The sequence below is a fragment of the Balaenoptera borealis genome, assembly GCF_965194805.1.
Source record: "Balaenoptera borealis genome assembly, chromosome: 7".
NCBI classification, from domain to species: Eukaryota; Metazoa; Chordata; class Mammalia; order Artiodactyla; family Balaenopteridae; genus Balaenoptera; species Balaenoptera borealis.
In genome coordinates this window covers 106443797-106689440 of record NC_138864.1, presented here as the reverse complement: position 1 = coordinate 106689440, position 245644 = coordinate 106443797, and the positions used below count along the sequence as shown (strand labels likewise).

Below are 245644 nucleotides of genomic sequence, written 5' to 3'. Positions count from 1 at the left end.
TTACCCTAAAACTCCTCCTGCTACATTCTGTCCTTTCATATGGCCTAAGTGGGAAGGAGGATGGGTCACTTGGCATATTAAACAAAATGTAGCATATTGTTTTTACAGTGGCCACCCAAGTAGATTGTTTCCTAACCTACTGAGTATTTATTTGATCTTAAAAAAAAAAACCCCGTAATGAGGTATCATTGACATGCAATAAGCTGTACATGTTTAAGGTTTACATGTTTAAGGTATACAGTTGATAAGCTTTGACATAGGATACACCTGTGTATGTATGTATGTAAAAAATTATTATTATTTTTAATTAATTTATTTTATTTATTTATTTTTGGCTGTGTTGGGTAATAGACTTCCCTGGTGGTGCAGTGGTTGAGAATCCACCTGCCAATGCAGGGGACACGGGATCGAGCCCTGGTCCGGGACGATCCCACATGCCACGGAGCAACAAAGCCCGTGTGCCACAACTACTGAGCCTGCGCTCTAGAGCCCGCGAGCCACAAGTACTGAAGCCCACGCGCCTAGAGCCTGTGCTCCGCAACAAGAGAAAAGACAGTGAACATATCTTTTACTCCCAAAAGTTTCCTCGTGCCTCTTCCCATCCTCTCCCATGCCCAAGTAGCCACTGATCTGCTTTCCATCACTGTGGATTAGTTTGCATTTTCTTGAGTTTTATATAAATGAGATCACACAGTATATTATAGTAATTGGGCTTTGAGCTAATAACCTTGACCACAGAGTTGCATCTAGTATTTGGAATCCATGAAACAAACCTCCCTGCATAACATCAATGGTACTCAGAGTTTTATTCTCTAAAAAGGCAATATTGGAAGGGGAGAAAATAACTTGAATATGGAATGGTGTTTGGAGTAAGATTATCAAATTCTGGGGATCAGCACGTTGCCCTCACCATCCTGCTCATTTTCTGGTTAAACAGTAAAACTTTGAAGCCTAGTCCAACCCTAGGTCCTTGCAACGACCAGTTGACTTTTCTCTGTTTAAGGAGTTCGGCTTTTATCACCAAAAGCTGTGTCTAGGACTGGAAAACATGTGGAAGGGTTAATATAACTCTCCCCAGCCACTGAAAAGTAGCCTTTGGAATATATATCCTAGTGTATGTCAAGAACATCCTCTCCACAGCTATAGCTTTGAAATCCAGAACTCTTATTAATGGTTCTCACTGCTTACTCTGCAGCGTTAACAGATTGATTCAGACGAATTCTTACAAACAGTCTTGTTACTTTTGGGCATAGCAAGGATACCCACCTGAATTTCAATTTAAAAGGGAACTGTTTGGGGTCAGGTACCCTAATGTAGATATTGTGTTCCTGCGTGACATTGTCTAGTGGAAGTAGAATGAGAGTCTTGCACCTGAACTTACCTAAGTCTGAAAGTTCCCATGGATCTGTTCCCTTATTTCCATGATTGACTTAGCCAAGAAATTTTAGTCATGATTATGTGAAACACACATCACCCGCTGGGGCTATTCCCAGCAAGATTGTACTAAACTAAAGTAACTTGTAATTTTTATGTACCTGTTCTATAAAGATCAATAACTGAGAATGTAGGGTAAATAAGACAGGAACTTTTGAATGGCATCAAGACCTCATGAATGCAAAGTATGTGTCCATCTTGTGTAGCCCGGGTACTAAATCGTTTTACAGGGATGAAAGCCAAAATCCAGAGAAGTTAAACATTCAAGATTATGCAACAAGGTATGCCTGATTTTTGTGAGATGTATTACTAGCAAATGAGAAAGTTGCCTGTGAGAACATTCCTCTGACAAAAATGGGGAAAAGCTGTCAATATTTCTCTCCTACTCGACAAAGACTGAAAAGTTCTTTAGGTCAGTGAAAAGCTGAATAAGGGGAAGGAGTCTTGAATTAAAAGGGAATATTTTGTTGGGTACAAGGATGAACTTGGTGGGGATGAGGGGCCTGCAGGAAGGATGTAAGGTAAACTACAGGGTGCTAGAGGGGTATATTCATCCCCCGGGCCATGAGCATCAGTATTCTGTGGATTCCAACTTAAACACTAGCAGAGGCCACTACCAACCGGAACTTTAGCGTAGCGAGGGAGCAGTGAATGGCAACGCATTGTCCTGCCTTTAACCTCTGGAACTTACAGTATCTGTTATTTTGGGCGGGGAGGGGTAGTGTTCATCCACCACTGGCTACAACACACAGATCTACAAGAAATGACGGCCAGGTATGCTGTTTTTTTGTTTCTGCTTTTATTTTTGTTTTATTTTTAAGAAATCAAAATATAAGTAGAAGCCCAAGGAAGATTTTCAGCAGCCACTGAGCTGCCTGCAGTGTTGCAGAAGTCAGTCAGATGTTCCTGCCAAGCTTTGTAATTCATCAACTCGATATGACTGGTGAGAATGACACTTAACCTCAGTGTCTTCCTTACAAAAACCGTGAGAAACGCATCAGATAAATCCCAAATGAGGGACATTCTAAAATGTACCCTCAAAGCCATCTAAGTCATCAAAAACAAGGGAAGTCTGAGAAACTGTCAGACCAGTGGTGGCTAGGGAGACATAATGACTAAATGTAATGTGATCATTTGGATGGGATGCTAGAGCAGAAAAAGAGTATGCGATAAAAACTAATGAAATCTGAATAAAGAATGGAATTTAGTTAATAATGATGTATTCATTTTGTTTCATTAGTTGTGACAAATGTTCCATAGTAATGTAAGGTATAATGTAAGATGTTAACAACTGGGGAAACTGGCTGTGGGTTATATAGGCACTCTATTAGCAACTTTCCTGTAAATCTGAGACTATTCTAAATTTGTTTATTTAAAAAAAAATCACTAAAATCTGCACAGGGCACTTAACCATATAAAGATGCTAAGCCTTGTTCATAATGAGAAATGGTAGACATACTATTTCTCACCTATCAGGTTGGCAAAAATCCAAAAAGTTGACACTATAATCTGTTGAGACAGTGGAGAAACAGCCACACTCACAGATTTATCAGAATTTTGCCAATATCTAGCAAAATTAGACACATATTTATCCTTTGGCCCAGAAATCCCATTTCTGTGGAGCCATCCTAAAGATATACAGGCAAAAATATGAAAATACATAAATATGCACAAGCCTATCCTCTACAGCGTTATGTATAATAAGTAAAGATTGGAAACAATTCCAATACCCACTAGTCAAAGGTAGTCAAAACAAAAACCTGTATCCAATTAAGCCTCTAGAATCCAGGGTCCAGATCAAAGTACCAATTTATAGGAAACACAGGAGACAAAATATGTTAACACAACAGATGCAGTCAGGAGCATCTAGGCAAAAACACAATGCAGAACAAAAAATGCAATTTCTTCCACAATTAAATGGCAAGGGAATAAAATTTCTCTAGTTGTCTTAAATTTTTAAATGCTAGATATTTGATAAAAATTAATTAGGTGCGATATTGTAGTTTTTTAGGATGTGCTTGTCTTTTAGAGATATATACTGTTTATACCTGAAATATGTCTAGGATTTGCTTCAAAATAATCTCAGGGTGGGGGTGTGGTTGGGAGTTTAGATGAGAAAGACTATGAATTGATTATTGTTGGAGCTGCTACATGGGAATTTCATACCATTCTCCCTACTTTCACAAACGTTTAAAACGTTCCCTAATAAAAAGGTAAGAGCAGAATTGTTCAGGTCAGAAAATTACATCTATGAGCCAGATTCAAACGGTCAGCTACCAATTTGTATGCATTGTCCTAATATATTTAATAGCATATGAATATACATGAGGGTAACAGATTGTAATGGTCCCTAGTTGAAATCCACCCCTTCCTTTTTCACCATTTATTATGGGAATTGATTTGGACAGGATTTTAGACTGCAAACATTTAAAAGTTCACGCCCTTGCTTCAGCCGGCTTCCTTCTGGAAAGCAAAGCCAGCCAGCCTGAGTGCTTATGAAGGCCCCACTGACTCATCAGCCTGGAAGGCAAGCCCTCCCTGTGTCAGCGGCCCCAGAGCAGGAGGGCAGGTGCTGGGGGAAAGAGGGCCAGCTGGTATGAGACATATGGTCTAGTAGAATAGCATGGGAGCAACCGGTACTGGAAAATAATAGCTGAGTCTGTTTTTTAATATTTATTAATCCAAAAATATGTAAAATTCCACTTTGTACCCCAGGTTCTTGGACTCTGAAGGGAGGTAGCTGCCAGCCTTAAGTATCTGGTGTAATACCCAAGTGCTCATCTCTATCTCTGGAGGAAGAAAGATGAGGAAGTGGGGCTCAAGCTAGGGAACCCCAATATCCGGTCCATGCCCTGCAGAGGACCTGCCAGGGAGACCTGACCCACAGCACTTGGCTCTTTTTGCCAGAAGAAATGGGGGCAACCGCAAGTATGGTCACTCTGGGGCAACTCCCCCTGTACAACTAGGCCCCCTGGAGTCGGGGGGAGTTCCTTCCCTCCTCACAGGTGCCGATGGCTCAGTTCCCCCACAGCCAGCCCAGGAGAGGCATGTCCAGGAAGACAGTCCTCAAAGCAAAACTGGCTTCCAGTTTCCATCAGCTTCTGAGGAGAACCTGGAACTCGGGCCTCTTTTCCCTCTTATTCGTGACCCAGATCCACTTCCAGAGGACCCAGAGGTAGGACCCTGCCGCCCACCAGGTGCCCATTGAGGCCATCGCACCTCCACATCAGTCTGCACAGCCACCCTGGAAGCCTGGGCCAGTCACTGTCTGCAGCCTCATTACTGCATGCCAACTGGGTGCATGGGCCAGGGCCCCTGGCCAGCACTGAGGCCTGCCACAGGAGGGGCTTGGGCCACAGGCTGCAGCTGCTGCTGGGACTGCCAGATGTGATGGAGCTCCTTGAACTGTTCTACCATGCGGTCTTTGAGGTCTGGGTTTGAGATCTGTAGCCGGATGCTATCAGCCGACCAAGAAAGCTCCCCTGAGAACATCTCCAGCAGCAGCCGAGCTGCTACAGGCACCACCTGGGGGACAAAGAGGAGAAAGGACAGGGAGAACCTTGGCAGGGCTGTCCAATCCAGTTGTGCATGAGGGCGTCCTCCAGGGGGCGGGTGGTGGGCTGCATCCACCAGGAAGACGGGGCACCAACTTCTACTTCATAAAAAGGCTGCTTATGTGTGGGCAGCACTGGTCCTTGATTAACTCTGATCACTGAGTTCACACTACCCAGAGGGCCCTGCGCCTCCACCCTGGGGCAAGGGCCTAGCCCCAGGATTCCCCAATATTCAAACCAAAGCAGAGTTGGGGGGTGGGGGGTGGGAGTATACCTGTACAGTGATGAGCTTCTTCTCTCGGGGTTTGCGATCAGGCCACTCCTCCCCAAAGCAGAAGAAGATCTCAAACGGTGGTGGGGTGTTGGTCTGGCCCTTCTGGAACAGGATGAGCTCTGCATTGAGATTGAGACCCTTAGTCAGAGGCTGGCACCATGCCCCTGGATGAAAGGAGACCAAGAGGAACACGACGTGGGGCCCTCACCATTGAGAAAATGCTCCAGGCTGAAGAGCTTGGTCTTGACCTCCCGCTGGATGGGGTTGGGGTGTGAGCCATGGGCTGAGGCACAGGGCCCGCTCCAGAACACCTTGCACTGGCACAGGCGGATGGCATACAGATCCTGGCCTTGTAGCTGGAGGATGAGCCCGCGGTCCAGGACATCCAGCAGCTGGTTGGTATAAAAGCGCTGCTTGTCGCTGGGGATGTCCTCGGGGCTGGGGAAGCGCACTTGTTCTAGGCTCACAGGGCCAAAGAGCTCCACCTGCTCCTGGGTGGCCTCCAGCTGGCTGTAGAAGAGCCGGCAGCCATGGGGGTTGCTGATGGTGAGGGCCCGGGGTGGCCTCCCCCGGTACTGAAACTTGATCTCCAGGTCGGTCACTGCAGGGCAGAGGGGCAGGCCCGCCCCGCCCGTGAGCCCCATGCCTTCCCATTCTGCAACCCACTGACTTTCTCTGCCTTCTCTGCCCCATGGCCAGGCCATCGTCAGCTCTCCCACTTCCTTCCTCCACCCAAGCAGGGACTGGCGTGGGCGTTTTTGTTCTCCTCGTCATCCTCCACCTTCCCAGCGCTGCTTTTCCCTGCGCAGCCCCCCGGGGTCCTTACGAGGCAGCATGTGAGGGCTGATCAGCAGGTCGGGCAGGAGTTGTTCGCCTGTTGGGGGCAGGCTGGCAGCCAGGGTCCCAGGCTGTGGGCTCGGCAGGACCTCAGAAAGCAGCTCCTCAAAGTCAGCAGGGTTGCCAGGGGCAGGGCCCAGGAGGCTGGGGTCTGGAGCAGGGGGACCCAGCACCACAGGCGGCTGGAGAGTGGGTGGCCACTTGACATCCTCTTTGGGTAAAGAATAGGGTGCCATTGGGGGGCCGGGCTGCACTGCTTCTACGGAAGGTGGCGGCGGACAAAGCTTCAATGCCACTTCCAGGAGCTGCCTCCCAGGCCCACCTACTCCCAGCCCTGGGCCGCCCCCCAGCCTCCCTTCAGCCCCCTCCCAGGTACCCGTGGTACCTGCAGCTCCTCCTTATACTAAACCCCCAACCACACCGCCTCCCAGCCCCACCTGTGAGGCTCAGGCTTGGTAACATCCTCTGGAGCTGAAAGGAAGACACAGGCAAAGGAGGAGGGAGGAGGTCAGAGAGAGAGAAGGGAGGACAGGTTATTAAATTGATCTGATGCTAAAGAATGAGACCCACAAGGCAATTCCCTGGCCTTCCACTTAGGCGAGGCCAGACCCTGCGTCCAGGCCCAGCTCGGCCATCCCAAGCACATCAGTAGGCTCTCAGTGCCCCAGTTTCCGCCTTCTGCAGGTGGTAATACCTACTAAGCCCCATCTGCTGAGGGTGAGACCATGTGTGAGCATGCTTTATACCAACAAAGTCCCAGGGAGGTTCAAGGTGGTGACTTTGTTCCTGTCTCCAGAATCCCGAGAGAAGAAACTCAGAGAAGAGCTGCAGAGACAGAGCTGCAGCAGAAACAGCTGCAGAAACAGTTCCATTCTCAGAGGAATGGAACTGCTCCATCCTACAGTGGAGTAGGACAGCAGAAACGCCCTAGCAAGGCCCACCGCATCAGCGCAGGCAGATGCTGCGAAGAGCGGCCCCCGAGCTCACCTCTTCCTCTTCCTCCTCCTCCTCCTCTCCCGCACCAAGAGTGTAATCCTCACTGGGCTGTGCCTCTGCCGAGTGAGGGAGAGAAAAGAAAGACAGGAAGGGAGTTCAGTGGAGGAGGAGGAGGAAGGCCACCAGGGCTCCATGTGGCAGCTCCTGCTGCGGCTTCTCCCCCTGCCCAGAGCCGCCCAAACACAGAGCGAGTGAAGGGCCGCACAGCCACCAGCAATCACTAGGGACGCCCCTGACCCCACGGCACTCTGCTCCCTGGGCCACCCGACCTACATTCACTGGAGCCAAGAGCCAAGAACCAGGGTGGGTTGAGGAAGACAAACCTGGGGGCCTGGTCCATGCCAAGCCATTCCTGGCCTCACAAATGATCCACTCCTGGGAGCCCTGGATGTTATGACCTAGCAGCATGCCCCCGACCACTGCTCGTTGGAGGGGCCCCTGGCCCTTCCTGCATAGCCTCCCAGGTGTCCCACACAGGGCCAGACAGGATACCTGCAGGAGTGGGGCCATTGGAGCAGACCTCGTAGATCTTGTAGGGCTGAGGCGGCATGTCCCGGGGCCCATCATAGATGAGGCGAAAGTCACGGCTCTTGTTAAGGGCACAGCGCAGGTTGGCCTTCCACTTGGCCGGATCAGCCTCGTCCACCCCCTCGGTGTACTTTCCCGTCTCCTTGGCCCAGGCCTAGGTCAGAAAGACAAGACAGGCGACCACAGAGAACCTCACCCCTCACAAAAGCCCCTCCTGGCCAGTGGGAGTCGCTGCTGTGCGGTGAGACCTTCAGCGACACACTGGTGGAGCCCAAGTGTCCGTTTGCAAGGTGGGAGATGGGAGGCCAGTCCCTTGGGGCTCCAACAAGCTAAAGGAAATCTAGGTGCTTTGAAGGGCATTGTACCCACTGGTCCTAAGGTGGCAAATAGGTACAATCTCTGAGGAGGATGGGGTAACATGGTGGATAAGAGCATGGGATCTGGAGCAGAACTGGGTTTGAATCCGGAATCTGCCACCGCCCGCTGTGTGCCAGGGTGGGTTACTTTGCCTCTCTTTGCTTTGATCTCCCCAACACAGTGCCTACCTCACAGTGTGGCGGTGAAGACTCAGGGCTAATGCACATAAGCTCTCTGAACTGTGTCTGCACTTGGGATGGACTCCGTACACTTCAGCTGTTGGTATTATTATAATTATCATAATTATTATTATTTTTTGGCCTCGCTGCACGGCTTGCGGGATCTCAGTTCCCCGACCAGGGATTGAACCCGGGCCGTGGCAGTGAAAGTGCCAAATCCTAACCACTAGACCACCAGGGAACTCCTGGTATTATTATTTTGGAGGGCAATTTGGTTGATATCAAGATTGCAAATGTTTCTGCCCTTTAACCCAGCAATTTGACTTCTGGGAATTTATCCTACGGATGCAGAAGCATCCGCACAAAAGTTTGCACATACAAGGTTATTCACTGCAGCTCTGTTTACAAAAGAAAAAGACCCCAAATAATCTAAATGTCCATTAATGGGAGCTGGTTAAATTATGGCCAACCCATAGAATGGAATACTGAGCAGCAAGAAAAAAAAAAAAAGGGAAGCTTTGATATACTAACATGTTGTAATCTTCAAGAAATGAGGTACAGAAGAGTATGTAAACATCTACCATTTTTGTCAAAAGTTGGGGAAAGAATAGGTATATATTTGCTTGTATATGCACAAAAATCTCTCAGGAAGGATAAACAAGAAACTGATAATACTAATTGCCCCATAGGAGGGGGTTGGGTGGCTGGGGGACAGTCTCCCATAAGGGAGACTTTTTGCTGTTAACCATTTTGCACTTCTTAAATGTTGAATTGTGTGACCATGTTACCTATTCAAAAATAAGAAATGGATATGAAGGGAACCTTGAAAAGGTAAATACCAAGTGCAAAGACTAAGAAATACATAGCCAAAGCTTTAAAACGAAGCATTCCCTTTGACCCAGAAATGTTTAACGAGGAACTAACCCCAAAGAAAATCATTTAAGATGTGCCAAGGGTAAGAGTTTAGAGGGCGTGCATGGCAATGTGGTCTTCAACACAAGAGACCCTGAAAGCCACCTGAGGTGTCCAAAAACTGGGACTGGGTGACTAAAGTGTGCTAACCCCTCCAATGGAACATTCAGTGGTCACTAAAGGTGCTGTGGCATTTGTTGGAGAGGAAAGCTAGTCCTGATGTGGGGTGAAAAATACAGGTTATAAAATAGAATCTATGGTTTGATTCCATGTTTGCACTTCATATACACACACATGCAGAAAACTGAAAATGTAAGCAAAAAATATTCATAGTAGTTACCTCCTAGTATTAAGATTAAGGGGGAATTCTGTGGTCTTCTTTTAGCGTATGTGCACACCAAACGTGCACCCTGGACAGGCACTCACGTGTGATGAAAATGACACAAGAACAAGGAGGAAGAGAAGGAGTTACAGGAAGGTCTCCTGGGGGGTCCTTCAGTCCTCACCTTGCTCTGGGGATCAGGTTAGAAAGATGTGCACTGTGATGATGCCTGCGGCCCCTTAGCCCAGGCCTGGGGTCACCTGCAGCAAGGCAGCTAGGAGAGAGGCCAGCCTGAGACGTAGAGGGAGTTCTCTTCTAGGGAGGGGGGCCTCAGAGGTCCAGGCGGTACGCCTGTCCAGGGCTTACCTTGAAGATGGTGTTATCTCCATCCTGGCTGGGGCCGTGCCGCGTGGCATGGCGCCAGGGGATATAGAAGCATTTCTTTTCGCCATTGACCCACTGAAGCCCCGGGTACTGGCAGCTGTTCACCTGGGCGACCAGCCAGGGCTTCAGCCGTACGCGGCGGGGCGGAGGAAGGGCAGCAGGGGCAGGCTGGTTCATGGCAAAGGCATCTGCCGGAGAGAGCAGAGGGGGAGCACATCAGCACGTCAGCTGGCCACTCCCTGCAGCAGGGGACGTGGGGGCGCTCGGGGGACCGAGGCACGGGGCCGTTAGGGCTTTCCCTTCCTCCAGCACGGGCGGCCGGAGTCACTGCCGTCCATCCAGGTGCTCAAGTCAGTTCTCCTCTCCAGCCACCAGCTTTCCTGTCACAGTGTCCCTGCCTGTGGGCTTTGTGTTTGGGGGGAAGGAAGGAGGGGGTGTACAGCTCTAGTGGATGCTGTGGGTGCCCCACCCGGACGCCCCGTGCCAGGCAGGGCATCAATTCCCCAGTTGCTGTGAGGGAGGCACAGCACAGAGCCGCCAGTCGCCAGAGAACCGCCCTCGGTTGCCTCACTCCCGGGCCGGGCCCACCCCTCCACTCTGGGGGGACAGCCCACAGCCAGTGGGCGACTGACACACGGGGACAGAAGGCTGGTCCCCTGGCTTCAGGTGGAGCAAATGTGCGCTCCAGGCTCCTCGTGGGTTCGGGCTGAAGCCAGCCTCCAGCTGAGTCCACATCCTGGCTTAGCTTTCTTCCTGCCCCAGCCCTGCTCCCTCCCTCTCCTCCAGAGAACCCCTCATCAAACCACCTTCTAGGAAAGCCGGCTAAGACAAAGGTAGAACCTGTGAGTCAGGGAGGGTTTTCCCACCCAGTCCTCAGAGCTTCCTTTCTTCCTCAGTTTCCCTCAGGGATGAAGCTTCCCACCCTCCCCTGACCTGGACAGCTTGAGAGAAATCCCATCAGCCAACTCCCTCTACCGCCTGCATCACTGGCAAGGACAGCCGCCACCAAATTTAGAACTTACCCTTTTCAAGCCATCAATTCCTAGACTCTGGTTCCTCCCACCAACCATGCATTCATTCAGCAGCACCTAGTAAGCACCTTATGTTTGCAGGCCCTGTGCTGTGGGATCCACAGAGGCAGGGTCCCCACTGGAGTGAGTGCCACCCCCCGGGCCGCAGTCTCCGCCTCCCTTGTCAGAGGCCAGCTGGCCACAGGGAACCCCTGCCTCCTTCCCTCCACCTGCCAGCCCCTCTCCAGACCCAGGACTGAAACTTCTCTTCACTGTCCTGAGCCCCCTCTTGCCCCGCTCCACTCCTGGGTAGTCTCTCCCCTGCCATTGCCCTTAACCTGTGAGCCAGGGTCAGAGACAGAAAGGACCGAGCCATCATAGACCCCCATCCTGAGACTCAGAGGGGACTCTGTCGCTGGTCAAGGAAGGAACAAAGGGCTGAGCCACGATGAGAAATCAGGCTGCCTCCTGCCCGGGGCTCTAGTTTCTGAGCACATGTGAGTTAGGTGGGTGTGCAAGCGTGTGTGTAAGAGGGCACACACTGCCCCGGCACCATGCTCCTCTCCCACTTCCTTGGTACCACTGTCCCTCACAGAAGATGCTCCACAAGTAATGGAGAGGGAGTGGTGGCAATGAGGATGGGGTGGGCCAGGGTCCTTCCCAGAGGCCGTGCTTCCTGGAACAAGGGTGCCCACACTTGGCCTCTGGGGTGGGCCCCCCAGCACTCACATGCCCCTCTCCAGAGTGCCATGGGCGGTCCTGAACTCTTCTCCATTGAGGTGAGTGGTTTGGGGCTCTTACTCAGCCTTGCACTGCCTCTTCCCCATCTTGTTTACCTTCCAGGTGGGTGGGCGACCTCTTCGAGGGCAGGAGTGCCTCCTGCTCTTCTTCCTCACCACTCGCCCCCCTCCCGGACACCCTGCCATTCAGTGGACCAAAATAGGACTTAAGAAATACCAACCAGATGTTGGAAGCATCTGTCCTCCAGCTGTTTATTCCCCCCACCGCCGCCCCACAACCAGCCCTGCTCTCCCCAGGATCCTCCTCTGACTCAAGGGTGAGACCAGACCCAAGAGGAAGGCTGCAGGGGCTGTGATGCAGGTGAGGGTCTCAGGGGGGCAGGCCTGTCAGGGAAGGAATGACTGAAGGAAATGGGATATCTGGGTAGGTGAAGTGAACACTCAGTGGGGTGGGAATGAGAGGAACCACCGTGTGACAAAGAGACTAGGGTTGAAGTCAACACCCGGACAGCCTCCACTGAGACAGACTAGACCCAGGTTGAAGAACTTTCTAACAGCTAAAGCCACCCAACCACAGGCCGGACTGCTGCTGGGAGCAACGGTTTCTGGGAGTACACAAGCTCTGGCGGGCTTCCTGGCCTGCACTGGGACACACAAACACACACACACATACACACCCCATCCTCCCAGGCCTGCTTTGGAATTTCCCCTGAAATTCCCTGCCCCAGTACCTTGCTGGGTTGTGGCAGCTAAGTGCCACCTCCACGCCACTAAGGAGTCTCATCTGCAGGCCTCCCCTCAGAGCAGTGCCCAGCGCTGGGCCGGGACCGGGAAGGTGGGAGATTGTCCAGCCCTGCCCCCAGGCCTCAGAAGATGGGTGGCTCGGTTCCCTTTTCTGCACTAGCCTCCACCCAGCCCCAAGGGAAATGAAAGTGGCCAGACCGGACAACTCGGAAACCTGACTCACTGTGAGCTGGGGGAGGGAAGGGATGTGGAGAAAATCACATTCGGGTCCCCCAGACCAAATTCTCAGTCTCTCACCTTGTAGCCCATCCCCCACCCCCCAAGCCCGCTGGCAGGCACTGTACATTGTGTGGTTCACAGCACCGGAGAACCTCACCCAATACGTATTTGTAGCATCCCCACCCTCCCAAAGGCCTGGGTCCTAGAATAGAGGGGTGGCAGTCACCAGTAGCAGGCCATTCTGGCTAAGAGAAGGTGGACAGAGGAAAGCTCTGTTGACACAGAAGACAAGGCAAGCTTTCCTGATGACCCACACACATGGTCAGCCCGCAGCTGTGCCAAAGGTGGTGCGGCTGGGAGGCCAGAAAGGTCGAGTCCTCTGCCCAGGGCAAGAAGGAAGTCAGGGCGAGGAACACTGCCTGGCCTGGGCCAACACTGCTTTTCAACACAAAGGTCTTGAAATTATAACTCTGACCTCTTGACAGTAAGGTGCAACCCCTTCAAGCAGTACAGGGAGGGGCTGTGGAGAGAGCCTCCCATGACAAGCCTGACCAGGGCCAAGAGAGAGTCTGTCCAGCATGCCACAGAAGTGTCTTCAGCCACAGGGGGTCTTCCTGCCTCCAGGTGCACCAGGACCAGGCTCAGCATCAGCTCCCCAAGGAGGCTTCCTCCCACCGGGAGACAGGCTTAGATCTGATTCAGACTATCCCAATGCCAGGAGTTCCGAATTTCAGTGCCTTTGTGCTCCATCCCTACTTTCCCTCCACGTAGAAGCAGTAGCCCAGATTCCCAGGGTGTCCCAGAAGCTATAGCACAGCGCTGAGAAATTCCATCCTACACCCCCTACCTGCTGCTGGGAGGAGGACTTGATTTTCCATCAGAGGTCAGGCTAGTCAGGGGGTCTGCCCTGACTCCTTGACAGCTGAGCCGGTCTGCAGCCCTCAGACCTAGCCTTGTGGATTTGAGCACTGGAGAGCGGAAAGGCGGAAGTGCTTCCATGGGAACATCAAAGGAGGTGTGGCCTGTTGAGGACCCGAGGAAGCCCCCAAAGGTGAAGGGGCAGCCCAGGAGCTCCTCCTGAGGGGGGAAGGCCCCACATCTCCTGAAGTCCCAGGAGCCAGCCACCAGAGGAGCCTGGAACATTGTGGGCACCAGGGACCCCCTAGGGGAGGAAGCTCTGCAGCCCCCAATAGTGGGCAGATCAGCAAGCCCTTGCACCTCCCGAGTTTATCTGATTCAGACGTCTCCCCGCTGTCTCCACACCAGGCTCCTGGAGAAGGCAAGGGGTTCCCTGCCCCCGGCAAGACCTTAAGCCCCGCCCCCTCATGGTGAATTGACCACACCCTGAGAATAGCTGAGGCTCTGGGGCAGCTGATGCGGCGAAAGAAGCTTTTCTCGGCTTCATTTCGGGGGCACGGTGGGGTAAGGCCAAGGCGCAGGGGGAAAACCCCAAGATAGGCCCTTTAGGTAAAAAAGGGTGGTTTCCCATAGCTTCTCTTGACTTGCTGGAAGCCCGAGCGCCCTAGCCCGATAGCTCTGCTCTGGCCCGGCTGCCCCTCCCGAGGGCCTCTAGCTTCCTCCATCGGCCCCGTCCTCGTCCTTACTGGTCCTGGTCACTCGTCCCAGGTCTGGGCGCTCGTGGAACCCAGGCCCGGCCCTGCCCTCTGGACCGCCCCCGCCGGTGCTCCCCGGGTGACTTGCCCGCGCCTCCTGGGCCAGCCCACGAAACCACCACCCCCCTACCCCGCCCGGGGCGCTGGCTTAGGGTCTGCCTCTCGGACGCTTCTCCGGCTGGTGGCGCCCCCGCCCTCGTCCCCCCTCTGATGTGCCCAGGGTGGCGGCGTGGCCGGGAAAGTCCCCCTCGCCCCTGCTCCCGAGTGCCGGATCCGGCGGCTCTGGGGTCGCGGAGACAACCCCGGCGCAGGTGTTCATCATCTCCTATCCCGCATCACGGTCACGCTGGTCTCACTTTCCCTCCGCTTTTAGACTCTTAATTGTTTCGTTTCTAAGTTCGGGGGAAGGCCGTAAAGAAACTAGTCTAAGAAGTATCGCGCCCGTGGTTCCTCTCTGTTAGAGGAGGGTCAGCGCCTTCTTTTCTCGGCCACGAGTCGAAGGACGGCCGGCGCCTCAGCCTGACACCATCTTACTACACACTCTCTGCCCGAATTCTTGCCATTGGCCTTAAGATCCAGGGAGGATGAACCTTTTTAAAACTCATTCTCTTACTCGAAAGGATGAGAGGTGCCAGGGGAAGAGGGATCGGAGTGCACAGAAAGGGGGAATCGGGGTTTGCCCCTCCCATGGCCCAAGCCGGGCGCCCGGGCGCTGCCCATCCTTGGCGGTGGCGAGAAGAAGGGAGAGAAGCAGCAGAGCTGGCGCCCCTGGCAGCAGTGCCTACTGCGCCGCCCGCGCCTCCGGGCTCCCCGGGCGCCTTCGGGACGAAGGCTGCTGGTGCGGGGCACCCCACGCTGATCAGGACGTAGGAGGCATCTTGGAGGCCGCCAGAACGGCGGGGCGCGCCCTGCCTTACGCGACACCCCCGCGTACCCCCACCGAGCTCGGGCGCCAGGAGAAGCCGGCGCTGACCCCTCCCGCCCGCCCGCCCCGCTCCGGTCCCCCGCCCGCCGCCGGCGGGTGCCCCGCGGGCGCGGAGAGGAGCGCGCGGCAGCCGGGACCTACCTGTCTGCGGTGCGCCCGCTTGGCTGCGCCCGGGAGCACGGGCCAGGCGGTGGGGCCGAACTGCGCCCTCCCGGAGCCGCGCTTGTCTGTCCGCCCGCCCTCCCGGCACTTCCGCATCACCGCCCCCGCCCCTGGGCCGAGGCCGCCGAGCCTGGGTGCGCGGGCAGCGCCCCGCCCTGCCCCGCGAAGCCACCGTGGGGTCTCCGCGCAGACCCAGCGACCGAGGGGCCGGGCTGAGCCTCGGGCCAGGCTGGTCCCCCTGCAGCCCAGGGCCTGGGGGAGACGCCAGGCGGCGAGGTAGCCTGGACTGACTACTGGGCTCCTTCAGCAACCGGGAAGCGCGAAATAGTCGTTCGACACCCCTAGCCCCCCACCCCACCCTGCCGCGGTGCTCGGCTGGGCCCGGGAGCTTCCCAGCCTGTCCCTCCGGGAGCTCAAGATCGGTGCGGATTTTGGCGATCAACCGAGCCACGTACCAGCGCGGTGGGGCGGACTGATAGACAGCCCCCGGCCCTCGCCCGCCAGCCTGCGAACTCTACCGAGGGTCGCCGGCACCCAGCCGAGGGTCGCTGGCACCCAGACTCAGACACCCCCTCCACGACGTGCCTGCAGACAGGGATCCTCAGGCTACTCTGTTCCTTTCTAATTCTCAACCTTCGCACCTGCCTGCCCCAGGTCCCCTCCCTGATCACCTTCCGGGCCTCTCAGGGTCAGCTCCTTGGTCGCTTGTCCCACCTCTTCACTCACCGCTATCTTGACTACCCGTCTGCCGTTCTGAACGCTTTTCGGTTCCACAAGTGGGCCTCTTCGCTGGCCTCAACCTTCACACATCCTGTTCCCTCTTCAGGAGCATTCTTCGCTTGGGAACTCCTGCTCGTCTTCAAATGTTGTTTCAGCATCACCTCCTTTGGAAAGCTTACCTTGACTTCCCTTCCTAGGTCGGGTTCCCGACCTCTGAGGCTCGTCCTCGCTGGTTTTCACTTAGGATTTTAATGTCTGATTCCCACTGGAATCAGCTTACTCAGGGACCACTCCTGTCTTTTCGTCTTCTATTTTCTATAGTAATTTTTAATTAAAATCTTTTTAAACGAAGGAAATTTACATCAGTTGATTAAATTTTAGGTAGAAACTAAAATACATAAGTTCTAAAAAACACTATTTGCCCTTTAAAGTTTAGAGCCTGTATTTTTAAACAAATACAGCCATATTAGTTAGTTGATGAATCAGAACTTTGACCTTCCCCTCCCCTCTCCATCTCTGCAGGAATACCTAGGTTGGTCTTTACCCCTGATCTTTATCATGACTCTTTATGTGTTGTCTGTTTTTCTTCTCTCCTGCATCTCTCTCCCTCTCCCCCACTCTTGTATAGCCCTAATATAAAAGGGAATATAATTATATGTATTTTGTTATTTGTATCTGCTGACTCTTTCACTCTTTTATATTTTTAAAATTTAAAGTGTGGATGCAGAAAATGAGGATAGGGAGATTGTTTTGTATTTCTTTCTTTAAATGTGAAACTGCTATTTACTTGAAAATGGTTGCCCCCAAAATACGAACCTTTTTCATTGGAGGTCAGTTGTGCTTAATAGAAAGTATTCTATGTTGGACTAGAAAATATATCTGGAGCAATAGTCAAGAGGAGCCTTCTTTTATTGTTAGATGCACCACACACAGCCTAAGGGAGCATGAGACTAGGATTCTGCACTCTGCCTCCCCACGATCCCTTGTCCTCAGGTGAGGCCTCCCACCCTTAGGGTCTCTGAACTTTGTCAAGAACCATTCGGGGGCTGTGTGTAGAAGAAGGGACACTGCCATTGAGCTTGCATCCAACTCTGCTGCATTCAAACTCAGCGACCTTAGACAGGTCCTGTGACTGTCATTCCCTGTGGTAAAAGGGAGGTGATGTTATCGAGATCGCAACATTGGTGTGATGCTCCAAGGATAGGGGCTATGCAGGTGCTCCACTCGGCTTGGGTGCTGCCTTCCCCAGACCAGGGGAACCTGAACCAAGAACCACTCTGGGCCATAGACATGGCATAAGGAGGAAGCGGTGAGGACAGAGAGCATCACTCAGGCTCTTCCAAAATTGAAGGGTCCCCTTGCTTCTGGATGCTGTCTTATGGTGAAGTGCAAGCAAAGGGGAAGTGAGACTACACTGGTGACCCCCATGTGATCACTCCCAGTCCCCCGCAGTGGGACCGGGGTACACGGGGAACGAGGAGACTCGGCCTCCACAGCCCCAGGAGCCTCAGCAGAGATGTGTATCCAGGCCTCTTATTCTCAGTGGTGAGACAGCCCCTGCCCCGACTTCCCCTGGCCGGGGCATCAGACTGAGGGTGTGATGAGAGGCCTGATTCCTGTAGAAGCCACCGTGAGTGTGTATCTGTGTATGGGGATGGGGGAGCCACATCACCAAAGGGAACCGAAAGAAGCTCAGGGTGAGTGGTGGGGAGAGAAGGTGGAGATCCAGCAGGCAGCTGGACAAGACCCCCTCCCAACTCTGGACCTGCCCCCCTCAACACAGGCCTGGGCAGATGACAGCTGGCTTTGCCCCCAGTACCTCCCATCCAGGAGACCCATCGCCTCAGTCTGGGCTGTCGGGCTTCCCCAGGCTGGCCTGGTCCTCAGATGTCCTCCCGTTTCTGGGAACTTGCTGGCTAGACACTGGGCTCTGGACTCCAACAGGGCTGAGTCACACCCTGGCTCTACCACTCAGGAATTGTGTGACTTTGAGCAAACCTCGGACTCTCTTGGAAGCCCCATTTCCTGCCTGTAAGGTGAGAATGATAACATCACGGTCACAGATGGACTGTGAGGCCTAAATTTAACAAATGCTCAGTGAGCGCCTCCTGTGTACCAGGAGAAAGCGGCGAACCAGAGTCTACTTCGTCTAAACACCCTGCCTTCCTGGAGCTCCCATTCTATGGAGTGAGCTAGACAATAAACGCTTCAGTAACGAAACTGGGGGGACGGGGCGCTTCGTGGGTTGTTGCACAGTCAGAGCAGAGGCGCCACATGATCTGACTTAGGGTTTTACACGGCCACTCTGGCTCCTGCCTGTAAAGCACATAATACCACGTCTGACACGCGAAAGTGGTAGCTTCACTGCTACCGATGCCCAGGACGCCACAGCTGGGGCTTCCTTCCCCTTTCTTACTAAATGCTGCCTCCTCAGAGCATTCTGAGGTGTGAGCTGGAAGTCCCCCACTTGGCCAGCACTGTCACGCAGACGCCTCTAGACCTCTTATCCCACCCCACCCCACCCCCTTCCAAATCTGCACTCTTTCTATCTCTTCAAATGGCCTGAGTCCCAGGAAGCTACACAGCCACCCTTGTCCATCCCAGGTCCTGGCTCTGTGTTCCCTTAACCTTGTTGAGAACAAATGCTACTTCCCTTTTCCTTCGTGGTCAGCCCCTCTCCTCTCCCTAATCCTCTGCAATCTGGCTCCTACCCCCTTTCCCACGGATTCTGCTCTGGACCTTGGACCCAGAGCTCCAGCCGTCCCTGAGATGCTCAGGTACGCCTCAGAAACTCCAGTCTCTGCATGTCTTCTTAAACTCTCAGATCCTGAGGTTTCACTATTGCCTGGGTTTCTCACCATCCACTGCAAATAAATGCCCTGGGATTTCGCTCCTCGCTCAGCTCGGTGTCTTAGCACCCTCCCGCGCCCCGTGCTGCCTCGCCCCTGCCCTGCCTCTCAGTGCAGTCGTCATTGGTCCTTCTGCTGATTCTTCCCCCACCTATATCTTCCACCTCGACACCAGGATGCCTCTTGCCCAGATCCTCATCTCCCCACTCTGCCCCCGCAACTATGGTCTGATTCAGACACTCCTAAAATCTGATTGGTCTGATTCAGACACTCCTAAAATCTGCTTAGCTCAGTGTTTTGCTCAAACCACTTCCTCCCCAGTACTGGGCTTTATCAAGGAAGGGACTGGGGCCAGAGCCTCCACCGTTCCCGCCTGTCTGGAGGACTCACTTGAGAGCATGCAGCACTTGGACAAGGAGGAAAAGGAAGAGGAGGAAGTCCAACCTGGAAACCGCAGTCTTCCAGGGCTCCTGCAATGGGAATGGCTGAGCCCCTGCTTTGTGGGGACAGAGGCCACCCCAGTCCCTCAAGAACCAGCTGTGGACTTCAGTGTCCTCTCTTGTCCCAAACAGACTTGGTTGAAGCTCAGAGTCCATAGATGTCCCCACCGGGGAGAGGGACCCCATCCAGATGCACGAGGACCACCCGTCATTGATATGGGATGCAGGGGGCCCCGTGGCTTATCAGCCAGATTCATCTCAAGCCCCTGCAACTTAGAACGAGGGCTCGGGATCCCCACTGGGGCAGGACTGTTGTGCCTCTAAGGTGGGAAAGGAGGAGGGACTCAGTTGTGTCCAGGATGGCAGGGTCAGCCCAAGGGCATGGGGGGGGGCTCTTCTCAGCTCACATCTGGACCTCAGGATGGTGGAAAGATGACAGAACCACCCTGGATGGGAGGGGACTCTGGGGATGGCCCTGGGAGTCCAGAGGAGGCACTCTCTGGCCTGGAGTGAGGTGTGAGGTTATGGGAGGGGGCAGGGAGCATGATATTCGTCCCACGTGGCCTCTCAGCACTTCACCATGGGAGGGGGATGTCCCAGCTGCCACTCTCTGGCCTCCTAAGGGGTGGGCTGGCTGGGGGTTGTGGCCTGAGGACGTCATGTATGTGGTAGAGGCAGGGGAAGGAGCTCTTGGGGGCCAGGAGCCAACAGGGCTGTGGGAACAGGTGTTTGCTTCTTGCCAGCCAGGTACCCCTGGGCCAGGGCTACCGCCCTGTAGGAGTCAGGCCTGGGGGGCCCCAGATGGGGAACCCCCAGGCTGCTCTGCTGCTTCTGTGGCCTCTGAAGCTGGGGGCAGAAAGTCAAGAAAGCAGAGAGCCCTGAGGGCTGAAGGACCCCGGGGGGCTCCTAGAGCAGGACCCACTCTGCTCTCTTGGGTCCTTCTAGAGAAGGAGGGTGTCAGGACTTGCTAGAGGGGAGTCTGGAGGGAGTTCTGACCAGGCCAGTGTCCTGGAATCTCAGTGTTTCACAGTTTTCCAAGCCAGGAGCCAGCTGGAGCTCTGATGCTCACCCAGGCCCCCTGTGGCAGGCCGACTGGGCCCATAAGGGTGCTGGTGGGCATGCAGGACCCAGGAGTCTCCACCGATCTGTGCCAGTCTGAGGACCAGTCTCCCCGATTTCTTTCAGCCTCTTCTCCTCCCTTTCTCCTGGAGCAGCACTTCCAAAGCTGCAGGCAGGCTGACATGACCTGACAGCTTGTCCAGGGGCCATCACCAGGGGTGGAGGTTGGGGTGAGATGGGAAGAAGAAAGGGACACCTGCTCAGGTAGGAAAGAACTTATGGGGGCTTCCTCGTCACCCCCTAACTCACTTCAAAAGCTTTGCTTTGCAGTAACACATCAGGGGAGTGCCTGAGAGGACTGGGCAAGAGGGCGGTGAGCCCAGGGATCCTGGGTCCACCTGGAACTCGGCCGTCTAGAGATCAAGTGTGCTCAATCCTGCGTCCTCCTGCGGTTCGGGAGCCACGGGGGTCAGGAAAGATAGTAGGCCATGGGCTTCTTGCAGAGGGACAGCCCATCCCAAGCTACAGAGAAGAGCCAGGAGAAGCACCGCCAGGCTGGTGAAGGCCCTGTTGGAACGGGGTGTGGTGTTCTGGAGAGGCAGGCCACCTGCTGGGCTGGCTGGAGGAGCAAATACAGCCAGGTAATACTGATGAGCCCCTGAGACATGCAGGATACCGCTGAGCACTTTTCATACATTATTGCATTTAACTGTCATAACCAGCCACCGTGACGTGGGCATCATTCGCACATATCCCCATTTACAAAGAAGCGAGTTGAGTTACTTCCTAACATTGCAAACTTCAGTGAATTACTCATCTTACTTCTTTGCATTCTTAGCATTATCTCTGGTGCTCCTTGGCTTGAAGAAGCATCACCCTGATCTCTGCCTTCATCTTCACACGTTGCTCTCCTTGTGTCTGTGTGTCCAAATTCTCTTTTTTCATAACGACGTCAATCATACTGGATTAGGGCCCACCCTAATGACCTCATCTTAACTAATTACATCTGCAAAGACCCTATTTCTAAATAAGGTCACATTCAGAGGTACTGGGGGTTAGTACTTTAACACATGAATCTGGGGGGGACACAATTCAACCCATGACAGAATTTAACATGTAACCTACTCTCCACCAAACACTGGAGTCACATTTAATTCTCCCATCAACTGTACAAGGTAGGGATATGTATTAGCTTCATTTTATAGATGAAGACACTGAAGTTCAGAAAGGTTGGGCAATTTACTCAAAGGCACACAGCAATTAGTTAAATGAGGCACTGGGATTTGAACTTGACCACGAGTGATATTTGATCACTTTAGAGTCAGACAGACCTGGGTTCAGGTCCCAGCTGTGTGACCTTGGGTAAGGCATTCGGCCTCTCTGAGTCTCAGTGTCCTTGTTTACACAAGGGGTTAATACTATACTGTCAGCAGCGAAGAATTGCGGTTCAGCAGTGGGGGGGTGAGGTCTAGCCCAGTGCCTGGCACACAGTAGAAGAAGTGACGTTAATTTAAACATAGCAGTAGCCACTTCCCAGAGCACATCCTGTGTTCTGGTGGTTCTGGGTGGCAGCCTCACTATGGCTAGCTGTCCTCACTGAGTCCCTGGGGCAGGCAGAGCGAGGGAATCATGCAGATCCCACACTCTGCCAGCCCAGAGCTCCCTGGGGCTATCCCCCCACCTCCAGCTGCCCACCTGACATGCTCTCCACTGGGAGAGGAGAGGGAGCTGGCTGCTAGGGGCCTTCTTCCTCATGCTCAGGCCCCGGGATGTTGTCTGTATAGAAAATGTGGCCCGTGTACGAGCCAGAGAATGATCGTGGCCCCTGAGAGAAGCTGCCCTCTCCCCAGCTGTCTCTCCCTCAGGAACAGGCCCAGGAGAAAGCATAGGGTCAGAGAACAGAGCTGGGTGGGTGGATGTGGGACTGCGGGGAAGGGCTGACCACAAAGGGGCAGCATGAAGCGATGGCAGGTGTTCTGCATCTTGATTTGATCGTGGTGATAGTCACACAACTCTCTGCACTTGCCAAAACTCAGAGCTGTACACTGAAAAGAGTGAATTTCATTGTATGTGAATTAAAAATAAATACAATTTTTAAACAATAAATGCTGGAGAGGGTGTGGAGAAAAGGGAACCCTCTGGCACTGTTGGTGGGAATGTAAATTGATACAACCACTATGGAGAACAGTATAGAGGTTCCTTAAAAAACTAAAAATAGAACTACCATACGACCCAGCAATCCCAATACTGGGCATATACCCTGAGAAAACCATAATTCAAAAAGAGTCATGTACCACAATGTTCATGGCAGCTCTATTTACAATAGCCAGGACATGGAAGCAACCTAAGTGTCCATCGACAGATGAATGGATAAAGAAGACGTGGCACATATATACAATGGAATATTACTCAGCCATAAAAAGAAACGAAATTGAGTCATTTGTAGCGAGGTGGATGGACCTAGAGTAGAGACTGTCATACAGAGTGAAGTAGGTCAGAAAGAGAAAAACAAATACCGTATGCTAACACATATGTATGGAATCTAAAAAAAAAAAAAAGGTTCTGAAAAACCTAGGGTCAGGACAGGAATAAAGACGCAAACGTAGAGAATGGACTTGAGGACACGGGGAGGAGGAAGGGTAAGCTGGGACAAAGTGAGATAGTCACGTGGACATGTATACATTACCAAATGTAAAATAGATAGCTAGTGGGAAGCAGCTGCATAGCACAAGGAGATCAGCTCGGTGCTTTGTGACCACCTAGAGGGGTGGGATGGGGAGGGTGGGAGGGAGACGCAAGAGGGAGGAGATATGGGGATATATGTATATGTATAGCTGATTCACTTTGTTATAAAGCAGAAACTAACACACCCTTGTAAAGCAATTATACTCCAATAAAGATGTTTAAAAAAATACATTAGATAAATAAATAAATAAACAAAAATTTAAAAAGCCATTCAGAAGATCCAAATTCTAAATGTCAAGACGTTTTAGGAATAACTTAACAAATTTATTTAGGTTGTGGTTTCCTTTTAATGCAAGCAAAAGACGGATATAATATAAATATGCCTTAAAGAACAGTTTAAGTAAGTTTTAAATAAAAATTCTAAATAATTTAAAAAAGAAAAGCAAAAGAACAGGTCATCACAGAGAGGCAGGGGTGGCACCTGGCCCCTACCCTCTCCGTTTCTCCCTCCCTCCAGCCTGGATCTTCTGGGCTTTTCCCCTGGTTGTCCTGCTATACCTCTGCTGACTTCCTCCCGCTCGCAGGAGGCTGAGTATTGTCTCTGGGGTTTGATGACTTCTATCAGGCTCCCTGACTGCCCCAGGGACACAGAAAAAGGAGCTACCCTCGGTGTGATGGCTGCAGGTAAGAGGCGTGTGAGGCAAGGCTGTGGCAGGACGCAGGTGGAGCTAAACGGAGGCAGGTTTAGAACATTTGCAGAGATGTGAACAGGATGACGAAAGCCACTGTGAAACTTCCAGACAGCCAAGGCCTAGCATCAGCAGGGAACTGTCACCACCCACAGAGTGGCTGTCCTCCAGGACCTGCGACTGTGCGAGATTGGGGGCTCTACCTCTTCCACTCTCCCACCCTCCTATTTCTTGCCAGTGCCTCCCCTTAGCCAAATCCACCCAGAATCCAGAGGCCAAGGGAGCCTGTGTCATGCAGGTCCAGGTCAGCCGCTTTGGGGCATGAAGTAGGGCAGAAAAAAGCAGAGGGTGGTGGGGACAGGGGGCAAGAGGAGAGAAACCAGAGCCACTGGGAAGGGAGGACTCTCATGGGGAAATTGGGAGCATACCCTGGGCCCATGGTTACCTCAGGCTTCTACCCAGGGACAGCCAGGCAACCCAGCTCTTCCAGGGTGGGAGTTCCTAAATGAATGAATGAATGAATGATAAATTTGAAAATGGATGAGTGACAGAAGGAATGGGAATGGACCTGTTCCTATTGGCACTAAGAAGAAGGTGGATCATTTTTCCCAGGATCCCCACCCTTGCAGGCCTTTAAGGACTATTTCCAGAGTACCCACTTTGGGGCCCTACACAGGACCCTGAGCCAGAGAAGCAGAGGCCATGGGCTGGGCAGGACGGGGGCAAGGTGGGCCATCAGGTACTGGGGAGCCTGCAGGTCCTGCAGGATGAAAGGCTTTGCTCCTCCTCCCTCACACTGGAAACCTACTCTGGGGCTGCCTCCCGTCCTGCCCCACCCTGCTCCCCAGGCCCCGCCTTCTCCGGCTGGGCCGCTCAGGGACATAGGCTGGGTTCGCAGGGCTCAGTCAGGCGTTGGTGCCGCAGGGGAGGGGAGGCGCAGCAGGGTGGAAACCAAGGGACCTGTCACCCTGATTAGTACAGTGTGCACGTCTGCAGAGCAGCAGCCAAGATCCCCAGAGCGGGCCTCTTGGCGGGAGGAGCAGAGCCTGGCCTCGGACCCGTGCATGCTCTCAGAGTACCCTGGGAGGTAAGGCAGGTGGTAGCTGATGGGGAAAAGGAGGGTAGCCACCATTCCCACCGAGACCTGCCCCGACAACTTGTTGGTCCCTGGGGGCCGAGGGGAATTGTGGACCAGCTCCGGGGTCTACACCGAGAAGTATTCCAGGTGCAGGATGGAGAAGCAGGGGCAATTACCAGGGGAGCCTGACCACAGGGCCACCAATAAGCCACGCCCAGACCTTAGAACACGCATTTTCCTGGATCTGGACATCCGTCCTGACTCATAAAATCTGAGGTGACCCTGAGGACTGTGCAGCCCCACAAAGCTCCATCAAAGCTGCAGCCTCTCTATCACTGGGGCTGCCACCCTGTGGCCATCTCAGTGCCTCAGTCCTCCCTCCTGTGCGCCATCGTCCAAGGCCATCCTTCTTCAGGCAACTTTCCTGCCCACATGCTCTGCCCAGGACCTTTCCTGGGGACAACTTACCCGGATGGGACAGGAAGACAGTATAGTAAACTGTCCAGAGGTAAGCCCTAGAGTAACCACTAAGAAAATAGAAAAAAAATACAGTTAAAAAAAAAAACTCATTAAAGGAATAATAAAAATGTTATACTAGAAAATATTCACTTAATGCAAAAAAAAGCAGTCTAGGCGAAATAGAGGAACAAAAAGGAAATGATAAATTTAGAAAGCAAGTAAAATGGCAAATGCAAATACAACTATATTAGTAATGTGAATGGATTAAAACAAGATCCAACAAAATACTGTCTATAAGAGACATACTTTAGATTTTTTTAAAAAATATTTAGTTATTTATTTTTATTCAGTGGCTGCATCATGTCTTAGTTGCGGTGCGTGGGCTTCTCTCTAGTTGTGCAGTGCGGGCTTAGTTGCCCCGCGGCATGTGGGATCTCAGTTCCCTGACCAGGGATCAAACTGGCGTCCCCTGCATTGCAAGACGTATGCTTAACCACTGGACCACCAGGGAAGTCCCAGAGACATACTTTAGATTTACAGATACAAAAAGATTTAAACTAAAAGAATAGAAAAAAGTTTTATCATGCAAACAGCAACCATAAGAAAACTGGAGGCTATACTGTCATCAGACAAAGTAGATTTTAAAGCAAAAAAAGTAACTCAAGATAAAGAGGGACATTTTATAATGATAAAAGTGTAATGCATCAGAAAGGTGACAATTGTAAACATAAGTGCACCTAACAGCAGATCCATACCTCACTCCGTATACAAATGTTAACTCAAAATGGATCAAAGATCTTATATGTAAGAGCTAACACTGTAAAACTCTTATAAGAAAACACAGGGATAAATTTTTCTAACCATAGACTAGGCAATGATTCCTTAAATATGTTACCGAAAGTACAAGCAACAACAACAACGAAAAAAAACAGATAAATTGGACTTTATCAAAACTAAAAACTTTTGTGCTGCAAAAAAAACCCACAAAAAATGAAAATAACCCACAGTATGGGAAAAAATATTGACTAGCCATATACCTGATAAGTGACTTGAATCTAGAATATATAAAGAACTCTTATAACAAAATAATAAAAAGACAAATAGCTCAATCTTTTAAATGGGCAAAGGACTTGAATAGACATTTCTCCAGAGAAGACACATAAATGACTAATAAGCTTGTGTAAAGATTTTCAACATCATGAGTCATTAGGGAAATGCAAATCAAACCACAATGAAATACCACTAGGATGGCTGTAATCAAAAAAATCTGATAATAATAAGTGTTATCAAGGAAGTAGAGAAATTGGAGCCCTCATATGTTGCTGGTGGGAATGTGAAATGGTACAGCCACTTTGGAAAACAATTTGGCAGTTCTTCAAAAGGTTAAAGGTAGAATTACCATATGATGCAGCAATTCCACTCCCAGTAATATATCCAAGAGAAATTACAGCATGTCCTCACAAAAACTTGCACATGAGTCTTCACAGCAGCATTATTCATAATAGCCAAAAAGTGGAAGCAACCCAAATTCTATCAACTGATGAATGGATAAAGTATGGTCCATACATACAGTGGAATATTACTTGGCAATAACAAGGAATGAAGTATGGATACATGGTAAAACATGGATAAACATTGAAAACATTATGCCAAGTGAAAAGCCAGACACAAAGGATTACTTATATGAAATGTCCAGAATAGGCAAATCCATAGAGAAAAAATGTGGATTAGTGGTTGCCTAGGACTGGGGTATGGATGGTGGTGGGAAATAGGGGGTGAATGCTGAAGGGTACGGGGTTTATTTTTGGATGATAAAATGTTTTAAAATTGATTGCAGTGATGATTGCACAACTCTATGAATATATTAAACTATTAAGTTGTACTCTTTAAACAGGTGAATTTATGGTATGTGAATTATATCTCAATAAAGCTGTTACCCAAAAAAAATGCCAAACATATAGGAATTTGAGGTCACTACTCTGTGCCAGGACATCTGGTAACTCATTATGGCCCCAGCTGTGGTTTTGACCCACTGGCCTCTACTCCCTTGCCATCTGACCCCCTCTCTTCATATTACCTGGACGGAACAGCTGCCACTTCCCCTCCCTCAGCCCCTGTCTAAGATCTTGCTTGTCTCAAAACTGTGGAGCGGGGCTATGGTGCTGAGTGAGATCAGGTCCTTGACCAGAGGCCCCATGGCAAGTCTTGGCCCAAACTCCTGCAAGACTGTCTCTTCTGTCTCTAGGGGGCCTCATTCACGTCATAGCCAATGTGGATCTCTTACGAAACTTTCCCAGCCAATGGAAGGGAGTATTCTGTCTTGAGAAGCTGCACTTTTCACTAATTTGCACAAAGTTGCCTTACAGTCTGAATATGCGCTGTTCTGTACAGTAGCTACTAGTTACATAGGGCTATTTCTATTGAAGTGAATTAGAATTAAATAAAAAGTAAAAATTCAGGGGAGTTCCCTGGCAGTCCAGTGGTTAGGACTCCACGCTTTCACTGCCGAGGGCGCGGGCTCAATCCCTAGTCGGGGAGCTAAGATCCTGCAAGCCGCGTGGCACGGCCAAAAAATAAAAATAAATAAAAATTCAGATCCTCAAGTGCACTAGCCATATTACAGGGGCTCAGTAGCCTCATGGGACCGTCGTATTGGACAGTGCAGATATAGACATTTCCATCATCGCAGACAGTTCTATTGGACTGTGCTGCTCAGAACCACTGGAAGAGGCTTTGTGGGATCTTGAGAGCAGGACCATGAGGGATGGGAAGAAGCGAAATGGGTGGGAAGAAGAGGAAATTGCAGACGGGAAGCCACACATGTCTCCTCCCCTCTTTGCCCCACCTTCTTAGCTTCTCCAAGCCCTAATGGGATCCCCAGGGAGCGGTCTTTGAGAAAAAAGACAGTCAGAAAAGAGATTGGGGAAGCCCCAGGTTCTCCAGTGCGCCCAAGGCTGATTGGCAAGCTTCCCTCCAGGCTGGAGAGCCTTGTGGCTTGGAGGTCCCTGTGTGGCGCCTGGAAATATTTTGCCAATACCCCCCACCAGGTCCTGGCTCTGCTGCAAGGTTCAGATATGCACTCTGATTGCCCTGGTCTTTCTTTGCCAAAAACAAAAACAGAAAAATGCACACACACTCCTAAGATCCCAGCAGGTTCCATCTGACGAGGAAGTACTGAGTTCCGACTGTGATATTAACCTGTGAGTGGTGATGGTCTAGTGTGTGAGCTGACACTGGTACTTGAGTAGGCATGCTGCAGCTTGGCACAGTCTCTGGAACACAGTGAGGTGGACCCCTGAAGGCCTTTTAAGGGGCAAAGGAAGTCCTTCCTGGAAGGAGGCTGGCGGCCTAGTTATTCTGAATTGGGAGGAGAGGTGGCCGGCTGTGGTGCACAGCTGTGGAATTAGAATCTCAGATCTGTGATAAACAGCACATCCCCCCATCCCACCCCACCCCCGTCACAGCTGCTCAGCCGGTCAGCCGGGGTAACCTTCTCCTGGGGTGAACATGATGTTGTGAGCAGGGAGAGAGGGTCCTAGGGGAGTAGGGAGGTGGAGACAGGAGCCACTGAGGGAGGTGACTTGGGGGCAAGTTGGTGACTCGCAGGGGCAGATGGGGATGGGGGTTGGGATGCGGCACATCCTGTTCCCAAATACCACGTCCAGACGACATCGTGTGGCGCACACATGCTTGCACGCGGTTGTGTGGGCCACGTGAAGGGTGTGGAAGAACAGACCTTGTTACCATTGGTTACACCAGATGGGAGCGATGGGCAAGGAAGGGCTGGAGCAGGTGTAATGATGGGCTTTGCCTTTATTCCTTTGTGGTAGTTTATTTCATTTGTTACAACTGGTGTGACTTGAAAGGTCAAAATTTAAGTACAAAATTTAATCATTTACTAATCCCTTCTCTCCCTCCCTCTTTACAGCAAACTTTTGCTTCCAGCCACCAAAGCCAGAGGGAGAACCAAGCTGCTGCTATTGACAGTACAACCTGAAGGAGGTAAGGAACAGAAAGTAACTTATGTTGGGATCTTCTGTGTACCAGGGGCTGCACATGCGTCAAGCACACATCACATGTTTGTTGCCTCATTAGACTCTCCCAGCCTACGGTAGAGGTTATTACTTCCTTTTCCAGATGAACGATTTTGGCTTAGGGAGGTAGAGTAACTTAGCAGAATATGTGGTAAGGTTAGCATATCAGCTAAGGGCCCAGGAGAAAAGAGAATTCCCCTCAAAAGGGCTTAGCTAAAGAGAACTTAAAGGAGGGACCATTTACAGATCTGCAGACACGGTATAAGAGAATCACCAGGGAACTAACAATAGCAGGGAGCCATTGCCACTCCCTGGGCTGAGCGGATAAGGGGAAGGAATAGTGGTACCATGGGAGCTGTGGTGAGCAGGAGGAGACCAAGAAGAAATACCCCAACCGCTCTCCTCTCCTGCCCTTCAGGCCCTGCCTGTGCCTCTCATTGGCTGACCCAACAGGAAGCCAGAGGGCACGAAAGCCAGAGTGATGCAGTCTGTAGGGGGTGGAGAGGGAGAACGAATGCAAGAGGTAGAAAGGGAGATCAACCAGCACAGACAGTCAGTGGTGGAGCAGGATGTGAACTCAGGACTCACTGACTCTAAACCCTGGAGCCCTTCTGCTGCCCTGCATAGCCACACACGCTACTGTGCCCACACACCCGGCTGGGTCCCAAACACCACTCCATACATGGGGACATCCTGTCAAATAAGGACTCAAGCCTGGGCCTGAGATAGTCCTTCTTTCTCTAGCCAGAATGTTCCTGTTCTAAAGAAAGTACTGGATTTTGGTGAGGATGGTGGCATCTGGTTCCACTAGCCCAGCAGAGAAATGTGAGCCCTTTATTCCAAGCCTGACATTTGAGTGCACCTGCGGTCATGTGCTCATGCACCTCCCTCTGCCAGGATCCACATTCCCCTTCCCTTGGCCTGGCCCGGGCGTTCTGGCCATCGCTATTCCCGATTCATTCATCCCTATATTCCTGTGTCTGGCTCAATACCTGGCACCAAAGAGGCTTACACTGATCAGTCACGGTGGAAACTCAACTGCTCTCCAAATAACACCCTTTCCTCAGGGCTCTGGGATTTTATTTCACAGAGCGAGTTTTCCAGACGCTTCTGTACCTTCTGTTGCAGATAAAGAATGTTAATATTGCCTTTTCAGGTTGGGCCTCAGCAGGAGATGATGATGATGTCAATAAAAATAATAATATATTTTGGGTGTTTAAAATGTGCCAGGCACTGTAAAAAGATTTTTATATTCATTGTCTCATTCGTCAGACAGTGCTTATGCAAATTCTCTCAGCTGCACCTTATTCCAGTTCTCCACAGGCTGCAAGCGGCTCTGCACAGGTGCATCCCAGTGGCGTCTTGCCTCAGGCCCTGGCTATAAATCTCTCCTGTTTGGCTTTGGAATTTCTCTGTTGCACCCTCGGTAGCCCACTTGAGCACTCATTCACACCTAACTGAGAGCAGCTAATGCCCTCCGGTGCTACCCTAGACCAGTGGGGCACTGATGTCAATGGATAAGTGCTTCCACTTTCTGGCTGAGCTGCTTTCATACAGATGGTCCTGTGGGACTGGACACACAGATGCCCATAGCAGCGACCAGCTCCTCCGTAAGGCAGTCTTGTATCGGCTTTTCATCCTTCCCTGTTTTGCTCTCCCTACCCCTCATTCCTGCTGCATGGGATCATATTCCAAAATAAACTTGCATGTAAGCCGTTGTCTCAGGCTCTGCTTTCAGGGAACCCAGGCTAAGACAATCCTTATAACAATCAGGACGGAGGTACTATTATTATCCCCACTTCACAGGGGAGGAACCTGAGGCTTAGAAAAGTTTAGTAACCTGCCAAAATCATACAGGGGGTAAGGGCAGAGCCACTGAAACGTTTAGGAAGGAAGGAGAGGGTGTGAAACGCTCCTCTCAGGAGAGGGAGATTGGATTTACCAGGGAATTGTAATAGAATTTCTGGCAGTCTTGTGTGTCTGTTGAGGTTTGTGGCCATGAATTTGAAGCAAATCCAGTCACCCAAGGGCCGGGATGTTCTCCAGCGATACTCAGGTGCTCCGACGGAGGCACTGTGGGAGGGCAAGGGTGAGGGGTTGGGCAGAGCAGTAAGCAGCTGGGAGCCAGGGTGACCAGGGGTGTTGGGGGGCTTGGGCTCCTGGTGATGATAAGGAGTGTGGGCCCTGGGACCCCAAGGACCTGGCATTGAATCCAGGCTCTGTGGTTTACTCCCAGCATGACTCTGAGCAGCTCACCTGACTTCTCAGATTCCTCATCTCTAAAATGGGAATAAAGGCATCCTCACCCGCATGGTTGGGGGGACAGTTAGAGATCCCATAAGAGAAGTAATAAGAGCTAATGCCTACGTGCCCAGCCCCATGCTAAGTGCTCTTTCCAGCCGTTAATTTACTAACCCTCACAAACACTCTGTGAAGTGGGTGCTGTTAGAGCCACAGGTCACAGAGAAGAAAAATTAGCCACTGTAAGTTAAATGACTTGCCTGAGGTCACACAGCAGAAAGCATCAGACTCAGGATTTGACCTGGTAGCCCTCACCAGAGTCTGCTCTTAGCCTCTCCTCCACCCAGCCTCCCAGGAGACCTGCCTTCTAACAGGCACCATTTTCCTTAACCCTGGTGGGAACAGAGCTGCCACTTCCTAGTTCCTTTTCCAGCCAGCTGGCCCTGGCTTTCCTCTGCTCCTGTGAGCCTAGCTCCAGGCCAGCTGAGGCCAGTTCTCAGCATTGGCTCACATTCTCCCCGTCCCCTGCCGCTAACTGCTCAGGGCCTATTAGGGGCCCACACTTCTGAGGAGATACACTGCTCTCCCTTAAGGTACTTGGAGAGTGGGCTTGAGGGACCTTTGCCCTGACGTGGGCTGGGGGATGGGAGCGGGGAGCAGGGTGGCTCTGATTTGCTGGCCTTTATGGGGAGGGAGACTGCTTTGGCGGGCTTCACGGCTCCACCCTCCATGTCCCTTTGCCTGTGAGCTTGGGGCCCATCCCCACCTCCCCTGCTTCCAGCTGCACTGAGGAGTTTCCCAGCCTTGTGGCCCACGTGACCAGCTTCTCTCACTTCCTCCCTTTGGCCCCCTCCGCCTGCTGAGCCCAAGGCCCAGCCCTGCCCCTGGCCCGGACCCACCCCCCCTACACACACACACAGGCCAAGCCTGAGCCCAAGAGCTGGAAAATGGGCTGGAGAAGAAAGGCCTTGGCATTTGGGGCCAAGCCTGGGGCTGCTGGGGTGGAAAGGAATGGTGAGTAGAGTCCAGGAAAGAAATGTAGAGGTGGAGAGGGGAGACCGGGAGCCCTTGACTTTGGAGACCTGGAGCAGCACCTCTTGTTTTTATTTATTTACTGAGCACTTAGTCTGTGCCGACCACTACCCTACCCTAAATTCTTTATCTATCTAGTCTCTCTTAATCCTCACTGTAAGTTTATAAAGTAGATATTATGATCCCCAGTTTACAAACAGGGAAACTGAGGCAACTAGAAGTTAGAGGCCTAAGGGCAAGTGGAATTGGCCAAGCAGGGATTTGAACCCAGCTCAGTTTGCTTCTCCTGTAAACAGGTGAGGAAGGGAACCCCAGGGTGACGAAGTTACCCAAGGGGCTGGGAGACCAGCTGTCCCAGAGACCAAGAGTGATGAGTCTGTGGGGTTTTAGAGCCTGCTCCTGGGTCACATGCAGGAGAAGTCGCCCCCATCCCCTCCCAGCTTCCTGCTCTCCCGGGGGCTCCCCTGCACCTCTGAGCCAGGTCTGGGGGTCAGGATGGGGCCGGGCCCCGGGGTCGGGTCGAGGTGCCCATCAGGAAGGCAGGCTCCAGGGGGCGGGCTGACAGACACCAGAAGCCCTCCCTGAACAAAGGCTGGGTGGGAGGCGGCCTGGCGTTTCCACACCCCGCCTCTCCCAGCGCCTGCTGTGCCGCGACCACAGTCAGCAAGGCGGGACGAGCATGGCTAGGGCCGCGGCCGCTCTGCTGCCCCTCGTTCTGCAGCTCACGGGCCTGGCACTGGCCCCGGGGACCGGCAGAGGTGGGTCGGGGCACCAAGGGCTTGGGGGCAGACAGGCAGGACCTCACCTCTTGCTCAGCCCAGTCTGAGGGAACGGCTGGGGCCGGGGGCCGCCTCCATGGGCCCTGCCTCGGGGTGCGTGCGCCTCCCAGGCCAGCCTGAGTCCTCCCCGTCGGTGGAGGAGCCAGCATGGTCGGGGCAGCACGGAGACTGTGGCATGGGGTCCCGGAGCAGGACAGGGCTTCCTGCTCTGGCCTCGAGAGGAATTCCTGCAGGCAGCGGTGGGGGAGAGTCTGCCCTGGAATCTGGGAGTCTGAAGTTAATTATTTGTCTTGAGAAAGGGGAAAAAAAAGAAGGCCCGCCATGGGAGCTGACTTTGAGTCTCTGTGTCTGGCTTTCATCCAGAAGGACAGGCAGGAACAGGGAGGTCAGGGCCGGGACTGTGCAGGGGGGGAAGGGAGGGGAGCCGAGGACAGGTCCACGGGGAGCAATCAGGCTTTGTGCAACAATCAGGAGCTCTTTCTGCAGGTCTCTCCAGGCAAAGGACCGGCCCGATCTTCCCTGAGGGTCCCAGAGGACCCTCAGCTTCTCCCCGACCCCTTTCTTGGGCCTGATTAAGCAGGCCTGGAGGGAGTGGCCTGAAAGGAGGAATCATGGGGGTGGGGTGGGGTGTCGAGCTGGGGTGGAGGGTTTAAGATACTGGGACCCCATCCTTGGCCGCCCTTCATGGGGCTGGGAAGGAAGTGAGGTACAGGGGCCTTACCAAGACAGAGAGCCATTCCAAGTGACGACACCCTGCCCAAGGTAGGGGTGTGGGTGGGGGGCGGGGGGGTAGCAGGGTGGGCTGAAAAGATGAATGGCACTTGGGAAAGCTCACATTTGGACTTGCTGCTGGGAACCTTCAGATGTGTGATTTAGAAAGGTTGTGAAAGGAGAAGAGGAGCACGTGGAGGCAGGGAGTCTTCAGCCTCCTGAGTGGCGACAGAGGGTAGAGGAGAGGGGCTGGGGGGGATGGGTTGGGGGATGACTGGCTGAGACCAGAGACTGATGGACTTTGGGAGGGGTACAAAAGAGAGAAGCTGAGCCCCAGATTTCTGGGTAGGTGGGGATGGCATTAACCAAGCCGAGGAACTCAGGACAAAACAGGTTTGGACGAAAGAAGACAATTTAGGTCTTGGACGAGAATCTTCAGCCCCCTTTGGTGGAGGCAGTGGTGGGCGGGGGAGTGAGCAATATTGTTCCCCCGCTTCACGGGACTAGTGTCCACGAGAAACCCTTTTAGCCACCCCCAGGCCCAGCCTCACTAATGAGCTGCCTCGGTAGAAAGACCCTTCCCTCTCCCTCCACCTCTTCCTCTGCTCACTCACTTCCCGCTCCAGACCCTCTGCTGCCCCGCCCGCCTCTGCTGGGAGGAGGGATGATGTTTGTGGGAAGGACACCTGGAGTCAGACAATGACCCCCACCACCTTTGTTTCCCCGACGGTAGGAGAGGGATCAGAGTCAGGTGAAAGTGGCCGTCCCCAACCCCAGGCCTGAACTCAGAGGTGCCCCCTCCTAGGACCCAGTGTGCTCCAGAACCCAGGACAACCTGTCTTCATTCTCATGGTGCCTTGAAATCTAGTTGGGGGCCCTACCAGCACCCTCCCCAAACCCTTCAAGAAATGCAACCAAGTCCCACTTTCTGGAGCCCACTCCGCCCTGTGTGGAGTTCCCAGGCCCCTCTGCCACAGGCCTGGAAAACAGTGGCAAGGCTTGGGAGTGGCGGCAGAGGGAAGAGTTGCCCCTCCCTGTGCACGGAAGTGGTGCCCTTTCTGAAGGTGAAGACAAGCAGAAGGAGGCTGGGGTTTGCCCACAGACCCCATGTACCTGAAAGCAGCCCCGCCTTTCACTCCTCTGTCTCCCTCTCCTGTACTTCAGCCTGTGCTGGCTTGTGGGCCCTCCCAGCATGACATATCAGCTCCCCAGGCTGCCCCTGGCCAAGTCCGTGGCCTGAGTGAGGCTGGATGACCCTGGCACAGCCCCCATGGCTGGGGACCCCTGCAGAGTCAGGTCAGGCTACAGGGAGGCCCTGATCTAGATCCTGCCCCCAGGATCCCAGTGAGGCGGGGTCCCTAGGGCTTATATACCTGCCTGAGGCTCTTACTACTTGGGAAAGCTGGTCTAGGTCACTTTCGTGCACCCAGGGCTCTCTCCTCCTCCTCCCATGCTTTCACTCCAGCCCCCCTCACAGACCACCTCTCCTTCCCTGGATGGGGGGTGGCAGGTGGACAAGGGTGGGGCACAGGATAGACATCAATGGGAAGACAAACCCAGGAAGTCTTGCTAGCCCCTCACTGACAGGCCCTCCCTGGATTCTTGTGCTTCCAGGAGGGGCCGTCCCCAGGGAGTCTCTGGGGCTTGCTGACATCCACGACTATCAGCTGCAGGCGCCCGCCCACTCCTCAGCCCCTGTTGGGGCCCCCCAGAAGCAGTGGCGCCCCCTGGAGGAGCGACTGGAAAGGCTGGAGGCTGAAGTCACAGAGCTCAGAGAACAGGTACCACTGGAGGCAGTGGGTGTGCGTGGGGCAGGGCAGGCCTCATGTAGTGAGAGGGAAGGAGAGAAGGGGGGCCCGCGGGACCCTGAAATAGAGTTTTGTTTTAAATGTACATAGAAAGATTCTTATCTGAACGGTTCTTTTTCTTTTTTTAATAAATTTATTTATTTATTTATTTATTTATTTATTTTTGGATGCCTTGGGTCTTCGTTGCTGCACGCAGGCTTTCTCTAGTTGCGGCGAGTGGGAGCTACTCTTCGTTGCGGTGCGAGGGCTTCTCATTGCAGTGGCTCCTCTTGTTGCGGAGCACGGTCTCTAGGCGCATGGGCTTCAGTAGTTGTGGCTCACAGCCTCAGTAGTTGTGGCTCACGGCCTCTAGAGCGCAGGCTCAGTAGTTGTGGGGCATGGGCTTAGTTGCTCCGCGGCATGTGGGATCTTCCCGGACCAGGGCTCGAACCCCTGTCCCCTGCATTGGCAGGCGGATTCTTAACCACTGCGCCACCAGGGAAGCCCTCCGGGCTAAGAACTGTTAAACAGTTCTTAACATCGGTTCTTTCATACCAGGGAAGAACCTCCGGGTATTTGTTTTGTCAGATTTTCATATTCTTTCATGTATTCGGCAAACATTATGGAGCATGATCAGGAAAGATTTCGGATAGATAAAGGTCTTTAACTGTTGGGTCACAGGCACTGAGTCCCCTTTTGTCTAAAGGAGAGGACTGGGGGCCCGTGATCCCCTGCGAGCCTATCCAGACCCCAGGCTATGAGAACTGGGACTGTTTGAGCTGGATTCTGCCTGGAAGGGGACCCACTTTTCTCTGGAACTGTCACGTTTCCTTCTCATCCTGCCTTGGCTTTCACACCCCACAAATCTGTGGGAGTTGGTGGGGAAAGCTGAGCCAGTGCCTCTTACCCCCACCTCTCTCCCCAGAACAAAGACCTGCAGGGGAGGGTGAGGCAGCTGGAGTCCTGTGAATGCCACCCGGCTTCGCCCCAGTGCTGGGGGCTGGGTCGGGCCTGGCCCGAGGGGGCTCGCTGGGAGCCTGATGCCTGCACAGCCTGTGTCTGCCAGGACGGGGCCGCACACTGTGTCCCCCAGCCTGGGCTGCCCCATTGCCATGGTGAGTGCCATCCGCCTGCCCACTGGCACCACCTCAGGGCCCGGAAATGGCCCTGAGCGCCTGAGCGACAGCACCATCTCCTCCTCAGGCTGCAGCCACAACGGTCAGGCCTATGGCAATGGGGAGACCTTCGCCACAGACGCCTGTACCACCTGCCGCTGCCTGGTGAGCTCCTGTGACCCACCCTGGATACCCCATACCTGTTCCCCTCACCTGTCTGCCTCACCTCAGCTACCTGTCGCTGCAGCCTGGTGTGCTGAATGTTTAGAAGTGGGGTCTCCCTGCCCATCCCCCCAAGCCTTGCCACTGGCCGCCTTCAGCTGATTCCTAAGAGTTCTGCTTTCTGGAGCTCAATCCCCACGCACACAGTGGGGTTCTTGTCTTCCTATACCTGCTCCTTCGCCTGTGGACCCTCAGTGTCCCCAGTCATCCATCTGTCCCTGCCATCTACCTGCCTCTGCTCCCTCACTTGGCTCCCCACCCACCTATTTCTTTCCTCACCCCTCCACTGAGGAAGCCCTTGGTTCCCTTCCTAGGATCTCTCCACGCTGGGGAATTTGCTGGCACCTGGAAGAGATGGTTTCCGAGGGTCGAGAGTGGCAGGAGATGATGGGGGAGGGGGAAGGATGTCTCTTTTCTGTCCTTGGGCCAAGGGTAGCCCACGTAGTCTGAGCCAACTCAGCCTCTTGCACCTCTGGTGGGTCCCAGCCTGGGGAGAGGTTTCAGTTCTGGAGGCCCTATCCTCCAGGGTTCTGATGCCTACTTTCCACAGGAAGGAGCCATAACCTGCACCCAGAAGCCATGCCCAAGAGGACCCTGCCCGGAGCCGGGCGCGTGCTGCCCGCACTGCGAGCCCGGTCAGCCTTCTGCCAGCCCCAGCCCCACCTCCTGCACTCGTTCTGGGGCCCCAGAGCCTGGCCTGCCACCTGCCACGTGTCCAGAGGGCGTCTGCCCACTCGCTCTGGCAGTGGCTAGGGTTGTTCAGAAGCGAACCCCAAGTCAGCAAATGCTGCCTCTGACTTGGGACTGAACCAAAGGCTCTCTACATCAGCAGTCCCCAACCTTTTTGACACCAGGGACCAGTTTCATGGAAGACAATTTTTCCATGGACCGGGGTGGTGGTGGGGGAAGGTTTCAGGATGATTCAAGCGCATTACATTTATTGTACATTTTATTTCTATTATTATTACATTGTAATATATAATGAAATAATTATACAACTCACCGTAATGCAGAATCAGTGGGAGCCCTGAGCTTGTTTTCCTGCAACTAGATGGTCCCATCTGGGGGCGATGGGAGACAGTGACACCAAAAGTGTGTTGCTTATATCCAGTCTATTCCATAAGATGCACCTTAATTGTCACTTGCCACCCACCGATAGGGTTTTTTTGTTTGTTTGTTTGTTTATTTATTTATTTATTTTATTTTATGGCTGTGTTGGGTCTTCGTTTCTATGCTAGGGCTTTCTCTAGTTGTGGCAAGCGGGGGCCACTCTTCATCGCGGTGCGCGGGCCTCTCACTATCGCGGCCTCTCTTGTTGCGGAGCACAGGCTCCAGATGCGCAGGCTCAGTAATTGTGGCTCATGGGCCCAGTTGCTCCGCGGCATGTGGGATCTTCCCAGACCAGCGCTTGAACCCGTGTCCCCTGCATTGGCAGGCAGACTCTCAACCACTGCGCCACCAGGGAAGCCCCCGATAGGGTTTTGATATGAGTCTGCAAGCAACTGATTTATTATGGTCTCTGTGCAGTCAAACCTCTCTACTAATGATAACCTGTATTTGCAGCCGCTTCCCCGCGCTAGCATCACCACCTCAGCTCCACCTCAGATCATCAGGCGTTAGATTCTCATAAGCAGCACGCAACCTAGATCCCTCGCAGGCACAGTTCACAGTAGGGTTCGCACTCCTATGAGAATTTAATACCACCGCTGATCTGACAGGAGGCGGAGCTCAGGAGGTAATGCGAGCCATGGGGGGCAGCTGTAAATACAGATGAAGCTTTGCTCACTCGCTTGCTGCTCACCTCCTGCTGTGCGGCCCGGTTCCTAATAGGCCACGAACAGTTACCTGTCCGTGGCTCGGGGGTTGGGGGGACCCCAGCTCTACCTGATCTTTTTCCCTTCCTCAGGCAGCTTCTAATCTAGTGAGAAGATAAATATATATAGCTAGTATAATACAAGATTTCAGAGCTAATGAACAGATTAAGAGGAGGTGGAGAAAGGTCATAAGTGGTCAGTCGCCAGAGGAGAGGGCAGGAGGGCAGGGGAAGCCCACCCAGACTAGGTGATCAGGGAGGGCTCTACATACAACAGGTCATCCGAGCTGGATCTTCAAGGGAAAGTGGGGTTTCACCAGAAGGAAAGGGTGTACTTGAAGGCCCTCTAGGCAACAGAGTGGGGAAAGGTGTGTTGCAGGAAATCAGACTGGGAAGGCCAGTGGGAGCAAACTGCTGTAAGCCTTACAGTTTGGACTTTCTTCTGTGGACAATGGGGAGCCACTGAAGGCTGAGAAGCCAGAGTGTGGCATGTTCAAAGAGGCGTTTTTGGAATTTTCATGTGGTATGGGCTATATGCAGAGAGACCAGTTAGGGGGCTATTACAGTGGTTGCCTAGGCATGGAGCCAAGGATGGCAGTGGGCTGCAGAAGGAGGGGTGTTTCCAAAGAACGTAGTTGGATCCCATGGAATAGTGGACTCTGAGCTTGGGAAACTAGTGGTGCCAGTGACCTGAAGACAGCTGGAAAGGAGTGGAGGCAGTGGCTATTACTGGTTCATAGTCAGGAAGATAAGGTTGCCGGGTTTAGCAAATAAACATATAGATACCTGGGACTTCCCTGGTGGTCCCGTGGTTAGGACTCCATGCTTTCACTGCTGAGGGCCTGGGTTCAATCCCTGGTCAGGGAACTAAGATCCTGCAAGCAGCACTGCCAAAAAAAAAAAAAAAAAAAGGATGCCCTGTTAAATTTGAATTTTGTATAAATAACATTTTTAAATACAAGTATGTCCAGTGCAATATTTGGGACATACTTATACTAAAATATTATGTGTTGTTCATCTGAAATTCACATTTAACTGGGCATCCTATATTTTCTCTGGCAACCCTACCCCAGGAAGAATGGCAGCTGCTAGTTTGAAAGGTGGGACAGAGGCTTAGGTACTGGTGAGGTCTGGAAATGTAGCCTGAGAGTTTTGGCCAGAGATGAGGAGTAAAGTCTTGGGAGTTGTTGGATCTCCCAACAAAGAAAAGGGACACACACACACATCGCTTGCAGGACACGTGGTGCCTCAGGGCCACTGCTAGCACATATAATGTTTTTGGTGAAATTTTAAAAAAGGCACACTTTCCTCAATGCTTCCGTGTGTTGTAAAATAATGGAAATCTAGTGATTATTCGAGGCAGACACTATACTGCCATCTGCTGGAAAGTTGCAGTAAGTATACAAATCTCTGAGAATCACCTGAATGGTGCCCCTTTGATGTGGCGCCCTTGGCCGTGCTTTCGCCCCAGTTCTCTGGGTCTCTTACTTGGGGGCCTGGCCCTGGTTTTGCAGACTGTACTGGAGGCCACAGGAGTGGGGAAACGTGGCAACTGGAGCCCTGTGTCATCTGTACCTGTCAGGTAAGGGAATCAGAGCCTTGTCCCATCCACCACCCACATCCCCACCGCCCGGCTTAACCCCAGGCCTGGCAGCGCCAAGCCCAATCTGGGGTCCTGGCAGGGCTGCTGCTGCCACCCCGGCATTGAGGCCTGGAGCCTGCTAGGCCAGCAGAGTAAATCGGCTTGGGCAATAGAGGAGGAAGGAGGGCTCAGTGTCTACCCTGCAGGCAGGGACGGTGCAGTGCCAGGGGCCCTCATGCTCAGAGCTCAACTGCCTGGAGAGCTACACCCCACCTGGGGAGTGCTGCCCCATCTGCCGGCCAGGTGACCTCCCCCCCACCCTGCCCCGCCGTCCCCTCGGCCCCAGAGGGTTCCGTACCTACTTGGGGTCATGCCTTCCCTCGGGTAATGTCCACCCACCCTGCTCTCTGCTGACCAGTCCGTCATCCTGGCAACACTCCCCAGGCTGTGAGTATGAGGGGCAGCTTTATGAGGAGGGGGCCAACTTCCTGTCCAGCTCCAACCCTTGTCTCCAATGCTCCTGCCTGGTGAGTCCCCCGCACCTTTGCCCAGACCCTGATCTTCCTGGGACACCCCTGCCTACCCTGGGTCACACCTGCCACTCTTTCAGCCCCTCACATACTTTCTGAGGCCTGGTGCCAGAGAGATTCTCCCTCCATCCCCACTCTGTGGCCCATCCTGCTGTCTCTGGGAGCCAGACCCAGGGGCAGTACAGCTATGGGTGCATTACAGAGGAGCCTGGTTCGCTGTGTGCCCATGAAGTGCCCGCCCATCCCCTGCCCTGAACCAGCCCTGAGGCCCGGGCACTGCTGCCCAACCTGCCAAGGTGAGCGCCCTGCCCCTTCCCTGGTAGAGCTCCAGGGAGGGCTGTTATGCCACTTCTTCAACCCAAAGCCCACTCTGCTGGCCTCTGACCTGCGGGTTCCGTCAGTGGGGGGAGCCATGCCTGGCCATCCCTGCTCTGGGGCTGGAAGGCCTGGGCTCAGATTCTACCCTTGTCAGTGGTTATGTACCTCTGAGGGAGCTACTCCGTGCTTCAGTTCCCCATTTGTAAGATGTGTGTAATGATATGTACGTCAATAAACGTTGACTATTACCTGCTTTGTGCACAGAAGACACAGGGTGGGCCCTCGAGGCAGACCACTAGAGGGTGACACTAAGTCCATGCCAGTACTCTTGCAAAGGCAGGATTAGATTATGCACAGATACTATGGAAACTCAGAGGAAGACGACCTAATGCAGCCTGGGCAGAGAAAGGAAAGCATCCTGGAGGTGGCGAGTCTGCAGCGAACCTCCAGGTTAAAGAGCAGTTAGCAAGGTGAAGGGCGGAACACGGTGGAGGGCATTCCAGGAAAAGAGGGCAGCTTGGGACTGACACTCAGTGTGAGGTGGGTGTGTGTTAGTCGGGAAGGTGCAGGCAGGCAGGAATGGCCAAAACTTGCGCTGAGACATGGGGAGGGGCCAGAGACAGGTGGGTGTGGCCATGCTGGCCCTGGAAGGCCGGGAAGGGCAGGCTAAGGAACTTGGGCCTTAGCCAGCCTGGGGCGCTGGAAGGCTGAGGCGAGGGGTCCAGGCAGAGGCAGGATCTGGTCTGGTTTAGGCTCAGAGGAGAGCCCTCAGAGGGCATGTGAAGGAGGGGGTTCTGGCTGAAGCTCCCACCAGGCCTCCCTCTGCCCATCGCCCCCCAGCCCAAGGCTGCACAGAAGGTGGTTCTCACTGGGAGCATGGCCAAGAGTGGACCACACCTGGGGACCCCTGCCGGATCTGCCAATGCCTGGTGAGTCTCAGTGCTGCTCCTGGGCTGCCCCCACCCCTCCCCGACCCCAGGCCCGCCAGATTCGTTCCTTCATTCCACTGAACACATCCCAAAAGGCACTGTGAGGGGACAGAGATGGAGGAGACCTAACCCTGAACACCATGAGGGTGGGGAAGGGGTCGCGCCCTCAGTATGTCCAGTTCTGAGCAAGTAGGTGAGCAGGATGTCTGTGAACCAAACTCGAGGAGCTTCAGGTTACAGGAGTGAGGCTGGGCGGGATATGACAGGCAGCCCAAGCTCCAGGGAGGGAGAAACACAACTGGCCTGAGGCATCTAGAACTCTGCTGTCTGATCAGGAGCCACTACATGTGGACAATGAGCCCTTGAAATGTGGTTGTCCGGTTTGAGATGGGCTCTAAATGTAGAATATACATTGGATTTCAAAGACTTAGTACGAAAGAAAGGAATGTAAAATATCTCATTAACACTTCATGTTGATTACATGTTGAAATAACTTTTTGGATATTTTGGTTTGAGTGGAACATAATATTAAAATTTAGGTCCATCTGTTTCTTTTTACTTTTTGAAATTTGACAACTAGAGAATTTAAAATGACATACGTGGTTTGTGTTATATTTCTATTGGGCAGAACAGATCTAGAATATCTTCATGCGGGGGGGGGGGGTGTTTACTTAGATCTTAACCGGTGAGTAGGATTTGAGCAGGGAGAAATGGTGCTATAGACTGAATGTTTGTGTACCACCCCAAATTCATATGTTGAAATTCTAACCCCCAAAGTGATGGTATTAGGAGGTGGGGCCTTTGGGAGGTGATTAGGTCATGAGGGTGGAGCCCTCATGGATGGGATTAGTGCCTGTATAAAAAAGACCCCAGAGAGCTCTCTCGTCCCTTCCACCATGTGGAGACACAAGCAATTAGACAGCCATCTATGAACCAGGAAGGAGACTCTCACCAGACACTGAAACTCCTAGCACCTTGATTTTGGACTCCCCAGCCTCCAAAACTGTGAGAACTAAAGTTTTGTTGTTTATAAGCCACCCAGACTATGGGAATTTTTATTACAGTGGCCTGAATGGGCTAAGACACCAGGCATAAGGGAAGAGTCAGGGCAAAGCCTGGGGGAGGAAGGGGGTCACACGGAGGCCTAATGTCCAGGCAGGGTGCACGCCAAGGAGGGCTGTGGTTCATGGGGGCTGAAGCCAGAGTCACAAAGCTTCCTGACAGCTTGCCAAGGACTGAGGACTCCATTGTGAAGGCCGTGGAGCACCCAACCCCTTGGCAACCATGTGCTTCCCCTCCCTGTTCACACTGACAACCCACCGCCCCCCCCCCCCGACCTGTGAGGAGAGTCACTGGCAGCCCAGATACATATGGGGCTAAGGTAGTGAGCCCAGGTATAGGTGTGAACTCCAGGGATGGAGTCTGTCTGGGAAAGACCATGGGGAGTAGCAGCAGCTACTGTCTGTTAACCGTCAGCTTCCAGAGGTGGATGCCATACCACACACTTATCTTATCCCCATAACAAGGCTATGAGGGCAGGTCTATTATTGTCTCTCTTTTTTTTTTTTAGATGAGTAAACTGAGGCACAGAGAACTTAAGTGGCATGCTAGGTTATACATCTATATTAGTTTCTTGGGATGCTGTAACAAAGTATCACAAAAGGAGTGGCTTAAACAACAGAAATTGATTATCTCATGGTTCTGGAGGCTGAAGTCCAAGACTGAGGTGTCGGCAGGGTCGGTTCCCTCTGAGGGCTGTCAGGGAGAATCTGTTCCAGGCCCCTCTCCAGCTCTGGCAGTTGGCTGGCGATCCTTGGCATCCCGTGGCTTCAGTCTTCATCTTCACATGCTTCTCTCCCTGTGTGTGTGTCTGTGTCCAAATTTCCCCTTTATATAAGGATACCAGTCAATGGATCAAGGGGCCACCCCACTCCAGTCTGACCTCATCTCAACTTAAGTGATTACATCTGCTACGACTCTATTTCCAAATAAGGTCACAATCTGAGGGGGTTAGGACTGCAACATAAGAGTTTGAAGGGGGACACAATTTACTCATAGCAGTATCTAATAAGTGGACAGCTGGGATTCGAATGCTGTTTCTGCCACTTGGATGAGCTCTGACGGCCCATTCCTCTGCCTACTCTGCCCCCTACCAGGAGGGCCACATCCGGTGCCACCAGCGAGAATGTGCCAGCCTGTGCCCATACCCTGCCCGGCCCCTCCCGGGCACCTGCTGCCCTGTGTGCGATGGTAAGTCAGCGGGTGGATCCTGGAGGGGCTCGGAAAGCTGATGGATGGCCCAGCTCGAGCCTCCCATGAAAGCCAGGACACTGAATGGCATGGGGCCCTGAGGAGGGTCTAAGGCACCCTCTTCCCAACAGGCTGTTTCCTAAATGGGCGAGAGTACCGCAGCGGGGAGCCCGTGGGCTCTGGGGACCCCTGCTCCCACTGCCGTTGTGCCGTGAGTGTGTCTGCCCCGCAGGGAGGGCCTGGCTTCTGGGCCTGCCTCTCACAGGCTGACCAGGTCCTTTTGGCAGAACGGGAGTGTCCACTGTGAGCCTCTGCCCTGCCCACCGACGCCCTGCAGACACCCAGGCAGGATCCCTGGGAAGTGCTGCCCAGTCTGTGACAGTGAGTGGGGGGCTCGAGTCACCAGGGGGAGGGGTGGGCACTGCCCCGAGAGAGGCTCTGGGTCTCGGAGTGGGGTGGTTGCTTCCGGTGGACTAACAGGAAGCCCCCTTGAGCTAGAAAGGAAAGTCCTTTCTAAAGCTGAGCTCTGTCACCACGGGTGAGGGATGAGTTCTCACCTCGCCTCATGGCACCCTGGGCACGTGGGGGCTGGGGGAGGCTGGCAGGGCCTCCTGGAGGACAGGGGTGGCTGTCAGGGTGGGGGGTGGACGCCTCGGGTGCTGTGAGGCTTCCCCATCAGCCTCCAGCCCTGTGCCCCAGTCCCTCTGTCATCCTAGCCAGGCTGTGAGTACCAGGGACACCAGTATCAGAGCCAGGAGACCTTCAGACTCCAAGAGAGTGGCCGCTGTGTCCGCTGTTCCTGCCAGGTAGGCGGTGCCGCTGTCTCATGCCCCGGATCTGTCTTGTCCCTTGAGGGCCACTCACCCAGCCTCCCTCCTAGGCCGGCGAGGTCTCCTGTGAGGAGCAGGAGTGCCCGGGCGCCCCCTGCACCCTGTCTGACTCTGGCCCCCAGCTCTGCCCAGGTGTGTGTGTTGGGGGGCAACCACGAAAGGGTGCTGCTTCCAGCAGCTAGAGATGGAGGAGTGTTCCTTCACCGTAAGGGGGGCATTCCTAAGTCCACCAGCCATTCCAGAGTGTGTTCAGAGGCTGCTGTGGGGATGGCAAAGCCAGTGTCTTGGGAAGGGTCCTATGGTCTGGGAAGGACAGGGATGGGTGGAGGTGTCCAGGTTGCCATGGTGACAGCCCTCCCGCCCCTCACTGTAGCCTGCGTGCTTGGTGGAGAGGAGTTTGCTGAGGGGGTCCAGTGGGAGCCTGATGGTCAGCCTTGCACAACCTGTTCCTGTCAAGCTGGGGTGCCCGTGTGCAGGGCTTTGCTCTGCTCCCCAGCCCCTTGCCAGCACCCCACCCAGCCCTCTGGTGAGTGCCCCGCCCCGATCTAGCATTCTTCTCCTGCCTTGCCCAGCCCACCCTGATCGGCTGGGCTGTGATCACCCTGCTCTACCCAGGTGCCTGCTGCCCCAGCTGTGAGAGCTGCACCTACCACGGCCAAGTGTACGCCAACGGGCAGAACTTCACAGATGCAGACAGCCCTTGCCACACCTGCCACTGCGAGGTACCCCCCCAGGCTTGCTGCTGCCCTGCTGAGCCCCTCCTGGGGCCCACCCCCATTGCCCTCTCACCTGCTCCCAGGATGGGACCGTGACATGCTCCTTGGTCAACTGCCCTCCCACAACCTGTGCCAGGCCCCAGAGTGGACCCGGCCAGTGCTGCCCCAGGTGCCCAGGTATGTGCTTACTGTACCTGTCTGGCTTGGTGAACCCTTGACCCTGCCACTCCATGGCCCCATGGGCCCAACGGATACCTTAGAAAGCAATGGCCTTCCGAATTGTTTTCAGTCTGACACAGCTTGGGACTCTCTGGAACCCACACGGTACGGGTGGGAGAGATGAGTAGACATCCGTTTGTCCCTTCATGTTACGACACCACCCTTCCCTCCTTTCCTACACTTCCTCTTCCAATACCCCCACCACGCACATCTATTCGTATACCTGTATAAGCCTGGTTCATGCAACAAATGTTCAGGTTTCCTACGCAAGACACTGGGAGCTGGGATGCTGTGCGCCCTGATCCCCGCCCCCACGGAGAGTGTGCAGGGCGCATATCACAAACACAGGCATGCACACGCATGAGCCCTTCGGCTCTTCACCCTCAGAGGCACACACAGCTGCCTGCAGGTAAAGGAACTAAACACACACACACACACACACACGCACAAGTGTGTGCTCAGAGAGATATCCTTGTCCGCATACACAGCCCCTCCTCCTCCTCCTCTCCCTCCATGGGGACAGCTTCCAAGCGGCACTTGTGCAGTGGCTCTGGACTCAAGGGTAGAGGGACTGTCAGCCTGCTCCTCGCACTGTCAGTCTTTGTCCCCACTCCTGCCCCCCCCGCCCCACTGCCCAGACTGCATCCTGGAGAAACAAGTGTTTATGGATGGCGAGAGCTTCTCCCACCCCCGAGACCCCTGCCAGGAATGCCAGTGCCGGGAAGGCCATGCCCACTGCCAACCTCGGGCCTGCCCCAGGGCCTCCTGTGCCCACCCGCTGCCTGGTCCCTGTTGCCAGAACAACTGCAATGGTGAGGCGGACGGGATGGGGGGTGGTCCCTCGGGATGGCTTGGCCCCATCTATAGGCCTTTAGGGCTGGGAGGGCAGCATGCCCTGGGGGAAGGAGAGCCTCTCCCAGGCCCATAGCTGCCCCCTCCCCCAGGCTGTGCCTTTGGTGGGAAAGAGTACCCCAACAGAGCGGACTTCCCCCACCCCTCTGACCCCTGCCGCCTGTGTCGCTGTCTGGTGAGTCTGCCACCCGTATGGGAAGGAAGAGTGGGTGGGGTGGGTGGGGGCACTTGGGGAGACCAGGAGAGGTCCGCCAAGGTGAGGGTGAGAAGGGGAGGGGTCTCCTCCACCTTCTACCACTGACTTGGCCGGGCCTCGTGCATCTGCAGAGCGGCCACGTGCAGTGCCCAGCCCGCCGCTGCCCGCCCTTGCCCTGTCCAGAGCCGCTCCTGTTGCCAGGAGAGTGCTGCCCGCAGTGCCCGGGTAGGAGCCGCACCCCTCGCCGCTTCTCCGGAGGGACCCCCCTCGGCAGCCTCCCCCCCCCCCCCCCCCCCCCCGCCTCGCTGACGCTGGCTCTCTGGCTGCAGCCACCCCCTCTGGCTGCCCTCGGCCCGGGGGCGGGGTCCCCGTGCGCCACCAGGAGCACTTCTTCCAGCCCGACGACCCCTGCCGCCGCTGCCTCTGCCTCAACGGCTCCGTGTCCTGCCAGCGGCTGCCCTGCCCACCGGCGCCCTGCGCCCACCCGCGCCAGGGGCCCTGCTGCCCCTCCTGTGACGGTAACGCCCCGGCTGCACCCGCCCGCACTCCTTCCAACTCCACCCCGGAGCCTCACCTTCTCGTTCCCCCTCTTACTCTGCGTCCCTCTTTATCTCCAGGCGGGGCGCCACCCCTTCTCCCCCCTTCCTCCTGGCCCGCCCCTCCGGGGGCGGGGTTCTCACTAAGAAAGTGGGGGAACGGTGCGCACCCAGCCCGCAGGGCCCGGGAGGTAGTGCGCCCGGTGCGCCGCCTCCATGGCCCCCCAGCCCCTCGCCTGCCCCCCAGGCTGCCTGTACCAGGGGAAGGAGTTCGCCAGCGGCGAGCGCTTCCCTTCGCCCACTGCCCGGTGCCACGTCTGCCTCTGCTGGGAGGGCAGCGTCAGCTGCGAGCCCAGGGCCTGTGCCCCGGCACAGTGCCCCTTCCCTGCCAGGGGTGACTGCTGCCCTACCTGTGATGGTGAGGGGACGGGAACTGTACGGGTGGGGGGACAGGAGGGCGGGGTCAAAGTCATCTTTACTGCCCTAGAGTGGGTCAAAAATATTTATTACCGTAAGACAAAAGCCCTGGACCAAATTCTGTGTGGGTTTTTCCTATAGATTGGACAGGGAGCATTTATCTTTTTTCTTTTTTGTAATATTTATTTATTTATTGGCTGCGTTGGGTCTTAGTTGCAGCACATGGGATCTTTCGTTGCGGCGCATTGCGGCGCACCAGCTCAGTAGTTGCAGGCGCGAGGGCTTAGTTGCCCCACGGCATGTGGGATCTTAGTTCCCCGACCAGGGATCCAACTGGCGTCCCCTGCATTGCAAGATGGATTTTTAACCACTGGACCACAGGGAAGGCCCTGGACAGGGAGCTTCCTTACAGGCTGAAGGGGAGAAAGTTTGCCCTTTGGCCAATCCAACTGCCACTCCCCAGACCCCTTTACGCACCGGCCAAGACTGAGCCCTTCCCTCCCCACCAGGTCTCTGAGGCCTTGGGCTCAGGCCAGGCCCAAGCTCAGAGCTGGATGACTGGTCTCCTCTCCCTGATTTCTGCCCCTCCCCCCGCCCTCCCTGTCCTCTCTCCAAGGCTGTGAGTACCTACGGGAGTCCTACCTGAGCAGCCAGGAGTTTCCGGATCCCCGAGAGCCCTGCAATCTGTGTACCTGTCTCGGAGGCTTCGTGACCTGCAGCCGCCGGCCCTGTGAGCCTCTGGGCTGCAGCCACCCGCTCACCCCGTCTGGGCACTGCTGCCCGACCTGCCAGGGTAGACCTGCCCTCCCACTGCCCCTCTCGACTCCCCGGCCTCCCTTCAGCTCCAAGTCCCCTGGTCTGGTCACTGTCACCCCTCCCCCGAGACAGCCACGCAGCAAGCCCACAGCCTGGGTTTTCCGGGGGTTCCTCACCCCATACTCGCACCCTCCTCTCTGTCCCTGCTGTCACCTCACGCTGACTGTGAGGGGCACCACATAACCACCCCTGTGCTGCCAGACCTTCCTGCTCTTCAGCTGTCTCCCTGCCTTCCTAAAATATCACGTCACCAGACTCAAAGCCACTCAGTGGCTCCACTGCCCTTGAGTCACCCAACCACATTTGGGCAACTTCCTTCTCCCGTGGCTTCTAAAGAAGCCACCCTCCCGAGCCCAGCCCACCTCTCACCTTCATTTCCAGTGTGCCCATCCCTCTCATCTTCCTCCCACAAGGGCCGGTGGTCTGTGGTCCCACCCTCAGTCCTCCCCCGCGCTTCATGCATGCAAGTCTCACCACCGTGGTCTGGCTGACGTCTTTCCTCCCGCCCCTCACCTTCCCAGCCACTCATCTCTCTTTCTGACTCTTAGCTAAGCTTTGGTAGAGGACCCCAGGCCCGGCTGTGTGTGTGTGTGTGTGTGTGTGTGTGTGTGTGTGTGTGTGTGTGTGTCTGTGTGTGTGTCTGTGTGTGTGTCTGTGTTGGTGTCTGTGCGTGTGGCAGCAGAGGGATCCACTGATTGCGACTCTGCCTTGTATTCCCCCCTCTGCCAGGATGCCTCTATCATGGGGTCACCGCCGCCCCCGGAGAGACCCTTCCTGACCCGCTCGACCCCACCTGCTCCATCTGCACCTGCCAGGTGAGGCGGCCCTTTGGGGGCTTGGAGCCCTTTATCCCTTGATCCTCCTCTCTGGCCAGAAAGAGGTCGTCTCCTCCTCCCAGGGTACACGCTGCCTGTGACATCCATCAGGACAAGATTGGGCTCAGGCCTCCTGGGCTGAGGGAGGGGGTCTGGGCCTGGCAGGTCAGTAGGGGCACACCCCCATGAGGCCACGTGTGGCCTGGTTTGAGGGTGTGATAACATGGGAAGTGGCAGCGTGACCTCTCTCCCCCAGGAAGGCTCCATGCGCTGCCAGAAGAAGCCGTGTGCTCCAGCTCTGTGCCCCCATCCCTCCCCAGGGCCTTGCTTCTGCCCTGTTTGCCACAGTGAGCACACATGCCGGCTCCCCCCGCCCCCTGCCCCGCGCCTCCCCCTCCCGCTCTGCCAGACCTGGTAGCACAGCCCCCGCCCAGGAAACATGTCACCCACAGGTTGCCTCTCTCAGGGCCGGGAGCACCAGGACGGGGAGGAGTTTGAGGGGCCCACAGGCAGCTGTGAGCGATGTCGCTGTCAGGTGTGGTAGGGAGGTGGCAGAGGGGGCAGGGGCGGGGTCAGCTGGCCTGGGGAGCAAGTCACTGACCGTGCATCTCCTGCAGGCTGGCCAGGTCAGCTGTGAGCGGCTGCAGTGCCCACCTCTGCCCTGCCCACTCCAGGTCACAAAGCCGGGGAGCTGCTGCCCTCGCTGCAGAGGTATGCCTGGCCAGTGGGGCTGCTCCCTTGTTTCCGTCCCTGGGTCCCGTGTCCCTCCATCGGCCCCACCCCCCTCCCCTCAGCTCTCCTCCAGACTTCCCACCTCCCTGTCCACCCGTCTGTCCCTCCCACACCTCAGCCCTTGAGCTCTCACCACATCCACCTTCAGCTCTTCCTACCTATCCCTGCCCCTGGCCTATCCAGACCGTCTCCCCTTCTAGGTGCTTATTAGAATCTCCTCGAAGCTGCCGCATTCCTAACCACACCCCATTCATAATGATAATAATGACAATTAACATTTATTGAGCACATACCATGTGCCGGACCCTGAGCTAAGCGCTTTACACATACCTCATTTGATGCACACAACGATCTCATCAAATAGGTATTATTATTAACTTTTCCCATTTTACAGATGAGAAAACTGAGGTAACATAACTTACCTGTGGTCACTTAGCCAGTAGATGGCAGAGTCAAGATTTGCATCTAGGCCGTCTGGTTCTAGAGTAGGGGCCTTTTTTAGCCTGTGTGGGCCCTCGCCCCATACACTGCCCAGCATAGTATAGGAACTGTCAGCGTCTCCTTGCCCTGAGATGAAATCTCCATTTAACGGATGGGGAGACTGAGACTTGTAGAGATTGAGTTACCTTGGGCACATGGTTACTGATGGAACCTCTCATTCATCCCACGTGCATTTATTACACACTTGCTGCAGGCCAGGTACTGTTGCTGGTGCTCAGCTATAACAGATAGTGCCTGCTGCCTGGCACTGGGTCTAGCAAGCAAGCAGACAAGGAATGGGATTAGAATCCAGGTGTTCTGACCCCGACCCAGTGTCTTTCCCCTCCATCACATGCAGGAGTTCTGTCCCAGGCCACCTTTCCACTATATCCCTGCAGAAACCCCTCCTGGCACCCATATACCCTACTGAGCACCCAGGGTGAGGAGGGTGGGTCAGGGGCAGACATGCAGAACCCAGACTCAGAGCTCATCCCTGCCCACCTCGGACACAGGCTGCCTGGTTCATGGGGAGGAGCACCCTGAAGGCAGTAGCTGGGAGCCCCCCGACAGCCCCTGCTCCTCCTGCATGTGTCATGAGGGTGTCATCACCTGTGCCCACGTCCAGTGTATCACCTCCTGTGCTCAGCCTCACCTGGGGCCCCGTGACTGCTGCCCTCGATGCTCTGGTACTGGGAGCCTGGGGTGGGGGGGTGTGGGCAGGGAGGCAGTGCCTGGTCAGCATCTCCCTGCCATTGCCCTGGGCTGGGCGGCAGAGATGCGTCGTTCCAGGAGAAGTGGCCCCCATTCTTATGCACACCCCAATCTCTGAGGCTGGGGGGCCTGGCATTGCTGCCAGCCTGAAAGCTCCCTGATTCTTTTCTGCTCTTAACCCCCCGCCCCACCCCTGCCAAGACTGTGAGCATGAGGGTCAGAAGTATGAGCCCGGGGAGAGCTTCCAGCCTGGCACAGACCCCTGTGAAGTGTGCACCTGTGAGGTAGGGGAGTGCAACGCTGAGGGGCAGCCTGGACCCTGCGGGGAGCAGGCATTGTGGGGTCTGAGTCAGGAGTGTGTCCCTGTGCCCAGGGAGTGAGGCAGGGGCTTGGGGTGAAGAGCCGGCAGGGCCAGCAAGTCTGGGGGGGCAGGCAGTGGGCAGGCCCTCCTGGCTGGAGTGTAGGGTGGTGTGGGTAGAAGGTTGCGGGGAGATGCCTGGGAATTGGTTGGGGGCCATATTGGGGAAATTCTATTTGAAAGGTAAGGGTGAGCCAATGAAAGGGTTTTGAGCAGGCAAATGACATCATAGATCAGGAGATTAGGCAGTGGGATTGGGGAGGGGATGGCATGGGAGTGCAGAAGGGTCAAAAGGCGCATGAAGGTTCAGGCCCACGTGACTACAGGGAGCGGGCACTGTCATCTCTGGGGGTCGGGGCATGGGGTGAGGAGCAAGTCTGAGGAGACGCTGAGTCTCTCTGCACACTGTAGTCTGACCTGCCCAAGGCAGATGGAGGAGCCTGGAGTCCAGAGGAAAGAGGGTGGCTCTCGGCTTCCATGGCCTGGGACCCACCCCCTGCTCGCTCGCTCGTTTAGCTGCAGCCTGAGGGAACTCCCAGCCTTCGCTGTCACCGGTGGCAGTGTCCCAGCCTGGTGGGCTGTCCCGCCAGCCAGCTCCTGCCCCCTGGGCCCCAGCACTGCTGCCCCACCTGTGCCCGTGAGTCCCCAGACTGGGGGGGTAAAGAGGGCAGGGCTGCCACCCCCAGAGTGACACTGGAAGGGCCAGCCAGCTCTCCTCCACAATCCCAGCCCCAGCTCTTTCCTGAGTCCAGTGGGTTGTTCTGGAAACCTGTACCCTGGAGGGTGAGACCTGTAATACCCTAAGGGGAAACGGGAAGCTAGCAAGACCCCTTGACTCTGAAGCCTGGTGCATCTTGTCCAGCAGGTGACGCTGCAGGGTTGCAGTTGTGCTGGCCGCTGGCTCCTTGAGGGCAGGGATATTAGGACCAGAGGGGCAGTGAGTCGCCCAGCTACAGAGGTGGGGAGAGGTGTTCTTGTCAACACTCGCTCAGATGTGCTGCTGCAGGGAAAGAGGAAAGGCACGATATTTACTAAGCACCTACTGCATGCCACGCACTGTACTTGGTGCTTTTAATAAACAGCATCACATTAAATTCTCACAGTTACCCAGTGAGGAGGTGTTATTACTCCTTTTTTTAACAGATGAAGAAATTGAGGTTCAGAGAAGTTGATTAATTTGCCCAAAATGGCACAGGCACTGAGTGCTGGAGCCAGGATTGGAACCTGGGGTACCTGGCTCATTGTGCTTCCTTTCAGACGATAAGTGGGAGGGGGGAGAAGGGCGGGCAGCCCAGTGGTCCTTAGTGACCTCAGGCTGAGGAAGCCACACTTTGTCCGTTTTCAGGCCCTCCATGCTAGCAGCCTAGCAAAGTTCCTTTTCAAAAGTCCAAACTTTTCTTTGCTGGAACAAAAGGAAAAGGGATCTGTCATTCCTGGAATCAAGGTGTTAGGGCCATAAGTATGCCCTGGGCCCAAAAAGCCCGGGGACGCAGTAAGGGGATAAGGGGTCAGTTAGGCTTTGTCCCCCACCCCCATCCCGGCAGCATCTCCCATACTGCGTTCTTGTCTTCACAGAGCCACTGAGTCCCTGCACGGAGCACCTGCGGGGGTCTAAGCTGGCCCCGCCAGACCCCTGCTACACCTGCCAGTGCCAGGTGAGCCCTCCTGCCTTGGGGACTCCTCAAGCCCCCTCTTCCTCCTCCTCTGTGGGCTGTGGCTGCGACTTCTCTTCTGCAGCAGCTCTGGGCTTCCTACTCACCCCCGACATTTGCCCACTTGTCCTGAATGTCACATTCTGCCTAGGCCCTGCTCCCTCCCTGCTGTTCTCTACCTGTAGTGTTCCTGTGCCCTTCCACAGGACCTGACTTGGCTCTGCATTCACCGGGCCTGTCCTGAGCCCAGCTGTCCCCTGTTGGAGCGCCATACCCCCCCTGGGAGCTGCTGCCCCGTGTGCCAGGGTTCATGCCCAATTTTGTTCTGCATCCTCAGAGCCGGAGCCAGGAGGGAGACAGGAGGGGTGGCATCCATGGGCCAAGTGGGCAACCTGGGGTGTGCACTCAGAATGCAGGCTTTGTTCTTTTGTAGAAAGGGAGGGCTGTTCGTTGGGGTGGAGTAGGGACCCATGAGGTAGAGGGAGGCAGGGAATGAAGCCTGGATTCTCAAGGCCTGGCCTGAGGCTTGGCTCAAGGACCTGAGGCCCACTAGCAGGGCATCGCACTGCTGAGCTGGCAGCTGGCCCAGAGGAAAGTTCCAGCTTCTGGCTCTTGCGGCTTCCGGGACACTCTGGACATCCCGAGCACTGGTGCAGGGTCTGCCATCTAGTAGGCCCCATGGTGCTGGTTGAAGAAATCAACACCATCAGGGTGCTAATTGGATGGGGTGGGCACCGCTCTGCCCTGGCCTTCAGGGTGAGCTCATGCAGGCGGAATGACAGTGCTCTCCCATCCCCATTTCTTCCTCCTCAGAATGTGTGGTGGAAGCTGAGGGCCGGAGAGTGGCAGATGGAGAGAGCTGGCAGGACCCCAGTGACGCCTGTATCACTTGCACCTGTCATGTGAGCTGGAGGTGGGAGGGTGAGGGTGGAGGACCTGAGAGATGGATAAAGGGAGGAGCCTCCGGTCACTGGACCAGAGAATATGGGGTCTTCGAGGTCATCAGAAAAAGGCGCCCCCTCTGGGCATCCCTGTGTGAGGGCAAGTAGCTGAAGGTGCATTTCATCCCCTACTTGAACATGAAGTGGCTGTTCTTGTGGGGCAGGGGCAGAGAGAGAGGGGGCTCCCGCCCCAGTCCCTGATCCAGAAATTCTCCAAGAGTGTGAGGCCAGGGACTCCAGACCCTGCCGGAAGTCCCTAGAGCAATGGCATCTGTCCTCAGCGGGGCCGCGTGGAGTGCCGCCTGGAAGAGTGCCAGGCCCTCTCCTGCCCCCACGGCTGGGCGAAGGTGCGGGAGGCTGGCAGCTGCTGTGAGAGATGCCAAGGTGCGGGCCAGGGAGATGGGGGGGTCGGGGAGGGGGGAGGCGGGAGCGAGACCCAATGTGAGGGATGGGCAGCAGACCCTCGCCCCTTACTGTCCCCTCAGCCCCCGTCCAGTGGTGCGCGCACCAGGGCCGGCAGGTGGCCTCCGGGGAGCGCTGGGCCGTGGACGCCTGCACCAGCTGCTCCTGCGTAGCCGGCGCCGTGAGCTGCCAGAGCCAGCGCTGCCCGCCGCTCTCCTGCGGGCCCGTGAGTGCCGCTGTCTGAAACGGTGGGATGGGTGGCCACTTGGCACCGCCCGCCTGGGTGCACCGGGGAAGGAGGAGGCTGGGCTCCCGGGTCGTGCAGTTCCCGAAGCAGCCACGAGGTGGCGCTCTGACCCCGCCAGCAGTAAGTCCAGGAGCCCTGGAGCCTTCCGGGCGATCCTCCGTCCCCCGGGAGGCTTTGCGTGGGGCACGGCAGGGAGTGCAGCGTGTCTGACGGTGTCTGGGGCGGAGGCCAGGACGAGGCCCCCGCCCTGAGTCCCGGCAGCTGCTGCCCCCGCTGCCTGACCCGGCCCGCTTCCTGCATGGCCTTCGGAGACCCTCATTACCGCACCTTCGACGGCCGCCTGCTGCACTTCCAGGGCAGCTGCAGCTACGTGATGGCCAAGGACTGCCGTGGAGGAGACTTTAGGTGCGCAACTCCCTCTGCCTTCTCCCTGCCCCCTTACACCCGTCCCTGCTGACCACTGCATCTGGGCCTCCCACGCCGCAGCGTGCACGTGACCAACGATGACCGGGGCCGGAGCGGCGTGTCCTGGACCCACGAGGTGGCCGTGCTGCTGGGAGACGTGGCCGTGCGGCTGCTGCAGGCCGGGGCGGTCACGGTGAGTAGAGCCAAGGACCCGGGGAAGGTCGGTCCCGCGCTTTCCTCTCCGCTGTCCCGACGTCGCTCCTCCTCCCGCCTCCCTTCTCCTCCAGGTGGACGGGCGCCCCGTCGCCTTGCCCTTCTTGCAGGAGCCTCTGCTGTATGTGGAGCTGCGGGGACGCACGGTGATGCTACACGCCCAGCCGGGGCTCCAGGTGCGGCCGGGGCGAGTGGGGTGCAGGGGAGCCTCGGGCCTGTTCAGGTGTCTGTACCTGTAGAGGGAGTGGGGATACCAGCTACCTCCCAGGCCAAATGAGGCCACAGAGGTGAGAGAGTTCTGCTGGATTCTGAAGGGAGAAGAGAAATCAGGGTTAGAGACCTCCACGTGTGATGAAAGGAGTTCTGAGCCTGGTTTGCGATCTTGACTCAGCCACCCACACACTGGGGCTCTTAGGCCATTACCTTAAGCCAATCCTCTCTGGGCCTCAGCTTTCCCATCAGTCAAATGGGGGAAGGGTTGGGAGGGTGGACAATGTCAACCGCCGTCTCCTGGGTGGTTTCAGAGATTTTTTCCAATTCCCATGTCAAAGAGTAGTTCACTCCCTGGCCTCCAGCAACAAGCACATTTGTAAATTCATAAAATAAGGCTTGTCTTCTCTTATGATACAGACTCTAATTATGCTTTGTCCTCGGTAAGGCCTGAATGCCCATGAGAGAGTGACTCTCTGGAAGTGGGTTGCATTTCATGGGGGCGCCGAGTTCATGGAGGATGAGGGGAGAAGGTGCCCTTTTGCGGGAGCTGTGGGTGGCTCTTCATGTCTTCTGTGTTTGCCCAGGGCTGACAGGGCAGGTGCCTACTTGGCCTTGGCCAGGGCAGCCTCCCTTCCAGGAGGCAGCTCCACCCGTCCATTCTCCTCCCCTACAGCAGGGGGCGTGCTGACGCCGCCAGGATGGGCACTGGGCTTCCTGGGGCCCCTGCCTTTCCCCACTCTCCAGTCCCAGCCTCTCTGCACAGGTGCTGTGGGATGGGCAGTCCCAGGTGGAGGTGAGAGTGCCTGGCTCCTACCGGGGCCAGATTTGTGGGCTCTGTGGCAACTTCAATGGCTTTGCCCAGGATGATCTGCGGGGCCCTGAGGGGCTGCTCCTATCCACTGAGGCTGCGTTTGGGAATAGCTGGCAGGTGAGTGGCACAGGAGCTGGGGGGCAGCGGGGAGGCACAGTTGAGCATGAATCTCAGAGCAGCCCTCTGGTATGGAAAGGGAAGTTTGCACACAGGTGGGTTTGGGGGCTTTCAAGGAGGTTTGGGGCCTTCTTGCCTGCTATGGTGCTGGGGGAGGCAGGATGGCGTGTTGAAAGAGGTCTCATCATCTGAATCCCCAAGCCCTGCTTTGCCGCTCATGGACTGTGTGACCTTGGACAAGTCACTTACCTGCTCTGGGCCTTGGTTTGTCCATCTGTAAAATGGGGACAAAGAAAAAGTAGCTGATGCTTCCTTTGCTGTTCTTATAGGGAGGTTTATGAGGCTAAAACAAAATATTTGGTGGAAAGTTCTTTGAAGAACATAGCACACAAAGGTCGGCTGCCAGTGGACGCTGCCATATAGAGCCACTTTCCCCACCTAGGTCCCAGAGGGACCAGGACCTGGTCGGCCCTGTTCTAAGGGCCGTGAGGTGGATCCATGCCGGGCAGCAGGGTACCGTGCCAGGCGTGAGGCCAACGCCCGGTGCGGGGTGCTGAAGTCCTCCCCGTTCAGTCGCTGCCATGCTGTGGTGCCACCGGAGCCCTTCTTTGCCGCCTGCGTGTATGACCTCTGTGCTTGTGGTCCTGGCTCCTTGGCTGACACCTGCCTCTGTGACGCCCTGGAAGCCTATGCCAGCCACTGTCGCCAAGCGGGGGTGACTCCTGCATGGCGGGGCCCCACGCTCTGCGGTGAGGGGGCAATGCCCAGTGCGAGTTGGGGGAGGGGTGACACAGAGGGCTCAGGTCTGGACAGCGTAGGTACAGGGAGGGTCACGGGGGTGGACCTGGTGACTGGGAAGTGACTCTGCCTTCCACTCCACCTGCAGTGGTGGGCTGCCTCCTGGACCGTGGCTTCGTGTTTGATGAGTGTGGCCCACCCTGTCCCCGCACCTGCTTCAACCAGCATGTCCCCCTGGGGGAGCTGGCGGCCCACTGCGTAAGGCCCTGTGTTCCCGGCTGCCTGTGCCCTGCGGGCCTGGTGGAGCACGAGGCCCACTGTATCTCACCCGAGGCCTGCCCCCCAGTCCTACTCACTGGGGACCAGCCACCCAGCACTCTGCCCAACCCCAGCCGGGAGCCCCAGGGGCCACCCTGAGCCAGGACGACACCGACCAGGATTCATCAGGCTAGAAGTCTTCCCTCGGAGAGAAGCTCCCACACTGCCCGGGCATCGGGAGCCCGGGTCTGGGCCCCGCAAAGACCCCAGCCGTGTGGAGTCAGAAGCAGTAAACTCGGGGACTGCCCTAAGGTTTCTCTGTGTGTATGTGTGCTGCCTCTGGGTGCTGCAATGGTGGTGTGGGCTCTTTGGAACATGGGGTCCAGAGGTCAGTGTCCCCAGAGTCAGGGTGGTAGCAGCTGTGGGGTGGACCTTGCCCACTCTCTGCGCCTGCATCTCTGGGCTGCCCCTACCTGCCACACCCTGGTGCTGCCTGGGAAACCCTGCGATGGGCAGAAGGAGGACCCAGGTGTCCTGGTTCCAGCCCTGTGTTTCCATGTAGCAGGCACGGCCTGTGGCCCCCGTGTGCGGCCCCCTATGGGGCCCTCTGTGGATCCATGCGGAATCCTGCAGGTGCTGAGGAGCACTGGGAAGGGGCTCAGTGCCCACGTGGCATCCCCCTTTCCTTGGGGATATTGAGTGCTCAGGCACCTCCTGGGCCACCCTAAGAGCTGGTGACACAGGGACCCCACGCCTGGGTGGGGAACAGGAGAGACAATGTATCTGTGATGACATACAGACAAACGTGATGAAATACACACACACAGCCCCCTCAGAAACCCAGATAAACACGTGCATGTATCCTGCGTGTGTTCGCAGCTACACCCACCCCTGCTACACCCACCTCTATGGGACACACATGTGACTTTCGAAGACATCCTTATAGGGGACATGGGTTTTGAAATAGGAAAAAAAAAATCTTTCTTTGACAAGAAAAGTCTCTTTTCAAAGAGAACTGTATTTTGAATTCTCTCTGCCACCTACTGGCTATGTGACCTTGGTTTTTTTAGGGACCTTAGCTAAAGATTGGGGTTGGGGGGACCCTAGTATTCCAACAGGGAGTGAAGGGAGGGCGTTGGGCTGAACCGAGACACCCCCCCCCCACCCCGCCTGCTTGCTCAGCCTGCTTCTGCTGGGGCCCCTTTCATGGAGCGGTTCCAAAGCGGCAGGCAGGCCAGGCTGCTCATGACGGCAGGGGATGCGAAGATTACAGACCATCACATATGCCTCTTCCCTCCCCTTGTCATTACTTCTACAAACTGTGTCCTCATCTGCTGTATCTCGTGTGTTGTGGAGAATAAACAGAGTGACCCATGGACAGCTTGGAGCAAGCACTAGGGAAGCGCGTTACCGCTCACACTCGGGACTACGTTTTCCCAGAGCCTGTTTCTCGTGCTGTCTGTCCCCAGATGAGGGAGACAGTGCCGTGTGTTAGGTAGGACAACTTACTCTCTGGGGCCCAGTTTTCTTTTCTGTGAAATGGGGATGAAAACGATACCACCTACTTCATAGAGTTGCTTCAAGGAAGGACTACATGTACGTAGCATTTTGTGTCCTGCCATACAGTTACTTGTTGGGAGCTGCTGCCTGTATTGGGCATATATCACATACCATATAATGCAGTTGCCAGCTTCATACATACAGTTGACATTTGAACAACATGGGTTTGAACTGCACGGGCCCACTTATACTCAGATTTTTTTCAATGGTAAATACTACAGCACTATACCATCCCAGGTAGGTTGAATCCTCAGATATGGAGGGCAGACTATAAGTTATATGTGGATTTTTGATTTCAAGGAGGGTTGGGCCCCTAACCCCCGTGTTGTTTAAGGGCTAACTGTATGTATAAAATAGATGCTCATTTGGGGCTGCAAACACACGCACACACGTCGTTCTCTATCAGGGCCACAGTCCTCACCCCACACTGCCACCCACGTGGCCTCAGGGTCAGGTTTCTATGAGACTTGGCTGAGGCCCAGGCCCTGGCTCAGATGTCAGGGCCCTGCGTTACTGCGCTCAGCAGCCTTTGTCTCCTCCTTGCTCCGTCCCCAGCTCCTGATCCTCCTCCTCTCTCCAGGAGCAGCTGGGGGAGGGGAGGGGGGTGGACGTCCTCCCCGGCCCCCTGCCCCATGGAGCAGGCAGCCACACCTGGGGGCCTAGGGCTCCCTTGTAGCCCCAGGCAGGCCTTGGCCCTGTACCAGCACCTCTTCCGGTGCCCTGCAGGCGTGGGCCAGCTCTGGGCTGCCCTGCAGCAGGTGAGGGTGACAGGGCAGCGTCTACGAGGGGGCAGGCTCTCCGTGGGGTCTGACTCCACCTTGCCTCCCCAGGTGGGAGACGGCCGGACCTGTCCCTCAGGCCTCGAATTGCCCACCGTGCTGCTGCAGATGGAGCGGAGCCGGCGGGCCCAGGAGCAGCAGGTAGGCGGCCGTCGGCCAGGGAGGGTGGCAGAGGGCAGGGTGCGTGCCCGCTCACATCCTGGCACCCCACCTTCCTGCAGCTCCTGTGGGATTTGGAGCTGCTGACCGGGGCGGGGCTGGGCCTCTCCTGGCCCCCCTGGGCCCAGTTCTGCGGTCTGAGGGACCAGGCCCGGTGTGCGTGGAGCCAGTGCAGCAAGCCCCGTGGTAGGACGGATGGGGGCTCTGAGCGGCTGACGAGTGGGGTGAGCTGGGGTGTGGCTGAGGGAGGGGGGCGGTCAGTGAAACACTGGGGCACTTGTAGTGGTTGAGAAGTGGAAGGAATGTGGGCTCTGGAGACAGATGGATCTGGGTTCAAATCTCTGCTCTGACGCTCCCTGTGGACCGTAAGCCTGTTTCCTCAGCTACAAAATGGGGAAGATAATAGCTCTTTTTCAGAGGGTTGCTGGGAGGATTGTGAACTCATCTGTGTAAAGGGTTTAGCACCATGCCTGGCATACAGGACCATTCTGGCTTGCTACCGTTCCACAGTGAACTGTCTTGGTCAAATCAACAGCGTGGTGACACCTAGAAGCCTTCAGACATGGCTGCAGCAAGGGAGGAAAGCAGGCCTGGCGGGGCCCAGAGGGCAGAGGCACTGATGCCCAGGGTGCCCCAGAGATGAGACCCTGAGCAGCCCCAGCCCCAGGCCCCTCCCTCCGGGGCTGGTGGCTGGTCCCACCCTTCTAGGAAGGAGGGTGCTGTGGTGACTGGGAACTGGGATGTGCCTCCCAGTCCCGGCTCAGCCACCAACTGCCTGAGGCCCTTTGGGCAGGTTAGTAGCTTGTAGCAGGAGGGGGTGTTAGTCATGACCACTAAGGAAGTGTCCAGCCAACACTTTTAGCCAAGACTGCAGTCTCATCTGAAGGCTTGAGTGGGCAGGAGGGATCCATTTCCAAGCTCCTTCACTTGGAGGGGAAGGGGCGGGGGGTCACAAGGGCACAGATGCCAGGAGGAGGGATCACTGGGGGCTGTTGTAGAGGCTGCCTGCCACATTGGGGGATGATGCCCTGTAGACTAGGGTACCCCCCCCAATCCTTCCAGAATTCCAGGCTGTGCCCATCGCCCCAGGCTGAGGACTCCCTGAGCCAGGACCGTCAGCTCCTGGAGGGGTGAGTCTCCCAGGGAATTCTGTCCACTCCGTGTTGCCACACAAAGTGACCAAACACTGGACCCTTCGCCCCGTCTCCCTCCACAGCCCTGCCCAGCGACCCCTCCTCGTGCCCCCAGATCCTCCCGGGGTTCTCACTCAGTTGTACCCATATGCTTGCCCCACAGCCTCTGGACAGGGTAACCTTGAGTTCCAGCTCCTGGAATCTAGTGGCGGGTGCAGGCGTGGGGAAGGCCTCCGTGGACTGAGTTTCGGTCTTGGGGTGGGAAGGCTTCGCAGCCTGCTGTGGGTGAGGAGTCTGGCAGACAGGCTGCCCCCAGCCAATCGGAGCCCAGAAGCAAGAGGTGCACCTGAGGCAGCCTTTGCATTCCTGCAGGGGGCTGGCAGAGGACCCATCGTCAGCCCTGGATCTGAGTGAAGCCAGGTTTGATGCAGACCCAAGGTGGGAGAGCCCTGGCATACCTGCAGAAGGGCCCACATCTGGTACGTTGACAGCAGGGGTTTGCAGCCAGGAGAACAGGAGCCCCTGGGCTGGAGCGGCCAGCCTAGGTTGGGAGGAGCGGGGAAGCCCTCACCCCAAGTCCCAGGATTCCAGTCCATCCTCACCTGTTCTTTGCCTCATACCTTTTTGTGGGCTGCCAGGGGCACCCAGGGACAGCAAGTAGGTTTTCTTTTATATGCCAATTCCACCTGATTGGTGCCAGCTGTCTCAGGCACTGTGTCCAGGAGGATTCTGAAGCTAAGCTGGGCCTCAGAGGAGAAAGCGCTGGGAATGACTGTCTGTCCTCCCTGTCCTCCAGCGAGGAGGGAATGGAATGGCAGCTCCAAGCTGCCTAGCTGCCACCCTCATGCCAGGCCCTGGGGAGATACAGGGCACAAAAGAGACTTGGCCAGTCAGTTGTCCTCATCTCTGAGGAGATCACAGCCTAGTGAGAGGGTGTGACAATAAACAGGCAATTAGAATTCAGTGGGATGGATGCTGTGAGCCCTGGGCCTGTTAATTTAATTTAAATGAAACAGGCTGTCAAATGATTTGTTAAATAATAAGCCTAGCAAAGTCATAAGCTTTTAATTGTGACATCATGCATGGGAGAGAGGAGGAAAGTGCCGATGATTATTTTCTGATTGACAGAAAAATTTTTACAAGTATATTATCTCTTGGGAATACATTGATGGGAGACATCTATTACAACATTATAACCAGTGAAATAAATGATCTAGTAAGTCAACAGATCAGAATTACAGAGGGACAGGGTTGGAGGTTATTTTCACAGTTCATGGCAATAATTTCTGAAGGCTTGGGAGTCTTATCAGACCTCTGTTCAGAACTCTTCAAAAGACAGATTTGTTTTCACAGAGAACATTCCCATTTGGTTACTGTTATGAATATTCACACATCCATATTGCATAAAGATGGCACTTCTTGTGAGAGTTCTCAATTTAAGACCTTATGAGATCAGGTTCTTCTAAGTAGTTTTATGGATGCAAAACGATGCTTCTTCCTCCACAGCTGCAAAGGAGCAGCGACATTTCATCTCTTTTTTTAGATTCCTTTCGTTAATTATGAAGACTTGCAGTTTTTAGGCTAGCCTCTGGCCTAAAATTCCACTTCTTGAATTTCATTTGGTTTTGCTGTCGGAAACCAAGAAAGAGCTAAAGAGCATTATCCTTAATAATAGGAAAGTCAGGTGCATATTGTGGGGCTGGACAGGCACACAAGGACAAAGTGTGGGTGTCCTTATGAGGGACTGAGGAGCCTGGAAAACAGTCCCTTCCTGCTCCTGGGCCTCCCCTGGCGGTTTTGAGGAAGAGGGTGTGCAGGTTCCTCGGAGGTGGTCCTTGGCTGGGAGGATGAGGAAGATGGGGTCGGCTGCTGGCAGGCAAGCCTGAGAAGCAGGCACATAGCAGGCTGTGTAAATAAAGGTGGAATGATGAACTGCGACGGCCTTGAAGTTCCAACACCAGTCCTCAGGGTACCCCACCACCACATCCCCTCACGTGCTGGGGACTCCCTAGGCTTCTTGGTTCCAGTTCTGTGGGATGCGTGTGAGGGCCTGGGACATGAGCAGAGGGCTCTCAACATCTGTCTCTCTCCCTCAGGCTGCTCACAAGAGGTGAACCTCACCACCAGCAGTAGCTTTGGAGAACCAGGAAGCTCAGAGTTCAAGGTGAAAGGGTCGAAGCGTCCTGGGCAAGACCCTCTCAGATTGGGGACAGCAGAGGTGGGGTCTGCCTGGGAGGAGACTGCAGGGGTGAGAAGCCCGCAGCCAGGTGGAAGAAGGGGCCATCACTGAAACACCTTTTACACTACATAACTTGGGTTTTACGAATTTAGGAATCGGGCAAGGGCCCTAATGGAAGTGAGGCCCACTGGGGTAGCCACTGGGGTCTCCAGGCTCCCCTGGGGGAAGTGGCCCTGGCACGAGGATTCCCTCACAAACCTGGGAAAGCTGCTCTTCCTTCCTAGGAGCTGGCCCAGAGGGAAGGCGGAGAGCTAGCAGGGCCCATGCCCCAGAGGCCCCATCAACCACCATCCAGAAGCCTCCAGGAGAAGAAGCTGGCTCAGGGAGCCCCAGGGCCCTCAGGCCTCCCCTCCCAGGGCCTGCCAGAACCCCAGGATCCCCTGGAGGGGCTGGGCTGGAGCCTGGGCCAGGAGAGAGCAGAACTAAAGAAACTGCTAAGAACTGAGATTCCTCAGAGTCAGAGAGAGGAGGCCCCTCAGGATCAGAGAGGGAAGGCCCTCCAGGGGGAGGACAAGGAAGTTCCTCAAAGTAAGAGGGGGAAGACAAACGAGGGTCAGAGTGGGGAGGCCCCTCAGGCTCTGAGGGAAGAGGTCTCGGAAGGTCAAAGGTGTGAGAACAAAGAGGCTCCTCTAGGTCAAAGCGGAAGTCGCCTTAAGTGCCGGAGAAAGGAGGCCCTCCCGGAGCAGAGTGAGGATTCTCCTCAGGGCCCGGAAGTGAAGATGCTTCAGTCTTCGGAGCGCAGAGGCCGTGTCTCACAAGCCTGGGAGGTGGCTCGGGGAGAGGCACCTATGCCGTCCCGGGAGGAAGGCGGCTCCCTGGGAATTCCGGAGGGCTTCTCCAGGTCCCTGGGAGAACAGACGCCGCAGCCTGGGGGAAGGGAGGGCCCGGACCCGCGGGGAAGAACCACCCAGCTGAGGCAGGTTAAGACCGGTGGCCCGAGAGGAGAGAGCGCAGCGGCCGTGAGAGAGCAGGGGCCCGCCCGGGAAGGGGCGCCGGCTCCCCTTACGCCCCCGGGGCCTCCGGCCCGGCCGCCGCTCTCACGCCCAGGAGCGGTGTTGCTAGCGGCCCTACGCACTGGTGGTTCCGGGCAGCGGGAGCGCCCCGCAGCTCTCCCAGGGCACCCGGGCCTGCTGAGCGATCCGCACTCGCTTCAGGGCCCGGGAGAAAGCCCTGGCCCCGCGGAGCAAGAGCTGGGCGGCTCCATGGGGCTCCCGGGCGCCCTCGGGGGGCGGAGGGGAGGTGCCGAGGCCCCCAGAGCCTCGAAGACCGCGTGGCCCGAGTCCCCGAGCAGGGACAGGCGGTCGGCGGGCGTGAGCGCGGCGCAGCAGGAGACGGCTCTGCAGCGGCTGCTGGAGCTGCACAGTGAGGCCAGGCGTCGGCGGCAACAGGACCGCGAGCAGCAGCGGCTCCGGGTGCGCGGCCGGGCCGGGAGGGCGGGGCACCGGGGGGCGGCCGATCGGCTGCTGACAGACGCCTCCTCCAGGTCTTGGAACGCCTCCGCATCGCCAGGAACCGCCACTGCCGCGTGCACCCCTTGGGACCCCCACCGAGCCCGGCTCAGCTCCCACCACAGGCAAGACCCCTAGGAGAAGGCGGTGGGGCTGCCAAAACCCTGCCTGGGCGGGGGGCGGGGCGCGACCTAGGTCCCTTTGACTTGCGCGCACCGCGCACTTGCGATGACCCCAGCGGAGCGGGAGGGGCCGGCCTGCCCGGGTGCTGCCCTCTGCTGGCCGCATCGAGCCCCGGGGCTGGGAGGCGCGGCGCTCAGCCCTCGGCCCCGCCCCAGGAGGACGCGGCCGGGCAGCGGCGCGCCCTGCGGGAGCAGCTGAAGCAGATACAACGGGAGAGGACCGGGCGGCTGCGAGCCCTCGGGGCCAGGTGAGGGGGCGGGCGGGGAGGCTTGTGGGGTGGTGGCGGTCCCTTTTCCCTGGCATCTGGGATGAAAGGCCACTCTTCCCACAGGAACACCCAGAACTTCCAGCAGCTACTGTGGCCCCCTGGCTCTGAGGAGCCTGCGCCTGGAGAGCGTCGCTCACTCTTCCCAGCCCCCTCTGGTCACTGCTGAATCCTCAAAGGGACGATTAAAGAGACGGGGATTTAAGGAAAAAGCAAGAGGGCAACCTGTAGGTCAGAGGTAGTTTCAGAAAGGCCCAGAACGCAGCCTCAGGGCCTGGGAGAGCCAGACACAGACACACATGGCACTTTTGGCCCAGCAAGTGTGTTATTTCTTCTTCCCTCCCCTAAGCCCACTGCCTGGCCCACGGTCAGAGGGCCAGGTCCTGGGGGTCAAGCAGTGCGAAGGCCCCATTCTTGCGGAAGAAAGATTCAATGCGGCACATCTTGCAGGAGACCAGTTCTTGCTTCACTGGGGGGCCTGGGAAAAGATGTCAGAGGCCAGGAATGGATTCCTGGGAAAGGAACTCGCAGAGCCCGGGAGCCCTGCCTGCATAACCCTAGGAATCTGCCTGTGTTGTATCCACTTTGTAAGTGTGAAAAAATAAAAAGAAGTGCTTCTGAGGAGTGGGGGCTATGGGGAAACAGGGAGCTGGCTGGCTGCCCGGATCAGCAGTGATGGCCAAATGCCAGTCAGCTGGGTGCCAGCATTTCCCCCAGCCTCAGAATCCTCCATGGAGGCGGGTGGTGGGACTCCCAGCCGTGCTTGTTACAGACAGAGCTAGACTTCTCTGGGGCAGACAGGGCTTCTTTCTACCTCCTGCTCCCCTTTTGGGGTTCACCTCCTGCTTTCATTTGGAAATTGCTCCCTTTCCTCCCCACTTAGGGCCCTGGGGGAAGTAGGGGGATATTTTTTAGGCAAAATTTCAACTGTGTTTATCACCAACCATCCACCTTTTCTGTGCAGGAGCTGGAGAAAACATGTGACTGAGTAGTCTCACTTGAAATTCATGGCCACAGACAGCAAAGGGACATGTCTCATCACCCAGCAAACCCACAACACTCCCTGGCATATTATTTTCCCCACACCTTGACTCTTCATCTCAAACTGCACCATTGCCTTCGCTCCTCTCCTGCCCAGCTGATGACCATGACTCAATCCAGATGGACAGCCTTCTGGCCAATACCATCTCCCTACCCCTCGCTGTGTCCTCTGCCTTCTCCAGTTTGATCCAGCCTCTGGAGCTCCCTGGGTAAGCCCACCCAGTCTCGGGGCTTTAAAGAGCACCTATATTCTGATGACCCCCAAAACTGCATCTTCAGCTCTGACTTCCCTCCATTGGGTGACTCCCATACACAGCCGACTCGCCGACACCTCCAGCACAAAACACCCAACACTGACCTGTCTTCACACCCCCCCAGCCCTGCCCCCCCCACCAGTCTCCCCTGCTGTAGCTGCTTCAGCCGAACACCTGGGCATCACCATTGCATTCTCTTTCCTTGTCTCATTCAAAGCATCAATAAGTTCTCTTGATTCTTCCTCCAAAACATATCCGGAATCTATTTCAGCTCTACCACTAATCACCCTAGCCCAAGCCATCATCATCTCTTGCCAGGATAGCTCAGCCATCTGCCAGAGTCTACTCTTGTCCCTAAAAAGGCCATTACCTACAGAATAGGGTGATTTTTTTTAAAAAAGTATTATCAGCATCATTTACCTGCTTAAAACTCTCCATGGCTTCCCCTTGAATTTAGAGTAAAACCCAAACTCCTCCTCCTTGTCATTTAGCTCACTCAGCCTTTAGGTCCCCAGAGAGGTCTTTCCTGACAGTCCAGTCTAAAGCCGCACATGCCCCCGTCCCCCTCCCCCATCATGCCTAGTTTCATCATGGAACCTGGCCCTCTCTTGCTCTTATGTTTATGGCCTGGACCCTCCATTAGAATGGACGTCCCCAAAAGGAGTGTCCATGTGCCTTGTGTGTCTAGCACCGAGAGCGCTGCCTGGCTTGTGGCAGGTGCTCTGTGTTTGTGAGGTGAATAATTTCCGGGAGGTTAGGGCTCACCCAGCTGCCAGCCATATGTGAAGTTGGTGGTGATGGGGAAGAGGTAGCGCCTCTCTGGCATGTCCAGTTTTCGGGTGTTGAGGTAGCGGTAGCGGCCCTGAAAGTCGTGGGAGATGCCCTCATACAGCAGGGCCCGGGTGGCAGGCAGGACTGGGTACATTTCTGACTGAATAGGAGCCTCCAGGGCAGGGCTGGGGGCCTTGGAAGGAACTGCTTTGGGGGCGGGCGGGGGTGAGAGGGGGGCTTTGGGGGGCAGGGCGGGCAGCTTGAGGGGTTCACGGGCTGCAGTCTTAGCCTTCTGCTTGGCCTTCACCATCGACCCATACTTGTGGTGCCATTCACAGCGCAACATCTTCTCCCTCAGATACTCCTCCTTCCAGAAGTTCTGCCGCACTGTGTCCATGTTAAGTTGCCGAGACATGGTGGCAAAGGAAGGAGCAGGACCAGGGTGACTGCAGCTGAGGGGTGAGCACAGCAAGCAGAGCCCTTCTGACAGCAGGTGGCTGCCCAGGGACAGTCGCTCGGCAACCGAGCCTCACCTCACACAGGGCCATGCCCTCAGCACGCCTCACATGCCTTGCTTGCTGAGGCAGCCTCAGGCCGGGGCCCGCCGGCTAAGAGCCTTGATCCCCAAACCTCTTGCTTGACCCAGGCTAGTATCACAGGCTTCCAGGTTTCCTGTGATTTCTGCTTCCTTCCCTTGAGGTCTGGTCCCCTCCCAGCCAATACAGACTCAAGCTGGGGTGCCAGGGGACTGGACGCAAGCCTCCTTCCCTTCCTCCCTGCCAGAGCTGGCTACCTTGAATTCAGAGGACCAATCTGGCACAGTCTTCCTGGTCCAACTCCTCTATGCCTGGATCTTTGGCAGAACCTTTTCCAGCCCTGCCAATCGAATCCACTCCCCCACCCCCTCCCCGCAACAGCTTCATCCCACACGTGTCCTTTCTAGCACACAGCCTCAGATCCGAGAGAAGCAAGAACATTACTTTAATTTAACATCAACAAGGACACTGTGTAACAGCACAGGGAAGAGGTAATGGAGAGAAGACGCTCAGGCTTCCTGTACCCTAACCAGCCTTGATTTTAATGGCAGAGCCCCAGCAAACTGGAAGCACCTCACCTAGCCTCTCGGTGGAGTGGGAAGGGGCAGGGAATCGGAACTCAGAGGCTCGAATCTTAGAGGAGGGCTGATGGCAAGCCTGGGGAGAGGCCGCATGGCTGAGGGGAGTCCCCTAGCGCAGGTCTTCGGCCGTGAACATGCCCCTGGCCCTGCGCAGGATGGAGTCCTTGGCAGCATCATAGGGGTGCTCCTTGGATGGGATCTCCAGCACGGCCGGAATGGAGCGCTGGTGGGCATCGAGCGCGTGCCGCACCATCTCTGCGATGTACTGGTTGATGAGGATGATGCCGATGTCGTCCCGGTTTAGAAACTGCCTGTAGGGAGAGATGAGAAGGGAGTCCAAGGCAGCCCACTCTGAGTTGGTGGGCTGGGCTGCAGAGGGGAACGAGCTCGATCCAGAGTGCAATGGACAAGGATGCTACACTAAACTCTCTTCATTCTATTTAGAATCAATTTCAGTCCAAAGCTAAGGGCCATGGCTTCTACCTCCCCTGCTTGGAAGGCTCCCAACTGAACTGCTAATGAAGATGAGGGTGCATGCTGGTGTATTCCTTACGCTGCCTTCGGGTAAGAAAGGGAGAGGATAAGAATATATATACGTCTGTCCCTTTGTATCTGCATAAAGAAAAAGCAGAAAGATAAGGAAAAAACTAAGTGGTTATGGGGTGGAGGAAGGAGGTAATGAAGTAGAAGAGGTCGGGGTGCGAGTGTGACTTCTCAATGTATATACCTTTTAAATATTAATTTGTAAACCACATGAACCTTTCAAAAGAAAACATTAAATTTTTTAAGGTTGAGGGGGCGTTGTTCAGACCACTCAAGGTCTATGCTAATGAGGGCAGGGCGTGGGTCAGAGGGGAAGTTTGGCCTGAGCCAAGAACACCACACAGGAAGAGGAAAATCAGTAACGAAGGAATCACACTTTCCACACAGAGAGAACCCGGCACCGGGCTCTTACTTTCTTGTGATCAACCACCCGTTCATTAATTTATTTACTCATTAAAAACTGTTTACTGAGCAGCTACTCTGTGCCAGACACTAGGGCAGGTTAGACTTGATGACTTCTGAGATCCCTTTTGGTTGGAAACTTGGGAAATTCTTGAAGTAAAATTTGTCCTTCTCTCATGACAACTTGGGTCACTTTACCAGACTGCTTAGAGATCAGCAGAAATCAGCCTCCCGGGTCAGAGCCTATCACACCCCAGGCAGCAGGAACCAGTCTCAGCCGGTAGCTCAGGGCTGGGCTGTTTAGGGGGAAACAAGCGAGAGTGGTTTGTTCCTGGGACTTGGCACAGGGGCCCTAGAGAAGGGGTGTGGGAAAGAATAGGGGGCTGGCACCCTCAACTCTAGTCACCAGGACACCTCCTGGATTAAGGGACATGCCTGCACCCACATTTTGAAGCTATTGCTCTTAACCCAGAACAGGAAGTGAAGATTTGAAGTGCCTGGTCTCAGCAGAAGGTAGGACAGTCCTGATATTGTCCGCTGTGCTCAGGACAACGGGAAATTCCAAGCCGACTGAGGAGAGCTACACAGGCAGAGTGTAGCCCTGGCTTAAGAAAGGCAGAAAGGGTGGGACTGGGTTCAAATCCCTGCTCGCTCTCGTCTGAATCACAGAGTGTGCCTTAACCGCTCTGAACTTTAGTTTTCTCACCAGTAAGTGGGAATAACCCCTACCTCACAAGACGATTGTGAGCCTCTGAGGGAGATGAAAATACAGGAAAGCCCAAGCCCACTGCCCGTGTGTTCACTGAGTGTGTGGTTCCTTTAGGTGTCAACTCGCAAGACAGTCGAGTGCTTGCAGTGCCCGGAGCCTGCTCTACGGGTGAACTGGGGGAGCCCCTGCAGGGGAGCTGAGACTAGCCCCCTCCGGGCCTGGACGCTCCGGACGCTCAGCTCTGGCGGGCCAGGTTGGGCCGAGGGGCGGCGCCCGCCCGTCACGAGCTCTGTTCCCCTTCTTTCCTGACACACGGTCATGTGACAGGGGGTAGTTTGTGGACCCGACATAGCCCCGGTCCCACCGAGGCCCAAAAGGGAACTTGGGACGCGGAGACCCCCCTCTCCAGAAGGGGAGGTGGACCGACTTCCCTGACCCTCGAGGACGGGGTCTGACACTTCGGCCAAGGTCTGGAAGCCCAGGGCCGCCCCCGCCTTCTCCCCGCGCTCCCACCAGGCAGCTGAGGGTCCCGTTCAGGCCTCGCGGGCTACCGTACCGGAAAGTGTCTTCGATCTCATTGATGGTAGTATCTTTCTCCACCACCAGGAAATTAGGGTGGCGGTTCTTGTTAAGCTCCCCTATGCCGCCCAGCAGGAAGCCAGTCACCGTGTCCTCGTCTCCGATCACCGCAATTAGCTTCCCCCTCCCCGCCATCCTTTCAGTCCGGCAACGATCAGCCGCAACCTCCGGGTGTCACCAAAGCCCCGCCTCGGCAGCGTACATCCTTTTCGGCCGCACCCCCAGTCTTTCGACATGCGCAGTTCCACCACTCCGCCTCCCGGGACATGCGCGTTAAGAGCAAAAGCGCCTGAATCCGAATACGACTGCGCCTTAAAGGGAGGTCCGAACCGGCGGGCTACGATTCCCAGAAGTCCGCGCGGCGTCGCCGTCTCTCGGAGGCGCGTTCGATCGGTAAGTTCGACAAACGTGTTGAGGCTACTGCTGTTAGGCGCCGAGACGCCAAAGAAGACGGTTCCTGTTCTCGAGAGTAAGGTCCGAGTCTGTATCGTGTATGTATGTAACTGTGACGCAACTAGTGTTATTTATTCAGTTAATGAAAGGATGGGCAAATTAATGATGATACTCTCTAGTGAGGTAGAGCGTTGACAAAGCAGTGTGTCAATTGCTAAAACGTGAGAAGTACGTGGAAGCACACATCAGGTGTAACTAACCCGTGGGAGAGGGGGCGCGCAGAGAAGGTCGCCAGCAGGATGAAGGGCTAGAGATGAGGACGAGAGGTTGTTCTCAGGAAGAGGAGCAGCACGTGCAAAGACTTAGCAGGGACTAGAAAGAATAAGTGCCTTTAAGAAAAGATAAAGAATCTGGAAGTTATCCTGAGGACAAAGTTGTTCTGAAGCCACTGAAGGATTTTAAGCAAGAGAATGATATGGCCAGGTTTATGTTTTAGCGATAGCATTGAGACCATGCTGTGTGTGGAGGTAAGACTAAGGTGAAGAAACCATTGTGGTGAGAGATGGTGGTGGCCAGAAAGAAGCCAGGGGGTGGGGATGGGGAATGTGAGAGTCAGGTGGAGTCAAGAGATATTTAGAGACAAAAATGGACAGAACTGGGTTTGGGATTGGTTATGTTTGGGAAGTTAGACCAGGTGACTTCCAAGTTTCTGGCCTGTGCAGCTAGGTGGACAGGAGTAACATTCCTCAGAGAGTGAACTCTATGTATGAGATGAACATGTCGAAGGAGAGAGGTCTGCTCGCTCCTCCACCCTTTTAACAAAAAGGCATCCTGCATCTGGCATGTGATTTGCAAGTTTAGAGCACTTGAGACATCCAGATGGTCTGGGCTAGTGGTTATCTGTGTGATGGGCCTGGGATTTGGACATACCTGGTTTGAATCTCGACCCTGCTACTTAGAGGTATGATTTGGGACTCATCACCAAAGTTCTCAGGACCTTGATCTCTTCAGATAATACTATGCCCACCTCATAGGCTGTTAGGATTAAGTGAGGTGGAGGCACTAAATGCTCAGCACCCGTGGCCATACTGCAGTTGGGGGAGAGCAGCTGAGCTGGATATCCATAAACACATCCACTCACAGGTGGAGGGCAGCTGAAGCTGAGGCGGCCAGCGAACCTTGCAGGAAAACGCTCCCATCTGGGGGCGAGGTGGGAGGGAAGGCAGAGAGTGAGGAAGGGTGCCTGTAGAAGCACCTGGCTCAGTGCCTGGCACAGAGCTGACTCTTAACGGCCACGAATGGTTGGGTACTTGAGAAGGGATCCTGCCTTTAAAGGGTCTGTCAGCTAAAGTAGGGAGCTGAGACAGTGCCGCATTTATCACACACGCCTTCATTCAACCAGCATTTATCAAACGTGGTCATGGAGAGGCAGAGGACACAAGATTGATAAAATACGATTTCTGTCCTCAAAGAACTCCCTCGGGACTGAGGGGAGAGTAAAAAATGTCACAGGGAGTTGGGTAGACCTACAGAAGAAAGTGAGGCCCTAGAGGGGTCTTGCAGGGGAAAGGAAAGAAGGAACTTAAAGAGGAGCCAGGAGGCAGCCTATTGAGTGAAGAGGTGGGGGGCGGGGGTGTTTGGAGCCAGGCCATGTGTGTTGGGTTTTCTTTGGCCTACCCACCACCATGTGCCGAAATGTCTGGGATGAGTTTAGAGTTGGGGGATCAGTTGAGTGAAATGCTGCTTTGCCCTGCTCTGGCTACTCAGTTGCTCCTTTACTCATTGGTCACACTTGCCTGTATCGGACCTCCCAGGATCAGGGAGAGAGGTCTGAGGCCGACCCTCAGATACAAGGTCACAGATGAGGGTAGTAAATGCAGCCAGAGATGTGCCCCAGGGCAGTGTGAGAGCCGGGGGGGCAGGTCTGGGAGGACAGGAAGGGGTTCGGGAAAGCTTCCTGTTGGCCAGGAAGATGAGGAGGGTGGAGAGGCAAGGGTGTTCCTGGGCAGAGTCCCAAACTGCAGCACGGCTGCCTGGGGCACTAGAGGTTGTAGAGAGGGTCAGAGGTTGTGAAGAGGGTTAGAGGTGGAGGGTGCAGTGAGGAATGGGCACAGTGCCCGACTGGGGGCTGGGGGGCTTTTTTGAATGAATGGGTAGGGAGGCTGGTGTCTGAACATATAGGCCTTGGAGGCCTTGTTAGGACACTTAGACTAGCCTGGAGAGAAGGGAGCCACAGAAGGGCCCTGGACCAGAGAGGGCCATAGTCCCTGTGATGTGACCCCACCCTTTGGCTGCAGTGTGGAGGGCTAGTTGGAGGGAGCTGGCTGGTGGGCCAGGAAGGCTAGTGGAGGGGCCAGTTCAGGAGGGAGGCCCTAAGCAAGGTCAGGGCTGGAGGTGGGGAGGGAGCAGGCCCAGCTTTGACCCAGGACCTGGCTGGAGTGAAAGGTTGCTGGGTTTGTGCCTGCCTGCTGGGTGAGCAGCATTCCTGCTTGAGCCAGTGCTGTTTTAAGGTCCTAAAAACATTGAGAATATCCTTGAGATCAGGCTGAGTGGAAACTGGCCTCCTGGTGGTCCTAGGGCAGTCTTGTGGAACAATGTCCACCTCCCTCTCCGACCCACCAGCTCTCCAGGAATCTGAGGACCAAGCCCACATCCCTGGCATGCCCCCCCACCCAGCCCCTTCTTTAAAGCATTCTGTCAACATTCCAGACCTTCCCAAATAGATGGCCCAGAGGGGGCGGCTCTCTGCCCCAGGCCCTCCCCCTTGACCTGACTCAGTCCTCCAGGGGAGGGGCGGCCAGCCTCTGCCTCCCAGGGCCTGGTTCAGTGTCGGCAGCCAGAGGTGGCCAGCCGTGGGGAGCACACACAAGGAACAGCCAGGCCTCTGCGACAGGCCGCACTTTATTTGTTTTCCACCTAAACGGCTCCCAGCTGAGCCGCATGACATGTGCAAAAGCCCCCCAGAAAGCTGGGCCTCGCAGTGTGTAAAAAAAAGGCCCCCCATGGGGCAGAGCTGTGCAATCTTAAAAAAAAAAAAAAGAGAGAAATCAGTCCCCCAGGAAGCCTGGCTGGGATCTAAATTGCCCAGGGCCAGGGCACGCGCCAAGCCTGCTGCTGCTGGGTCCATTTTCTCCTCCGATTGTGCTTTCTCTTCCAAGTCCTTAACGCTCTGGGGTTGTGGCCACCAGAGGGGCCGGACGCAGTCCTCAGCGGCAAGGAGGCCCAGCTGGTAGTGCGGTTTGAGGGCGACCTCTCTCACACATGCAGACACCCCCAGACACGTGCTCCCCCACTGGCCTCAGCCCCGCCAGAAAACTCAGGGCTTCCCTGGCCCCCCAACCTCCAGTTCGTCCTCATGTCACATCTGAGGCAGGGACACTGCCCTGAGACGGACGAGGCCTTCCAACCCGGGGGCCTGGCAGGGAGGGGGCAGTGCCACTCCTTCCACCCCCCGGGCAGGTGTTTGTGGTGTCTGATTCTGCGTGCATGCATCTGGGTGTGGCCTATTTGTGTGTGTGTGTGTATGTGAGTGTGTTTGGCCAGAGGTGGGGGCCGAGGCTGGGGGAGGCACTTCTGGGATTCAGGGCACATTGACTTTGAAGGGGCTTCCAGGGACACTTTCGTCGCCCCACTTGACGATGAGGATGTAGTCCCCTTTCTCCTTGACGGTGTAGGTGACGTTGTACACCCGGTTCCCCATGTGCTTCACGTACACCTCCTCACAGGGGGTCTTGGGCCCGTGCACGCCCACCATCATCATGTTGGTGCCTGGAGAGAGAGGGAGTGAGGGACAGGCTCACCCCAGGCCCTTGGGCCCACGTTCCCGCGCACCTGCCCGCCCTGGGGTCTGCCCCTTTCCCCCCGCTGCCTGCCTGCTTTGCTGCAGTCCACGGTGAACGAGTTCTTCTGGCCCACAAAGGCCTGGGACAGCCCAGGGCCCCGTGTCACCACCTTGCTGGCATCTGAGGAGAACTTGGGGATGGAGCTATAGCTGGAACCCCGACTTGAGGACGACTTGGTCACAGTCTCCACCAGGACCGTGGATGTTTCGTGAAGGCTGTGGCCTCCAGACAGCCGGGGACCTGAGAGGCAGAGTGGGGTGGCCACGAGCCTAGTCAGAGGCCTGCTCTTCCCCGGGGGTAGGCCGTGTGCCGGCGCCGACAGCCCCGCGTTCCCTTCCTCAGCTGCGGCGTGCGAGGAGCGGCAGCCCGTTCCAAACAGGGCTCCAGGGCAGGCTTATCTCGAGGTCTGGAGCCTCGATGGCTCCCCCCCTCCACTTCTGGGCTTTGCCTGGGACCCCAACTCACAGGGTAGAGTCCTGCTTTAAAAAGGAACATGTGTCCAACTAATCCTTCACGCAGCTTCCAAAAGGAAAGCTGGCTGAATCTTTACTGAGCTCTGTCTTCTTGGAAGCCAGAAATGTGGGAAGAGGAGGGCAGAAAGTTAAGTGAAAGCTTGGGGAGCCACCGCAGGAAAAAAATGAGTCAAGTGATGGACAATAAAGAGGAAGGATTTGATTTTTTTTAAATGATGTACATGAGTCCACGTGGAGAATGGGGTGACGTGTAAAGCCAGGCCCACTTTATTCCTGGTAACCTGACCCCAATGTTTGGGGCATATGACCCGGATGTGAATGGCCACTGGAGCCAGCCAGTATGGAATGGGCTGGAGGGTCCTTCCCCCACCCAGGACACTCACCTGTGACTTTGGCCTTGAAGGGGCTGCCCACGATGTGCTGGGGGCCACCATACTTGATGGCAATGAGGTAGTTGCCAGGGGCCATGGGAGTGTAAGTGACCACGTGGCCCTCAGGACATTCCCGACAGTCCAGCTGCACCTTGGAGGGGCCGTCGATGGTGACAGACAAGGCCCCCGAGCCCGCATTCAAGGTGTTGACAATGAACTCCGATGACACTCCTGGGGACCAGAGGTAGCAAGGGTGTAGACAGGAAGGGCTTGGGGCCCAGAACTGGGATGGGCCCAGGCTCCCCGGAGCAGGTCTGTGGCGGCACTCGGGCTCAGCAGCGCTGCCCCGCCTCTGGGGCAGACCAATGTCCACCCCTCCTCCCCAGCCCTAGGCACTCACCTGTAGTGCCTCCCTCGAGCCCAGGACCATAGGCTGACACCAAGCCTGGGTCCCCAGCCTGGCTCTGCTCCCCAACTCGGATCTTGAAGGGACTGCCAGGGATGTGGGCACCGTTGAACTTGACGTCAATGGAGTGGACGCCATTCTCATGGGGGATGAAACGGATGGTGTGCTTGTCTGTGGGTCAGAGGTTGGTGGGTGAGCCTTTGTCCTTCCCTCCCCTTCCCAGAAGGCCCTAGCCTGGCAGGGGCAGGGCCAGCTCACCACTGTCCAGCTCGGAGACGTAGCACTCCTCCACCGCACCCGAGGGCGTGTGCACCCTAGCATCAGTCACGCCCCGTGCACCGTTCAGCTGCACCGCAAAGGACGCCGGCTGGTTCACCTTGAGCCCCGTCTCCTGCAGAGGCCACAGAGGGTGCTCAGACTCCTAGGAGGGTCTGGAGGGCTCGTCTCTGCAGCCCCGCACTGATCTCACTGCACGCCCAGCCCAGACGCTCCCTCCTCCCGCCCCCAGCCCGGACCCGCCGCCCGGCCCAGCTCAGGGAGGCTCTGAACAGGGCTGTGAGGGGAGGTGGAGGCTGGGTCTGTGGCCTTGGCATCCACCTGCTATGAGGTGGGGCCACCTGGCTGTGGCTGGGCGTGGTGGGGATGACACATGATGTGCCCTGTCCTGGTTGAGGAGGTAAGACCCAGAAACCATAAAGCAGGCCTGTCGGCAGAGAAGCCAGTGCTAGGACGGTGCTGTGTGTGGACTGCGAACACTCAATAGCTGGGATGAGGAAGGAGGGGTGTGGCCTAGACTGCCCTGGGGGCACTCAATGGGGGAGGTGGGCCAATGGGGAGGCTCCCAGGGGAGGTGAAGATTGGGGCACAGAGCCCAGTTCTAGAGTAGGGGTAGGGGACCTGGGAGGAGAGGCACAAGGGCTCCTGAGGGGCAGCTAGAAGGGGGAATGGAGCCCCCTGCTGTACAGACACTGGGAGAGAGGGGACATCTGTCTGTCTGGACCTTCCAAGGTCACTGCTAAGTCCCTGGCCACATGGGCCTGCCATCCTTTACTTCTGCCCATCTCTCAGGGTGGCAGAGGGGCCGCACTCCCAGGCACACACCTGGAGGCTAGTGACGGTGAGACGGCGAGCGTCGTCTGAGAGGGAGGCCACGGGTACCACAAAAGGGCTGTCTGGGATGTGCTCATCGTTGAACTTGATGGAGACCTCATAGTCACCTGGGGAGGGAAGGCCAATCAGCACAGGCCCCAGGACTGGGGACAGCAGGGTGGAACCCCCTCCACCCTGGCCTCATCCCAGAACAAGCTCCGGGGTTGGAGCTCAGCTCTGGAGACAGACGTGCATTCCCAGGAGTGTGGGGTGGAGGGAGACAGGGCAGAGAAAGAGCGGCATCCCAGGTGAAGAGTTGGTTCAGTAGCCCCATCTCCTGCCTGGGCGAGCAGAAACCCAGTCTGGAAGGTCAGACAGGCCCAGCCCCGTGGTGGACACCCACCTGGTTCCTGGACGACATAGGAGACCCCACAGGAGCCATCTTTGCGGTCCTCAAATGCAATCTCCGCCTTGCTGGGACCCTCCACAGCAATAGACAGGCCCCCGGCACCCGCTTCTCGGGTCCAGATGCTGAACTCAGCTGGAGATGGAAACGGGACAGGGGCGGCTCCTCAGCACCATCGTCCACCCTGGTGGCTGCCCTGCCCCCGCCCCGGCCCTCTGCCCCTTACCTGGCACGCCGGCCACCCCTCGCTCCAGCCCTGTGCCTCCAGCTCGCACCTTGTGGGCACCGCCTTCACCCAGTGGCCCCACGGTGAACTGAAAGGGGCTGCCTGGCACATGCTGGCCGCGGTACTTGACCGTGACCGTGTGGGGCCCCATCTCCTGGGGCACAAAGCGCACACTGTACGCGCTGTCCTCCCCCTCCACGATCTCTGCGGCTTCCGTCTTGCCTGATGGGCTGGTCACCTGTGCGGTCATGTCCTGAGAGCTGGCCTCACCTGCAGCGGGTGGGGAGTGTCAGGGCGACACGGGGGCTGCTCCTGGCCCTGGCCCTTCCCTCCCTCCCTCAGTAAAACCCCCTCCTCCACTCAGACCAACAGCCTCCCCCTCCTGTCCCACGAGACGGAGAGCCCAGCCTCCCCGTGAAGACCCCAGCCCGGCCCCGCTCACCCTCCTGCTGCCGGGTGATGCTGCCAAAAGAGCCCAGGCGTTCCCGGCCCAGGAAGTCCCCGAAGACGGCGGGGAAGGGGTCTCCGCCAACCTGGGTGGACTCCTCCACCCGCACCTCGCGCTTGGTCTCCCCGCCCCGAGTCTTGCTGATCTCCGTGCGCTCTGTGCGGGTGTACGTGTGGCTGCTGCGCGTGAAGGTGCGCGTCAGGCGCTCCTGGGCCGACACCATCTGGAACCAGTTCCCTGTGCGACGCGTGGAGCGAGGTGAGAAACGAGCCAGCAGGACAGAGGCCGTGGGGGCAGGCCCTGGGCCTTCCCCATCGCCCTGCCACCACCCCCCACCGGCTCCTTCTGCCTCCCACCTGGGATCTTGAGGTTGAGGTCACAGGTGCTGCCGATGGTGGCAATGGACGGCGCCTGCCTGCGCCGGGTGATGCTTTCCTTCATGCGGCCCTCGCCGGTAACCTTCACCGTGAAGGGGCTTCCTGTAGGGGAGAAAGGGAGGGTCGCGCGTCTCAGATCACTCGTCGCTGGCCTCCTGGCCTGTCCCAGCGGCAGCCCAGCACCTTACCAGGCACGTGCTTGTCGGCAAACTTGATGTTGATGATGTAGGTGCCGGGTTCAGTGGGGCAGTAGGTAACTTTGCACGTGCCGTCCTCCATATCCTCACAGTTGATGTCCACCTTGCTAGGGCCTTCAATACTCAGCCCCAGGCCCCCATAACCTAGCGGGGAACAAGGGACGCGTCTCCCTCAGTCCCCACTGCCGTTCTGCTCCCCCCTCCCCAAAGTACAGGCTCCGTCCAGAACAGGCACCCAAGGTGTATCACAACCACTAACAAAAGATGGCTCAGCAGGAGGAGAAGGGGTGAGCCAGGCACTGACCCAGAGGGTCGGGGATAGGTAGTCTGGAAAATTCCTTAAGGCAGGCCTCGGGTTCTAGTGAGCAAGGAAGAGACAAACTCAGTAAAGCTGAGCTTTCTCTGAAACATGGGAGAAGTGACATGGGGACATTCACTCTCCCCAAAGGAGCCCCAGAATGTGAATCTCAGCAGAGACGGCCAGGAAGTTCGGGGAGGAGTGTATGGCCAAGGGGCACAGGGCAGGAAAGGACCAGTCGTCACTGGAGGCACCAGCTGAAATGAGGGGTCTCTGGGGCAAGAAGCACCTGCATTACGAGTGTCCACGATGAACTCCGCCACCTGGAACGTGTGTCCCTCGGACAGGCCCTTGCCCCAGACCCGCACCTTGCTGGCATCCCCGATCTCAGACGGTCCCACCAGGATCTTGAAGGGGCTGTTGGTGACGTGCTTGCCGCTCTTACGCACACTCACCACGTGCTCCCCAACCTCCTTGGGGGTGAAGGAGATGCCTGTTGGGAGGGAGGTCAGGCATGAATGGAGCCCTGGGCATGGCAGTGTTCCTTCGCGGGTGTCCCCGCCTTCCTCCCCCCACCCCCGCCGCCCCGGGCCCCTCCTGTGGCCCCACGCTCACCAATGTGCCGGTTGGGCAGGCGCTTCAGCAGGCAGGGCTCCTCGTTGCCCGAGGGGGCACGGATGCTGGCGGTCAGCAGGCTCAGGTCACTCTCGGTGATCTTCAGTGACACATCCGTGGAGGTGCCCACGTTCAGCTGTGACGTCCTCATCGAGTCATCGCCTGGGGGAGAGTTGGCATGTCAGGCGGTGTGACTCCAGGCAGGCCCTGCCCTCATGGACATCAGGAGACTTCCTGGCAGCCCCGGCTGGACTCGGCAGAGACTGGGGACCACCCAGAGGCACAGAGAGACCAGGGAGAGCGCAGTCTCCGTTCACACCCAGCTCCTCTGGGGATGCCCCAGTCCTGAACGGGTTAAATCCCTAATTTACACGAATGTAAATCCTGAGTCACATGATTGTGTGGAACCAAAAAACTAGACTGGGCCAGACAGCCCAGACCCCTTTCCCGCTGTGTGGCTCTGATCAAGTTGCTCAGCCCCTCTGGGCCTACTGCCTTCCTCATCTATCAAAAGGGATTATCAGTACCCTGACTTAAAAGACTCAACAAGATATGTTTTCAGAGGGTGGCTGGATGTTTCTCACCTGCTCTAGAGGATAGAGGGTTCCTTACATTTATCCAAAAATGACCTCTTCCACCTCGAGGGGGCCCTACCCTAATGCCCCGGTGACTTGAACATGCTGGGCTTGCACATCCGTTGTGTGCTGGGGTGTGTGCGGCAGGCTGTGTGCCCACACGTCCACCCACCTGTGATCTTGGCTGTGAAGGGGCTCCCCGGAATGTGCTTGTCGTCAAAGCGCACGATGATGCTGTAGTCTCCAGGCGCCGTGGGCAGGTAGGACACGGTGCAGGTGCCATCCTTGTTGTCCTTGCAGGTGATCTCTGCCTTGGACGGGCCCTCCACGGCCAGGGACAGACCCCCTGTGGGCGGAGGGAGGGCTGAGATCAGAGGTCCTGCCCTCACCCCTGCACTGGCTGCCCTCACCCAGCTCCCCTCACCTTCCCCAGCATCCTTGGTGACAATGGTGAAGGTGGCCGGCTTGTTGACCATGCCATGGCTCAGGCCTGGCCCATAGGCACTGACGTGGCGGCTGTTGATGGCATCCACGTAGAACTGCAGGGGGCTCCCTGGGGGTGGTCGGAGAAAGAGGGCTGGGTCAATAGGACAGGAGCTGCCTGAGCCCACCTCGGCCCCCGCACCTCCCCACAGGCTCCCTGCTGAGCCCTGCATCTCTGCCACAGGGGCCTCCCACCAGGGCACCAGACTTCCCAGGCCTCACATGGTGTCTGCACACAGCAGGCGCTCAATAAAGATTTGTTGAAAGAAGGCAGATGAGGATGAAGTCACTATGGGCTCCTCTCAGCCCAGCCAAGCCCAGCCTGGCCCCCGACTCACCAGGGATGTGGTTGCCGTCATACTTGATCCCCATCTGGTGCAGGCCTTTCTCGGTGGGTGCGTACCTCACCGTGATGGTGCCATCCTTGTTGTCAGTGATGCTGGGCCGGGCGGTCTTCCCAGAGGGCATCCGTACCTCCCCTGCCAGGCAGACAGTTAAGTGGGGGACCCCAGTTTCTCCTACCTCAACCCCCTTTGCTGTCCCAGGCTCCCACTCCTGTGTGGTTCTGCTTCTACCCCAGAGGTCAGGCACCAGGAGACAGCCTGGAGCATCAGGATGAGCCCTGACCTGGGAGACAGAAGGCTGGAGTCAGTTCCAGCTCTGCTCAACTTGCTGTGTGACCCTGGGTAGCTTACTTCTCTGCTCTGGGCCCCAGCTTTCATCTCTAAAGAAGGAGCTGGGCCTGGATGCAGGTGTCCTCCCTTTGAGCCCTCATGCCTCAAGGCCCCGGGGCAGTACCTGTGAGCTCCCCTTTCTGCACAGTGAAGGGGATGACCAGGTTGAAGGGTCTCAGCATGGACTCCATGGGCTCCACGGGCACCACTGGCTCCTCTGTGGCCTGTGGCAGGTGAGAGGGAACAGTCATTGGCTGGGGAAGGCCTGGGGAGCTTGGCCTGAGCCATGACTGAAGTCAGAGAAAATGAGCAAAGAAAAAGATGGTTAATGGTGAAACCAGAGGGCAGGAGAGGCACGTCCGCTGCAAGAGAAGAGGTGCCGTGCCCAGCTTGGGGACCCGTCTGCCCAGCCTGACTCCCGCCTGCTCCCCAAGATGACCCCAAAACCATGCCCCAGTCCTGGCCACTGAAGAAGAGAAAGAAGAAATGAAGGAAGAGAAGGAGGGGAGTGAGGTGTGGCCTGGGTGGGAGGTGGCAGTAGCCAGTGTGCAGGGTAGGTAATGGGCCGGTGCAGCTGCAGCAAGTCAGAGGGCTCCTCCACGCGGGGCATGGAGTCACACGCCTGGGAAGCCAGGCGCGGGAGGGCACAGGACGTAGCAAGCCGGTACACGCCAGCTCGAGTGACCACGAGCTGACGCAGAGAATGGCCCAGGGACCTGAAATCCCGGGCTGCCCACGGGGCAGGATGGATATCTTGGGTGCTTTACCCTCTGGAGGGCTTCATCGTCCTGCAGGGCCACCCTGGGGAGATGTACAGGGACAGTGGGCCCGAGGGTCAGAAGGAACACGGCAAGTTCCACCAGAGAGAGCTGACCAACCACCAGAGGGGCCAGAAGCAGGGCTGTGCTCACCTCCTGGGTTGGGAGGCTGCAGGGAAAGCAAAGACTTGACTGGGGCATTCTGGGTCCCGGATCCATCAGACGTGGGGAGAGGTTCTGGGATCCCCTGCTACCACTAAGAGGGCCCGGCCCACCTCCCCAGCCGCCCTAGTCCCACTGTGGCCGCGGAGCTTACCAGCACGTGGAAGGGACTGTTGGGGACGTGCTCGCCTCCAAAGCGGATGGTGATGACGTACTTGCCCGGCTTGGGCGCTGTGTAGTAGATGTCGAAGGTGCCGTCGTGGTTCTCAACCACATCCACGTCGAGCTCCGCCCCATCCGGCGTGGACACTGTGCACGTCACCTTCCCCTTGCCTGCTGCCTTGGCGTCCACCGTGATCACCGTCTCCTCCCCAATCTGGATGCGGGGGCCCAGGCAGGCACCTGCCACACAGGAGTGCCCGGTCAGGGGTCCGCGGGACCTGTGCCCAGCCCCCCGCAGTTCCCAGCTCCCCCACCACCTCAGCCCACAGCAGAAAGAGAGGAGAAGGGGCACTCACCCAGGCCATGGCCTCCAATGGACACTGGAAATGGAGAAGAGTGTAAGCCACGCAGTGCTCAGGTGGGTGGGGAGGGGGAGGGGCAGGGGAGGCGGGGTGAGTGCCCACCTGTGACCAGGCACTTGCTGGCGTCCCCAGTGGGGAGGGCATGGATGCGGAAGGGCGAGTAGGGGATCTCATCGCCGCCATACTTGATGGTGATGGTGTACCGGCCACTCATGTCCGGGAGGTAGGACACGGTGTACGTGCCATCCCCATTATCTCGGATGTTGGCCTTCTTGGGCTTACCCTCAGGGTCCTGGGGGAGGAGCAGAGGTCAAGGCCGGCCTGTGCCCAGAGCCTGACCTGAGAGTGGGGCGGCACATGGACTCACCAGGATCTGGACAGTGAGCAAGCCCTCCCCAGCATCGCGGGCATCGATGGTGAACTCCACAGGCAGGCTGGCAGGGATGCCAGAGGCATTGAGCCCGGGGCCGCTGGCCCGCACCTTGCTGGCATCGTGGGCTGGAAGCACCTTGATCTTGAAGGGGCTTGAGGGGCAGAAGGGACAGACAGTTGGCTCAAGCTCGGGGGCAGAGGGAATCCCATCTCGTTTGGGGTCTGGAGTCCTCCCCACATTCGTGAGCAGGGGAGATGACAACTGGCAGGGAGGAGGGACCAGGTCACAGCCTGAGTCTGGGGGAGGGTCACACAGGTGTGCCCCGACAAAGCCTGAGCATTTCTTCTCCATTCTCCAGGAAGATGCCGTGAACTGTTTATAAAGAGGAGGATGCAGGATGCTGCCCTCTCCCACCTTTTTGTAGCTACATGGTGCCTTTTCCCAAGGCACTAATTTTGTAAATTTTGTATCTACATGGGGGGACAGCCCAGCCAGAGGAGAGCCCCTGGGGCTGTGCCACCTCCGGGGTGGAGAAGACAGGCAGGGGGCCCTGAGGAAGAGCGGGATGGGGCAGCAGAGACAGGGTGAGGCGAAGACAAGTAGGAGGGGTGTTTCCAGGGCCCTGCAGTGGCCCTGCAGGTGCGGCCCTGGTGGGCGCTCCCCAGAGCTCAGCCCAGCCCAGGAGCCCAAAGCTGGGCCTCACCTGCGTGGCACCTCCTGGTCGGCGTACTTGACAGCTACTGTGTAGGGCCCGTCGGTGGCTGGGGTGTAGTGGACGGTGTGAGTGCCATCTCCATTGTCACGCACCTCCACAGGCTCAGCCACACCTGGGCAAGGGGAGCAGGGTCAGCAAAGCCTCTTGGCACCCTTTCTGCCTCCCTCCACCCTGCCCCAGACATTCCATACCTGTGGGGCTCAGCACGGCCACCTGCAGGGCGGCCCGGCCAGCTTGGCTGCAGTCCACCCTGAAGGTCTGGGGTACCCGGGCCCTGACACCGGCTCCCAGCCCTGGGCCTGAGCACTTCACCTTCCCAGGGTCCACCACATCCTTCACTGGCACCCGGAATGGACTCCCTGCGAGGAGAGGGACATCAGCCCCTACCCCCTGCCCAGGAGGGTCTCCCTGACACCGAGGAACGAGGAGGAGGACGCCTTCCCTGCCTTTGAAATGCCCCAGGGAGACCAGACCAAATGTGCAAAGGCTTAGGGACTTGCTAAGAAAAATGTAAACAAGGAAAAATAAACTTGGCTACTTGGCTACAGACTGCGGCTGGGCAAATCACTTATTTAGACCACAAGCCTGGAAGAAGGCCTTCCTAAATTAGTAAAATGTTAAAAGTGGAGTATTTGTAAAAGAAAATGCATTTTTGCCAGCGTGAAATTAGATGAGGAGAAATGTCCAATTTCAGCAGGCCCGAGTTATGCGATAATTGAAGACATAACCCCGCCCTCCCCACCCCTACCCCTGCCCCTGCCCTGAGCAACTCGGCCACACAGGAGGGCAGGGGGGGTTCCTTGCTTTGCAGACAGTGAGAGGGAGAGGGTGTGAGAGGCTGTCCTTGCTGAGCCAGCAACAGAGGCTTGGGCTGTGTCTGAGTGACCGAACCCACGAGGTCTGGTGCTCCAGACAAAGGGCCAAGACACCAGTGCTGGACCTCTGGGAATGAACTGCGCCCACCGCCCTGCCTCTTGGCCATGACTGCAGCACTTGCCTGCTCCACGTCCTCCCTGCTGGCTGGGCTCGGGGCTTTCCTGCTCTAGGGATGAGTCCCCACACCTGACTTCCTTCCAGTTTCTCTCTCGCTGAGCAGGCCTCCTGCTGCCCTCCCCGAGTCCCACCGATCCCGTGCACACCTGGGATGGGCCGGCCCCCGAAGGTGATGTTGACGTCGTAGTCTCCAGGGGTGAAAGGGATGTACTCCACGGTGCAGCTACCATCCTTGTTGTCCTTGCAGGACATCTTGGCTTCCGACGGGCCCTCAATGGCTAGGCCTAGGCCCCCAGTGCCAGCTCCCCTACAAGATGACACCCCTATATCAGCTCCGCTAGGACCAGTGAGTGGGGATGGAGGAGAAACTGAATGGGGGCTGGGGGCCCAGCTGAGAAGGGACTAGCTACAGGGGCTGGGACACTGGGGGAGGTTTGCACCCTTGACAGGGGATAGGCTGGGGATGAGGCACACACAGAAGGATGAAGGGGGAGGGCAGGTGGCTGGGATCAGGGTGGCCACAGCATCATGGTCAAGGTTAGGAAAGGTGGGGGGAGGAATACCTCGTTTCCACAGTGAAGCGGTTAGCCTTGTTGACCAAGCCACCCTCCAGGCCTGGCCCAAAGGCCCGGACGCGAGTGGGGTCACAGCCCTCAGTCACGCCCACTCGGAAGGGGCTCTTGGGCACAGCTACGTCATCATACAGCACCTCCACCAAATGCACTCCTGGAAGCCAGCCACACGGTGCAAGTCAGGGTGTGCGAGGCCCCTACCTCCCCAACCCCCGGAAAATGCTGGCATCAGATCACCACCGTCCCCGCTCAGCCCAGCCCCTCACCCTCTTCATAGGCCGTGTACTGCACTCGGTAGGTGCCATCCCCGTTGTCTGTCATGTAGGTGTCCGTCTTAGCGCCCGAGGGGTTGAGTACGCGAGCCGTCACGTGGTTCCCACCCGTGGCTGTTAGGGACCTTGCGTCCACAGTGAACTCAGTGGTCACCTCACGCAGGACACCTGGCTCCCAGGAGACGAGAGCTCAGCATAGGTTGGGGGCAGCCTTCACACAGCTGCTCACCCCTGCCCGCCCTCCCTCCCCAACTCCGAGGCCGCCCCTCCTCCCCACCTGCTGCTCCCCAGCCTGAGCCCTGCCACCCCTCGGCCCTGCGAGCTCCGGGCCCCGCCTCCCACTGCCCCTGCCTCCGCTCCCCTCACCACACAGAGACACTCTGTTCACCTGAGTCTCCCCACCAGGCTGTGTGCCCCTTGAGGGCGGGTCTGGGTCTTACGTTCCTCTGCACACCCCCCATGCCTAGCCCAGGGTCTGGCCCCCAGCAGATGGTAACTCACAGTCACCGAACTGAGCTGAACTGTCTCCTGACTCATCAGCCTCAACCCCAAAGCTTTCCCTCTGTACCATGGAGAGCAAGGTTCTTAGCTTTCTCAGATCAGCTGATGAAAGTTGCGAATCTCCCCAGGAAAATGCAATTTTGCCACAAGACCAGAGGTGAAGCTCCACGTCCTGCCTTTGGCTTAGGCACCTTCTTCTGGGGTATCTGAGCCCTAAAGACTCAGCACTGCCCCAAAGCCCTCCCTTCACCCCCACCCCAAGCCCTCAGCCCTGCTTCCCTCCCTCCCTGACTGGCGATGTGACCAGCTCCAGGCTCCTCTCTCACTCACCGTGGGGCTCCACACCGGGTCCCGAGACCTTGACTCCACTGGTGTCGACAGCGGGCTGCACGTGGACGCGGGTGGGGAATTTGGGTACAGGGTGCCCGCCATACTTGATGGTAATGGTGTAGGTGCCGGGGAAGGCAGGGCTGTAGGTGATGTGGTAGGTGCCATCGGCATTGTTGTGGATCAGCACCTCGGCCTTGACGCCGGCGTCCGACAGGATCTCGATGGTCAGCTCAGCCTCGCCCGCCTCCGAGCAGTCCACAGTGAAGGTGGCTGCCTCGCCAGCCTTGCCGCGCTCCAGGCCTGGACCACTGGCCCGCACCTTGCTCGGGTCGAACACGGGCCGGATGGTAGCCTTGAAGGGCGAGCCGGGGATGTGGGCTTCGGCGAACAGGATGTTGATGGTGTACTCGCCCGGCTCCGTGGGCAGGTAGCTGACAGCACACGAGCCATCGCCATTGTCCTGGCACTCGATCTTGGCCTCGCAGGGGCCCTCCACGGTCAACCCCAGGCCACCTGTGCCCGCCCCCTTGGTGTCGATGGAGAAGGGCGCTGGTGTGCCTACCAGCCCGCCCTTGAGACCAGGGCCGTAAGCACAAACCTAAAAGAAGGAACAGGTGTGTGGGTTACCTATACCTGACCTCGCCCACGAGGCCTTCATGGCTCTCAAATCAGCTAAGCACTTTCAACTGTAGCAGCTACCACAGGCTGAGTCCTTATAACAATTCCAGGCGAGAAAATGCAGGTAGAGAGATTAAATAATTTGTCCCAGCTGGTGGACCTGGGATTGAAGCCCAGGTCGGATCCAAGGCCAGGCTTTTAATAGCTGAGCTGTCTCGATATAAGCTTTTATATGTAGGATGGATAAACAACAAGGTCCTACTGTATAGCACAGAGCACTATATTCAATAACCTATGACAGGGACTCCCCTGTCCGTCCAGTGGTTAGGACACTGTGCTTCCACTGCAGGGGGCATGGGTTTGATCCCTGGTCGGAGACCTAAGACCCCACATGCTGCTCAGTGCGGCCAAAAAAAAAAAATCCTACGACCAACCATAATGGAAAAGAATATTAAAAAAAAGAATGTACATATATGTATAACTGAATCACTTTGCTGTACAGCAGTAATTAACACAACATTATAAATCAACTATACTTCAATAAAAATACAAAAAACAAAACCAAAAAAGAACCTAAGCAGTCTCAAAAGCAGGTCCTGAGGTGGGGGACTGCCTCGGCCCTGGGTCCTTGGTTATGCTCACTCCAGGACATAAGGCCCTCTGGCCTCTGCCCCTGTGACTTACCCAACTTCGCTAGAAGCCCCCAACTCCCAGCTCCCACCAGCCCCTATTTCCTCACCTTGGAGGGGTCAGGGGGCAGGACACCCTCCACGGCGAAGGGGCTGCCAGGCACCGGGTGACCATCGTAGGTGATGTCCACCTTGTAGGGCCCCTCCTCAGGGGGCATGTAGCGCACAGCCTGGGCTTCAGCTCCACCCCCGGGCTCCAGCTTGCAGGGGATTGGTCGTCGGGAGGGTGAGGTCATCCGCACGTCCAGCTGACCCTGACCACCAGCCCCTCGTGTGTTCACAGAAAATGCCTGTTCTTGTCCCACAGCCACCTCTGTGTAGACGGCAAGGGACACCGTGAGCAGAGACTGCAACCCACTGCCCCCCCCCAGCTCTCCTCACTCCCAGGGCAGCTCTTGCCCCACTTACTGCTGTTGAGGCCTTGAACTTTGACTTTGCTGAGGTCCAGCGGGGGTGCCACGTTCACCACAAAGGGGCTCTTGGGGACAGGGTCTCCACCATAGGTCACTGTCACTGCCATGTTGCCCTATTGGGTACAACAGGAGGTCAGAACTGGGTGGCTTAGGCACAGCCTGGCAACATGTCTTTGGCCGATGTGGACCAGAGGCTCAGAGATCCACAGCAAGAGAGGATGGGAGGCAGGAAAGGGCAAGATCTGGGAGGCTAGATGCAGAACGGGCCCTGTGAGACTGAAGGAAGGAGACCCACGACCCCATAGCCGGGACGGCTGGAGCTTGGAGGGGGCGGACACACCTGCTGCACGGCCGTGTACTTGACAGTGTAGGAGTAGTCGTGGTTGTCGATGATTTCAAAGTCTCGCACAGCTTCTCCCTTGGCAGCCCCGGCAAAGTGCACGTCCAGCTTGGCCTTGCCGGCTCCCTTGGTCAGCACCGTGAAGTGAGTGGGCTTCCCAACTTCCACACCTGGGGAGTCACCCCGAGATGGTGGTGAGGGGCTGGCGGCCACCTAGCCCCACCCCCAGCCCAGCCCAGCCCCGACTCAGACACCTACCTGTGCGGTTCAGCCCAGGGCCCTCAGCCTTGACCTTGCTGGCATCATGGGATGGGTCCACCTTGATATGGAAGGGGCTGGCAGGGATCTCCTGGAGGGAGAAAAAGCTTGGTCAGGGTGGACACGAGCAGTCTCTGAAAAAGTGTCCTTTGTTTCCTCTGAGGCACGCTGCCTACACATAGGAAGTGCACGATCAACGGCTGTAGAATTGTCCCCAAACGACTGCCTCTTAAGCTGCTGACTGAGATGTGGGCCGGGGCAGGGTGGGGCGTGCAGCCACCCATGACAACCAAAACCCAAGCGTAGGGTACCTGGTTGGCAAACAACACCATGATGGTGTAGCGGCCGGCCCCTGGGGGTGTGTACTTGACTGTGAAGGTGTCATTGTCATTCTTGATGATGTCAAAGTCGATGTCAGCCTCTGCAGGGCCCACCACGCCAGGGGCGCACTTGATGCCAATGCTCACATCGCCTGAGGGGAGGCAGGCACGAGGCCATGAGTGGGGGGCTCAACAACCTCCTGCACTTGACCAGTCCCACTACAGCTGGGACCAGGTGGAGGGTACCAGCACCTCCCACCCAGACCCCGCCCGGCCCCGCCCCACTCCCTGGTCCTCAGCGCACCTTGCCCCGCCTCGCTGCAGTCCACCGTGAAGTAGGTGGGCTCATTAGCCTTGAGGCCTGTCTTCTCCACGCCAGGGCCATACACCTTCACCCGCTCGGGGTGACTGCCCTCTCCCACATTTACCTAGGGGAAGAGTCGATGGTCAGCATGGTGCCCCTCCCTCAAGGTCTATCCCCTTCCCCAGCACTTCCAAGCCCAGCCTTAGCAGGACCAGTCTTAGCATCTTCGCAGGGGCCTTGAGGTGGGGAGCGATGACAGGGCCCAGGTACAACCAACATCTCCTGTGTGAGGCTCTGCCCTCCCTCTGGGGCCCCTGGCAGTGGGCACGGGGCAGGGAGCAAAGGACATACCCGGAAGGGGCTCTTGGGGACGTTGACGCCTCCCCAGGAGATGATGATGGTGTGCTTAATGGGCTTGGTGGGCACGTAGGAGCAGCGGAAGGTACCATCGCCGTTCGGGATGACCTTGATGTCAATGGGGCAGCCCTCTGCGTCCTGTGGGCATCACCCAAAGCAAGGTTCTTGGAGTACCCCGGCCTCCTAGAGCACCAGCGCCCTCTGCTGGCCGTGGGCCATCCTCCTTACCCACCGCCAACCCACTCACAGGCCCCGCCCAGCCACAGACCTCAGACCAGGAGAGTCTAGTGCCACGAGCTCTGGTGGCCAGGGCGCACCCTGGGAACAGGGAGGCCAGGCTCTAGGCCATCTATGTGGCCTGGTCTCACAGCCTAGGTCTCTGAAATGTGTTGTCAGGGGAAAGGCTCAGCTAAATCAACGTTCCTAAAATTGAATAAATAACCTTTTAAAGAAGAATCATCCTCTTGGACCCAAGAACATATTCATTAACCTCTAGGGGTCAGCGGACACCATCGTGAGAAACTCAGCTGGGAAACCAATGTCTTACTCAGTCAAATCATCTTTCAATTGCAAATTATTCGTACAAAAATATACATTTGGTAAAATATGTTTTTAAGATTATCATCAATAAGAAAACACAAAACTTTAAATTTTCCATAGTTCTAATGGATCCATGAGAATCAGTCCTGTGACGCCTGGAGGCCCCTTTCTCTAACTTGCCCCACCCTCCCAGGGTCGCTGCTACAGCGGCGAGGGGCACAGAGATGGGGCAACACCCCACCTGGGCATAGAGCTTCAGGTCTCCCTTGCCAGCAGCACGGGCATCAATGGTGAACTCTGCTGGCTTGTCCACGATGCAGCCAGTGGGCTCCAGGCCTGGCCCAAAGGCCTTCACCTGCGCAGGGGCAAGAGCGGAGGGCTGGGTTGGGGACTGGAGGAGGGCCAGTTCACCTTGCCCCAGGCCCGCGGGAGCTGGGACCCCCACCTTGTCCGGGAAGCAGTCGGGTGGAGCTGGCTGGATGTGGGCAATGAAGGGCGAGTCTCGAATGTCCTCATCGTCGCAGATGACGTGCACGGCGTACTCCCCTGGTTCTGTGGGCCAGTACCGCACGTCGCAGGAGCCATCTCCCTTGTCATCACACTCGATCTTGGCCTGTGAAGGCCCCTCAATGGAGAAGCCTAGGTGAAAGATGGGGAGGGTCAGAGGGCACAAGAAGCAACTTGGACACTCAGGCAGGTCCCCGGGGCATCACTCTCCCAGCGTCACCACCCCGATCACCCCACGTCCCATCTCCCAGTCTCATCTCAACACTCGCTAGCACTCCCACCTCCTGACCCCAGTCACTCCCCAGTGTCCTTCTATCACACCACTCCCCCGCATTCCCACCTATCACCACCCCAGCCACTTACCCAGCGTCCCCACCTCCGTGCCAATGGCCTCCACCACAAAGTCGGCTGACTTGCCCACCTGGCCAGTTTCCAAGCCGGGACCCCAGGCCCGCACCTTCTGCACTCCTGCCTCTGGGCTCACCTGCACCTCAAAGGGGCTGGGCAAAGAGGGAGCTGGTGTCCACGCTGGGAGCTGCCCCCACCAGAGGTCCTCCTCCCCCGCCCTTCCCTCAGAGTCCCAGGCAGCCCACCTCCCTCTCCCACCCTTTGAGGGCCCAGACCTGGAGGCACGGGGGCCGCATGGTGCTTACCTGCGGGGAATGGCATAGCCGCCCCATGTGATGGTCACCGCGTACTTGCCAGGCACCACGGGGTAGTACTCGCACTCGAACACACCGTCCCCAGCCTCCCGCACCTTCACCGGCTCCTCTGTGCCTTCTGAGGAGGTGTGGGAAGTGGGGGGGGGGGTCAATGCTCTGCGAGTCCCAGCTGCTCAGTCCCCTCAAGGACCCTTGGGACCCAGGCCCAGCCTGAGGATAGTGCTGCTAGCAGGCACTGTGTAGTAGGCACTGTGTAACAGCCCAGGGCAGCACACCGAGAGAGCAGCATTCCCAGCTTGCACACTGGGAGATGGAGACAGAGGTCAGACAATGTGCCTAAGGTCCCAGGGAGCCTCTGGTCAGTGTCTCTTTGGAGCCCCCCAGGGGGGCATGGTGCTGACCGTCACTGCCCTCAGGGGCTCAGAACCACTGGCTGTATTTCCTCCCTGTGCCCCGACTCCCACCACGGCCCTGGGCCCTGGCACTCACTTGGTCCCTTGACTGTGACCTTGAGCTCCCCGCTGCCAGCACCCTTGGTGAACACCTTGAAGTCAGCCACCTCTTTGACACGCACGCCCTTGGGCTGCAGGCCCCGCCCAGAGGCGCGGCAGGCGTTGGGGTTACAGGCTGGGAGGGAGAAGAGAGGCGATGCTGGGGGCGCCGAGAGGCCCTAGACAGAGCCTCAGCCCTCACCTCTCATCCCCCACCTCGCTGTGCACAGTCCTCCTGACGCCCCCCAGGCACAGGCCATGGCCTCATGCAACCCTCCCCCGTGCTCCCTGGTGCCCCCGACACAACTAGGGCTGCCGAGAGCCATGCTGGGCAGGGAGCTGGCCACGGTGCCCCCAGCCCCCCTCATCAGGCTGCTCACAAGAAACCCTTCCCACTGGGCTCCTCGGAGTCAGTGTCGCTTGGGACAAAGGCAGGGCAGAGCCTGAGCAGAGACTGGAGCAAAGAGAGACAGGAAAGGGCCTTTCACCTACCCCAAGCCACCCACCTAGAGCCATCTGAGCCTTCCCAGAGCCAACACAGCAGCTTTAGGAACTAAGTCATGCCACAAAACACTCAGCAACACCATGGAACAAGAGATACGCATATAACCGGAAGCCTGCCACAGATCACAGGCGATGCACGGAAGTCAGCCTGCCACAGGACACTGCTAGTGGCAATGAACCCAGACTTTGCCACCGAACACAGGCCAAAGAACGGTGATCTCAGCCTGCCACGGAACCCATAAAATGGCATGGAACCCACGGGCTGCCACCAAACAGGCAACGACATATAACCCAGGCCTGCCACAGAACACAGACAATGGCAGAGAATCCAGGTACGGCCACAGAACAGGCAACGGCACGGAACCCGGAGCCTGCCGTGGAACACAGGCAATGGCACGGAACGGAGGTCTTATATCACGGAAATCATCAGGCAAGTGGCAAAGAAACTAGATCTGCCACAGAACATAGGCAAAGGCGCGGAACTCAGGGCCTGTCACAGAATGCCACAGAAGGGTGGTCGATTGCCACACTGCTTGGGCCATGCCACACAGCACAGGTGAGGCCAGTCAGCTATGGCCATGCCCGGCCCCGCCTCCACTGGAGTGTACTAACGTGGCGCCACTCTCTTGGCCTGGTGGACGATGGGCACGGAGGGGGCGAGCGGCGGCAGGGCCTCTGAATGGCAGAGAGAGGACCAAGTGGGGGGGGTCACTGCTTGAGGGCCTGGTGTACAGGTGCTCACGTAAATGCCCCCCACCCACGTGGCCCTGTCGCTTCCCCCTCACCCCTTCCACAGCAGCCCCTGTCTGGTATCCTTCACTGTGGCCTCCTGAGCCTCCTGGGGGCAGGGGATGGACAGACGAGCTCTCGAGAGCCCCACCCCTTGGCTCGCTCTTCTGCCCATTTTAAGCCTTCAGATGGCTCCCCACCCACCCCTGGATGTAGTGCATCATTTCCCGTAAATCCTCAGACTCGGAATTCGGAATTCGGTGGCAACGCTCTCTGTGTCCTGGCGTCGGGGAGGGGGATCATGTGGATGGGTGGAGGGCCTTTACCTTCTGCCACGTGGACAGGGAAAGGGCTGCGGGTGATGGGGGCACCGGCGAAGGCCACGTGCACCGTGTGGGGCCCCTCCATCACAGGCCTGTATGTGCAGCGGAACGTGCTGTCGCCCTTGTCCTCCAGGGCCACCTCCACTGTGTCCCGCCGGCCCTGCGGGTCCACGATCACCACGGCAACATCACCAGTGCCGGCCCCTGTCGTGACAACAGCCATCAGCCCTCATTCTGCTTGGGGCTCCCTCACCCTGAGACCACTGCCCTCTGGCTGGGACTCTGACCCAGGCCCCTGCATACGCCCCATGCCCAGTCAGGGGGTGTCAGGTGTAAGGGGGCCGTCCTCACCCGCGGTGTAGATGTCAAAGTAGGTGGGTTTGTTGGCTACGTTGCCCACGGGCTCCAGACCAGGACCACGGGCTGATACCTTGTTGGCATCCCCCAGGGCCATGCCCACGTTCACCTCAAAGGGGCTGCGTTCGATGTTCTGGCCAGCAAAGAGCACGGTCACCTGGGGGTCAGAGGCCAAAGGTAAGCTTTTAGAGGAGAGCAGCTCTGAGAGGGGGTGGAGGAGCAGAGCAGAGCCAAGGAGGGTGGGAGGCGGGTGGCCGGTGCACGGGGGTGGGGTGGGGTGCGAGCCAAGACAGGGGTCCATGCAGCCAGAGCCAAGGATGTGAATGGAATGGGGAAGACGGGGGCGCCTATAGGGAGATACCTTGTGCAAGCCGGCGACCTTGGGCACGTAGGAGACAGCGTAGGTGCGGTCCTTGTCGTTGTTGGGAACCACCTTTGCCTATTGGGAAGGGAAAAGATTGGCAGTCAGAGACCCTCCGGAGCCCACAGCTCCTGCAGCCCCCATGGTGAGGCGTCCCCCGTCTCCAGCATAGAGGGTAGCTCTGGCAGCCATCTCCAGGCCATTCCGGTTGTTGGCCTGTGGTCTCTGTCCAATCCCCAGTGGCCTCTCCATACCTCCTCGGTGTGGCCCTCGGGGTCCTCAATGTAGACCAGCACCTCGCCCACGCCAGCATCCACTGTCTGCACGGTGAAGTGCGCGGGCTGCAGCACGGTGTTGCCCTGGGGCTCGATGCCTGAGGGGCAGAAGGCAGAGCCAGAGAGTTTAGGGAGATCCATCCTAGCCTGTGCCCAGCTGCCCGGGGAGGGCTGTTAGGGCTCAATACATACCAGGTCCGTAGGCAATGGCCTTCTTGGGGTTCAGCTGCTTGGAGCGAACAGGGGCACCAGGTTTGAGTTTGGCCTTGGGGAACTGGGACAGGTAGGTCATGACAGAATGCTCATCCACGTTGGGGTCCACAATCTCCTCGGGAGCAATCACCTGCCATGAGGAGGAAGGGAGTTAGAGGATGCCCTCCTTAGCCAGGAACCCCGGTTCTCACCCACATCCTGACCAGGTATCCTTATAGACCCAACTCCACCCTTGGCCCTCCGGCCCCTTTACTCTCCCACCGCCCCGCCCGCCAGTGTACCTGGGGCACCCCGAGCCAGTCGTCCGCCTGCTGCATGGCCTCCCGGGCGTTCTCCACAGGCTGGTTGGGGTCCCAGGCCTCCCAGTCAGGGCAGAGGCCTGGAGAGATGGCGGAGGGAGTCGATGATTAGGGGAAGCAGTCAGCCAGCATGCAGAGCATTTGCTCATCCAATCCCCTCACAGGCTGTGGGTTCACACTCCCTCCCATGCAGCCTTGGCCCCTGACCAGCCAGGTTCCTGCTGACCCCCGGTGTTATGGCCCATCAGCTGGGATGCCCATCGCTGTTTAGAGCACGGCAGCCCTCCCTAGCACCAACAATGAGGGCTTTCTGCCCCGGCTGACGCAGCCTGGCACCAGCCCTGCCAGCCGGCCTCCTGCCTACCAGGCCCCAGCACTGACCCTGAACACCAAACCCCTGTGAGGGCATTCCTCGCAGACCTCTCCTGCCTCATCCCAGCTGCCTCCGGGTGGACAGTCCCTGTCCCACATATGCTTCTGACCCATCGCCTCGAAGGTGTCCTCACAGCTGCCCTGAAGCCCTAGGTCTCCAAGCACTTCCCACAACAGCCTCAGAGAATAAGACTCTCTCTCCTTCCTGACTTCCGCCTTGGGGAAATGGAGGCACTGAAGGGCCTGTTTGGAGAGGATGAGTTCTTCTCTCTGGCCACCCAGAACCCAGCCCTTCTAATGGGAGGAATGCTGAGGCGGCCGCAGGTCACTCCTGGGAAGGGGTGCAGGGGTTAGGGTGTGCTTGGTCCAAGCCAGAGCCGGAGAAGGAGGGCGCTGCTCACTGGCGGGGAGAGGGCCGGCTCAAAGGCTGGAATCCATGACTGGCCAGAACAGCTGAGCTCATTGCTGGCAGCCGCACCAGCCGTGGGCAATGGCTCAGCAGCTGGGAATGCTTCCCAAGTGGCCAGTGCCCCCGCCTCCCACCCCCTGCTCCCTGGCTGACCCCAGGCTGGGGGAGGATTCACCCAAGGGGACATGGCTCCCCAAAGGCAGAGCTGACCGATAGGGGTGGAGAAGACCCATCTTCTCAGGAGATGAGAGTCAGAAAGGGAGCCGTACGTTGGGTACGGCTCTCACCTGTGATGCCTCAGTCTTCTCATGGGCCCTCAGCTGCCCCCACCTGAGCAGGCCAGGGCTTACATCGAGAGAGGGCAGGGCTGGGTCACCTGCCACTGGGCAGTGTCACACCAGCCTCAGCCCACATCATCCTGGGCTTCAACCCCTTCTCAAAGCTGTCCCAGGGGCTCACAGAGAACAGCCTTCTCTGGGTCTAAGTCCTGGCCTTCTTTGGAAAGCCAAAGTCCCACCACATTTGCTTTCTGCTGGCTGAGCAGAAATGACACCCATGTGGCAAAGTAGGAAACAGGGAGTTGAGGCCCTGGGCTCTGGTTCAGTTCTGCCACAGATAAGCTGTGTGATCTCGGACAAGTCACTGGCCTTCTCTGAACTCCAGTGTCCTTGCCTGTAAAACCTTTTCCTGCCACTGCAGGATCTGGCAACTCATCAGGAAGGGTCTAACTCCAGCAGTGATTCTCAGCTGGGGCAGGGGGTCCTGATCCCCCAACCCTGAGACATGCGTTCTGACAAACACAAGCCTCGGCATCACCAGCTCGTCCCAGCTCCCCTTCCGGGCTCAAGGGTCCATGGTGTGCTGCCGGCCCACTTACCAGGGGCACAGTTGTCCACCAGGGCGCCCAGAGCTTTGCCATCCTGCCAGTCACGGTTGAAGTTGGTGATGGGCAGCTGGGGCACCTTGTTCTGGATCCAGCCGAGTAGACGCTGCTTGGGTGTCTGCTTTCGGGCATCTTCATCGTCCTCATCCTCCCACATGGGCATGGAGATGGAGTAGTGCAGGATCAGTGTCCAGATCAGGCCCAGGATCAGCTTCAGGTTCCCATCTACGATAGCCTTGCTGTCTGCAGAGGGGAGAGGCAATCTGGGCTCAGGAGGGCGCCACTTCTAGCACAGTGCCCTCCCCGCCCCCGCCCAGCTCCTGAGGCTGCTGCTTGAGCGCTGGGTCAGGCCTCCTTCTTCTGGAACCTACTCCTTCTCTGACTACCAAATTCTCCATCCTGTGAGGCCCGGCCCTTGATGGAGCCCTCCTCTCCCTTCAGAATGAGGCTGCCTCCCAATGTGTTCCTTCAGCGTAGTTTCACCTCTTTCACGGCACCTGTGCGAGCCTCCTAGCAGGCCACAGGCATCCATGCAGTTATGCAAGACTGTGAGCCTCTCAGGGGCAGACACTGTTTTGTTTCGTTTCCTTTCTTTTTTTTTTTTAAACAGTTTTAATGAGGTATGCTTGATGTACAATAAACTACGTATTAGAAAGTACAACTGGGTAAGTTTTGACAACATGTATATACCCACAAAGCCATCACCACAAATCAAGATAATAAACATATCCACCCCTCCTCAAAGTTTCCTTTCCTTTGTGATCCATCACTCCTGCCCCTCCTGGTCTATCCTTCCCAGGCAACAACTGATCTGCTCTTGGTCGCTATAGATTAGTCTGCATTTTCTAGAGTTTTCTATGAATAGAATCATACAGTATATACTTCTTTTGTCTGCCTTCTTTCCCTCTAGATACTGTATTTTATGTCTGCTCAGAGCCTAGAACTTAGTAGAATCTCAATAAATACTGGTTGAATGAATGAATATTTTAAAAACTGAAGTTGGAGAGGAGTGGGACCAACGTGGTTCCAGCCAAATTCTACTCTGAACGCTGTAAAAGGTTTTTGGAACAAAGTTCTTGGAGGAGGGGGTGGGTACAGTGCACATTCTGTTAAGGCTTGAAAATCATGTTTTCAAATGATAGGGACCAGTAAGATTTCACAAGAGCCGGGGGGGGAGTGTTACCCATGTGGACTCAAGTCTCAGGAGCTGAGGCTCTCGACCCATCCCCTCCTTTGAGGAATACTATGGACCAGAACTGGTACCCCGAGATTTTGGGGGCCTAGTTCCCTTTTAACAGCCAGAGAGAAATATCCAGGAGCCAGGAGTGGCCTGGAGTATAGATCATTGGAAACCAGCTTACTTGTAAAGGACAATGCAGGCCTGAAATCCATCAGCTTCCCTGAGCACTGCTTTTAGGAGGTTGGGAGGGGGTGGAAGACTCAGCCTTGTTTACTGGTGTTGCCCAAGAGATGGGAAAGGGTGGAGCTTGAGGTGCCCCCTTACGTATCTTTTCCTGCCCCCCCACCAGATCTTGGGGGATGGCCTTTGGAGGGTAAGGCCTGGGGAACCCCAGTATCGCCCCCTCAACCTGATCCCAGGAGGGGAATCTCAGTCTCTCTGTCTCTCTGGCCTCAGGCTCTGGTCCCCTTGGCTCCGCCACCCTTTCACTGATTCATCCTTCCTTCCCCAGCAGCTCCCCAGGCCCGCCCCCTCTACCCCTGGCTCCACTGCAGCACAATGGTTTGGCAGCTTGCAGATTCCATGACACACTCACTCCCAGCCTCCTGGTGCTTTGGTGCGGTCTCTCTCAAACACACACAGGCCCACAACACTTTCACACAGTCTTGACACCCAGGGCCTCACAGCCTCTCACAACCCTGACAGCCTCCAAAGCTGGTGCTCGCATGCCCAGAGTGCTACTTGCAAACTGCAGCCAGATCTCTGGGAGGGAGGCCTTGAGGCTGCTGGGGCGGGGGGTACGGGGAGCGGGGGCGTCAATCCCATCTGCCGCAGGGAGAGGTTTCTCCCCAGCAACTGGCCCTGGGCCAGACAGCAAGTGGTCCTGGTCGGCAGGAGAGGGGTGGGCCCGGAGTCCCACTCTGGGAGCAGTGACCTTCTTCTCCCTCCTCCCCCTCAGAGGCCAGGCAGAGGAGGGGAGCTCTGCTCAGGCCAGGTTCCCTCCTTCCCACCCCAATGGGGATGCCACCAAAGGGCTGGGAGGAGCCCCAGAGCCAGTCCCTGAGGCCACCCCAGGACTCGAGTGGAGGGGGAGAAGAGAGGGCCCAGCGAGGGAGGTGCCGGGACAGCTGCTGCCCCCTCCAGCCCCTCCCTCGGTGGTTGGCTCCAGGAGAAGGAATAGCAACTGGGGAACAGCTGCGGGACAGAGCTGCCTCACAGGCCTCTTTGTTCGGAGGGGTTGAGGGGCTGGTGGGGTAAGGAGGCCACACAGCTCCTTCCACCCCGGCTGAGTACCCCTACCTCCTTCAGGGGGACCGCTCAACCCCCAGCTCCCGCCCCACTCCTAGAAAAGGATGTGGGGAGCCGTTCTGACCTCCTCCCAGGTGCCCAGATGCTCAGCTTCAGTCCTGAGACGATGCCCAGAGACGGCCCCCGCCCCAGCCCCTTCCTACCACTTAGCGGGACAGAGGAAACTAGAGGAAGCACGATGCCCGCCTGGCGGGGAACCACCCCTTACACCTTCTCCGGGTTGGGCAGCCCCTGCCGCCTGTGCCCCCTCCCATCCAGCCTCAGCCTCAGCCTCAGGCCCAGCAGCTGAATTGCTGACAGCTTATCTCATCGGGTGGCGGGAGCGAGCCACTTGGCCCAAATGGGAAACAATTCCCTGCAGGAATGGGAAAGGAGGGCTCCCTCCCACCCCCAAACCAGCTTTTGCTTCTTCCCCCCCTGTTCTGAGCCGGCCTCTCCACGCACAGCTGAGCCAAAGGGGCCGGAGCCAGGCACCACCATGGGGGAGGGGAGAGGTGTGCTCTCAGGAAGGACGAGGCCTGGAGAGGGGCCGAGCGCCCCGCAGCGGGGAGGGGAGGGGAAGGCTGAGCCATTTCCTACGAAGTCTTGGTGAGGCCCCAGGCTCTCTCTCCCCTCGAGACCCCACCTGGGACCGTCAGTCCAGTCGGTGAAATCCCAGCTGCTGGGGGCTGACAGGCCCAGGGCTGACTCCTCTCTGACCCCGGCCCCCCGCAACCCCACGCGCTCTCAAGCAGCCCTCACTCCCACTACACACACCAGGGCCCCTCCCCACGCCCTGTCCTCAGGCTTGTCCTTCTGGAAAGCTCAGAGACATCTGCTGTGTCACAGCGGCAGGGCTATTTCCAGGCCAGAGCGGGTGGGGTGGGGGGCAGTATTGGGGCAGGAGGGGGTAAGGCCTAGAGAGGGGACTGGCCAGGGCAAAGGGCCCCGGACTGAGCTCAGCTGCTAATTCCGGAGGCCTAGAGATGCCCCGAGGGAGAGTGGAGGTGGACAGACCTTCCATCACCTGAAGAAGTCCCTGGGGCAGCCTGGGGGGCACCGGACGCCCTGTGAAACTCCCCTCCTGCGGCCCTGGGGTGCACCCCGCCAAGGGGCCCTTTCCTGTAAATCCCATCGGGGCTCTTAGGAGCTCGCCACAGGGGTAGGGCTCTGCCCCAGGCCCCCGGCCTGCAGGGATGACGGCAGGGCTGTGAGGGGAGGGCCAGCTCCTACCCTCTCAGAGCCCATCCCGGGTTCCCCAGCTCCCAAGCCTGGGGTGCCTCCCCACCCCCACCCAGCGCTGACACACCTTCCAAATCTGGTTACACTCAATGACTTCCTCCCTTTTTCAGGCCTTCCCTTCCTCCCCTCAGCCCAGACCATTTGAGCTGCAGCCAATCGGGGCTTAGGGGGTGGGCGGGGGCCGGGCGTGGACCGAGGGAGCCCCCTCCCCGGCCGGCTGAAGCTGGTGGAGGACAGGCAGGGGTTAAGGCTCTCGGAGCTCGCTCAGAGCCTTTTTAGGTTTCCGAGGCTGGGCCCTGCCGGCCCTGGCCCCTGGGCCTGAACCCAGCTGCCGAGAACATAGGCCCGCGGGGGACCCGGGCCCTGCGCCCGCCCGGCCACCAGCTCTCCCCCTGCTCCCTGGGATCGGGCAGCGATTGGGACCCGCCTTCAGCCGCTCCTCCCCGGTGGAGGTGCTGGGAGGCTGGGAAGCCATTTGCTTTGTTTGGGGGGAGGTGCCCCCGGGAATCAGTAATGGGCATTGGCCCTGTCCTCTCAAGCCTGGGCTGGGGGTGCGGGTGGCAGGAAAGGGGACGAAGGGGAGAGGCGGGTTGGTGAGAGTGTGCGAGGGAGGCTGAAGCTGGAGGGCTCAGAAACTGTCGGGTCTGGACTCCCCCGGGGCCCCCTCGGGATGCCAGCCGACCAGAGAGGGGTGCGAAGGCAGGACCCGAGGGGGCCTGCGTCGGCGGGCGGGAGAGCGGGGACAGGGTCCTCTCCCGGCGCCGGGGCTCTCTCTGCCCTCTCTCGGCTCCCCGCGCGCCCACCCAGCACCTGAGTCCTCTGTCCCCGTGGGCCAGCCCCTCCTCGGGGCACTTCCCCCTCCCCGCCCGCACTGACCGATGGACACGAGCTTGATGTGCTCGCGCTCGAGGAACTCGAGGGCCACGGACACGTTCTCCAGCTTCATCTGGCGGAAGTTGGGGCGCGGGTGGAACTTGCGGTACATGCGTTTCTGGCTGAGCACCTCGAGCAGCGCGATGAGGCGCAGCCCGTCGCTGAGGTCGCGCTGCAGGTCGGTCAGGCGCTTGCCCACGCACTTGAGGTGCTCGTTGCACCAGCGCGTGAAAGTGTTCTGCTGGATCTTCTTCCACGGCGCGTCCTCCGCCAGGTCCTTCTCCGTGGACGGCATGTCGTCCGCCTCGTCGCCCAGGCCGAGGCCGGGGGCCTCGGAGTAGCCGCTGTTGTTCATCATGCTGGCGCGGGCTGGGGCGGGGGCTGCGCTGCCGGCTGGGCTCCGGCTCGGGGCTGGCTGGGCTCGGGCTCGAGGCGCTGTCGGGGCGCGATCGCGGGACTCGCGGCTCTGCGCTGCGCGGCTCTCAACTTCTCTCGCGCCCCTGGCTGGCGGGACTCGGCGGGCCTCCTCGGCTCCTCGGCCGCGCTCTCTCTCTCTCTCTCTCCCTCCGGGGGCGGAGCGGTGCCCTGGAAGTGCGGGCCGGGCTGGGGCGGGGGGTTTAAGAAGCCCCCGGGCCGCGTTCCCCCCGCCGCGCCTGCGGCCCCCGGCTCCACGTCAGAGCGCCGGCCTCCCAGGAATGCCGCCCGGCCCGCGGGTGGGGGCCGAGCCGAGCCCGCCGGCCCCGCCTCCCTCCCTCCCCTCCCCCACGCGGCCCGCAGGCGGGAGGGGGGCCCTCGCCCCCGGCCCGGGTCTGCTGCCCCGGGGAGGCCAGGGCCCCGGAGCCGCCGCGGTGGAGAGATGACTAGCGGAGCTGGAAAATGGGGGGAGTGAGGTCTCCCAACACCCCAAAACTAAGCTTCGTCGGTCAGAGATGAAATATACCCCCGCCCCGCAGGACTAAAGAGACACAAGGGGAAACTGAGGCCAGTGGTTAGGGCAGAACACACTGATCTGGTGTTGAGAGAATCTTCTGGGTTGTTTGGTGGCAGGGCTGTTCACAGGGCCTGGGAGTCCTGGCTCCTAGCCCAGGGTATTGTCCACCTGCGGACAGGGAAGGGAAGGGTGTGTGCTTGTGCGCAGACGGACTGAGAGGAAGTAACGACACTGCCCACGCCAATTAGGGAGAAGGCTTGGGGTGAGGGTGCCCCACTTTACAGGTAGAAAAGTCTCATTTGAAGCCCAAACCCAGGGTCCCAAGGGAAGGACTGCGTCTACCCCTGACTCAGTGTCCCTGTCACCAGCCCTTTGTCCTCATCCTCTCAGAATGAAGCTGAGCTCAGGAAAAGAGCAACCAGTGAGTCACACTGTGCTCCCCCCACCCCCCACCAAAGTCTGACTCAACCAAGGTGATGAGAGGGGAGGGAGAGCCTCTGCCCTGTAGTACCAGGGAGCCCCCTGGGCGATGTGCCCATTTGGGTCACAGGGCAGATCCTTCCAGTCAAAGGCAGGTTAACCAGACAGAGACCGAGAGCCCTGCCCAGAGTAGTCAAGGGGAAACGTGATGGGGGCTGGTGGGCAGGGAGAGCCCCAAGGAGCCAGCGAGGATGCCTGGGCAAGGCTGGGCTCAGGGTAAGCCAAGGGCAGCTGACAGCAGGGAAACTGAGGCACTCAAACAGAGGAGCTGGCCTGGGATGAGGTGAAAGAGCTGTAGAACATACTTTATATTAAAAGAATATATATTCTGCAATTCTGTAGGATACATGGATTCCACACCTCCTGGCACCCCCTTTAGGCCAAACTTCCTCAGCTTTCCCATCCTTCTGGACCCATAAGTTTGGGCCCCAACTCAAGCTGTGTGATGACTGAAATTTGGCAAGTTTCTGGTGAATCATTTGACCTTATTCCTCTTCCCCCACCAGGCCCAGTGAAAAGGACAGGGAGAGTGGGCATCTTTGGGGGCAGAATGAGGGCAGTCCTTGTTATAGAGATTGGGAAGAAGTTCAGGAGCTTTGTGGGGGGCAGTGCTTATGGTGAAAGGGGTCCATGAATGATTTCTTTCCCTTCTCATTAGTGAGGGAGGGGGAGGAGTAGAGAAGGGACCAGAAACAGAAAAGGGACCTGCTGTGCATGACTTAGGAGGGGGGAGCTCTGGGGGCCCTGATAGTGACAGGCGAGATATAAATAGCTTGGGCCCTGCGGCTCATGTTCTGTCGGCTGCCTGTGATGAGGTGCTTAGGAATTCCACCCTCCTGTTGGCACCCCCTTCCCTATCTCCAGAACTCTCATTCCCCCATGCCACCTTTATACCATGGCCAAAACCAACCATCAGGCATCAGTGCTGTCTGTCTACTTGAGAGGCTGAGCTCTCCTGTGGAGAGACGTCCACCTCCTGGGGACACATGACATGTAGCTGGGTTTCATAAGGGAAGTGTGTGTGTGTGTGTGTGTGTGTGTGTGTGTGTATAAAAAGGCAGACTTCTGACACCCAACCTGAGGTACCAGCTCAGGGTTCAGTGATGAACAAACTGAGGTATAGATCCAAGAAAGGATGGATTCCTCTCCCTGAGCCTCTGGGGAGAAGAGAAAGGGGTAAAGCCGGTTTGCCTGGAGCTGACAGCCCTTCACAAACCCTAATGGCTCACAGTCCTGTTTTGTGGGCATTACCTGAGGTCCCCCAGTAACTTGAGGGCCTCGCTTAAGGTGGGGGGAGTTCAGAGGGAAGCCAGCGAGTGGACAAACAACTCCCTTCTCCCCCTTCTCATTCCCTCTCTCCGAGAGGTGTGTGTGTGTTTGGCCCCAGGGGAGTGAGTGGATGGTCGGCAGAGGGTGCCCAGTGCCAAGGATGGTTCCTGGTACCCTTCTCACCCTGCCTGCCCCAGAAACCAGAGCCCGTTACTCTCCAGGATAAATCAGGGCCTGACTCAGGCCCCAGCCAGCCAGTCAGTCAGCCTGCCCAGGCACAGGCTGGTGACTCAGCCCTCAATATAGCCCATGAGCCTAGGCCCCAGGCCTCGCCATGAGAGCTGGAACAGACCGTGCACAATGCTGGTCCAGGGACCTGCCAAGTGAGGGCCCCTCCCTGAGGAGGGCTGATGTGCTCCTCTCAGAGCCCGGCAGGGGCTCAGAGAGGGGCTTACAGGGGGTTTCATCAGCTGAGTTTTTGCAGCACTGCTGGCGGTGGCCACAGGCTGTATATAGCCCCCTGACTCACCACCCGCTGACCTGTCTCAGGAGACAAGGTTGCCTGGCCTTTCACCTGGCCCTGCCTCTCCCATCAAGGGGCACTGTTGGTCAGCCAACATTGGCCATATTTAACTTGAGCGGAGCAGAATCTGAGTGAGCGTGTCCAATGGGCCATGTTTGAAAATCCTGTTCTTCTGGAACCAGGGACATTTCCATAGCCACCTGTGATGGCACCAGGCTGGCCAGGCTCACAGCAGGCACTTTGTTCAATCCATGATACTGACTGTGGCCCTGGCCCAGGTGTGGCAGGGACAGTGTAGTAGGGTGGAAAGATCCATAGGCTGAATTCCAGCCTCTTCACCTCTGGTTCTGTAGCCTTGGTCAGGTAATGGAATTCTTTGGGGCCTCAGTTTTTCCGTCTGCAAAATGGAGTTAATAGTACTCTCATAGGGATTTATTTATGCGTGAAGATGAAAGGAGATAACATGTAAAGTGATTAGCATGGTGCTGGGCAGCTAATAGGTGATCAGAAAAAACCAGTTTGCTTCCTCTGCTGGTATCCTGGGGACCACATGGGTTCTGGTGAGCTAGGCCTTCCTCACAGCTGCCTCTGTCCCCTGTAGAATCCACTGCCGGCATCTCCCACTGCTCCCCTCTTCCCTTCCTTGCATCCTAACACTCCACCTGCCAGAATCAGAACCAGAGTACTTCTGATCTTTAGAGCTACCCACCATGCCCCCCAAGAGCAGCTGGTCCTTGACAGGGGTGGCAGGTGGTGTGCTCTACCACGTAGCCTGGGAAGGGAAAGCAGAGGGGTCCGTGGTGCAGGGAGAGAGCAGAAAGGAAGCAGTTATGCAGAGGGCAGGAGAGGGGGGAGATGAAGGCCACTGGAGGTGTTTTGAGTCCTTGGTTCTATCTGTACCTGGGCCTGGGTGCATGCCTGCCTGTGGCTTCTAAGAGACACCCCTGTGGACTCAAAGCTAACTCCAGGGACTGTTTCACATTCAACACAGGCAGACCTGTTAACTCTGAACAGTGTATCTACAAGACCAGAAAGCACAGAGCCCAGATCAGTGAAGAGGATGGCCTTCCAAGATGAGCTGACACAGGCAAGTGACCTAAAGGGAAGAGCTCTGTATTCTAAACAAAAAGGCTGAAGAAAAGGACCACTTCCCTGTCATTGCCAGCTCTGAGTTTGGGCCTGAGAAGGACCAGATGAAGTCCTGACTGGGGGCCGACTGCCTACCAGACCATGACCTCCACCTTGGCTTCAAATACGAAGTTAAAGCAGTGATGCTCAGTGGTGGGTAATCTTCCAGTCCTCTCCACCACACACGTTCTCCAGCCAACTGGTGGCCGGAGTAAAGCTGGTAAAAAGCAGGGTCTCACTACACTCAACAGCAAGGGGACAGTGCTAGCAGGTGGATTGTGAAGGAATTTCAATTAGGTTACAACTGAGAATACACAATCTAATATAGTGAAGGGCAGTGCTTCTCAAATTTTATCGTGCGTACTAATCAGCTGGGGAATCTTGTTAAAATGTAGATGCTGTGTCAGTGGGCCTGAGCTGGGGCCCGAGATTCTGCCTTCCTAACAAGCTAACAATGCTCATGCTGCAGGTCCGTGGGCCACAACTTGAGCAGCAAGGAGCTAGGCCACCCTAAATGAGCCTTATCTTTAAAGAGGAGTCATTTAGAGGGAGCAAAAGGGACCCACGGCACTGCCCTCAACCTGCCTAGGTACAGCCCTGTGATAAGGGCAGGTCACGATTTCAGCTCTGGCCCCAGGTCTGCTAGGAGGACTCCCAGTCAGCCTGGTCACTCCTCTGGGCTGCACACAATTTAAAAACCTCCTAATTCTAAATGTCCTTGCTCCCCCTAGGGAAACACTGTGGAAGAAATGAATTCATTTAGTGCTCAGCAGTGCCCACCTCAGTACACACTCTATAGGTATGTGTTGCTTTGTATATTTGGGTGAATGAAACAAACTCCTTTGGTATCAGGTAGAAAGGAGGCAGAGAGGGTCCCAGGAAACCAGCAGTCACGGGGGCCATTCTGCCCACTATGGCTTATGAATATACTTGGGGGTTTTCATATGGAAACATTCATGATGAGAACAACCAATCACAAAAGGTTCCGCAGGAATGAAGGTCAACAGGAACACTCATAAATTACCCTCATCATTCTGCTTATTCCCACTTAGATCCATTCTCAATCCTCTGCCCGGCTCTGAACTCCAGGAGGCTGACCCTGAAAGACTGTCACCTGGGCATCTCTGCTCTCTGGCTCCCAGCTGGGATCAGCCAATGAGACACACCAACAGGGAACTGGAGAGTGGGAAGAGAGGGTGGGGGAAGCACATAAACTTCCCACTTCCTCATGGCTCTGATAAGGGCCACACCCCCCTATGGCCACCATGTGTGTCTGGGGCCCCGTGCCAGGCCTCCAGCTCTTGCTTGCTCCCTTTTCCCCTTCAGGCCTGCGACGGTAGCCAGTTTCCCCTGCTGCTGGTGCCTGGGGACTTCACTATTCCTCGCTGGTTCTCCAAACTCTGCCTTCTGTACATAGTCTGTTCATTAACAACTCTTAGGTTAAAGCCTTTTTTTTTTGGCTGCACTGTGCAGCTTGTGGGATCTCAGCTCCCCAACCAGGGATTGAACCCGGGCCATGGCAGTGAAAGCCCGGAATGCCAACCACCTGGCCACCAGGGAACTCCCTTAGTTTACTGCTGGGACCCTGAGTGATTATTAAGTCATCTCCGAGAGCAAATCCCTCGAGAAGTCATAAGAACGAAGCCACGAAGGCCCACACGCAGATCTTCTCAGGGCACCCTTCTCGCAGTAGACAGACGTGGGCACGAGACCCAAGGGAAGGTCATTTGGCCCCCGTCACACAAGTACCCAGATCATTCCATTTCTCTGTGCTTAGGTAAATTCCTTGAGATTAGGGTTAGTAGGTACAGACCAATCCAGCTGCGATTCGGCTGGCAGCACAAGGAGCCAGCATCATTTCTTTCTTTCTTTTTGTTTTTTTTCCTCAGCCTCATTTTTGAGGTCACTTGTAGGGTGAGAAATCGTACGTAGGAGCCAGAGCCTTAAGTGAGCACCTGGTTAAAGGGGAACTGCTCTGTTCTGGTTGTGCTGTGAGGTAGCTAACAAATAAAAAGCCACAAAGTCTCATGTGATTCAGCTGATATTTAATTACAAGGAACCCAGGTTCTTACACGAGGCAGGAGATGGGAGCCAGCAGTTCCCCACAACAAGCCTTTCCGGCCTGAGTGGCTGAGGCTAAGGAGATGGGGACACATGGAACATACGGGTGGGGTGGGGGCTCTGGCACAGTGTGTCCTGCCCAAAGCTGAGGGTAGTGGCCACTGCGGATCTGCCCCCTCGGCTGGCCCAGGCCTGCCATCACTCCATGAGGCAGAACTCTGTCTCCTGCGGTCGCATGTTGGGTAACACATACAGAGCCACAGCTGCAAGAGCCAAGAACACCATAGGCTTCCACATCCCAAACATGTTCTGTGGGGACCAAAGACAAATGGTGAGTGCCCAGCCTTCTGAACTCCTCCCTAAGCTAGAGATCCCCTGCCTACTGGTGCTGGAGAGATACCTCAGGAACATCATCATGGTCCAGTCTCTCTTATCTCCTGGGTAACTGCTGCAGACAATGTGGGTTTAGTCCTGGCACCGCTAGGTATCTGGAACAACGCTACGTGGATGACCTGAGCTGGCTGCCTGTATTCATGCCCCGTGGGGTGAGAAGAACCAGCTCCTGCGTGTAGGAGCAAGCTCAGAAGCAGATTTCAGAGAATCCAAATGGTTGCAGCAAAGGATCAGATGCCAGGGCAAGAAAAAGAGGGCAAATTTGGGCCCTTGGGAAATGCAGCAGCATCATTAAATGCTTGACGGAGGAAAAGTGAACTCAAGAGGATGATAAGACTTGGGGGGAAGCGAAGAAAGTGCACCAGAGTACAGCAAACATGAGGTTGTTAGGCAGCCCAGACCGTTTGTGGAGAATGATGTCCTTGAAAGAGACTGAAGGAAGTTGGTCACTGGCCCAGGGAGGCAAGCACCAGGGTCATTAAAACACCTCCTTGGAGAAAACAGAAGTAAAGAGCAGGCTGATGGCAGCCTGCTGTGCAACCATTTGTCCGTGACTGATGAGCTGGATGAGGGCCTGGAGAGGGACCCTCTAGAGGCTCGCCCTCACCTGTAACTCGGGTGAAGATAAGAAGGTGGCTGGTCACCCCTGAGGATGAGGTGAAGCTGGTTGCAAAAGTGAGTGCTTTGAAACCACAGGGTCAAGATTAAAAATAAACACAAAGCTTCATAGGTGAGAACAGTGGACAATGGACTAGATCTAATAGAGATGAATGGAAAATTCTGCCTTGGATCCAAAAAATCAACTGCAGGCAGAGAACGGGGAGAGAACGCTTAGCATATGCAATGTGCAAAGGGCTTTTATAAACAATACATGAAATAAGTTAGCAATGTGATATTAGTTATCAGAGAGCTAACGTGATCTGAGGCTGCACGAAGAGGCTGCTGTATGGTGTCTTCCTACTTACTTGGGAGCAACCAATGAAGAGAGATGATAAAGGGAAACAGGATTGGAATTTTATCTGATGCTAATATTAAGTCCTTAGAATCTGATTCACAATTTACTGGCTGTATTACATGACCCCTCTATGCCTTAGTTTTATCACACGTAAAACGATAGCTACCTCAATGGGTTATTGTGAGAATTAAATGAGTTAATACTTATAAGATGATTAAACAGTGCCTGGCATATAGTATGCATTATGTAAGAGTATGTTCTTTTTATTATTTATGTGGTGTTTTATCATTTATAAAGTACCTTCATATAAATGAACTCATCTGTTCCTCGCATGAGGAAGCCAGAGGATTTATCGTCCTTTCCTTACATCTGAAGAAACTAATGTTCAGGTTATGCATTTTGCCCACTGGGACTAAGCCCTAAGAAAGAGAGACAGACTCGCCCAAGCTGTCTGCCCGCTTGTCAGCCACACCTTCTACTCTACTCTGCTGCCTCGGTTTCTGGATGGGAGCCGCATGCTGGGCCGTAGCCAGGCTCTGGGTATAAAAGGCTCCTCCAAGAGGACGCTTACCCAGGAGTTCCTTCCTCTCACTCTGGTCAGGCCTGGCTGGGTTTGAGTTGGTGAAAGGTTATGGCTGAATGCTTTGGGTCTCATCCCATACGGACCCAGAAATCTGGGAGTGTACCGGGAGGAACAGGTACAGGGAGAGACCCCTCTCACCAAAGGAGTTAAAGGCTGACCGTGGTGAGTAACTGGAATGTCTAAAAGAAGAAAGGAGAAGGGCTGAAGAGAAAAAAAAAAAAAAAAAAGTGAGGAGGAAAAAAGGCAGGACAGAAAAGGAAATAGTGATAAATGCTACCCACAAATGCTCCAGCGGTCACCCTGAACCTATGCAGTGAGCCAACTACACTCCTTTTACAGGGATGTCAGAAGAGAGGGTGGGGGAGTGGGAGTGGCAGGGGGAGCGTGGGAAAGGAGCCAAAACAGGCCACGAGAGAAAAGTTTATGGGTTCTGGAAGGGTTCTACTTGGGCCATAAGACTACATTCTACCTCCTGAATTTGGTGTCCTGTTGACAGATCAGATTACATGGACTGGTGCCCAGAATATATCCGTTTGGTTCCCTGAAAACACTGCATTTCTGGTTAGTGGAAACTTTTCACCAATACCACATTCTCTCCAGAAAGCCTAGCTTGGGAAGCCAATTACAATAGAATCTGACCCCCAAAAGGGATGTGGCATTCTTGTTCTGATTTTTTGGAGACTAGAATCCCCAAACCAGAGAACTTCTCAGTAGAAAGTATATAATATGATAAGAGTTTGATGCCAAGGCTGAAGGACGAATCGAGGTTGTCCTCATACAAATGACCTTTGGGGATCACAACTCTCCAGACCTCCTCTCTCACCCAAGTGGGGAGGCAGTGATTCCTTATTTTGCCATCCTGGGTAGCGACCGTAGTGAGAGCTTGGCTCTGGGGCTAAACAAAGACAAAGGGCAGCCAGGCCAGCCTTGCGGTCAGACATCAGCTCATCGGAAGCAGTCGAGGGAGCTTTGAAAGTAGCCACAGTGCTGGGATCATTCAAATTTTTCCCAGCCAGAGTACAGAAACTCAAACTATGTCAATGGCGAGCATTCCAATTCCGTACAAGTTAGGAAGACATTCTCCGAGATGTTATGGGCTTTGCAGTAGCCCAAGGAAAAGCCAGGGCTAAAACTCAGACCTGACTATCACCTGTTGTAAAATGGCAAAAGCAAGAAGCAAGCGGCTCAGAGAAAAGGGAAAGAGGAGAGGCCAGGGCAACCTGCACCCTCCCTCTATCCCTCAGAAGGAGGGGACGCAATACCAGTACCTGCGTTAGGACGACGTCTCGGCCCACCAGCACCAGAGCAAAGCCGATATGACCACCAGGCCTACGAGAGGCAAGGAGAAGATGGGGGGATCGGGGGCAGGGGATGGCTGCAACATATCAAATGAGAAAGAGGCACGAGGAAAGACCAGAGATGAGAGATGGTATAAAAAGACATAAACACATGAATCCAACAGATAATGAAGATGATAAAACAAAGGGAAAAGAGAAAGAGATCAAGAGGTTAAACAACAGGTAAGCCAGAGCAGCGGTATTTCTTCTCCGCTCCTCGGGCCTGGTTCTTCCCGTGGGTCGCCTACAGGAGATGCAAAACTGCACGGGTTAAGCAGCGGCGTAGGTCCAATTCGGGGCCACATTTTTGGCTGGTCATATCCCTCTTATATCTTGTCAAGCAAGGGTTATCTGCACCTAGACCTTTCTTGTAGGTCAGTAACTGTGGAAAAGTGAAGCTCCAGAGAGTAAAGCTGGGCTTTCCAGATGAGCAGGATGTCTACTTTGCCTGGGTCACTCTAGGAAGGGTAGCCTCCCGCCAGGCCACCTGTCCCTTTGTTAGCCGCATGTTCTGGCTGTTTGCCACCAAGTCTCAGCGTTCTGGGACATCCCCTAGGAGTCTGATGCTGTCATTGTGAGACAAAACGCACTAAAACAAGCTAACAATGGAGAAGGGCTAGTTCTTGACTGCAACCATCTTCCAGAGAGAAAATGAATTTGCAGGCGGTAACACACATGCCAGCAGAGCTGCCTGTAAAAGATGCAGGACCCACTGAGGCAAAGGGACACCTCCATATGCAGACACAAGGAATGTCCTTGATTGTGATGTAGAAAAATCCAGTTTCGTGTTTAGAAAGCTGGCACATGAGGCAAGGAAATCTATGAGGCTCTGAACCGGCATGTGGCAGGGTATGAAGAATTCAAAGAAATAGAACACTGGGGAAGGGGCTGTGGTTACTCCTACGTTTCACGTCCTAAACAATGGTCCTCTGCCATGAGGTTGACATAGAGAACCGTAACTGGGTCCTTAGCCAGTGCTGCAGACTGAACGGACTGAACTGCTGAAAATTCCAGATAACCTTCGAGCTGACTGGGACATCCCACCACAAGAGATTTATTTTCTTCCCCTGTGTTTAAGAGGACAGAAAGAAGCTGTAATGCAAACTGAGGACTTATTCAGGTACTACTCAAACCCTTCGGAAGTCAGAGCCCCCAGTTAACTTCAACCAGGGCAGAGATTCAGCTAGTATGTTCCTGTATAGATGTACCAGTTGTTAAAATACAGAAATATTTTTGTACAGTTGGTACATTACCCAGGATACTCTCACCCGACCTCTCCAGATGTGGTAACTAAGGGGTCAGGGCTCCGGCTGGTCTCCCAAGACTGGCCAATGGCCCTGCTGTACAGATGGAAACATTCTATCACTTCCGATCGGCCCTGTCCCCCACTCTCATGCCCTGTACATAGAGCCCGGCAGGCGACAGCAGCCTCTCCACACCCCTCACAGCAACAGAGGTCAGCCCTAATAGGGCACCTCGGGAAAGCAGGACTGGGTGACTCGCCCAGGCTGACAGAAATGCGTGGTGCGGTGCTAGGGGAGGGCGAGGAACCCTCCTGAAGTGAGTAACGAGGGTTATGACCACATAAATGAAAGGAGGCAGGACTCCAAACAGCACGCCCCGGTTCCCAGAGAAGGTGCTCTCTGTGAGACAGTTCCACAGCCTTTCCCGCAGACTGCTCTCTCCAATCCCACCTCCACCTCCACCTTCCCCAGTGCGATGCCTCAGAGCTTGCTGGCCTCTACTCCTGTAGAAGTCCATCCAAGGGCTGGGTCACACCCGAACGCTGGGCACCTGCGCCCAAGAGCCCATTTCCCACATGATCCTGCCTTTGGCTGTGGTTACCTTTTTGCTCTCAGAAAGCTTGAGGGGGTTGCTTCCCTCTGAAGCTTCATTCTCCTCCTCCTCTTGGTTGTCTTCTTCTTCCTTACCCTCCTGTCTGTGGAACTCTTCATATCTCTCCTCCTGATCTTCTTTGAATTTAACCTCTCTAGGACCTGATGGCTCAGAAACTAGTTCATCCCAGGACTCCTTTGTTTCGTCCTCAATTGCCTCCTTCGTTTCCTCTTCTATTTCCTCTTTCGTTTGACCGTCCAAGGCCATGTGGCTGGCCTGGTAGTACAGCACCACCTCCAGACTCTGTGGGGCGGAGGCAGTGCAGGATGGGGGATGCTGTTACCTGGGAAGATGCCCACCCTCATGACGATGCTTAACTAACTCAAGAACACGCTGCTTCCCACAGTGCACAGACAGCACTGTGTCCTGGGACTGAACTGATGTCCTGCGCACAGTGTGGAGGGGGTAGCCACACCCAGGCTCTCTGGACTCGTACCACATCTATCTGGCCATTAGCCATTTCCAACCGTTCCCAGAGCTAAAGATTCTGCACCTCAACTGCTGCTTCCTACCCCTGCCTGGTGACCCCCATTTTATCCAGTCCTCTTCCACCTATATGTACACAACTGCTTTGAGTAAATCCCTCTCTTTCCATCCATTTGGTCCTTCTCTTGGGCATGTGACCCAAGAAGAACAACAGGGGCCCCAGAAAATTGCACTGGTCTAACTGAAACAGTCATCCAGCCTAGGGGCTCCAGGTCTGAGTGGTCTGTATTCCACTCTCCCCTTGACCTCACAGGAAAAGGGAGTACCAAATTGCTATTAAGATAGAACTACTCTAGACACATTAGAGATCCCAGAAGCTTCTCTACAAATACCTCATCTGGTCGGAATGGTGGTGAAGGTGATTTTCCTTTCTAGCATCCCCTTTAACTTTCTGCTTATCTGGCTACCAAGGTTACTACTCACCTTTCTGGTCTCAAAGCTGACCTCAGAACTCTCCAGGCTTGGCTTGGCCACGTTTTTACTTTTAACCCCATTGGCATTCTCGTTCATGTTCTGATTGCCATTCGTTCCCTTGGTTTCTTTGGTAACAGAGGACCTCTCCTCTTTGAGCTGGTGAAGCTCTTCCTGGCAGCACTGCAGCTGCCCCTCCAGCTGCTCCTGCACGGCCAGGAGCCGCCCCTGCTCATCCACGCTAGCCTGGTACTGTAGCTGCAGCTCCCGCAGCTTGGCCTGCAGTTCTTTGATCTGTTGGTAGTGGAGGCCCAGTTATCCACAGCTGGGCCTACGTGATCAGCCTGGCCCCTGCTTCAGAAATCTCCCTGCTAAAGCCCAGGGGGACGTAGATAATACAGAAAACATTAAACTGTTGAAAATGAGCCTCTAAAGCAGTTTTAGAGGTTCTCCCTCACTTGAGGCACTTGATGATTTACATCTAACATGATCAAAAAAGGATGACTAAAATTATGTTTTTACTGTGAACTGTCAGGGGGAATGACAAAAGGGCTAACCCCTTCTGAACCGTGGGGCTTTATTACGTAGTTGTTTTTGATGGGAACTCCTACTTTGCCCAAGCTATTTCTCTAACAGGTACAATCATTACTATAGGAACTGTGTTGTATCCTCCCGAGACTGGACCTGGGCTCCTGCACCTCACTCTGGAAACAGAGGCAAGTGCCAACCCTGCTCCCTACTCCCTGGTTTTGTCTTTCCTGGCTTCTGGCAGCACATCATGGCCTCCTTGGGTAGGTACCAATACTAAGCAACCTAGGCCCACGTGTTTCTTGCTCTCTGAGCCTCTCCCATGCGTACAGTGACCCCCACTGGACAGAGGACTACTCGTCAGAGACAATGCCCTCTGTCCCATTCCTAGTGGATGCAGAACACTCTGCTTGGCACTATGAGAGATCCAAAAGAAGACACAGCCCTGTCCTTGAGGTGCTTACAATCTAGTTGAAGAGACAAGGTGGAATACACACAAACTAAAGAAAATTGGAGGTAAAAAAAATACAACTCTCCAGAAGTGCTCTAGGACAAAAGAGAGAACAGAAGTGGCAAAGGGGAAAAAAAAAATCATTCAAGGAGTCTTGACGATCAGTAAATCCCAGCACAGTGGGCGCCTGAGAAATGTCCATCAGTGGCACAGCAGACCGCCCAGCGTCTCGGGGTTCAGCCCCTGCTCTGTCCCTCTGACCAGGAGGAGGGCAACCGTACAGAGCTGGCAACGAGCTCCTGTCTCTCTCCTCAGCCTCTCTGAAAGGGCTCCGACCTCCTCTGGCTCTAGGGACTCCTACCTGAAACCCTGCCTCCCTGAAAGCAGTTACCTCGTGCTCCTCCTTTTGGGAGGCAGCGGTCTTCTCGAGGCATTCCACGCACTCCTTGAATTCCTTCTCGCAGGCATCCAGCTCTTCCTTCAGCCCTTTCTGCTTGTCTAGCAGGTTTCTCATCCGCTGCTGCAGCAGGTCGTGCTCCTCCTGGCTGAGCTGGTACATGGCCTGCACTCCCTGCAGCTTGATCAACACCTTGGCAACCGTGTCCTCAAAGCGCTGTGGAGGGCAGGGGAGTGATGACGGCACCCTGAGGAGCCCCTGCCCTCCGCCCACTCTCTTCGCTAGGCCCTTTCTTGGGTACAAAACAATGGCCACAAGGATCTGAAGCTGCCCAGGGGGAATCCTGTATTTCTTCCCATAAAGAGCACCATGACTGTGTCGATGAAAAGTCCTGAATCTTAGACTTCCATCCAGATGGAGCATCTCCGTATGAGGCGGGCAGAGTACCTCATTTATTTCCTGTAAGTTACCCTGCTCAGCTCTGAGCCCACTGCCCACTTCACCTCTTGTGCCCTTCCCCGTGACTTCTCTCTTAATAAGACAGGAACCTTCTTCCCCTATCTGACCTGACATCTGGTTACTTTTACCTCCATATCTTCGGGCTCGGCGAGTTCGTCGTCCATGCTGCTGCTGACGTAACTCTTGTGACAGGTGTCAGAGCTACTGCTGGTGCCGTAACTCCTCTTACAGGCAATGCTGCTGCTGCGGTAACCCCTCCCATAGGACTCCCTGGTACTGGTGCTACTGTCATAGCTCTTGAGGAGGCTCCCTTCGCTGGCCTGGCTGCTGTTGTAACTCTTGTGATAGCTCTCGTTGTCATCAATGCTGCAACCTCTGCGACAGTCCTCGTTGCTGGTGGTCGTGCTCCCATAACTCTTCTTGTAGGACTCAAGGCTCACTTTCACAGAAGGGGACTGGACTTGGAGCATCTGCATTTCTTCCAGGCAGAGCTGCAAGTCGGCCTGCAGCCTCTTCCGCTCCTCTAGAAGCCGCTCCTGCTCCTGCTGCAGCAGCTCCTGCTCGGTCTGACTGGCCTCGTACAGCTCCTGCAGAGCCTGCATCTGGGCGATGATCATCTTGGACTGCCAGGAGTGGGTGGGGAAACATCATCGTTACTCTAGACACTGCGGTCCTTCTAGCTGCACCCCTCCTGGTGCGGATGTCTGAGAGCACAGGTCAGAGCACTGCACACCTACCCTCCCGTCTCACCACAGCCTAGATCTTTGACTTCGCCTACAGGTAACTGGCACGTGTCAATTTCTTGCTCACTGGAGAAAATCTCTCTGGGACAGACAGTCCACGATTTCTGGCCCCCCGTTTCTGCTGGTTTCCATGCTCTGGTAACTTCCTCTCTCCCTGGAGCAGCACTGAGTGGATCGCAAGGTCACTCGGGCTCCCTCCCCTCCCCTCTTCTCAGTCAGGTGTATCCATTATCCTGACCTCTGGGGCTCAGTCCCCTCCTCCACCCCCAATTCTAAAATCAGGCCTGGCCTTGAATATGAGCGTGTGAAGAACTTCTTCCTCAGAAGATGCAGACTTGGAATCAAGGTCTCACTACAAGTCCCTGTCGTAGTGAGGGACTCCGCCTGCCTCAATTCCGAATCTGGCCCCTGGGCATGTTTTCCAGGCCCTCGGGGCCTGGCTTCTTGGCAGCTGATGCCCAGGATGAGATCTGATTGGTTAAGGGATTTTTTTTTTTTTTTAAGGGAATATTTTATACCTGGTTCTTGGTGTCTGCTATCCAGGCTGAAATCTGACACCCCTGAAATCTGACCAAATCTCAGTTTGGACTTCCGCTATTCCCTACCTCTATCTGCCTGTCTAGGCTAATATCTGAACAAATAGATTGAAATCGAATAAATTTCAATTTCAATAAATTGAAACTGTCTACCTGCTCTACCTTGCCCCCACTGAGGCCTCAGACCAAATGCATCTCCCAACCCTGAACAGACTTGTCTAGAAATCTCCTTCAGGGTGACCTCAGAGGCATGACCACTTGCTGGTGCTTGAGACCCATGGATTCTCTAGTCTAACGTCTCTGACCTGGCTGTTATTGCCACAAAGTTCCAATGAAGACAGTGAGGTCACTACCAAGAACCCCACATGCTGGTAATTCTTCCCTTGGAAATAAATGGCCTCAGATGTGCCTCATGTAGAATGCCAAAAGGTTACAGATTTTGGTCACTGGAAAGCTTACTTCTCGATTACCAACCAGCTCATGAGGAAAGGATGGCATGTTTATAGAGTCAGTCCTAAGGAATCCAAACAAACACTAAGTTGATCTACTTCCAAATACGTCTGGAAAATGAGATGTTGAAGAGATTGAGTCAAATTATCAGGAGATCACAAACTTCCAGGTCATCTGGATTCTAAGTGTTCACGGTGCTTCAACTGGGCAACCATCTGAGGGAGCAGCTAAGGCCGTACCTAAAGCCACATCTTAATGAGCCCCTGAGTGGCTGAGAGGGTAGAGCTTTAGCTTCATCCTTGCTCCTGGCAAAACAGGCCTTCGGAACTCTGACCCCTCTGTGGAGCCCCCTTTCCCTACAGTGCTGCTGCCCCCAGAACTATCTCCCTGCCTCTTGCTATAGTTACCTTGTTATGACCACATTTTGAGGACTTAGGCCATTTGGAATCCTTCGGATTCTCCAACACTTCCCGGAAATCAGACTCCTTGAAACGTTGCAGCGCTCCGTGCAGTTCTAATTGTTCTTTTAACATACTTTCTTGATTCTGTATCAGTTTTTTCTGCTCCTCCTGCATGCTTTGGTAGAGCGTCTGTAGTTCACACAGGTCTTGTAACTTTGTAAGGAGCTCCTGACTCTGTGAGGCAGAGTGGAAGGAAGGGGGCTAGAACTGTGGTGGTTACACAGCAAGACCTCTGCCTCCTTCCTGCTCGGGACCCTTCCCTTAAGGGGGCTGGTTCTGCACAGCCCATCTGGGACAGGAGGGGAGTCTCTCTTTGGAGCCCTGCTAGTTGAGTAGTAATGACCCATATGTTTGGATGCATTTTGCAGTTTGCAAAGTGCTTTCAAGTACATTTTCTCCAGACGGACTAAATACCTAAATATAAAATGCTGGACAGATTCCAGAGTATAGGATGTATTTTCAGATTTAGAGCCCTAATCAGCTATATTGAACAGTTTTGTTTGAGGAGGTTGGTGAGAAAGTAAGGAGTGGTTGCTTAAGAAGAGAAAAAGTTCCATCCCCACCGTTTTACTTCTCCCAAGCACAGTCACACCTGGGCAGCTCCTCACAGCTAGCAGCTGCCCCTGGCTGTGATTACCTTGTGGAAGAGACCAGATCTGGGGAGCGGGAACGTGAGCCTGTGCAGCTCTTCGTGCAGCTGGCCCTGCTCCTCCTGCATCCTCCTCTGCCTCTCCAGGAGCTCGCACTGCTCCATTTGCAGCTGCGCCATCTCCTTCTGGCTGGCCTTGTACCTCTCCTGCAATTCTGTCAGTCTGAAGAGCAGTGCGTCACACTGTGGACGGGGCAGGGCGCGCAGGGGTGCTTACTCTGGGAGGCAGGCTCCCTGGCGTTTCTCTGCCCCGTGCGGTCAGCAGAGCACTCCGTGTTCTCTTACCTCTTGTGATTCACCAGGGTCTCCCACCCTGTAGTCACCTTAGACTGATCACCCCAATCTGCATTGCGCCCATACAGGCCTAGATGCTGAATGGGAACCCCAGCAGGCTGCTCAGAACTGAAGTTTGGCTGTGCTCTAAATTTTGCCTACTAGTTCTTTCTGAGGGCAGTTTTCGAGGGAGGTTATCAGCGCCCCTCCCTTCTCATTTCCCCACCTCCATTTCCTCTGGTAGATACCATTTTCCCCATCCTGCAGGGAATTCTAGTTCCTGTTACTCTCCAGTTGTTTCTATAACTAATTATGCTCCTTACCAATAAGGACTTACTTTCACCCTATTTTCCCCATTTTTGTTTTCATAATCAGCTTTAAGAATCTTTAGAGAAGTATGAGCTATTGCTGAATTTGGGTTGAGAGGACTAAATCATCCCATGATTCCAAAAACCCAAATCTTCTAATATCAAACTAATCTCAATGTTCTTTTAGGAGGAGAGAAGAGGCTGGCTCTGTATGCCAGCATGCTTCTCCCTTCCCATAGTTTCTTCCACTAGGAGAGAAAGTGATGAGCAAGTTATGCACCCCCTGGACCTCTAAATGGAGTGGGAGTGGTGGGGGGGGGAGGGAAAGTGAGCCTGGGTGTAGAAAGGCAGGTGGACTATTGGGGCAGCCCAAATAACGTCCCCAGTTCTGTGTCTTCTGAAGGCCTTTCCCTGGGGACACAGCCTGCTGTCGGCTGTGGCAGGAGCTACTGAGTATTCTGGCAGAAGGCGACTAGCTCCACCATCTTTTGGAATCTTGCACCTTTTTTGCATCATGCTTCAACATTTTTCCATTTCCTGTCAGTGGTCAGGAGCTCAAAGTACTCAACAAGGCTAACTAATAATGACTTGCATTTTACACACTATGGAAAAAAGGGTAAGTGAAGAAGGAAGGCCTTATTTATCACTACCAGGATTTTTTACTAAAAGAAAGTGAGATAAGAGTAGTATTCTGTTCAATTTAAAGAGGGTAAAATTCAAGTTTGGAATTTAACTACTCTGAAGTCACAGAATAAATCCTGAAAAAGCCTGGGTTCTTCTCATACCCAATCAGCACTCTGGGCACAGACCATGCCTTTTGACAAGAGCACCTACAATCTGCCTCAGAAAACTGGACCTTCTCTTTCTAGTTCTAACAATCGTAGTTGTGTACATGGGCCTATGTATATGTTCTTTTCCACGAATGACAAGATATCACTACAGTTCTAACAATAAGGTATAAATGTCTACACAAATGAAATCATGTGTGAAATCTTCAGGTGTTCAGACTGGATCCAGAGGTATTGATTCTACTAAGCTGTGGCTTGGGCTCCAAGTCAAGGTCAAGGCCAAGTTTTAAAGTTAACAGCATGGGGCTCTGCCTCTGTTTTCTGCCTTTCCACATTCATCTGTGATTGGACAGGAAGTCCATCAAGCCTGTTGGTTGGATGAGTTCATCTTTTGCCTCTATACCTCCGCTCTCCAAGGCTCAGGAGATCTCACCTCTTTTAATTACAATTACCTCATCAGCACACTTTCCCCTGTCCTCTGGGATGGACTGGGTGGTCTGGAGCTGCTGCAGCTCCTGCCGGCAGAGCAAGAAGTCCTGCTCGAGCTGATCATACACGTGCTTTTGCCGCTCCAGCGCGTCCTTGCTGGTCTGGTACAGCCGCTTCATCTCCTGCAGCTGGGCGTGCATCTCTGCATTCTGGGGCAGGGGAGGCAGACCCCGCCACCATCCCAGAAGCCCCCGTGGCTGCACTCTCTCCTCTCAGGCAGGGACTAAAGGGTCCTGTCCTTTCCAGTTCCAATTTCATCCCAGCAGGGACTACCGGAGATGGACCAATCCCTAACAGGCTCTATACAGAGACCTGGGACTTCCTCTTTTGGAAGGTGGGGAAGGGAAACGGCTTCCTTTTTACAGCCCTTTCTGATTTAAAAATTGAAGGAAGCTGAGCGCATCGTGACCCTTTGAGATCACGTTTCCATGAAGCACTTTTTTTTTTTTTTTTGAAGCACTTTTTTATCTCCCTCATCGACAGCTCCTCCACAGAACTCCACCACCCCACTCCTCCTGTGGACCTGTCCTCTCATGGGAGGCTCTGCCGTGCTACATTCTCCCTCACCTGAAGCTTCTTTTACCTTCTCTCTGCTCTCTTGGAAGGAGGCCACGATGCCCTTGAGGTGCTGCACCTCTGCCTCGTGGCAGCGCAGGCTGTCCCGCAGCTGCTGCTGCACGGCCAGCAGCTTGTCCTTCTCACACGTGATGTTCTGGTACTGCAGCTGCAGCTTCTGTAGCCGGCACTGTAACTCCTGCGGTGCAGGGGGCCTTGGGCAGTACCTCCGGGATCCTCAACCCACTCACGCTTCTGCTTGAGTCACTCTCAGACACAGACAGGCTGAGAATCCACTTCTCCCTGCCCTGCGCTTACGGGTGTCCTCTCGTCTAACAGAGGACTCGAGGGCGGCTGGAGTTCCGTACCTGCGGTGCCGCACAGGTGGCAGCTGGAGCTATTTCAACACTCAACTCTTAACCCCCTCCCCGCAAACCTCTGGCACCTAAGCGGCCCCTCACCTCGGGGTCGCTGTTACCTTCTCACTCTGGCTTTCTACGACTGCGGGTTTCATAACTTTGAGCTGCCGGAGCTCAGCCTGAAGCTGTAGCTGCACCTTCAAGAGCTCGTTCTGCTCACCCTGGCTAGCATCGTACTTTTCCTGCAGGGCACAGAGTCTGGTCCTCAGCTCCTCGCTCTGCGGTGGGGAGGGTGTGGGAAGAACGGTTACTCTCACAAGTCAGCGGACCCCTCTCCAGACCAGAGTGGTTCTTTTCCAGACGCAGACATCTTGAGGCATTCCCACAGGCCTTCGGTTTAGTTTCTTTTCTGCGGCAGACACTCGATAACGACTACCATTTCTAGAATGCAATGCTGTGTGACTTCTCCAATTGCTCTCTGGTAGACGACACCCCTGGCTGCAGGGCAAGAGTCAGCAGAGCACAGCCTTCCTCTGCGCTCATCCTCACCTGAAGTGGCGACTCCACGTAGGCCCTTCTGCCCTCCCCGATGCCCTTCCCCTGTCAGTGTTTACCTGGGTGACACTGTGGGAAGTCTGAAACCGAAGCACCTCATTCTGTGCGCACTTGAGCTCCCTCTGCAGCCGCCTCTGCTCCTCCTCACTGGTCCGGCGATGATGCTGTAGCTCTTGCAACTCACAACTCAATTTCTCACACTGTGTGGGAAACGGAACAGGCAGGCGGATTTACAACAGGTACCATAGGCACTCTGGGAACAGGCTTGGGCAGAGTATGGCATTCCTTTTACCGGAATATTCAGTAAAAGGCCAGCAAGTGAGACCCTGGAGTCCTATCTCTTGCCACAGCACCTGCCTCCTTTGTCAGCCTTGTACCTAAGGAGATGCTGCTGCCACAGGCCAGGAGAAGGTGGGAGCGAGGCCGTAAAGGGGCCTGCCTTTCCCTACCTTGTTCTGCATGTCACGCATCTGCTCCTCAGCTCCCAGCAGCTGCTGTCGCAACAAATGCATTTCAGGATCAGGCTCCAGGAAATCCTCTTCTGAAGTCTGAGACTCTGCTGACTTCATATTCCGTAGTGCTTGGGACCCCAGCCACCTTTCTGTTGCTCTTCGTGTCCTGTAATCCAGAACCCTGAGTCACGTTTGGGAGAGAGCTCTGCCCGGCACCACCTGCCAAGCGTGCTTGGTCCTGATGCCCTCACTTTAGGCAAAAGGAGCCTTCTACAGTGACTCACCTCTCAAGCACACCTAGGAGATCATAGAAAAAGTCCCCAGCACCTCAATCTGCAAAGGCATGTCTGGCTCTGGGAGACCCTAAGAGTACTAATCCAGGCGGACTTGAGGCTGGGCCTGGAGTCACGCCAGCTCCAATCTGGAGGTGATATACCATTAGACTGAATCAAGCCTGGGAGGACAACAAAGGAATTGCTTCCTATCTACTCTAGGGCAGAGCAAACCAGACCTAATGCCTAGAATGGAAGAAAACTAAATTTTAGAACTCACTCAATTCTAGTCCTGAGACATCGGAGTTGGACCCCAAGACCTACTTCTTGGCAGTATCCATATCCTTTGGATACCATGGAAAGGACCGGCTCACCAGGACCGCAGGGAGGCTCATTAGCCTGGTACCTGCCTTCACCTGAGTTCTACTCAGGGAAAAGCCCAGTCCTGAAGAGCCCCGCCAGCCTCCGGCTGTACCTCTCACTCTCCAGATCCGCAAGCTGGCCCGTGAGGCTGCTGTTGCTCTCCTGAAGGGCCTGGTACTCCTCGTTCAGGAAGCGGCAGCGGTCCCGCAGTTGCTGCAACTCTTCTGCAGAGGACAGGCAGAGAGGTGAGATCCCAGGGAGGAAGCACTGGTGACCAGCCCCCAGTTTTCCTGCCTAGAAATCTGGCTGCAGAAAGCTGAAGAGTTTCTTTTTCTAAAGACAGATGAGATACCACATGCAGAGGCTTAGAAGACAGGGCCCGGAAAGTTCCACACTGCAGTGAGTCTTTGTCCTCTTTCAGTTAGCTGCCCTTCTTTTCAACTTCCCAGAAGATTGCCCTGTGTGCCCATCTTCAAAACCCCAACCAAGGGGGTGGGGTAGGGGTGGCAGGGGGAAAAAAACCAACCAAGACAGAGTCCTGAGAGTTTTAGGAGCTTGCGAGGGTTTAAGTAAGTTTTTGGTTTACTGTATTTAAAGTTTCCATTCAACTGTTTACAGTTAGTTTCCTCTTACACTTTTAGTACAGAAAGCTGAGAGTGCTAACTGCCAGATGTCATACTGCCAGTGCCGGGCTTTTACTTCCTTTATTACCACACCAAATCCAGCGGCCTGTACATGGCCAAGAATTCTTTCTAATGATCTTTTATCTGCTGACAAAAAAGCCCACCCCAACCAAACCTACAAATCATCTGCAGGCATCAGCAGAGATCTGGTTGAAATGTCCCAGCACATGTCCCTAAGTTCCAGATACCAATACTTTTTAATGCTGTGATAACAAACACTCATATCTGTTTTGTTTCTTCATGATTAAGAATTATTTCTCTCAGAATACTAACTCTGCTGATATTTAGAGAACACTAACTTGCTCAAATTAGAGCACAAGGCCTATCTTACCTGCTTTGAGATTCAACACCCTGAAATTCACTTCTAATGTTCCCTCTTTAGTCCAATCAAAAGTCCTCGGCATACTCCAGATTATCATAGAAGGAAGGAAGGAAACTAATCTTTAATGAAAACCAACCACGTGCTAAGCATTAGACTTGATGAGCCCAGCCTCAGATCCAGTTGTATGTGAGTGCTTTCAATACACTAGGCATTTCATTTAATTCCCAAAATAGTCCTTTAAGGTTTTCTTCCTTTCTTTCTTTCTTTTTAAATAGACTTTTAGTTTTAGAATAGTTTTAGATTTACAGAAAAGTTGCAAAGATACTGCAGAATTCCCCGGGAGTGTTCTCACCTAGTTTCCTCGATTGTTAACATCTTCCCACGGGTACATTTGTCATGACTCAGGAATGAACACTGGTACTTTACTGTTAACTAAACTCTATACTTCATTCAGATTTTTCTACATTTTCCCTAAGGTTCTTTTCCTGTTCCAGAATCCCATCCAGCTATAAAGTTTTATTAATCAATTTTTATAGCTATAGAAACTGAGGTCCAGGGAGATAATAACCAGGCAATTTATCCTGCTAATTAGCAGAGCTGAGATTCTGAACTCGGGTCTGTTTAACTCCAGCCCAAGCGTTCTCACTGTGCTGGCCTCCCTTTCCTAGTACACCAGTCCAAAAGCGCTTCTGAGAGGCCTGCTACAGCTGGGAAAACTTGCAGTTCTTTGATTCCTCGTTGATTGCCTCTGCTTGACCTGGCCTAGTACAGGGCCTCGCATTATACCCAGATCATAAATCTAGCCTCAGAATAAAGGCAAACGCTCTCATGTCATGAAGCCTAGCAACTAGCTGGGAGACTCTGAGCAGAGCTCTAAGCTTTTGAGTACTCACGTATTACTGGAAATAACCTCTGTTCCTCTCCAGCTGTCTTGTGCTCTGGTTTGCTGCCCCCTAAAGCTTCTACTTGGGGAGGGCTAAAGGAGGCTAAAAATTAGCATTGTGGGCATTCTGGGACTTGGGAGCAGTACTGGGAACCCCTCACCCCAACCCACACAGAAAGTGACCCAAGTAAAGCACCATGATGCCAGAGCAGTGGGAAGTTTTCCAAGGTGACCGGCCCCTATACGCCCACCCCAGAACTGGCCACTTTCCCAGGAAGGGCTTTAGCATAGGCAAATCAACAAATGCCCAATGGCTCTCTGAGGAAGAATTCTCAGGGTACTAGCTCCATGGTGCTATTTCTTACACCATTATGGACTGGTTATATGACATCAAGTTTTTCTCTCTTACAGTCTTGAATCCAACATGGAAGCTTTTTCTAGAGGCTCCCAATTCATGATCTAAGCCCACCTTCCACCATCTTCTTGTGTACTATTTCCCTCTGCCTGATTTGACTGACAGACCAGGAGGAGGGCTGGCTTTCTCATACCTTGCATCTCAGAGAAATCTGAGAGACTTAAACTATTGGATGGGTCAGAGCTCTTCATTTCTATTTCTGCACGGAGGGAGGTGATCTCCATCTCATACTCTCCTCGGATGCGCTCCATGTCCTCGAGTTCATTCTGCATCCGGCAGAGATCCTCCTGCAGGGAGGCTATGTCACTCTCATGTTCAGTCGCAGAGTCCTCCGCTGCTTGCCGCAGATTCTGGATCTCAGCCTGGGCCAAATGCAACTCTTGTTCTATTTCCTTAAGTTCACATTCTTTTTCACGCTCTAACAGGGAAATCTCCTCCCGTAGAGACCGCAGCTCACCTGCAAAGCCCGAAGACAATCTTGAGATGATCAAGAGGACAAGTGAACTAATCTACCATATTCTAGAAGCACAAAGTTAAAGGCAGACTTATTTCTTATCTGGAAACTCCTGACAACCTGCTCTCTACCCCATCAGAGAGGTATAGCTTCACCTGATATGGAATAAAGGGAATACCTAAGAAGAGAACAGAGTGAGTCTACGTAGCAAGGTGCAGTAGAAAAGTAGATCTTGAGGTTTGCCAACAAAAACAAATTAGGCTACTCCAAACAAAAAGTATTAAGAGCTTCTATGAAATCGCCTGACAGTTAAAGACCAAACCTAATTTACAGCATTTTACTGATGCCCTGAGTCTTTCCAAAAAGCCCCTTACTAAAAAAATTTACACAGACTATTTTCATCTATTCAGTCTGGGAACTTAGAAATCACAGAGCCTCAGATCTCCCATGAACTGCCTGTGTAAGTACTGGTCCCAAAACAATGTGTATTTAGAGCTCACAGCTGAAATTCAAATATAGGTTCATCTCATGAGAACCAAACATGGGAAAATAACCTAGATGCCAATCAATAAGGGATAGCTTAAATTGAAGAAGGTAAAATAGAATATTGTCAGCCATTTAGAAGGAAGTGGCAGATCTATAGAGAAGACATGAGAAAGTTTCCATAATATACTAACTAGGAAGAAAAATGAGCTGTAAAATACATGGTATTATCTTATTTTTGCAAAAAATATTCATATGTATAATATATAACACAAATATACAAAGACATAGAAAAAGATCTGAAAAGCTATATGTCCTAAACCATACAGCATAGTTGCTTCCGAGCAATGAGACAGCATGTGAGAGGGACTTTTACTTTCCACATCATATATATCAGTGCTGTCTGACATTTCACAACAAGCCTATATTTTATAATAGGTTTTAATTTACAAAAGAAACATGTCAGGGCTCTCAGTATCCGTGGAGCATCTCAAGGTTTCTGGACAGAGGTACCCATCCAGGATCAGGAGAACCTAAAAGTGGAGCGAGAGTAAAAGGCACTGCCACCAACAGAGAATTCAAAATTTGGGAGTCCGGATTCGGGAATTAGTGAGGATTGGGTTGGGAGGGTCAGGACCTTCCCACAAACTCTTTGCAAGGCACACTGTCCCCATCCCTTGCCCCCGACTCCTGTTCATTCTACTCACCCTTCAGATTTCAACTTTCCCTAGCCTCTCCCCCAACCTCCTCAAAAAATTAAGCAAAGCCCTCCATTAAATGCTCTCATAGCCCCTTGTACTTTGCAGTGTGTGTGTGTATATAAAACGTTGGTCTCCCCTTCACTTGTAAGCTTCATGGAGACAGGAAACATGTCTGGTTTTCTCACCATTACAGGTTCAGGATCTGCCAGAGAACCTAGCATAATGCACTCAATAAATATTTGCTGTATTCATGCATAAATGAGGCAGGGATACATCTAGTCCACAAACTTTTACTGAGGACCACGGGTACAGAATTACATGTTCGGGGTGGGAGGGAGACGCAAGAGGGAGGAGATACGGGGATATATGTATATGTATAGCTGATTCACTTTGTTATACAGCAGAAACTAACATACCACTGTAGAGCAATTATACTCCAATAAAGATGTTAAAAAAAAAAAGAATTACATGTTTGGGTATTTTTTTAAAAACTAGAACAGAACATGGAGGTTTGAGAAGAAATATTTGGACACACTGCAGACATAAATGCTGAGCGGACCAGGTGTCTCGGAGGCGGGGGTGCGGGGTGGGAGTAGCACGGGGGTAGGTCTCCTGCCAACCTCACATGGGCGGCTCCGGCCACATCTTTTGCCAGTCTCTCCTTCTCTACAACCATCCTAGCTGTCTCCTCTCTTCAGTCTATTCGACAAGTATTAACTGATCACCTCTGTGCCAAGTCCAAACATCTCCACTTAGATTCTCTGACTTCCTTCCTGTTTGAAGGAAACAAAGTCCTTGCTCTTTCCACTACCGAACGGACACACAAGTCAACAGGCCATTAGGATAAAGGCCTGGGTGGGTTTTCTGTTGGAGGGCTGACCAACCTCTACTTCCCCACTTTGCCCTCAATGTTCGGGTTCAAATCTCCCTTAGGTTCTCCTCTGGGGTCTAGCCCTAAAAAATGACATTCTCACATGCACTGGGGAACGGAGGAAGGTCGCGCTCAGCCTCAGAAAGCTCTTAATTAGAAACAGAGGGGCGGAGGGGTGGGGCTTGCAAGCAGGCCCCAGGGAGGGGCTTATCGGCAAGACGGGCGGGGCGGGCCTGGCTGGGAGGTGGAAGGTCCTGATCAGGGCTCCGAAGAGCTAGCGCCGGTTGACAGCGAAGCTGGGGCCGTCGGGGCGAGGCCGAAGACCCGGGGAGGGGGACACAGTGAAGTCAGTTCTCACTCACTGGTTATGGCCTCCATCTCGCCAGAATTCCCCCGCCCCCCCCGGAAGCGGTCTCTCTGGGGGGCCTCCTGCCGCCAGCCGGTCCCAGCCCCCGAGGGGCTGCGGCGGCCAGAACGGCCTCTCAACACCAGCTACCTCTGAGGCCGCGCGCGCCCCCTCCTGGCGGAAACGGGCAATGCGCGTGAGCAAGGACTCGGTTTCCTCCCGCCAGGTGGGGTTTGGGCGCCTTCACCAGACCCGCAGCCCCACCCCCACCCCACCCCACCCCCGCGCTCAGATGAGATCTAGTGCTCTACTGGATCCTTTCCTCCATCAGACCAACATGATCTACTGTGACCCATCCCCCCAAAACCAAAACACCAAAAGCTCTCCCTTGACTTCATTTCCCTTATTTCTCTGCTTCTCTTCAAGACATGACTACGGGAATTATGGGTACTCACCTTCTCCATTTCACCTCCCCTTTCCTCTTCGATCCCGATACAATCAGGCTTCTATCTTCACTGAAATGTCTCAGAGCCCTCCATCTCACCAAATCCAATGGCCATCTTACCTGACTTAGCAACTTCTGCCACCGCTGATCACTGTCTCCTTGAAGCACTTTCTGCTCTTGGCTTCCAGGTCACCAGATGCCTCAGTAGTCCCTCCTACCTCAGTCTCTTGTTCATTTCTCCTCCCCTATTGGACTTTTAAATTCTAGAGTACCCCTGGGATTAGACCCTTTTCTCTCCTCTTTCTATATCTCTCCATGTGATTTCATGGTGATCTCCCTTGGATTCAAATGTCATCTATATGCTAATGACTCCCAGATTTATATCTCCAGTCCTGATTTCTTCCCTGGTTCTAGATTCATATATCCAGCTGCTTCCTTAATATATTTACTGAGATGTCAATAGCTATTCCAAACTCAACATGTAGAAAACGTGTCTTAAATGGTTACCCTGGCCCCAAAATTTGTTCCTCGTCAAGTTGTCCTCATTCCAATAAATAACACCACCGTCTATTCAGTTTCTCAAGGCAAAGTCATATTTCATGTCTCTCTTATCCCCCAATCCAATTCAGCAAGTCCTGAGAACTCCAACTTCAAATTACATTCTCAATCATCTCCATTTCTACTGCTCTAATCCCTCTAATCCAACCAACCATTATCTCTTGACTGGACTATTGCAGTTATTTGCTGACCAGATTCACTGTTTTGACCCCTTTCTCTTCATCCAATTTCCACACAGTAGCTGAAGTGCTCTTTTAAAAATGTAAAGTGGGGACTGCCCTGGTGGCACAGTGGTTAAGAATCTGCCTGCCAATGCAGGGGACACAGGTCCAAGCCCTGGTCCGGGAAGATCCCACATGCCGGGGAGCAACTAAGTCCGTGCACCACAACTACTGAGCCTGTGCTCTAGAGCCTGCGAGCCACAACTACTGAAGCCCGTGTGCCACAACTACTGAAGCCCACGCACCTAGAGCCCGTGCTCCGCAACAAGAGAAGCCACCGCAATGAGAAGCCCACACACTGCAACGAAGAGTAGCCCCTGCTCGCCACCAGCCCACGCGCAGCAATGAAGACCCAATGCAGCCAAAATAAATAAATAAATAAATTTATTTTTAAAATAAAAATGTAAAGTGGATCATATCCCTCCAGCCCTGGCTAATACCCTCCCATGTTTTTCCACTATACTTAGAATAAAAGTCAAACCTCTCAGCTGACCTATAAGGCCCTCTGTAATCTGAACTCTGCCTGCTTCTCAGAACTCTCTCTTACCCAAGTCCTCCACATGCACTTTGCTCCAGCCACAATGGCCTTTGTTCTGTCCCTCAAACACATGAAGCTCATTCTTGCCTCTGACCTTTTGCAGTTGCTGGTTCATCTGCCCAGTGTGCACGTCCCTCAGATCTTCCTCATTATTCAGTTCTTAGCTCAAATGTCCTCTTCTCAGAGGACTTTTATAACTACCCTATCAAAAATAAACTTCCATCTTACCCTGTCTCTCCATATCATATTGTTATATTTTCTTCATAGCATTTATTGCCACCTGAACTGGTGGTGTTTGTCTATTTTCTGCCTCTCCCCATTAGAATGTACTCTTCGTTAGGGGAGGGATCTGGTCTATCTCGTTCATAGCTGGTCCTCCAAGTATATAGGCACTCAATAAATGGTTGACAAAACATTTAAATTAGCCCTATTTTACAGTTAAGGAACTGAGTCTCAGAGAGATAAAAGTGACTTGCCCAAGATCACAAAGCTTGTTATGTGGCAGAGCTGGGCTCAAGAATCTAGGTGACCTGAGACCAATGCTCACACTCTTTTCCCTGAGCAACATAGCTTCTGCAGTTTCTCTCCTTCCCCTCCCCTCCCACCTCAGCCTGTTTATTGTCTACTTTTCCTGCATCTACCTTTGCTTACATCTTCTTTCCCTTCTCCTCTCCCACCTTGGCTTGCTCCTCTCCAGGCCTGCTTGCTGGACTTCCTTTTTTTTCCATTTATACTTCTCTTTTGGCTTGATCTCAGTTCTCCCTGGAGAGTCCCTGCAGTTTTCTAGGACAGCTCCCAGGAACCTTCCAAAAGCCCACAGATGTAACAAAACCTGCCTCTTTATTTGGCGGCGCAGTGGAATGTGGGACGACTGCCTTGCTGCTTCCCAGACAAAGGCACGTGGGTGTTAGAAGAAAGGGCTTTTGGGGCCACCAGCTCGGTCCTAGGGAGCAAAAGAAGCGTTCTCATCTGCCTCCCTTAAAAGATGCAGAGAGTCCCCTCCAGTCACTTCTCATTGGCTCACTGCTCTTCCCATGATGCCCTTGGAGGGACAGGCAAAAGCAATCTGGTTTGGAATTCAACCTTGACTACCTACCTGTGGCACTGACCAGGAGAACAAAGAAAAAGGGATGCAGGTGTGAGGGGGAGAGACTGAGGAGAGAAAAAGGAGAGAGCCTCGGAAAGGGGGTGAAATGGGAGGGCAAGAAAGGGAAGGAGGGGGAACAGAAGAGCCAGTTAGAGGTGCAAAAAGAAAGGAAATTAGATAAAGAGGAGGATGGAGAGACAAGGAAAAAAGGGCAAGAATAGTAGAAGAAAATGAGGAGAAAGTACCGAATTCGGTTCCAATGGTCTGCTATGTCTGCTATGCCTCAGCCAAAGCCTCAAGAAAAAAGTACTCGGATGACCACCTGCCCTCCAGTCCGAGCGCTAGGATTTACCTTGGAGCTGCTGAATCTGCTTGGTGAACACCTCTGCCTGCTGGGCGCTGGCCAGCCGCTCATCCTCCAGGAGCCCTGCAGTGACGGGGAAGCTGGCATCAGGCCTGGGATCCAGGGCCTTTGGGCCCAGGCCCTCCGGCCCCATCACAGGCGCTCACCCTGCAGCTCCAGCGAGTCGTCCTCATGCTGCCCTGCCAGTTCCCGGGTCTCCTCCAGCTCTGCCACCAGCTGCAGCACCTGAGCCCTCAGCTCCTCCAGCTCCGTCTCCGTGAGGCTCAGGCCCCGGTGCTTGCCAACCGACAGGGAGCCCACGCTGCCACCTTTCTGCACTTGATCATCCTCTTCTTCCGCCTCTTCTTCCTCTTCTTCCTCCTCCTCTTCCTCCTCGTAGAGAGCTGGGAGTAACACTTCCCCTAGGAGAGACCCACGCCCCGCCACCAGCGAGTAAGAGCCAACTTCCTTTCCACAGTCCTTAGAGGGCCCTCCAACTCACTGTCCCAGGGCAGAGATGGTATAATAGTGCCACCTGGTGTCCCCCAAGGAGCCCCTGGGCAGGATGTGCATGCATGAGGAGCCCTCAGGTGTGAGAGTCAAGTTTGGAGGTAGCCCATCCCCCTCCCGGGCCCTTTCTGGACCAATGTCGCCCCTGCTGGCCTCCAAGTACTGCCTTCGGGCAGACTGGGCAGCCAGGTGCTGGCTCAGCCATGTGAAGCTGGCACAAGGATACCGGCTTCTTCCATCCTTGTCTCTGGGTAGCAGGACAAGTAGTCAAGAAAGAATTCAGACACCGGATGTATCTTTAAGCCAAACAGGGCAAGAATTATAGTTTGGGGGTTTGTACAAAGTTTACAAATGATCCAGGTAGCTTGTGAGAAATTAGCCTTTCCATAATAAGAAAGGGTTGCCTGTCAATAGGTAGAGAAAGAGAACATCTGAATGAAATGATTCTAAATGTTTTATTGGACAAACACTGGGGCCCTTTCAAATATATTCTATCAAATAGCCTTTTTGGAATTTTCTACCAGGTCCACTTTTCTTTCCCTGCTGAGTGTCAGGAGATCTCCCTGCTGACCACAAGGCAGTTTTAAGGGGGAAGTCACAGGTTGTACTTGTGTATAAAAGATAGCCTGACATTTTAACGCGTTCAGAAACTGGGGTGTGCTAGTCCTCAGCCTCTGGCTGGCGAGCACCCCCTCCTTTGCTGCAATGCAGTTCCTCTAAATAGAAAATCTTATTGGATGGTAATAGTTTGCTTTGTTTTAAAATTTGGAATCTCTGATCTTTGTCCAATAACCACAGCCTAAGATTCATCTGGGACTCCTTGCATCATCTGTCCCCCTTGGGGGAGCAGGGTTGTCCATATTGAGTGTGCATAGGGACCCTTCACAGGAAGTCCTGGAAACAGGACCAGCATCCTTCCAGGCTCCTGGTGTTGGTGGGGATACATGTGTGTTGGGAGGTTGGCCTTCTCACCGGCCCTGCTCCCAGGCTCCCTCTTTCAGGCGGTAAGATAGCCTAGAGAACCAAAGCCACAAGGCTTCCATTTGAAGTTAGTGGTGGTGGCACCAGAAAGACAATTCACGTGCTCGTTTCCCTGCTTTTCAAAATAAGAGACAGCTTGGGATCTGGGTCTGGAGGCAGTGAGAACAAACCCCCTGCTGACAGGCTGCTTCAAAGCTCTGTCCAACGAGGCCTCTTTCTGTCTGGCAGCTCCCCCGGGACACACAACCTGGTTAGCTGGTGATTAGGACTCCAAAGGGATGTACCCTGAACTTCCCTCAAGGCCTGAGCCCTGAGAAGGGGTGGAGGGGGCTGAGCTGAACTGGGGGGAAGGGCTGTGTCCTGGCTCAGAGTTTTGGGGGTCAGAGGGAGGAAGGAGAAGTGAAGGGAAATTGGGTGAGGGGGATGGAAAGAAAGTTTTTTGGGAAAACTCACCCTCCATAGCTTGCATCCCCCGCCGTTCCAGGGACCCCCAGCGTTGGCCTTTCTTCCTCTCACAACCCTCTGACACCTCGTAGGAGCATGAAGTGGTCACTGTGGGTCCTGTGAGCAGGGAGAGAGGAGGGATTGTGGGATGGTAGGGGCGGCTGGGGCGCAGCTGGGGGCGGGGGGAAGGGACACACCTTCTGGCCCTTTGGAGCCCTGGGTTTTTCATCCCGGTGGAAGTACTTGGCTCACTCTGCCAAGAGCTGCGACTCTCCTCCCCAGGCCGTCCCTCAAGCTGGGCCTACGGGGACACCGCCCTGACTGCCCAACCTCTCCTGCACCCCCGTTCCAGGCTCCTCTCCCTTGCACAGGCAGAAAGGGTGTGTGCCTCTTTAGCCCAGAGGGGACAGGGGGCAGATGGGCAGGGATGGCAGAGGGCGGGATCCAGTACAGAAGAGGCTGAAAGGGTGAGGTGGAAGGGGAAGGGGTTGATGGCGGGCAGGGGTCGTGTGGGAAGGGGCTCTGGACCGGAGCCGCTCCCCTCCCCTACATTCTCTCCCTGGACTTCGTCCACCCCACCCCCGGCCCGCGCTCAGAATAGTTGGGGGTCCGAGCGGGTGCAGGGTCTGGAGCCCCCAGGGCTGGAAGTACCGTTGGTCTGGAGAGACGAGATTGAGAGGGCTCCGGGGAGGGACTGCCAGGGAGGATGCGGCCGGTGTGGGGAAGACCCAGCCCGGAAAGATGGAGACCAGGCCTGGGTGGGAGGCGGGATGGAGGGAGGAAGACTTAGGACGTAAAGGTGGGGAGCAGCGGAGGGGAGAGAGGACGTGGGGGCCTGGAGGGAGGAGAGATGGAGAGGAGGAAGGGGCGGCGATGGAGTGGTGAGGGAGGGGCGCTCTGACCTGGGCCCGGGCAGCTCCAGCCCGCGGCGCCCGCGCCGGCCCCGGCGCCCGCCTCCATGGCCGCTCGCGCCGCCGCCGCCGCTGCCCGGAGCAGACGCCGCCGCCGCCGCCGCCGCCGCCACCGCCTCCGCGAGGCCGGGGACCAGAGCCGGATGCTCAGGGGAAGGGAGGGCGGGCCGGCCGAGGGGGCGGGGCCTGGCCCGGCCACCTGACACCTCCCCCGCCGCCGCCCGGAAGCCGGCCCACCACCAGAACTCCCGGACCCCGTGCCGGCGGGAGGGTGCCGGGAGGCCGAGCGAGCGTGTCCCCGACACGCCCCAAGGCCCGCGCCGAGGGAGCGACCAGATCCCCTGGTCTGGCAGTGGGTCCTGCTGGCAGTTGGCTGAGCGGGGAGACCGCTCTGCGCCATGTGTCAGGGCCCCGTCCCCCGGCCTGTTTTCTCCAAAAGCACGGATGCTTACACTCCCCTCGCTTCCTACGGAGCAGGTCGGCGCTGCCGCCCAGCTCGGCAGTAAGCGCGGAGCCCCGGCCGCTGGCCCCAGCCTCAGAGCTGCGTGAGGGCAGGAGGAGGGAAACCAAGGCCAGGATACTCGAACCTCGGGGCCCTGATCCCTCTGCTGTCCCCGCGCCTCCACCAAGCCAGAAGCAGGGACCCTCTTAAGAAGGGCCGCTCCGTGGCCCTACGCAGTCCTTAGTGTCCGAAGAGCTCTTTTCTCCACCGCCTGCCTTCCCACCTGGCCCCATGCCCGCTGGGCTGCGAGCCATGACCCTCGCTCAACCTGCCCCTGTAGCCTGCTCAGAGTGGGCACTGCTGATTTTCACTCTCATGGAAGGGAGATGTGAAAGCTCAGAGGGCTTATTTCACTTACTTCATCATTCATTTGAGGAACGTCTACCTTATGCCAGATCTTGACGAAGCAATTGTTCTCACATCTCTGCAGGTCTCAGCCAGGAAAATTAAAAAAGGGTACACTTGGGAACCGGGGCGCCCCAGCACATCCAGAAAAGCACTGGGAGATTCCTAAGCCAGGGGCACACACCAATCCCTTCTCTTGTGCATCCACTCACAAGGTCATTGGGCATATATTGTCAGTGTCACCACCACCCCCCAGGCTCCCAGGTTCACAAGCCCTCTATATTCCTCAGAAGGGAAACTTTCTTTGCCTGGACATCTCCTACTTATCCTTCAGCACTCAGTGGGGAGTCATCTCTAAGCAGCTGTTCCTGACGCCCCACTCCAACCCCATTATATGCCCCTGCTGTGCTCTGCCCTGTCCTTCTTCCCTCTAGGGCAGCGCCAGTCACTCTGGGTTGTCAAGGTCAGGTTTTTAATTTTCTGTCTGCCCAGTTTCTTGAAGACTGGGAAGTTATCTTAGTCATTTTTTGTATCTCCAGCATCTGACAAAGTCCTTCACACGTAGAATAAATGAGTAAAGGTAAATCTCCCAATAACACAGTCAATGCTCTGCTTATTTTAACATATGAACTCACAATTAAGGAGTTCAATGTTGCCTATTAACCATAACGTTGCCTCTAAGCCTCTCTCTGTCTCTCTCTGTCTCTCTCTCCTCACCTTTCTTCTTCCCTCTCATACCCCCAGCCTCGTATGTGCTCTGAGAGATGGTGAGCACAGATCAAGATGTTTCGTTTGCTCCCCAGAGGACAGGGCTCCACTCCAGACCCTGTGGTTAAGGTGATCGAGTTGTGGGGAAAGACTGTTGAGCAAGCCCACCCAGACCCTTTCCAGAGCGTCCGCCGCCGATTTCAGGCCTGTCCAGACTTGGGGAGCAGGGCAACTGTCAGGGATGATGGAAAGGGGTTGGCGTTAGGAGGGTGGAGGGCATAGGGCTCCTGGGAATGACAGAGTCTAATGCTGGAAGCAGAGTGGCTGTTTGTTCTGCCCCAGCACAGCTCCTTCTGGTCCTGGCTGAACCAGCAGGGTCAGATAGCAGACCTTGACTGCTGACCTCTTGGCTAATGGAGGGAGGGACAGGGGAGGAAGTTGTCGACTGTAACATCCAGGGGTCCAAGCTCTCCTCAGGGAGCTCTCATCCAGAGTATTAGGACTAATCTCTCCCTGGCTCCAGGGGTGCAGGTCACGATTCACCCTTGATTTGAGGAGCATTCAGAGGAGATCTGAACCAGTCTATTCTTAGGACCCAAATATGAGTAAAACCCAGACCAGTACTGGGTTGAGGGGTGAGAATGGAGATAGGAGGCTGGAGGAAAGGGCTTAGCAGGTATGGGGGGGAAGTGGACTGTGGTCCAGGGATGCATCTCTGAAGGGCTAGGAGTGGTGGGGATACCAGCCAGGTGATCAGCTTACGGGGATAATCTGAATTAATCCTTGTAATCCATGGACACAGGATTCAGCCTCCCTCCTAATCCCATCCCAGCAGATCATCCTCTCTGAGGACTGATGCAGCCACTTATCCCCCTTTCCCCTTATTTCTAAATGCCTAGATTCTTTCATTAAAAAGAAAAAAAAAAGTGAATCTTTTACAGATGCAAAAAGTACAGTATATTATACACATTCTTCTGCAAACTTTCTTTTTTCCTTAACTTTTTTTTCTTTTTACATTTATTCAGGCTGTTTCATATAGCTCTAGGTCATGAATTTTAACTGCTGAATTCTATTCCATTGTTTGAATATACCACAACTGATTTATCCATTCTTCTGCTAATGAGCATTTGGGATATTTCCAATATTCCATATTGTAAACAATGCTGTGCTGGACAGTGCTGTGCATGCCTTCTTGGCATATATGTAAGCATATCTCTAAGGTAGATACCTAGAAGTAGAATTTCTGGGTCATAGGATATGTGCACCTTAAAATTTACTAGGTATTGCCAAATTGCTCTATAAAGCAGCTGAACTGATTTTTACTCCACTAACAGTGGCTGTCAATGCTTTTTTATTTTTTATTATTTTATTTTTAATTAAAAAAATTGTTTTTAAAGATTTTTTTTTAATGTGGACCATTTTTAAAGTCTTTATTGAATTTGTTACAATATTGCTTCTGTTTTGGTTTTTTGGCCGCGAGGCATGTGGGATCTTAGCTCCCTGACCAGGGACCGAACCCGCACCCCCTGTATTGGAAGGCGAAGTCTTAACCACTGGTCTGCCAGGGAAGTCCCTCAATGCTTTTTTAGGTTCGCTAACATATTTATAAGTTTCTTTGCTCACCATTCCTTCTTGCATTTCATTCCTTCCTTCTTATTACAGTTTCCTTCTTATGAAGTATATCCTTTGGTGGCATTTCAGTGAAAGTCTTTGAGTGGTAAACATTCTCAGTCTTTGTCTTAAAAGGTCTTTATTTCACAACACTTAAATGGAAATTTAGTGGGCATTAAATTTTAGGTTGACAGTTCTTTTAGACTTTTGAAGATATTCTATTTTTTTCTATAATCTTTTGCTGCTAATAAGAAGTCAGCTGCCAATATAATTGTCTCTCTAGGCAAACAAGTTTTTAAAATTTTTTTATTTTTTGTTGCTTTTAAGATTTTCCTTTTTCTCTTCAGTATTCTCCAGTTTCACCACAATGTGTTTATAAGCTCAGTTCTCAATCTGAGGACTGTGTCTTTCTTTTATTTTGGAAAATTATCAATCATTATCTCTTGGAATATTATTGGGTTGGCCAAAATTTCAAACGAACTTTTTGGCCAACCCATACATTTCCCTCATTCTCTCTCTTTCAGGAAACTATATATATATTCAGTGTGATGGTGTAATAGGCATATTCTTTTCCTCATGTCTTTTAACTATTCTTTCATATTTTCTATCTCATTACTTTCCCCTTTCCCCCCATATTTTGAACAATTTCATCAGCTCTATCTTCCACTTTACTACTTCTCTTTCCAGCTGGGTCTAGTCTACTGTTTAATGTCTTGAGTCTTCAATGGTATGTCTTCCATTTCCTAATTTTTTTTTCCCTCAGTGAGCTGCTTTTTTTTTCATAGTGCAATATTTTCAATATGGTTTACTTTCTTGTCTTTAATCTTTTAACACTTTTAAGAATACTTATTACACAGTGCTTGTCATGTTGTTCTATTATGCACAGTTCTTGGAGTGTTAATTGTCCTGTTTGTTGTGTCTGCTGAGTCTTCCTTAGGTGGATTGCTTTCTTGTCTAGTTTATAAGATTTTTATTGTGAGTTCTTCTTCAGTAGGTGTTTTTGATATTTCACTTTTTAGTGAGACTCCCATATACCTTGGGGTATGAAAACAGTCTTGGAGAGCTCTTTCTTGCTTCTGTGAGGCTGTGTGGTATTCCTAGGGATTTCAAGTTGTCCTAAACCAGGTTTATATTTAATTTCTCTGCTTGAGGATTCAGCATCATGCAAATAACATAAATCCAGATGCAACACAAGCATTTTCTCAGGCTCACACTTCAATTTCTCAGGGTTGACTTGGATTTCTAACCCTTTTCTCTGCTTCGTTGAACTGGCGTGTGCCATTTTAGTCTTCTTTCCATGGATAAGGTAGATCTTTGATGTTCTGAGCTTTATGCAGGGGGTTCAGTCCCAGTTCTTTGCCTCTGGTGGGCTGAGGGCACTTAGCTATAACTGAAACCATTAGAACACATCTCCATGTCCCTGGTATATGTCTGTGATCTGTGTCTGAAATGAACCATGGGCTACTGCGATAGTCCCTCCTCCTTCTCCTCCTCCTCCTTCTTTGTTTAGTTTTATATTCTTTCTTTAATTCTGATATCTGGGAATTTCCCTTTTTAAACCAATTTTGCAATTGTTCATACATTAGTTTTTAAATTCTGTTTTATGTAGTATTTCTGTGTGTGTTTTAGGGGACACTGGGTGAAGAGAAACTACATTAGTTCAGTCTGTCATGTTGTCAGAATTTCCTTTCCAGATTCTCTTTATCTTTAGTAGTATTCCTAACAATCCCTTCATCTGTAAGGTGTGTTATAGTTTGCAAAGTGTTTTCACATACAGTTTCTGATTTAATCCTCTCAACTTTAAGAAATGAATATTATTGTTCCCATTTTACCAGTAGGAAAGCTGAGACTCAGAATTGTAACTTTATTCCTAGCTTTTGGACTTTGAAGCCAATGCATTTCATAGCTTGGGTTTTACATGGAGAGTTTGCCTTTTCTTGACCTCCAGCTCAGGCCCCGATTGTTCTGACCACCTGCTCTTTATCTGAGGCTCTCTGAGAGGCTTTCTGCCTAACATGAGGCAACCCTTTGGCTCTACCTTCTCAGGTTCAGCTCCTGGAGCTATGCCAAACCCCTTCTGCTCGGCTTGGCCTCAGCGGAAATAATGGGGTATATACAGGCCATGGCTAATGGGGAGACTGACTGGCAGCTTGTCTTCAGGGTCCTTTATTCACTCACCACTGGGTCATCTCTGCTTCAACTTGAGAAAGGGCAGGCAATGTGTACTTGTGTGGCGGGGAAAGGGGAACAGAAAAAAAGAAAAATCTAGGAAAAGTAGGGCTCGTCTGGGATTTGAACCCGGGACCTCTTGCACCCTAAGTGAGAATCATAGCCCTAGACCAAAAAGCCACTGAGGGTTACTCTTTGCCAGCTGTGTCTTCTTTGCCACATCAGCAGTAGCCGCAGCTTGTGGTTCCTAGAAGGGCCTCTCTTCTCAGTCCAGGCTGGCTCCCAGCCCAGGTCGGCTGCCCTCCAGCAGGCCTTGCCCCTCGGCTCTCTCCGCTCCTCCCTGGCCCACTGCGGAGCCACACCGTGATTAGGCAAGGTCCCGTCTTCCCCGTGACCATCCAGTTCTCCCTCAGGGCTGCCAAGGGGAGTTCGTGGGGTGCTGCGGGGGAAGGGCGGGGAGGGAGCCAGTCTCCAGCCAGCCCCCCTTCCGGGAACCCCAGGGCTGAGGGGGCCTGCCTGGCATCTCCTGCACCCGTGAAGAGCCACTCTTCTTTCTTACCTCATGATCAGACCACCAGAAAAAATCCTCCAAACTCATCTGCCTCCTAGGTGAGGACTAAGAAGTCTGTCCCAGATCACCCTTGACTAGGTGATATTTGCTAAATTACTCAGTTTCTTCATCTGTCAGGTGGGGAAGTAACACCTGCCCTGTCTGCCTTACAGGGTAATTTGAGGATCAGGTGAGAAAACGTATGTGAAAGCACTCTGCAAACTGTAAAGTGCCGTACAAAGGAAAGGGGTTATTATGATGGCAACATGAGGGCAAGAAGAAAATACATGAGAGGAAAGCTGCCACTTAATGCTTACTGTGGGCTGAGCGGTGTGATCTGTGCTTTACAGATCTTACTTAACCTCATAACAGCCTTGTGACATAGCTGTCACCCCACTGTAAGAAAAAGAAACGTGCCCAAATTCAGCTTATATGAAGCACATTTATCTGAATCCAAAGCCTGTTTTAAATGCGATACACACTGCTACCCAGACTTTCTAGAAAACCAGAGATGGGAATACATCCTGTAAATACCCACACTTCCTCCCTCACCCCAGCCTGCCCTGTTCATCCCACCCAGGGAAGCTTCAGGGAAGAGCCTGCCAATCGGCTAAGGGTGGCCTGGGTGGGGTTCTTCAGGCTGGGATTCCCCAAATGAGAGTGAGGGGGGAGGTCACACCTCAGAAACTGGGGCCTTGTAGGAGACCCAGTAGGCTCTGTCTGGCTCTCTCTTTTGTGCTGCCACTGTACCACATCCATCACACCCCCAGGACCCTTGTTTGCCTCCGGGGGGGGGGGTCCCCTCTAGGAGGCTGGGAGCTTCTGGGGGGACAGAGATCTGTCTTATTGATCTTTGGATCCAGCCTTGTGTCTGGCACTTGGCAATCCTGCTGACAAAACAAACAACTCCCAAGCATTTCTGGGTACCCGGCCTTAGGTAAGCACTCTACCAGATTAATCTCATTTCATCCTCACAGTACAACTGCTGTTGTAGGCATCTCTTAGCAAATGTCTGTGGAATAAATGAATGCGTGAATGAGGGAAAGAAAGCAAGCCAGGAGTGTGCACCAAAAAACCACCAGGGGCAACAGATATTCAGGTGGATCTTCATTACTTGGCTCGAGGTAAAAGCCATAAGCCTAAAGAAACCCTCCCACCATCCATGCAAAAGCAGGCTTCCTAATAAACCAACGCGTCTGTTGGATATGGGGAAGAATGGCCCTCGCTTTAGAGAACATATTGGCTAACATTCCTTTGTACCCAGGGGATGAAGTTTTATTATCCCCATCCAGGAGTGTCTGGACCAGATGACTGGCTCCACTAACTAATCATGGCCAGAGAGAAAAGCAACAGGGTTTTCATCTATTCTCAAACCAAAGGGACTTTTTTGGGTAGCTGTTCCCCAGCTTTAAACTGGCTTATAAATAAAAGCCACTCAACGCGTCATTCCATTACCTCAGTACACATTTCCTAATTGTTTCTCTCGCTGGGTGTGCCAAGGAGTGAGGTGGCTCCAATCAAGGGCGCCAGGGGGACTTTGCTGAGACTGTTTCAGGGCTGAGAGCGGGATTGGGTCCCAGCCAGTGCTTCTCTCTGGGGGTACTATTGGAATTTGAGGCAGGATCATTCTCAGTGTGGCCTGTCTAGAGCAGTGTCCTGCCCACTCAATACCAGTAATCCTTTCTTTGCCAACAGCCGAAAAACACCCCCCTCCCATCCCACACACCTCCAAATGTCTCCAGGGTAACAGGGTGGGGGAGAGGAGGGCGGCCCTGGTGGAAATCCATTGCCATCTACCATGCATTGTTTTCCAGGCTAAAATTATTGTGGCCTTGATCTAGGCTGTAGGAGTTTAGGCCCTCAGTGGTTCATTTGTCTCTGTATTGCAAAGCCAGCAGATGAAATTCTCTGGGAAGAGTCTTGGCTCTACCTCTGGGGGGTTTCTGCTCTTTCCTCCCAGGCGTGAAGATGGCATTCATTCAGGCAAATCCTTGGACGATTCCTCATTTTCACAAGAGCATGTAGAACTTTCCCTTATCTCACCACTTGTCTGGTCAGTATTTAACAAACAACATTGTCACAACACATTTCAAGCTCAACACATCATTTCATCCTACGCATCAAAAACACAGCAAAATGTGAACACTGGTTGCTTCTGGAGAGGGGAACTGGGAGCCTGGGTGGGAAAGAAATGTATTTTTCACTGTATATTCTTTTGTACTTTTTGAATTTTGAGCCCCAGGCATATACAATCCACTTGAAACAGAAATTAAATGATAAAAAACTAAGCAGGGAGAAGCAATGATTAGAGAGGCTAGGGAATAATCCCTTTCAAGCCTCTAGAGAGTTGAAATGTCCTCTGGATTAGAGTAGCCTGGCAGAGCTGGTACTTGGCCCCCAGCCGAATGGTTCTGGTTTATGTCCAGTTCTGAATCATGCTTTGTGTGGAGCCCACATTGAGGGTAATAGTCAGCAGGAGACCCAATCCTGTGAAACTGGTTTTTGTGCTACTCAGGAAGGCTGCGGAGGACATTGTTTATTGTATCACACCGATGTCTCCTTTGTGAAACCCCATTCTTGTCTGTCATAATCTGAAGAACAGCTGGTTTGTGTTCACTTTCTGGACAGTGAATTATGTAATTCACTGGGCAGGTCTTGGATGAGCAGACAGGATGACTGGCAGCTTGGGCACTGCGGAGCTAAGGGCAGGGGCAGGTGTGAACATGGCGTGAGCGGGGCAGTGAGCAAACTAACCTCGACCTGGCTGGGGGAGGTCTGAGTAGGAAAGGTACCCTCCCTGGGTAGTCTCACCATGAAGAAACTGGCAGCCTGGGATGCCTTAGACCTCTAGGCGTTGTCGAGTTGCCCCTGAACTGTTCCATGAAGGCTGTTACTAAGGTGCTCCAGGGAACTCTCCACTCCCTGCCCCTTCCTGCAGCCTGAGGCTGCTTCCCAGGCTGGCTGTGAGCCCAAGATCCCTGGAGAGGGACACTTAGGGGGCACCTTCCACAAAGGGGCAGATGGCGTGTAAACACCTACAGGGATATAGTAGTGCCTGAAGTCAAAGAAGAAGGGTGCCGTCCAGAGGTCCACTCAAAGGAAAGAAAAAGGGATGGAGGGTCTTCATTAAATATGGGTCAGCATCTCCCAGGCCCTAATGAGCCCACTCCTATTCATTCCAGCACCTGAGCATTGCATGTCCGGATTCTTTGAGCCCAATCTTTTATCTTCTGAAGAACATACAATCGGCTTCGGGGCCACAAAAGGTTTAGGTGGGGGCTTAGGGTCTTTAATCCCAAACTTTGTCCTTAGGAGGCTTAGGATCAGTACTGATCTTTCAGGCAGCTCCAAAGTGGCTTTGGAGGAGAGGTTCTTTGGCAGGGTCGGGGAGAAGTGGTGGCGGGAGGATGATCTAAGAGGAATCAGAGGGGGTGGCGGACATCCCATGAGCAAGATGTCAGAGGAGGAGGAGTTTTTTCTGTTCAAGAACATCTCCTTGGTGGGGCCGTGGGATGGGCCTCAGTACCACCTCACCCCTGTCTGGGCCTTCCACCTCCAGGCAGCCTTCCGGGGCTTTGTCTTCTTTGTAGGGATGCCACTCAATGCCACAGTGCTGGTGGCCACACTGCGCTACAGAAAGTTGTGGCAGCCACTCAACTATATTCTGGTCAATGTATCCCTGGGGGGCTTCATCTACTGCATCTTCTCTTTGTCGTCTTCATCACCAGCTGTCATGAATACTTTGTCTTCGGCCGCCATGTTTGTGCTCTGGAGGCCTTCCTGGGCTGTACAGCAGGTACTGCAGCAGAAGGGGGCTGGGGGGAGGCAAAGGACACCGCTCCGTGATTGGAACCAGGGGCCAGGCTGTTGGGTGAGAGTGGGCCCCAAAGAGGAGTCTGGGGGATAGAAGTTTGGTGCTCTTTTGAATACTGAGATATAAAGCCACCCAGACTAGAAGTTTGACCGAGTCCCAAACTCTACTTCACTCACCATTCCAACCTTCCCTCCCTGTGCTTTCTCCATCCCATCTGTATTCCACTCTGCCTGCCAGGATGAGTGGGGCTGTTTACCCTCTTACCCTCACATTTCATCACAGGTCTGGTGACAGGCTGGTCCCTGGCCTTCTTGGCCTTTGAGAGCTACATCATCATCTGTAAGCCCTTCGGCAACTTCCACTTCAGCTCCAAGCATGCACTGACGGTGGTCCTGGCCACGTGGACCATTGGTATTGGTGTCTCCATCCCACCCTTCTTTGGCTGGAGCCGGTGAGAGTGCGGGGCCGTTGTGCTGACTTAGCTAGAAGCTCAGCTTGCGAGGACGGGAAGAGAGTTGGGTATAGTCTTTGACCTCTAATTTTTAAAGAGCTGGTGGAATAAATAAGGGAAAGGGCTGTGGGAGACAAGTGCTAAAGTTTACTCTGCAGTTGCAATTGCTAAAGGCTCGCTGGTGAGGACAGAAAATACTCACTGCCTGAAGTCACTCTGGGTTCTAAGTGGAGAACACAATCCAAGAATCTCAGCTCCCTCTCTACTAATTGAGCCTCACAGTGAGCAAGTGCTTGGTCCCTTGCAGGTTCGTCCCCGAGGGTCTTCAGTGTTCCTGCGGTCCCGACTGGTACACCGTGGGCACCAAATATTACAGCGAGTACTATACCTGGTTCCTCTTCATTTTCTGCTACATTGTGCCTCTCTCCCTCATCTGCTTCTCCTACTCTCAGCTGCTGGGGGTCTTCAGAGCTGTGAGTGCCTTTCGTGAGGGTCAGGGAGGAAGGGATCACAAGGCTCTAGGTGAGAGGGAAGAACGGGTAAGTGCTCTAGAACATAAAACATTTGGAAATGTCCATAGTCAGGTAGAGGGGTATCAAAAAGCAGTGAAGGAAGTGGGGACAGGGAGATGATGAAATGGAATGAAGAATAAGGTGGAGTCATCCCTGCTCAGGTATATCAAGCGATGCATGTGATCTTTTCCATTGTCACAGACCAGAGAGCTGCCTCCATCTTGCCTTCCTCAAGGAAGGGAAAACAGAGGGACTAGGCCAAAAGCTGGGACAGCAGAGAGACAATTAGAGTAGATGGCCCCCTAGTTGAGGAGTCCAGAGATCTGGGAGTTCAGGGCCAGGGATAAGAGGGTGTGATGTTTTCTGTGCTCTTTCCAGGTTGCAGCTCAGCAGCAGGAGTCAGCTACAACCCAGAAAGCTGAGTGGGAGGTGAGCCACACGGTGGTGATGATGGTGGGATCCTTCTGTCTCTGTTGCACACCCTATGCTGCCCTGGCCATGTATATAGTCAACAACCGTAACCATGGGGTGGACTTACGGTTTGTCACCATTCCTGCCTTCTTCTCCAAGAGTGCTTGCGTCTACAATCCCATCATCTACTGCTTCATGAATAAGCAGGTAAAGCTCTCTATTTATATTCCTAAGACCTGGTTCTTCTCAACAACGACTTTTAACTCCAAGCACCTTGGACTCCACTCAAAGGGTTTCTAGGGGTGAACAGGGAAGCCATGGAAACCCTTGGCAGGCTAGAAAGCACGTGGTAAGTAAGCACAGGGATGAAGGCGTGGTCATCAAGACAAGATCACAGAACCCAGGGAAGACAACTTGAGCCATAAAATTCGAGTTGCTCCAAAGGGCAGGATGAGAAGTGAAAAGGCTTTCCGTTTCACTGAAAAACTGATAGATCAACAGTCCCCTAAATTTCCATTTCACGAGTTCTTTTTTTTTTTTTTAAAGAATTTTTTTTTTAAGGCATTGTTTACTTTATTTATTTATTTTTGGCTGTGTTGGGTCTTCGTTTCTCTGCGAGGGCTTTCTCTAGTTGTGGCAAGCGGGGGCCACTCTTCATCGCGGTGCGTGGGCCTCTCACCATCACGGCCCCTCCCGTTGCGGGGCACAGGTTCCAGACGCGCAGGCTCAGTAATTGTGGCTCACGGGCCTAGTTGCTCCGTGGCATGTGGGATCCTCCCAGACCAGGGCTCGAACCCGTGTCCCCTGCATTGGCAGGCAGACTCTCAACCACTGCGCCACCAGGGAAGCCCATTTCACGAGTTCTTAAGCCTGTCCAACTTCTAGTCTGCACGACCATTTATGTGAAACACAGAAATCACAACATATGCATGTTTCTAAAACAGCTTATCATCTGAAGGTACCAGGTAGCTTCCTATCCCAAATCCTGAATCTAAGCTAAAAACCCAAACTCAGACAAATCAAGGAAGGTTCCTGTCTTGTAGAGCTAACACTCTGCTTTGAGAATTGTTATTTTGTTTCCTCAGTTCCAGAGATGGATTCAAAACTAATGTGAAACCTCCTGGATAGAAACAGAATTGGCAGTCCTTCCCCAGTTGGGAGCACTTTCAAGTAATGGTGGGGTGGGTGGGCGGGGCTATTCTGGGGTCACTTTTGACAGTGCTCTTATGGGGCAGGGTGGTTTGTGAGGTTTCCCAACAGTGAAATTCTACACATTCTCAGAGTTAGCCAGAATGTGTAGGGATTATCATTGTAGACCCAGGAGTAGTGAGTAGTCTTAGCCTGGAATATAGCTAGCTCTCAGTATTGGGAAGATATAATCAAAACCACCTGAGGAGATCCTGTGTATAAGGCATTGTGCAAGGCTTTGAGGATACAAAGAATGAGATCTTTTTTCCCTTATGCTTCCTGATGTTATCTCCTTGGTACTGGTCTACCAAGGGGACTATCTCCAATTCTGCTCTTTCCTCCAGTTCCGAGCTTGCATCATGGAGATGGTGTGTGGAAAGCCCATGACAGATGAGTCCGACATGTCTAGCTCCCAGAAAATGGAAGTTTCTACCGTCTCTTCTAGCCAAGTTGGCCCCAACTAAGGAGCCATATTGGCCTGTTTGCAGCAACAAGGATTTTACATTTAAGGAAATTTCTACTTTCTACCTTCCCTGTCAAAAACCAAACTACTACAACACAGTAAATGGGAAGGGGAGTGATAGCAATTTGAGGTCAGTTTTCCATTTTCCTACTATTTCCTTCCTACCTACACAAAGCTACTGTTCCAGCTGGGTCTACTTCAGACCACCCCAAAGGCCATTTCAACAATCATCAGTTTCTACTCTTAAGTGGCAGAATTTATAGCACTTGGAGAACAGATTTCTACATACAAGGCAACTGTAAAGGAGTCTGGCTGATGATTTTTCAGTGTATACACAACAATTATTTTCCTTTTTAGTAACGTTTTTTCCCTACTGGGGATCTATTCAAAGATGATACATTTTGAATTAAAGCAGACTTATGAAAACATTTTAGAAATGGGAGAGACATTAAAAAAAAAACCTTTAGGGTTTCCCTGGTGGTGCAGTGGTTAAGAATCCGCCTGCCGGGACTTCCCTGGTGGCGCAGTGGTTCAGAATCCGCCTGCCAATGCAGGGGACATGGGTTCGAGTCCCAGTCCGGGAAGATCCCACATGCCGTGGAGTAACTATGTTCGTGCGCCACAACCACTGAGCCTGCGCTCTAGAGCCCGCAAGCCACAACTACTGAGCCCGCGAGCCTAGAGCCCGTGCTCCGCAACAAGAGAAGCCACCGCACTGAGAAGCCCACGCACCACAACGAAGAGTAGCCCCCGCTCACCGCAACTAGAGAAAGCCCAAGCAGAGCAATGAAGACCTAATGCAGCCAAAAACAAATAAATAAAATAAATTAAAAAAAAAAACCCTTTAGTAGGTCCCAAATGAGTTTGAAAGACCTTTTCTTATGCTGTCACTGCCAGTAATTGCTATCGCTTTGGCTGGGACAGCCATGCCCACAAACCCCTGTACCAGCATGAATATTCCAGGTGCTTCCTTTCCCCCCACACCTATCTGGCTAAACCTATATATCTGTCTTAAGCTGTGTATTTACTAAAGTTAATAGTTTTAATTCCCTTCATGTTCTCAAAATGACTTTGCACATCTCAATACCATTTATATAAACTATACAAAATGTTCAAAAAACTGTTTTACCTTATACTCCCTCTCCCCACCCCATGAAGAAGAGACTTTTTGAAATAAAAATCAAGATAAATGTGTGTACATTCAGAAATGGCTTGTGTTTGGTATCAGGCAATTATGTAATGAGCAGCTGGGCTCCTCTCCAGTTATATGGCCTAAGGGAAGCAGAGAAGGGTTACAGCTGTAGAAGGATGCTAGAAGATTTCAGGAATAGGAAGAAAAGAGTAACCAATCTGGGAGAAGGCAGTAACTTCTCTGGGTTGGGGTGGGGGGTATGATAAACCTTCTAGGAGAGCTCTTTTTCTGTGCCATTTTATAACACCCATAATTCTACGCAAGAGTTCCATTTCTTAAGAAAATAAAGGACATACATAACCCACAGTGAATGTAAACAGTTTTATTTAGAAACAGATAGGTACCTGTTTGCATTATAGAATATAAAACTGGGTTTACACTCTATAAAAAATAATCAGTATCCAAATTCAAGAGAGCTAGCATTCACAGAACACACAATGTGGGTGTGCAGCTACTGTTCACCAGCCTCAGGCTTGATTTAAACCAAAAGGAAAAAAAAAAAAAATCCAGGGGGATCATTAGAGATTAGAATACAATGCTTACTGATGAGCACCCAGCATCCAGAAGTTGCTGTCTTAGCAGATGGAGGTTTGCTTTCTAGGTGCGTGACTTTAACATAAGGCCTGGGTTCTCTGTACCTAGTGACCTATGAGGATCTCCTGCCACACAATTCATGATGTGCCCTCTCCAAGCCAGGGTTGGTGGCATTATTAATTATCCCTGATCTTCTTAACAATAAAAATGGGGAATCTGGAAGGCAGAGAATTTCCACTCCCTCATATTGGGGTTAAAAGAATGTATCCGCTCTCAAGAGCTCAATGCAAATGCTGGGGTGAAGTTACACGATATCCGGCTTTTTACCAGGCCAAGTAGCCCACCTCAACATGATTGTGGAAGACCAAAGGATACACCTAGGTTCAGATTATAATAATCACCCAGCACCACCTGAATGTATTATCCAGAAAGATATATGAAATAATAAAGGTTAGATATATATATATATATATATGTACTTGTCTTAGTAACCTGAGGGCTGAAAACTTGGAATATAATAATTCTCCTCAAAAGAGGTCCATCTGTATGAAAGGGACCAAAAAAAGACAGTTTCCTGTTACGTAAAATGTAGGTAAAGTGAGTTGGGCACAGAGGTGGTTTCTTCAGCTCCTTCTACAATGTCCCTCTCTTCGATAAGGAATGGCAATGTTGATTCATGATAAACTTTTTTTTGGCAGTGGGGAGATGGGGACATAGGGAGCGATGGGTCAAAGGCAGGAAGGGTGAGTGATGGTCCTCAAACCAAAGAGCCCTCTCATCTTTGAGTCTTGGCTCAAGCTCTCCAGCTGACACAGAAACAGGCCTGGTAGTAAGTGGTTAGCATTCTGAGGTATGAGGATCCCTGGTAAATTCAGCAGCATGTGGTTTTTGGAAACCAGCCCACAAGATAAGAACACTGCAACCAAGCCCCTAACTAATACTGCTATTTAACCACCGTCCAAAAGAGAAAGGAAAGAAAAAAAATCCCACCACACTAGGAGGTTCTAAGCTTTCATTTAAGGTGGTCCAAATGATCTTCTCTTTATTTTATCTTAGAGTTTCTTAAGAGAATCCTCATTCAGTGATCATTTCTCTCATTAAAGGCACTTTCAATGACATGATTGGAAAGGAGTACATTTTAACTGCAGTGCAGATTAATTCCTTGGAACACCTGGGGAAATAGGCGCTGAATGGGGGCACTTACAGCGATTCAATAGGCAAGACAGTCTTGAGCACTTCAATAGATGCATTCCCAGAAAAAAGCATGTGCCCTAAAAACACTTGTATTTTTCCTTTAGTTTTCCAGCTGTTTCTATGTATAGCTCTGTAAAGAGATCACACTCAGTACTTGACTGACTTTCAAGACAGTGGCCCTAACTCTTCCCACCACAGCTGTGCTTGACAAAATTAGCAAACAGCTAGTCTTACAGGGAAGGAAAAAAAAGAATGAATGAAACCAAGTTGAGTCAAGCTTCCTTACAGCACAGGGATCGGTCCTTGCCCAGACAATGCCAGGGCCTGGACCTGGAGCAGCTGAATGAAATATTCGGCCCCTACCACTTATGCGGTATACTTTTCAATAGGCAAGTTTAAGTGTTATCTCTCTAAATATAAATTGTGGGGACTATTTCTTCCCTTTTCTCTCTCTTGAACATTTCTTATTGATCTCAGGCTTAAAATTAATTAAGTCAGAATTATAAAAATTATATGATAAGGGTTGAGAAAGCGTGAAGGGCTAACGTTTGCCTACAAAGTGTGAGTTGAGGATCTTGATCCTTCATATCATACTCCCAACCAGAGAACAAATACAAAAATAAACACACATGTTATACATAATACAAAGTGTAAATCTACAAACACAAGTGTACTAATTAGAGTTTTTCCTCAGAAGCACAGTTTCCCTCCAGTCCCTCAGAGAGGAGGAGGAATGGGGACGGGATTTTTAAGACAGCTTTTCATGTCTTAAAAAGTTTGTGATAACAGTCTCAGTAGCGCAAACAATTTCACGTGAAACCAGAAGCTGTAAAAATAAATTACTTTTGAAGAAATGTAGGTTCCTCTGTCTGCAGCTCAGAACTCGTCATGTCGTACTAAGGCCTCACCGAAATCTGTGGCCTGGCTGCCCACAAATAAATCATACTTGTCAACAATCTCCTCCTTGGTAAGCTTGCCATCCTGAAAGTGGGGAGAACAGTGAATTGATGCAAAATGTATTTCTCATTTCAAATTTAGAACGCTGTTATCGTACAACAGGGGTTAGTCAAGATTTACGATTCTAATTCCCACTAAATTAAATGTGAACTCAATCCTCCCTGCCCACCCCCAACACACACACACGCAAAGAGGGAAGAAAACAGCAGTTGATACATTTTTCTTACCAAGGAAGTTAAAAGTGGAAGGATGGAAATAATATAGCTCAATAGCTCAATGCTAGGGATATGGGTTTGTTTTTTGAGAAGAAAATGCTCCCTTTCGAGCAAAATGTGGGACATCTCCTAGATATGGGTAAGAGATAGTCAAGGATAGCCAGGAAAAATACTTCAAAGTGAATCAAGTCTTTGTCTAACAGGAACAATGATATATGCTAATATCAAGCACAGTCTTCAACTCCAAAATGACCTAGTCACCAATCAGATTCCAGACAGAACCCCAAATGAAGGCTCAGATACTCATCTCAAGAATTATCTAGGCCAGATTCCCAAGGGACAACTACATGAGTTTCCTTTTCTCACATGTCTCAGGACACAGCACCTGGCTACTGAAGTGACTGAGCAAGAACTCAAAACAGACTGACCCTCAAAAAGGCTCAATAAGAAACTGCATTAGGGGCTTCCCTGGTGGCACAGTGGTTAAGAATCCGCCTGCCAATGCAGGGGACACGGGTTCGAGCCCTGGTCCGTGAAGATCCCACGTGCTGTGGAGCAACTAAGCCCGTGCGCCACAACTACTGAGCCTGCGCTCTAGAGCCCGTACGCCACAACTACTGAAGCCCGTGCCTAGAGCCTGTGCTCCGCAACGAGAGAAGCCACCACAATGAGAAGCCCACGCACCACAACGAAGAGTAGCCCCCGCTCACCGCAACTAGAGAAAGCCTGCGCACAGCAACAAAGACTCAACACAGCCAAAGATAAATAAAATAATTTTAAAAAAAAAACTGCTTTAAAACCGAAGATCAGTCTAAATAAAAGAACATTTAGAATTCTAGAATCCCCCAACTTTAGACTGATTTTCAGTTTGCTCTAAGGAGAGCATTCAAATCTCTGAAAAAGGTGACAGGGCTCAGCAGTAACACTGCTCTTTTAATGAACTGGATGCCTTCTCAGATAACTGATCAAGGGTAATTTTAACAGGTTTCAGAGAAAAGCTGATTTATAAGCTCCTACAAATGACTTAATTTTAAAAAGCATATTTCATTTAAGAAGGAAACAACCAGCTTCGAGTAGGCAAAATGAACCTGTAAAAGATAAAAGAACAAAGGAAATAACAACAAAAAAGCAAAGATTTCTTGGGGTTCCAAAGATAGCAGATGATGCATGCTGCGCACAGGCTATATCCAGAGGCTCTTTCTGAGGCTTAAATTCCTCCAATGCTGGGAACATTGGGCAAAGGGATTTCTAAAATGAGATCAGACAGCTAGCGCTGTCCTGTAAGTTTTCAATCGCCAACTTTAGATCCACAGCAGACTCAGACTAATTAAGACCTTAAATGCTCTATGTACCTCAACAGATATTCTTTAGGCAATCCCCTAGAAACAGACTTCGATCACTGAGAGATTGGGCCTGGACAGACTTACCTTGTTTTGGTCGGACTCATAGACGAGGTGCCTGGCTTCTGCCTCCGCGTGATCGTAGTCTGAGGGAAGGATCCAGTCTTTGGTCTCTTCCTTATCCATCTTCCCATCACGGTTCTTATCTCGAAACTCAACAAATTGTTCTCTCTCTGTCTTTACCCATTCTGGCTCGTCAGCGTTCCCATCATGGCTGTACATGTCACCTGTGTGAATACACATCCATACAAACGACGGGTTTGTCTTTTCTCAAAGACTGCCCCATGCAAAGCTGACCTGACCCTTTTTCCTCATTCATCAGTTTGGAACCTAATAGCAGTTATAAGTATATTTTAGGTCACAGAGACCTTAAGAAGCAAGGCGTTTTCCTGATGTGTGATTATTGATCTTGCAACAAGAATATTTCCAGCTGTTGGTCTTGAATGATATGAGAGCAAAGAGAATCCTTAAAAAAAAAATGCAGAAACAAAGGGAGATGACTAGCATCAAGAAAGGTGAAGACCAGGACTTCCCCGGTGGAGCAGTAGTTAAGAATCCGCCTGCCAATGCAGGGGACATGGGTTCAATCCCTGGTCTAGGAAGATCCCACATGCTGCGGAGCAACTAAGCCCATGTGTGCCACAACTACTGAGCCCACGTGCCACAACTACTGAAGCCCATGCACCTAGAGCCCGTGCTCCGCGATGAGAGAAGCCACCACAATGAGAACCCTGTGCACAACAACAAAGAGTAGCCCCCGCTCGTTGCAACCAGAGAAAGCCCACGCAGCAATGAAGACCCAACACAGCCAAAAATAAATAAATAAATTTCTTTTTAAAAAAATAAAAAGGTAAAGACCAACTTTCGTAAGATAGTTGTTCCCTACATCCCATTTCACTACTAATTAACCCGACCACTAGTTTTAGAAAGATGTGGTTTTAAATCCTCAAGAAAACTTGAGAGGTCTATAAGTCAAACTGTCTACCAACCAATTACAGAGTATACTTTTATTTTTTTTTTAAGTATTTAAAAGTTTTATTTTTGGCCGCATTGGGTTTTTGTTGCTGCGCGTGGGCTTTCTCTAGATGCGGCGAGCAGGGGCTACTCTTCGTTGCGGTGCATGGGCTTCTCATTGCAGTGGCTTCTCTTGTTGCGGAGCACAGGCTCTAGGCACACGGGCTCAGTAGTTGTGACTCGTAGGCTCTAGAGCGCAGGCTCAGTAGTTGTGGCGCACGGGCTTAGCTGCTGTCAAAATTCTTTTAGGAATTCCATGAGTGAAAGTCTGAAGACTCCTAAATTACACTATATCAAAGTAAGTGTACATGCAGTCCATGTAAGGTATGGGAACACACCTAATATAAGTCTAAGTAACTTCTAAAGAGTTATTTACTTGTGATGAAAGTAATTTGTATGTTGGGACCCATAAAATGGAGGCTGCCTCAGTGGCCGGGCCCATGCCACAAATCTAAACCTAAGTCAGCCCATACTGCCAAGAAAACCTAACATGTTATCAATCACAACCCTCCAGCTCAGCTTCAGACTTACCTTACCCTTAGAAAAGACGACCTGCTATCTTTATAAGGAAATCCCTGACCTCCTAGCCAATCACGTCCTGCATCCGAGTTGCCCCTCTAATGTCTTATAAAGCCTGCTCTTGCCCAAAACCCCCTGGGAAGAATGCCCCACTGCTTGTGAGGTACTTTACTCCCCCAATCCATGGATTGTTTTCCCTTGAATAAAGGACATCAAACTTGTTACTAAATTCTACTATTTCCGGCATTTGACAGTTGGCACTGTCATTTTCCTGAACTTGAGGGTTAAGAGTAGAACTACTCCTTTCTGTCTTAAACACAAATTGGGAGTTTCAGAGCAGGTCTTGCCAATTCTTTCTTCATGTTACAGCACATTCAGAAAACACAGTATTTGTATGATCCACTGGCCAGCACCCTGCCCTAGCTGTCCTGAGGGTCATACAGATTGGGAAATTCTGAATTAGGGAATTCGTGCGTATTAGGAAACGCACGTTAGGAAAACGTGCGTTTAAAAGACATAGTTTTCTTTCTTTCTTTCTTTCTTTTTCTTTAAATTTGGCCACACCACACGGCATTCGGGATCTTAGTTCCCCAACCAGGGGTCAAACCCGGCTGCCACAGTGAAAGTGCCGAGTCCTAACCACTGGACCGCCAGGGAATTTCCTGAAAGACATGCTTTTAATAGAAGCTTGAATATACAACATAATGTAAGTGCATCTTAAAGCTAGAAGAGTAAGGATAAGAATTAATACTATTTAATTTTCTATTAAAAAATTCAACCTATATAATGATATTAAGGAATTACTAATTTTTTGACATTTTATTTAAAAATTTTTAGAGATACATATGTATCTTAAGAGAGATATAACCAAATATTTACAGATGAAATGAGATTGGGATTTACTTCAAAATAATAAAGGAGGTAAGACGTGGATATGGATTTAAAAGGACTGGCCATGGGTTGATGGCTGCTGGGACTGAGCCTAAGTACAGGGGATTCATTATACTATTTAATTTTGTGTATGCTTGCAATGCTGTATAATAAATTTAAATGGTTCAACAGTATAACTCTGGGGACTTATTAATGCTAAATGTAAGAGGCAAAGACCATTTGTTTCTTTTTGATCTTTCTCCTCAACAGGGCAGAAACTAGCATACCCCTAGAAACTGGAAGATACTGTTTGGGAGACTTTTTAGCTTTACAAAGCCCAGCACCCAAGATGTAAAAGTGTCTGCATTAGTTGATGATTTGCAAAACAAAGTCATACACACACAGTTGATAGTTTTAGTAGTTTCAAGAAATAATTGATCTATATGATGGGAGGGAGATAGAAGTATCTCTTTATTTGGCCCCAATGCTTGATAAACGAAGGTACTTAACCGTTAATAAAACGTAATTTCTCTCAAGAGGTTCAAAATGAGTTCCTCTGTTTTAGCAATGGTGATAAAATGGCAAAAGCCAAGAATTGAAAGATAAAATATTAAAAAAAAGAAATAGTCGACTTTGAAATGGGCTCAGTAAATGCACCCAGGCATTTATTTCCACTGTGCTGATGAACTCCACTAAAAAAATCATTTTGGAAAAAAATTCCATCTTCCCACTGCTCACCCCTCTCAAAGTACATCATGGAGTCTTAGAAGAAAAGAGTATTCAAGGAGTAATTCAACTGGAGTAACTCTAGAAAATAAATAGCAGGTATAATTAGACAAAATCTGAGTAAAGGAGTGACTTGTTCAATGGACTGAAGTGACATACAGGGATAGAGGTAAGGGCTTAAGTCTCCCTTTCACACTTAAAATAAACATTCCAGGTAAAGATCAGAAGCCTAAAAACAAATTGTCTTATGAAACACAAAACCAGTGGTGCACTAGAATTAAGTTACTATGAGTAAAAATAAGAATTGGAAATATAAAATTATCTAAAATCTTTTAAAATGGAATGACATTTGTAACAAAGACATTTGTAATATCTTCCATCTCTTCTCCTTTACTTATGCTAATTTCCATCACACTAATTGTGAAACAATTTGCTCAACTACTTGGTAAGAGGCAGCTCCTTTTTTTAAAGCAATGGGAAAATCTTGAAATTATTTCGAGGATAATAAAAATAGTTTTAGGGACTTCCCTGGCAGTCCAATGGTTAAGACTCTGCACTTCCACTGCAGGGGGCACGGGTTCGATCCCTGATTGGAGAACTAAGATCCCACGTGCTGCATGGCACGGCCAAAAAAAAAGCTTTACTTGAGAGAAAGGTATAGCATCTAAAACAAACAGAAAACTTGAAGGTATAGTAGCATCTAAAATAAACAGACAACTAGGAATTCCCTGGCAGGCCAGTGGTTAGGACTCCGAGCTTTCATTGCTGAAGGCAAAGGTTCGATTCTTGGTCAGGGAACTAAGATCCCACAAGCCGAGGTGTGGTCAAAAAAGAAAAAGGAAAAGAAAACAAAACCAGACAACTAAAAGGAAAAATGGCAGAAAGGAGTGATTTTTAAAAAAAGATGGAAGGAAACAAATTAAGAGAACCTAGACAGAAAACATGAATAGAATACAGCAAAGAGGAAAGACTAAGAGGAATCAACAACTCTTAGTCACCCAACTGTCTCTTTTGTTCTATTTCCCAGTTTCCTAATGCCAGTCTAGGCTCCCTGCAACTCCTTACTGTCAATTCCACAGGGCATCTGGGATGCACTATTTCACTGCTGTCCACTACAGGAGCCACTGGCCACATGGGGCTACTGAGGACTTGAAATGTGACTGGTTCAAACTGAAATGTGCTGTAGTGTAAAATAAACTTTTGAAGATTTGTATAAAAAAAAACTCTCAATGATTTATATTGATAACATGCTGAAATTATAGTATTTTGGAATCTTAGGCTAAATAAAATACACTATTGAAATAAATTTCATGTTTCTTTTTATTGTTTTTGATGTGGCTATTAGAAAAGTTAAAACTATATATGTGGCTCACATTTACATTTTGACTTGCCAGTGCTGCTACAGACACTTTATCATGACCCCCTATTCCTCACGCTGGTCTGACTTAATGATGTGCTAAGAGTTGACCCATGGGGTAAATTGTTTCTATTGGTGAACATATCTTCCAAAGCTTCTCAGCTTCTTCTAAGAAAAACACTAGAAACAGACTTACCAATATACTCCTCCAGATCAATGAAACCATCAGCATTCTTATCTATATCTTCCATTGTTTCCTAAACAGAAGAGAGTAATTAGACTTAGTATCTGGATGAGTTAGTTTAGGCAATTATTTGTCATTCATTAAAATACACACACACACGTGTTTATGTAGATGTGTGTGGGTATGGTTAAACCATAGGAAATTGTGGTTTTTCTAGCTGAAAGAATGGTAAAATATTATCAATTTTTTATGCTTCAGCTTAAAATAACTAATAGTCTTCTTGAAGGAACACTTAATAGTGAACTATCCCATCAAGCCCATGATGATCTGGTAGCCCTAGTCATGCTTAACTCTAACAGGAGATGTGACCAGTGAGTACGTCTACAGCTACAGTCTACGTTTTATCAGTAACTGCCTTCTGTGAAAATTCTTTAGTATCACTGTCATTACTCAGTGCCTGATATTTTAAAAAATAGGATTTCCCCTCATGCTTACAGTACGAAGCCACCAATGAAGGGCAAAATACATAATCTGATGGTTCGTATTGTCATACTAAACAGAAAGCCTAAAGCACCATCGAGATCACAGAAAAACAGAGTGACAGAGCTTGGACTCAATCTGGCCAGCACTTGTATAGCAAGTCATTCTTCTAAATACAGAGGAAAGGCTAAAGGGGAAAGCATAAGCAACAAAAAGAGAACGCTTCCACTGAGAATTCTTGCTCTCCCCCACCCACCTGCACTACTATATCCTTCATGTAGTCATACTCCTCAGGGTGCAGGAAAGCTGTGAATTCCTCCTTTGTGGCAATGAGGTCTCCATCCTTGTCTGCCATTTTAAACCTCCGCTCATCTCTAACCATCATCTGTTTATAGTTAAATCCATCATCAGGGTCTGGATCATCTAGAAAAGAAAAATTTAGGTCAAATCTTAAAAGACTTCCAGAAAACATGAAAATGTATGGGGAATCAATTTCCAAGAAAGATAAACCAAGCACTGAAGAATTAACTCTTGATTACTCAGGTAAAATTGCAGCAGTATAAAGACATCCAGTTTTGGTAATCAAAGACCTCAAAGTCAGGTCTGAGTTGAATGTAAATGCTTGCCATTCAACATGGAACCCTGGCTCCTGGACTGTGTAATTCGTTATGCAATGCTTCACTGTCACTGCTCTTGGGGCAACCAAAGAGCTTGAGTTTTCTAGATATAGCCAAGGGGCAGCGGTGGTTCTAAAGTCATACTGAGTTTGAATCCTAACTCTACCACTTCTTAGCCATGTGACCTTGGGCAAGTAACTTAACTGTACTTCAATTTACTCATCTGTAAAATGGAGATAATAACAGTGCCGGCCTCATAGGATTGTTATGAGGCTAAATAAGCAAATAAATATAAGTTAAGTGCTAGAACAGTGCCTGGCACAGAGTTGGCTTTTAATAAATGTTAGCCATTGCTATGTTGATTAAACATTAGGTTCTCATTAAAAAGCCAGATATCAGGAATTTCCCGGCGGTCCAGTGGTTAGGACTCCGAGCTCTCACTGCCGGGGGCCTGGGTTCAATCCCTGGTCAGCAGAACTAAAATCCCACAAGCTGTGCAGTGCAGCACCCACCCGCCCCTCCCAAAAGAAGCCAGACATCAAAGGCCTTCTATCCCATTATAGGACATCTGGATTCAAGTACCAGAACAACATCACTTTGAATGGTCACATTGTAGTTTCTTAAGCCAACTCAGAAATACACCACGAGATACAAATACTGTTCACTACCCCCCCTTCCCGATTTTTGTAAAATTCTAGAAAATGCAAACAAATTCGAGTTACAGAAAACAGATCAGTGGTTGCCTTGAGGATTATAAAGGGACACAAGGAAACTGTTGGGGGTGATGGAAATGTTCATTTATTTCGATTGTAGCGATGAGCTCACCGATACATACACGTGTCAAAACTCATCAATTGTGCATTTTGTATCGTATGTCAGTTTTACTTCAATGAAGCTGTTACAAAAGATAAACATTAGATTACAACCAAATTAAATTTGGTTTTATCCATCTGTTAGGATGTTGAACTGGACAAGCAGTAGTTATTTAGTCTCTCTGTAAGAATCTAGAAAAATGAAATTTTGTTTCTTTAAGTTGAAAAAATGTGGAGTTAATGGCAAAAAAGGAAAAAAAAACCTTTTCAATCTGAGTTGCTGTATAGACCAAATAAGGTAACATGTGAAGATATTTTGAAAGGAAAAGACACCATATTAAAGGTAAGAAATGATTGTTCCTACAACATATTGGTCAAATTTAAAAAAAGATACAGCACTAGTTTTATGAAAATGACCCACAGGGTCCCTTAGTAACATTACACTGTTGACTTTCGATACGGTAGTTCAATCTTTCCATACTTTAAGCAGTTAAAAACAACAACAATAAACTACTGCTCTATTTTGAGAGATGAAGCTTCATTCTTTGTTGAGTGCCAAAATTCAGTGAGATAGTTGACTGAATCATGAGGCTTTGCAGACCCTATCTATACGTGTATACTCAAAGCCGTAACAGGTTAGAGACAAAGAATTTAAGGAAAGTATGATCTTTCGCAAATACTAAGTCATTTCTTCTAAACAAATAAAGCTTCAGTACAAACTATGTAACATAAATAAGAAAGATAACAGAAGACAACTTATACATTAAGAGTAGATTCTTAGCTAAGAGCCCTTCTCTCCTCCTTAGTTAAAACATGGTGACTGAAATCAAGTAGCCCGATAACATGCACATATATAAGGATGAAAAAGGAAGCTTTAAAACTTTATTTTTAATGACTAAACTCATGTGCCTATCATCACTGCTCAGAGTGCCGTTATCTGTCTTAAGCACCAGTTTACTGGGCCATCTGGCCTGGGTAGGCTCTTGATCTAGTTTTGGTATAGGCAGGGTGGATCATAGTATCTCATATTTTACTTGTGGCAGAGACAGGGTTAATGTTCCTTTTGTGGAAAGCAGATTAAAAGCTAAAATGATTTATACCTGAACTCAGTTGAACCAAGAACACGCTTTCACAAAAACTCCTCAGCACTTTTGTAAGGCACCTCATTACCCCGAGCACCGTCCACCCACAGGCCTCCAGGGAAAGATGCCTTATAAAGACATTGTTTCTCCAGCCAGAGCTTCAGCTTATGCAGTCTCAGTCAGTAGAAATACCCATTACATTGAATCATTTGCCCTGTGAGGCAACAAAGCTCTCAACAGATTTTTATGTACATAATCATACAAAGAGTTTAAGATTCATTCTGGACAGCAAGTGAGTGACTAGATTTGAGCTGAGATTTATTAACACACCATCCTATTGAGATCACCAATAGCCTACCCACTGCTTTACATTTATAATTAATTCCAAATAAATCAGGAGGGTGTTGGGTCTCAGCCAGAGAGCAGGAAGCAGGGATGCCTCTCTATCTGCACTGACTTTTTAATACACGTGTGTTTAATTGGGTGAAGGATATGTTTGGTTCTTGGGTAAGTGTCAAGCATAGAGAGAGACTGCCACTCTAGTCTTAGGAACGAGAACAAGCCTGATACAGAAATAAAAATCTGTTCAACAGAAATGCATGCAGTCCTGTAATTAACACGGACAGCTGGCTATCCAGTGGGGGAAACAGACCATCATACACTCATTGCTTGTTAGTCAGTGACGGAGAATGCCTGCTTTAACCCAGAAATTTACTTAATTTCCAGAATAAAAATGCAAGAAGTAACATTTATACATTCTTGTCTCAAACTGTAACCATGTGCAATAGAGGAATCTCACCAACAAAAACACCCTAAGTCATCAACTCAGTAAGATCGCCACCTAGCATTCAACAGCAGGCAAGTGTAATAAGTAAAAGAAAATTACTAACAGGTGGCCCAAGCATATAAGCTACCAAATCAACAGAAAGCAATCAAAGTCACATTTATTTGCCTTGAAGCATTTGCAAAGCAGGCTGACAAACTCATGTGCCAGAGAAAACAAATGGGAAATAATTCATTTCTAAACTTCAGTAAGCAGACATACTGAAATAGTTAAATTTCATCAAGGAAAACTATTATATTTGATCTTTATTTTATTAAGGAAAGACAGTAATTTTCCTTCTATTCTCACCAGTTACAAAGAAATCTAATTTGGTCTGAATTTCAGGTCCAACACTTTAATGTGACCATGTCAGGCTTTGACACATCTCAAAGCCTCTTGCTTTGCATTGTTGGAACAATGTAGCCTTTTAAACGAGATCTACTACAAAAATGGTCTCTCTGAGGGATGATAGCAAGAAAAAATGGGGAAATGTATCTGAAATGCCGAAGATGTAAAAGATGTCAGACCTTAGAAAACCAAAATAAAACAAATTTTAAAAAATCAAAATTAATAAAGGGAAGGAGAATCAGCTCAGCATCAAACTATCTCAGAGAAGCATAATTTTTTCCTTTCCTTCACTGTGTGACCCATTTGTTTCTTTGACTCAAGACCATGGTCTCCGCCAGGCTGACATCTTGCCCCTTACCCAGGTAAGTGCCATAAGTCACGTTTCTGTACTCATCCCAGGAGATTAAGCCGTCTTGATTCAAATCAAACTCCTGCCATTGGTTTTCAACATTGTCATATATGTATTTCTTCTGGGCGTGCTTAATCCAGGATTTCAGCTCCCCCTCCGTCACAAACCCATCTTTATCGGCGTCTATTTTATCTACAATCATTCTACAAGACAAAACAGTTACGTTTCAAGGTGCCGGCTCCACAAAGCTTTTTCCCCCAGATAGTAGGGACCTACCTAAAACGTAGCCGTAGGTGGCATTTTTATACTCTTCCCAGGAAACGAGGCCGTCCTCATTGAGGTCATGCCCCTTCCACTGTCGCTCTACATCCTCGTAAATCCAGCGCTTTTGTGCAAATTTAATCCAGTCTTTGAGCTCATCCACAGTGACAAACCCGTCCTTGTCGCCATCTATTTTACTTACAATCTTTCTGTAGAAAATGCAGAGAAATCCAGCAAGAGGTTAAAAGGACACAAGGCTCTGGACTTAGCCAGGTGTGTGCTGTGGCCACAGGTGTTGCCCAGAGCTAAAGCATGGAAATAAAAATTGTTTCCAAAACAAAACTGCCAGACAGGCCATTGAAAATTTTTCTCTTAAGTGCCCGTTGCTGGTCTGAAATGAGACATCCAGACAAGGCAAGGACAGTCCATGGCTGGTGTACTTGGATCCAAAAGTGAATCCGGACTATCCCTTTAGAGGTAGGTTTCAGCCAATGGTCAGAATTCAGGAGTGAATATCCATTCCTATCTGGGTTCTCCACTCTTAGTATCAAACAACATGCAAATCCTTATATTTTTCTTTATTGCTTTTACGAGAATCTCAATTTCTGGGTAAACAATCACAACCACTGACTTGGTTTTCTAAAAATTCAAAAATTTAAACCAGACTTTAAAAAATTCAGCTGTGTTTTCAAAAAAAAAAAAAACCAAAACACTTCTGTTAAAAATACAGAGATATCAAAAATAGTTCCAGGATCACTTATACCTAAAGTCAAGATTACTTTTTTTAAAACCCCAAAACAGGTACACAGAGACAGAAGCATGCTTACTTTTAAAAATGGCTAGCAGTTTATTATACACTATGTTGAACTGGATTTTTACATATAAACACAAAACCAGAGAGCTCTGAAGAAGTAATGTGGTAAGAATGTATATTCCTGATTATGAGAATGTTAATAAGCTGAGAGGGTTAGGGTGCAGATGATAAAGCAAAACTACAAAGCTAAAGAATCAATATACTTTGCCCTCCATGAGTTTCTTTCTTCTAGATCTGTTATGTTAATGACAGACATTTTTTTAATGACTTATTTAAGGATTTCAAAATATGTGCATGATATGAAAACTGCTGTATAAAGATGCAGTCACTTACTTATAGAAGCTAAGACAGCCTATGTAAAGTCACAAGAACTTTAAATCAAAACTTCCAATGGGGGACTTCCCTGGCGGTCCAGTGGTTAAGACACCGTGCTTCCACTGCAGTGGGCACAGGTTCGATCCCTGGTGGGGAACTAAGATCCGGCATGCCGCACAATGGGGCCAAAAAAACAAAACAAACAAAAAAACCCAACAACTTCTAATGGAATTGAAATCTTGGCATACTCCTATGCTCTATTATTTGTAGGACTGAAAAAGACTGTCGTTTGGTAGCAAATAATGTTTTTCCCCAGTATGTATTCATCTCATGAATACAACAATGGAAAGTGATTAGAATCACAGAATACAAGCAACACAAATTCATCTTGATATTGATATGCTGTTAGCCATGATTGTCTATTACTTAAATCTTATAATTAACAAACATTTTCCTTCAGAGAATCTTACAGCTTTTGCTCTAAAATGTTAAAAGGTAAAGCAGTAAGAAGTCACCTCAAATATCCTCCTCTATCTACATGGACACAGGACAAAAATTTTTTGTAACTTGAACCTGTAGAATTTTAACAATATTAATAAATTAAGTTTTAACCATCCCCAAACTTCTGCATTATCTATAATGGGATCCAGTTTGTGTCCGAAAGGTATTGGCTACCAAGATTGCCACTGTACCATTAAGAAAAAAAGGGCAAGGTACTTACTCCTGAAACAAAAATTTAAACTATTATAAACAGCCTAAAGAGAAGGAACACTCAGATAAAAAAGGCATATGACTGTTTAAGATGGGCTTTTCCTAATGAAGTTGGCTAAATGCCATTCTATTCATCCCAACAGAAATATCCCAAATGGTTTAATTCAGAGGTTAGCAAACTTTTTCTAAAAAAGGACAGATAAGAAGAAATTTTCACTTTGTGGGCCACATATGGTCTGTCACATATTTTAAAAACAACAAAAATAACCACACAACCCTTTAAAAATAAAAAAGCCATCTTTATCTTGCTAGCTATCCAGCCTGCAGGCAGTTGTGAAAGTACATTGGAAGTGGGCATGTCCTATTTCAGGCACGAAGCTCTAAACTCTGATCTTTAAAAGCCTGTGTAAATTTATGAAGCTAATGGTGTTGTATTTCTATGACACTGGAGCACCCTACAGATCCATGATGCCACTAAATAAGCACTCACTCCAGGACAGACACAATGTACCTAGCGGATCTTATATTATTTCTAAGAGGTAACATATGCCTCTACATTTCAAAAGGCATCAAACAAATCCTTTGGCTTTTTAAGAACCTGGGTCAATAAATGGGCTCCAGGAGGGTTCAAAATATTCCAGAAATTTTCAGCATGCAAAATTTTACATATATTCATATGTATGCACTTTCCCTTAGCTTTCACTAGACTGCCAAAGGGACTGGGCCCGTGACCCAAAAAAGGATGATGAACTGCTTTAGTTCATTTCTATAGCAAATATATCAAGGGTGAAAACTTTATTAAGGACCACCACCTCAAAATAAATAAATCATCATTTGAAGGACACATAAGTGAAAATTAAGTATATTTAGACTTCTTGGGGGTGGGGTTGAGAATACACACACAAGAAAAAATCTTCTATTTGTCAACATTCTTCATAAGAAAAAGGAACTAAAAACTGGATATTAAAATTGTTTTTAAGTGCTTCCTTAAGTCTTTTAGGTATTATAACTAAGGATTTAAAAATAGTAGTGAATTTTTGCAACTACAAGCATAGACAATGATCTTATCTCCTAATAATTACTGGCCTCCTCTATAGATGGGAAAGGGGGAATCTGTTGTTCCCAACCTCTGATGCATAGTCACGTACCAAATAATGTTTAGAAATGCCACAGTAAGTTAAAAGAAAAAAAAAGTTCACCTGGAATTCCTGCTTGCAACAGTACATCACCTTATAAACTGGAGATATTTGCCATTATCTCCAATTTGGGAGAGGAAAATAGTACTTAGTTCATTCATACATTCCATGAAAAACATGATTTTAACCATCTTATTCTAATCAAATATGGAGTCCGCTCATGTGTTGAACTTTTGATATTTCCTGATGACAAAAAGAAACATTTTCTCTCTACTGAAGACTGTTAGCAGAGCTATTCCAGTACCTACACAGAGCCAGAACACCTGGATTGACACCAAACCTAAGGGCCCTTCATTATTTAACAGTAATTCTGCACAGAGACATGTGCAGACCAAAATGTAGGCTGGACATGCATGTTATTAACAGGCAAGACACGAAGACTGAGAACACCCTCATGCATCCCTATTTTCAGCCTGGAATGTTAGCACAGTTATAAGATTAAGATTAAAATTAAAAGTGAGCATGGTCCCTCAAAGTTAGAAAAACAACCTAACAGAAGACTAACTCTTTGATAAATTTCTGTTTTCTCTATCTACTTTCAAATGTTTTAGGAGTTTCTCATTCTACACAGCAAAATCTTTTGATTGTTTCTGTGAGTGTTTAAGAATAAAATATTATATCCTTCAGTTAGCAGAAAACCCGTTGAAAGAATAAATTTATTTTGAAGTGCCACCCAAAGCAAGTCCTATAATGTCTTCTAATCACAGCAGTATCCATGGGCAAAATATTTTTGGAAATTCCTATGTGGTACAACTTTTCAGACAAATCTCTTGAATCTAGTTCGGAAAGTTACACCAATGGTAGCCTTTCATTGAGGAGAAAATGTTCACTAAATTAACCTGCATTTCCTTAAAAAGCAAGGCTTTGAAAGAGCTAAAAAAAGACATTCTCAGATCCTCAGAAATAATCAACTGGAATTCTACCAAATCAACTCTTTAAATAAAAAGATGCCTGCTGAGAGAGCCACAGAACCTGACTATGGTCCAGCTGTTACTGAAATAGCAACACATACTCTGACACTAAGACCACTGCTTATTACAACCTTCTAAAAGGCAAGGTTGAGGGACTTCCCCGGAGGTCCAGTGGTTAAGACATCGCCTTCCAATGCAGGGGGTGCAGGCTCGATTCCTGGTCAGGGAGCTAAGATCCTACATGCCTCACGGCCAAAAAACCAAAACATAAAACAGAAGCACTATTGTAACAAATTCAATAAAGACTTTAAAAATGGTCCACATTAAAAAAAAAAAGCAAGGTTGGTTTGGTTTTGTTTTTGATTAAGCAAATATCTGACAATGAAACCAAAGAGGGTGAAGGACATCCTTGGAAACCATAAACTCTACAGAAATTAGTCAGTACAGGAGTCTAATTTGCAGTTTATTATCCACTCAAAGACTTGGCATGGTCAGTAATAAATAGGTCACAGATAGTTTTTAAAAGTTAAAAGCAACAGGGTTGAGAAAACCCCCATGTAATGTTCCTTTGGGGTCAAGATGATGCAGTTTAAGCTGAGTCCTATAGTATCTGGCAATTTTATGCATAAATGACTTTGCTTTGTAGAATGAGGTAAAAACTGTTATTCAAAGGAGAAATGCAGGAAAGTGCTTAATTAAATTTTAGTGGTAGCAATTCTGTGGTTAGTTTTCAGAAGATGTAGTTCAATACAGCTTTACTGAGTGACTGAGCCAAAAGAGAAAAAAGGAATGAGTTGATTTATAAAGAAATGTCATTATTCTAACTAACCCCCTGAGAGCTGGCACCTTACCCAAGTCTTTCCTTGCTCTCTTCTGGCGTCAGCTGATCAAAGGTTTTTGCTTCTTCAGCACCCAAGAAGGCATCATGGTCATAATCAAAACTCTGAGCATCATTGTGAACTTTGTCACTGAGCTGAGGCTCATGGTGTACACGGTCCTTCTTTTCCGTGGGCTTGCTCAAGGCAAAGGCTGTGCACAGGGACAGGCATGTAAGGAACTGTCGCAGGTCCATGATAATCAGATCTTAAAGAAAAAAGAAAGGTAGTTCATTCAGGAAGCAGTATGCTTGATAATGAAACAAGAAATTAAAAGCTCACACCCAGTTACGATATTAATTTGATATTATCCCAAATGTTATTACTTAATCCATAAAAAAAAGTATGGTAGAATATCAGACTTCCCAGTTTTACTCTGAGAAATATTCACCAGTTCTCCTCATCTGACTGTAGGCTGACAAGGAATTATAGGAACAAGGAATTACTAGGAACATCCACCTTGTAAGTGGTCTCACTTCAAACACACCAAAGTAGAACTTTACTCCTTTTGCCCAAGTTCCTAAGATTTAAAAGTGAAAGGACCAAGATTTAAATCCAGACCTACTGACTCCAAATACTTTACTTTTGTTATTATATCAGTGGTCTGGTCTTCAAACATGGCTGGTTATTAGAATCACCTAGGAAGCTTTATTAAAAAAAAAAAAAAGTTTCCCCTACTGAATTAGAATCTCTGAGGCTGAACCCAAGCATTTGTAGTTTTAAATGGTTTCCAGGTGATTCTGATGGTTGTCAGATAAGAACCAATGATCACCTTCAAACATCAAACCACTGAGATGGTACAGTGATGGATAACTGCCTTATCATTCTGTATACTTGTGTTTCCCAAACCTACCCAGGTATAAGGACCACCTGGAATACTGTCCAAAGTACAGATTCCCCAGCTCTACACTGTACGTTCAGAATCTCTGCAGTCACAGGTGATTCTGATGAACAAGCACAAGGCTGGAACATCTTATCGAAAACAGTGACAAAAAATCACAGAGAAGCTGCAGGATAGAAACTGTTTAGAACTCTTGACAGATAACCTATGGTACTGTCCAGAGAGATTAAGGTTTTAGAGAAAACTTTAAAATTAAAAATCAAGGCGGTATATGGGAAAAGAATGTAAAAAAAGAGTGTATATATGTATATGTATAACAGATTCACTTTGCTGTACACCTGAAACCTACACAACATTGCAAATCAACCACACCCCAATAAAAATTAAAAAAAAAAAAAAAAATCAAGGCGGGAGAGGGGGAAGATTTCCCTGGTGGTGCAGTGGTTAAGAATCTGCCTGTCAATGCAGGGGACACGGGTTCGAGCCCTGCTCCGGGAAGATCCCACATGCCATAGAGCAACTAAGCCCATGCGCCACAACTACTGAGCCTGCGCTCTAGAGCCCGCGAGCCACAACTACTGAAGCTCGCGCTCCTAGAGCCCATGCTCCCCAACAAGAGAAGCCACCACAATGAGAAGCCCGCGCACCACAATGAAGAGTAGCCCCTGCTCGCCACAACTAGAGAAAGCCCGTGCACAGTAACGAAGACCCAACACCGCCAAATATAAATCAATCAATCAATCAATCAATCAATCAATCAATCAAGGGGGGACATCCCTGGCGGTCCAGTGGTTAAGACTCCATGCTGCCACTTGCAGGGGGCATGGGTTCGATCGCTGGTGGGGAACTAAGATCCTGCATGCCGTGCAGTATGGCCAAAAAAATAAAATAAAATAAAAAATAAAAAAATCAAGGGGAAAGAGTTTCCGAGGCTTTCATATTTTAACTAATCCTTTATCAGTAGAACACAGATTCTGAGGGCTTCTCCCCCTGTGGTGAGTATAAACTTTTATAATTTCATATTATCACTTACTCATTTCTTCTTATGACCAGTCACTCCCTTAGTGGATGGGTAGGTGGTTACTGGGCATGAGGCCTGTTGTAGGTTGAACTGTGTCCCCCCTCAAAAGATATGCTGAAGTCCTAAGCCCTGCACCTGTGAATGTGACCTTATTTGGAAATAGGATCTTTGCAGATGTAATCAAGTAGGATGGGCTCTAATACAATGGCTGGTGTCTTTATAAAAGGAGGGAAATTTGGATACAGACACAGAGAAGAGAATGCCACATTATGAAAGAGGCAAAGATTAGAGTGATCATCTACGAGCCAAGGAACGTCAGTGATTGCTGGCAACCACCAGAAGCTAGGAAGAGGCAAGGAAGGATCCTCCCTTAGGGCCTTCAGAGAGCATGCCCCTACTGACACTCTGATTTCTAACTTCTAGCCTCTAGAACTGTAAGAGAATAAATTTCTGTTCTTTTAAGCAATGTAGTTTATGGTAATTTGTTACAGCAGCCCTAGGAAACTAATACAAGGCTACAGTACAGAGGGACACAGCATCACATGAAAGTTAAATGCATTATCTTGTCCTAATCTGCAGATTAGCCACAGGCTTCACCTTCCCCAGGATGTCACCAGTGGAACTATCTAATCTAAGGCTCATATTTTATATATAATTTTTTTTTAATTATAAAAATTCTTTCAGGGCTTCCCTGGTGGCGCAGTGGTTGGGAGTCAGCCTGCCAGTGCGGGGGACACGGGTTCGGGCCCTGGTCTGGGAGGATCCCGCGTGCCGCGGAGCGGCTGGGCCCGTGAGCCACAATTGCTGGGCCTGCGTGTCTGGAGCCTGTGCTCCGCAACGGGAGAGGCCGCGATGGTGGGAGGCCCGCGCACCGCGATGAGGAGTGGCCCCCGCTCGCCGCGGCTAGAGAAAGCCCTCGCACAGAGACGAAGACCCAACACAGCCATAAATAATAAATTAAAAAAAAAAAAAAAAAATTCTTTCAGCATTGCTTCTAACTCAGTGATCTCAACCTAGACTGTACCCTAAAATCACCCAGGGAGTTTTTATAAATGACCACTGAACCCCCCCCCTTAACCATAAATATTTTAAAAAGGCAGCCAAGTTGAGAACCAGTATTCTAAACAAATTCTCAAATGGCCATAATAATATCTTAAGAAATATGACTTGAGAGTACACTTAATATGAAGAAACTGCATGTATCTGATCCTGCCTCAAAGTTTTGGGAATTAGAAGGAAGAAAGTGAATTGTGTCAAGGGATAAAGAAATCAAATACGCCAATAAATTAGACATATTTTAATGTATCCATCTCCTTGTAACCCCCAAATAGTAACTAAAAGAAGTTACATTGTATTTGCTTGGATTTACAAAGCATTTTGGATTTAATAAACTAAAAAATGCTTAGCACAGCTAACGGTGAGCGCGTTACGTTACATAAAAATTCCTTAAAAGTGGAAGGAAAGCAAATAGAGGAATATGTTTAATGCTAACACAATTTAGCTGATTATACAAAGGCACAACCTGAGGTCTCCTTGAGCAACTTTCAGGCTGTAAAAGGGCATACAAAGGCACTATTTGTGATCAATAGGAAAGCAGCTAAGTGGGGAGGTCCAGAAATGGCAGAGAAGGATACATCAATAGAGAGTAGAAAGTGTTCCAGAGTAACTAGGACAATGCCAAAAAGACAAACAGAAATGTTAGCTAAGGAGATAATGGGAGGCAGTCACTTCCCCAAGAGCCCATTTCAAAAACACACAAAAACGGTAATTTTGCTGGACAGTTGTTAATACAGATGAAAACCCATTAGAGGAAACAATGTGGCAGCACTGCCATAAGACCCACAGAGAAAGGGGAAGAAGGTGGTACTATTCTTAAGCTGTTCACCAATGTTAGGACTTGGCTATGCTTCTGAAAGTTTATCAATGTTGTTTCGTGCTATCCCATCAAAATACCCAAATTTGTATACAAAGATGTTTCAATTCAGATGTTCAATGATAATAGTTTATAATGATTTTAAAAAAAAAAGGAAAATGAACTAAACCAAAGTAGTGGTAAGTACATATTAAATCTATATTGTGGAACACAACACAGTTTAAGAATGAAGCTGACCTATTCACACTGAAACTGACAAGGCACCAAGATATGTTCAGTGAACAAAAACAAAAATAAGAAAGCATGTTGTAAAACAATGTCAAGATCTCATTTATATAAAAAGCAAAATCCAACAACCTCCCCAGCTTGTTTACATTTGTATAAAATATAACATATATACACGAAAATGGTGTGGAAGGATAAACATCTATCTGTAAACAGCAATAACCCCTAGGCTGAAGGGAGAAGACATGGGGGTGGGGTGGTAAGGTTCGTGTGGAGTGAACTTCACTACTGTACTGCTGTGTTGTCTTATTTTTTGTAAATGAGCACACAGTCATGTGTATTATCTTTTTATGTGTATTACTTTCTAAACAACAGCACAAAAATTCTTTGCATTTTTAGGTAGCAAAGCAAACATTTTCAAGCCATTTCTCCAGATTGGAAAAGGAGATTGAAGGAAAAACACACATTTATTCTTAAGACACAAACCCTATTTTATAAAGTAAAATAACACTCCCCTAGGAGAATAACACTCCAGCCCACTCTTCAATAATTGAATCTAATCAATCAGATCAGTGGAACAGTAAAGAGAAAATCAGATTCAGTGGCTCTCTCAAACATCACAGTATGCCTTTATTTTAGGACAAAATGAAACTTTCATTTCAAACTACAAATAATTCTTTAGACAAATAAAATCCTTTAGAGAGATAAGGAATGAGTTTTATGTTGTTATTTTGTGATATATCCAAATAATATCTATAATGTTAGAGGCTTACAGAATCAAGTAAAATCAAGAGTCACTGCAACAGAGGATTTTCCTTATGTCTATTAACAAGGGGGCTTCCCATGTAGGAAAATTTTATAAATGACTAATTACATCCCCAGAATAATACTCTAACAACTCTTGCATAACACTCTGACAACTTCTGCAAACCCCAAATGTTATAATATGAATTAATGTTTAAGCCCACTAACACTATCAGGGCCTGGGAAGGATACTGTGTAAAGTTTTGATACTGTGTAACATAAAGAAATGTAACAGATTGATTCACTGTGATTTAGAGGGAAAACTACATTTCAGATTGAGGTGTAACATCTTGATACAGTGATAAAAGAAGAATTTCAGAATAAAAGCCAAGTGATTCAGCTTTATCATTTATCCATCTCTCTATCCTTTCCCTTCTCAATTAAACTTTCAATCCTGCCCCTCCACAGGTTCCTCCATTCTGTCAATCAATACTTCTCAGGTCTTCATAATCCAAAATCAGTCTTTCTCAGACCCCGTTATTCCTTCAAGCATGCTCTTCCCTTTCCTTCACCCATACGGTCTCTAGAAACTGCTGTCTCTGCTTCCTCACCACCTACTGTCACCCTGAAATCTGGGTTTCTATCACTACTGATGAAACTGCCTAAAAAGGTCATCAAGGACCACCTGCTGGACAAAGCAATGGTCCTACCTTTATCTCTCTGCAGCGGGCAATGAAAAATCTGCACTTTAGTAAGTTTTAAAAACTATGCACTTTGTGCCCACATATAATATATCAACTCCTGGCTATTAGAAACTAACAAAAGGCCCCTTGTTTTATGAATATAGACACTAAAAAAAGAGACTACTAAATTTATCTAAATCCGTGTACACATAAAAATGTCCAAATAGAAACAAAGGATATCTCCCAAGACAAAGGATATATAATGTGGAACAATGGGAGAAGGAGTATAAAACAACTTCTTACACAAGGCATCTGAAGAACTACATTAGTGCAGTTATTTCTGAAGCATATTTCTCTTTTCAATCAAATGGAAACCAAATAATAGAAAGCTAAGACCCTTCTCTTTCTCCGTCATGAAAGCTATTCATCAATGGATAACAGAACATTAGGAAAACATAATATACTACATAAATGAAGGACTTGGTTGTATGAGTTTTTACCACATGGTCTAGGTGAGTCTGGCCACAGGTTTGTCAATTTTGTTTACCCTTTCAAAGAACCAGCTCTAGGTTTTGTTGATTTTTTCTACTGTTTTTTAAATCTCTCTTTCCTCTCTGATCTTTATTATTTCCTCTTTCTGCTGACTTTAGGTTTTGTTTGTTCTTCTTTTTCTAATTCTTTCAGGTAGGGTTAAGTTATTTGAGATTTTTTTTCTTTTCTGAGGAAGGCCTGTGAACTTACCATGTGATCTAAAGGTAAATCAATGGTTGTGAAAAATGCATCTCCCCATCTCCCATTTCTCAAATGACCTATAAGTTTCTCTTCCTCAAATTCTGTCCCTCCCTCACCAAGGCTAACATTTAATATTTTTTCTTAAACAAACAGAAAACTAGACCTGCACTGTCCAGGACAAGAGCTACTAGCTACATGTGGCTACCAAGCAGTTGAAATGTGGCTAGTGTGAATTAAGAAGTGGTGTGGGGCTTCCCTGGTGGCGCAGTGGTTGGGAGTCTGCCTGCCAATGCAGGGGACACGGGTTCGGGCCCTGGTCTGGGAAGATCCCACATACCGCGGAGCAACTAGGCCCGTGAGCCACAATTACTGAGCCTACGCATCTGGAGCCTGTGCTCCGCAACAAGAGAGGCCGCGATAGTGAGAGGCCCGTGCACCGCGATGAAGAGTGGCCCCCGCTTGCCACAACTAGAGAAAGCCCTTGCACAGAAACGAAGACCCAACACAGCCATAAATAAATAAATAAATAAATTAAAAATTAAAAAAAAAAAAAAAAGAAGAAGAAGTGGTGTGGGGCTTCCCTGGTGGCGCAGTGGTTAAGAATCCGCCTGCCAATGCAGGGGACACGGGTTCAAGCCCTGGCCCGGGAAGATCCCACATGCTGCAGAGCAACTAAATCCGCGCGCCTAGAGCCCGTGCTCCGCAACGAGAGAAGCCACCGCAATGAGAAGCCCGCGCACCGCAATGAAGAGTGGCCCCCACTCACCGCAACTAGAGAAAGCCCGCGTGCAGCAACAGAGACCCAACACAGCCAAAAATGAAAATAAAAAATAAATAAATTAAAAAAAAAAAGAAGTGGTGTGTTACACTTTATGTCAAAAGAATGGTATTTTTGTATGTATTGGATTAAATAAATTATTAATTTCACATGTTTAAAATATTCACCTGTAAATCTAAAGTTACATATGTGGCTTGTATTATACTTCTATTGCATCACGCAATGTTAGAGACACAAATAAAGGGCTAGAACAGAAAAGGTATCAAGTTACTATCATACTTTTGCAGCACGTCACCAATAACGGTCTCCTGCAAAGTTATTTTCATGAATTAATTTATAAGGAAAAAAAGGTAACAGCATAGACTTGAATTTCTTTCAAAAACAATGATAAGCCTTAAGAATTAGTTTTATCCATTCAAAAATTTCCTTGACAGCTCTAAATTCATGCCATTTCTCCCCTCCTTCCCAATCATTTTTTATAAAAATCCATTGGTCACAGAACACTTAAAAGTAAGTTTTTTCAGGGGAATTTAGATGTCTGGATTAAATTCAACTTCTCAAGAACGTTAACAGTGGCTGACCCCACAGTTATTCTGGTTGACCAAAGACCCACTGCTCAATGTTAATAGTGGGAGAAATGGGTGTGGTGGTAAAATTCCAATTCTGTGAGTTGGATATTTAGGGGGCGGGGCGGGGGGGGGGAGAAAAAAAGGCATTCCTCTATAGTGCAGCAAAAGCAGAATCTCAATACTTAAGTGTCTACTTCAATTGGGGATTGAGGGCAAGAGCCTGACAGCAATTTAACTATACTAAGGCTCAGGTTATAAAGCCTAGGAATTAAAGGTATCTGGTTATCTACCTGACCTTCTTCACTTACAGACTTTAGTACAAGTACCACCAATGGATTATCATATTAAAGTAATAATGTCACCCTTCATGATTTGATAAAAGTTATGATAATGACAAACCATTTATTCCACATTTCTCTAGTGATCGATGGAACAAATTTACATTAATATATTCTAATTCATTCTAGTTCATTAATATATTGTAATTATTTGTGTGACTGAAAGCATACATTTATTAGTTGAGTATATAAAAGTGCAAACTTTGGCTGTAGAAGAAAAGCTTTGAAATGACAAACTATTACCCAGGTTTCATTAGTTCTATAACCAAAGCAACCCAGTATAAACTTAAAATTTTTCTTGCTACAGAGTAAAGAAAATTTCCTTTAAGAACTAAGTTCTTAGAAACTCTGGGAGAATCACAGTTTCCTTTTGGCAGATGAAATTTCAATACATAATTAATTACTATAGGAATACTATGAAAATGTAGTGACAAGAGTTTTGGTTTCTAGTTGTAATTTGCTGTGCATGTGTAACATGCATAAAATGCTTGGGAATCCTTGCTTTAGTGCCAAATGTAAATAAATATAATTTTAAAATCCTAGATGAAAAGACCTACCTACTATGATCACTCCAGCTGGAAGTGATCTGCACACATTCCTCTAAACTTTTATAAGACTTGTTTGTACCATTCCACAATAATGATCATAGGCTATCCTAAGTTGTCTCCTTAGCTCCTCTGTAGATGTACATTTTTGGAAGGCAGGGATCTCAGCTAATATAGATTGATTCCCCTCTACAGTCCTTAACACAGTGTCTTGCACTTTCTGTACACCAAAACATTTTATTGGATTAGTTGGACGGTACTTGGGAGCAACACAGTTCCTGCCAGCTGCCAGTGCTCCCCAACCCCCAATTCCCCTTACCGGATCTGGCCATCAGCCAGCAACAAGAAAAGTGTTATTTCAGCTGTCTTAACTCTAATACATAAATCACAGCATCAACGACATCCATATTTAAGAGTTCATAAAGACAGGGAACTAGGACCTTACGGTCTAGCAAGCATCTCCAATGGCTATCCCTGGCTACATCATGCGTGTGCCACACGCAGAGAAAATGTGTGTTAAAATCAGTGTACTGATCTCCAGTACTGGTGCAATGTACATAAAATGCCATTAAGTATCTTTGGACACATCAATGGATGAATGGAAGCAAACTATTATATTAACAGTGATGATTAAGAGTTGATTTCAAAGCTGTATCTGAGTACTATCCACTCAGGCACACTCCATTCATCTCTGTTAGCTCGTGTTTCTCCCAGTTGTGATTCTCAAAAGAATCCCATTGGAGACCGCTGAATCCCTGTAAATCTCAGATTAGGCCCAGGTAAACTCAGATCTCTCGCCACACAAATACAATTTACAGGTTACCTCTGGACCCTCATTTGTAGTACAATACATAAATTCTTCAATGATGACCACCGCTGGGTACCCGGTTAACTAAATCTACTGAATGAGGTCAAACATGCATTTGTCTTGTGTCAAGTCCCATTCTATGGCAAAGAATAATTTATCAGAAATTCCACGGTTCTCTACCTCCAAGCTACAAAAACAAATTAGAAGCAACCTTATTCCTGACTCATTAACGTAGACTTTATGGTTCATGCCAGGAAGTGAATGTAATTCAACTCTCAAAGACACTATTCTGGGACTTTGTACACTTAGGAATTCAGATCAAAGGCCTTGAAGTTTTAGCAGGAGACCCAGGGAGCTTTTTGCCTTGATGCAAAAGCAGCTTTTGGAACTGCAAATCACACGACTCTTAATCAGGGCAGCTGTAGGGAATTAAGTTTATTGATGAACACAGCATGCCAAAAATCAGAACTAGGGTCTGGAGCTAGAAGCAACAAAACAAGGTAAAGATACAACCCTTTAATGAAGCTTTTAAAACTACTTTCCTTCGCTGACCGAAGCATGCGGCCAAACATGAAGCTCGAAATATTCCGTCTTTTCTTTAAAATTAGAGAGAGTTAAAAAAAAAAAAATCACATAGTGTCTTCATGCTTTCTTCCCCCTTGTTTCTACACCCTCAAAGTCAGCGAACACGACCTTCTTGGCAGATGCAGATGTCCTCTCGGGATGTGGCCCTGCGGCGGAGCTGGTGGACACAAGCAGGCCCAAGTGTGGGAAGTGGCAGGGAGCTGTAACAATAACGCTATCTGACTGCACTCCGACCTTCAGGAGATAAACAAGAGTGACCTTTTCGGACGAGGGGCTTGGTGACTGGCGGGGCCCAGGGCCAGAGGACGTGGCAAGCCAGGCACGAAACTGTACCCCACAGGACGCAAAGCCGGGAGCCGGAGTTCGGAGGGACCCAGGCCCCTTCCCAGAGCGCAAGGGAAGGCGAGCGGCGGCCTCCGACCCAGGCTGCGCACCGAGGGTCGGGCAGTCGCGAGCAGCCTCAGGCCCCGGAACCCCGAGCTGGCAGAAACAGAGGCCCTGAGACAAGGAGGCCCTGCCGCGCCGGGAGCGAAGCCCAGAGGACAAAAAGAAAGTGAACAAGGGGGAGGCAGCGGCGGAGGGAAGTGCACGGTGGTACTTACCTCTCCCCGTTGCGCCCACTGCTCAGGATGCCGCGGCTACAGCTCACCCACCGGCTCCGCTCTGGCGCGCAAGCACCGCCCAACCGGAAGCGGTTCCGCGCCCCGCTGCTGTCTTCCACGCCGGCAGCCTCCGGACCAATCACCAACAAACCCGCCGCGGACGCACAGCTTCCCCGGACAGCCATTGGCCCTGCGGTCTCGTGGTCCGGATTGGCTGGAAAGCGCCACGTCCCCGCGAGCGCGCCGAGTTACGTGGACAGGGTTCTCTCCCAACTCTCGTCCCTGGCCTTGTGGGGTTGGCGGGCCCCAGCCCCTTACTCCGAGGGGGCGTGTGGGCGCGGCTGTCCGACCGCCACGTCCTGGTTCGCAGCGCTTGACTCGGCCTCCATAGGGCTTCTTAAATTATCCTAATTATCTTCATGCCCACAAGAACCCAGGGCCGAATTAATCCGACTCTATCAGTCGCCAACTATTGATATATTGAATAATCCCACCCCCTCCTTTCCCTTCAGCTCTGCCGCCTAAATGGGGCACCGTACAGGATTTCAGTCGCTGGCTCCGGCTTCATCTCCCACCACTTCTCGCGTGTCGCGCTCGGGCCACCACCATCTCGGTGTTTCCTAACTGCCCGCCCTTTCACATCTCCATAGTCTTTCATTATCAACCAGGAGTGAGGGCGTTTTCCAGATTCTCTGCCTTGTGAATGTGAATGACAATAGAAGTCCCGGTTCACAGAAATCACGGTTTAGATGTTAGCTCTAGAAGCCTTTACTGACCTCACTAGGCATAGTAATTCCTCCCTTATTTACCTTCATAGCACTTTGCATCTTTGGTACACTTTGCCAAATTTTGCTATATAATGCTGCTTATCCATTTGTCCTCCTCCAGACTAAGCTCCAGGGGAGAGATCTGCCTTTATTCATCTTTGTACCTACAGCTTTGAGCTTACTGCCCAGTTCAAAGTAAATGCCTAATAATGTTAAGTGAACTGAATGGGTGGAACCCAAAGAATGTCCCTGACTGAAGAGGAACACAGGAAATTATTAACTTATTCATTCATTTTCAAGTCATGAAATTAAAGTTAAATAAGGGCTACTATGTTTGCAATGTCAATGGACTATAAACCTGTGTTCTTAGCTCATAAAGCCTCTATAGTTTAAAATCCAGTTGAGACACGTGGTATGCTCATGAGATAGTTAAATACAAAGCAACTCAGTTTTTAAACATCAAGATGAGAGGTTGACAACCAGTGTGAATTCAAAGTTGTGGCCCTGACCCTTGGTGGCAACCAGAGAGGGCTTCCTAAGAAGGTGTGACTCAGGCTAGACTAAGAAACTCCTGAATGCCCTATTCAGCAAAAGGAATAACAGGAACAAGGGCAAGCAGGGGACAGAGTAGGAGGTAACTGCTTAGGTCAGGTAGGGGATGAGGGAGGTAAAAAAAAGGGGGGGAGGGGGGAGCCTGTGCTCTGAGGAGCCTGAGCTGAAGGCAGTGGGAATTGTGGGTCTTCTTCTGAAGATTTCTAAGCTTGTACCTTTGTGAGGTTGAAAGTGTTCTTTCAGGGAGGTGCATCTCCTAATAGGGGTTAACTATAATAGAATAGGTTGCATCAGGAGATATTTAAAAAACTATTTTGAAAATGCCTCCTTGAAGTCAGGCACTGCACTAGGTGCTGGTGAACCCACAAAGAATAGGACATGGTCCCTGCCCTCAAGGACCTGCAGCCTAGTGGCAGAGCCACCATCCTGGAAGTGTCCTAGAAGAGGCTGGATAAGGTAGTGGGACTCTGCCAGAGATGGGGACTGTCAACCCTGAAATTCCCTGTGGATGAGGGCTTGGTCTAGGCAAAGCAAGAGAAATGCAAATGAACACTTCTATACAAGGGAATTTTAAAAAGTGGGAACAACAATTTCCTGGACTCAGTGACTGCTTGGAAGAAGGAAATGAAGAAGGAACACTCAAAAATTTAAAGCTGTAATCGTAGGAAACTGGGAGAATGAGCTAGATGAGTGGAGGACGGGGGAACTGAGTTGAGTTCAAGACATGATGAGTCTAAGGTGATGGCAGAACATCGAAAAAGAAAGAACCAATAGGCTGGAGGAGATACTTAGGGTCACTGGCCAGGCAGCAGCTGGTGGAGCCATGAGAACCAATGAGCTTTCTGAGGAGAGAAAAACAGATTAGGCCTCATGGGAGCCCAAGGGTTAGAAAGAAAGCAGAGGAGGAAAAGGACATGAGGGCTGACACACATAAGAAGTGTCACCATAGCTGTACCAAAGGCCCATCTAACTGTGGATTCTGTCTCTGAGAGAAGCACTGAAGGACTGTTTATGGCAGGTATAGTGATGTCAGCCTCAAAAGGCTGATGATGTTCTTCAAGCATCCCAACTCTGCTCATGTGGTGCTACTGAACATTCACTCCACAAATGAATGTATTGTTTCCTGTATGCAAGACACTGTTCTAGGCACTGGGGATACAGCAGTGAACACAATGGAACAAACTCTCTCATGGTGCTCATATTCTGGTATGCAGCCAATAAACAAGATAAAAAAGCAAAATATACAGAATGAGAAGTGGTGATAGGTACCACGGAATAATATAAGGCAGGAAAGGAGAAAAATGGGTGTCAGGACTATCAGGAGTGGTGTTGCTGTCTTTGAGAGGGTGGCCAGGGACGGCTTATGAAGAGGATGACATGTGAGTGAACATCTGAAGGTGGTGAAGAACATCCCGGGGAAAGGGAACAGCAAGGGCAAAGGCCCTGAGCTGAAGCCTGCTGGAGTGTTTGAGCAGCAGCAGGAAGTCAGGGTGGCTGGGTACAGTAATTGAGGAGAGGAGAGGACATGAGGTCAGGGAGGTAGTAGCAGGGATGGAGGTAAAGGGGAGAGGGACACCATGCAGGGCCTTTAGGCCATTGTAAGGACTTTAGCTGCTATTATGAATGAAGTGATGTAGAAGAGACTGGCTAACTATTTACCAAACTGTTTCTTCTTCATCCTGTGACACAGCTAGACTATATTTCCCAGCCCCCCTTACAGCATGGCCATGTGACTGAGCTCTGGCCAAGGGAAGAGAGGCAGAAGTGATGTCCACTACTTCCAGTACTGGCCATGCAAACCTGCCACATGCCATTCTCCAAGCTCTTTCTCTTTCTGTGGCAACCCTGGAAACCGTGTAGTGCAGATAGCAAGTCACAAGATAGAAGGAGCCCAGGGTCCTGTTAAAGAGCCACTCCATGAACAGGATCACCCTTTTTGGACTTTTCTGTGTGTGAGAAATGAACTTCTGTTGGTTATTTTATGCCATTGATATATCAGGGTTTATCTCTTACAGAGGTAGCATTACCTTAACTAATACAGATGGGAAGCCATGGGAAGCCATTGGAAGGTTTCCAGTTCTCATTGGAGCAGAGAAGTGACATGACCTAAGATTTTAAAAGGGTCACATTAGATTGAGAAGGTTAACATTAGAAACAAGCAACCCACTTAGGAGGCTTTTGCAACAATCCAGGTGATGATGGCTTCGTCCAAGGTAGTAACAGTAGAAATAGTAAGAAGTGTCAGATTGTGCATATATCTTGAAAGTATCAATAGTTTAAAAGGGTTTCCTGATGGGTTGGAAATGGGGTGGAGAGAGAGGAGTCAAGGATGACCGCAAGGTTTTGAGCAAGTAAAAAAATGGAGCTGCATTTACTAGGATAGAAAAGAACTTGTGGGGAGCAAATCTTGAGGGATACTATTGAGAGATTAGTTTTGGACATATTGAGATGCCTATTAGATATTCAAATGGAGATGTCAAATAGGCAGTTGGAGCTCACAGTGTCTGGACTAGAGATAAAATTTGGGAGTAATTGGTTTATGTGTGGTATAAAACCATGTGTTTTGATTAGAAGAGACCCAAGACTGAGTCCTGGAAATTTCTAGTGTTTGGAGATGGTGGTGGTGGTGGGGGTGTTGATGAGAATGAAGTAGCAAAGGAAACTGAGGAGAAAAGCCAGTGAGGGAGGAGGAGAGCATAGTGTTCTAGAAGCCAAGTGAAGGAAGTGTTTCCAGGAGAGATCACGTATGTTACGTGCTAAAAGTGAGGTGAGGACAGATTGACCATTGGCTTTAGCAATGTGAAGATCAGGTTTGGTGGTGTAGTGGAGGGGTTAGAGAGAGAATGCGAAGCAAGATGTTGGAAACCCTTTCAGGGAGTTTACTATATAGGGGAGGAGAGTGGGCAGAGGGGCCAAGAGAGGTTTTGTTTTATTTTGTTATGTTTTTAAATGGAAGAAATAACAGTTATGTTTCGGAGAAATACCAGCATGTTTGTTACTGATGGGAAGGACCTACGAGAGAGAATCAAACTGATGATGTAGGGAGAAGGGAGAGTTGCTGGAGCAATGTCCTTGAGTAGGGGAGATGGGATGGGATCCAGTACAAAATGGGAAGAGTTGGACTTTGCTTAGAGTGAGACAGTTCTTCTATATTAATAAGGAGAGAAACTCGATCTGCTGGTCCGATTCCAGGTAAGTGGTAGGCATCGTGGTGAGAACTTGGAGTTCTCTTTCAGTTGCTTCTATGTTCTCAGTGAAATGGGAAGCTGGGTCATCAGGAGGCAGTGGGGGGTTTAAAGAGGGAGAAGATGTGAAATAGCCATTCAACAGAGAGAACATATGAGGGGAACATAGTATGATCTCCAGGCAACATTAAGGACCCTCTTGAGGCCTGAGATGATGACTTTGAGGTGAAAATGGTTAGTATGTCATGTGGTTTTTCTCCAGGCAAGTTTAGTGGCATGGTGCAGTTGGTGGAGAGTTGGACTTGGTCAGTGAGTAGAATAAAGTGGAAGAGACACAAAGGTGCTGAGGGTACTTGCAAGGGAGTGATAATATTCAGGATGGATTCTGAAATCTAGGCTGGAGGGGAAGGGACTGAGGATGTGAGGAGAGTGAGGGATAGTGAAAACCCAGAAGGAGCAAGAAATTGCAGGATTGGTGGGGTTGAAGGATTATTGAACTCAGGGAAATATAGGAGATGGTATAGTTGGAGAGTAGGAATAATGGGGTGGGGTGCAGTTATTAATGACAAACTCTAGGGTAAAATCAGGGGGGTCAGTGGCTGAGGAGGGTGAAGGACAGTAACAGCGACCAGGGTATGGGGAGGATCATCTGAGTGGATATTGAAAGCACCAAGAATTAGGACATAACACATCCTTGGCAAGACTGATGATGGTCCAGGAACTTACTTTTTAGCCCTCTAACCATTTCAGTCTGAAAGCCACTTCAGTTAATGGGGGGAAGGGATAGTTAGGGAGTGTGGGATTGACATGTACAGACTGCTGTATTTAAAATGTATAGCCATTTGCTGGGGCTCTGCTGCGGGAAGGAGGATGCTGAGGAGGTGCCGAGCCGTGCCACGCTGTGGGGGAGTCGCCCGTGCAGACGCGGGGCCCATGGCCAGGACCACCAGCCAGCTGGGGCTTCCCTGGTGGCACAGTGGTTAAGAATCCGCCTGCCAATGCAGGGGACACAGGTTCAATCCCTGGTCCAGGAAGATCCCACATGCTGCAGAGCAACTAAGCCCGTGCTCCACAGCTACTGAGCCTGTGCTCTAGAGCCCGCGAGCCACAACTACTGAGCCCGCATGCCACAACTACTAAAGCCCACGTGCCTAAAGCCCGTGCTCCACAACAGAAGAAGCCACCACAATGAGAAGCCCGCGCACCGCAACGAAGAGTAGCCCCCGCTCACCACAACTAGAGAAAGCCCGCGCGGAGCAACAAAGACCTAACACAGCCAAAAATAAATAAATTTATTAAAAAACAAACAAACAAAAATAAAATAAAATGGATAACCAACAAGGACCTACTGTATAACACAGGGAACTCTGCTCAATATTATGTAACAGCCTAAATGGGAAAAGAATTTGAAAAATAATAGATACATGTATATGTATAACTGGATCACCTGAAACTATCACAACATTGTTAATCAACTGTACTCCAATATAAAATAAAAAGTTTGAAAAAAAAGTTATTTTGTCACTGCCCCCCCCCCAAAAAAAACCACTTCAGTGAAGAAAAAGACCCTCCTAGGATATCCTAAATCAAAGCAAGACATCCAAAAAAACTTTCCAATTAGAAGGTTGGGTAGCTTTTCTGAAATACTCATAGTCTGGTTTTTATTGAATGTGAAATATTGTGCATTTTAAATAGAGGCCAGTCCATGGGCTGTCTGGCAGACCCTCCTTAGTGACTCTCTTGATCTATAATTTGTGAACCCCTGATTTTACCTACACTTCAAGCCTGGAACCTCTGATTTACCTGTGCTTTGAGCCTGTGTCTCTTCTCTTTGGAATCTCTAATAAGCACTAACAAGATATGTCAACATTTCAAGGGGGTGTCATATGCAAAAGAAAGTGAGCCAGTGTTTGTAGGGCTGAGACAATAGTAAACTTTGAAAGTTTGAACACAAAAGAGAAACTGCCTACTTCACAGACCTTGTCTTACAACCTCCTGCAGGAACCTTTCTGCAGCCTCAAACCCAAACCGCCATTTGGAACAGCAGGGCCAGGCTAGCAAGTTCAAGTTAGGGAATGCACTAAGGAAGAAGGTCTAAAGCTTGAATCAGAAAAGAGAGACTAACAAGAGAAACTGGCAAAAGGGACATTTAAGGAGAAGCCTTTGGCTGGAATTCATTTCTGTCTCCTCATCCTTATCCAGAGGAATCTGAACAGAGAAGAAAACACATATCTCTTTTGGTATATGGCCTTACTTTCAAGTTTTAAATTAGATAAATAGAAGCTTGGTGAGGCCTCTCTCAGAGGTGTACTTCTCTTGTCCTCTCTTCTGTTACTTTCTGTCACCACTTTTCTGCATCTTCCCTCTTCTCTGATTTCCACCCTCCACATTCCTCTTCACCCCCGTTTTGTTCTCTTCCACCTCTCCTCTGGTCCTGGTCCTTTTCCTTCCTTCTCTCCATTGTGGTTCTGGTCCTTCTGAGAGCACGTTTTCTTGTGCTGGAACGGAGGTGAGGTGTGGTGATGTGCAGTGGTGAGGACATGAAGTTATGGACTGGAATGATGCTGGAATAATGCTTCTCATCCAGGAGCCATGTTCCCAAGTGGTTCTCCAGGGAAAGGCTATGTTGTCAGCGTGAGATGGTTCTAGTTTTTCCTTAGTTACCGCTTTCTCCTCCCCTCCATCCAGACAGAGTCCCTCAGAAAGCTGAATGCTGCAGAGTGGCGTTGGCGAGGGTTGCGTAGATTCTCTCCAGTGTGAAAGGGTGGCTCAAATAGAACTTCCTGTAGGTGTAGGAGAGAAAAACTTACAATAAGATATAATGCCTTAAAAGCTCTTCTGTGGGCACCTAGATACTTCTGTTAATTTTTAAAATTGTCAACTATTAATAACAGGTAACTTGTAAGAGTTAGTGGTTTATTGATAATATTTTACTCTGGAAAACATATAACCACTTCTACCTTCTTTAAGGATCTCTCTCTGGTCAGACAGAGGCACAAAGGAAGTACTTAATGAATAATTGTTAAATGAATACATGGATGGATGGATGAGGCTTGGAGCTTGGGAAGATAAGGGCTGGGCCCCAGCTAGGGCCGCTAGCTCCTTCCCACTCTCCTCAGTGGAAGGTTGGGGCTCCCAAGGAGCTCCCCACCCCGCTGCAGAGGCAGACCCTCATGCCTCCCACACTGCAGGGAGAAGGCAGTTCTAGTGACGACAGCGTCTTGCTAGTCTCTGTCCCTTCAGAGCCACTTGCAGGAACTCCCAGGGGCCTCTGGTGGCTCTGGAGGTGCCATACTCAGGGTTTCATTCAGGCCAGTTGGAGGTAGAGAAGAACAGGGCAAGAAGAAAGAGGGCTGAGGGCTTCCCTGGTGGCGCAGTGGTTAAGAATCCGCCTGCCAATGCAGGGGACACGGGTTCAATCCCTGGTCTGGGACGATCCCACATGCCGCGGAGCAACAAAGCCCGTGCGTCACAACTACTGAGGCTGCGCTCTAGAGCCCGCGAGCCACAACTACTGAGGTCGGCGCACCGCAACTACTGAAGCCTGAGCGTCTAGAGCCCGTGGTCCACAACGAGAGAAGCCACCACAATGAGAAGCCCGCACACCGCAACGAAGAGTAGCCCCCGCTCACCGCAACTAGAGAAAGCCCACGCGCAGCAACTAAGACCCAATGCGGCCAAAAATAAATAAATAAATAAATTTATTAAAAAATAAAATAATAATTAAAAAGAAAGAAAGAGGCCCCCCCACTCCCACCCCACAGCCTCCTGGAATCACCCCCAGGACCCTAGGACCTGAACCCAGACCTGAGGTAGGATTCCAGGCCTGTCCCAGGAAGGCAGCTGGATTAAGCCCATCACCGTACCTATGAGTGGTGCCAGCCGGGGCCCGGTGGAGGCTGCCAGAGTGCTGAGGAGCGAGAGGGGCTGCGGCCCAGAGGGGTTCTCTCTTTCCCACTCTCCATAGGTGAACGACTCCCTCCAGCTGAGGTCACGGGTGCAAGGGATGGAGTCTTCACTGGGACGTTTTTTTTCTAGGTCAAAAAGGGAATGCATTTGTGTACTTTAATTCACAGAGCACTCTCACAGAGTCCAGCCAACATTTGCGAGGTGCTTATTATGGGCCAGGCACTGTTCCAAACAGTTACAGGCGTTTTGCTCTTTTAATACTCACAACAACCCCCGAGAGGTCAGTGCTGCCATAGTCCCCATTTGATGCATGAGGATTCTGAGGCCCAGCAAGGTTAAGTCACTTACCCGTGGTCACAAAATGAGGAGGCAAGGCCAGGATTCAAAGCCAGATAACCAAGCAACAGAGCCCGTGTTTTTACCACTACATCATGTGAACAAGGCAGTACCAGAAAAAGGAGGCAACCAACGTGGCTTGGAGAGGTTAACCAAGTGAATTTCCCTAGGAGATTCAGCTAGCGGAACTGGCAATGGCCTTGAACCCAGATGGCCTGAAGCCAGAGCCTGTTCCTGGTCCACTTGGCTTCAGCTACACAAAGGGTGGCTTGCAGCCTAGCAGCCTTGGCATCACCTAGAGCATGTGAAAAATGCAGTCTCAGGTCCACCCAGACCCACTGAATCAGAATCTGCATATTAACAAGATCCTCAAGGGATCATTGCACGTGAAAGTTTGGGAAGCACTGTGATAGGTCACACCACCCACTGATAGGGAGTTGAAAGATTCAACTACACAGGTCAGCTTGGGGACGCTGGCTTTTCCAAATGTAGCGCCCGCTCTCTCTCTCTCTCTCTCTCTCTCGTCATCCAAAAGTTCCAAGAGGCTGGGGTGTGACTGTGCTTCCAAACTGAAAGGGTACACTACCTGGCCCAGAGAGAAAAGAGGGGTTCCTTCAGCTCCAAGGAAAGAACAGGGTCCTGAGGACACCCCAGGATGATTAATTGAAATCAGCCTAGGAGCATCTTGGGAACAACAGTTCCCATGACACAGATGTCCTATGAGTCTGAAATTCTAGCTGTTCTCTCAAGTCCTAGAAATAAGTTTGAAATATTCTCTATTTCTGTCTTCTTCAACTCTAATCTCATGCGGTATGTTTTGAGTGTATGTGTATGTGTGTGTGTGTGTGTCTGTGTCTGTGTTTGAATGTATGTAGAAAAACATTAATGAATCACCATTGTATTAGCAGTCACATAATATGAGAAAGCACTTCTAGACTTGGAGAAAACGTGGGCCAGCAATCAGCTCTATTTACCATATAGAACAGGGTTTGTGAATTGGCAGCCTCCAGGCTCACTTTGGTTTGCAGATACCTTTTGTTTGCCCACTAAGTGTTGGCCTGTACTGTACTTTAGTATTTTATGAAGTGGGGGGGGGGGTATGTGATATAAAAATTCAGATTTTTGTTTTTTCTTGAAAAATCAGAGTATCTGGCAACCCCAGGCCTGTGTTGCAGCGTGGCAACAATTAGTTGAAGCTTTAATTGAAACGTTCACTTTTTCATGCCACTGTCCCCACCACTCCCTATTGTCTCCTCAATGCTGAAACCAAGTGTCAGCCCAGCTGTTGTTTTACCAATGATAGAGTTGAGAGAAAACCCAGCCATTTCTTATATCTATGATACTTAGACTCTTTACTCCTCTATACCCCCTGCAGATGTTTGAGTTGCAACCCCTGGTTTGGATAAAAGTTGGCACAGCTCCCCTGGGATCTACACATTCCTCTAAATCTCTAAATATAACATGATATTCTGGCTGCCTCCTGAGCCAATTTGGAGGAATAATTTCTTAGTGGTGTGGTGCACAAATATTTATTGAGCTCCTATTGTGTTCCCAGCCCTGTGCTTGCCACTGTAGAAATTCAGAGGCACCAGAAAAATTTAGTATTGGTTGAAGAAACAAGACTTAAGCCTATGAAACAATTAGGGATATTACGTTGTGTAAGAGAGGTTATGAGCAAGGAGAGATTTGTCTGGGCAGGAAGGTGTCGTGAGTGGACCTGAAAGGTTAGGTAGGATTTAGGGTGGCGTCAGGAGGAAGGGAGGAGAGGCGGATGAATAAGGCATGGGGAAGGGTAGCTGAGGTTTGACCAGAGCAGAAGATTTGGGCTGGAGAACAGGGGGAGTCAGAGGGCTCCCATTTGAGGAGGGGACAGTGACCAGGTGAGATGGGTACGAGGGAAAAGTTCATGCAGGATCATCCGTGCCAAAATGAGTGGATCTGGGGTAAACTAGAACCCGGAAATAAATAGGGAACAGGGCTGCTGTTTCCAGAATGGGTCATGCTGTCTCACACAGACTCTGTGTCTCTTCCTAGAAACCCCGCCTCATCCGCCTTGGCCAGCCCACTCTTACTCATCCTCTCTGACTCAGCTCAGACCTCAGGCCTTCTGGGACAGCTTCCCGGGAGGAGTGAGGGAGGCCTGCCTTTGTGCTCCTGTGGCACCCCAGGCTTGAGCTTTGAATGTTGCCTGGAAGGAGAGGTTATGTAATTTGGGGATTTACCCATCTGACTCCAAAAATTATAAACCCCTTGAAGGGGGTGCTGTGTCTTTCTTCACTGTGATTCCAAAGCCGTCAACAGTGTTTGGCGCTTACCAAGTGCTCAGTGCATGCTTTTGAATGAATAAATGAATGAATGAACTAGCAGAAGATTGCTGCCGTGGTCCAGGCAAGAGGTGATAAAGTGGACTAGGGTGGGATCTGTGGGAGTAGAAATGAAGTAAAGAATATAAGAAACATTTGAAAGAAAGGAATTAATAGGATTTGATGCCAAATTGACTACGGTGGCCAAAGATCCCAGAGGAACTCAAACTAAGGTACAGGCGGATGATGGCAACCCTGACAGCACCAGGAAAGTTGGGATGGGGTGCTAGAGGCAATCTTACTCCTATATCTGCAGAGCAGAAAATTCTCCGAGACAAGGGTGCCCCGTGCCCTCCGTTACCTGGACTGTCCTTTTTTTTCTCTGTCTTTCTGCTGCTCCTGGAACTCCAGCCATTTCAGGATCAAGGAAATGGAAGTCAAAAGGAAAAGAATAGAGCATGAAACTCTCATTTTAAATCTTGTTTCTAGTTATATTTTTCCTGATGCAACAAAAGCTTTAGAGGCAGATATAAATGTGAAAAAGGCCAGCTGTGGCTATATTGGGTGGGTGTGACGCATATTAAAGTACCAGAAGAAAAAATAGGGAAGGGGGAGGTGGGATGGGATGGAGTTTGGGCAGCAGAACCCAGGCTGCTGATTTTGCTGAGGTGGAGTGGGTGTGACTCCATCTGTTTGGTCCTGCATCTTGGCCATTTATTTTATTTGCTGTACGTTGCATGTTGCTGCCAATGTGCAAAAACTGCTATAACTGCAACCAGACTAGAACCTGCCTAAATGAGGAGAAAAATCATCACTCAGGGCTTCATGCTGAGAAATTAAAGAGAAGAAACTAAATGTCTGTACAAAGCAATTATTGAGATAAGGAAGCAAAAATTCAATGTTCCCTGTTTCTCACATCCCTCTGATCCGTCTTGCACATGACAGCCCAGACTCGGTTGCCATAGCTCCCTGGCTGGTCTCTCCACACCTAGCCTCCCTCTCTTCAAATCACTGTCACTGCAACAGCCAGCGTGACCTTTTTAAAATGTAAATGGGATCACGTCACTTCCCTGTTTAAAATGCTGCTAAGGCTCCCATTACACTTAAAGTCTAAATCCATTCGCATGGCTTCCCAGCCCCTGCCTGGCTTGGTCCGTGCCCACTTCTACGTATGTCGTCCTACCACCATCCCCACTTCCCCACTGGCCTTCCTTCCCTTTCCCTGCACTCACCAAGCTTCTTCCTCAGGGCGAAGCCTCATTTGTTCCCTTACCCTGCACAGCTTTCTCTACCTTTTATCTGGCTTGTGCATGTTTCTCCTTCAGGTCTTCGACTCCTCTGACCTCCTGGAGATATTAAAAGCTATCTGTGCCAGAGATTGCCAGTAGGTCCCCAGCATGCCCTTTTCCCTTCTCTCTCCGGGGCAGAACATCTAATTTTGTGTTGGGTCCATGGCTATGTGGAATGGAGGCTGCATTTCCCAGCCTCCTTTGCAGCTGGGTGTGGCCATGTGACTGAATTGTGGCCAGTGAGGTATAAACAGAAGCCGTCCTTCCCAGAGTAATAAAGAAAATCTGTAAGTTAACAATCTGAGACAGTCAAAATATCTTGCTATTAGATATCAAATATCTTCCTCCATTAGAGTCCAGGGCTCTCCAGCTCAACAATGTGACATCTTACCTTCTTACATCTTCCTTCATTACAGATCTCTGTATGATATACAGAGTGACAACCCCAGTACAAATTCTTTAACAGCAGGCAACTAACAAGTCTGTTTCTTGTGTTAATACTTTTTCTACTTCCAGATCAAGTTAGAATTAATAATACAAGCTAATTTTTTTTTTTTGGCCGCGCCGTGTGGCTTGCGGGATCTTAGTTCCCTGACCAGGGATTGAACCCGGGCCCTCGGCAGTGAGACCGCAGAGTCCTAACCACAGGACCGCCAGGGAATTCCCTACAAGTTAATATTAATTGAGAGTTTATTACATCCTCCTGTAAATTTGCTGAGGATGGGCCAAGCACTTGATTCATGTGAGCTCATTTAATCCTGACACTATCTGCTTGAGGTTGGCAGTACCGCAATTTCCACTTTATAGGTGTAAAAACCGAGGCCCAGCAGAGTTAAACAATATGCCCCCAAGGGCTCATAGTCAGAGTGGTGACTTGGGCCCAGGGTTGTGTGAGCTCTAACCCATTATGAGAGATTGCATCCTCTGAGCTCTCCTGGTTTTCAGTTTATTACTGGCATTCACAAATAAAACTTTCTTTTTTTAAATTCTGTCTCTGAGTTGCTGGTCCCTGTTATGACAAAAATCTCCTTCTCTCTGACACCTCGTTATTCTATTCTGGTGACATTTACTAATTTTTTTCTGTTCTTCCTTTTCTTTGACACCACAAATCAAGTTCACTAGGACCCTGGTTCCCATTTTATCTTTGCTCTCTGGCCGTGGTGCCCTGTGGTCTAAGTGCTCTCGACCTCTGTCTCTCTCATACCAACCAGTCTTAAGACGCAACCCTAAGTCATCTGTACATGTAAGGACATTTCCTCAGGCATGGAGAAGACAGGCCTGCATGAGGGAGCTTTCCAGAAAACATTAAAAAACAAAAGGTGACCATAGAAGCTCCATAAAGTTCAAGCAGAGGCCAGTTAAGTAGGTAAAGGAACCCAGTGATAGATGATGACATTTTAAACAATGTTTTGACTACTTTTCTGTAGGACTAGAAACTAGTTTAGAAATTAGGTTTTACTTTTCCACCTGTGTTACTAATTTAATATTGAAGAAGCTACTTTTCATTTTTTATAAAATTCCTCCTCTGGGGTTAAGCCCACGATGCTTGCGGAAAAGGAGAATTAGGCAAAGAGACCAGGAAAAGGTTGCCCTGAGTCAAGAACACAGACTGGATACTGAGGGGCAATACTTCATGCACTTCCCTGTGCCCATTAACCAAGATAACTTGGTTTCTGGATCTCCCAGCGCAGACCATCTGGGGATGTCATGCTGGCTGGATTTGAGTCACGTACCTGAACTGGTTGTGCTGGTGCAAGTCGGCAAAGATCTGAGAGAGGGCCTCACTCTCCCCCTTGGCCATCAGCTGCGTGAGGCTCTCGCTGGGCTGGGAGGCTTGGAGTTTCTTCTGCACTAACTAGATGGAGGAAAAAAAGCAAAACCAGGTGGTTAAGTTCTTAGCGTCTCTGCATTTTCCTAATATCATGGTCCAGACCCTAAAGGTTAGAACTCAGCTGTCCTATCAGACAGAGCCACGCCAACTGCACAGAGAGGCAATTCTGAGGCCATATCTGTTTGTTTATACCCCCGTACTGTTATAAATATCCTTTGGTGTCCCAAGAATAACACTGTCTCTGAAAACTTTAAACATAATTTAGTAGATAAGCTATTCTTATTAACATACCTTAATATGTTATTGAATAGCCTATTAATATAAACTTTAATAAAGCTTATGCTACTTGGTTTTATATTTAAATGGAAGGGGATTAAATGTTTATTGTAGGAATGTAATGTTTTTCAAATTCATTTCTCTAAGAAATATCCTACGTTGAGCTACTTTTTATGCCAGAGTAAAACTGCCTTTTTCCCTGTTGCCTGTGATGCCCCACAGATGCCCCAGTTGTGCACGCTGCTCACACTCATTCAATATTTATTGAATATCAACTACGTGCCAGGCACTGGGGAATGGAAGTGAAGAAAACAGATAAAAATCTCGGCCTTCCTGGATTTTGTGTTGTAACTCAAGTCAGGCTTCTGTTCTTTATACTCTATGGCCTGGGGCAAAAAGGCCCCAGGTGACTTCCCTGAATTCTATCAAATATTTAAAGAAGTAGTAACACCAATTCTTCACAAACTCAGAAATAGAGGAGGAGGGAACACTTCCCAAATTACTCAATAAGGTGAGTATTACCCTGATACCAAAGCTATACCAGGCTATCACAAGAAAACTACAGACCAATATCTCTAATGAACATAGATGCAAAACTCCTTAACAAAATGCTAATGAACCAAATCCAGTAATATATAAAAAGGATCATACACACCGTAACCAAATGGAATTCATTTCAGGAACACAAGGCTGGTTTAACATCTAAAAGTCAATTAATGTAATATACTATATTAATAGAATAAAGGACAAAATATGTGATCATCTCAGCAGATGGAGAAAAAGCATCTGGCAAAATCTAATACCCATTCATGATAAAAATTCTGAATAAACAAGGAATAGAAGAGAATTTCCTGAACCTTATAAAGGGCATCTACAAAAATCCCATGGTTAACATCATACTTAATAAAAGACTGGATGTTTTCCCCCTAATACCAGGAACAAGGCAAGGGTGTCTACTTTTGCTACTTCTATTAAACATTGTACTGAAGGTTCTAACTAATGCAATAGGGCAATAAACAAATAAATGGATCCAAACTGGAAATGAAGTTAAGCTGTCTTTATTCGCAGATGACGTGAATGTATGCACATATGTAGAAAATCCCAAGGAATCCACAAAAACTACTACAACTAATAAACAAGATTAATACACAAAAACCAATTGTATTCCTGTACACTTTCAATGACTGATGCAAAAATTAAATTAAGAAAACAATTCCATTCACAATAATATCAACAACAATCAAATACTTAGGAATATATTGAACAAAAGAAGTGTAGAACTTGTAAACTGAAAGCTACAAAACATTGCTAAGGGAAATTAAATTAGATTGACATAAATGGAAAGACATTCGATATACATGTATTAAAAGACTCAATATTGTCAAGATGGCAATTTTCCCCAAATTGATATATAAATTCCACATGTCCTTATCAAAATTCCAGCTGGCTTTTTTTTTTTTTTGTAGAAATCGACAAGTTGATCCTAAAATTTACATGGAAATGCAAAGGATCTGTTTCAAAACAATTTGAAAAAGAGCTAAATTGGAAGATTTACAACACCCAATTTCAAAACTTACTATAAAGCTGCATTAATCAAGACATTGTGGTATTGGTACAAGAATAGGCAAACGAATCAATGGAACAGAATTGAGAAGCCAGAAATAAATCCTTACATTTATGGTCAATTGATTTTTGGCAAAGATGCCAAGACAATTCAATGTGGAAAGGATAGGCTTTTCAACAAATGGTACTAGGACAGTTGTATATCCACATGCTAAAAAAAAAAAAAAAAAAAGTACTTAAAAAAGTACCCCTACCTCACATCATACACAAATATTAATTCAAAATGGATCAGAGACCTAAATGTAAGAGCTAAGTCTTCTAGACTTCTAGAAGAAAATATAGGATAACATCTTAGTGACTTTGGGTTGAACAAAGAGTTTTTAGATATAACACCAAAAGCCTACTCCATAAAAGAAAAAATTGATAAACTGCATTTCATCAAAATTTTAAACTTTTGGGCTTCCCTGGTGGTGCAGTGGTTAAGAATCCACCTGCCAATGCAGGGGACACGGGTTCAAGCCCTGGTCCGGGAGGATCCCACATGCTGCGGAGCAACTAAGCCCATGCGCCACAACTACCGAGCCTATGCTCTAGAGCTCGCGCGCTGCAACTACTAAAGCCTGCGCGCCTAGAGCCTGTGCTCTGCAACAAGAGAAGCCACCGCAATGAGAAGCCCGTGCACTGCAACGAAGAGTGGTCCCTGCTCACCGCAACTAGAGAAAGCCTGCGCGCAGCAACAAAGACCCAACGCAGCCAAAAATAAAAATAAATAAAATAAATAAATAAAATAAAATTTTAAACTTTTGCTCCTCAAAAGACATCATTAAGAAAATGAAAAGACAACTCACAGACTGGGAGAAAATATTTACAAATCATACATCTGATAAAGGACTTGTATCCAGAATATGCAAAGAACTCTTACAACTCAATAAGAAGAAAAAAATCTATTTAAAAATAGGCAAGGGACTTCCCTGGTGGTCCAGTGGTTAAGACTCTGCACTTCCACTGCAGGGGGCCTGGGTTTAATCCCTGGTCAGGGAACTAGATCCCACATGCATGCCACAACTAAGAGTTTGCATGCCACAACTAAGAGTTTGCATGCCACAACTAAGGAGCAGGTGAGCTGCAACTAAGAAGCCAGCCTGCCTCAACTAAGACCTGGCACAACCAAATAAATAAATAAAATAAATATTTTTTAAAAAAGTTTCAAGAAAGATTTGAATAGAAATTTCACCAAGAAGATATATAAATGACTAATAAGCCCATGTAAAGTTGCTTGACAGGAAACCCTAATTAAAAACATAACACATCCACTAGAATGACTTTAATTAAAAAGATAATACCATTGTTTTGTTTTTGTTTTTGTTTTTTTTGGCCATGTGGCTTGTGGAATTTTAGTTCCCTGACCAGGGATTGAACCCAGGCCCTCAGCAGTGAACGGAGTCCTAACCACTGAAACACCAGGGAATTCCCAACAATACCACTGTTGGTGAAGATGCAGAGAAACTAAAACCCTCATGCATTACTGGTGGGAATGTAAAATGGTACTGTCACCTTGGAAAACAGTTTGCCGGTTTAAACATAAACTTACCATATGACCCAGCAATTCCAATTCCTTGGAATCTACCCATGACAAATGAAAACATACCCTAACACATCTATACAAAAACTTGTACACAAATGTCCACAGCAGCATTATTCATAATAGCCCCAAACTGGAAACAATCCAAATGTCCATCAACTGGTGAATAGATAAAACATGGTATATCTATACAATGGAATACTATTCAGCAATTGAAAGGAATAAATTATTGATAATCTGTGACTCTACCCTAGAGTTGGCCCCATGCTATGATATGGATGAACTTGAAAAACCTTATGCTAAGTGAAAGAAGCCAGACACGAAAGCCTATATATTATAGGATTCCATTTATATGAAATGTTTCAGAAATATGAGTAGAGATTGAAGACAGATCAATGGCTACCTAGGGCAGAAAGTAGGAACAGGGAATGACTGCAAATGGGCATGAGGGAATTTTTTAGGGTGATAGAAATGTTCTAAAACTGGATTGTGGTGATGGTTGCACAACTCTATACATTTACTGAAAATTTTGAACTGTACACTCAGGTGAATTTTAATCAGTAAAGCTGGTTAGAAAAGGCCTAAGGCAAGGCTTCCCAGGGTGCCCCCGTATCAGCTCACTGAAGCTCTACAGCTCAGCTCTGGCCTTGGCTGAAGGAGCCAATGGTGCCCACTTACCTGTGAGTCTCCTGAGGGACTGCAGCTGTTCTTGGGTACCAGGCAGTGAGTGATGAGAATCCTAGGGTCTTTGGTGGTGATGGACAGGCCCTTCTGCAGAATTTGAACCAGTCGGATCCAGAAGTGGAAGACAGTCTCAGGATGGTCAGGGTGGAGCCTTAGGTAGTAGATCTTCTCCGTGACTGTCCTCAACCGCAGGATACGTTGAAAGCGGTCACAGACCTGGAGCTCCACAAACTTCAAAGGGAGAATCCTGAAGGCGTGAGGGAAGACACACATTGACAACCCCATTGCTTCTGATCCAACCCTGTCTTCATTAAAATGAGGGGTGTCTCCTTCAGAACTGAGGCTTTGGTGGGTAGGAGAGAGAATGCTTAGCACAGTGGTGCTCAAACTTTGGGGAGATCAGATTCACCTGGGGAGCTTGTTTAAAATGCAGACGCCTGAAGATACCCTCAAAGATCCAGATTCAGTAGGTCTGGGGTGAGCCCCTGGAATCTGCATTCTAACCTCTCCCCATCCTGCCGTGATTCTCATGCTGGTGTTCCCTGGATCCTGCTTGAGAGGGACAGCCTGGGAGTAAGGTAGCTGGGATCACAGGGCTTTTCAATTTCCTTCTTGACAGCACAACAGGAGCTGGGTCCCACTGTCCAGCTTGTGCATTCATTGACCTCAATGTCTCAATTACTCTTCCCAAAGGAGCTAAGATTCAAGGAGCTGGCTTTGGACCTAGTATTAGTCAGCTGGGTCTGGGCTGTACTTGCCATAGGTGTACCTAGAACATAATGGAGAGGTCTATCACTGAAGCAACATGGAGCAATGAAGGGTTTACTTGGACTTCTGGGACTATCTAGAGATTCTTGAGATATCCTACAGAAGAGGCTCAAACATCTAAAAGGGCCCTTTCATCCCCGACAAGCATAATGTTACAGATCCAAGTGAGACTTCGTTCCACTCACTTTACCAGTAGGAAGACTGCAATGCAGCAAGTAACTTGTGACTCGAAAATTATTTGAGCCTAGTTAGTTGCATAAGGACTAGAACCTGCATCTCCCAGCCAGTGCTTCCATCTGCCAAACTGCCTGACTTCCCTGCCCCTTGGCCCAAAGTGGAGAGATTTCCTAAGAATTCAGTGCAGTGAATGCAGCGAGAAGGAAAGAGGGCATGTAGACTGGCCCTCACCCCTGTCCACTTTATGCCCCCCCCCCTTTGCCCCACTTCAGGATGCTTACCTCTTCAGGATAATCTTGGGGGCTGTAGTTGGTTGGTTCCATGTCTGGCTCTGCCCATGGTGCCATTTGACGCTGGCCATGAAGAGGATGTTGGGAAGAGGCAGGCAGGGCACAGAGGAGGTCACCCCAAGGGCCGTGGTGTTGGAGGCTTTGTAGATGTCTATCCAGTTCCTGCCCTTTTTGACCTGCAAAGCAGCACCCCCAGGGCACAGTCTGAACACTGGCAGAAGCAGCAGTATGTTTTAGGCGGGAGTTTCTCAGACTCAGAACCATTCACATTTTGGGCTGGATAATTCTTTGCTTGGGGAGGAGCTGTCCTGTGCATTGTAAGATGTTTAGCAGCGCCCATGGCCTCTGCCCAATAGATGCCAGGAGCAATCTCCACCCTCCCCCCATACAAACTGTGATAACCCAAAATGTCTTCAGACATTGCCGAATGCCCCCGGTGGCAGGGGCAAAATCATCGCTTGTTGGGAACCACAGTTTTAACCTACATTGGTTAAATAACTGTACCAGTATTTACTTTACCTACTATTAGCAACTGCCCACAAGAGTTCCTTGACGTGTGTCACACTTCTGTGAATCCTCCCCAGACTGTTTCCTGGATTTTCTTTGAAAAACCTGTCCTTTGGCACTTTCTTGAGGGGCCCTATTATCTCCTGCACCTTTTCTGCACTGTCAGGTCCCTGTAACTTCCAAGTTCTGTTTATTCTGGGTTCCATCTGGCCTGAGGGGAGCCCAGACAAGGAAACAAAAATGCGCTGAGTGCCGTTGCACTAAGGCCTTTGCCTCCTGTGTTTCATGGAACAGCTAGGTCAGTCCCACCCTTTTTACAGTAGAGGAAACTGGGATTCAGGGTATGCAGGTCACCTTCCTGATGACACCTCCTGATAAGAAAGCAGTGGACCGGACTCTGAGCCCAGATCTCTCTGGGCGTCCAGCTCCTATTCTTTCACCCACCAACATTTCTGTTCTGAGCCCTCAAAGGGCAGCTCATTTTACTGCCTCTTTGTTCATCTGCTTTGAGCTGACAGCCTGGAGGAGGAAGTAAATCGAGGGAGGAAGCTACCAAATCCTCCACTCAGAGCAGACAACACTTGACCTCTCTCTCCAGAGCGACTGCAGGAGAAAACCTTTCTGGAGCTCTGCAAAGTCAGGGTCAGATGGGGGTAGCCTTGCCTTAGGTTCCTCTCTTTGCCTCAGTTGTCACTCCACTCCAGTTCCAGGGACAGACTCTCCGTCACATTGTGGGAACAGATTTAGAGGAATCAAGGAGTGCCATTCTGAGCGGCCCAAGAGTACCTGGACAAAGTTGCTTTCAAACACCACTGATTCAGGAAACAGGTTGAATTCTGGAGAATGAACCATCTGGCAGAGCAGTCCCTCCTCTACACCCAGGCCCACTCCAGGATTTGGTTCCCTAAACACAGGAAAGAGGCCCCTGAATTCTTCCCAGGCATTCAGGGAAGGGAAGGTTGGATAGGATCTTGTGACTTTTACTGTCTTCTTCGATTTGTTCCAAGTCTTTCTATGTGGAACTGATGACAACATTTCCGCACATGCTCAGGGGCCTGCTGCGCGTTTGTCCTGGGATCTCTCTCTTCCCTTCTGGCCTTGGGCAGCTGGCCAAGGCCTGGGACCACCAATCAGATCACAATGATGAATGGATGACATCATGAAAAACCAGGGCAGGCCTGCAGGAAAGGGAAATGCAAAGGAGCCTCCCTTTTCCTCCAGAGTGCTTTTACAGCTTGTTTAGTGCCCTGGCAGGCCCCAGCCTTTCTCAGGACCTGAGCTCCCCCAGAACTTGCTAAGAAAGTACTAAACCAGGCACAAAGCAAAGAAGGAAGGCTGTTAGGAAGCTCCTTCTGCTTCTAAGAGGAAAATACCCTCCCTGCCTTTCAACCCTCCCTTACTCTGAATGCGACTACCCCCAAAGAGTTTTAAAGGCTGTTGTCAATTTAAAACCCAGCCTTCCTGAGCTTTGTACCATGTGGGCCCCACATGCCCTGGTTTATCTGCAGTAGCCTTTGCTGTTTCTGGAAGGAGTTGAGGGGCTGTAGGTGCCTGCTCTGTGTTCTACAGCTGGCTGGCTACTTCCGCGGGCCTTATTTCCCTGAGGAAGTCAAACTGAAGAACCGTAGAAACAAGTAGTTTCTTACCCAGAGGCTGGCTTGGTGAGGGTACCAGCTGAGAGGAATAGAATCCCAATGAGCAGCTCTGCTGGATCAACAAGCCCTGCTTCCTCATCCTTGAGCCAGAGGAAGAAAGAGCCCAGATCTTGGGGTGACTAGATCAGAGGCAAAGAACCGAGCAGGCCGACTGCTATTCAAGTCTATTTCAGGGAGAAATCACATTCTAGTTTGGACAAAATTCCAGAATCTATTAATCATCAAGGTACATTCACCATTAAGGTTAAATACAGTCAATTTAGAAAAGCAATTTGACAACCAACATATGCAAAGTACAAGCATGGAGGTTTATTTTTGTATTTCATTATCAAGTCAGGGAGAAGGCTGAAAGGTCACGAGGCTTTCCTTATCGGATTCCATCAGCTCCCTCTCTGAGTCGTTTCTATTACGCCCCTGCTCTATCGGCTCCCTCATGGCTAAAGCAACTTCTGCACTCACGTTCCTTGTTTTCCTTTGTTTACCATGTGGGAGAAATGTCCTCTGTGGTAACATTCTCTAAGGATGGGGTAAGAGACTGCATCCTGTGGTTTACATTTCCCTGGAAACAACATACAGTACAAAAGTGATGGCAGTTAATACGCTGATATGATGCTTTTCACAGTTAAAGCTTACCTGCAACAGTGAATCTTATTGGCTTAGATACATAGTTTGGATATATTTGGCCATTGAGACATTCAAAAATTCCCTTCAATATGGAAGATGACTTTTTCTCTTTACAAGCCTGTTGAGCCCATTTTTGTGGTGTGTAGAGGGTGGCTTTTTAGCACCCAGTCTAATAGCTAGTTGTGAGGAAGCAAGCTTTCAGCTCTAAACAAAATGCTAAACAATGATAAAATGGTGCCTTAAGTTCCTATTCCTTCCTACCTGCCCCCATCAAACCTCAAAAACTAGCACACTGAATCTTTTAAAAAAACATTTGACAGATACTTAGTTTTCTATCCCAAATCCATTCTCTTCATTCCTTTAGTAATAGAATGGTTGGTTTTTAGTTGGACACAAGTTTCTGGAATAAATATTACATTTCCTGGTCTCCCTTATAGCTAGGTAAGGCCATAGGATGAAAAAAAAAAAAAAAAAGAGGTAAACTCAAGTGTTGGGTGAAATTTCTATGAGGAATCATTATGGGAAGGGGACATGCTCTTTTTCACTCCTTGTTTTTCCCTTCTGACTGGAATACAGACTTGATGGCTGGAGCTTGATCAGCCCTTTTGGGCCATGAAGTGGCATGCCAAGGATGGTAGCATAGCAAGATAAAAGGGCTCCAATTCCTTGCGAATCATAAAATTATCATACTAGTCCTGAACTCTGTACCTCCAGACTTCTTTTAAGTATGAAAGAAATAAAGGTTTTCTGTGACTTTGAGCCAGACTTAAAACAAGCTGATAGAACTATATAAAATGACTATCTACTCCTCTGGACAAATTTTACAGGAAATTATGGTACTATTTGCCAATAACTCTAAGCAATGAAGAAAATAGGGTTAACTTACAATCAAGTTGGACCTTAAGAATGACAAACAGGGCTTCCCTGGTGGTGCAGCGGTTGAGAATCTGCCTGCCAATGCAGGGGACACGGGTTTGAGCCCTGGTCTGGGAAGATTCCACATGCCGTGGAGCAACTAGGCCTGTGAGCCACAACTACTGAGCCTGCGCGTCTGGAGCTTGTGCTCCACAACAAGAGGGGCCGAGACAGTGAGAGGCCCGCGCACCGCGATGAAGAGTGGCCCCCGCTTGCTGCAACTAGAGAAAGCCCTCGCACAGAAACGAAGACCCAACACAGCCAAAAATAAATATAAATAAATAAAAATTTAAATGTTAAAAAAAAAAAAGAATGACAAACATAATTTCTGGAAAAAGTTGTATAAATATATATTCCAGTAATATGAGTAACTTATTGGTTTTGTTTTTCTGTGTATACATTGATGGTGATGCTGTCACAATTATTGACTTTTGCACATTTACTGATGAGCACTTTGGTGAGAGTCTCCTCGACTATGTTGATTGTCCTTTGGTTTGAGGCTAAAGTCACTTTGGCAGGGTTGGGTATCATTTCAAAAGCTTGCTCAAGAATGACCAGGAGGGACTTCCCTGGCAGTTCCGTGGTTAAGACTTCTTCTTCCAATGCAGGGGGTGCGGGTTCAATCCCTGGTCAGGGAGCTAAGATCCCACATGCCTCAGGGCCAAAAAACCAAAACATAAAACAGAAGCACTATTGTAACAAATTCAATAAAGACTTTGAAAATGTCCACATCAAAGAAATCTTTAAAAAAAAAAAAAGAATTATCAGGATATCTGGTTGTCAGTTGAGGCTAGGCCCAGGTTTTGTGGGGTTTAAAGCTTATACAGTTTTGGAGACTCTTAAAAATAAAAAAGACTGGAAGGAGTGGTGAGTCAGGAGTTATTGTTTAATGGGTACAGAGTTTCAGTTTGGAAAGATGACCAGGCCTCAGAGATTAGTTGCGGTGATGTTTGCACAACAATGTGAATGTATGTACTGCCACTGAACTGTAAACCTAAAAATGGTTAAAATAGTAAATTTTACATTGTGTGTCTTTTACCACAATTAAAAAAAAATGCTGGAGCATAAAAAATGAAATTTTAAAATCCTACAAAAGTATGATACAAAATTGCTGGAGGTCCTCCTAAGGCCTTGGAATGGCTCATGTGATTAAGGAACCCTGAAGCTTAAGCTTTATTATCTTCATGGTAAATATGTTCCATTTAAGTATGTGTCACTATTTTTAAAAAAAACTGGGACTTCCCTGGTGGCGCAGTGGTTAAGAATCCGCCTACCAATGCAGGGGACGTGGGTTCGATCCCTGGTCGGGGAAGATCCCACATGCCGTGGAGCAACTAAGTCCATGCACTGCAACTACTGAACCTGCGCTCTAGAGCCCGCGAGCCACAACTACTGAAGCCCACGTGCCCTAGAGCCTGCGTGCACAACTACTGAGCCCACGTGCTGTAACTACTGAAGCCCAAGCGCCTAGAGCCCGTGCTCTGCAACAAGAGAAGCCACTGCAAGGAAAAGCCCTTGCACCACAATGAAGAGTAGCCCCCGCTCACCGCAACTAGAGAAAACCCGCATGCAGCAACGAAAACCCAATGCAGTCAAAAATTTAAAAATAAAATTAAATTAAATTAAAATTAAAAAAAATTGTATTACATAAGGAGTACATGTTCTTGTAGAATAATAGAAAATACAGACAAGTTTAAAAACAAATAGCATATTCCTACCTCCCAGAAAATGTCACTGTAACAGCTACATGTGTATGTACTAAAATGAGATCATACCATAAAAATTGTTTTATAACTTTTTCATCACCTGTTTTATTCAGTCAACACTCTCTACCTTTGTGTTTTGGTATTTTATCTCATCTCAGTTAATTTCCAGGCTATATTAAAATTTATTCAATTAATTCCAATTATTCTTATAGCTGGTTTATCCAACTCAGTATCCAATCCAGGACCACAGTGCCCCTTAAGTTTATTTTAATCTCATCCAGTTCCTTTTTTAGAACACTTACTAGTGGAAACAATTAAGTCAGTTGTCCTACAGAATATCCCACCTTCTGGATTTCTCTGGTTATTTCTTTGTGTTTAGCTTGCTTCTCTAGCAACTATATTTCCTATGAAATAGAAGTTATATCTCGGGACTTCCCTGGTGGTCCAGTGGTTAAGAATCCATCTTGCAATTCATAGGACGCTGGTTCGATCCCTGGTCGGGGAACTAAGATTCCACATGGTGCAGGGCAACTAAGCCCACGTGCCACAGCAACTAGAGAGCAGCCTGCGTACCGCAACGAAGAGCTCGCATGCCACAACTAAGACCCGACACAGCCAAAAAAATAAATAAGCAAATCAATTAATTAATTAATTTTAAAAAAGAAGTTATATTTCAAGGGCAGATGGATTCAGGTAGTAGTCACTATTTCTTAGTAAAGAGCTACCATGGGATCTATGTAAGATATTACTATCCTCTCCTAAAGAATGTCAGTAGAAATACATATAAAGGATACATAACAGAAGAAAAATGATTTCAGAAAATAGAATAAATTCTTTGAAAAGTATCTTCTCTGCACTCTAAAGGAAACTGAATACAATATGGGACCCTATGGAACAAAAATTCAGAGATACCAAAATTAGATGAAAAGAAGACTTGAAAAGGTAAGGAAAAAAACAGAAGAAAAACCCAGTAAATATCTGAAAGTCACAATAGAAGCCACAAGAAGTAGAGTTGATATGGCAGAAAACTGAGTCAGAGTGCCACGGATAACACGTTTGAGAATATCACACAGAACACAATAAAGAAAGGTGAAGAGATGAAATGATTAGAAAGAAAACGACAGCTATGTGAGATGTTTATATTGACCCAACATACAGCTAGAGTCCTGATGAGGAGGGAACAAATGGAATTGAAAAAATAGTCAAAAGCATAAAAGAAAAGCCATTTCTGAAACAAAAAGACTCAATTTGGCAAATGAACAGGATTTCCTATATTCCAGGTAGATCGAGTAAAGAAACCACTGAGCTCAGAATAGCTCTTCTGAAGTTCCTAAATCTCAGAGATAACAAAAGCCTCCTACTACAAACATCCAGACGGAAGAAGCAGACAATCTACCAAGAGAATAAAATGAGACTGACCTCAGATTTCTTTCTAGCAATTTTAGATGGCATAAGACAATGGAACAATGTAGAAAGAGTGTTGAGGAGGAAAGGATGTGACCCAACAATTCCATAAATGGCTAGAAATTAATTCAAGTGTCAAGGTAACAAAAATAATCTTAAAACTCTAAGCTCACTAGAATAAATAAAGCCATAAGCTGGTTCTTTGAAAAAGAAAACTTAGACGAACCACTAGCTAACACCTTAAGTTTTAAAAAGGAAGACATAAAACATAAAATTTGAAATAAGAAAACACAAATAAGTACAAGTAATAAGGAAGTACAGGCTCCTGGGTAAAGGTAGTAACATGAAGCTGTATTACTTAGAGTATAATCTAGGTAGTCAAAAGCCACCAAAATACAGTGAGTTAAACAAAACAGAATTTTGATTCTCTCTTACATAGTGATCCAAAGGTAAGCAGTCCATAGTTGGTAAGAGTATCTCTGCTATTCTCAACAGGTGGGTTCCAAGGTGGTTGCTCCAGCTCCTGCCATTATGTTTGCATCCTGGCCAGTGAGAAGGGGAAAGGGGAAGGGGAGTGTACACTCTTTCCTTTTAAGGGCATGGTCTGGAAATGGCATAATCACTTTTGCTCACATCCCATTGGTTGGAATTCTGTCACATGGCCACACCCAGATACAAGGGAAGCTGGGAAATATAGCTTTAAGCTGGGTGGCCATGAGCCCATGTAGAACTGTAGAGTTCTATTATTTATTATTTAAGGATGAAGGATATTGGTGGATTATCAGCAGCCTCTGCAAAGAAGCATGTCACAGAATTACTCCCTCTGACATCCACAGTAAATACATATATTTTTTTAACAGCAAAATTTTAACTAGTGACACTCTAACCAGGAAAGTGGTGGCCAAAGGATAGGGAAAACAGAAAACCTGGGTATGGCCTGATAATAAAGAAAGCAAGTTAATATAGTTGTGTGTGTTCTCACAAATTACCCACCACCCCCAAAAGGAGAGAGGCAGCCTGAGGGATGAGTAATCAGCTCAGGGAAAACAACCGTAAGAAAAATCTTCAAGAGTAGAAGCCCTTATTGATCACAGCACTGCCTCTGAAGAGACAGAAAAGCTCAGCTGGGCTCACCGTTTTTCAGATCTCCAGGCTGAATTGACAAAGATTATTCCATGAGAACAGGATGTATCTCCAACTAGAGAAAAGGACATTTAAAGGGCCATCAGGAGAGATAGCATAGCCCAAGATCTCACCTGGACGGAGAGTTCAGAAGAGACTGGAGATGAGAAGTGAGTTGGAGTGAGGGCAGAACAGGTAGGATGTAGCTGAGGGGCTGGGAAGGGGCGGGAGAGAGCCTGGGGGGAGCGATGGCACTCATGGGATTGTACCAGGGCACAAGTGATGCTGTCAGACACTTGCTTCCCTGAGAGCTACGGAGGTGTGGGACCAGCAGAGCAAAGGAGCAGCCCTAGGGTGAGATGAGAGCAGGAGAAAGTGGAGACAGCAAAGTAGGCTTAAAGTTGTTGTCTGTTCAAGTATCATCAAGTCAACCAGGAAATATCCAGGAGCAGGTCAATACTCCCATATGATGGTCCTCAACCTTGTCAGACCCAAGTCCCCTTTTCATGGCAAATATTTTGTAACACCTGTTCTGCTGTTCTGAAATAAAATACAGTGATTATACCATATATAAATATAAATGTATACACATATGGGTTTTCAAAATCGATGTGCTAGCTCAGCTGTCATATAAAAGGAAAAAACTATAATAAAAATATATATTCTAATATGTAAATGCTTGTGTATGACTCTCAGAAGTCAGAATGAAAGCTAATCAGAGACCTGTACTCAGAATGCAGTAGTTACAAAAAAATAATAATAATACCCTTGAAGGTGTATTGAACTGGCTTCTGAAAAACAGTAAAAGCCCAACTATAGTTTGACAAGTGAGGTCCCAAATAGTCAATCAGGTGGTGTGGCGTCATTCTGAAGTTAATTAAATACCTGAGGTTAGCCTACTCAGCCAAGGGGCTGGGAGGTGCAGATCCAGTCCACTGGGGTCCCGCCTGCAGTGTGGCGCCACCTGGTGCCAGTCACTCGCTCTGCTACATCGTCAAGAATCCGGTCTGCTACATCGTCAAGAATCCGGGTCTTGGGGTTGGGCTGGGCCCCTGGTTTAGCAACTAGGCTGGGCTGAGCCTGCAACCAAAGGTCTCAGTGATGACGGCTGACAGAAATGGGCGCAAGAGGGACTGACACTTGTGAGAAGAGGCCCAGAGGCCATTGGCCCTACTGCCCTCTGGACTTTGAGACTCACAAGCTGCCCAAAGTTCCTGCCAAGCTGTTCTGGGCTTTACTTTTCTCATCTGTAAGGTATAGTTCAAAATAACAGCTATCTCACACAATTGGGAAAATTACATTAGATTGTAGAAGTGGAGACAATTTGAAAAATGCAAAGCGTTTACAAGTGGAATGTCCCGAGTGTGCGTGTGTGATGATCTGATACCACTAGTTGCCACATTCGTCTTGCATTTGGCATGGCCCTTGAATGGTGGTGAGGGGAGGGATAGATATGACAGAAATTCCTTTCGTTCTTTGTGCAGGGCAGCGTGGAGACTTTAGGGGGCTATAAGACCAACTTAGAATAAATTATGACTACTTCATTGTTTGTCATGGACACATGGTGTGTTTCCGGTTATTGTTGCAACTATTAACATTCAAAAACAAGGTTTTGCTTGGGGGCGTAATAAAAAAAATGTATCTCTCCAATGGGGAAATGAGTTGATTTATCCTAAGTCAGCCAGGAATCAGAGACAGATTCGAAAACCTGAACCATCCTCTCTCGGTGTATTTCTAGATTGTTGTATTTCTGGTTGTTTCCATTCAAGTTATAGCTCCTGAAAGTGGCCTTAGCCTTAATAATTCTAGATTTTCATTTATTATTATTTTTAATTGCCATTGGTAATTTATATATATATATATATATATATATATATATATATATTTATTTATTTATTTATTTATTTATTTATTTTTGGCTGCATTGGGTCTTCGTTGCTGCGCGCGGGCTTTCTCTAGTTGCCGTGAGCAGGGGTTACTCTTCGTTGTGGTGCGCGGGCTTCTCATTACGGTGGCTTCTCCTGTTGCGGAGCACGAGCTCTAGGCGCGTGGGCTCCAGTAGTTGTGGCACACAGGCTCAGTAGTTATGGCTCGCCGGCTCTAGCGCGCAGGCTCAGTAGTTGTGGCACATGGGCTTAGTTGCTCCGCGGCATGTGGGATCTTCCCAGAGCAGGGATTGAACTCATGTCCCCTGCACTGGCAGGAGGATTTCTTAACCACTGCGCCACCAGGGAAGTCCCTAGATTTATATTTAAAATGCTCATTTTATGAAGCTTTACCATTCTCAGTGGTTGTTTTTCTTTTGAAACCATAGTCTTCGATTTCTCAAGATTGACCCCTTGTGGGCTTTTTTTTTTTTTTTTAAGCAAGATAAGGAAGACTTTATTTGGGACAAGAGGGGTGGGGGGACTAACACAACAGGTAGAGGGACCACCGCAATGGAATTTTGCAGCTGGGGAGAGAGATCGGGCTCAACTCTGAATGCAAGATGGATAGGTGGCAATTTATAGCCAAGGAGCAGGGTGAGGAGAAGTGGATGGAAAATTAGTAAGAGGAAGCATCAGGGGTAAGGAGGATTCTGGCTAAACTGACCAACAGGATTCTTGCTGAAGAGAAGACATGTTTTGTTTTGTTTTCTAAATCGATGGCCTGTGGTTCTGAGAGTTCATTAGTGGATCCCTTGGTGGCCCCAGGATGCAGGTCAGGACCTCTCATTTCTACAGATTCACTGTCCCCAGGTTCTCTGCTTCCCCTACCTGCTGTCTCATCAATACCACTAGAGTCTCGATGGACCCGCTGTTGATTATTTCTCTTGAGACTTACGAGGGCATTTGTGAAGCTTTCATCTCACTTCCATCACACATTTTAAGTGGGTCCATCTTGGTGTTATTCCTTGAGGACATTTTCTCTTTTCTCTGAATTCCATTTCAGAAACTTTAAGATGCATTCTTACATTGTTTGGGGGATTGTTTTTGCAAATGTCGTGTCCTGGTGGGCTCTAAATGACTCCGGATAACAATGTTTTATCCCTTTTCCCTTTTAAATGATGTGTTTATTGGCCATTAAAAGCTTTACCAATCCCTTATTTTGTGTCATTTTCATCTAAGAAATAGTCTCTGGGAAGTCAATTTCACTAAGTTCATTCAGCAAAGGCTGTAGTTTCTTCCCTCGTTTGCGGGGAGGAACAACATGGGGCAGCCGGAGCTGGCTGTGGCAGAAATGGATTTACTTAACAACCTTTAACTGGGTACCTGGCAGGAACCAGGCACTGGAGGAAACACAAATGAATAAGACACCTGTGGTTGCCATGTTTACATAGCATCCACTTTTCTGGGGATAGCAGCACATCAATTAGACTTCATGGTTGTAGGCACAGGAAATGACAGGCCAACCTAAGCCAAAGAGAATTCTTTGGAAGACTATTGGGAGGTCTTGACAACAGCTGAAAGTTAAGGGAACCAGACTCGGGGGATTTGGGGTTCTTGTCAGGAATCAAAAGAGGAGCAATAAGCTGGATGGATGCCCGGCCCCTGTCACATAGCCAGCAGTGCCTGGTCAGGATGCTGTCCCCACTGCCGCACCTTCGTTTGTGGGGATGAGCGACATCCTGGCTCAAGATATAAAATTCAGGAGGGGGCATCCAGTTAGCTAAGTCCATAATGGACCTGAAGGGTGAGGGGAGGCAATGGTGACTGGAACCAGAAAGAGATAGTTGACTGGAAGAAGCTGCCATGAGAGGAGCAGTTTCCTTCTGTTAAGGGACACACAGCCAGCCTTATGCTACTACAAGGGAGGGAATAATTGTCTTGACCCCATCCTCCCCTCTCCCTCTGATCTCCTACCTGGACTTCCCGCTGGCCAAACCCACCTGGAGACCCCAGGCAACGGGCCCTTTGATGTAGGCTATACAGATCAACTTGTACAACAGGCAGGAACCATAGGCATCCTGGGGCATGGAGAGGGTAGAGAAGGGAGAGAGTGAGTTTGGAGGGAAAAGGGAAGGTTAACTGGCACAGGTAGGCACAAGGCCAAAGCTAGGTTCCTGGGCCATTGAATGTTAACTGGAAAACCACAAGGACAGAAAACATGGTGGAGACATTAAAGCCAGTGACAGTGTCCCAAACAAAGTGTACATTAAATCCAAGTCCTACATCCTTGGTGCTGCTCTGGGTCTGCATTTTCTAAGCCTGTTTCTCCAATGTCTCTGATTCTGTGAGTCAGCCTCCAATGGCATGGGGTGGTGGGTACAAAACCCCAGCTTTTTCTGCCGAAGATAGAGTAGTTCCTATTGCTTGCAGCTGAAGGACTCTGATATCGAAATTGGTACTAGAGCGTGGATTGCAGGTTATAGGTCCCCAGGGAGTTGATTACCCTAACAAGATGGAATAGAATGCAGCAAGATTCCAGCAAAATTCTGGGAGGGGAAATTAACTGTCAGTGGCCCACAGCTAATTAAATTATAAGTTGCTGATAATGAGGACCATTTGTTGGCTGAGGGCATCTGGGGAACAAGGTGGCTGCTGTCTTAGGACAATATAAAGGGTATGAAGACTTCCAGGACACTGGGGTACAATGGCTGCTTCTGATGACACTGAATAACTCAAAGAAAGAGAAAAAAATTTCAAAGAACTCAAAATCTGGTTCTTTGGGTTGCTGAATTTTGAAGACTGCCGAAGTCACAGCTTCAATCCAGTCTTTTATGTAAAAGAGAGGCACAATGAAACAGAGTGAATCTCTACAACTGGAACAGGAACAGCTGACAAGACTTGGAAGACCCAAATCCTCAAATCCTTCTGGAAATTTCCCACTGCCTATCCCTTGTGAGAGGAAGCCTTTCCCTTCTTGCAGGAGGCTGCTAAAAATTCCCCTCAATGTTAGGAAGCTGATAACCAGAATTTGATTCCACGATGTCCAGTGGGTGTTGGGTAGATAAGTGTAGAAATAAATGTAGGGAAGAGAAAGTATTTACCCAGGAAAACATATTGTAGAAATTTGACAATTTGTATCTGTAAAGTCTGGGAGTATCTATTAGAATAAATTTTAAGGCACTCCATCAAAGAGGGAGAACATAATTTTAGATAGGATTGATTTTACTGATATGGGTGCTCTTCCCAGAGATTATGTAATGATTGTGCTATTTCTCACAGCTCTGTATGTTTCTAATAGTTTCCTGTGTTGGTTAAGGTGAGCTTGGATTCAACGCAATTCACGTTAAAGAACAATGAGAGATAACTAATAAGAACCTGCTGTATAAAAAAATAAAATTAAATTAAAAAATTTAAAAAAAATGTGTAAAATATACAAGTGATGGCAAATGTCTTTTCAGTGTAAAAATCCCCCATAAAAAAAAAAAGAACAGTGAGAGGCCAGAAATTCCTTGATACAATGTAGAAAGAGGAATTCAAAGGCTTTGCGAGGCAAGAATACTGACTCATCTAACATGTATCTGTCCTCATCCAACTCTGTCCTTTGAGAAGACCCTGAATACTTGTACATCTCCAAGGTTTTGAGAAAGCATTAGAATGTTTAATAGGCTCTCTGCAAGCCAGTAAATGGGCTCCAGTGGAGACCTCGGTGGAGAAAAGAGGATTCTGGGGAGCACTCCAGGAGCAGAAGCATAGTCAGGCTTGGTAATCAGAGCTGAGAATGGTTTGACCTTTTGAGATCTGGGTCTGTAGTTAGTTAATTAAGGGTGCTTTGGGGACATTTTTCATGGCTTCTGGCTGCTGGTACTTCTAGTTGGGGATTTACACTTTGTGAGTTTTACTTCGCCTGGGAGGAAGCCAGACCTTACTTAGCTAGACTCTGTTTCAGCTCAGGTACATCCTGCAACCTGGGTTCTCCCAAGCAGGCTCGCTTGCTTGGGAGTGAGAACATAAGGAAGTCAGCACTGCACAGAGTCTCGTTTTCGGGGCCAGGTGGCAGTAGAAGTGTCTGATTTTAGAAGACTCCTGGCCCAGGGTCACTGGTGGGGGCTGTAGTGTATGTGCAATAGCGGGGAGTGTGGTCTTTGTTGGAGCAGTCCTGCTGTGGCTGGGCCATCATTCTTTGTCCTGGCTGCATAAGCCTTCAAGCCATTTCTCTCTTTACCTTTCTGCAGAGTGTGTCAGCTATTGGATAGCCTGTCCAATGTTCATTTCATGCCTGAACTAGTGAGACTTGGTTGTTGACAACTAAAAAAATCAGGGCTGACTTAAGTTCTCTAGGAATAAAATTGATAGGCAGTGACTAAGGTCATTTGTGTCATCAAAAGAATGATGATAGCTAGCTCTGAGGAATATGGTTACAGAATCATGGCTGCTCACCACTTTTCAAGCCTCAGTCAATACTCAGACCCAGAGCTCCTCAAATGAAGGGAAGGCCGGAACCCTTAACCAAGGACCCTGTTATAAACACCATGGAGCACCTACTATGAATCTTTCTCCTGGGCATCCCCAAAGAGACTTTAAGCCACTGACAAGGATAATGTGCCCTCGTAAAAGGGAAATGCACAGTCAGGGACCATGGGGACTCTGAGTTAACACCAGTGGGGGGACCCAAAAGGCTACTGTGTAGTCTGCCAGTCAAAATGGAATGCCTCAGATTCAACGTTGAGTAAAAAAACTGTTTCAGAGGAACATACAGAATATAACATCATCTGTCTAAACATTTTATCCCTATCCAAAACATGCACGTGGGTAAAACCACCTACAAACCACTCAAAGATAGGTAGGTGGTAGGTAAGTAGGTAGGTAGGTAGATAGATATACAGATATAATATATGGACAGATATAGAGATACATAATGATATATATAGATATACATATCTATCTGTTATCTATTGCTGCATAATAGATTACTCCCAAAACTTCATATGTTTATCCCCAAAACACACATTTATTATCTCACAGCTTCTATGGGACAGGAATCCAGGCATGGCTTAGTTGGGGTCTCTGCTTCCAGATCTCTTATGAGGCTGCAATCAAGGTGTTGGCCCAGGGTCTCTCATGAGACTGTAATCAAAGTATTGGCCAGGATCACCATCACCCTACAGTTCAACTAGAGCAAGATCCACTTCCAAGCTCACCCCGTGATGTTGACAGGATCCAATTTTTTACCATCTGTTGGCCTGAGGGCCTCAATTCTTCGCTGGCTGTTAGTTGGGGGCTACCTTTGTTTCCTGGCCAGGTGGTCTTCCCTATTGGAGCACGCATATGAGAACAGCCAGAGAGAGAATGCCAGCAAAATGGAAGTACAGACTTATAATCCAAGCCACTTGAAAGTGACTTGCTATTCATTAGAAGCAAGTCACTAAATCCAGCCTACACTCAAGGGGAGGGAGGATTAGGGGTATTACACAAGGGCAGGGAGCCTTCTAAAAGGAGATATATATATATATAATTTTTTTAAATTGTAAATTATAAGCAGCAAATTCAGGATAATAATCATCACCTCTGGGGTTCAAGGAACTGAGGACCTAACTGATTAACTGAGGAGGGTGACAGAGGGACCTCAGCTGTACAGCCAATATTTCTGTTCATAAACTGCATAGCAAGATGCAAGTTTCTCCTGCATAATTTCTATTTTATCTTAATTTTTAAATTATTTTCATCAGCATTTTACATGAACATGGTATACAAAGTCAAATCAAGGCCTGTTATCAAAAATAGCAGTCACAGGACTTCCTTGGCAGTCCAGTGGTTAAGACTCCACGCTTCTACTGCAGGGGTGTGGGTTCAAACCCTGGTGGGGGAACTAAGATCCCACATGTCACGCAGCCAAAAAAAAAAAAAAAAAAAAAAAAAAAGCAGTCACTTGTCCACATAGCCTCCATTACCTCATTACCTCATTCATTTCTCAGAAATGACTAAACTCTTTTAGATATTTCTTTGAATAGTTATCCTAGGATCTCTCAAAAACACACTTACATTGTTACTTCTTGATTTTTCAGTTTTGGGTATTAGCTACTGATTTCCAACTATAAAAGATGAAGATGTATTCTTTATCACCTCCCTCCTCTCCCACACCTTCCCCCCAACCTCCACACAATTGCCTTTCACCCATCCTCCAAATACAGTTCTTGCTATCTTTGATTAAATCTATATTCTATCTCAATGTACATAGTATTATGAATAGTCACAGACAAAAAATGACTCCAAAGAAAACGACTAAGGAAGCAATCAGATGGACTTACCAAAAGCCCAAAGTTGCCCAAAGTAGACAGCAAGAGTCAATAGATCAGGACTTCCCTGGTGGCACAGTGGTTAAGAATCCGCCTTCTAATGCAGGCGACACGGGTTCGATCCCTGGTCCGGGAAGATCCCACATGCTGCACAGCAACCAAGCCTGTGCGCCACAACTACTGAGCCTGCGCTCTAGAGCCCGTGAGCCACAGTTACTGAGCCCACGTGCCACAACTCTGAAGCCTGTGGCTCTAGGGCCCGCATGCCACAACTACTGAGCCCGCGTGCTGCAACTACTGAAGCCTGCTCACCTAGAGCCCGTGCTCCACAACAAGAGAAGCCACCGCAATGAGAAGCCTGTGCACCACAACGAAGAGTAGCCCCCGCTCACCGCAACTAGAGAAAGCCCACGCGCAGCAACGAAGACCCAACGCAGCCAAAAAAAAAAAAGGAGTCAATGGATCAAAGCAAGACAGTTTGTTACAACAGCACAGCAAACAGCAGGAGCATCAGCATGGCAGTGCCAGGCCCCCAATCCCCACAGGGCAACATGATGGGCCCAGGTGAGGGCTATGCCTGCAGTGGATTGCATTGCAGCTGAGGAACCCAGGTCTAAGGGCTCAGCAAACAGTAACTAAACAGTAACCAAACCAGTGTCCTTCCCCAAGAGCAAGTCATCGTAAGGTAGTCATGTGTTAGTCACCTTGATCTATTTAACTATCTATGTGACTAGCTACACAAATGGCTCAACGTCAGAGGACAGTTAGGCCTTGAAATCTGGCTTCCTCAGCAAGGATATACAGAGATGCTTGAGGCCATGGCAGAGTGCCTCTCTGAACACAAAGTCAGACTGTGGTGGACATTTGTTATTATCAGCCACCAGACATCCATTCCCCTAATTGTTCTTTTGTAACAGCCCTCAGTTTCCTTTGGGGAAACCACCCAGCCTGCTGCAGCATTTGACGAAATGTTCAATTAGCCATCCTTACCTGAATCCCCGGAGCTGTTCTGGTATCAGTGCGTTCCAGGACTGACTTTTCAGCTGTCCCTTTGATGCCGTGAGCCAACTCATATTTTTCCAATAAATTCCTTTTGGTTTAAATTAGAGTCAGCTTCTCTTACTGGCAATCAGAAAACTTTAATATAAAATGGTATCTCTTCTCATAGTCCCACCAAGGAAACAGACAGGTAAGCAACTACAGGGGTGTGAGAAATGCTGTAAAATGGGCACACGCAGGGCACAATGGTAGCATAGAAAAACTCCATCAATAAGGACAAGTATCATGAGAGCAACAGGTAGAAAATGCAAGGACAGGTATTTGAATAGAGTGAAGGATGTGCAACATCCTTGCACTATCTAAACACACGGTGTATTATGGAAACCACAAGAAATTTGGCATGGTGGAAGCATGAGGTTCAAGGGGAGCAGTGGCCAGTGGAGAGGCTGGAGAGATAGGCTTGGTCATTTTGTATCAAAGAGTTTGCTTTTATCAAGGGTGAAGTGATGGATTTATGTTTCAGAAAGATGGATTTTTAGAAGTATAGATGGGAAATGGATTGGGAATAAATCGAATTCATAAGAGTATGAACTTCAGAGTTAGACGGACTGGGTTCAGATCCTGATTCTGCTACTCGCTCCCTATATGACCTTAAGCAAGTTCTTGAACCTTTCTGTGGCTCGGGCTCATCATCTGTAAAATGTGATCATAGAGTATCTACCTCCTAATGAGTGTGTCGCTTAAGTGATCTTTGTAAAGTCTTAGCATAGTGTTTGGCATATAGTAAGTTTCTAATGAAATTAGCTATTATTGTTACAATGATGACAGAATCTGGGAGACCAATTGGGGTTACCACAATAATCTAGGTGAGAGCTGATGGAGGCTTAAACCAAGGCAATAGAAATGAGGATGGAGATCTCCTAAATGTTTGTAAACATACCATATTAGGGATACTTTTGAGAGTGGAATGCGTACACATTAATAATGATACTAGAACAACAGGCATAAATTGGGAAGGGTGGTCACCCTTCACATTCGTCTTTTCTAAGTTCTGCTTCTAGATGTCCCTCACCAGCATCAACAATGCTCAGCTTGTTTGACTGTAACATGCTGAAAGGAAATTTGTTGTTTTAATTTTTACGGGAGGCAGGAAGAAATCAACAAACACTAGGCATCCTCTCAGCTCACAGTCTTTTCTGACCCAGTCTAGCTAGGATTTACCACTCAGCCCAACTGAGCATGCACAAGGGGAGGGCAGTCATGTTCTTTCTCCTTCCATCACTGTATTACCCACGTGTGAACTATAGGGAAGCAGGTCCTCCAGCCTTGATTTGCAGACCAGGTGGCTCAAACATCATGTCAACCTAAATGGCTTCCCTGTGTCTCCAAAACAGGGCTCAGTATCTCTCCCATATGCTCCCTAAAGGCAAGTATCATGTCCATCTGTCTTGTTCTCACTAATATACCCAGCAACTAGTGCAGTGTCTGGCACCTAGCAAGAGCTTGATAAATGCCTACTGAATGTTGTGGTAGTATTTCTCAAGTCAGTATTCCCCATCTGTCCAGAGGTTGGTCAAGGGTCCTGTTCTATCCCTGATATACACAGACACTGTGTCTTCCACTTGGGTTTCATTAGGTCCTGGGTTGGAAGAGTCAATCAATTAGGACTTCCAGTGATGGGTGGTCACCATCTTCCTTGACAGAAGCCCCATCTTCATTAGCAACCAAAGTTTGCATGGCCAGGATGAGCTTTCATAGCTTTACATTAACACAGGGAATGGGGCAGGAAGACTCGCGTTCTTGTTTGAGGTAAGTGGGGCAACACAAAAACATCTCCTAGTTGGTCGCCATCATTCTCAGGATTCTTTCACTTTGGGCTTGTAGCAGCCCTGTCTCTGTTTCCCCCTATCCCTTTGTAAGAGGAAGTTGGATTTCTCCCCAGGTCCTTTCCTCCGGACTGGCTTTCTTGGCTTTGCTTGGCTGTTTGGGGGTTTCAACGGAGATAACAGAATGTTTTTCCATTTATTTCCCCAAGGAGTGAGCTACTGCTCCTAATTAGTCCTTCTCCAGCCCCTCCCCACCTCCACCCCCCATAGCACAAACTACAACAATTAGGGACTCACTTGGAGGTTTATTGGTGGAAGTACTGAAGCACCTTGTTATAAACACCATCTTACCTCTCCCATGGTCATCTGGGCCACAATAGGAAAAGAGCATTATAGAAGGTTGTAGCAAGTGGACTGAATGAAGCCTGGGAAGATGACCCTGTCTTGGCTAGGTGTTAGGGTCCCAGGAAGTTCTCTCCTAGGGAACTGGCTACAGGAACCTGCAGGAAGTGCTCCTCTGGATTCTCTTGTTCCCAGAGACTGTGGCTCAAGGTGGCTCTCATGGGTATATTCGAATTGACAGGGGATGCCACTGGAGAGGGTGTCTTGTCTTAGCAGTTGAAATTGTCTATTTCAGCGGTGGTATCGGTGTTTCTGGAGTAGCCCAGGATGTCGGGGTCATTGAAAGCAATAGAAGAAAAAGAAAGCATTGTTAAGAATCTAATTTTAAAACTTTTTAAATTACGTCTTTTCCAGCATAAGTGCCTTGAACCTAGATCTAAATATGGAAATGATGGGCAGTGGCAACATGTATTTATGGCATGAGGTACTTACAAGCAACTTGAGCAGAGAAAGCCAAGTGGGAGGGAGGCTGGAGCGAAGGCATCTCTGCTGAAGTGGAACAGATACCCCTCCAAATCTTAAGCCTTGCTTTTATGTGTTGAGAATGTAACACGTTATGAGTCAAAGGCAAGACCTGAACCCACTGGGATCTGCCTGATGCCCACTGTAGCCTGCCAGGTATCAGCATAAGTGCAAAGAAAACCTCAGACAGTTCTCCAAAACAATAACAACTGAAAAAAAAAAATCACAACCACTTGTGTGTCTAGAAAAACAAACATTGGGCTAAAATTTTTTAAAATTTTGATTTCAAGTGAAATACATGCTTATTTTAAATGAAAAAAAAAAAACCTATAAAAAAGCACCCAAAAGAAAATAAAAATCACTCACACTTACTATTCAGAGATAAGTACAGTGAGTTGTTTTTTTTTTTTCCCAATGAAATTAATTTTAGGGTTATTTAGCCAGAGACCGGCAATATGGTCTAATAATCTAAAAATGTCTTTGCCACAAAACACCTAGAAATGCTGGATAAAATATAATCTACACAATTTTAAATGCATTGTTAAACTCACAAAAAGTAAAGTAAAAACCCCAGGGACCAAAATTAAAGATCAGTGAAGTATAAGCTAAAGTGGGGCTGCCTGAGGGACTGGCCAGTCTTGGTGACCCAGGCCTTGGGTTTTTATGGCCACGAGACACAGGAGATAAAGTCTTGGGCCCGAGCTAGGTAGGGCATTAACTGAGGTATTTACATAAGTCCAGGACATTCAAAGCCACCTTCTCGGCAAAAAGGGACACCAGAAAGAAATCCGTCCAGTGCCACAAGCTCATCTATATCAACTTGGATTCTGGGTCAAAACAAAAGTCTCTGCTGAAAATTCTTATCTTTGGGACTGTCCCAATACTGGTTTGAGGTCTGAAACGATATATGGTACAAGAACTTCCAAGCTGAGAAACTAATATAAAAACTTTTGGACTTCCTGGTGGCGCAGTGCTTAAGAATCCGCCTGCCAATGCAGGGGACACGGGTTCGAGCGCTGGTCTGGGAAGATCCCACATGCCGCGGAGCAACTAAGCCCGTGCGCCACAACTACTGAGCCTGCGCTCTAGAGCCCACGGGCCACAACTACCGAGCCTGTGTGCCACTACTACTGAAGGCCGCATGCCTAGAGCCCGTGCTCGGCAACAAGAGAAGCCACTGCAATGAGAAGCCCGCGCACCGCAACAAAGAGTAGCACCTGCTCTCCACAACTGGAGAAACCCATGCACAGCAACGAAGACCCAATACAGCCAAAAATAAATAAATAAATAAATTTTACATTAAAAAAAAATTTTTTTTTTCTCCTGAGCCAGTAATATCTCTGATATGGAATCAAACTTACAATGGCTCTTTGGGGTTAACCCCTGCCCCTCCAATTTAGGCCAACATGAGTCCCACAGATAAAGGCCTGTTTGAGAAAAGCTCAGATAAAATATTACAGCTACAGACAGCTCCAAGGCCCACAGGTTATCAGTATCTGTGTGAGAGGAAGCAGAGAGAAGCAACAGGGCATCTGATGTGCCTGTAAACAGGAGAGCTCCTACATCTCCCGCAGCTTCTCAGTGGAAAGTCCAGCCAGCCAATTTGAGAAGAAGGAAACTGGAAGTAAGTGCAAGGGGTCTGTGGTACAGTCCGAAGAGGCTGGTGAAGTATGTGCCTTAAGAACTCTCAAAACCACCAGAACACTCTTCCTTGCAGGACGCGTCCTCAAACAAGGAAAAACCACTGGAAATGGAACCCAAATTGAGTAGGACAGGAACAATAAAAGCAAAGGAAAGAGAGAGGTCAGGGAAAGATAGGAGAGAGGAACACAGCCCTGGAATCCTAAAAAATACAAGGCCATAAACACTTCACAAAAATGACACAAGAGGGAGCTCTGGAGCCCAAACCAGAAAGCTGCCTTGACCAGCCTCTCACCCGCAAAGGTTCAGGAAAACCGTTCACATCAGAGATCATAATCCAAGGCAACACAAAATTATATAAGGAAGAAAGAGGTTGGGGCTTCCCCGGCGGTCCAGTGGTTAAGACTCTGCCTGCCAATGCAGCAGGGTGCGGGTTCGAGCCCTGGTTGGGAACTAAGATCCTGCATGCCGCCCACGGCGGCCAAAAATTAAAAAAAAGAAAAGAAAAGAAAAGAAGCTATGAAGCATCATAAATCCTTACAGACGATGGATGCACACTAAAAAGATGTGCCTGCAAAACAAATGAAAAGTGCAACCTAGCATTTCAAAATGAGCTAAAAGAAGTTAAGACAATGACAGAACATATGAAAGAAAAACTAAGTCAGAATTTAAAAGATTTATAGGAATTCCCTGGCGGTCCAGTGTTTAGGACTCTGTGCTCTCACTGCCGAGGGCCGGGTTCAATCCCTGGTTGGGGAACTAAGATCCCACAAGCTGTGTGGTGCAGCCTGAAAAATAAAAATAAAAAAATATAAATAAAAGATTTATAAATGCGGTGATAAAACTGAGAAAAGAATTAGACATTTCTAAAGAAATAAAAATTACTTCCAAAATGAAGCCTAAAGCCAGAAAGAACAGAAAAACAAACAAACAAAGCAGATAATGCCTTAAGAGAAACAGAAGGGTAAAAGCAGGAGAGTTTCAAGAATAAAAAAGAGAAAGTGGCAGGTAATTAGATACACAAAGATGATCCAACATACAAATAGTAAGAGTACCCAAAGAGGGAAATTTTACATTATAATTCAAGAATACTATCTTGAAGTTGAAAAAAAAAAAAAAAGACTGGAAAGTACATATAAAGGCGCACCATGACCTGGGAGAACTGACCCAGCATGACCACAGCTGGGACCCTGCCCCAGAGCAAGGCTATGAAAGCACTGAGAGAGAGGATGTGTGGAGAGTCCTGTGTATAGAGCTGCTCCTTCGTTCCCCTCCAGCTGAACAACAGAGGCTTCCTGGGAACACCCAGAGACCTTGAGCAGTGGCCCCTGGGGTCTGGGAGACCCAGTAGGTGGCGGGGCACAACTCCCACCCAGGAAACATGGAGGGTGGCAGAACCAGGAGAGCAGGTTTCTTTGATGACAGAGTGAAGAGGAGTTGCTTCTGTGTCCAGGAGGCACAGTCCTCCCTCCAGTAGCTGGTCAAAGTCTGAGAGGACATTTCCTGAGGACAAGATGTCAACTGTACCGGAGAGAAAGAGCCCGCCTGGAGCCACTGTAAACCCTACCCGCAAGGACTCCCTTAAAAGTGAGGGGACTCTGACAGCTAGTGCCTGAGTGCATGGACGCCTGCAGAGCCAGGGCCTGAGCGGGGGCCTTGCATTGGGGTGAGGACTTCAAGGAACCCAAGAAAGCTCCTGAGAGAAAAAGCCAGCTTTAGAATCAGGAAGCAGAAGGAGAGGAGTGACAGTCCAGTCCCCACAATGAAGGGCCATCTTAATATGAGGCCAAGCTGACTGAAGCGGGGTGATGTGATCACTTTAGAGTTTTGATAATTTTCAGGCACTGGATGTTTTAATTTCAGAACTGATGCTGCTTTTGCACTTTAAAGGGACCAAAGAACTCTTTTATATTCTAAGAGGGAGCCCATATATGCTATGGGGCCTGCCCAGAGACCAGCTTTTATCCAGGGGCAAGAAGACAACTTCTCCCGCTGAAAAAATTATAAAGGAAAGGAAAAAATTTGGCATTTTGATGATACCCTACAAGTTGTACTTCTTCAATGTATCGATTGAACAATCTTGCTTTGGTTTTCTATCTCTTGAATCTAACACAATGACTTAGTAGATTAGTAACACTTCGGAGCCAGCAGTGGTCTCCCATGTGGGTTAATGTCTATTCTGTCCATTTTACAGAATAGACAAGTGAGGCAAGGAGGCCTTGGGATTGTCTTACCCAAGGGACCCTTGCGAGTTGGGACTGAAGATAGTCAATATATAACTCCATGAGCCTGCTGTATTGCCCTTCTTTGAATTAATTTATTCATCCCTCACTCCTTTTACTGAACACCTTCCATATGAAAACACCGGGGTTTACCTAGGGACTATTCAGATCAATCAGCCACTGACCCTGTTCCCAAGGACAGGCTTATAATAAAATTAAGGGGACACGTCACATGCAAAAGTCTAAAGTGAAGAGAAGGAACTGAGATGGGTAGGCAGAGGGTGTCACTGACCGCCGCCCCGCCCCCGCCCCCCGCCCCTCCCCCCTCCCCGCGCCATGGCTCTGTGCTGCGGGAAGGGATGCCGGCACTGCCTGCACAGAGGACCCACCTGTCTGCTGTGAGCTGGGACCTTCCTGAGAGATTCGAGAAACAGTCACTGGTCTGCTCGGCTGCCAAGAGCTTTCATGGAGCTTTCACTGGACTGGCAGGATGACAGGAGGCTGCTTCCAGACTGGATGGAGAAACATGCAGTCAGATGGCCAGGTCTGCTCCCTTGGCTTCCTCGGGCCATAACCTTGAAGGAACTCACTTGTGTCTGCCAGCCTAGTCCTGGGAACCTGCTCCTTCAACATCAAGCCCTCGAATCATCAGACCAAAAATGGGGCCCTAGCAGGATCACCTCCTCTCCCTGATGGGCTGCTGTGGCCATCTGCCCAGAGCACAGGCTCTGAACCTTGTGAACCAGAGCAGCAGAGCTGACTTTCGAAGTCAGCGATAGAGTGTCTAAAGTATGCCACTTACATGAGATGAGTAAAGTGTTTCCATCCTGAAATCGGAAGGTTTAAGGCTATCCAATCTATCAAGCTTTTCCTTCCTGACCTTCTACCCTAAGCAGGTACTGGGAAAGCCTTCTATGGGTCAAAAGAAAAGAAGAGAAATCCTTAAATAAACTAAAAGGGAAAAGCAAATCCTTAGGGGAAATATTTGCAAAAACGTGAGATTAAAGGCTTAAAAATCCTGATATATAAAAAACTCTGGTTTACAAATCAATTTAGAAAAATGCAAAGCTGCCAGTAGAAAACTGGCCAAAGAACACAAGAGCCAATGCAAAAAAGAAAAGGTCAGTGTTCAAATTCATTGAAAAATCAGAGAATCCACTTTTTTTCAGCCTACCATACTAGAAAATTAAAATTTATACTTCTCAATTGTGATAAGGATACAGTGACATAGTCACTCATATTATTGGAGAGAGTACAATTTGGTATGAACTTTCTGGAAATAATCTGGCAGTATGTATGTATCAAGAGTCTTAAAAATGCCTGTACCCTTTGAATTCTGCTTCTAAAAATCAATTCTGAGAAAACAATCAGAAATGTGGACGATACATAAATGCTTGTTGTAGCATCAGTTACAATCATGAAAAGTCAGAAACAACTCTGAATGTTAAACAACTCTGAATGAATGATATTAGGGGAATGGTGAAGTAAATTTTAACCCATTCATACAACTGAATAGCATGAAATTACCAAAATGATGTATATAAAGGGCTTCTAAAAGAAATGGGAAAATGCTTATGATATAATCTAAATTGGAAAAAAAAGCAACATTCAGAAACGTATATATATTTAATGTCCTCAAATATATAAATTGAAAATTAAGACGAAAGAATAGAAGGAAATATGCCAAAATGTTCCAAGTGATTGCTTGGGGCTGGAGAGAAGCAGGGGTGATTTTTCTGTAATTTTCTGATTTTCTTCAGTGAGCATTATTCCTTTATAACACTGAAAAAAAAAAAACCCCAGCAAAAAACAGCAAACAATTTATAAGTGAGTGAAGTACTTTATAGCTCTTTTTTTGGAAAACAAAGTTAATTTACTTTTTATGTCTGTAGACCTCAATTTGGTGTGTGCGTATCATTGACCCTTGAAAAAGAAGTCTGCTCATCCCCACACAACACTAGACCGTAATACCCATCAATTCTCGGGAGGTGATATGTTTCCGATTCCCAGCTGACCCTATGGATCTCTTGGCAGGATCTTGGTGAAACTTACTGTTTCGGTGGAGCTGCAGGGCAACTTGGGCACCAGGCAGTGAGAGAACTGGATTCTCGGGTCTTTTGTGGTGATAGACAGACCTCTCCGCAGAATCTTCACCAAGCGGATCCAGAATTGAAACACAGCATCTGGGTGTTTTTCGTGGAGCCTCAGGTAGTAGATCTTTTCAGTCACTGTCCTAACCCTCAGGATGCGTTGGAGCCGGTCGCAGATTCGTAGCTCCACGTACTTCAGTGGGAGAATCCTGGACACAATCAGGAAATACCCATGGCAGAGGCATCAGTGATTTTAATCAACCAAGCTGGTGCCTTCCTAGAGCTTCGGTCAACCTCACTAGGCGCTCACCTCTGCTTGGGGGACACCCAAGGGAGAAAGCTCGTGGTCTGAGAATGGGAATGATCACTAAGACCGACTCTTCTCTGATTTCCAGGGCCTTAGTTATTAAAGAATCTGCCCACACCAATAACAATGGCTGAGAGTCGATGTATAATATCTTGTTTAGTCCTCACAACAACCCTTTGATGAAGGAAAGATAAGTAGTATTAATTCCATTTTACAGAATTTGAAACTGTGGCTCAGAGAAGCTAAGTGATTTACCCAAGTTTAGACCTTCTTAAGTAGGAAATGGAACTAAGGTTTTCTGGCTCTATTTTCAGGTCTCCTCCTCCCTAGATCCTGATTAACTGTGCTGAAAGATTAAGAAAATGGACGGAGGTCTCCTATACATCCAGTATTTTTTTTTCAATCTCAACACCTCATAATCCTATTTGACTATCATATCGCTCACCTTTCTTTTTGAAAACCTCTAAGTCGATATTGACAAAAAAAATAAGCAAAAGGAAGCCAAGATTCTCAAAAACTAGGCCGAGACAGGGACTGGTGCTCTACCACAGCACCAAGCACAGCGCTTGGTGCACATAGATACTAAGTAAATACTTGTTAAATGAATGAATGAAGTCTACATAGTTCATCAGCTAAAGAACACTGTCCTTTCTTCTCAGCTAAAGTCCAGCAAAAACTAACACAACATTGTAAAGCAATTTTACTCCAATTAAAAAAAGAAAATTATGTTGCTAAAAAAAAAAAAAAACAAACACAAAGGCAACAAAATAAAAAAATATATAAGTAAAGTCCAGCTGCAAAACAATGCAGTCATTCATCCCGCCCCTTCCGGCCCCTCCCTCAAGCCTTTCTTTACCTGCTGAGGGTGATGACTGGGGCACTACCAGGTGTGCTCCAGGTGGAAAACTGACCCTGGGGCCAGGTGACATTGGCCATCAGGAGGACGTTGGGGAGTGGCAAGGAGGGCACCGAGGAGGTCACCCCGAGGATCACAGTGGTAGACCCTTCACAGACATCCATCCAGTTCCCAAGCTTAGTGACCTAGAAATCAGCCCCAGGCACATGGGTCAGAGAGAAGCAGAAGACAGGGATGGAAGGTTACAGATGCTAGAAAATGGCTCTTCAACTTGGCGACAGGCTTAGAGCACCTGTGCTTCTTGCAGGTGTGTGGCACACTGGACTGGGTCATGACCTGAATCTATCCTTCCTGTGGGTCTCCCCAGAGAGACTTACGTTCACTGGCAACAGGAACGCTGTGCTGCCCTTCTTCGTGTCCTTTGCATTACTAATTTTAAAAGGATGCACTAGTAAGAAGCCAGCACAGGTTTCTTTCTTCCTTTCTTCCTTTCTTTCTTCCTTCCTTCCTTCCTTTTTCTTTTTCTTCCTTCCTTCCTTCCTTCCTTCCTTCCTTCCTTTCTCTCTCTCTCTCTCTCTTTCTTCATTCATTCATTTATTTATTGGCTGTGTTGGGTCCCCATTGCTGCATGCAGGCTCTTGTCTAGTTGTGGCGAGCGAGGGCTACTCTTCGTTGCGGTGCGCAGGCTTCTCACTGAGGTGGCTTCTCTTGCTGTGGAGCACGGGCTCTAGGCGCGCGGGCTTCAGTAGTTGTGGCTCGCGGGCTCCAGAGCGCAGGCTCGGCAGTTGTGGAGCACGGGCCCAGTTGCTCCGCGGCATGGGGGATCTTTCCGGAGCAGGGATCGAACCCATGTCCCCTGCATTGGCAGGCAGACTCCTATCCACTGCGCCACCAGGGAAGCCCCAGCACAGGTTTCTAATGGTCTGGAAGGGAGATTGTGAGAAGAAAGTTCCAGAAGGGGAGGAGAGTGAGGAAAGAGCTGTTGAACGGAGAAGACTCAGGCAGCCCAACTTGAGGGAGGTTTGGGGAGCTTCCCCCAGGATGAGGGAGTGCCGGGCTTGTTGCTAGGTCTTGAGTGTAATAAGGACCTGTTCTCTTGCAGCACTCGGGGCTGTGGCAGGACAGGGAGATGGAGGCCTGGCACTGGGGCACAGTGTCTCAGCTAAGACACCCCTACCTCACTATCCAGGGCGGGCAGAGAAGCACCAGGTCTGTGGCCTCTAAGGAACCACAGGGACCAGGGTAAGGAACATCTGAGGAGTGACCCCTACGCCCAGAGGGCCTTCTCCCAATATCCTCGGCTTTGCAAGACCATCGGGGCCATTCACAGCCCGTGGTGGAACTGAGGACCAGGGGAAAGCCCCAGGAATGACTGAAATGTTAGTTCCCACAAGCCTGAGTAGATGGTGCCCCAAGAAAAGTGAATTTTGATTTTTGAAAAAAAAAAAAAGTAACATTTCTTGGAGCCCATGTTGTGGAATGAAATTCATATGTGCTACAAAACACAGAGGGCCACACACACTGAGAGTAATAAATAAATGTTTGCAGGTGATGTTTCTTGGCGGTGATGATAGTGATGTCACGTGATGCTGAGGAGAGGGAAGGGAGGGAACAGCATAACCACGTGGGCTGGAGCAGTTCAAGGCAGCTTTTAGCTCTGCCGTGGGCCAGCTTCAGCAGGCAGTCTCTCGCCCTCCCTGGCACAGTCTGAGTCTCTTGCTGCCTGAGTCGCCTAGCGTCCATCCAGAGAATCTAAACAGTTTTAATACTAGGCCAAAGAGAACGTATTAGGAGAATAAACCTGCCGCCATAATCTCACACCCAAGGACACGACTAGAATTTGATATCTTGAGTCTGGATTTCCCACGGTACTGCTCATTCTCCTCTGAGTGTGTGTTGGGCATGAGCACACCGCCCACCCCCCCATGCCTCCCATGCTGCCAGCTGATCGCCCAGCTATGCAGCTCCCTGGGGCAGCGCAGGGACCAGGGAGCGCCCGGAGCCATGAACCTTTGGGGGACCTCGTCAGAGAACAGCTCGCTGCTCTGTGAAGGGGTCTCCAAATTAAGCCAACACCCACCTCCACTTGTTCCCTCCCTCTCTCCTGTGACTCCTCATCACTCTTCAACTCCACCGAATGGATTCCTGACTGGAGACCCTCCCGTGCATTCCAGCCTCCTGCCTCCACCCAGGAACTTGAAGTCCCTCTGCCTGGAAGGTCCTCCCCCTGCTCTTCTACCAAAGTCTCAGCAAGACCTCAAAGAAAGGCTTACGACCCCGTCTTCTGGGAAGGCTTCCACAACTGCCCAGGTTGAAGGAGTGCTCTGCTCATGCTTTGGGGTTCAGCTGGTCCAAACCCTCCGACACAGAGCTTTCTTAACAGCTCCCATTTTATACTATGTCCTTTAAACCTACAAATTCACAAGCTTCTTGTCCAGGGACACTGTCTGATCTCTCTTTGCATCTCCTGCCTCTCACACAGCTTGCTGACTGGTTATGCCATACCTGCAACGGAGCACAGGTGGTCACCAGCCAGACCACTGGAGGGAAGGGGGTAGCACCTTGGTAAGATGTCACAGGGATTGAAATGACCACCCCGCACTCCTGGTGTCTCCATGCTTCCCAGGCCACAAACACTCACTTCCAAAGGTCATATTACTACTCTTCTGGGGGATGGTAGAATCTGGGCAAGGCTAATTTATCCAGGAACCTTGGTCTCATGCAAGGGTATTTGTATAATAATATCCCAGAAAGAAGGTTGGGTTTTAGAGCAGGGATTCCTACAGCTGCCTTCAGCCCCTCTAATCAGCCAGTGCGGACTAGCGGCCCCGGGAGGGTGCCTATGAACCCTGCCTGGAGAGTGGGTTCTGCTGTCTCCTTCTGCAGGTGTAACTCTATTTCCCGAAAGCATCTGACCTGCAGGGAGTCCCGTGATGCTGTAGGCACAAACTGAGGTGAACTTGGGACCCAGACCCTCTCGTTTCTCTGGCTCTCCTGGCTTCTTCCTCCTCCCCAGGGCTTTCAAAGGCCTCGGCATTTTTTGGACCAATCCCCGGGAACAGGTTTGGAAAGGGAAGGAGAGCTGGCCCTGAGCTGCACAAGGGTACCTGGATAAAGTTGCTTTCAAACACCACCGAGTCAGAGAACAAGTTGAATTCTGGAGAATGAATCAGTTGACAAAGGAGGCCATCTTCAACCCCAAGTTCCACTCCAGGGCCTGGTTCCCTGACCTCAGGTGGGAGGCTCCTAATTTTACTCATTGGTTCTTGGGAAGGATGGGCTGGGGAACATCCCTGGGGCTCCACTCAGACCCAGCCCAACTCCACGGTGTTGGTGTGACCACCACTCCCCTACCTCCACAGCTCCACCTCCCCTCCTGACTTACCGGCTGTCCCCCAGGCTGGGAAGGGCCTGTCGGCTCACAATGGCAGGAATGACATCAGGGAATGTGACGGGTAACAACAGGAAAGGGAAAAAAAAAGGAGAGGCAAGGAAGGACTGGGGGTGAGCAGGATGTTTTTCTCCCCTTTCCTACTCACTACAAACTAGCAATAATGTAGCCTCCTCCATTTTTCAGTCAATCTCCCCACACACATGAGGAAAACAACTCTCCCAAGGTTATGGCCAGACTGCGAGCTGCCACAGCAGCAAGGGAGGCTATCGGGAAACCCACAGCCTTCAATCCTCCCCACTCAGGGCGACGCCTCTCACAAAAATTTTCTCTGTAAATGTGACCTGTTTGCCTAATGTCAGGCCGTCACTGGGCCAGGAGAGCTCAAGATGGGGCCCGCAGTTCAGCCCAATCTTCCCTCTCCCATCGCATGGGATAATTTTCTTTTCTTTTTTTTTCTTTTTTTTAACACCAGGCTATTAACCAACCAAAAAGGTTTATTTATTTGGAAACTGAGCAAATGAGGAAGTGTGATACAGTGTATGCTGGAGCATCACAAAAAAGACCATGAGAACCAACTGTTAAATCTCTAGGAATTCTAATGAGTCAGTTGTTAAACAGCCATTATTAAAAATTTAATAATATAAACTTACAATTAAATAAGTTATATAAAAAACAAGGTAATAGGGCTTCCCTGGTGGCGCAGTGGTTGAGAATCTGCCTGCCAATGCAGGGGACACGGGTTCGAGCCCTGGTCTGGGAAGATCCCACATGCCGCGGAGCATCTAGGCCCGTGAGCCACAACTACTGAGCCTGCGCATCTGGAGCCTGTGCTCCTCAACAAGAGAGGCCGCGACAGTGAGAGGCCCGCGCACCGCGATGAAGAGTGGCCCCCGCTCGCCGCAACTAGAGAAAGCCCTCGCACAGAAACGAAGACCCAACACAGCCAAAAATAAATAAATAAAATAGCGTTCCCTTTAAAAAAACAAAACAAGGTAATAAATGCCCAAACTCATCACTTCTTAATTATTTTACTATATTTCATGTCTCTCTATTCCCTTGAGGTTATCTGCATCTATTACATCTACATGGTAGAAATGATACATAATGTTGTGCTACCACTGCCTCTCTCTTCTCAGTGTGTACAGAAAATTCATGGTGGTCACTGTCTTGAGACCAGCCATGCTGGGAGTTACTTACACCATGGAAATCAGCCAATGCTACAAATTTGGCCTTGATTTATTGTTGTTTTGATTGTCTAAAGTGATAGAGAAAATGCCAATGATGCTGATTAAAAGTGTGTCTGTAGCTGTTATGTTGTGGGCACCAAAAAAAAAAAAAAAAGAAATCTGAGGAAATGATCTTCCAGTATTTGAAAGGTATTATCTAAATTAGTAAAGAAGTTGCTTGTCTTTAACATTAACAGATCAATTCCAACATGCAACTTTATTTCACATTCCCCTTATTCATTAATGTAAGTGGAAAAATCAGCCAACATTCATGTCAGAACTACACTGGCTTGTCAGTTACATAGGTTGGCTAGGAATACAAAGTTTGACAAAAATCCATGAAAGCTTTCTATGAAAATCAATTGACTATCTGAAAATTACAATAAAGAGTATTGTATATTCTATTGTTAGTTGTAAATTGTGTGCTATGTATAAATTTTATTAAGTAAAATTTTATAAAGTAAAATTTACTAAGAAAAAAAACATGTATACTGGACTTCCCTGGTGGTGCAGTGGTTGAGAATCCGCCTGCCAATGCAGGAGACACGGGTTCGAGCCCTGGTCCAGGAGGATCCCACATGCTGCGGAGCCACTAAGCCTGTGCGCCACAACTACTGAGCCTGTGCTCTAGAGCCCGTGAGCCACAACTACTGAGCCCGTGTGCCAGAACTACTGAAGCCCGCATGCCTAGAGCCCGTGTTCCGCAACAAGAGAAGCCACCGCAATGAGAAGCCCACGCACTGCAATGAAGAGTAGCCGTGTTCGCCATAACTAGAGAAAGCCTGCACCCAGCAACGAGAACCCAATGCAGCCAAAAAATAAACAAAGAAATTTATTAAAAAACAAAACATGTATACTTATACATATTATACATATATTTTTTCCCTCAGAAAGCTGGTTGTTAAACATTTACTATCACACCATTGTGGTGGCACCAACTCCTCCCCTCCCACTGCAGTCTCCTGTCCCTAGTATCAGGACAAGAAACTTTCACTTAAAGACTTCTTCAGGTTGCATGAAGTTGAGGAGGGATGAGCCATCAGTTATCCCTCTCAGACTTCGGCTGTACAGCTACAGGCTCTCTCACTTTGGCACTTATTCAAGGAAAAAGCCAAGGGGTTAAGTTAGTTCTCTTGTCTTTTAGACTCCTAAGACACACACTGCTGTAGTCCACACATGACTGGGGTTAAATCTCCTGGTGTTTCTCTTATTAGGAGGGAAACCTGCTTCTCATTGTTTTCCCAAAGCGGTTGCATCAGAAGCAGGAGCTTATATCTCATTAGCTCATTTCTTCTTAAGACTTCCTCATTAGAAGAGAAAACTTTTCTCCTTTATTGATGCAAAGTCTATAATACCAGGCATTTAAACATTCCAACACACTTAAGGTTATTACTTTTGCTTTCTTATCACAGTGCTCTCTGTTCTTGACATTTTTTCTCGTTTCCTTGTAACAAAAAATAGGAAATTTCTCTTACAATGTTTGTAGCATAAACCAAAAATTTAAATGACACAGAGAACATCAGTATGACCACATGTGCTAGAGTACCTCACTTACTTGTGCAGACAGTTCTAGTGTGAAATAAGTAGAAGAATATTCACTGCAACATTGTTTGCAGTAACAAAAATCCACCAACAGGGCACCAGTTAAATTATGATACAAACCCTAACCTTAACCCTAACCATAACCGATATGATGTAATTTTTTTTTAAATTTATTTTTGGCTGCGTTGGGTCTTCATTACTGCATGCGGGCTTTCTCTAGTTGTGGCTCACGGGCTCTAGAGTGCAGGCTCAGTAGTTGTGGCGCTCCAGCTCAGTCGCTCCACAGCATGTGGGATCTTCCTGGAACAGGGATAGAACCCATGTCCCCTGCATTGGCAGGCAGATTCTTAACTACTGCACCACCAGGGAAGTCCTGATGTAATGTTTTGCAGCCAATGAAAGAATAAGGTAGCTTTATACATACTGATATGGAATGATTACCAAGACCTATTAAGTTAAAACAAGATGCAGAACAGTATATCTAGTATGCTATCACTTGGGTAAAAAGAATTTTAAAAGAATATATATCCATATATTCTTTGAACATGCTTGAACATGCCCAGAAATTTCTGGGAGGATAAAAATGTGGTTGCCTTGGGAGGGGTAGGGCATTGGTAACTGTGGTGAAAAAAAGGACTTATTTTTCACAGTATATATATTTTTGTTAGTTTGAATTATTTACTATGAGCCTGTATTTCCTCTTTAAATAAATACATTTTAAAATAAAAAGCGTTAAAGAAATATCCCATGTATGGCTCTACAAATATTTACTGAGAAGATACTATGTACAAGGTATGCCACATAATGGAAGAATCACTACAACACTAAATGTAGTCTGATCAGAGTTGTGGACATGGTCAGGGCTGTCTTAGCTACATATTTGAAGAAATAAGGGTGGGAAACTTTCCAAATATAATAAAAAATATAGACCTATATCTATACAAAGAATAAGAACATTATACATTGTAAATATGTAAGTAAAATTTTTAAATATACATATTAAAATACATAGTGCATATAATTTTTAAAGTTCTTTAAATAACAATTGTTTAAAAATTATAACAATGTAATATGTAACATCAAATTTAGAACACATGTAGAAGTAAAATACATGACAAGAATGGCGCAGAGGACGAGAAGGAAGAAATAAAAGTGTACTGTTGCATGGCTCTGACAGTATACATGAAGTAGTATAATACTACTTGAAGGTAGACTATAATAAGTTAAAGATGTCTATTGTAAACCCTAGAATAGAGGAACCATTAAAAAAAATTAGAGAGGTATAGCTGATAAATCAACAGTGGAGGTAAAATAGAACACTGAAGAATTCTCAGTTAATCCAAAAGAAGAAAGAAAAGAAAATATGAAACAAAGAACAGAAGAAACTTAGAAAAAAGAATAACAAGATGATAGATTTAAACTCAACTTTATTGATAATTATAATAAATGTAAATAGCCTAAATACTCCAATTAAAAATCATATATTGGGACTTCCCTGGTGGCGCAATGGATAAGACTCTGTGCTCCCAATGCAGAGGGCCTGGGTTCAATCCCTGGTCAGGGAACTAGATCCCACATGCATGCCGCAACTAAGAGTTTGCATGCCACAACTAAGGAGCCTGCCTGCCACAACTAAGACCTGGTGCAACCAAATAAATAAATACATAAATATTTTTTAAAAATCACATATTGTCTGTATAAAAAACACAGCTATGTATAAGAAATCCACTTAAAATATAAAGAAATAAGTTAAAAAGTCGAAGGCTAGAGTAAGATAAACTACACAGCCACTAATCATATGTCAGCTGGAGTGGCTATATTAATATCATACAAAGAGGACTTCATGACAAGGAATAATACAAGTAATAAAGGACATTTTTAAAAGATAAAGAGGTTAATTTATTAAGACAAAACAAACCTAAATGTATATACATCCAATAACAGAGTTTCAAAGGCATGAAACAAAAACTGATAGAACTAAAAGGAGAAATAGACGAATCCATAATTAGGGTTGGATATCTCATCATTCCTTTCTCAGAAATTCACAGAACAAGTAGACAGAAAAATCAATAAGAATACAGAAGACTTGAATAACTATTAACTAACTTTATTTAATTGATACTTAGAGAACACTTCACTCAACAACAGCAGAATCCACATTCTTTTCAAGTGCACATTAAACATTCACCAAGGGACTTCCCTGGTGGCACAGTGGTTAAGAATCCGCCTGCTAATGCAGGGGACATGGGTTCGATCCCTGGTCCGGGAAGATCCCACATGCCACAGAGCAACTAAGCCTGTGCACCACAACTACTGAGCCTGCGCTCTAGAGCCTGTGAGCCACAACTACTGAGCCCACACGCCACAACTACTGAAGCCTGCGTGCCTAGAGCTTGTTCTCTGCAACAAGAGAAGCCACCACAATTAGAAGCCCGTGAACCACAATGAAGAGTAGCCCCCGCTCGCCACAATTAGAGAAAGCCCACATGCAACAACAAAGACCCAACGCAGCCAAAAATAAAATAAATAAAAATAAATAAATTTATTTTAAAATATTCACCAAGGTATACCATATGCTGAGCCATAAAACAAGTCTTGATACATTTTAAATAATTAAAATTACAGGGGGTATGTTTTCTTATAATGGGATTAAATTGGAAATCAATAAAAGAAAAATAATTGGAAAACGTCAAGTTATCTGCAAATTAAACAACATATTTCTAAATAACCCATCATCGAAGAAAAAATCACAAGGGAAATTATAAAATATTTTTTATAAAATGAAAACACAATATATCAAAAATTTTGAGATGCAACTACAGCAGTGCTTAGAGGGAAAATTATAGCTTTTATGCTCATAGCAGAAGTCCAAAAATCGATTATCTAAGCTCCATCTAAAAAAGCTAGAAAAAAGAACAAATTAAATTAAATAGAATGAAGTAAATAATAAAAAGAAATGGATGAAATAGAAAATGGACAGAGAAAAATCAATGAAACCAAAAGTTAAAATTTTTTTGAAGAGCAATAAAATTTGTAAAAATTGAGAAACCTGTAGCTAGTGGGATCTAAAATTAAGAGAGAAAACACAAATTGCCAATCCAGAAAAGAGGAGACATCACTACAGAGCTTGGGGATTTTAAAAGTATAATAAGGAAATAGTTTTAACAACTTAATGCCAATAAATTTGGCAACTTAGATGTGCTATACAAATGGCATCACATAGAAATTACTAAAACTGACTTAGAAAAAACTTTTACTTTTATTTATTTATTATTTTATTAAAATTTATTTTTATTTATTTATTATTTTTTGGCTGTGTTGGGTCTTTGTTGCTGCACGCGGGCTTTCTCTAGTTGCGGCGAGCGGGGGCTACTCTTCGTTGCAGTGCACGGGCTTCTCATTGCGGTGGCTTCTCTTGTTGTGGAGCACGGGCTCCAGAGTGTGTGGGCTTCAGTAGATGTGGCACATGGGCTCAGTAGTTGTGACTCATGGGCTCTAGAGCGCAGGCTCAGTAGTTGTGGCGCACAGGCTTAGTTGCTCCGTGGCATGTGGGATCTTCCCAGACCAGGGCTCGAACCCGTGTCCCCTGCATTGGCAGGGTGGATTCTTAACCACTGCGCCACCAGGGAAGCTCCTTTGACTGACTTTTAAAAAACTGATTTAGGAAAAATCAAATATATGCACCCATCAAAGATACTGAATTTGTTATCGCACCACAAATAAAACTCTAGGCCCACACGGCTTCACTGGAGGAGGCTATCAAACATTTAAGGAATAATGTCAATGTAATACAAACTCAGGAAACAGAGTAGGAAATAGTTCTCAACTTGTTTTATGAATCCAGCATTACCAAAACCAGATAAAGACAATGCAAGAAAAGAAAGGAACAGACCTCATACCCGCATTACTTGTGAACATAGACACAAAATTCCTTATCAACACCACAGAAGAAGAGATATATCATGTTCATGAACTGGAAGATTCAATATTAAGATGACAATTCACCCCAAATTGATCTGTAGATTCAATAAAATCCCAATCGAAATTCCAGAAGGCTGGGACTTCCCTGGTGGTGCAGTGCTTAAGAATCCGCCTGCCAATGCAGGGGTCAGGGGTTCGATCCCTCGTCCGGGAAGATCCCATATGCCACAGAGCAACTAAGCCCATGCGCCACAACTACTGAGCCTGCGTTCTAGAGCCCACAAGCCACAACTACTGAAGCCCACGCACTAGAGCCCGTGCTTCGCAACAAGAGAAGCCATCGCAATGAGAAGCACGTGCACCACAACGAAGAGTAGCCCCCGCTCACCACAACTAGAGAAAGCCCACGTGCAGCAACAAAGACCCAACGCAGCCAAAAATAAAATGAATAAATAAATTTATTTTTAAAAAAGTCCAGAAGGCTTTTAAAAACAGGCATTATAAAAGGAAAAGATTTATTATAGGCATTTTTAAAAATAAAATTTTGAACAAGTAACACATTCACACATACAAACATCAAAAATTATCAAAACGGAGACCAAGAGTCTCCTTCCCACCCCTGTCATTGGCTCAGTTCCCATCTTTCTCCCAAAATGAAGCCATTGTTGTCATCTCTCGTTTATCCTTTTAGACAATGTTTCTACATATTTATGCCAATATAGTACACTTAACTTTTCCTACCCCTTCTTACATAAATATTCTAATTCTAATAAGTCTTATGAATATAATGTTCTCCAATTTAGAATTCCTCAGATTACATAAAACTACCTGCTTTTATCAATTATTTAATTCTGCATTTCATATTAAGCAAAAGGGGAAAAGGAGTCCAAATTGACCTCATACTTTTACAATATAGATATGCCTGATGTGTATGGACAAGGTCTAGGAGAAAAGGGTAATAAAAAAAAAAAGAAACAGTAATAAAGACAGCACTCAAGTGATGAATTATGAGTTAAGTTGGTATATGTTTGCCATGTAAAGCAAATCAAGTTTGTTGGCATTACTGATATTCTATGAGCAAAGCAGCATGTAAAATAAACATAGTAAGTTATAGCCATTTTATAATTTTAATTTTGTTACAGGAAGTTTGCTTAGAACAAAATCTCACATGTGCCCACATAAGAATTACCTCAGGGGTGAAAGAGCTCATTGTTGACATATTTTGCTGTACTGAATTTTGAGGAATCCTTGAAAAAGAAAAAGAAATCATGCTGTAGACAAAAGAGCTGCATACTGGACACAGACCACCAATTAATTCAGTGATATTGTCTAAGTCATTTAGTTTCCTTCGGTTTCCTCTGTAGTAAAATGAAAAGACGCCGTCCAATACACTAGCCACTAGCCACATGTGATTACTGAGCACTTGAAATGTGACTAATCCAAATGCAGAAGTGTTGTAAGTATAAAATACTCACCAGTACAAATACACACTTAGTACAAAAATAAAAGAATGTAAGACATCTCATTAATAACTTTTTATGTTGTTTACATATTGAAATATTTTTAATATATTGGGTTAACTATAATTTGTTTAAAATACCTTTTCCTATTTTTCTTTTCAATGTGATGACCACTAGACAATTTTATATATGTGGCTTGCATTATATCTTTACTGGACAGTGCTAAACTAGATCATATCTTTCAGTCCTTAATCTTCTGATACCTACCTTAAGCTTTAGGAGTGCAGCCCTTCAAACCCAGAAAGCATCACACAGCATACACTTGAAGTATTTCCTTCCTTTCCTTCCATTCCATGAGATAGCACTAGAGTTAAGGTTTCAAGCTAATAATTAATATATATTTTAAAATATTTAAATACATGCAGTTTTCTAAATATGTTGTGCTTAGTTTCATCTCCATGCCCTTCCTCACACTGTTTGCTCTACTGGGAAACTTCTTCCTAACTTGATAGCCTATTCATTTTTTAAAATTCAGATCCTCTGGGAATTCCCTGGCAGTCCAGTGGTTGGGACTCGGCGCTTTCACTGCTGTGGGCCAGATTCAATCCCTGGTCAGGGAACTAAAATCCTGCAAGCCACATGGTTCAGCCAAAATAAAAAAATTAAAAATAAAATAAAATAAAAATCAGATCCTCTAAGAAGCTTTTCCTTAACATCCATCTCCTGCCGTAAACAACTTTATGTAGCCACTGTCCTATACACATTATTCTATAATAAAACCATGAAATATTATTTGTTTACATGCATCCCCCCTTTCATCTTGTGTATGTTATCTGAGGTAGGTAGTGATGAGATCTTAGTCAATGCCTGGCACCCAGTAGGGGCAGTAAGCAATGTATCAGTCAGGATAGGCAAAGTTAGCAAAAAACCCTACGTTACAGTAGCTTAAGACAACAAAGGTTTTTTTCTCACATCCACTACATGTTCATCAGGAACCAGTTGAGCGCTCTACTCCATGGCATCCTCACTCCAGGACCTACACTAATGGAACAGTTCCATTTGGAGCATTGCTGGTCACTGTGGCAGAAGGAAAAAGAGGGCTTTGGAGGTTTTTGAACCTGTGCTTAAATGCTCCAACCTAGAACTGACACAAGTCACTTCTACTCACAGCTTATTGGCTGGAACTAATTACATGGCCCCATCCAACCACAAGGATGTCAGGAAGTACAATTCTATCATGTGCTCGGAAGACAAGGGCAGAAATATTTGGGGAACATTAATGAGGACTACTAATGACCCTTCTAGTCAGTATTATCTCAGCTCACTATTCCTCCGCAGGTGGAATATATTCACTATATGTTCCCCCCCACCAAAGGAAACAACCCAAGAGTTCCCTATAGTCACAACGTCAAGTTCAAATTAAAGAATCTGAGTGATGCACAGTAGTTCCTATACCAGTTTCAGATGTGGCATGAGCTAGAGAACTATAAACTAAAAAGACAAGCCACGTGCCACACACCTAATAGACACTGGTGGAACAGGGACAGGATAAATGCAGTAAGGAGAGAGGGGACAAGTGGGAGACACAGCAGCCTAGTGATTGCGATGTCCCACTCTGCAGATGTGATGAGAGCCCCTTACCCTGAGGGAAGGGAATATTTCTTGACTAGCCCCCAATTCTGCTTCTTGGGAGGGCATCCTTAGGCAATTGTTCTGTTTGAAGCTGAGAAGATTTTAGGGTTGCTGTTGCAGCATAACCTAATTTGTCCTGACTGATATGGAGATTGGAATCTAGAGGGGGGTGTTGCATACTACAAAAAAACAAAAACAAAAACAAAAAACCCTAATATGTATGACAGTAACATGTGGAGGGCAGCAAAGAAATCTTATTGGAGGCTGGAAGGATGGCAACCCATGTCATATAGTAGCAAAGTATTTGGTGAAACTGTTGCCTGCAGTAACTTAGAAGTCATACTTTAATAATCTACCTAATAAACTAGGAGAAAGCGTCAGAGAACAGAATTTTAGCAGCAGGAATTGTATACAATTGGTTGCATTGACAAAGCACTGCAGGATGAGTTCAGAAGAGAACTGGCCAGCTCGCAAGTAGGCATAGGGATCCAGAGAGACTACGGAAATCATACGGGTTCACAGAAGCAACTGCTTCTCATCCCTAAGTGGGAATAGATAAAATGGAGAAATGTTTGGAAGTCACTCAAATGACAATTCAAACTCCAGTGACAATTCAAACTCAGCTTTGTAGGGAGGGTAACCAACCATCCTGGTTTGCCCAGAACTGTCCGAGTTTTAACACTGAAAGTCCTGCAACCCTGCCAGGCACAGGGACAGTTGCTTACCCTACTCATAAGAAAGATCAAAACAACGGTATGGCCATCATATCTTTGTTAAAACCTCTGAGTAGTTTAAATTGTTTTAGAGCCAAGACCTCATGAAGGCTGTGGCACCCAGTAAACCATTTCAATTAAGCTAAACTGCTTGGGGAAGAGACTTCAGGTGCAGCTCTCCAACTGAAAGATCAAAATGTCCCAAAGTAATTGGGGAGGCATGAGAATGAGAAAAGACATCAAATTCAAGAAATATGTCTAGAAAAGGGCAGCTACTGGCACATGACACTGCCTGAAATCAGAGATAAAAAGCCAACTGTATTTTTGAGAGTACTCTGTTACCAGCACAAGTCACGTAAGCCCAGCCAACCACAAAAGACCAGGGAGTACAATCTTACCATGTGCCCATAAGGTGCGAAGCTGGAAATATATGTAAACAGCACTAATGACTACCATAGTGCAATAAATAAAAGTGATGCCCAAACCACTGGTTTCTAGGGTAGTGGCACTTAAGCTTAAGAACACTCAGGAAGTAAAACTGACTTAGCAGAGGACACCATGCACCATTCTTACCCTTTGGCAAAAGCAAATCAAACTCACCGTAAACAAAATGATGTGTACACCAACACGAGTGTGTAAATTACCATAGGCAGAGGAGGGAATGTGCTTCAACATGGGGTGGGGATGGAGGAGGGGTGAATTGAAGAATAAAAAAAAAAGACCTCCAACTTTATGGAAAGGCCAAGTTGCTAGGTCTGGGAGAGCAGAAACAATCATCTGTGAGGTCCAGACATTTCACCAGCTGACCTGGAGAACAATCGGAACTGAGTAATCATTCTGGTGGATAAGAACATAGACAAAAAAGCCATAGCCTACTGGACTGATAGTCTTCTTTTTTCCAGAGACTGAAGGTGAGGGGCTGGAAGAAATGATCATTTTTCTTTTTCTTTAGATATGGACAGAGTCAAGAGAGAACTATAATGGCCTTGGCCTAGGCTCAGAAAACTGGTTAATACAGGGCAGACCCAAGCACGCCTGCCTCCAAGTTCAGAGGTTTATTTACCTTATATTTTTTTGTTTGGTTTGGTTGTTTGGTTTTTTTGGCCACACCACGCAGCACGTGGGATCTTAGTTCCCCGACCAGGGATCGAACCCACGATCCCTGCACTGGGAGCACACAGCCTTAACCACTGGACCACCCAGGGAAATCCCTACTTTATATTTTAAACAAAGCATTTTATGTACTTTCCTGCTCCAAAGTTTTAAGATGTGAAACCTCAGATCTGCGAATTAAGACCCTTCCCTACCACTGATTTCAAGGGCAGAAGTCAACAAGACACATTGTAGAAATATACATTCAACTTTATTTCATTAGAAAAATTTATTTAAGCCACACGGTGGCCAAAATGCCCATGTCCTGAGCAGATGCTGTCATCCCACTGCCCTCTTCAGACCAATACACACACACACATGCTATGTTGGAGGAGTGACTTAAAAATGTAAAACAATGAGAATGGCACATAGAATACTCCACCTTCCCCCTTCCTATAGCCAACCCACAAACCTCTTCAACTGTTATCCGCACACAGAGGAGCTCTCATGGAAGAGAAACTTAACACCAAATAAACTGACCATAAGACACCCAAGCACAAAGGAACTCTTGGCAGATGCTTAGAAAGTAGGGTTGAAAATAACACGATCTCCCAACAGTGGAAGTTGCAGCACAAGTCCCCATCTAAGAGAAGACAGAGCCATGCTGCCAAGGACAGCAAAGCATATGGTGGACTGGGGAGAAGAGTGAGATCACTCCATTCCACAGCCACAGGCGACCCACTCACATCTGTGTATTAAACAGGCTTTTTCCAGAGCAAGGAGTATGCAGGTGGAGAGGCCCTTCAAGGGCCTAGTAACAGTTAGTTCTCTGATAACACTGATGCTGAGCTTGCCTACCCAGGAACTGGTACAGCTGGACGTATTTAGGCCAGTGTTCCAAGGTTACAGCCGGTGGAGGGAGGTCTTATCACACCCCTCTGGATGGATGGTCTGGAAGGCCCCTGGGGACTCTGTGTTGGCTAGTTGACCTCTGGTGGTCCAGGAGCTCCCAGGAGATGGGCTCTCCAATAAGCCCCCCAGGGACTCCATCAGTCTAACGAAGATGGAGAGCAGGGTCAGCACCACACCTAAGAGATAGAGGTTCAGCATATGCTTCATGGCTCAAAGGATCCCACTCCTTTGTAGAGCAGTAGAGCTGCCTTCTGCTTCTGGAAGGCCTCTGGATCCTGAAGAAAGAGAGCGAGGTTAATCTCCAGCCTTTTGGGATATGCGTGCCTCTGACCTTGACCCTGGAGCTAAGCAGGAGGCTCAGCCAGCCAGGGGGACAAGGACCACAGCAGAATCTCCAAGTATATTTACACTGTAAACTCCATGGCTGGGGAACTAGTCTAGCTTCTTGGACTAATTCAAGAGCATTCCTTAAAACTTTTACTTCTCCTGTCGGGTATGCACAATCCCTGTTCCACAGTCCAGGGACCAGAAACCTTCCTGAAGTAAAAACCCAGTCCTTTTGGGTGAGGGTGGGCGGAGGTGGGAATATAAGAAGACGCCCTTGAGAAAGCAAAAGCAACCTGCCTCGAAGTCTCCCTCACACCTCAGTCAGGTTCGAGTTAACCATAAACTTTTTTAAAGTCAAAATAATTCTAAGGGAGTCAAATCTATCAAGTTCACCTACTTAACAAGCACACCTTGAATACCCACAACGTGTGAGGCACCTTGGAAGGTACTAAGGCCACCGGAGGAGGCCCTGCAGACACGAACCCGGCACTCATGCGCCTAACAGTCCAGGGGCGACAGGCAAGAAAACAGGCGGTTACTACAACAACCCGCCAAAGGCTGTGACAGTAAGGAGATGCTAAGGGTGCTCTGGGAGGGCACGGCATGGGGTCCTAACCCAACGCTAGCGAGAAAGCAGGGCTGGGCGGCTGAGTGGGGCCCCGGGTGGCGGCGAAGCGAGGCGGGACGCTCCCGGCAGCGTAGTCCCAGGCGGGGATTGCCAGGAGGCGCGCGGCGCAAGCAGCCTAGGGGATGGGGGCGGGCAGCCGGGAAGCCCACAGGGCCGCTCACCTCCAGGAGGAAGGGCCGTGAGTGGCCCGCTCGCTGTAATATCTGGTAGTGCGGAGTCGGAAGGAAAGTCGGCCAACCAGCAGCGCGAGACGACAACCCAAACGCCTCTCCGAAGACAAAAGCTCAGCCCGCAGCAAAGCGCGGAACAGGACGCACACCACGCGCTTATAGCCGCGGTACGGCCCGAAGCCCGCGCACGCGCACTGGAGCCCTGACTCATGCAAGACCGCCGCCCCGCCCCTAGGCGGGGGCGGTCTGGGGTCCGGGGCGGTTCTTTGCGCTTGTGGTCTGGGCTGTTTCGAAAAACACACGTCCTGTGGCTCTGAGTCATTGAGGTGGGCAATGGGACTAGACGTGTGGGTTAACTTCGACTGTCTTTTCTTGCTGCAGGAAACTTTTGAAGGAATCAGAAAGGTCATTTTTCCCTCATACCAAGTCGGTGGAAAATACACCTGAGACGCCCCAATCCAAGGGCCCGCATATTGTATGGGATGAAATCCGGGCGGCGGGGGATGGGTTCTTCACCGGAGAGTTCAACAAAGCACAGATTGTCAGAGGGCCTCAGACCTCCACCCCACCCTCTGCTCCCAGTTTTCTCCATTCCAGGGACTGAAAAGCCGACTTTGTTTCACTTCCTAGAGGTACGAGGATTCCAGACGCCACCTCCTCAGCCTCCAAGTCCTGAGGTTTAATTTGCCACTGATATCTCTGGAATGGTGAGACCTTTTTACGACATAAATTCCGTTTTCTATGAGTTTGTCACATTAAGAAAATGTGAATTACTCACTTGGCCCTGGTGCCTGCGCTTAATTGCATGTGGCTGAGTGAGTCTGTTTGCACGCACTGAGTCTCAGTTTCCTCGTCTAAAATGTGGCCACTAAATGAAGTTTGAGGATGCTTTGCGATTGAACCAAAGAGCTAGGAGGTCACAGTCCAACTTTATGCCCAGATTTGGGGGCAGGGGAGCCATATTAAGCACCACCCTCCCAGCCCAAGAAATGTCGATGTTCTGTCGTGACAGCACCCAATGGCGGATCTCGGGAAATAGAGTGCTGGGGACACGCTGGGAGTGGGGAGGCCCCTGGGGAGGAAGGTCCACGCGGAAGGCTGTCGGTGGTTTCACTGCCTTCCTCCTGGGGAGGAGGAGGGGAGAGGGCCAAAGCTCGGGGGCTGGTGACTCTAGCAGGTCCACTGAGCTCTAGGACTGTCGTTTCCGCGTGCCTGGACTGGACGAGTGACAATCCAGGAGCTCCCTCGTCTCGCTCTGCGGGAAAGGGACGGAACGAGTCGGGAAGAGCCAAATCCCGGCTGCGACCTTTAACCTACTTTCCTGGCTCTGTCTGCTGTCAGAGGAGGAGGGGCTGGAAAGGCGGGAAGAGAGAACGTTGGAGATGGAGACGTGCAGGCAGGCAGGCAGGCACTTTGAAAGTAACTTTTCTACTCAGCCCGCAGGAATTTTTGGCTCTTCATTGTACTAGAATTTCGTCTCTTTTTTCGCTGGACTCAGTGGCTCTTCTCTTGCACTGTTATTTAGGAGAGGCTCCAGCTCTGAAATCACATTACCTGGTGTCCCCCACCCTTGCTAGTTAGGGCCCTTGGGCGAATCCTTTAACCTTTAGGTACTTTAGTTTCCTCAGTTATTATATGGGATAATAACAGTCCTCACCTGGAAATTAAATGAGTTAATCGACATAAAGCACTGAGAATGGTGCCTGGCACATAGAAAACATTGTGTATGTGTTAAAATTATCTGTATCCTCTACTGCAAAACTCCCAGTGAGGTACTTTACTCACAGTAGACTATGTTCAGTGAGTGAAAACAGGAATTCCACAATAACCCTTTGGGCTCTGCTTATTGGGAGCTCTAAAATTTTATTTTCACATAACTCAAAGGAAGAGATGGGCACCTCTCCAACAATTCCGTCCCCGATATTCACTGCCATTGTCTAAACATCATGCCAGATGGAAACAACCAGAGTTTGGGTGAATATAGCCCAGTGCTTTCCCATCTAATCAACTACAAATATTATTGACCATCATCTCTGGGTAGGTATCGGGCCTACCTATATCAAGATTCTTTTTTTTTTTTTTTTTTAATTTAAATTTTAATTTATTTATTTTTATTTTATGGCTGTGTTGGGTCTTCGTTTCTGTGCGAGGGCTTTCTCTGGTTGCTGGCAAGCGGGGGCCACTCTTCATCGCGGTGCGCGGGCCTCTCACTATCGCGGCCTCTCTTGTTGCTGTTGCGGAGCACAGGCTCCAGACGCGCAGGCTCAGCAATTGTGGCTCACGGGCCTAGTTGCTCCGCGGCATGTGGGATCTTCCCAGACCAGGGCTCGAACCCGTGTCCCCTGCATTGGCAGGCAGACTCTCAACCACTGCGCCACCAGGGAAGCCCAATATATCAAGATTCTTGTCCTGTCTCCACCACCTTGGCCAAGTTAATTAATCCCTTTGAGCCTTAGTGTCCTAATCTGTAAAATGGGGGAAATAATATATAAAAGAGTTGTTGTGAGGATTTGAAATAATGCATGTAAAGTATGTGTCACATAGTAGATGATTAATAAATATTAGCTCTTGCTTTACTAAAAAGTATAAAGGCGGGTTCTTATCCTAAAATAAGCTTGTCACCTGGTTGGGTAAACAAGACCTAAGAAAGATAACTAGCAACCCAAGTCATGGTAGGGTAGTGGTTAGAAATTAGTCAGACTTGAGTTTGAATCCTGCTCTGCAATTTGCTAAGTATTGTCCTTGGGCTCTGCTTGCCTCGGTTTCTTCATTTATAAAATGGGAGTAGTAATAGTTCTTACCTACAAAGATTGTTATGAAGATTAGCTTAAATAATGGATGTAAAGTACTTAGTGTAGATTAGGGCAAGATAAGTGGTAGTTATTAATCTTATTAGCTTCTAAGGTGGACTGTTATAGATGTACTGCAGTGCTTGGGAGCCCAAAAATGGAGGAAGAGAGAGAACTGGCTGGTTGAGAAAAATGAAGTAAGAACATAATTAGGGTGGCAGTGCTTTGCTTGGGGGTCTGGAATTTTAATATTCCTCATGACTGAATGGAACAGTGGAAACAAAATAAGCATTCTCCAAGTAACAGACATGCTAAGCATTTTGCTAAATACAGCACATAAATTATTTAAGTTAATTTTCATAACAACCCTATGAGGTTGGTATTATTACCTCCTTTCTTTATGTGTTAACCATGCTTTTTCCACCAAAAGAAAAAGAGACTTCCCTCTAGCTAGTCTTTTATTCATCCTTCATATCTCAATTCAAACCTGTTTCCTCTGGGAACACTTTGCTGACCCTCAGACCCTTGCTACAGGCTCCAGTAGCATGATATACATTTCACTCACTGTTTGTTACCTTACTCTTAGTTGTGTTAATGTCTGCTACCCTTCAAGAACCTGAAAACGTCAATGCAAGGAGTATCTGGTCTGATTTTGTTTCCATTCCATCCTAGCATCTAGCACCACGTTGGAGGCTTTCAATAAATATTTGTTGATAGAAGGAATAAATGAACAAATGATTATATTGCCCAGCATCTTCAGGGAGTCCCCACTGTTCCACCAAGGAAGGGTGGATAGAGCTCCAAGACAAACCCGCTTCAGGGTCTACCTCCTCCTTGGGAACTGCTAACCAAGGAAAGCTCCATATAAGGTGTGTCCTTATTCCCAAGCCCCTCAAAAGAAGTGATTCAATAGTTGGCCCACACAAGAGTACATACCAAGAATACATTAGCTTCAGAAATTTGATCTTATGATCCTGGGTCCATTTAAAGAACATGTGCCCACATTGCTGATGAGTATAAATTGGTACACTCTCTATGGAAATCAATTTGGCAATACCTATAAAAATAAAAGAATGCACATGCCCTTTAATCTAGAATTCCACTTCTAGGAATGATCATTACAGGCAACTCCTGCATGTGAAGAAGAGAATATGAGGCAGCCATTGCAGCACTTTTTGTAATAACAAAAGATTGGGGAAAAAAAATAGAACAGCGAGCTTATCAGTAGGGGACTGGTTAAGTCTATGACCAGTAGCAGAATTGCACATTCATACAATGGGTTACCATGAAGCCAGCAAAAAAGAATAAGTAGTTTTGCACATATGAACATGATTTCCACAAAATTAAATGGATAAAGCAAGTGTATAGTGGGTGTAGAGTATGCTACAGTTTGTGTTAAAACAAACTCACAAGATAGGATGTACAAAATGAGATACCACCTCCTACCCAGTAGGATGGCAGAAAATAAAATTACAAGTGTTGATGAGGATGTGGAGAAAATGGGACACTTATACATTGCTCTTTGGAATGTAAAATGGTGCAGCTGCTGCTGAAAACAATTTGACAGATCCTCAAAAAGTTAAACATAGAGTTACCATATGAGCCATCAATTCCACTG

General features: G+C 49.9%; 11 protein-coding genes and 2 long non-coding RNA genes across 31 annotated transcripts; 2 read left to right on the top strand and 11 right to left on the bottom strand.

Annotated features, from left to right (window-relative positions):
- Positions 1 to 4094: 4094 nt before the first annotated feature.
- IRF5 (interferon regulatory factor 5) lies at positions 4095 to 15664 on the bottom strand. 3 transcript variants are annotated; one of them, XM_082399219.1, is made up of 9 exons: positions 15170 to 15664; positions 9760 to 9965; positions 7588 to 7777; positions 7087 to 7151; positions 6537 to 6570; positions 6089 to 6358; positions 5471 to 5863; positions 5263 to 5381; positions 4095 to 4959 (listed from the first exon to the last, which is right to left on the bottom strand). In XM_082399219.1, the coding sequence occupies exons 2-9, from the start codon at positions 9952 to 9954 to the stop codon at positions 4714 to 4716; spliced, it is 1512 nt and encodes a 503-aa protein (XP_082255345.1). In that variant the 5' UTR covers positions 9955 to 9965; positions 15170 to 15664; the 3' UTR covers positions 4095 to 4713. The 3 variants fall into 3 exon arrangements, with proteins under 3 accessions (XP_082255345.1, XP_082255344.1, XP_082255346.1); XM_082399218.1 differs by having other exon boundaries at positions 6089 to 6310; positions 15170 to 15289; XM_082399220.1 differs by lacking the exon at positions 6089 to 6358 and having other exon boundaries at positions 15170 to 15289.
- Positions 15665 to 33084: 17420 nt separating this feature from the next.
- KCP (kielin cysteine rich BMP regulator) lies at positions 33085 to 66148 on the top strand. Of its 11 annotated transcripts, XM_082399953.1 has the most exons (48): positions 33102 to 33234; positions 35581 to 35747; positions 36679 to 36868; positions 36957 to 37033; positions 37641 to 37725; positions 40418 to 40485; positions 40692 to 40788; positions 40930 to 41012; positions 41218 to 41311; positions 42174 to 42262; positions 44419 to 44512; positions 44644 to 44723; positions 44800 to 44893; positions 45233 to 45318; positions 45393 to 45474; positions 45716 to 45868; positions 45958 to 46064; positions 46142 to 46235; positions 46916 to 47089; positions 47222 to 47304; positions 47457 to 47550; positions 47655 to 47843; positions 48109 to 48279; positions 48895 to 49071; positions 49824 to 49909; positions 50166 to 50256; positions 50362 to 50444; positions 50527 to 50620; positions 51634 to 51807; positions 52034 to 52116; positions 52707 to 52827; positions 53766 to 53845; positions 54049 to 54148; positions 54656 to 54744; positions 55065 to 55167; positions 55269 to 55411; positions 55665 to 55837; positions 55919 to 56030; positions 56125 to 56226; positions 57027 to 57191; positions 60578 to 60665; positions 60749 to 60909; positions 61748 to 61815; positions 62191 to 62297; positions 63915 to 63982; positions 64282 to 65469; positions 65541 to 65935; positions 66020 to 66148. In XM_082399953.1, exons 1-48 carry the CDS (start codon positions 33156 to 33158, stop codon positions 66120 to 66122), a joined length of 6684 nt encoding a protein of 2227 aa, XP_082256079.1. In that variant the 5' UTR covers positions 33102 to 33155; the 3' UTR covers positions 66123 to 66148. The 11 variants fall into 11 exon arrangements, 8 of the variants coding, with proteins under 8 accessions (XP_082256086.1, XP_082256080.1, XP_082256085.1 ...); XM_082399957.1 differs by lacking the exons at positions 60578 to 60665; positions 60749 to 60909; positions 61748 to 61815; ... (3 more) ...; positions 65541 to 65935; positions 66020 to 66148 and adding exons at positions 57634 to 57940; positions 58078 to 58498 and having other exon boundaries at positions 33090 to 33234; XM_082399956.1 differs by lacking the exons at positions 60578 to 60665; positions 60749 to 60909; positions 61748 to 61815; ... (3 more) ...; positions 65541 to 65935; positions 66020 to 66148 and adding exons at positions 57634 to 57940; positions 58078 to 58498 and having other exon boundaries at positions 33090 to 33234; positions 40692 to 41012.
- LOC309632547 lies at positions 35888 to 40407 on the bottom strand. The gene is made up of 2 exons (XR_014246972.1): positions 39690 to 40407; positions 35888 to 36213 (listed from the first exon to the last, which is right to left on the bottom strand). It is a non-coding gene; the product is annotated as an uncharacterized lncRNA (long non-coding RNA).
- LOC309632530 lies at positions 44088 to 54133 on the bottom strand. Its single transcript, XR_014246955.1, has 5 exons — positions 54022 to 54133; positions 53424 to 53592; positions 52990 to 53190; positions 51268 to 51395; positions 44088 to 44149 (listed from the first exon to the last, which is right to left on the bottom strand). It is a non-coding gene; the product is annotated as an uncharacterized lncRNA (long non-coding RNA).
- A 150-nt stretch (positions 66149 to 66298) lies between the features above and the next one.
- SPMIP1 (sperm microtubule inner protein 1) lies at positions 66299 to 68434 on the bottom strand (the record flags this gene model as incomplete). Its single annotated transcript, XM_082400153.1, has 2 exons — positions 66299 to 66431; positions 68014 to 68434. 2 exons carry the CDS (start codon positions 68432 to 68434, stop codon positions 66322 to 66324), a joined length of 531 nt encoding a protein of 176 aa, XP_082256279.1. The 3' UTR covers positions 66299 to 66321.
- A 542-nt stretch (positions 68435 to 68976) lies between these two features.
- On the bottom strand, positions 68977 to 71745 carry ATP6V1F (ATPase H+ transporting V1 subunit F). The gene is made up of 2 exons (XM_082400176.1): positions 71347 to 71745; positions 68977 to 69447 (listed from the first exon to the last, which is right to left on the bottom strand). Exons 1-2 carry the CDS (start codon positions 71502 to 71504, stop codon positions 69246 to 69248), a joined length of 360 nt encoding a protein of 119 aa, XP_082256302.1. The 5' UTR covers positions 71505 to 71745; the 3' UTR covers positions 68977 to 69245.
- Positions 71746 to 74645: 2900 nt separating this feature from the next.
- On the bottom strand, positions 74646 to 102825 carry FLNC (filamin C). 3 transcript variants are annotated; one of them, XM_082399948.1, is made up of 48 exons: positions 102252 to 102825; positions 97661 to 97909; positions 95985 to 96082; positions 95683 to 95833; positions 95470 to 95588; positions 95216 to 95293; positions 94849 to 95011; positions 94501 to 94701; positions 94058 to 94120; positions 92940 to 93077; positions 92442 to 92568; positions 92152 to 92288; positions 91727 to 91920; positions 91523 to 91636; positions 90736 to 90879; positions 90385 to 90508; positions 90072 to 90232; positions 89761 to 89851; positions 89503 to 89672; positions 89158 to 89275; positions 88800 to 89062; positions 87443 to 88040; positions 86606 to 86779; positions 86331 to 86493; positions 85914 to 86074; positions 84966 to 85133; positions 84763 to 84886; positions 84054 to 84210; positions 83789 to 83978; positions 83681 to 83704; positions 83317 to 83564; positions 82367 to 82466; positions 81907 to 82047; positions 81510 to 81638; positions 81258 to 81431; positions 80511 to 80672; positions 80185 to 80388; positions 79589 to 79741; positions 79380 to 79502; positions 79018 to 79260; positions 78576 to 78845; positions 78347 to 78484; positions 77956 to 78071; positions 77113 to 77245; positions 76849 to 77025; positions 76461 to 76679; positions 75635 to 75844; positions 74646 to 75530 (listed from the first exon to the last, which is right to left on the bottom strand). In XM_082399948.1, exons 1-48 carry the CDS (start codon positions 102604 to 102606, stop codon positions 75343 to 75345), a joined length of 8145 nt encoding a protein of 2714 aa, XP_082256074.1. In that variant the 5' UTR covers positions 102607 to 102825; the 3' UTR covers positions 74646 to 75342. The 3 variants fall into 3 exon arrangements, with proteins under 3 accessions (XP_082256074.1, XP_082256075.1, XP_082256073.1); XM_082399949.1 differs by lacking the exon at positions 94058 to 94120; XM_082399947.1 differs by lacking the exon at positions 94058 to 94120 and having other exon boundaries at positions 81258 to 81638.
- A 5782-nt stretch (positions 102826 to 108607) lies between these two features.
- On the bottom strand, positions 108608 to 135162 carry CCDC136 (coiled-coil domain containing 136). Its single transcript, XM_082400185.1, is given in 20 exon segments — positions 108608 to 108757; positions 108759 to 108949; positions 111840 to 111900; positions 113754 to 114047; positions 114714 to 114995; positions 116072 to 116293; positions 116665 to 117159; positions 118673 to 118900; positions 119364 to 119558; positions 121197 to 121382; positions 121817 to 121987; positions 122267 to 122425; positions 122762 to 122902; positions 123152 to 123320; positions 123902 to 124013; positions 126226 to 126549; positions 132149 to 132223; positions 132307 to 132561; positions 134084 to 134191; positions 134977 to 135162. Coding segments are annotated over 20 exon segments (3768 nt in total). The 5' UTR covers positions 135035 to 135162; the 3' UTR covers positions 108608 to 108715.
- A 238-nt stretch (positions 135163 to 135400) lies between these two features.
- Positions 135401 to 149437, top strand: OPN1SW (opsin 1, short wave sensitive). The gene is given in 6 exon segments (XM_082400189.1): positions 135401 to 144574; positions 144577 to 144666; positions 144967 to 145135; positions 145443 to 145608; positions 146026 to 146265; positions 147591 to 149437. Coding segments are annotated over 6 exon segments (1332 nt in total). The 5' UTR covers positions 135401 to 144027; the 3' UTR covers positions 147711 to 149437.
- On the bottom strand, positions 149209 to 177961 carry CALU (calumenin). 2 transcript variants are annotated; one of them, XM_082400131.1, is made up of 7 exons: positions 177810 to 177961; positions 167442 to 167673; positions 162659 to 162852; positions 158608 to 158774; positions 157884 to 157944; positions 153229 to 153428; positions 149209 to 151610 (listed from the first exon to the last, which is right to left on the bottom strand). In XM_082400131.1, exons 2-7 carry the CDS (start codon positions 167660 to 167662, stop codon positions 151506 to 151508), a joined length of 948 nt encoding a protein of 315 aa, XP_082256257.1. In that variant the 5' UTR covers positions 167663 to 167673; positions 177810 to 177961; the 3' UTR covers positions 149209 to 151505. The 2 variants fall into 2 exon arrangements, with proteins under 2 accessions (XP_082256257.1, XP_082256258.1); XM_082400132.1 differs by lacking the exon at positions 162659 to 162852 and adding an exon at positions 162392 to 162585.
- Positions 177962 to 183593: 5632 nt separating this feature from the next.
- Positions 183594 to 199561, bottom strand: GARIN1B (golgi associated RAB2 interactor 1B). 2 transcript variants are annotated; one of them, XM_082400124.1, is made up of 7 exons: positions 198615 to 199561; positions 197313 to 197497; positions 196081 to 196333; positions 191884 to 192005; positions 189223 to 189260; positions 186180 to 186347; positions 183594 to 185096 (listed from the first exon to the last, which is right to left on the bottom strand). In XM_082400124.1, the coding sequence occupies exons 1-7, from the start codon at positions 198861 to 198863 to the stop codon at positions 185083 to 185085; spliced, it is 1029 nt and encodes a 342-aa protein (XP_082256250.1). In that variant the 5' UTR covers positions 198864 to 199561; the 3' UTR covers positions 183594 to 185082. The 2 variants fall into 2 exon arrangements, with proteins under 2 accessions (XP_082256250.1, XP_082256251.1); XM_082400125.1 differs by lacking the exons at positions 183594 to 185096; positions 189223 to 189260 and having other exon boundaries at positions 186205 to 186347.
- Positions 199562 to 216800: 17239 nt separating this feature from the next.
- GARIN1A (golgi associated RAB2 interactor 1A) lies at positions 216801 to 239330 on the bottom strand. 3 transcript variants are annotated; one of them, XM_082400144.1, is made up of 5 exons: positions 235493 to 239330; positions 224221 to 224405; positions 223020 to 223266; positions 221357 to 221479; positions 216801 to 216894 (listed from the first exon to the last, which is right to left on the bottom strand). In XM_082400144.1, exons 1-4 carry the CDS (start codon positions 235709 to 235711, stop codon positions 221402 to 221404), a joined length of 729 nt encoding a protein of 242 aa, XP_082256270.1. In that variant the 5' UTR covers positions 235712 to 239330; the 3' UTR covers positions 216801 to 216894; positions 221357 to 221401. The 3 variants fall into 3 exon arrangements, with proteins under 3 accessions (XP_082256270.1, XP_082256269.1, XP_082256271.1); XM_082400143.1 differs by lacking the exon at positions 216801 to 216894 and adding an exon at positions 217361 to 220248; XM_082400145.1 differs by lacking the exon at positions 216801 to 216894 and adding an exon at positions 217361 to 219533.
- A 119-nt stretch (positions 239331 to 239449) lies between these two features.
- On the bottom strand, positions 239450 to 240319 carry HILPDA (hypoxia inducible lipid droplet associated; the record flags this gene model as incomplete). The annotated part of the gene is given in 2 exon segments (XM_082400181.1): positions 239450 to 240169; positions 240172 to 240319. Coding segments are annotated over 2 exon segments (189 nt in total). The 3' UTR covers positions 239450 to 240128.
- Between the last annotated feature and the right edge of the window lie 5325 nt (positions 240320 to 245644).

Bases quoted from the DNA above. Each gene is read 5' to 3' on its own strand.
- GARIN1B (XM_082400124.1), bottom strand. From the start codon at position 198,863: ATGTTGTCATCAGTTCCACATAGAAAGACTTGGAACAAATCGAAGAAG. The intron at 197,498-198,614 runs GTACTCTTGGGC...GCTGCTTTGCAG, and splicing joins TTGAAAGCAACTTTGTCCAG to GTCAAAAAGGGCAGGAACTG. The intron at 192,006-196,080 runs GTAAGTGGGCAC...TCCTCCATCTAG, and splicing joins GTCCCTCAGGAGACTCACAG to TTAGTGCAGAAGAAACTCCA.
- FLNC (XM_082399947.1), bottom strand. From the start codon at position 102,606: ATGATGAACAACAGCGGCTACTCCGAGGCCCCCGGCCTCGGCCTGGGC. The intron at 80,673-81,257 runs GTGGGTGGACGT...ACTCTCCCCCAG, and splicing joins CTTCACAGCCAAGATCACAG to GCGATGACTCGATGAGGACG. The intron at 79,503-79,588 runs GTAAGGTGCTGG...TCTCCCCTACAG, and splicing joins TGCCGACAAGCACGTGCCTG to GAAGCCCCTTCACGGTGAAG.
- KCP (XM_082399953.1), top strand. From the start codon at position 33,156: ATGGCTAGGGCCGCGGCCGCTCTGCTGCCCCTCGTTCTGCAGCTCACG. The intron at 50,445-50,526 runs GTGTGGTAGGGA...CATCTCCTGCAG, and splicing joins GTGAGCGATGTCGCTGTCAG to GCTGGCCAGGTCAGCTGTGA. The intron at 53,846-54,048 runs GTGAGCCCTCCT...GCCCTTCCACAG, and splicing joins GCTACACCTGCCAGTGCCAG to GACCTGACTTGGCTCTGCAT.
- ATP6V1F (XM_082400176.1), bottom strand. From the start codon at position 71,504: ATGGCGGGGAGGGGGAAGCTAATTGCGGTGATCGGAGACGAGGACACG. The intron at 69,448-71,346 runs GTACGGTAGCCC...CTCTCCCTACAG, and splicing joins GAGATCGAAGACACTTTCCG to GCAGTTTCTAAACCGGGACG.
- IRF5 (XM_082399219.1), bottom strand. From the start codon at position 9,954: ATGAACCAGCCTGCCCCTGCTGCCCTTCCTCCGCCCCGCCGCGTACGG. The intron at 7,778-9,759 runs GTAAGCCCTGGA...TTTCTGACCTAG, and splicing joins GAGATAACACCATCTTCAAG to GCCTGGGCCAAGGAGACGGG. The intron at 6,359-6,536 runs GTGGGGCTGGGA...CACCTTCCGTAG, and splicing joins ACCAAGCCTGAGCCTCACAG to AAGCAGTGCAGCCCGGCCCC.
- CALU (XM_082400131.1), bottom strand. From the start codon at position 167,662: ATGGACCTGCGACAGTTCCTTACATGCCTGTCCCTGTGCACAGCCTTT. The intron at 157,945-158,607 runs GTGGGTGGGGGA...TCTTCTGTTTAG, and splicing joins TGAAGGATATAGTAGTGCAG to GAAACAATGGAAGATATAGA. The intron at 151,611-153,228 runs GTAAGTCTGTCC...CCCCACTTTCAG, and splicing joins ATGAGTCCGACCAAAACAAG to GATGGCAAGCTTACCAAGGA.
- GARIN1A (XM_082400144.1), bottom strand. From the start codon at position 235,711: ATGTGGCTAGTGGCTAGTGTATTGGACGGCGTCTTTTCATTTTACTAC. The intron at 224,406-235,492 runs GTAATTCTTATG...GCTGATTTCTAG, and splicing joins TGAGCTCTTTCACCCCTGAG to GTCACTAAGCTTGGGAACTG. The intron at 221,480-223,019 runs GTAAGTTTCACC...TTCTCCATCCAG, and splicing joins CCTGCAGCTCCACCGAAACA to TCTGGAAGCAGCCTCCTGTC.